We start from the raw sequence: 228,371 nt of genomic DNA on the forward strand, positions 1-228,371 counted from the left end.
AGGCCCGCCGCGTTTTCCCCTTTCCCCATTTTGTCTGTGTCTCACTCGGGTCTCACTCCTAATATTTCTCCCGACAAGATCCAAGCTACTGCTGCCCCCTCCCCCAACTCCTCTCTTGCTATAACGACACCTGCCTCCCCCTCCTAAATTATCCTTTCCCGCCCCTGAACAGGTCTTCTTTCCCGGTCCCAGACCGTGAAACCCACCTGCCCACCCCTTTTGCCAACCGTCGAGGTCTTCATCCGTTAGCGGCTCTGGGGAGCGCGTTCCTTTCGTGGGATCCAACGTGCCTACGCGAGGGCGCTCAGAAATGTTTATGCACCCAGAACTAGCAATGAAGGTTGCACGAAAATGCGCGTGAGAGAGATTGTGCACCTTAAACTGGACTACAAAATGAGAGATTGCTGGAGTTGTGTGTGTGTGTGTGTGAGAGAGAGAGAGAGAGAGAGAGAGAGAGAGAGACTCATACATCCTAATTGGGTTACAGCAAAGATTGCATGGCTGTGTTATAATATTCATGCATCGTTTTGTGCGCAAGATTGTATGCGCTCAAGTGGTTTACAAGTAAAGACTGCAGGAGTTTTAAGATTTATGCACTCTAATTATGCTAACATTGCATTCCTGTGTGCAAAATTCATCACTGTGCAACATTTATGCACCCTGACTGGTTTATAATAAAGACTGCATGACTGCACGAAGGGGGGGGGTATTCATGCACTGTGTGAGTGGCTAATATTTATGCACCCTGAGTGGGTTGGAATATAATATTGCACAGCTGTGGTGTGCAATATTCATGAACAGTGAAGATATGTGTGATATTTATGTACCTTAAATAAGTTATAGTAAATGCCAGAAGTAATTTCACTTTGTATAATCATTAAATTCAGTGTGCGTTATATTATTCCATCTGTGTCTCTGTTTGTAATATTTATGCATTCTAATTGGGTTGCAATTAAAAAATGGCCAACGTGTGTGCAGCTAGAGGCCCAGGTCTCAATTTTTGAACCTATTTTGGTGCTTTGGATTAATTCTTAGGAAGTGGAGAGGTGAAAGGATGTTTTGCAATGGTTATTTAGGCTAGCCAAAAGGAGCATTTAGATTCAGGGGCAGTCTACCTCTCAATGCCTTCCAGTAGAGTCATCAGTTTGGCTGACTCCTGTTGGAAACAGAAAACTAAACTAGATGGCAGCTTAGTCTAGCAGCAGGGAACTTCTTTTCCGGAAAGAAGCCAATCATACATATGATCCTGATATCAATTAAGATTACCCTGGGAGGGGATCCTTTCCTCTAAGTCAGGGGTTGTCAAACTGGAAGTTTTTAATATTTAATGCTGCATTGTTTTAACACTTGATTGGGAGCCGCCCAGAGTGGCAGGGGAGACTCAGCCAGATGGGTGGGCTACAAATAAAAAATTATTATTACTGTATTATTACTAGTGGACGCTTCAGGATTCTAGGTGGGTGGTAGGGGGTTCTATGGCACAAGCTGAATCCTCCTTCCATTGAGCACTGGTGGGCGCAGCAAGGAAATTTTACCATCAAGAAAGATGCATTAGTGGGTGGTAGGTATAAAAAGATTGACTATCCCTGCTGTGTGGGATGCAGGTGGTGCTGTGGTCTAAACCACAGAGCCTAGGGCCTGCCAATCAGAAGGTCGGCAGTTTGAATCCCCGTGACGGGGTGAGCTCCCATTGTTTGGTCCCAGCTCCTGCCCACCTACCGTAGCAGTTCGAAAGCACATCGAGTGCAAGTAGATAAATAGGTACCGCTCCGGCAGGAAAGTAAATGGCGTTTCCATGTGCTGCTCTGGTTCGCCAGAAGCGGCTTAGTCATGCAGGCCACATGACCCAGAAGCTGTCTGTGGACAAATCCCAGCTCCCTCAGCCTATAGAGCGAGATGAGCGCACAACCCCAGAGTCGTCTGTGACTGGTCCTAATGGTCAGGGGTACCTTTACTTTTTTACCCCTGCTTTAAGTTATTATTAATACCCCAACCCCAGAATCCTATATTCACATCATTTGCTGATTGCAGAGAAATTTTAGGCAACCCAAAAAGCACAGGGTTAAAAATAAGAGAATATTGCAGAAATAACTAAGTGGGGATAATAGTAGATCAAATTAAATAAATCAATGAGGCCTAAATAGGCATGATTACAGTCTCAATATGTGCAGGGAACAGCCAAGCCAGGAAACTGTGTGTCACCTTTCCCCCTTTTTAAGGGAAATTCCCTCATTCCGAATAGGATTCCTCGTGAGAAAAGGGAAAAGCTGACAACTATATCTGAAGCCTATATGGGTCATAAATAAGTCCCATTGAGTTCAGTGGGGCATATTGCCATGCACAGTACTGTAAATAGGCATAGCATTGCTGGCACTGTGCAGCACAATCCTATACTGTACTCAGAATTAAGATCCTTTGAATTAAATGGGGTTTATGTCCATGTAATTGACCAAAGGGTAGAAATCAGAAGCCCCATTGAATTTAATGGGATTTTCTCCTTACAAGTGTGCATTTCTCAAGAGTAACATCCTGTGTATTTTATGGGGTTTACGGCAGTGCATTTGGGCAAAGGACTGAAATCCCATGTGTTTCTCAGAAGCCCCGTTGAATTAAATGGGATTTACTCCCATTTAACAGGGCCACGACCCTATGTGGCTTCTCAGTAGTAACCCCCATTGAAAGAAACAGGATATACTGCCATGTTAAGTGGGCACAGGGTTGCAACCCTATGAATTAAATGGGATTTACTCCTATTTCGGTGGGCGTCAGGGTTGCAGCTCCATGTTTGCCTCCTCAGAAGTAAACCCTACTGAACCAAGTGAGATTTACTGCCTTTTTAAGATGGTGAGGGGTTGCAATCCTATGAATTAAGTGGCTATGTAAGTGGGCGCCAGAGTTGCAGCTTCATCGTTGCCTCCTCAGAAGTAAGCCCCACTGCATTAAATTAGATTTACTGCCTTTTTAAGATGGTGCAGGGTGGTAAACCACACTATGATCTTTAAGTGGGATTTACTCCCAATGCAAGCGGGCGCCAAGGTAGCAACTCCATGTTTTGTCTCCTCAGCAGTAACCCCCATCAAATGGGATTTCCCGCCCTGTTCAGCGGGCGCAGGGTTGCGACTGTATTATGCACGGCTCGCCAGGAGCAAGCCCCATTGACTTCAACGGGATATATAATAAGTAAGGGAGCGGGGTTGCAACCTTGTGCTTGTCTCCTCTCCCTTCTTTTTCTCCTGTGGGAGGAGAAAAATGCCGCTCAAAAAAAGGGGGCCGGGCTGAGAGGAATGGAGGACCGCCTCCTCCTCCTCCTCCATCATCATGGAGCAGAGGGACGTGGGCAGCTTCCCCTTACCGCCGAGTCTCCGGGAGAAGTTAGTGGCTGCCGGCTTCCAGACAGCCCAAGAAGTGATCGAGGTCGGGCCCTGTCAGCTCAGCAAAGGTACCGACGACGAGGCGGCGGCGGCGAAAACGCCCTCATTGAGGAGAAAGACGTTTTCCCGCGCAAATGCTTCCCGCCAATTTTTAAAATTCCCCCCTCAGCCGGCCTTGTCTCGGTTTAGGAGTCAGGCGCCCTCTCCTCACTAATGCTCCTCCAGGATTTACGTATAAGCTAAACAAGCTCGAAAAAAAAAATTTAAAGGTGAAAAAACTGGACGTACATTTCCAAAATATAAGATAAAAAAACCTGCATACAGCAACAGTGTTTTGTGTTGTGTAGGCTTCCTATGATCATAGCTGCCAAGTTCTCCCTTTTTTTAAGGGAAATTCCCTTATGCTGAATAGGCTTCCTCGCGAGAAAAGGGAAAACTTGGCAGCTATGTATGATGTACATATTTTGTTACGTGCAAATGGTTTTTGATACCTATTGGGTCCACAAATTACCATATAGCATATATTCAACACAAAAAACGATGGCAATTTGTTGTTGACAAAGGACAGCTGGACCTATAAAGGGCCCCATTACCTTCAGTAGCTTAGGGCCTCATGAAACCTAAATCCGGCCCTGTTCCTCCTTATAATAAAAAACGATAACATGATAATAAATCCCAGCCTGAGTCATAGTTGAGAGTAGGCCTATTGGAACCAGTTCTTTAATGTCCGCTTCAAATCGTAATGGAGAGTGGACCTATTGAAATCAATTGCCTGCCAACCCACCCACCTTAATGTCGCAACTGCAAGGAGTAGACCCATAGCCATGGACCCTGATATTTGATATCCGCCTTTGGTTATAATTAATAGGAGACCCGTTGACGTCAATGGTTGGATATTTTGAGTTAAAACTCGTTAAAATCAAAGGGCTTTGGGGTGATACTGTTGGATCTGCTCAGGAGTGTGGCTAGCAATCAATAGCTCCCATTGTTGTTTAGAGTGGAACCTCGGTTTACGAATTTTCAGTTTACGAACGCTGTGGACCCATCTAGAACGGATTAATTCACTTTCCATTACTTTCAATGGGAAAGTTTGCTTCAGTTTATGAACGCTTCAGGTTAAGTACGGACTTCTGGAACCAATTAAACCCATGCTTCGGGTTAAGTACGCTTCAGGTTGAGTACTCACGCAGACCCGTCTGGAACGGATTAATCCACTTTCCATTACTTTCAATGGGAAAGTTCGCTTCAGTTTATGAACAGATTTCCGGAACCAATTGTTTTCATAAACCGAGGTACCACTGTAGTAGTAAAGGCTTCTCAAGTATTAATTAAAAAGCTTTGTGTGATATCAGTGATCTATTTAATAGCACTCTCCACATGTTTGTTAACAGCTTGGTGTGGTGTTGTATCCTTATTTAATGCTTTCCAAATCTTAGTTTTGTAAAAAAAAAAAACACTTTTTGTGGTATCTATACATATTAATACAAACAATAACCACACAGAGCTTCAAAAGTGAAGACTTGGAATGCATTGTTAAATTTTGTAATACTGAAGTATTCTGTTTTTAAAAAAATAAAAAAAGCTTTGTTGTATCCATCATTATGTGGCTGGGGAAACCCAGCCAGATGGGCGGGGTATAAATAATAAATAATAATAATAATACCGGTAATTCCTTATATAATATGTATATATATATCCTTATATAATAATGCTCTCAGAAGTCTTAATTAAAAAAAATACACAAAGCTTTTTGTAGTGTCAGAAAGGGATCTGGTTCTGCCCTATTGAGGCTTTAAAAAGTGATCTTCCAACATGGAAAGATGGTAGGGACCTTGAAGGTTTTTTCTAAGCCTAATTCTTGGTTGAGCCACTAACAAAAACTTTGATCAGTTCATTAAGGCTGTACAGGAATCCTAAACTCCTAATTTACAATGGGAGTAATACATGACATTGAACTTGCTGGGACTTCTGAGCAGACCTGCAGGAGGATCATGTTGACATACAGGATCCCACTGAAAACAAACTGTTGGTTTGAAAGGAAGCAGCTGGTGGTCTTTTTGTATATAGACAGAAATACTATTCAGGAACTCTGCATTTTGTGCATTCGACCAAAGTTGTGTAGTTGTGGTTATAGTGTTGGACTAATACCTGGGAGTATTAGGGACGCGGGTGGCACTGTGGGTTAAACCACAGAGCCTAGGTCAGCAAACTTTTTCAGCAGGGGGCCAGTCCACTGTCCCTCAGACCTTGTGCGGGGCCGGACTATATTTTTTTTTGGGGGGGGGGGAAATGAACAAATTCCTATGCCCCGCAAATAACCCAGAGATGCATTTTAAATAAAAGGACACATTCTACTCATGTAAAAACATGCTGATTCCTGGACCACCCGTGGGCCGGATTTAGAAGGTGATTGGGCCGCATCCGGCCCCCGGGCCTTAGTTTGGGGATGCCTGGCCTAGGGCTTGCTGATCAGAAGGTCGGCGGTTCGAATCCCCACTACGGGGTGAGCTCCCATTGCTCGGTCCCAGCTCCTGCCAACCTAGCAGTTCAAAAACACGTCAAAGTGCAAGTAGATAAATAGGTACCGCTACAGCGGGAAGATAAATGGCGTTTCTGTGCGCTGCTCTGGTTTGCCAGAAGCGGCTTAGTCACGCTGGCCACATGACCTGGAAGCTGAATTCAATAAATAAATAAAATTGGGAGCTACCGCAGAAAAGCTCTCTGGGTGACCTTGGGGCAATCTCTCAGCCTAACCTACCTCACAGGGTTATTACGAAGGTAAAGCGGAAAGGAGAGAGCTGTGTATAACACCTTGAACTCCTTGAAGGAAAAGTGGAATATAAATGTAATACCAGTAATACTAACGTATTTCTAGTATAGGCACTTTATCCTGTGAGTAAATCCCATTTAACTCAGTGGGGCCTGCTTCTGAGGAGATGGGATAAGATTGCACTGCTAATTTGTCACTTTGTGTTCATAACCACTAGATGTCACTATTATATTGCACTTCAGAAATACGTAGATACAGTACTCTGATTTCCAGTCCTCTTTACTAGTTATTTTTGTAATGCATTGAATTTATTTGGATAATGTGCAAATGCCTAAAATTACAGACTGAAAAAAAGAAAATGTATATAATCAAAACACTTGCCAAAATGTATTACAAACGGGGATATTTGTATTTTGGTGAGTTACTCACCCCCCTTAGTAAGTAATTTGTAACTTGTGTTTTTGCAATTGAACATAAAAGATGCATTAGAATATATATTAGATGCAGTCAGTCAAATGCAGTTAAACATCACCATTAAAGAATCACAATAACTTTTTTTTAAAGTAATAAACCTTCAGCAAAACATTATGTTTTCAGTCAGTCAAACCTTACAACGTTAACGTCTGGGTATTTGCACATAGGAAAAGAAGGGAACCATTTTAATTCACTACTTTGATTTGCCCAGTAACTGTCAGTGGCAAAATTATGAACAGTATTATTTAGCAGAATGCATTAAAAATTGCCTTCTATTGTCTCAGACCAGGCATCCCCAAACTGCGGCCCTCCAGATGTTTTGGCCTACAACTCCCATGATCCCTAGCTAACAGGACCAGTGGTCGGGGAAGATGGGAATTGTAGTCCAAAACATCTGGAGGGCCGAAGTCTGGGGATGCCTGTCTCAGACCATTGGTCCGCATAACTCAGTATTGTCTACACTGACTGGCAGCAGTCCACCAAGGTTTCAGACAGGAGTCTTTTTCCAGCCCTAGTTGGAGATGCCAGAGCTTAAACCTGGGGGCTATCATCATGCTAGGTAGATGTTCTCGACTGAGCTACGACCCTTCCCTTACTGTTCTTTGCTTTTCAGAAAATTAAAGTCTACTGTATTTTGTTTCCCCCCCCCCCAGAAGTTGGGATTTCAAAACAGGAGGCATTAGAAATTCTGCAAGTGATCAAACAGGAACAACATGGCGTTGAAGCAAATACTGTGGGGTTGGATCAGGCACCCGCCAAGAAGTACACAGCCCTTGAACTTCTGGAAGAGGAGCAAGCTCACGGTTTCATTATAACCTTTTGCTCTGAACTGGATGGTATCCTGGGAGGGGGCATTCAGCTGACAAAAATCACAGAGATCTGCGGAGTGCCAGGAGTCGGCAAAACACAACTATGGTAAGAACTGCTGCCAAAACTCACATTTGAAAGCCTTTTCTGCACTTCTCACGATTCACTATAGTCTGGGGGGAGGAGTAGACTATGGTCATGGTAGCTCTTCATTTTAGCACTGATGTATCTTGCTCAGAAGAGTCCATAGCTCAGTGGAAGTGTATCTTCACCTTTTGGTCCCATTTGTTTCAGTGGAACCTGCTTCCAATTAGGTAAGCAAACACGTTCAGTACTTAGTGCTTTATTGTCTCACGGTGGGTGTTTCCTAAACCTGCAGATTTTCATAGGCTGACACAATGCCCAGTTGCCCATTCCATGTTGCACAAATCTCTTTGTAGTGTCATTTGCTTTCTGGGTTCTCCCACTCTCTCTGCCAGAAAGGGGGGGGGAGATTTCGCCAGCTGGAGGTGTGCTTTTTTGTTGTTGTTTAGTCGTTTAGTCGTATCCGACTCTTAGTAACCCTTATTTATTGAACTTTAACTATCTTTCTCCCTGTGGCCTTTCCTTTATGTCCTCTTTCTCAGCATGCAACTAGTGGTGGATGTGCAGATTCCAGAATGCTTCGGAGGGCTTGATGGAGAAGCTGTTTTCATAGACACCGAAGGGAGCTTCATGGTAGACCGAGTTGCAGATATGGCAGCTGCGTGTGTTGAGCATTGCCGGCTTATTGCTGAAACACATCCGGAAGAAGGTTTATTATCAAACTATATGCCCACCGGCGCTGTGGTTAAACCACTGAGCCTAGGGTTTGCTGACCAGAAGGTCGGCGGTTCGAATCCCTGTGACGGGGTGAGCTCCCGTTGCTTGGTCCCAGCTCCTGCCAACCTAGCAGTTCGAAAGCACATCAAAATGCAAGTAGATAAATAGGAACCGCTACAGCGGGAAGGTAAACGGTGTTTCCATGTTCTGCTCTGGTTTGCCAGAAGCGGCTTTGTCATGCTGGCCACATGACCTGGAAGCTATACGCCGGCTCCCTCAGCCAATAATGCGAGATGAGCGCGCAACCCCAGAGTCGGTCACGACTGGACCTAATGGTCAGGGGCCCCTTTACCTTATATGCCCACCTAAGTTTTTTTTGGGGGGGGGTTGTAACATCAGGTCTGGAGACCAAATGAAGCCCTCCAGGCATCTTTACCTGGCCCTTATGACTTGTAGGCCACAGCCTACAAGTCATGAGCTGTTACAAGTTGCCTTGCAACAGTTTTGTTAGGTTTTTTTTATTGGGAGGAGAACATTGCCTTGCCCTCTGCCTAGATATCTTCTACCGCTACACTGAGAATGTACTGTTCAGTTGACTTCCACAGCCAGGAATTAAGTCACTCCACATGCCTTGCTCTACATAGCTATCTCTAAGTGTAAGGGACAGGCTGGGGAACAAATGTCACGGTTTTACAAATGTGTTCAACATAGATTCTTATTTCCTTCAGACCATCAAACAGCACTGGAGACTTTCTCCCTTGAAAATATTCTTTCTCATATTTTCTACTTCCGTTGCCATGACTATGTGGAGCTGCTGGCACAGGTGTACCTCCTCCCAGACTTCCTTGCTGGGCATCCAAAGGTAGGGAGATCCTGCAAGTGAGAACGAAAAAAATATAGTGTGTGTGAGGGGGAGTTACTTCTTGTCTCTGATTCATTTGATCTGGGTTGCATTGCTAGTTTGACTGGATTGACGTCAGTTTGTGTATTATACTCTAGGTGTCCTTTTTGATTGTGCATTCATGATTATTGGCGCTCATGATTTGGGGTGGCCATACATGATTCTACTTTCAGTGTTACTTGTGCCTGGAAAAGTTTTGGGACAGGCATGCTCTTTGTTTCCTGCAACTTACTGCTGAAATTCTGTAACGTGTCATACTACAAATGTTCCAATTTGTCCTACTTCTGTTGCACTATAGTACAAGGATGCCCCTCCAGACAGCAATAATGCAGTAGCAATGGGAAAGCACCACACAACATCTAATAAAGTGTGGACCACCCTGCATAGAATCACCACTAATGCATTACTATTGCATCAATAACATGTTGCAGAAGATGCCTGCAGAAAAAACTAATCTGGATGGCCCCCCTTTTATTTCCTTGCCTACCACACCACGTTTACTTAAAGCTCACTCCTGACTGAGTTAGGCATGCTTAAACCCACTGATGTTAATAGGTTTAAACACAGATACGACACAAGGCAGGTGCAGTGTTGCCTAATCTTTTCATGCTTGCAGCCTTCTCCCATTCCATTGTGAGCTGCTTTCTCTTCCCCTCTTACCTGTGAATTCTTGTAATGTACACTAATCTTCCCTTCTCTCTTTGGAACAAACCATGTTTAGCCTCAACCTGTGTTTGCTTGAAGATTTTGTATTTGTTAGCTGCATCCATGAATCAGCATAGTTAAGAGGTGCGGGAATATAAATATTTTAAATAAAAATAATGAAAACATGTTGCCTAGAGCAGAGGTTTCTGGACCACTTGACACCAGCTATTTCTATGCCTGCTACTTTTCTCCATTGCACCAGAGGCTTGGCATAACCATGGCCTCTCTATCATCATCATTACTACTACAGTGGTGCCTCACAAGACGAATTTAATTCATCCCACAAGTCGCTTCGTATAGCGAAAAATTCGTTTTGTGAAGCGGCTCCCAAAGGAACGCATTGAAGTGTGGTTTCCCGTAGGGTGCCTCGCAAGACCAAAAAAAAAAAATCGTCTTGCGAGGCACCCTATGGGACAAAAAAAAATCGTCTTGCAAAGCGTGCCATAGGAAACTTTGTCTTGCGAGTCTCCATTGAAATCGCAAAACGCGTTCGTTTTGCAAGTTTTTCGTCTTGTGAGGCATTCGTCTAGCGAGGTACCACTGCACTGTAGCCGGTGTGTGCTCTAAGTTAGGTAAACTATGTATGTACATTGTGTGGTGGTGGTCTGTGTAGTTATTAAATATTTTCTTGGTTTAAAAGTCCACACATCATCTCTATTTTCAGATCATAAAGTCTTCTACAGATCAGTTATATTCAATGTGAGACTTTAATGTTGTATATAGTATAGGCTTGGGTGAGGGTGGGGGGAGAGAAGGGAGTGGTGGTCTGTGTAATTATGTGTGTGTTTGGGGTTTGTTGTTATTGCTATCCTCTCTGGAGAAGTGATAAGCTTGGAATATTCTCTTTATCATTGGGCAGAACAGCAGCAGCTATTAAAGGACACAGTCCCGTCCTTGTGTCTATTGATTCTACACATCAGTGGAAAATAGCTTGGAGGTTGATATGTGTTAAACCTGCAGCACGTGGTGCTGTGGGGAACCATGAAGCAAGTTTCTGCATTCTGTTGGAAGCATTGATTGATTGAATGTACCAAAAGTGTCAGAGAGTTAATAAATCAAGGAGCACCTACTGCCAGCCACTGTCAGCTAGTGTGAAGCAGTAGTCTTCAAACTTTGCAGATCCAGGTCCCACCTTAACTCAAACAAGCATTTGGAGACCTATTACTTAATCTACCATACAATTGCATGGTGGTAGTACTGCTGTTGTGACCCACCTTGGATCAGGCTGTGACCCAGTAGTGGGTCCCTGCCCACTAGTTGAAGGTCAGTGGTGTAAACAACATTGAGCTAGATAGATCAGTGGCCTGACATGGTACAAGGCACTCTGGCTTTAGGGCTTTTTGCTACCCCAGGGAGGGTTGAGAACGATTTCTATGTCATAATTTGATTATCCAATCTCCCTTTTATGTGGAGCAAGCACTGGGCTGTTCTAGGTATGCTTGTCTTGGAAGTTGAATATTCCCAGGCAGCTGAGCTGGTAAATGCACAGCAGGACTGGCTTACTTGTGGTGGGTGAAGAATTTTTGCAGCACAAGTAGCAACAGCAAAGGAATGCTAATAAATCATAATTAAGCATGGTGATCGCATTGAGCCCTGAGCAATTCTAGCTGACTTCCTTCAGAATTATGAATGAATCAGTTAGGCAAAAGCAAATATCTAGAGGGGAGGTAAGAGGCTCCACAGCATAGGATGTATTTTAATGTGTGTATTTGTTGTTGGAGTGCCTGTAGGTTTATTGCACAAATTGGGGGGTGGGAGGGGGGGAGATACATGTATATCATCGTGGAAAACTTGCCTTTTGTTCGAAAGAGAGGAGAATTTTAGCCTGTACAATTTACAATTGCATAGAGAAGTTTGAAACATAAAGTCATGTTCTGGTGAAGCCTTTAAAAGTTGTGGAACATAGGAAGCTGCCTTATACTGGCTAAGTTTATTTGCCCATCTAGCCTTGTATTACCTTTTTCTGCATACATGTCTTATGTTTAAAGCACACACAAACACCCAAGAATCCTGGGAACTGTGGTTTGTTAAGGGTGCTGGGAGTTGTAAGAACATAAGAAGAGCCTGCTGGATCAGGCCGACAGCACATCCAGTTCAGCATCTAATTCTGATAGGGGCCATCCAGATACCTGTGGGGAACCCTCAAGCATGACCTGAACACAAGAGCACCCCTCCCTCCTACATGCCTAAAGTGTGCACCTATAAATACTCATTTTTTCCCCTTGTTTATTAAGGGCCACTTCAATCTTTTATTTATCTTTTGTATTTATTTATTTTTTAATGTGCACTGGTGGCTCATATGCTTTCCTGACGCTGATTTCTGCGAATAGCAGCTTGCTGTGTTTTATATCCTCCTGTTAGGTACGATTGGTTGTGATTGATGGAGTTGCCTTCCCTTTCCGCCATGACATTGAGGATCTCTCACTGCGAACACGGCTTTTGAACGGCCTGGCCCAGCAGCTGATCAGTATTGCAAATGATCACACACTAGCTGTGAGTTGTTGTTGTTGTTTGTTTTATGAGGTGGGGGCAATCATAAATGTTGTTTTGCAACATACAGGTTACTAAGCACTGAACGAAATGTGGTTTAAACTGCTGCACAAGAGTTGGCTACAGAATAAAACTGAAGGGGCATGCTTCTTTTAAAATGGAGTGTTGAGATTCCTAGAACACTAAATTCTAAACTGGGTACCAGAATCCATGTTTGAAGGAAGCAAAAATAATTAGGGTAGTAATAATAAAATAAAAACAAAAAAATGCCTGCTGAAAAAATACGATAATTAAAATTCCATCAATCCTGGTTTAAACATATACGTATCTTAATATAGGCAGTCCAAGGAGGAATCTAAATAAAATGAATGATTATAAGTCACACGTTCAAGTGTACATAGGACAATGAGATCTCCCAACCACTGGTGGATAAGTGGTTGGTGTTCATCCTTCCAATCCTTATCATTTTTGACAACCTTAGTTAAAAAATAAAGGGGCGGGAATTCTTCCAACAATGACGGGTCTGTTTTAATACACTTTTGTGGTGTCTTACACATATCTGCTGTGCAGTTCTACAGAGTTTAATCACTGTTGGATGTGGGTTTTTTGTAGCATTCTTATTCATTCCTTTATTTCATTTTCATCTGGTTTGTTTTTGTTTGTTTCGTGTGTTGGTTTAAAAAATTGTTTTACTATGATCATGGCATTTTATTGGTGCTGTATTATGCCGGGTGTTCCATTTTGGATATAAACCCAGCAAATAAATTTTATTGCTTTTCTACTCTGCTTTCTGTGAGCGGCTCACATTACGCTGAACAATAAAACAGCAAGAACTTAAATACAATCTCCAACATCAATAAAATGCCCCAAGACAAGAATCAAAGACACAGATTCCGCTGATTAAAATTCCATCTACTTTATTTGAAAGCACTCTGAAATAATATTGCCATTGATCTGCTTTCTGAAAGTTAGCAAGACAGATAACGGGCAGACTGCCCTGGACAGCGACTCTTCACTGCTGAGTCATGGTGACTAGGAAAGCTCCAGTGATGTGAGATGGAAAGTTTTCCAGAATGGGAAGTTTTCCAGTGCTTTTATTTTTTCTGTTGAAATCTACCCATTTTAGAAGTTCATTAGTAACAATGATGTAACTTAGGCAAACTTGTCAGTTTCAAAGTTTTTAGTTCCATTAATGATAAATAAAAGTAAAATAACAAGCTAAATGAGATCGCTCTGTAGGGCAGGAGTGGAGGGACCTCAGGCTCTGGGGCTGAATGTGACCCTCCAAACCCCTCTGCTTGGCTCTTGAGGCTCTCGAGATCATGCTTTGCAACCTCCCTGAGTGTTCTTCCTTGGTTGGAATGGTGTGCTTGAACTCTGATAATGTGTCTTGCTTCTCTGGAAGATGGGTAGGGAATTGTTTGAGATTGTGAAGAAATTAACCTATGTACAAAGGTAAACATCTTCATGAACTGCTCTGCCCACTAATGCCTCTGGCCTCACACCTGCCACTGGCATGTTGCCCCCCCTCCCACCCAGATGTTTCCCCAGAAGAGAAAAACCATACCATAAAGCTTCCCTCCCACCTGCTCTAGAGCAGGGAAGAGAAACTTGGGGGTCAGCAACCTAAGGCCCATGGGCCACAAGCGACCCTTGAGTGTTGTTAAACCGGCCCATGGACCCCCGCCACCTTCTCTGTCGGCTCCTGGCTCCAGCGCGGAGCAGAGTGGGGACCACCTTCCGCGACGCTGGCCGGCTTCCCATTGGCTGCAGGAAGCTCCTGCAGCCAATGGGAAGCTGCGAACGCCTCCTCCACGCTGGAAGGAGTGCCGGAAATAGCATTTGCGCTTGCGTGCGCGCCCACTCCGGCCCACTGCGGCGTCTGCAACACCATGAATTGGCCCAAGCCAATTGGCCGACACGAGGATATTTTTCTGTGCAAACCGAATATTTTCTGATTCAAACTGCCCTCATTTGTGTGGAAATTCCCATTCCCCACCCCCTGAAATCCCATATCACTGGAAGGCTCTGGCTTGTGACAGCCTCCTGCTGTCCTTTCAGACACCGGTAACAGCCAATTTCAAAGCTCAGGAGAAAATGTGTGGGTGGATCTTCTTTCTCCCCTCACAGCAAACGCCCACATATTTCAAAAGCGGGTTAAAGGGTTTCCTGCCTTCCACTGATAATTATGTTTAAAGGAAATTAACCCCTGGCCTTCACGAAAAGACTTGCAGCTGGTCACTCAGAGGAAAGCCACTTTGCTTGCTTGCGGGGGAGGAGCTGTCTGTGGGAGGAAATCCTTAGCATCCTGCCTTGCAGATTTCCTTTGTTGTTGCACCCTTTGACCTCCACTTAAAGGTGTTGCAGACAGGGCCAGCTTTGTGCCAGCTGAGGGCAGGCATGAGCTGTGTAGCCTATTTATAGGTGGGCTTTTTTAAAACCCTGCCATGTAGAAAGGGATTGTTCAGGAACGAAGCTTACGCAAGTTCTGGAATGGTGCTCTGGAATGGTGCTCGTCTGCCTCTCCTCTCTTGTCTCTAGGTAACTCTTGCTCCTCCTCAAGCTGCAATTCTGTGAGCACGCTGGGATTTCTTTTTTATTGCTGCACTACTAAAAATAAACACCGCTACTCAGATAATGTCGGGAAGGAAGTATAACATAAAAAGAGCCCCGCTGGATCGGAGCAAAGGGATATATAGTGCAACATCCTGTTTTCATGGAGATGCCTCTGGGAAGCTCACAAGCAGGACCCGAGGGCAATAGCCCTTTCCAACTCTTGGGCTGTGTATATATTATCTGTTTAAAATGTGGCTAGGCTGCTCTCTTTCGCAAATTGGATCAAAACTGGTTGCCGGCGGAGGAATGCTCAAAACACAGCATTCCATAAGAAACAACAGGATAGATACAGATCGTGGCTGACAGTGTGCTCACTACTTCCCAAACCAGTGGTGAGACCACAGTGGACACAGCAAACAGTAGCTGCTTGGAAGCATGCTGCCTCTGATGTTGGAGACAGTCTATTGCCATCATGACTAGTAACTCGCTCCCACAGGTGATGGCTTTAAAAGATGCTTGGGCCCAATTCATGGAGGAGGCAGTAAATGCTTCTAAATACTAGTTGCTAGAAACCACAGGAGGGGAGACTGCTCTTGTGCTTGCTTCGTGCTTATGCTTGGGTCACACTTGAAGGTTTCCCAACTTGTTGGCCATTGTGAGAACAGGATGCTGGGCGAGATGAGCCATTGGCCCCATCCAGCAGGTTTTCTTCTGTTCTTTGCATCCACTGATGGTCTTATCCTACATGCATCTGTCCAAGTTCCTTTTTAAAAGGACATCTAAATTGGTGGTTACATCTTGTGATATCAACTTCTAGAGTTCAGCATTGTTAGGAGGCCCCTTATTCCTTGCACAGAACTACATTTCCTAGAGTCCCTCTGGGAAATGTAGCTGGGGGGGGGATAGGGATCTCCTAACAACTCTCATCACCCGTAACAAACTACAACTGCCAGAATTTTTGGGGGGAAGCCACGACTATTTAAAGTGGTATTGTAGTCTGGTGTGAATGTGACCTTAGTGCAAATTTCTCCTAATATGCACATCTTGTATGTGATTTCGCCTAATGTGCGAGTATTTGCAAAGTCATTTTGCTGAACATACTGAATTCTGGAAGTTATTTTCAATAATATGTGCATTTATATGTGCTTTGCTGTACACATTACCAGACTGGAGGACTTTGGTGAAATATAGAGAAGGTAAATTTTGAAGGATGGCTTTGTTTCAGTTCTCATATTGATTTGGAAAGTGCAACATTAGGTATAATAAAAGCAAGCTGAATCGTGTTTCTCCCCCATCCCTAGTTGGAGTTCAGCCACAAGTCCCTTTCCCCCCAGTGTGTGTTAACCATATTTGATGTGGTTTTTCTCCCTCTTCACCCCCAACTGCTCCCCCCCCAAGGTTGTGTTGACCAATCAAATGACGACAAGACTTGAACATGGCCATTCCTCTTTGGTACCTGCCTTGGGTAAGTGTTTTATACTGCAAGTTGAAGTAGGGTTGCCAGACTCAATAGTGGACAGGACTTCTGTGCCTTTAATTGCCCTGCTCTCTTTTGAGTCTGGAAACCTTAAAGAGAAACCAGCAGACCCTTTGCTTGGAAATTAAACCAAGGGTCTGCTGGTTTCTCTTTAAGGTTTCCAGACTCAAAAGAGAGCAGGGCAATTAAAGGCACAGAAGTCCTGTCCACTATTGAGTCTGGCAACCCTAAGTTGAAGGATGCTTTTTCTGCTTTATACAGACCAGGTTTTTCTTTCAAGCACCGTGAACAAAAGAACCATGACAGCCAATCTTGTTTCCCCGGTGATTCTCTCTGAAGATAACTTCACACAGAGAATGTCCTATACAAACCAGGAGCTCCATGGTTATAGCGCCTGATTCTCGGGGCCAAGTCCTGTGATTGCACCAGCTGGCACAAATATGTGCTGCTGTGATCCTGGAAACTGGTACCTTTAACTGCAGACTTCTCAGTTAGTATTGGGCATTCTCAGAGCAGAGGTATCCCTGGGGGATACTGAGGGAGTATCCTAGCAAGAAAAAAACTGACTGGCTTTGAGGCATCCTTCAGAAAACAAAGGAAGGTTGAAATTGAGGACACTTCAGCAAAGACCTCCCTGCCTGAGACCAGTGGATTATATACTTGTAAACTGCTCAGAAGCCATTTTAACCATGTAAGAGGTATATAAATTAATAGATGATAATAATGATAATTGGGCTCAATGGGGCACTGCCCCACCAGCCTCAATCTTGCCTTCAGCAACTTTCCACCTGTCTGTCCTCTTACTTCCAACCAGCCCTGGCTGTCAGTTTTCCCCTCCTCCTTAGTCTCCGTGTTGCTCATGAAACTCAGCAGGGAGGAGGAGGAAGATGGGGATGAAAGTAGAATTAGTTGACTTTGCCTCTTATTGGCTCTGTCTCCACCTGTTGGGCTCCCTGCTTTCCACCCTGCCGGTCTCAGTGGATATCAGCGGCTACTGCCTGTGACCTTGGAGATGCATTGCCAGCCAGGATACACAATACTGGGCTAAATGGGTAATGAGTTTGGCCTGGTATAAAGCAGCTTGCTCTGTTCTTATGCAGTTTCAGGAAAGCTTGCTGTGTTCATGTTGGTATGAAACCAGTTCATATCAACATGAACAACATAGCTCTCGAGCATCTCTGAATAAACTCACTGCGAACTGAAAGGCTTTTTGAAGGCCCTCAAGGAGCAGGCTTTTGTTTTGGTTTTTAATTGACACTGTTCTTAGAGATGATCGGTAACGTTTTTAATTAGGCTCCCCTCTGGCTTATTCTTTTCTTTTTTAATTAAATAATGTTCAGCATCAAGATGTGCTTGTAAGGATATGAACCTTGGCAATTCAAATTAGAGGTAGGCACAGGAAATTGGAATGTGTTCTTTCATTGTGTCTCGTCCTTTGTAATACATTCTATACAACTGTCTAGAATGTAGAAGTCACAAGTTTTGGAGAGCGAAGCAAATGTCACTCATTTGTGTATTTATAGTCACAAAGTATGAGACACTGTCTGTTTAAAAAGATAGTTGTTAACTGAGCACAGGTTTCTACCGAAAGCTAGAAAATAGAGAAATGAAAGGATTTTATTCCACAAGCCCATAAACAAAGATGCAAAATCAGAGATGGATAAATGCGCTTCTCTCCCTACAGCACTACATATTCCCAGGACATTTCAAAGAGTAGGCTTCTTTACTTGAGGTTGTGTTAAATTCCTTTCCTTAAAATCATGTCCTCGATTTCAGGTTTTAGGAGATAATTAATGGAATCTTTGGTATTCAGCCTCAAAAAACTCTTGTGTTGAGATTTGGGTACTATGTACATTCTTAAGTTTAATAAGTCAATTGCCTGCTGTTAGATTAGTTATATCAGCTAGAATTCTTTACTTGGTTGACAGTTCCATGAGAAAACATAGCTGCTTCTATGCTGCTACTATTTCCTGTCAGGATTCCGCCACATACTGGTAAATTCTTTTTTCCTGAAAATACCTGACTTCTTGCAATAAGGAAACCGATAGGGAAGCTTGCTTTGATGCAACGTCATCTAACCTCCCCACAAAGAAATTGTGGGGTAAATGATACGTGATTTCATTAGATCATCGAGGAAAACTTTGGAAATCAGATATTAACTTCACTGCATGCGTTGCTATCAAAGAAAATATTATGAAGCTGTTTTACAGGTGGTATTTAACCCCTGTGAAACTGGCTAAAATTTATAAACTAACATTGAATCTGTGTTGGAGATGTAAGGTATCAGAGGGATCCTTATATCATGTCTGGTGTGGATGTGATTATATATATATATATATATATATATATATATATATATATATATATATACACACACACACACACACACACACACATACATACACATACATACATACATACATACACATACAGTGGTACCTCTACTTACGAATTTAATGCGTTCCGAACGCACATTTGTAAGCTGAATCCCATAGGAATGCATTGGGAGAAAAAAATCCGTAAGTCGAAGCAACCCTATCTAAAAATTCGTAAGTAGAAAAATCCTATCTAAACCGCATCCAAGATGGCGGACGGAGCTCCATTCGTAAGTAGAAACATTCGTAAGTAGAGTTATTCGTAAATCGAGGTACCACTGTATATGAAATTGTGGAGTAAATGCTCATTAGGTAGCAAGCACCGTCTAATTTCCCTGCAAGCAAATCTGGATAAATGCTAAATAAAGCATCCTTCTCTCCCTCCCCCCCCAGTCCATTTTCCATCACCACCACATAATTATTGTGGGCCTTGGAAGTCCACATTCCAAAGTCTGTGATGCATGGGCATGGCTACTGCCAGGAAAACGTTTGGTATTAACTGTGGCAGCCGTCGCCAACTTCATCGGATGCCAGGTCTCCCTGGTGATCTTAACCAAGGCATCTTGCTCTGGTTAGAACTGGTCCAAATCCATTTTCCAAATGGGTATAAAATCCTGACTTAAAAGCCAGGTGCTCTGCAGCTTTATAGTGGAAACTGAATACCAGACTTAAAAATAATAATAGACAATTCTTCTTCTTGCAATTGAAAGCAAAGCATTCCTTCAGTGTCTGTGAATCACGTAATGATTCCCTTGATTACTGGGGTCGGGGAGGGGGCGTTGAGAGACATACAAAGGCAAGAGCATCCCTTAATGTGTGTGTTCAGCACTTCAACAGCTTGGCAGAGATTTAAGATAAATTGGAACAAAATAAAAAAGCATGTCCTTGGAGGATGTCGGGTCTGAAATGTGCATGCAGATAAAGACCTTGCTTTCAAACACTGACCTTTTGTCTTCAGTGTGCTTGCCTTCCCCCTGCTGTATACATGATTTTTGGCAGACAATCAGACTACAAAGCAAATTACAGCTAATAGATTTAAGGGTCGGCAGCTGGCGGTCCATGGGCTGACTCCAGATCCCTGAGGGGTGCTATCTGGTCCCTTAGTTGCCAATCCTCTCTTTCCCATCATGTTCTTGGAACAGCCTGAGAGAAGGAAAATGGTGACTTGGGCAAGCAAATGAAGGGTTTTCCTCTTAAACTGCTGTGTTCCTTACTGTGTCTGTCTCTCTTGCCCTTCTGGGAAATTAGAAAGGGAAGCAGGCTGAGACCAGGGAGGGAAGCAATCCTGGGCTTGATCTGCACCATGCAGAGGACCTAGGAATGTGTTGGGGGCATTTTATCAGGTTTTCGTAGACAGGCTTTCATGGCTTAAAAAGAGGTATAGGCAAATTCATGGAGGTTAAGGCTATCAGTTATTACTAACCTCAATGGCTATGTTCTACCTCCACTGTCGGAGGCAGTATGCTGAATACCAGTTGCTGGAAATTGCAGGAAGGGAGACTGCTGTTTTGCTTAAGTCCTGCTTGTGAGCTCTGCCATGGGGCAGGCTTTTCTGATGTTTCTTAAACTTGTCCTGGGTTGCGTCTCTAAAGTGGTATCTCCTGTGAGCTTCAGTTTTCCCTCTGTAAAATGGGAACAATATTATTATTCCCATCTCTGTGGCACTGTAGCTGTTAATGAACAGTTCTGATGTTTTTAGATGCAAAATGCTGGGTTAAAGAAAGGAAGATTATAATTTAAAATAACCCCGTTTTTGCTTCCTCCCATGTCTTATGCGCTTTCCCTTTCCTCCTTTCTGGTGGTGGTGGTGGCGGCAACAGCAAACCCTTTCGATAAGGACAAACTTTGTTTTTGTTCCCACCCCAAGTAGCAGGTCTTTTTGTCCATACTATCATACTTGCTTGCTAGGCTTGTGTCCCTTGCTCAGTGCGATTTCATCAATTTATGGGCCTTCAGAAAGCAAAATGTTCAGAAAACTGGAACACACAAAACAAAATAAAAGAAGTGTGGAATTCACTCTCATGAGACTGAGCAATGGCCACCAACTTGAGTGGCTTTTTAAAAAAAGACTAGAAAAAATCATGGAGGATAAAGCTATCACTGGCTACTACCATAGTTTTGAAGTTCTACCTCCTATCAGAGGTGGTATGCCTCTGAATACCAGTTGCTGGGAATTGCAAGGAGGGAGAGCTGCTCCTGCACCCAAGTCCTCCTTGCAGGTTTCCCATTGGTAGATCTGGTTGGCCAAGGTGAGAACAGGGTGATGGACTAGCAAGGCCTATGGCCTGATCCAGCAGGGCGTTTTAGATGTTTTTACGTTCTGCACTAGATTCTGAAATGATTTCCTCTGCAAAAGTTGTTCAAAATCCCCAAATCTTAGTTTTTCTTAGCATTTTTAAATAGAGCCTCTTAATTATTTAGGGGGAGGGGGGAATCTCCTAGGCATTGCAAGGATTAGGTTAGGCTGAGAAGCCTTTCACACACTGGGCTCCAAAATGGATGATCCTAAATGGTTTTTACTTGGCATACTTAATAATGAGGTCAAATATTGTTATCTCCCTCCAGTTTAATTTTAGTAGCGCTTTTTGCCATGGAGCGTAAAACCGTCCCCCGTCCCCCAGCAAAGAAATATGGTTTGAAATGGAAATGGCACTCATTTGTATAATTCATACTCTAATCTCGACTTCCAAACGTTAAATCTCACGCTGGCGTAGTGATGAAGGTTGCCAAGATGCCTCTGGGGTCTAGACATTTAATTTTGATAATTCTTCCCGCTGGAATGATATGCTTCTCTCTCTGTATGTGGTAATGAAGATGTTCCGCTAGATCCACCCGCCCCGGAGGCTGACAGATGCACCAACTTGGTGATTCTGGAGACAAATTGGGGGGGGGAAGTGCTCATAGTATTTTCCTTTAAATGACCTGCTTTAAAATCCAATCCATCTTCTGACTTATGGGCGCACTGTCTAGAATGGGTTGAGGGAGACGGGCTCAATAAATCTGTCTGGAAATCAAATGACATGGTCAGAAATGAGCTCAAATAATGAGATTGCTTTCTGTCAGAAGCCACATCAGTTTCTCAGGTTTTAAAGAGCCTGAAGTTCCTTTGGAGCTGATTTCTTGCATGTCATTATCTATTTTCTGGTGCTCTTTGCATAGTTTTCCTGCATGAGCTGTTCCTTTGTTTTTGCAGGATTGTTCTTGGTCTTGGTTTTTTCTTTTTGGAATAATGCTCAAAAATTAAGCTCGTTCAGAGGGATGTGCAAAAAGCACGTGGGAGCTTGGACATAATTTGTTGTTATGCACAATCTGCTTTCCCAAGCAGTAAGACATTCCTGGGGGGCAAGCACTTAACCCAGTTTGATGGCTCCCGTAGGCACGCTTGCACCACGCCAAGCTTCCCACTGCCTCATACCTCTCACTCTCCTTCCTGGTAAGAGGCGGCAACACACCTCCCAGGAAGCTAGCACTGTGACTCCACTCCATCTGGCAAGCTAGTCTCCATCCAGGCAGGCAAGAGATATTATTGCGTTCAATGAAACACTCCTGCCAGACAAATAGCATTTAAGGAAGGTGCAAAGCAGGACTATTAGGAGTGTGACCAGGCATAGGAGCCAACTCCAGGGTGTGTGTTAATGAGTTAATTGTGGGGGCTGGACACCCACAAAGCCAATGAGAAAAGCCGGCAGGCGGCAGCAGCGCTGCCTCCAAGAGAGAAGCAGTTATGTTCTGCCCTCACAGCCAGCCACCGAGGCACCCTTTTTCCGGGGGGGGGGGGCTCGGATGCGGAGGCAGAGTCTCTTTGCCTCTGAGTCTGAGCCCCTCCCTACAGAAAAGGGCGGCCCGCTGTCTGTGCGTTGTGGTAGTGGGCACTCACAGTCCTGAGGGTGGGATGGCACCCCTGTGACCAGGGGAGGTTTTCAATGGCCAGATAGAGAAAACTGATGCCCACATTTCTCTCCTAAAGCTGAGTCCCCCCCCCACACCTGTGCAGGAAGGCATCGCAAAATTTATTTATTTATTTATTTATCTGCCTCTCTCACACTCTAGGAGAAAGCTGGGGGCATGTAGCTACTGTCCGCTTAATCCTGCATTGGGACAACAAACACAGGTGAGAAACCAAAAACATGTGAACTGATCCAGTGGGTGTCTTGCTCTTCTGAAGTTAATCTGAGCCCAGCAATGAATTCCTAGGCTGCATGTGATTCAGCACATGTTGGGGTGAACTGACCATAAAAATGCATATATTGTTGAAAATAATATGCAAAAATGTATTCTTTTAGGGGAAATTTCTTTGCAAAAATGTGTGCAGCAGGAGAGAGAGGATATAAAAGTGTATATTAGAAGAGATTTGTGTTAAAATACAGAATAAGAACTTTTAAAGAATGTGAAAGGACGGTGAGAAATAAACTTGTGATTGGAAAAATGAGAAACTTGAGAGGAACCTCATATTCACCTGTCTCTAGTGCATAGCCCACCTGTCTCTACAGCCCAACTTGGCATGGGCGTACCCAGGATCAAAACTAGGGGGGGGGGGGCAAGGGGAGGGGCCAAGGCACGGAAGGGGAGGGGCCACAAAGTGGGCGGGAACGGCGAACTCGTGCTCCGCCGGGCTGTGCCCCTCCCTAGAAGCAGGGCTGGTGGGTGGAGGCGGAGCCCAGCCCAGCGGAGCGCGAGTTCGGCGTTCCCGCCCACCGCGCCACGCTCCCTGGTTCCCCGCCGCGCTTGGCCTTGCCTGAGGGCGCGCCGGGGAGCTGGAGGGAGGGTGCGGCGCGGCGCGGCGGGAATGGCGAACTCGCGCTCCGCTGGGCTGTGCTCCGCCTCTGCCCACCAGCCCTGCTTCTAGAGTAGGGCAGCTGCCCTAACTTGCCCCATGGTGGGTACGCCCTTGCAACTTGGTATGTTGTTGTTTAGTCGTTTAGTTGTGCCTGACTCTTCATGACCCCATGGACCAGAGCACGCCAGGCACTCCTGTCCTCCACTGCCTCCTGCAGTTTGGTCAGACTCACATTCGTAGCTTCGAGAACACAGTCCAACCATCTCGTCCTCTGTCGTCCCCTTCTCCTTGTGCCCTCAATCTTTCCCAACATCAGGTACTTTTCCAGGGAGCCTTGTCTTCTCATGAGGTGGCCAAAGTATTGGAGCCTCAGCTTCACTATCTGTCCTTCCAGTAAGCACTCAGAGCACTCAGCACTCAACTTGGTATAATCAGATGTAAAACCTCCCTATTTCATGAATAAAATTGTTTAGCAACCCTTCTAGTAATTCAACTTGTAAAGGCAGGGAGAGTGAGAGGCACTGTACTGTATTTAGCAATGCAGAGATCAGATGGAAGAGAAGATCTCTCTCTTAAAGGCTGTTAACTTAATGTAAGACTTGCCTCTATAAATGGTGCAATCGCTTCTCAAGCTCACACCCTATGTACATTCTTGCTGCATAGCTTGTCAGACATCGGGAGTATTAAGGCAGCCTTGTCCATTACGCGTGTTTAGCATAAACCTCATACCTTCCTCTCCTCTCTTCCCCCTCCAGTGCTGGAAATGGTGTCAGTACTTAATTATAAGCAGGGGGCCTCTGTTTCCGTGAGAACAGCCCCCACCCCCCCGTTGAGACAGAGGCACCCAGCAGAACTCCAACCAAGAGCCTCTTAAAAACATGGCTTAGGGTGTCTCAAGATTAAGGCTATTCTGTAAAGTACAACCCACCAATTTAAATGTTCTAAGGAATTCCCTCTGCAGCTAATGTGAAGTGGTAATCTTCCTCGGGCGGTAATTACTTGCTTTCTAATAGAATGGCACTGAGGGGAAGGAGAAGCAGCCGAAGCCCTAAAAATAATTAACAGCAACCTTGGCAGGTTATCTCAGAGCAAGGCAGAATATTTTCCCGGGGAGTGATGAGGACAAAGGCTTCACTTTCTCCCCACTCTGGGTTTCAGCAGGCAGTTCCTGACCCCTGCAGACTCTGGGCTGAAACAAATGAACGCCATTCTGCTTAATTCAAAATAGTTTATATCCCTCCTTTTCATTTTTAAAAGTGCCCAACATGGCTAACAGACTCTAGATCGCAACCAGCAAGTGCAGTGCCGATTAAGGACGCAGAAACACAAAGGAGGAAACAGCTTGCTACAGCCTTTCCCCCCTTCCCTTCTTCAAGCATCTCTTCCATGTGTTGTCAGCCTTGTGGGGCCCACCTGTCACAGGCTGCAAAATGCTTGCTGCTCATGTCATAGGTGTATTGTTTCCGGTGGTCTCCACCTGTCACAGTGGCCTGGGTGGGCTACTTCAGAGAAACGACTCCACACAGCTCTGCATTTTATTGTTTTATTGGTGCTGTGTATTTACAGTGCTAAAAGCAGTGCTATTTACAGAGATCAACACATCTTATCGGTCTTCTTCAGAACCTCCGAATGGAGGTTGGCGCGTTCTCCAGCATAAAAGCTTGGGGAGACCCAGCCTCTTCCCCCGACGTTTCTTGCGCAATTCCGGAGTCAGTGGGATTGGCCTTCCCCCCTTGCTCCCCCCTTCCTGTCCCACCTTGGGAAGTGGCTCTGCTACCTTGCCTGAGCCTCGGACACCACTTCCTGCTTCTCCACTTGAGTCGGAACTCTCCCTGCTTTCCCCAGCGCTCGGAGATGGGCTGGATCTCAAGATGGGAGGGACCTCCCGATATCCCCTGTCCCTCACACCACCGTTTTGAGACTACCCATTTATTCCAGTCGTTACCAGCAATGGTGTCCACGGACACATCTTAGGTTGCCTGCAAAAGGTTCCAATAAATGTCCACTAAAAATCCACAATGCATGAGAATGTTTGCTCTTCCTTCTCAGTTCCTGGTTGCACTGATTCAATTTCTCCTACATGGAACACGCACCCTTACACCTTCCCAGTTTTCATAGGATGCCAGAATTTTGACACCTTCCCTCCCATTTTCTGCTGAGGAGCGGTGCAAAGAGCTGCTCTCTGTGAGCAAGTACAGCAGTCACTGGTGTAGATGCCTTTCTGCCATTTATTGCATAGGGTGAAGGCCCACATCATTCTGTGCTCCAGTCTCTCTTCTTTTTTCCATATGGCAGCCATTTTTTGTTATGCCATGCCCCCACAGCAACCATTTTGTGACTGGTACCCACTGGCTCAAAAAGCTTGGGGATCCCTGATCTAAATAGTTGTCATTTTTCATATTTTGGAAAATGTTCTGTACAGAGAGCCTACTAAAATGAATGGGACCTCACAAACCACCAGTGGTTGATTGGCAGGAAGGCAGGATGTAAAAGGAAACAATAAAACAAAATAAAAAAATTCCTTCCAGTAGCACCTTAGAGACCAACTAAGTTTGTCATTGGTATGAGCTTTTGTGTGCATGCACACTTCTTCACACACTTGTTTCGACTATGGCAGACCAACATGGCTACCTACCTGTAACTAGAAACACTAAAACGTGTGGGACGTCATATTATTTTTGTACTGCTCCTGATCATTGCATCAGAATTTCTGCAGAAGAACTTGCTGGGTGAATTGTGCCCTTTGGCTGACTGGCAAGGAAGCTTACCAATGACGTTGCACTTGCCATACTAGTCTTGTTCAACGTGGTGTCTTCCCAAATGTTAGACAGCAATCTCTAGCAGTCAGCATAGCCCAGTGGCCAGGGCTTGATGCCCATGGCATCAGGAAGGGGCCCTGACTGGTGCAGGGAGGGGGCCCTACACTGGTCTGCCATGGTGTTCTGCGCACATGCTGTCAAATATTTGTAAATGTAACATGAGCTAAACAAGGGAGCAATGTCACTGAAATTACAATGACTTCCATCCTCTACAGATTGGCAACACTGTACAAGTCACCAAGTCAGAAGGAATCAACTGTGCCATTTTGTGTAACGGTAAGTACAGTGCGGATGGCGGGAGCAGGGCCAGGATTAGGAGCTGAAAAGTGAGGGCAGGGTATCTATACCTAAAATTGTGCTCTTGGAGCAGCTGCAAGTCTTCCAAGGTGAGCCAGTGGCAGAAATGTTTGTGGTGGCTCAATTCAAGTAGGGACGTCTTTTTTTTTTGAGACCCCACCCCACCCCCTTCAGAATTTGCCACAGTTTGTGTGTTTGTCTGTGGTCAGGAACAAGCCAGCCAAGCAAAGACGATTGGTATTAATTCATGTTGTTGCTTTTGAAGTTTGCAAATAATACACAATTAATTACCTTTTTAAACAAGGTTTTCAAGTTTCCTTTATGACAAAATGAATCTAAGTTACGTCAATTGTTATGCATGTTATGCAGTCTCTATTAAATAATGGACAGCAGAATGAAAAGTGTTGTATTTGGTGGAAACTGAACTGCAGTGAAAAAGAAGCTGCGCTGATTTTGATGCATATAGGTTGGAGAAGAGATTGCTGCCTTCCCGCATCCCTAGCTAGGCCTTAGAAATAATCCTTCAGCAAATATTGTGATAGCCACGCTTTCTTGTCGTAATGGGCAGCTTTTGCAGAAGACAGAGCCAAGCAAGCAGAACCAATTTTAAACTCTTCTCTTCAAATGTCAAGAGCATAGCTTACCACATTGTAACTGTTCTCTTGCCATGTGTGCTCCTGGTAACATGTTGCCATAGCAGTTCTTACGTTTTTGTTTTTTTAGGGGGAAAGCGCTGCCTTTTGAGTACTGAGGCTTTGGGGGGATAAAAATGCGACCTTTCAATTCTTGGAGTAAGACTGCTTTGCAGATGTGCCGTTACCAGCCTCTCTAAAGCTTTTTGTGGTTTGCTTGATTCACAGCACTCCAGCCATCAACAAAATACAGTACGGTGTGAGAAAGTTTGCTGGATGCTGGACTAGATGGGCCATTGGCCTGATTCAGCAGGCTCTTCTTACATTCGTATGAAAGAAAAATCTCAAAGCGGTTTACTTAAAAGCATGTACAGTATCTATGAAAAATACAGCTGAAATAATGTAGTTTTAAAAAGCAAATATGCCTGCCAACCTAGCAGTTCGAAAGCACGTCAAAATGCAAGTAGATAAATAGGAACCGCTACAGCGGGAAGGTAAGCAGCGTTTCCATGTGCTGCTCTGGTTTGCCAGAAGTGGCTTTGTCATGCTGGCCACATGACCTGGAAGCTATACGCCGACTCCCTCGGCCAATAATGCGAGATGAGCGCGCAACCCCAGAGTCGGTCACGACTGGACCTAATGGTCAGGGGTCCCTTTACCTTTTATGCACAGTAAAATGATTAAAAATGCAGATAAAAACATGAACATTTATTTCTTTTCCCCACCCACTTTTTTAACCGGGGGGTGGGTGGCTTGCTGCTCCGTTAGCCAGCTTGATCAGTGCAGCAGAGTGTATGATTCAGAGAGCGCATCTGTAGAAATCTGTGTTCTTAATTAACCACACAGTTCTGAGCAGAGCCATGAAATTTACAAACTCTTTGGTCTTTTACTGGAAGCTGCCTCCCATTTGTTTCTTGGCAAGACAGTTGGTCGCCTCTTTCGTTTCAGGGTAGTGTTGTTGTCCTCATGGTTATATAGAGCAAGGCACAGAGTAAAGGCAATGTGACAGCATTTTGTGGAACAATGGTTGTTGCTAAATATGATAGGTTTCAAGCTCCACTTCAGAGTTGTGCTGGACACCAAGAAATGGTAATTTTCCATTTTGCTTGTGAGAAGCTTAAAAGCATTATTATTTATTTATCCTGCCCTTCCTCCCAAGCAACCCTTCCCCACCCGCCATAGTAAATGCTGGTAAAATAAAAGATACCACCTTGATCTACAACCTCGCCTATTTAATGACACAGGCTGTGTACACACTACACATGATCCCCACCCCCTAGACTCCTGAGATCTGTAGTTTATTCCTCATAGAGCTATAATGTCCAGTGCCCTTAACAACTTACAGTTCCCAGGATTCTTTGGAGGAATTACCATATCTTTCCATCTATAAGGCCCACTCATGTATAATATGCCCCCTATTTTTGGGGACTCAGATTAAAGAAAATGGAAGGAGATGTATCCATGTATAAGACGCCCCCTAATTTTTGACATTATTTTTAAGGGGGAAAAACCTAGTCTTGTACACGGAAAAATACGGTAATGTGTTTTAAAATTGTGTACAAAGTTACAGTTTCTTCAGTTGTTATACACAAAGTCACAGTATTTAGCTTAGCTTACCTATCCGGCTCTAGAGTAATGGAGCATTATTATTTCATGCTGAACATTTTTTAAAACCTTCAAATTGCTAAGTTCTGCACCAAGGATTCCTGGATAAGATGCTTTAAATTGGCGGATGTTTTTTCCATTTTCTAAAAAACCGTGCAGTGAGAACAGGTCCCATCGGTAGATGGCCAGAGAATGCTTACATCTTCAAAACAGAAGGCTTGTCGCTGATCAAGTGTTTTTTGTTTTTTTAAATAAGTTGTCTCTTGCTCATTCACCCACCCTCCAGTCTGTAGAATTTGGGTGGTTTCTAAATTTGTACTGTGCGAGACTTTGCCAAATGCTGTAAGAACGGTTGTGAAAAGCTGTGGTCTGTCCATGTACTGATTCTGGCAAATGTATGCTATAAAGGCTGCTTAAAAGTTACTTACCAGTAAGAGGTCAAGCTTTATTAGAGAAATTACAGATCAAAGATCTCACGATGTCTAGGAAGTAGCTGGAGTTAATTTAATAGGTGACATTCATTTTGGCAAAGGCATAACCAGCTAAGGATGATGCAATCAACAGAAGTATAGTGTCCAGATAATGGGAATTAATAGTACCACTCTATTCTAATTTGATCAGACCCCACCTGGAGTTCTGTGTCCACTTCTGGGCACCACAGTTTAAGAAAGATATTGATAAGCTGGAATGTGCAGAGGAGGGTGACTAGGATGACAGAGAGTCCGAAAACCATTCTGTATGAGGAACAGTTGAGGGAGTTGGGTATGTTTAGTGTGGAGAAGAGAGGCGTTATGATAGCCACCTTCAGATATCTGAACAGCTGTCACATGGAAGATGGGGCAAGCTTGTTTTCTGCTGCTTCTCCAGAGGGTAGGAGCCAAACCAGTGGATTCAAATGACAAGAAAGGAGATTCCAACTAAATATTAGGAAGAACTTTCTGCCTGCAAGCGCTGTTCAACAGTAGAATGGGCTGCCTCGGAGGGTGGACTCTCCTTCATTGGAGATTTTTAAACAGAGTCTGGATGGCCAGCTCTCAGGGATTCTTTAGCAGTGATTCCTGCATTGCAGGGGATTTGACTAGAGCAGGCATCCCCAAACTTCGGCCCTCCAGATGTTTTGGACTACAATTCCCATCATACTTCCCATGATACTTTTATCCAGTGGCTGGAATTCCAAGTCCCTATAGAAAGTGCGTATAGATTAAGAATACGCTGAAAGCACAAAAAGTCAAAAAGAGTGTATATGCTACCGGTAGATGTTATGTTATTAGTTACAGTTTAGTGGTGGTAAAGGTAAAGGTACCCCTGACCGTTAGGTCCAGTCACGGATGACTATGGGGTTGCACACTCATCTTGCTCTATAGGCCAAGGGAGCCGCCATTTGTCTGCAGACAGCTTCTGGGTCATGTGGCCAGCATGACTAAGCCGCTTCTGGTGAAACCACAGCAGCGCACAGAAACGCCGTTTACCTTCCCACCGGAGCGGTACCTATTTATCTACTTGCACTTTGACATTTGCAGCGAAAGGGGTGTCATAGCAGTAGTGAAACATTAAACCTTTTGATTATGCACTTCATAGACTCAAACACTTAGTGACTCAAAACAGCAGGGGCATCTTGTCTAGATTTTGCCCTTCTGGCATGTCTCTTAAAAAGAATGACCCGATTTGCCACACACAGCAAGACAGTTTGTAATGCAGCATGCTGAAAGTTCCTAGAGATCAGCATGAAAAAAACACTTGCTGTTTTCATTACGGATCAAGTTGGTCTTGCTTGTAGGACCTCCTGGCATTTTGTAAGAGTCACACCAGATAGTAATTCCACCTGATGTTTCACACTCGGCCAGCTTGAAATGTCATCTTTTCTGAAACAACTTTTCTGCTTCCTTGAGCAATTAGTAGCCACCTGAAGTATTCTTCACCTTTCTCAGAAGAGGCCTGACAACAGAGTGTGTGTGTGTGTGTGTGTGTGTGTGTGTGTGTGTGTGTGTGTGTGTGTATATACACACCCATTAAGCGCTGTCATCTCTGCTTGCTCAAGATGCCACCAAGAGCTCACTCCAACACCTTTTATGTATATAGGAAGAAAGATGGCACATTCAGACCATACATTTGAAGTTCATGGCTTCCCCAAAGAATCCTGGGAAATGCAGTTCATGAAGGGTGCTAGGAGTTGTGACTTTGGGAGGGGTAAAGTACAGTTCTTTGGAGGAAGCTGTGACTGTGAAAGTGGTACAGATGTGCTCTGAATGTATTGGTTGGAATGGGGGGGGATTCAGCTAATGAGTCCCATCAGCAGAAGCGTTACGCAAAGGCTTCTGCTTATGCCATGTTGAATTCTTCCCATTGTCTTGCCTCTCCCTTATGACATTTTAGCAGATGGCAAAGACCTTTTCATTTTATTTTAGAAAGGCCCCTGGCCTTTAATTATTAGTGATTATAGTTGATTGTTACAGTTTTACTCTGGCGATATAATGTGCTAATTGCAGTTACTGTTTTGTCTCCTGCTGTGGCTTTTATAGGTTCCGTTTCTTCGCATCATTTTCTTCCATTTGGGCTTTGCAATTTCGTTTTTATTTTTAGTAGGGATGTCATTGGTTGGCTTAAGACTAATTTGGGGAAAGATGGGATATAAATGTTTTAAATAAATAAGGTAGACAGAGTGAAAAACCTAGAGGCAAGGATAAAGTATAAGAAGATGTAGTTATTTAAATTGGACTAGTTAAAACCTGGGCAGAAGTAACCAATGAGGTGGCCTCCAGACATTGTTGGACTGCAAATCCTATCAGCCCAAAACAGTCTGGTCAGTCGCCAGTGATGGTGGGATTTGTAGTTTACCAACATTCGGGAGGGGGGGGGTTACTGTGTTGGCTACCCCTGCAGTAGATCATTTAGGGCTTGGGAATGCTGTGAACATCATGAAAAAGTTACCATAAGTTTTGAAGGGAGATGGGAATTAAGGGAGGGAGGTGAGTGTCATTGTGGAAGTATTGGGGGTAGCAGTTCTAAACATAAGGAGAAACAAGGAAGAAAGGACCGTTCTTGGATGGGCGGGTGTCAATTCAGGGAACAGCATGGCTGAAGATGGTGGAACAGAAGGAGCAGCAGTCTGCAGACATTCTTGGAGTACACAGATTATTTAGATTCTTTCCAACCTAGGTTCAGTCCTGGCCACGGAATTGAGTTGGCCTTGGTCACCTTGCAGAGTGGGACAGTGGGAGTGCGACCTTGCTCCTGCTCCTTGATCTCTTGTCAGCACTTGATACCACTGACCATGGTATCTTCCTGGTCCAGCTCCAGGGAATGGGAATTGGGGGCACTGTGTTACAGTGGTTCCAATCCTACCTTCAAGACAAGAGTCCACAGAATATCATTGAGAGAGCACCTTTCGGCCCCCTGGCAGCTATGTTATTAGGTGACACAGGGGATGATCTTATCTCTGGTGCTATTTAATAATCTACATGATGAAGCCATTGGGAGCAGTCATGAGGAGTTTTGGGGCAAGGTGCCATTGGTATACCAATGACACTCGGTTCTGTTTCTCCATGACATCTGAATCGGGAAATGTCGTGAAGTCCCTGGGCCATTGCCTGGATGCAGAGGTGAAATGGATGAGGAAAAGGGCTGAGCCCCATTACCAAACTACTCCTGATCTATGGGAATGCTGCTGAATCCCTAAAATTTTAGTTATTTGCAGCTTTCCAACTGTCCTCTTCCTTTATTCTTTGCCTTCTCTACAGACTCATGGATTCAGAGATGTTCAGCTTCCATCTCCAAACCTTACGCTGGCAGAAAGTGAAGCAAACCCTCGTAAAAGACCACGGACAGAACAGATGGAAGAAAATTGATCTGGAGCAGCAGCAGCACTGTTTGAAAACGGTTTGCACTGAAGGAGAGCTTCAGAGTGTTCAAGAGACTATTTCATTTGGGGGTGGGGTAGGGAATTTGTTTAATGTTAATCCATACCATGGTGTGACTTTTATCTCACCTCCATGTCTCCCATCACTCACCCCTGGACCCCACTCTTTCTCTTCCTAAATAAAGCTTGAAAATGTATATATTTAAAACAACTAGTTACCAGTGTCCAGAGAGGTAGGTGTTCTGTAGCAAAGAGTCTCATGCCATAATATTAATGGTGAAGTATACTGTGGCCCACAAAAGCTTGTTCTCTGAAATGATTTTTCATCTATACAGGCATACCTTGTTTTATTGCTCCTCGCTTTATTGTGCCCCGCTGATATTGCTCCTTACAAGGATGTGGGTGCAGCTGCAAGGCAGCCCAGCTGCTTCCAGGGGAAGGAAGCCCCCCCCCCCACCCTTGCCACTACTTCTCTTCCAGCCACAGAAATGGACCTGACTAGAGATGGAGCTGTCCCCCCCCCTTCCACTCCTGTAGCCAGCAGGACCTGGCTTAATTTTGACCATAGTATAGTGTAAACCAGGGGTCCCCAAACTACGGCCCCCGGGCCGGATGCGGCCCAATCGGCCTCCCAATCCGGCCCGCGACGACCCCCGCCGCCCGCTGCCGCCGCCCGCTCTTACGGCGCGCGGCGCAGCGACGATCAGAAAAATCGGCAAAACATCGCCGAAAATCCTTTTTGCGCATGCGTATGGGCCTCTCCCGACCCAGAAGAGGTCATTTCCGATGCACTTCCGGGTCGGGGGAGGCCCATACGCATGCGCACAAGCGATTTTCGGCGATTTTTCCCCCGCGCGTGTGCGCATGCGCACGGGCGCGCACTCCCCCGCCCTCCGGCCCGCTGCGTGCGCACTCCCCTACCGTCCGGCCCGTCGCGCGGTCGGCACGGCGGGCACCGGCCCACTGCGCGGTAAGTCTGGGGACCCCTGGTGTAAACATAACCTTTATATGTACTGGGAAACAAAAAAAAAAGTGTGGCTTGCTTTATTGCGATATTTGCTTTATTGTGGTGGTCTGGAACTGAACCCGCAATACATCCAAGGTATGCCTGTAGTCTTTACAGTGCCACAAACTTGTTCTCTGGTTTTCTTAGAATGGAGGATAGGAAATTGGCTGATATAAGATATTTGCTGTGCAGCAGAAAGGCAAACTTCAGCCAGTTGTGCGGTTCAACTCTGTGGCAGCCAGGCCTTCAATGCCAAGAAGGACTTACTGAAACTATCATAAAGTCCAGAGGTAGGGAACCTCAAACCCAAGCTCCAAATGTGGCCTTCCAGACCTCTCTGCCCAGCCCTTGGGATCCTCCCCAGGCCACCGACTCTCCAGGTGGCACATCCCTTGCTGGCCTGCCTTCACACCTTTGTTTAGTGTTGTTGCCTGGCATCCTTGAACTCTGATAATGCTTCATGTTCACTCTGGACGGAGGATAGAGAGATGTGTGTAGAAACTGGCCGGCAAGGCTGAAAGTTACATCCATTGCTCTCTGCCCACTTTTGCCCCTGGATGGCTGCCCAGAAGGGAACGCGGCCCCTGGGCTGTAAACACTTTCCCATCGCCTGGCCTACTGATTCATTTACTCCCATAGGATTGAATGGCAGCCAGGGCTGGAAACTATCCCTGAGGTGACCACTTGGGGCCATTGAGCAACTTCCAGCTGCCCCCTTGGCTATTGACCACAGTTTGAGAATGGGCAAAGAGCAGAGCTTGTGGCTGTTTTCCTTGCTTCCCCGATGTCTATTTAAGTTTATTCCATAGAACTGAATAAGAATTGCTGGAAATTAAGATTGCTCCAGTATGTGCATTCTGCCCTGCACATGCTGTTTCTTTAAAATGGCCATGGCTCAGTAGCAGGGTACCTGGTTTGCATGAAAAAGCTGTCTGGTTCAATCCCTGGCATTTCCAGGGAGGTTTGGAAGAGATCTATCCCCCTGCTGGCTGAAACTCTGGAGAGACACTGCCAATCAGCATAGACAAAACATAGCTAGATGGATCAAAGGCCTGGTTTCTTATGAGGCTATTTCCTGTGTTCCTATACCTGGGAGAGCCCCCTGTAGAGCTGCTGCCAATCATTGCTAGACAGAAACTTCTGACTGACAGATAAGGCAATTTCCTGGGTTCCTTTGTCACATTCTGGTGTGACTTAAGAGGCATAGCTCAGAGGTTGACCCACAAACACACTGGTAGTGTGTTCAGATAGATGGGTGCACATTCACATATTAAAAGCAGTGTTACATGCAACATCTGGCTTGAGGAAGCAGGCATTTCTGCTCTGTGGTGCTGCAAATGCTCTTGTTAATGCATGATACATCTGGATAAAACCTGCAGCCCTGCATAGCAGATTTGAGCCCTTCCAGGCTGCCCCATTATAGCTGAATGGGGGCCTTGGACAACAAAAACCGCTTCCCATAATTCTGGGCTTTTTCCAGTAAAAAAAAAAGCTGTGGGGAAATGCATGCCGAAAATGTGGAGTGAGGCTTGCTTTGATGCAGCTTCATCTAACCTCCTTGCAAACAAATCAGAAGGAATGGTCACTGAATAGCCAACGTCATCTAAGCTCTTCTTTGCCGAATAGGAAGAAAGCTCAATAAGCAGATCATCCAGAAGTACCCACAAAAGGTGAAAAGGAAGAAGGAAATGGCGTCTTTATTCTGATAAAAAAAAAAAATCTTCAAACATAACTTTTTGCGGTCAAGCATTGCAGTTGGCATCAGTCGTGGCACTTTTAAAATATAATGTGTAGACTTAAAAGCAGACATGGTATTTCTAGGGCAGAACAGCGTTGGAGGTTTATCAGGGTAATGAAATATTCAGGGTTCCATTTTGGGAACGTGAGATGTTGTCAAATTTCGGAGCCAGTGAGTCAGGAAGAGCTTCCCTGCCAGTGCTGAAACTAAAGAGGAGCCGACAAGAGGGAGGGAGAGGAGACCAAGTTGTGACTCAGACATGAACCATTTTTGGTGCAGGAGACATGCGCAAGACAAAAGGATCCTACCGTGGGTGATGTCAACAAGCAAACGCTTTGTTTGGGAATAATAATAGCTGCTTACGTCTTGGCAGTGTCAGCGGAGAGGGGTGCTTGATATACTGGCTACACCTGCTTAGCCACATGGAAAACGGGATAGTAATTGAGGGATGTTGTGACGCCTTTCTTAAAAAGAGCCGCTGATTGCTACTGATTGAAGCATTGATTGGTGCTTACTCTGCTTGGATACGAGAAGGAAAATCTTTCCCTGTTCACTGAGTTATTTTGATACATGTCATGGTTATGTTTCTAAGCCTCTTATCTTCCATGGAGGATAATTTTATTTAAAGAGCTGTCTTGTATATGTTTTACGCTATCCTGAAAGAAAGAGAGAGATGTCACTCGCTGGTGGGCAGTGTTGAGGCTACCACCTAATAATTATACCTTTTTACATATATATATAAAATATTTGTGCCCACAGAATCCAGCAGCAATTCAAAGCAAAATAATTAGTATTGGGTGCTTTCTTAAAGCTTAAAACATGCAGAATGCATGTTAAAGTCTTATGCATTCAGCCCTGGAAAAGAGTTGGGTAGAAGACATTGGATTCAAATTCTTCCTGAAAAGAGAATCTGCAGTCAGATCTTGCCTTGAACTGGTGTGGCTATTATTCTGTCAACACCATCACCCTGCCCCCACTATAATACTCTCCCCTGGGAGGCCAACCTAGCACTGACATCATCTTCACATCAGTATAAGAGTTTTTAAACATTGCCTAAAAGTTGCCTAGAGCCTGCCCTGTGTTAGGGCAATTAACAAATAATGTAATCCACAATATGGTTTTCTGCTACCCGTTTCCCTTCCAGCTGCACACTCCTTTTCCTATGAGTGACATTGGCTTATTCTTCAGCAAGATCTTCTTGCCCTTTGCCCTTTCACCTGTGCCTCATCATGCATGACCTTTGCTTGGGGGCATCTGCAAGGTACTGTAGTGAACATTCCACTTCAAGCCAGAACAGAACCTGCCTCTTAACGGCAGGTTTACATGTACAGCCAGGTGCAATTGTGTTTCTTACACAGGCACACCCCTCTTCATTTGTGGCTGTTAAGAGTTAGATTTAGCTTTGCATGTTAACGGGGGAAAGCAGCACGATACCAAAACGAGAGAAGCCTGTAATTGTGCAAAATAAGACGTTTAGCTGTCCAATTTTGTCACGTTGACTCAAAAAGGAAATGTCAGCTTGTTTGGGGATTGATGCTCGAAATGCCAATTGTATCTAAATGCACGAATCCCGAAGATCCTGCTGATTATTAGTATTATTTAATTTGATACTACAGCAAAGCTCGTTGCTTAGGAGCTGGAGGAGGTAATAATCGCTACCCCACAAGCCTCAAGTCCCTACCACAGAGCTTAGCAGTAGCATTACCCTGTAGCTGTAACTTGTGTTAAGGTTTTCGGAAACTGCTTTATTCTCTGTTCTGGAAAGAGAAAACAAGGCACTTAACTCTATATTGTTACCAGCATTTTCTGTTTTGAAGAATACGTAAATAAAAACTCCCAACACACCAATCGGGACCCTTTGTAGCAATCAGCTCTGAAGCAAAATAAACCTACCATAATTGTGTGGTTTTTTTTAAAGCAAAAACCTCTGTTCTGTGCTGGTGGAATCAGATACGCTGCAAGTGATAACTTTTGTGTCCAAAATATGCCCTCCCTGGACACTAACCTTACTGGGTAAAAGATTTGTCTATCCCAACCTATTACTTACGATGCTGGATTTCTGCTTGCAGGGAGATTCCTCCCCCTTTCTGTCATCTGAAATAATACAGCCCATTCTACCACAGTGAGGATTCTCGTGACTCATTACCACCCAATTCTGCTGCCACAGTTTCTGGTTGCAGGAGCTACCGTATTTCTGGGCTTGCCCCCAAAGTGGTATCATCACTTTGAGGTTATCCCTTTGAAGGTGGAGTGAGGCTAGGGGTGCCGTTTTCTGTTCAGTGTTACTGGATTTGATTCCTCTCTATGGCTTACCCTGTTGCAAGCCACCTTGGAGATCATTTGATCGAAAGACAGGACCTATCAATCTTAGAAATGAATTAAATGATGTAATGGTTTTTATAATGCAGACTTTGAATTAGCAGTGGGCTCCAGTTTTTAAGTAGTTTTGACTTGCTGATATATGCTGGCTTTGGCTTTGGCTTTGGCTTTGGCTTGAAAGGCTTACTGTAAATCTACTTCTGGAACATTTACCGCAGTAAATGAAAGGAAATAATGAGTGTGACCTAGAATAGAAATACACTCTGGAGTGCTCACATACACTGTCGATAGAGGTTGTGTCCACCTGCGTTTGGAAGTGTAATTGCATAGAAGGACTAATTAACTAGTATTATTCTGCCCTGGTATATGGTAATTATATTTGCAATTTATTTTTTATGGGGCTATGAAGGTTTGTCTGAGGCCAACGTTTTTTCCTAAGGCAGCGGGACTCCGTGAGACAAAATAAATCATCTGCCATTATTCTGAGCTGTGTAAATGGGCAGAGGGCCAGCACTAAGTTTATACATCATGTAAGACATCAGTAAACCCAGCGCTGAGAGATGTGTGGTAGAGCCAGCAGCTGTGTGCTACACCTTCTTTACAGAAATGTCACACACACATGGATTCCCCAGTGGGGATGTGTGGCATGGGGAGAATTCCAAGGGCCAGATTTGGCTCCCAGGGCTGAGGTTCCCACCTCTCTTGTTGTTGTTGTTGTTGTTTGTTGTTGTTATTTATTATTTATTAAATTTGTATACCGCCCTTCATCCAAAGATCTCAGGGTGGTTCACGGCATAAAATACAGAATAAAGCCACAAAGTGTATAATAAATGACAGCTGGGAGGAGCGCAGAGAAGAAACTCCACGGTGCATCTGCAGCAGCACAACCAGACGCCTTTATCTGCCCCAACTGAAACAAAACATGTCTCTGCTGTATCGGTGTCTATAGCCACAGCAGACTCTTTAACCTCCCAGCAGCTTGACTTCACCCCCAAAGGTCCATTCCTCCATTGTCTCCCAAGACAGATGCCAACAACAAAATAAGAACGGAACAGAACAAAAATTTCCCCTCCCCACAAAAAAAAAACATTTAAAGGACCTCTGCCCTGTATGATTACAATATTTCAGGGTAATATATCTCACAGGTTATTTTGTTTATATCCTGCCTTTCCTCCAAGGAGCTCATTTATGGTTCTACCGCCTGCCTCCAGTTTATCCTCACAAAACTCCTGCAAAGTAGGTGAGGTTTGAGAGGCAGTGGACATCAGTCCACATAGTCACTCAGTGAGCTCCCACCTAATTGCTGAAGTGGGAATCAAAGGCTGCCACAAAGGTGGGAGAACAGGATCTGCTCTGAATCATGCCAGGCAGAGGCAGACCCCAGAGGGCAGCCTCTGCCATTTTCTCCCTAGGGGTGGGAGGAGAGCAGCAGTGCCCCCTATTCACCTAGGATGCTGTAGAGGTGGCATTGAGAGGGCTGCCCAGGAGGCAGCAGATCCAGCCTCCATTGTGGCAGCAGACAATGCATTCCTTGAAGGCCGGATCAGTTGCCCCCGGCAATCCAGTTGCTCAAGGCCTTACCTTGCCTCATGGGTGGGCCAGCCCTGTGTGTATTACTGGGATTTTAACAAGGCAATAACAGGTGACACAGAAACACACACAATTTGTTTGCCCCAGTATATGAGGAGAAAGTAATGTCCCTTGGAGAAGGAGCAGTCACTCATTTGTAAAGCACCTGCTTGGTTTATTGATTGATTGATTTCCAATATTTATATACTCCTAATGACAAAAGCCATCTGGGTGGTTCACAGGTAAAGATTAAAAACAAACTACAATAGGAAACTAAAATCTAACACATAATAAAACCAGCAACAGAGAACGACATCTGGCAAAACAAACACAAAAAGCAGCAATGAAATATTTATGACTGAAAACGCCTTCACCTGGAACCTAAAAAGGTCATTGTGTAGGCACTAGGTACACCTTTCTGGGGGTGCCAACACTGGAAAGGCCCACTCTAGTAGCTGACCTCATTTGTTTCATTTTGTTCCACACACTTCTGCATTCGTACATGACAGGCACAATATGTAGTGAACCCAGGCTCACTAAACCTTCCATCATTGTAACTTGAAGAGTCTTTAAGCTGCCACGTTCTTCATCTTGAGAGCTCACTGGAAAGAAAACACAATGCTGTATTGAGCAGCATACATTTAGTTTACCTCACTTAAAAAGACTATTGTATATATAGTTTGACGAGGGAGCGAAAAATTCATCGGTATGAGCTTTGTTTGTCTGGTGTTGGGTTCCTACTCTGGCTTTGCAAGACATGGTTCAAAAGGTTTCAGCATCTCTTGATGGAATGGAGTGCAACATATGTTTGGATATAAAAAAGCACACTGACACTCCTTTGAATATGCTTGTGCTGTCTGGATCTCAAAGCGTCAGTCTCTGAAAATAGAAAACCTTTGTCAAACAAGCCTCAAATCTTTTCTTTTTTAACTCTGGCAATCTTCCAGAAGGATCGGGTTTCAGTCCAATGTTGTTCATCCTCATGTTGAACAGTCCAATGTGGTTCAGTCCAATGTTGTTCAGACCCATTGAAATTAATAGGCATGTCTAACATTGACCCATTTGGTTGTATTCAATGCTAGCCCTACTCAGAGCAGACGTATTGAAATAAATGAACACTACCAAGTTGGGCCCTTTCATTTCAGTGGGTCTACTCTGGGTAAAATAGTTGGAAACGACCCTTAATTCCAATGGATGTGCTGTGGCTGATGTTGGGCAAGTAGTACATAAAATGAGTCTGCTGGATCAGGCAATAGCTCATTTAGTCCAGAGTTATGTTCTCACAGTGGCCAACCAGCAAGACCTTAGCTATATTTGGTGTAGTCCTTGTTTGCCTCAAATGGTACAAAGCTCCCATGAATCCAAGCATTTCAGCTTAAATGGATGGTAGATCAGATTGCAAATTTGTTTCCATTTCCATTCCGTAATGAATGTCTCGATACACCACTCAAGCATATTAAAGCACTTCAATATGCAGAGAATTTATGAGACACCTTTAGGATAATGCAGTCTTTGTAACCTGAGATGGATTCCTGGGTCTGTTGTAATACATGGCAAAACTATTGATTTTGACTCCAACCCAGAACTTCTGGATTTTAATGTCAATATAGGCTTTTGATGGTAATAATTCATACATGCAGAACCGGTCATCCTAAATATTTGCCAATGTTTCTTATTTTGTATTTGTTATGCTTAAATGCAATTAGAAATTTGTCAGTGCGGGATAAATTTGCAACAGGGTATTCTTATTAGCTGAAACGTGAAAATCCATTCCAGTTCAGACCGTTGTCCATGGTTCTGAACGATTTGATTTCAGCTTTACAGTTCTGTACTGGCTAAAAGTGCAGTACTGTATGCCACATTTGGAAACTGATCATGACATCATATCAGCAACCCGCAACTGAAATGGAAAATGCTGCTGACTTGGTTGTGTGTTACATCTCAAATGAAATTAGAAAATATTACTTGAAAAATAAGTTGGCAAAATACACCACATACATATTACCACACTGCAATTTATTGTTGTTGTTATTTATTATTACATTTGTATCCTACCTTTAACCAAAAGAACTCAAGGTGGTGTACACCATTTTCTCCCCCTCTCCATTTTCTCCTCACAACGGTCTTATAAGGTAGGCTAGGTTGAGAGAGTGACTTACAAAGAATGGTGATGAAAGTTAATTGTAATGGTTGTATGGCAAAGTCAGGTTTTGCTGACACACTTTTCATGTGCTGTTGAGGGAAGAAAGAGATGCATAATTTGCTTATAAAAGGTGCTTGCATGTTGGAAAGGGCATTTTAATGCTGAGAAAACAAAATAAGAGTTTTTAAAACAAGGTCATGGTGACCTTGAAAACAACTTTAAAATACAGCTTCATTTTAGTGAGCTTTATATACCCACTTTCTCCAGTTCTTCAAGATCAACATGGAAATCAGTCTTATACCAAGACCACTGGTCCATCCAGCTCAGTTATGTCTACACTGACCGGCAGCAGCTCTCCAGGGTTTTGAGCAGGAGCCTCATCCAGCTCTATCTGGAGATGCCAGGGATTGAATGTGGGACCTTCTGCATTCAAAGCAGCTGCTCTACCACTAAGCTACACTCCTTCAACCTTTAATCCCCTACATAGAATATTCCACAGAGCTCCTGTCCACAGAGAGTCAAGATCCACTCCATGAATAAGCTGGATATTTTGATTTCTGGGGAAAACATAAAATATACCACTATATAGCCTTCATTTTCTATACTGAAAGACCACTATATTATATCTTACTAAGAGTTATGCCAATGAGTACCACAATTTCAATGTCCTTTATTGCAGTATCTTCAGATAATGAATCTCCTGTCTATTCGAGTTGGAAAACATTAATTTACCAGAAATCCAACTGATTTTGTAAACCTGATTAAGAGTCCAAGCACAAATATTTTTCCCCACCTTAAGAAAGGTATAAAATGTGTCTTATTAATGCTCCATCTATAAAATACTATCAACCAAAACAGAGAAAGTATATACAATGATCCCCCACCCCACCCCCAGAAAGTTTGTCTTTTACTTTTTGGATCTGAAAATTATGTTAGCACTGTGAGCTCATTATTGAAAGAATTGTATAAAAATGGTAATGCAACGACATTTGATGCGTCTGAAATTAAAACAAAATCTGTACAGTTAGAAATAGTAGCTGCTGGTAGTGCGCCAAAAAATGCAGCATTCTTCCATATTTGGTGAACCTGTTACAGATTTTGAGCATTTTGGAAACTTATTGTCCTAGTCTCTTTCAGTAATGTTTATACAGGAGTATAATTTTTTTTAAAGTGTTAAACTGCAGCCTTCGCCAACCTGGTGTGGGCACTAGGTGATGTGAACTACAACTCCTATGCTGACCGGGGATGATGGGAGTTAGCAAAGGTTGCTAGTGGTTGCTATACTGGTTTATGCTTGTCACTGGAAATTGCAAGATACTATTTTATTAGTTAATTGAAGACATTCCATAAATCTTCCAAGTGCATTAATGAAATATGTATATACTGGTTTAAGAGCTCCTTGAATGGTGGTGAAACTCTTTGCAGAGGGTTGTATTTTAGAGGCAAAAAATGCAGTCTCCGTTGCTTCTAGAGTAAAATGTCATGAGTAGGCCTCGCTACTCACTTCCTTGCCACTCAGTATGTCTACTTTGCCCCCATTATAGACCCAGGTAACACCTAGTTATGCTCTATGATCCCAATTGCTCATTCCATGCTGCATCGCAATGTCAGACTGAATCAAATTCAGATTTCTCGGTTGTCTAACTCAACTACACCAGCCACAGTTACCATATGTTACACACAGCAGGTTAATCAAGAGGGATTTTGCACCTTCCCTCTCAGAAAAATAGATTTTGCCAAATACTAGATATACAACATTGGACTTTAAATGCAAGACACAACCCCCCCCCCAAATGACAAGGACTCTGTAGCCATGCAGTCCTGCTCCTGGGCATCACAATTTGATAAAGAGAAAGGGAGGGCACCATGGCTGGCATATGGGAGTACACTGGATGGTGTCCACAGCTAAATTTGTTTCATTTATATGTAATTTGCCATGAAATAGAGGGGGAGGAGAGCAAGGGAGGGAGACTGCAGCCTGTGGACGTGTTGTATTTCCGCATTTCATTTGGGTGATTCCAATTGTCTTGGATTTGGGGGGTGGGGAAAGCAATTATTGTTTTTGTGCATCTTGTGGGGGTTACTGGGTGTCCTGTGGAGCTTATCATGAACTGACTGAGATGTAAAACATTTTACAAGTCTCCATAAACGGTATAAATCGTATTACCTATTGTCCTTAACCAGGGTGATAATTCCTTCAAGCTCCAACGGCTGTTTCTCTGTGTGAGCTGCATATGTTTAGCTTCATGCCTCGCGTGCCATTAATCTATCAAGAAGCTGCTTTGACATTGGGAAGTCTGACAAGTCCATCCCTGTTTAATAGCTAAGTCTGGGACAGCTAACAAGAACTGTTTAAAAATCACAAGGTTAAGGGTAGAGGTCAGGATATCCTAGCTCCAGGATGGTAAACATGAGGTTCTTTTACTTTACCAAATTGTCCATACCCCCATAATTTTTGTATCTTCCTTCATGAGGACTAGCAGCTTAAAATAGAAGTACAATAAAACTTTAAAGAGAGCACTTTGGGATCAATACATCTATATATTTGAGGCCGTGCGTTGTAGAGTCTTATCGAATTTAGTCTCCAAGATTGTGAGCCAGTCCCTATTTGAACGTCACCTCAGCCATGAACTGAATAGATGTTTTTTTTGCAAGGTGTTAGCCCTACTTTTCTCAAGCCCCTTCCACAATATGAGGATGATAAAAAGGACTTTGACCTACATCACAGGGATGTTATACAGATTGCTAATATATGTCAAGTGCTTTAAACACATAAAATACTATATATAAATTGCATCTTTTAAGTATGATGATTATGATCGTTATTTATAGAAAGCTGGGGTGTGTGGTCGTTGTCTCTTAACATTGTGCTAGTGCTGAACACTATGGTCTGAAGCTCAACATCAAAAAAACTAAGATCATGGACACTGGTCCCATCACCTCCTGGCAAATAGAAGGGGAAGAAATGGAGGCAGTGAGAGATTTTACTTTCTTGGGTTCCATGATCACTGCAGATGGTGACAGCAGTCACGAAATTAAAAGATGCCTGCTTCTTGGGAGAAAAGCAATGACAAACCTAGGCAGCATCTTAAAAAGCAGAGACATCACCTTGCCAACATATAGTTAAAGCTATGGTTTTCCCAGTAGTGATGTATGGAAGTGAGAGCTGGACCATAAAGAAGGCTGATCGCCGAAGAATTGATGCTTTTGAATTATGGTGCTGGAGGAGACTCTTGAGAGTCCCATGGACTGCAAGAAGATCAAACCTATCCATTCTGAAGGAAATCAGCCCTGAGTGCTCACTGGAAGAACAGATCCTGAAGCTGAGGCTCCAATACTTTGGCCACCTCACGAAAAGAGAAGACTCCCTGGAAAAGACCCTGATGTTGGGGAAGATGGAGGGCACAAGGAGAAGGGGACGACAGAGGACGAGATGGTTGGACAGTGTTCTCGAAGCTACCAACATAAGTCTGACCAAACTGCGGGAGACAGTGTAAGACAGGAGTGCCTGGCGTGCTCTGGACCACGGGGTCACGAAGAGTCGGACACGACTAAACGACTAAACAACAACAAAGTGCTGAAAACAGTTGGAGGGTCCTGTGGCTGTCCGGATATTGTTGGGTTTTTATTAGCCTTAGCCAGTGTGGCTAATGCTCAGGGATCATAGAAGGTGGAATCCAGCAGCATCTGGAGGGTGGACATATCACAGCCACCAGCTAGGCAAAAACATTCATGTAGAGACTCCTGGAAATATCTACACTTCTGACTCATGCTCTCCCCTATAAGAAAAGGTTTCAGCATTTGCGACATTTGTGTTTAGAGAAAAGGCGAGCAAGAGGTGACATGACAGAAGTTTATAAAATCATGCATGGCATGGAGAAAGTGGATGGAGAAAAGATTTTTCCTTTTGAATAACAGAACTCATGGACATCCACCGAAGCTGAATGTTGGAAGATTTGGGACTGATAAAAGGAAATACTACTTCACACAGCACACACTTAAAACGATGGGATGTTCTCCCACGAGAGACAGCTATGGCCACCAACTTGGATGGCTTTAAAAGAGGATTGGGCAAATTCCTGAAGGATAAACCTATTTGTGGCTATGCTCTGCCTCCACAAATGGAGGCAGTCATGAATACCAGCTGCTGGAAGCTACAGGAAGGGAGGGTAATCTTGTCCTTGGGTCTGGCTCATGGTTTTCCCACTTGGGCATCAGGTGGGTGACGTAGGAACAGGATGCTGGACTAGATGGCCTGATTCTGATCTACTGTACTGTATTTTCAAAAACTCTTAATGTGGACTCTGGATTGTGTCTCTGGGGAGTTGTTCAGTGGCAGGAAAAGTAGAGATAAAATGCAGTTGGGTTTGGGGTTGTTTTTTTACTTCCCCTTTGCCTATTTATCATGAAATGGCAAGGCAAGGAAAAGGAACAAGCTAGCTTGTGGGAAGATGCAATATTTCATCTTAATGGCATTAGCGTAATTGTATTGGCGAAGCTCTCTAGACCATTATATAACTTGTTTGGAAACAACACCAGAATAGAGAAAAACAGGATGAAAACCAAGAACCTGAATATATGTTGCTAAAACAACTTAACAATTTGGTTGGGAGTGGAATATAATGTAAATAAAAGGCATAATATGACTTGTGGTTGCGGCTACAGAAGTGGCATTCATTGCCTTGGAATATGTTGCTTTTACAAGCAGATTAGTCAGCTACAACCCATTGTTATTTTTAATCAGGGATGTGGAATGGATGCTCCAAACTCTCCAGCTCCAGCTCTCATCCAGCCCAGCCAACATAGCTAACAGGCAAGAATACAAGGGATTTATAGTCCAGTATCAACTGGAAGATCACAGGTTAGCCACCTGTTTTAATCTTGAAATTTGTATTAGAGACACACTTGACTGGCTGACTTTCTCCAGGGTTTCAGGAGACATCTGCACACCTGCCTAGAGATGCTGGGGATTGAACCCGGGACATCCTGCATGCAAAGCAAATACACTTCCTTAGGAAAAAGCCGCCAAAGAAACATAAACACCTCAACAGGTTGAAGGTGGTAGTCAGAGGCACAACTGTCTGGTTTATCATTTATCATGGGAATACAGTAATTTATTTAATGAATTTTTTTGCTTACCCTGTTCAGTGATAAATACACCACACACACACACACACCCTTAAAAAGTGTTCTAGAAAAGCCTTTTAATAAACATTGTGAGTTTTTAAAGTTTAGGATAATAGATATACAAACAACATGTAAGCATTGCCATGTTTATCGAGATATTGCCATGTTTTAATCTTTCTTAATTATTTATTGTAATAAAATTTTAATAGTTTTCAATTACAGTCCAATAATAGCCTCATTATAACAATACCGATTTATAATACAATTATTAATACCAATCATTCAAATACTGTAATGAATTATATAATTTAGTTAAAGTGGGGCCCCCACATGCTAGATTTGATGGTTTGATGGTTTTATTTATTTCTGCGTTCCAAAATATTCTGTTTCAATTACATTCCGATCATGATAATAATCCCTTATACAACAACTGCAATATTAATACGGTAACTTCTATTCGCGTTGACACATTAAATGATTTATAAAACTGCAAGTGAGGAACTCAACTACTGTATACTGTATCCTTGTTCTTCTTGTGTGTAGCAATTATTCTGTCCTCTCACTCTTAATTATAAACATCTGTTAAGACATTTCAACCACACCACTTGTTTTAAACTTTTTTATACAGTAATTTCAGCATTCCTTGCAAACCGCTTGATTTTATGACAAATTAAACAGTATATAAATCTTACAAGGTTAAAATAAGAGAAAAATATTAAAGAGCAAAGCAGGTGCCTTTGCTGTACTCTTTTTGGCACTCGCTAGAAACATTTTTCTTCAGGCAAGCCTATCCAGACATGCAGAACTATGGCATGTGTTTTCATCTGCTCTTTTGCTTATCCTTGATTTTAACCATCATTATTTTTTTCTGAATGTTCTAAATAGCTGCTTTCAACGGATAATTGGCGGCTTTTCCTGACAAAGGCACGTAACTGATAATTTTATTTTCCCTTTTCTTCTTCGAGGTTTCATTACAATCAAGCGGCGTATAAATCTTGCGAAACACACACACACATTTTAAAAGCCAACCGTGGCTTGCCTTGCCTTCAGCCTGCTGGGATATATGGGATATATGGTGGGTTTCAGGCGTCGAAAAGAAAGTTGCTCGAGTCTCCCTCAGGGCACCCTTCGCGCGTGCGCGGCGCACACACACACACAGAGAGAGAGAGAGAGAGAGAGATACACGCGCAGGCATTTAAAAAAACCCTTCAAGGAAAGGAGGCGGACGGTTAATAACGGCGGCGGCGGCGCGCCTTGGCGAAGCCCGCCAATTTTATTTTTTTTATTCTCTCCTTCGCGCGCGCGCGCTTCTTTCTGCCTTGTGTGTCCATGAGCGCGCACGTGAGGTGGGAGGGGAAGCGGGAGGGCGGGAGCGCGCGAGCTCTAACGGACTGAGGGGAGCGCGAGAGACAGCGAAGGAGGGAGCCTGCGCGCGCGAGCGAGAGAGAAAGGCGAGAAGGGGCGGGCAGGCCGGCGTTGAGGGAAGCTGCCGCCGCCGCCGCCGCCGCCGCCGCCGCCGCTCTTTTTCTCCTGCTCCTCCTCCTCCTTCCTCCTCTTTCGCTTCTGTTCCTCCGCCGCTGCCGCCGGGCATGCGAGGCGATGGCCGCGGGCGGCGCGTGGAGCTTTGAGGAGCGGACCTACCGCCGCTTCCTGGAGCTTTTCCTGGGCGAGTTCCGCGGACCCTTCGGCGCCGAGCCGTCGCCCCCGTCCGGCGGCGGGGCAGAAGGCGACGCGGGGCGGGAAGCCCAGGAAGCCGTCGAAGTCGAGGAAGAAGAAGCCGTGAGGGGAGGCGAAGAAGAAGAAGGTGGTGGTGAAGAAGGAGGGGACGAGGAACCGCCGCCTGAGGAAGAGGGAGGAGGCGAAGAAGAAGCCGACGAGGCGCTGGACGAAGGCGACGATGCTGCTGCCGCTGGCGACGACGAAGACGAGGAGGGAACCGGCGGCGACGGAGACAGCCGCGTCGGGGAAGCGCAGCCCGAGGAGGAGCTGCCCCCGGCTGTGGCCCCGGCGGCGGCAGTGCCCGCTTCGCAGCCGCAGCCTCCCGCCCGGCCGGCCACCCCGCCGCCTCCGCCGCTGCCCTCGCTGCCCCGGCCGCTCTCGGAGCACATCACCGAGGAGGAGGTGGAGGGCGAGTGCCTGGACCTCTGCCTGCAGCAGCTCTACAAGTAGTGAGTAGGAAGGGAAAGGGGTGGGGGGGATGAGAGAGAGGTCAGCCCCCCCAGCAGAACAGTCATCCTGGGGGGAACGGTGGCTGCCCTGCATATCGCCCCCTGCAACCTCCGAAAAGCATAGCCGTGCTAGGAGAAAGGGATGTTTCCATACCTATTGACAAACCCCCGAAATGCATAACCTTCATAGGAGAAACTGCTGTTGCTGGACCTATAACCTCCTCAGCGCCCCCCCCCCAAAAGCATATCCTAGCAGAAATAGATGTAGAAATAGCAGAAATTCTAGCAGAAATAGATGTTTCTATACCTATTAACACTCCTTGACCCCTGAAAAGCATAACCATTCTAGGAGAAACTGTTGTTACTATACCTATAAACGCCACCCCCCACCCCGAAAGGGAAACAGAACCATCCTAAGGGAAATTGTTGCTGTAGATATTATACCCCCACCCCGCAAAAAGCATAACTATTCTTGGGGAAATTGTTGTTAGTCCATCTACTACCACTCCCAAAAAAGTAACCACCCTAGGATTAGTACCATAATCATTGGTGACAATTGCTATTAATATTAACAATTCCTAGGATAGTTTTGTGTGTGTGTTGTAATACGTATAGTAACAGTTTTACCTATGATGGTTATGTACAGTTTTCTCTCCCCCGCCCCCACCAAAAAAGAAATCAGACCTTGAGTTCCCAATAATGCAATTTGAAACAGATGGGTTAAAAAGATAATAGAAATCATATAGTGTTTATTTCCAGGCAACGTGTCTTGGCATAATAAACTGTAGCTAAATGGAATTATTAAAGCCCCTGAACTTATTATCATTATTATCACTACCATAATTGTTAGCATTATCAGTGTTGCCACTCACGTGTTGTTATTATAGTTTTAGGTTGGGACCCACTGCAAAATAATAATATTAATAATCCCTCACAAAACATAGCTATCCTAGGAAATAATATTACTATATTCATTACAAAAAACTAAAATGAAAATATAACCATCCTTGGAGAAATTGTTGTTCCTATTCTTATTGTGCATATAAACTCCATATGAACAGACCCAGATCCTGTGATTATGACCTGAGGCACACTTTCATCCGCTTCCTCCACGAGAGGTCCGACAGTGGAACAGTCTCCCTCTGGAGGTGGTGGAATCTCCTTCATTGGAGGTTTTAAAGCAGAGGTTGGATTCCTGCATTGCAGGGGGTTGGTCTAAATGGCCCTTGGGTCTCTTCCAACTCTGCAGTTCCATAATTCTATGAATATGAGAAAAGGCCTTTTCTGTAGTGGCTCCCTGTTTGTGGAATGCCTTCTTCAGGAAGTCTTGCCTGGCACCTTCCTTACATATCTTTGGGCACTAGGTGAAAATTGTTTCCTTTAACTACGCCTTTCGCTGATTAACATTCTATGTCCTTTTAAAAGTGTTTGTGAGAAAGGGGCTAATGGTTTTTTTTTGTTTTAATGAGAATGAATGAATAATACATTATTACAACCCTATAAAAGATATCCCGGGGGAAATATTACCATTATTGATGATAATTATCATAATTTATTCTAGGGTGGTTGTGTGCATTTTGTAAAAGTTCCCATGCTAAAACTAGCATAAATAAAATAATAAGTATTGATAGTTATGGTGGTGGTGATGTTTATCAAAGCTGTCACCCCACTACGTACTTTATTACAGTTGTTGTATGGAATGCATTGCAAGCAAAGACATGCATAATCATAAGAGAAAGTATTGCTATTGTCATGGTTACTGTTTGTCATCCACACCTTCTTATCATTATACTATATTATATACTGCTTATTATTGCCGAGTACAAAAAAAAGAACCACCACAGGGCAAATCAGTTGATGTATTTACTGAATGTTGATTTTGCAAGATAGAAATGTGAGCTTACATAATAAAATAACAATGGTATTATTATTCCCCGTACCTTATTTAGTATGATTTTCAGAGTATGTTTATGTTTTAAGAATAAAACACATAGCCGCCATAAAACAATGAAAGATCAAATGTTATCCAACACACAATAAAAGGTCAACCCTGGATTAAGTGACACAGGTCAGCCACAGACTAGGTGAGTGAATCATAAAAGGTTCCTACCCTCTAGTCCTAGAAATGTATCTTCTTGGAAGGCACATTCTGCTTTTCCCAGTTCAGCTGTGAAGTAGGTGGACTTATGAGGGAAACAGTACTTTTGAGCATGTATTCAAGATCCCCAGGGGCACTTCCTTGGAAGGTGCACCAAGCCCCATGCTCAGCTTGATGACAAGGAGGAGTGCTCTTGAGCACGTGCAGAGAGCCCCAGGATCTTCTCTTTGGAAGAGATGCTACCCTCTTACCACCTCGGCTCTGGATTGCAGATTAAACCCCTGACCAGAAGTATATTCAGGGCCGGCTCTAGGTAGACCCCCGGTGGTGCAGTGAACCAGGGCGCTGGGCCGGCAGGCTGGGCGCCGCGCGGCAAAGCCGCGTGCAAACCGTGCTAAACCCTGCAAGGGTGGGGGCGCTGGAGCGATCTCCGCCCCTCTGCACCAGGGCACGCGACCTGCTCGAGACGGCCCTGAGTATATTGGTTGTCCTCCTGCCTGCTCTCCAGAATGTTCTTTCTTATATCCATTGACCCCTTTTCCAGCTAATCCCAGGAATATGCAGATAAGGAAAAAGATGCCCCAGGAATGCTGAATCTTTCTTCCAACTCCAGGTTCTTGTTTGATAAAATGGAGAGTGTGTGTGCCCCCAAATATGTGCAGAATGTGTCATTTCCCTCAGCCTACTCTACTTTCTCCTCCTCCCACGTCCTTTTCTTCTGTCTCTGGGATTAGAGAACAAGACTTTTGTGTCAAAGAGGGTGACTTTGAGATCTGACAAACGCTCATTTTAGAAACTAGGGGCTGAATTCTGGGGGTCCTGCTGAGCTTAATTTGAGCTAGAAACCAATCGCAATATTTTGTTTTTGAGAGGTGCCAGGGCAGCATGGCATATGTCTAATGAAAAACAAGAAGAGGGTGAATCCATGTGTGCAGGGTGTAATTTCTCTCCCCTCCATTTTCCCCTCCTAGAACAGTCTTTCCCAACCTGGTGCCCCTGGTTGAAGAAGGCTGCTCTAGGGTTGGAGAACAAAACTTTTGTATTCCAGGCCATCATGAGTCCTTGCAACCATTTCTTTTAGAAATCAAGGGCTTAGAGTTCCTGCTGGGCTGAACCTTGAAATATGTTTTACTTCCCCTTCATCCATTTTCACCCCACTGGAATTTTGATTTTAAGGGGCAGCATTGTCTCTGCTTGGCTGTGGAACTTAGGAGTGTAGAGTGTTGTTCCCATCCTCTTAATATGCCTCTGAGATTAAAGGACAAGGGTTGTATGTCAGAGATAAAATTGCAGGCAGGTTTGGTCCCCAGCTTCTTTTTTCAGAAACTGGAATGTAGCTCAGAGACCCTATAGGTTTAATTTAAATTGGAGCTCAGGCCCATAATCATTTTGTCCCCATCCCCTCACTGGAAGATCACACCTCAGTTTGAGAATATGCAAATGACTGTCCAAAAAAAGAGTGCCACTGTGCATGTGCTGAGTGAACATATCTTTCTCTAACCCATCACATACAAGATCAGTCATCCTTCTTATTGCACATGGACATTTGCGGTTCAACCTTGCCTGGAATTATGTCATGTGCGTGTATGGGGGGTGGGGGTGGGGGTGGGGAGGCTGTCCTTACTCTGCCCTTACTCTTCCACCTGCCTTATTTCAGACTATTCTGTTGCCTATTTTTATTTTGTTAAATCACTAATAAATGGATTCTTAGAGAAACATAAACAAAAGTTAATTAATTGTGACTAAGAAAGGATATTCTGGCTAAGTTCAAAGATGCTTTGTTTTTTTACTACCGGTATGTCACCTATTCTTCGGCCATGCATTGGCAATGAAAAGAGGTTCCTGGGTTTGGCTTGTAGGTTTTGAGCTGATCGCAGGTGAGCTTTGAGTTGAAGTGGGACGGACAATTGTTGGGAAACTGAAGGAGGCTTGTTTAAAAATATAAAGGGGGGAGTTGGCATCAGTAACTGGGGAGGAAGGTTATATTTCAGGGAGCGAGGTAGGAGAGCGCATGGTGTGCATTGTAAATGAAAGGCTGGTGGCAGCAAACATTTAAGTGGAGGCTTCTAAGAGAATTGAGAGAATGATTGGGTCTCAAGCTGACTCTTAGCAGAAGGGCTACAGAAGGCTAGGCAAGGGAGTTAAGCAAAACGGGGCGACATTAAGGGCCAAACAGTTGTGTGATTGGATCTCTTAACTTCCTTCCTTTAACAGGTTAGGGTGCTCCAAATGCTGTGAGACAAATTGGTTTAACCCCTTCCAGCATGCCATTTCCAAATATAAATCTCCTTCAAACCTCTCTTAGATTTGTGTGAGGTATGAAGAAGCTAAATAGTGGGACCGATAGAATGTGAAGGAATGCTTTGCTGCAGGAAGGTTTATGATCAGGTGGCTAGACTGCTAGAAAGAGTTATGCAACAGAAGATGTAGGGGGCCTTATGTGGGTGGGTGGTTGATTTGATGAGTCATCCTGAGGGTGAGAAATTTGGGAATGAAGAACTTGGAGTGGGATTGTGTCCTACAGTGAGAGTGCCCTGGATATTTCCCTCACTTCTAACTCTCCTGCTGCCTCCATTCTTAAAGGATGGGTAGATAAGGGTAAAACATAAATTTTGGCTGTGTTGTGGAGGGAAGATGCCTCATGCCTCTTGTAGAATAGGAATGAGTATTTTAGCAGCTGATTGTTAATAGGTAACGGGATAGGGGATGTGGAGAAAGAAGCAATATATTTATCAGCTTGAAAGCACTGTGAGCAGAAGTCTTCAGGATAAGCTATTCCAAGCCTTAGGGGTATTTGCATTGCTGGTCACAGTAGCTAGGAATGCTTCATATACTGGGCTGTACAGGATTGTTCTCTGGGTATGCTTTGTGAAAGATTTAGAGCACAAAGCAGGAGGCAGATGGGATCTATTCCCAGCATGAAAAGCCTGTACTGTAGACTAAAACCTTAAGATCAGTTACCCATGCTTTGTGCTGTGCTTCTGCTTTAGCTCTGTAGGCTGGAAGTAAGAATGGTTGTTAGTGGCCTTTTCTTCCAAAGAAACCTTTTAAGACTGATAACTGTTGCAGGAGACAAATGAACCTGTGAAAATATGCACAGCACGCAGGGGAGCTTTGTTACTGAGCTGATAATTGTAATAAAAGGTGTTACTCTGTTGCCAAAGAAGGGAAAAGGAAATTTTACAATTACGCAGTCCATTTGTATTCACTTGTGACCTCTGAAATAATAGGCAGCAGAACTGGAACTTTAGAATAAAATGCTTGTTTTTTTGCACATATGCATATCTACCTCTCCCCAAACTGCTTTGTAGAAAAAGTATTGTTTTCCCCCAGTCAGTATGGTAGCAGTTTAGTGACATGAGATCACATTGTCAAAATTACTTTTTTTGTTTTAAAGGTTTCTTGTTACCTTGGTCCTTAAAATTTTCATTTTGTGCAACCACTGGCAAAACCTGGTGAATGAAATAACAAATGCAAACGTTGCACACTGTGTCTCTCCAATATATTCAAATTTATTTCAGATATTTCTTTAAGGGTTTTAAAATAAGGTGCATCTTAATTTTTGCAAAAGGAATACAGAACCTCTGCTCTGTTTTATAAAATGTAGGTAGTTTTATAAAAAGGTAGTTTTACTTCTAAACTATCAGTATGTCATAATTTTAGTCCTCTGGAGAGGTGCTGCTCATTTCCATTAATTTTCCAGTTCTTGCAAATCCTGTTTCTGAATTTCATTTATGCTATCCACGTTTTATATACAGTAGTTATAGTTCCAGATGTGCTTTTTGTGCTAATCAGGCCACATCTGGAGTACTCTGTCCAGTTCTGGCTATCACATGAGTGTGTTGAGGGAAATTGGGCTGGTGAGGTGGTCTGGAAACAAAGTCCTTTGAGAAACACTAGAGGGAAAACTCAGCAATCACCAGAGGATTGGAGAAGATCAGTCTACATCCCAATCCCAAAGAAGCGCAGTGCCAAAGAATGCTCCAACTACCACACAATTGCGCTCATTTCACACGCTAGGAAGGTTATGCTTAAAATTCTACAAGGCAGGCTTCTTACCCAAAACTCAACAATTTATAGGCACCTTTATGACCATTGAAGGATCCACTTAGCAAATTACCTCAAGTCATTAAAAGGTAAAGGTAAAGGGGCCCCTGACCATCAGGTCCAGTCGTGTCCGACTCTGGGGTTGCGGCGCTCATCTCACTCTATAGGCCGAGGGAGCCAGCGTTTGTCCGCAGACAGCTTCTGGGTCATGTGGCCAGCATGACAAAGCTGCTTCTGGCGAACCAGAGCAGCACACGGAAATGCCGTTTACCTTCCCGCCGGAGCGGTCCCTATTTATCTACTTGCACTTTGATGTGCTTTCGAACTGCTAGGTGGGCAGGAGCTGGGACCGAGGAACAGGAGCTCACCCCATTGCAGGGATTCGAACCGCCGACCTTCTGATCAGCAAGCCCTAGACTCTGTGGTTTAACCCACAGCGCCACCTGGGTCCCACCTCAAGTCATTAGATAATCCCAAACATCGCTGGGCATTCTCCAGGGCCCGTTTTAACGCCCTCCCCTCAGCTTTATTAGTTGGTAGATACAACAAGACTCCAATTGACCAAAGACTATGCCCCTGTGATGACAATGAGATCGAATCCATCGGGCATGTCCTTTTATATTGCCAATTATACCGTGATACGAGGAAAGAGCTGATCGAACCGCTCCTAGTGAAACAGCCCGGCCGATAAGAGGAAGCCTACACCAGACACCTTTTAGCTGACAAAGACATAGAGACTACCAGGATTGTAGCAAAATTTTGCTGTAGCGACAAGAATAAGACATGCCGTGATGACAGCAACAACCAGTGACAGATAACCTAGTTGATGTATCGTAGGATTATCACAGGAGCGTCGACAGGTGGCTGAGATTCATATATCAAACTTTTATAAAATTTTAAAATTTGTAACATTTTAACTGCAATTTTACTATGTAGATACCCATTTTATGAACTGAACTGTATAATTCTCTCGCTGGTCTTTGACTGTATTAAAGATTTATTATTACAAGGCAGGCTTAGGCAGTGTGTGGACCGAGAACTCCCGGAAGTGCAAGATGGTTTTCGAAGGGACAGAGGAACCAGAGACCAAATAGCAAACATGCACTGGATTATGGAGAAAGCTAGAGAGTTCCAGAAAAACATCTACTTCTGCTTCATTGACTATGCAAAAGCCTTTGACTTTGTCGACCACAGCAAACTATGGCAAGTTCTTAAAGAAATGGGAGTGCCTGATCACCTCATCTGTCTCCTGAGAAATCTCTATGTGGGACAAGAAGCTACAGTTAGAACTGGATATGGAACAACTGATTGGTTCAAAATTGGGAAAGGAGTACGACAAGGTTGTATATTGTCTCCCTGCTTATTTAACTTATATGCAGAATTCATCATGTGAAAGGCTGGACTAGATGAATCCCAAACCGGAATTAAGATTGCCGGAAGAAATATCAACAACCTCAGATTTGCAGATGACACAACCTTAATGGCAGAAAGCGAGGAGGAATTAAAGAACCTTTTAATGAGGGTGAAAGAGGAGAGCGCAAAATATGGTCTGAAGCTCAACATAAAAAAAAACCAAGATCATGGCCACTGGTCCCATCACCTCCTGGCATTTGACCCTTGGGCCTGAGGTTTGCTGCCCTTGACTTGCCAGAATATAGTATAGAAGAAAGTGCTACCAACATCAACAGTGTGTTTTTCATGGGCTGCCTAGACTTCCTTCTTTAAAAACAAACAAACAAATGAATGAATAATTGTCACTCTGCTCATCCCTGAAACATTCTGCACACTTTCTAGATTCTACTGTCAACAAAAGCAACAGAACCTTAAGGACACATTTTAGTTCAATAAATCTACATATCATTGTGCCCTCTCCCAGAGATCAAGGCATTGAGAAAACAGATGTGTGCTTTGAAGTAAGACCTCAATTGGATGATATGTCAAGATGTTCTGTCCTTAGATTATAATTTCCTTGTGGGCTGAATTTATCTCCCATAGTGCCCACTTGTTGTCTGACTTCCTGTCCATAGTCCTAAATAAACACCTGTGTGAGATGTGTCTTGAAAAAATAATAATAGTTCTGCATGTCAATTGCACCTTGCCTGTTTGAACAGTAGATCCGATTCTTTTCCAGTCTTTTCCAACTTTTTGACAAAAAAACAAACAAACTGCTAAATGTATGATAAGAGCAGTTGCTTTGCCTCTGCCTACTTAATGAAACAAATGTAAAAATCCTTAGTAACTGGTCAAAAGTATTGTTGCTGTGCTCTCTTCACATCATTACAAAGCAAAATGCATGAACACAGTTTTTAATAGGACACTTCATAGGGAAGCAAACAGTGTTATACAATGATAGATGTAGAAGAGAGCTGCCCTTCAGTATTTCAGTAATTACTATTGAAGCTGAACAGGTTAGCTAGATTGCATAGTCACCCTGCTTATATTTGTACTTAATGGAAAACATAGCTGCAGGCAACTAATGACTGAATTGGTCAATATTTTCAGGCTCTGACTATGTTCATCAGTTTTGAAAGCTGCATGCACTTAGCTTCAATAGCTTATAGATCCTAGCCAACTCTGATTACAGTAGTGAAATTCTGAATTAAAAGAAATGCAGGCTGTAATTCTGTACACACTTACCTGGGAGTAAATCCCTTTGAACAGTGTGGCTTTCTTCTGGGTAGATATGTATAGGATTTATTTATTATGGGTTCCCCCCCCTTGCATTTATATTCTGCCTGTTCTTCAATCATGGAGCCCAATATGGTATACATGTAATTCCCATTTGGTCACCCATAAAGGCACTGACCATTCCTAGGCTTTCAGAAACCTATTGGGGTTAAAGTATTACTTTGACTTGTTGAGTTGTTCCAGTGGCATCCTGTTTCACTTGGACTGTGTCTTCTGCTGATGGGAGGGTTGTTTTATACATTGTACTAGTGAATAAGTGAGACTAAACCCAGATATGTTATCTGGTGGAATGCTTCATTGTATTGAAAGGATAAGATAAATCATGTCAACTAATTATCTGCAAAAATTATAGTTGAAGATGTTCCAGGGGCTAATATGAAAAATCTGTTTTAAAATTCTGACAGACATTTATATACTGTAGATGGGTTGTTGATGCATAAGAGGTGGTCTCAATCTGCTACAATGTATGACCTCAGTTGGAGAAGATTAGGCAGAGAAGTATGTACAGGTTTAAATGCAGCTGCCCAGTAGGAGCATAATCTGTGGGTTGACTAAGCATTGAGTCGGAAGAGATTGAGAAGCAACATTATACAAGTGCAGCCTTCTGCTTTCCTTTTGACAAAATATTGAACCTCCTCAAATTGCTGCTTACAGATCACTAACTGGTTAAACGGGAAGCTAAAAGAATGGGTGGCTTTCATAATGGAGAGAGTTACTGGAGGAGGAGAGTTGTATAGCAGTGGATTACAAAGTTTGCTTGGCATATAACATCATTACCCCACTTCCTCACAGTATAAATTCTGAAATTAACTTGATACTTGCCATATAAGTGCTAATATTGCTGCTTGTTCCTATAGCTGAAGGGATGTAGAAAATGTAGTATTACTTGAAGGACTTGCAGTTGAAGCTGTTATGTAGCCCAGCTATGAATAACTTAAGATTCAGATTTCATATACTCTAATTAATAAACCCTGCTTTTCCCTGTTCCGCCCCCTTTTCCAGCCACTTCCAGGTTGCCATGATGTGCATGGTTGCACACATATCAAACACGTGTAAATCAGTCATTACCTGTACCTCCAGAAACGTTAGAGGAATGGATATTTGAAAATTGTTACTGGGGTTAAGGGCCCTCTCTTTGACTCAACCACTCCTTAGTGTTTTCATTTACCTTTGTCTCTTCCCCTCCCAAGAGCATGTTAGCTCCATGAGACCCTGATTTGCTCTGTTTTAGAGCTGTAACATTTTTTCTGGCATTTCTCTCTCTGCTTCCCTCCCCCACAAATGTTCTTAGCAGTTAACTATTATAGAAATTTATTTTTCTTCCCAGTTATTAGATGCACCTGGTATTTAACCCATAATCTGCATTTAACCTATTTCTAAGGGTGTGTAGTGGAGGGGCTTCCTAAGGTGGCACGAATTTCTTACTGAGGGCCTTCTGGTGGTTCCCTCACTGTGAGAAACAAAGTTACAGGGAACCAGGCAGAGGGCCTTCTCGCCTAGTGGCGCCCGCCCTGTGGAACGCCCTCCCATCAGATGTCAAAGAAATAAATAACTATCAGACTTTTAGAAGACATCTGAAGGCAGCCCTGTTTAGGGAAGCTTATAATATTTGATGAATCATTGTATTTTAATATTCTGCTGGAAGCCGCCCAGAGTGTGGCTAGGGAAACCCAGCCAGATGGGCGGGGTATAAATATGTTGTTGTTGTTGTTGTTGTTGTTGTTGTTGTTATTATTATTATTATTACTACTACTACTATTACTACTAACAAGCTACACATGTATACAGTGGGCCAGAGTTGCTGAATGGTCCTCTCTCTATGTATTGTGGCTTAGGTGCTGGAGACTTGTTTTTTTAACAAAAAGTTTCTGGCCTTTTTTCTTCCCACAGTCGTTTGCCATGGATCTGCAAAACATATTGTGACCCCATAATAGTTTTAGGACTCCTTTCAGTTGTGTGAAGTTATAAACTGAAGACTTTAGTCCCTTCAGAATCTTGTCAGACGATACCACTTCAGCCACTGTCTCTCTCCCCAGGCCACACACCTCACCAGCTCTACTTTGCACCTTCCTTGAGTGTTTTTGCCTTGGTGGAATATGTCCTTGAACTTTGATAATGCCTCTACTTGCCTGAATGAAGGATAGGAATGTGTGTGTGTCTAAAATGAGCTTATGGTGTGAAAGTAAATTTTACATTCATTGTTTGGCCTAGTTTGGCCTCTGGCTCCAACCACAACAGACACATGACCCTTGAAATTTCTATATCCCTATGATAAATAGATTTGATAAGCTAAATTATGGTGCTGGAGGAGACTCTTGAGAGTCCCATGGACTGCAAGAAGATCAAACCTATCCATTCTTAAGGAAATCAGCCCTGAGTGCTCCCTGGAAGGACAGATCGTGAAGCTGAGGCTCCAATACTTTGGCCACCTCATGAGAAGAGAAGAATCCTTGGAAAAGACCCTGATGTTGGGAAAGATTGAGGGCACTAGGAGAAGGGGACGACAGAGGACAAGATGGTTGGACAGTGTTCTCGAAGCTACGAACATGAGTTTGACCAAACTACGGGAGGCAGTGCAAGACAGGAGTGCCTGGCGTGCTATGGTCCATGGGGTCACGCAGAGTCGGACACGACTAAACGACTAAACAACAACAACAACAAGCTAAAACCAAACTAAGCATAAATTCTAGATCGCTTCTTTTTATATTAGTTTCAAAGTTTACAAGACTGATGTGAGTTGTTTGCTAGTTGACTGGCTAGAGTCTCAATTTAGGGAGACCAGCTAGGGTCAGTAGCTTTGCATGCTACCTAGAGATGTTGTTTCTGTAGGAAAATTGATGCACCTGAAGTTAATTTTCTAACCAATGTGTTTTTTCCAGTTTATAGGCAACATCCATTAATACTGTTTATTGGGGGAAGTTTTGTATGCCTGTAGCACTCCCCAGGTAACTAAATGAGTCTCTGAATGCTTTCTGTAGGAGGACCTTAAACAGATGGATAAACCAGAAGGCCAAAAAGAAAAGGTCTTTAAAAAAATATGAATAAATAAATCTGGGTTACTGAAGGAAATGATTTAGAACTGTTCATTCAGGTCCAATAGAAGACTTAGAGGCCCCAGTAAAAGAAAATGGCCCTGAGACTTGGAGGAAAGCAACAGCTTTGGCAGATTATCGTCTGGCGCAGCTTGTGAGCAGAATGTCCCAAATGCTTTGCCAGCAATAGAAGCAAACACAAAACCTTTCAGTGGTGTAAACAGGAGCACTGCTAGCTCAGAAATGAGCTATTGTCCAAGAGGTGGTGAATTAGCCACTGCTTGAATAATAAGACTTTTTTTCTCTAAGGAAAGAAAATGGGATGCTGTTTTAAAATTGGGATGCAGATCTGCATGGCCCTCTGTTGAAGGAAATAAAAGCAATTGAAAAGAAAGAAAGAAAGAAAGAAAGAAAGAAAGAAAGAAAGAAAGAAAGAAAGAAAGAAAGGAGATGGGACTGTAGTTGAAGAGGGGACATCTAAAGATGGTGGCATTCTGGACTTGTTTGAGAGCCAAGGGTGATGGTTTAGGGAGGAAAGGAGATTGGGATAGACGTAAAAGCATATGGGAGAAAGTAGCTGGAGACGGGCGGTAGATTAGAACAGGAGGCAAGTGGAAAAGGGAAGACCCTAGGGGTAGAGGCAATAGGAAGGGGAAGCAGGAGAGTCCCCCTGTGTTTGTGACATGTAGGGAAAGACAACTTCCTAAACTCATGCCTCAGCAACACATCATATATCTCCTGTGTATGATAGGGTAAAAAAAAAAGTTAACAGTAAAAAGTCGAAGCATCCATGTAACAAAGATGAATTGGGAGTGAAAGTTTTACTGTTGAAAGGGAAACAACTTAATGTTCAGAAAAGAGGAGCCAAAAAACAACAGCAAGAGATGACAAAAAGATACTGGCATGTAGAAAATGTCATTTTTACAGAAATGGAGGAAAGTAATGGAAAACCTAAAGGAGTGGGGATTGCTTTAGAATATCAATCCAAACTACTGTACTATTAAGATTAAAGGAAAGCCTCAATCTCAGAACTTGCAAACACATAAGGTTTTGTGTGACTCTCTTATCTTTAGTTACAGGTTGAGAAAAGCTGGAATTTGATAGACTTTGGTGTAGACAGTTGTGATGGTCTCAGGCATCCCCAAACTTCGGCCCTCCAGATGTTTTGGACTACAGTTCCCATCATCCCTGACCTCTGGTCCTGTTAGCTAGGGATCATGGGAGTTGTAGGCCAAAACATCTGGAGGGCCGCAGTTTGGGGATGCCTGGACCAGCTATTCACTTCCATCTGAATGGTTTTCATTGGAAGAATCAACCACAAGGCAGAAATGGGAGTGAAGATAAAACACAATGACACTTTTAGAAGAATAGTAATTACATAAGTAATTATATGGTGCTGGAGGAGACTCTTGAGAGTCCCATGGACTGCAAGAAGATCAAACCTATCCATTCTTAAGAAAATCAGTCCTGAGTGCTCCCTGGAAGGACAGATCGTGAAGCTGAGGCTCCAATACTTTGGCCACCTCATGAGAAGAGAAGAATCCTTGGAAAAGACCCTGATGTTGGGAAAGATTGAGGGCACTAGGAGAAGGGGATGACAGAGGACAAGATGGTTGGACAGTGTTCTCGAAGCTACGAACATGAGTTTGACCAAACTGCGGGAGGCAGTGCAAGACAGGAGTGCCTGGCGTGCTATGGTCCATGGGGTCACGAAGAGTCGGACACGACTAAACGACTAAACAACAACAAATTACATAAGTGGTAGAAAAGTAACATCTTTTATGAATGGAACATGTTCTTAGAATGTTGGAGAATGTTCCTGGAGAGACAAAGCATCCATTTCATATGTCCTCATTTTGCTCTTCAAACTAAGCACTTTGCAGTTTGGGTGTGGAAAAAGCTTTCCAGCTCTAGTAGTAACAGCATCTTTTCTGTAGCAAATTAGATTATCCAGACTGGGGCTATTTCCTTTAACTTGATACTGCAATACCAAAAGCACCAATTAACACTGTGAGGAGATGCTGGGAGTGAGAAATGAAACTGACAAGGATCTTTACTGCTTGAAATAGATTAGCACAGAAATGTTTTGGTTTGGCCAGACTGTTACAGCTAGAATGTTATTAACAAATCTTATTAGGTTATGCCAAAAGCTTGTAAAGCTAAGGTTAATGAAAACCAGCATTATATATTCTTTTAGTTTTCATCCTTTGAAGACACAGGCTCTGTTGTCTTCTGTAGTAGAACTTTGGGGCAAAAGTTCAATACTGTGGGTGTTCTAGAGTTTGGTACGTGTGCGTGCACACACACACACACACACACAGAGAGAGAGAGAGAATCCTGTTGATGATGGCTTTTGTAAGTACTGTATTATTGTTGACTATTATTTGCCTGTGTCTTCCACAGATATGACCTATTCAGTTTCTAGAGCTTCTGGGAATGTATTTTCAGTTTACCCAATACTATGTTATGGCATATACTTTGCAATGTAAGTGTTATGTTATTTGGGAAGTTCAGATTCACTGGAAGTTCTGCCGTTCGTAAAGCTTCATAGTATGAAGCAGATCTAAGATTGCGGAACTCTAGATGCTGTTCCCAGTTCAGAGATAACTATGCTTACATTTAAGAGGTGATGTTTGGGGTGTGTTTATGTCTTTAGTAAACTTGTGCTGCTTGTAGTCTTCCACCTGAGATTATTTTTTTCTGTAAAGCTAGGTCAAAATATAGCAAGCAGCTATTGGGGCTATGGTTAGTACAAAATGGGGTTCTTCCAGTGCATACTGCCTTGAGGGCAGGTTACAGGTGTGATAAATGTCTCCCCCTGTTGACTCGGTCTACTCCATGCATGCTTCTCTTTGCTACTGTTCTGACTAGCTGGTAACTTAGGAACATAGGAAGCTTTTTTATACCATGTTAGACCATTGCTTCATCTAGCTTAGTTTTGTCTACTCTTGACTGCCACAACTCTCAAGGTTCTCAGGAGTCTTTCCCAGCCCTACCTGGAAATGCTGAGGATTGAACCTTGGGTCTTAATATGGAAAACATGTTATCTACCACCGAGCTATGGGCTTTCCAGTTCTATGGTCTATGCTATTTCAGCATTTCTGCATCTAATTTAGGATGTGTAAGGATTTATATTCCCTAATTCTAACTTTCAGTGGTTATTTGAGGTCTTAGTCACAGAATAGTTCCTTGTGATAACTTTAACTGCAGATGTCTGGAATTCTATCTGACTTTCTGCATCCAAAGCATATGATATGCCATTGAAGCTATGCCCTCTTCCACAGTTTCTGTTGTCCTGTACAAACATTCCACCTGGGTGCCGCTGAGAGAAGCTGGGACAGCACAGTCCACTCCCTTGTCTTGCCTGAGGCAAATTCCCACAGGTTTCTCCTCTCCTGAAACTCTCTCCTCATTGGCCATTCTGTCTGGAACATTTTGGAACCATTTCTTTTTCTTTTTTCTTCTTTCCTTCCCATACTCCCCCACTCCTATTTTATGCCATGACTTCTACATTTTAAGGCTGATGGCAAGACCTTTGTAATTTTAAAGATGTGCACAGTACCTTGAAAATTTTAGCCACCTTATAAATGATAAATATATTACATTTCCTAAAGTAACTTGCATATTATGCTTCAAAATGAGTTTCATATGTTTTCTAAAATAGGGAATATTCTGCAGGAGGTTAGCTAAGAATTAAAAAGTAATACAAATATTTAAATGGATTCAGATACTTAAGCTATTTAATTATATTTTTCTGCAGGAGTGTTGTATTTCGGTTAGAAAGATGAAATGAATATCCCCACTGGGTAGTGACTGTCTGAGAGAACACCAAGTGCTATTTTTCCATGAGAAGGATGTACAGATTTGCATTAATTTGTGGAATTCTTGTTGTGTTCAAAATTGAGCATAGAGAAGAATAATTGTTCTTTGACAGAATGACGTTTGCCTTCTGAATTGTTGCCAGAGACAGATGGTGCTGTCTGATGACACACAGACAAAAGTTCCATAGTGGGAAGAATGAAATTGTCTCTCAAGGCAACCTGTCTTAAGCATCCTACCAAGGAGTAGGATGTTTAATAGCTGGCCTTGATAGTCAAATGTTGTTACTTATAAGCACTGAGATGGGGGTCTATTGCTTTTGCTCCATAGAAGCAAAATAAATGCATCCCTTTTGAACCTGCAGTTTTATGAAAATTACTTTATAAGAGAGGAGCCAACATGTGTATTACAACCTGTCCCCTCAGTCTATGGTCTAATGCTGTACCCCAGCACAAGAAGTAACCTGGCACCGTCTTGAAGGTTAAGAAAAAAATATTTTGTTGCTCTTCTAGCAGTATATTTGAAGCTTTCCCAACTAGTTGCCAAAACCAAATTTATGGGGCAGTAGGTAAAGGTAAAGGGGCCCCTGACCATTAGGTCCAGTCGTGGACGACTCTGGGGTTGCGGTGCTCATCTTGCTTTACTGGCCGATGGAGCCGGCATACAGCTTCTAGGTCATGTGGCCAGCATGACTAAGCCACTTCTGGTGAACCAGCGCAGCGCACGGAAACGCCGTTTACCTTCCCGCCAGTTCGTGCTTTCGAACTGCTAGGTTGACAGGAGCAGGGACTGAGCAATGGGAGCTCACCCTGTTGCGGGGATTCGAACCGCCAACCTTCTGATTGGCAAGCCCTAGGCTCTGTGGTTTAGACTACAGTGCCACCTGCATCCCTAGGGGGCAGTAGGTATATTGCCTTTTAAACTGTGTGTGTGTAGGGAGTTGTTGATTGTTTTGTTGTTATGTATTTTTGTGTATTTCTACTGTAAATCACACTGTGATAATTGAATGAAGGGCGGTATATGATTTAATAAATATTAATAATAATTTGAACAAAGTTGAGGCATCTTCTTGCATTTGAACCATGTTCAGTTTATGCAATATTAGTTCATCATTAATTTTACCAAATTTGGAACAATCAGAAAAGATTAGTATGATACCTGTGATATATTTTGCCAGTCACACGGAATTGAGTCCAAATAATCTTGATCCAAACCTTATTACCAACTATGCTTGACTGCTACAGATTATTCATATTATGTGTAGTTTTATAAAATTATCCGCCTCTGTTGGACAACTTTTTTAAAAAATTGAAAATATCCCAAATGCATTAGTCCAGGCATCCCCAAACTGCGGCCCTCCAGATGTTTTGGCCTACAACTCCCATGATCCCTAGCTAACAGGACCAGTGGTCAGGGAGATGGGATTTATAGTCCAAAACATCTGGAGGGCCGCAGTTTGGGGATGCCTGCATTAGTCTTTCCTAGTTTTTCCAGCCCCCTTGATCAATATAGTTGCCCTCTTCTGTAACTTTTCAAGTTCTTTAATAATCCTAAACCAGAACTTATTTTTTAAATTGTCAAAAATTGTATATTTTAGGAGAAACTTTAGGATGGAGCTGTTCTCTCATTAAGGGCAACTTCAGGTTTTTTTGTTTTTTGTGTGTGTCATTATGGCAGCTTGAAAAAGGGAGGTGGTTGTTGTCCATGTGTAAGTGAATTACTCTTCACATGTTGATGCAGCTGAGTAGAGTCTCGTGTGTGAAGCAGCCCTAGATTTCTAGCCTTATTGGTTGTAGAGCTAAAAGTTGGCTCTTCTGTCAACCACACTGAGTGTCATTGAGGTTGGCTTTTATTGTCGCTGGTGGACCGAGTTGGAATGTCCAACCAGCAAGGCTTCGCCTAATAGGGGTCCAATGATTGGGTGATTTGAACTTGGAGATTTGGTGGACATTCATGCCCTGTGATATGACCAGCTGGGCTGGATGTTAACATCCACCTGGCCCTGCACAATCTGGCTGCCTGGGAATGGTGGCAGGACTGTAACCACCACCCACCCAGAATCGGGATAAGCTCTGAATCAGCCCCTTTGCCAACTGTTGTTGGCATCTGCCTGCCACAGGGAAATGGCTCATCCTGATTTACAACACAGTTTGTTAGCAAGGGGGATAGCTCTTATCTAGACATAATTAAAAGTTGATTGATTCATTGCATTAGGTAATCGATGAAGACTTTTACTCCTACTTTATCATTTTTCCCATGACTGATGAGATGTAAAGATTATTATAGTTTGAGCATTATTTTTCCTTATTCAGACTTTTAATTACATGTTCTAACACCAGCTTTTATTTAATTGCATGTTTCAACTCAGGAAGTATACTTTCTTGCAGGCAGCCTTTTTTGATATATAAAAAAACATCTTTTATCAAAAGTGGAAGGTGAAATACAGTAGTCTAATGAGTGTGGTGTGGTAGTTATGTGGTTCCCAGCCTCAGAACAAACCAGGTTCTAAACCAGGGTTTGAAGTTAGTTTAGGATCCTGGCTTGTTCTGAAGCTGGTAGCCATAGTTTTCTGATATTTATGAAGCAAGAAACTGTGGGTAACTGAACAGTTAGTTATAGTCAGTTTATTTATATGCCATACTTTCCACAGTTTAACAATTAACAGTTCATTTAAACTATATATTTAAAAATGAGGATAAAACTTAACTAACAGGCTAACTAACTGCAAACAGACTATCAGAAAGGGAAGAGGGGCGTGTACATTACAATTTATTTGTATCCTATGTTAGTCATGCTCAGAGTAGATCCTTTGAAATTAATGGACATAGCTAACAGGTCCATTAACTTCAGTCTGAATAGAACTGAGTTGGGCACAACCTATTATTATTATTATTATTATTATTATTATTATTATTATTATTATTATTATTATACTGCTACTGCTACAACATTTTCATATACTACTTTTTGGCCCAAAGGCCCCCAAAGATAATAAAACAAAATACAATATGTAACAAAATACAATCACATGCCATAAATGAGCACAAGAGCAAAAATGACGTTGTTGGAAGGGCAGATAAAAGCCTTTGCAAGCTAGAGAATTAAAGTGTGCTCTCACCAGAAAAGGAAGAGCAAAGGGAGTACAAAAATCTTGTTCTGAACTAAACAGGACCTGGGTTCAAGTACTCACTCAGCCATGATGTTCCCTGGGTGACCTTGGGGGAGACACCTCTTAGCCTAACTTCCAGGATTGTTATAATGGGTGGAAGGGAGAGAACTGTTTGTGTGTTCCTCTGAGGTATCTGCAGGAAGAGTAGGCTAAAAATGTAATAAAATAAACAATCCTTTTGGCAGAAAGCCATTAGACTGATTTTTTTTTAAGTAACTAGAATTATTATGTTGGATCTTTATGTGTTTTAGTGGCAAGTTGCTAAATCTCTATCTATCCAGCCTTTAAACAAATGTTTCTGAAATATATCATATTGTCATGAAAGAACTGGTTGGGCTCACTTAGCTACTCATAACTGCTTGACTCCTACAACTGGTAAAGGTAAAAGGACCTCTGACCGTTAGGTCCAGTCGCGGACGACTCTGGGGTTGCGGCACTCATCTCGCTTTACTGGCCGAGGGAGCCAGCATTTGTCCGCAGACAGCTTCCAGGTAATGTGGCCAGCATGACTAAGCCGCTTCTGGCGAACCAGAGCAGTTTACCTTCCCACTTGCACTTTGACGTGCTTTCAAACTGCTAGGTTGGCAGGAGCAGGGACTGAGCAATGGGAGCTCACCCCGTTACAGGGATTCAAACCGCCGACCTTCTGATCGGCAAGCCCTAGGATTTAGACCACAGCGCCGCCCACTGGTAGATAGCCACAATTGCTGAGAACATTTGCAAGTGTCAGTTGTACTGTGTGGGTGGAAATTTGTATCCTATGGTGCCCCTTTCCCATTTCTATTGAACTGATTGAAAAGGAAGAAAAGGAAGAAAATGGTACTCTTCATGACTTTTGAAGAATGCTTAGCAACTTTCTGTACCTCCCAAGGAAGGCCTACTGAATGCACTCAGAACCTTGAATCTAGAGCAGGAAGTGAGGACTGATACACAAAGGGTAAGAATTGGCTGGTGGGTGAAGGAGTCTTTTCCCATCTATGTTCCTAAACAATAACCAAGGAACACAAGTTCCGACCCTAGGGGACATACGACCAATCCCTGCTAAACAAGTGTTTAGAGCTAGGATAAATGATTTAAAAGGTGGGGGGCATGGGTGTAGCCAGGATTTATGTTGGGGGGGCAGAACCAACGTGATTGGTCAGTTAAGTATTTCTATTGTTTTACTTGATGGGGGGCAGCTGCGCCCCTGCCCCCTCCTTGGCTTACACCCATGAATCTGTTGCATGTGTTGATTTCCAGGAGGAGAGATTTCTGGGGATTACATGTGGCACTACGTATGATCTTGGGTAGATTCTCACAACTGGGAGATACACTTACAGTGTGGTACCTGTGATCACACTGAGAGAGGCTGTAATTTGTTGCATTTAACCTCATCTGCTCGGAGATCCTGGAAATGGGGTGATTAATGCAGTATTATATTGGTTCAGGCTGAAGCGTCAAGGAATAGGATACTCCTTCCTATTTTCAGAGCAAGGAAACACATTGATAAAAGACAGGTTTGTGGACTCTGTTCTTGTTGCAGTTGCACTGCACAACAATTCATGTTACATACTGATTACCAAAGATTATGTATAATGTATACATTATACTTTATACATACGATAATCTGGTATGGTGGCCAAATTTAATTAAGCTATCGGTGCATGCTGCTGTGGTATGATTCTTCCAAGCTTGGGATTCTTGATAAAATGCTTGTTCTCCTGGTCTCTATGTTGTTGGGGTCTGCTATGCAATGCCTGGGGCTGAGAGGACAAGATATGTTGTTTTTGACATACTTCTGCTTTCCTATTATGGGATTGATATTTATATATGATCTGGCAGTTCTTAATCAGTGAGGTTATCTTCAATACTACATTGAGCAGGTATAAGAAGTACATTGACTCTTCGTGACCCCATGGACCATAGCACGCCAGGCACTCCTGTCTTCCACTGCCTCCCACAGTTTGGTCAAACTCATGTTCGTAGCTTCGAGAACACTGTCCAACCATCTCGTCCTCTGTCGTCCCCTTCTCCTAGTGCCCTCAATCTTTCCCAAATCAGGGTCTTTTTCAGGGAGTCTTCTCTTCTCATGAGGTGGCCAAAGTATATGAACTAAAATTACTAAAATGTCTATCTGGTTTTATTTTGCATGGATAAAATGCTTTAGCGCTTTTAATTTTTTAGGCTTTCATTCTTCCTCCTGCATTGTCATTCGCAGGAATGAATAACACTAATGTGTGTTTTTTGTTTTGATGTGTTCAGTGTTGATGTTTTTATTAATTGTGTTTATTGTAATTGGTTTTAGTATTTATAATATGTTAGTCGCTTTCAGACGTTTTTATGTGTAAAGGAACTACTTATTGTTAATAATAATAGAACTGTTCACCACTGATACCACTCTGCAAATACTTATTTGGATTCAAATTATTTGGAGTGATTGATCCAGCTGTGCAGAAAACTTCCCCAGGCTTGAACTGTAAGGAAAAAATAAATCAGTTATGAATGTGACAGAAGGCATACAAGTAACACGAGTTCATTCTTTTTCATGCTCTGTGCTGAGTAAGTTGCTGTCTCAGATGGCATAAGACAATAGTCCAGGAGTTTGGGACCTTTTTGGCCGATCTCCCCACCCACTCAGGTGGGCAGGACACCTCACCTGTCAATCAGTGTTAGAAACTCAAATATATGAGCTAGGTGCCAAAGGGCTCCTTAAACCAGGGTTACAGTCGCCAAAACAGAATGCCTAGTTGCCATTTTGGTCCAGGTGGCTCAAAAGTCATATTCTTCAGTACGACTTTTTGGTTCCTAACAATTCTATGAGCCTCATTTAGCTCAACAGGACGTATTCTAGGTTGTGTGTAGGATTGCGGCCTCACTGAAACAGTGGATGATTTGGAGTGAAATGTAATGCATGAATATATTCCAGTGGCTGTTCTGTTTACTCACTTTCCAAGTAGTCCCAGTTCCATTTAACTCTTGGGTCACTGTTGTTCCCAAATGGGAAGAAACTTTGTCAATGTCTTATTTGTAAATCTTTGTTTTGTTTATTTATTAGTTAAATTCATATTTTGCCCATTCTCTTAATAGATGAAGCACTGCTAATTTTCAATGGCAGAATCTGTTTAACACTCAGTTGTCCTATTTGTTCTTTATTCATAATATGCAACATTGTTGTGATTAGTTTGCTGCACAGTGGGATTTTGTTCTATTATGATGCCTATTGCTATATATGGATTGACCCAAAATGCAGTTTCATTTTGCCTTTATTACAGTGCCTAACAGGATCTGTACAATATTTCTGTTTGGTTTGGAAGACCTGTGGCACTAATATTTGTGAGAGATGACAGGTTAGGACAATGTTGTCATTATACAAACAAAGGAGATTGCTTTCTGATCAATGAAAGACTTCCTCTGCCATTGAATTTCAGCTTAGAAATTGCTTTAATGTGTCATTCTGGTTTTATGAACTGCTGTAACAGCTTCTAAAAACTAAAGGCTGTGTTTTTACTGGTGTTTAAGTTGGCCATGTGAACATATTGTTGTCCTTAATCTTAGGGCTTTTCTGTGTCTTTCAGAGTGGTGTGGGGAGTCACATTTCTTTATACCTCATGGGAAAAAGAACTATGACATGGGAGAGGTCAATGATTATTATTCTGCTCTCTACTGCTGTTTGGCTTTTCTGGTGCACCAGTAGCTTCAAGTAATGATACCTTGTCATTCCACTGCTCCCCATGTTAGATGTATGCACTAAGCCTTTTTATAGGGCAGCTGGAATCCTCTATGCCAGGGGTAGTCAACCTGGTCCCCACTGCCCACTAGTGGGAGTTTCAGGATTCCAGGTGGGCACATGTTACTGCAGCACTCGTGGGCGGTAAGGAAATTTTACCATCAAGAAAGATACATTAGGTTGACTACCCCTGTTCTATGCTTTCCCCCTTTTATAATATCTCTGGGCAAATTGTGCAATGGTATATATGAAACTTGCAGTGATTTTCTTGTCTGGAACCAGGGAAATAGACAAGAAAATGAAGTGCAAAGGAGATTAAAAGGGACATGACGGGTTGCCACAGGCAGCAGTCATATCTGATTCAAAGATTTCCATCCATAGACAGCTTTTAGTGCAGCAAGCTGGATGAAGGTGTGGAACATTTATCATAGTGTAAACTGTATCCATTTCAAATATTGTACCCACATTGATTCATAGGTCTTTAAAAATGCGAAGTAGGGTATACATCTTTAAATATCAAAACAATACTTTAAACAGCCACAGTTTCCTTAAGTTAAAATATCATGGTGGCTCCATTAAAATGAAAAGTGGAAAAGCTTGGAAAAGCTTCCAATCTTCTCCAAATATGCAGAAGAGGAGGGGAGAGTGGAGTGCACAAGCTCAGGGCTCATCACAGCTTATTCACATCATGGGAAGCTATGGATTTTTGCAGCATCTAAACTATTTGCAGCTCAAATCTTTGCATCTGAATTAGTTTTAATTGAATTATTTTAACTAATGAATCCACCCAAATTTCTCAACAAAAATGTTGCCTCTAAGACAGTAAGATTTTTTAAAAAACAACAACTTTTTGTTACTGTGCTTTTATATGCCATAGTTTTATTTCTGTAATACCCCTTTGGTTGAAGCAGGCAGCTGCTAAATAAGTATAAACGAAATCTACAAGCAGGACTACTTAGGTTCACTACATGTTTCAAAGCACTGGAACTGGAAGCAAAAAATGGACTACCGGCATTTTGATCCCCAGCATGGATTATCTACCTAAGTCTAGTGCTTATGTTCCCTGCTGAATCAACATGCATTTTGCGGGGGTTGGGGTGGAGCAGTGTTTGAAACTCCCATTGTTCTAGGCATGTTTTGCGACAGGGAATCATTAGTGCGAGCAGTTTCTGAGCTCTGGGTGCAGTACTGCACCTAAGATTTCAGATTAAAACTGTGGAGTGGAAGGAAAGGAGGACCTTTTCCTGCTTCCCCACTTCCAGCTACCCTCTGAAGACTGGAGAAGAGCCCCTCTTAAGAATATTAGGGGGTGGGCAGGGGAAGGACTAGCCCTTGTGAAAAATGAACATAATATTTTAGCTGCAGTTTATTTATTTTCAGCTTTGTATTCTTGTTATAAAAAAGCGTGCCTACACATTCCGTTGTTTCTCCCATAACCTAGGTTTAAGGTGGCGTCATTTAGCTCCTAGCCTTCATATCTCAATTTCTAACACTGGGGTGGAGAGAGTGTTAATGATTCCTCCTTGAAGTCTGCCTCACATTTTTAGGCCCATTGCTTCAGGTTGCTGGTGTTACAGCTATTAAAGGTGGCTTGCCCTCCCTCCTTTCATAAACGGTGTGCTGCTAAGTATGTTTCCAATAAAAATTGCTGCAGAAAAAATATAGGAGTTACCCAAAAGAATGAGTTGCATATAACCTTGTCATATCCAAAAATTGTACTGGAGTATGTAACGATCATTTCCATTTCTTCTTCAACTCTTTTTAAAAAGGAAGCACACCTGTGTCTTAGGCAAAAAGAAGCGTACTCCCTTGACCAAAGAAATGATACCTTTTCTCTTCACATACTAGACATAATTATTTCTTCTGCTTCTTCATGGGATAGTCAGGGGAGGATGCTTGTGTTTTCCCCAAGGGGTATGCTGAAAGAAGATGGCATTGTTTCCTTTTTCTTTTTTCTTGACAAAAAAGATTCTGAAGGCTGTAAGTAGAGAAAAGAGCTAAGGCAGCACTTTCTATCACTTCATACAGTTTTTGTTCCAAAAAAAATGTAAAATAGAATAGATTAAAATTTCCACCATTGTCTTGGGATTTTATAGGAATAAATATTTCATAAATGTTTTCATCATAAGCAGGGCTTTTTTTCAGCCAGAACTCACTGGAACCTCTCAGGTGGGCGCCATTGCCATTATAAGAGAACAGGGGAGGGGTTCATGGCACCTCTTTTCCTAGAAAAATATCACTGATCATAAGACATTATCAATCAATGTCTTCTTCGTAGAAGCACACCATCAATGACAAGAAGCATCTAATATCTTACTGACTACATTCATTCAATAGGAATTTTCATGATATACTGAAGCTGTGTGCTACAATTTGTGTGTTTCAGGGGCAGCTCATAAAACATTTCCATAGAACACAACTCTGCTATTTTTTTGGTAGTAATTCATATAAGGTTTTTTAAAGTGAAATATTATATTTACAGTATACTTCTGTACATAGTATAAAAAGAAAATAATTGACAGAAGTTATGAAAAAAAACTGTCAGTGTAATTGGTTTAATTTGTTTACTTATAGGTCTTAAATCTTTATAGGTCTTAAATCTAAAAGAAAAAAAAAGTCTTTAATCATTGGCATTTGGCCATCTGTAAGAATAGGGTACATACTTTAAATATCACAATGCTGTGGACAGTGCTGGTGGGCATAGCGGCATGTTAATAGACAGATAAAAATGTATTGTCCCTTTCGACCTCACTGCTATCTGCCATGCATTTTTTTTTTGTAAAAGATTATAACATTTTGGCTCTCCAAAGTGGTGTGTATGTTCACATTACCATTCTGTGACCCAGAGATAGCAGGTGATATTGCGCTGAGTAATGATGCCTGGATCATGACATAACATAGATCCTTGTTGAATATTAGCCAAGAGATTACTGTGGCTACTCTTGTATGCAATGCCTAAAGACAACAACCATGTTAATCTCTTGATAGGCACAAATCTGCATCTAAGCAGTGGCACAAGATATGTGGGACTGTTCTGTGATACTGCTGTTCCAGTACTTAAGTGTTTCCATGGTAATCCATAAAAAATCTCCACTTTCAGTTGCTGTTACTGCAATAACTGACCCAGAAGGTAGATACTTGGTTTTAATGGCTTGTATTTTGGCTGAAACATAGGGCCATATATTGTTGGGCAATACGCACCAACCGAGTGGCAACAGCGGCAGGGTCGACGAAATAACAAAGTCGTCTTCAGTATCTTTGCTTGCTTTTATTTACAATATTACAAAACACACTCCTCTACTCCATTCCTCACATTTCACAATCCATCACCACCACACCCATGAACCATTTGGGTAGCTTAAATACAGAATTCAAAATAGTCAATTACCCAATCACATTACAGTGAGCAAACTCTACCTTCAATTATTCAAATTAGCAAAAGCTCAAAGGTGTGCTTTCATTCAGAACAAGGTTGCAAACACACATCTCTGTGTAGCACCATTGACCACATCAGTCTTAAAGGAAAAACCTAACATATATATTTACCAACTCATAACAGAAACACACCTGTGATGTTCCACAACTGCTTTCAACACACACACACACACACACACACACACACACACACACACACACACACACTTTGACTGATTTAATGAAATTATGGACCTTCTTCTTGAATGGAATAGACATATTGAATACCCCACTGTCTCTCTTGAAAACATATTTCAGTGGCAGACAATTGCTGGCATTATGCCACAGCAAAGGTGAGACTCTGGTTTTGCCCTGTCCTGTGATGGCACCATTTGAACAGAGGTCGCCAACTGCCCACATTAAACTGATCTTGGAGAAAATGTTTAAATGTCCTAAATGTCAGGGTGCTGCTTAACTACATACCGGCAGTATGGAACTTGACAGACAGGACTTTACATGCTCTCTTGGTGGCCAAAAGACTGGTACTTCTATTTTGGGGAAAATAAACTGCACCTTCAATTGCCCAGTGTTCATGGGACTTGTCTACACCTGCAACGTACACGTAGCAACTGTTCGCAAATAATGACACACTCTCGGCTATCTGGACCCCTTATATACTAGTTTGCATAGTGTGACCCTTTGTGTATAGGCAGTGGACCTAACTGGAGATTGAGTCACCAGTTATTTCTGCTTCAGCCTTTATGTACACTCGTAATTTGTATTGCAATTATTCAAAGTATTAAAAAAAAAATCTTTCAGGTGGCAACTGCAGCTGACCTCTAGCATGCTATGAGAATTAAGGTGTACAGCAAAGTTGGGAATGGCAGAACAGGATTAGGCCTTACCTAGCAAGTTAGCTGAATGCCAGCATAGGGCCCTAAATCAGCACTTCTCAGATAAACATTGCTGATTGTTCCTAGAGAAATATCTTATATAAAAATATATTTAGCAAAGCATGATAACTTTTCCAAATAATTTCTCGCATTCTGCTGAAAGAAAATGAGACAAAGGCATCATCTTGTAGCTCATTTATTTATCATGTTTAAAGAACTAAGCAATGTCTATCCTGCTTGTGGCATTCTTGACTGTGGCCAAGGAAAACAACACCGTGTCAAAAATATATGTCTTGTTTGCATGAGATGACAAATCTTAAGTTAATGATTTCACTGTGAATGTTATGTTCTTACTGGCCACTCTGATAACTCTTTAGAGTCTTAAGTGTGGAATATAAATGGAGTAAATAAATTACAAATAAATGAATAAATAGCATCACTTTTTTACACCACAAATGAAGAGGCCTGGCTTTCTTTTTGGTTTCCTAGTTCGCTGTGACAGCCCCATAGCTGCCAAGTTTTCCCTTTTCTCGCGAGGAAGCCTATTCAGCATAAGGAAAAATCCCTTTAAAAAAGGGATAACTTGGCAGCTATGGACAGCCCAGCAAATAAGCACTAACTCATTTCTCTTCCACTTGTAGCCCCACCACTCTGTTGGTTTTTATGTATGCTAAAATAAAAGCAGAACATTTTAACAAAATTCATAACATTCTATTCTACACACATTCTAATTGGTATAATTGCTCTCTGGTAACTCAAAATCAGTACTGAGTGTACACTGCTCAAGAAAAATAATAATTACCATAGCTACAATATGTGCTACCTCCTGAAACATGGTTCATCCTCTTAGAGGCACAGAAACACAACACCCAAACTCTTTACACAGATTTGTGGGGGAAATAATCTCTCCTTTTTTCTTTCAAATAATTGTTAGAAGCAGGCTGGAGATGTAAAGTAAATGGCAATCAATGCTTGCTCCTACGTATTTCCTCTCTAGCTATTACTGTACAGTATAGTCTTTTTTCCTTCTTGCAGGTGGAAAGCATCCTGAGGAATGTTATTTTGATAGAAAAACAGCACTCCACTGGTTCTGATGAAATTTACAGCCTCTTGCAGCTGCTTTTTATTTAAGAAAAGAACTCAATGTTACAAACCTTTAGAAGACTGTTGTGTATAACTCATGTTTGTCACTTCCTTAGTTTAATAGTTGACCTCTTGCTTTAATGTGAAGGGTAACATTCATATCCAGATGTGCATAATCACTACAGGTGTGTGTGTATTTGTGTGCTGCAAAATCTCAGGTTAGGGAAGGGGATTATAACTGCAAACTATCAAGTAATTATAGTGATTATTAATTATAATCCACTATAATTACAAATACTACTTCAGACATCAGTGCTGAAATGCTAGAGAGAAGTTAAAGAAAACTGTACAAAAGGATCCTTTTTTACTTCCCACTGTGCTTCAAACTACTGTCTTTATTTCTGTAATACTCTCAGTATTTGGATCTGTTGCAAAAGGTTCTGACAATGAGGAGCATAGGAAACTGTCATATTCAAGGTCAGACTCCTTGTCCATTTAGTCCAGTTTTGTCTTTCCCCCCTAGAGTCAGGCAGAGGTATTTCCCATCACCTACTACCTGGTCTCTCTTTAATTGGAGATGCTGGTATTACATCCCACTTTATGATGAAATAACTCTGTTTTAGTCAATTTCTATCCTGCCCATCACTGACCCAATTCACGCTATATGTATGAAAGTACGGGCAGGTTACTTTAGGGAGAGGGGCTCTTTCAGGTAATTGGATCCTGAGTTGTTCAGAGCTTAGTAATTAAGCCTTAAAACCTTGAATAGGACTTGGCAGCATACAGACAACCAGTGCATGCTTTTCAGAACGAGCATTTTATTAGCTTAACTAGATAGATGGGACGCAGGTGGTGCTGTGGTCTAAACCACTGAGCCTAGGGCTTGCCGATTGGAAGGTTGGCTGTTCGAATCCCTGCGACGGGGTGAGCTCCTGTTGCTCGGTCCCAGCTCCTGCCAACCTAGCAGTTCGAAAGCACGTCAAAATGCAAGTAGATAAATTGGTACCACTCTGGTGGGAAGATAAACGGCGTTTCCGTGTGCTGCTCTGGTTTCGCCAGAAGCAGCTTAGTCATGCTGGCCACATGACCCAGAAAAACTGTCTGCGGACAAATGTTAGCTCCCTTGGCCAGTAAAGCGAGATGAGTGCCGCAGCCCCAGAGTTGCTCACGACTGGACTTAACTGTCAGGGGTCCTTTTCCTTTACCTTTTTAGATAGACCATTCAATACCAGCTACAGCATCTGAATAGTTCCCAAGAGCAGCAACTGCAGAGGGCATTACAGTAATCTAATCTGGAAGTTAGCTGAACATGGAACACTGCCCAGGCTGCGTCTGTCCAGGAATGGTCATACCTGACAGTAGGCTCACTAACCTGCAGGGCTGATCTAGAAGGATACCATGGTCAATGGTGTGCAAATGACTGAGAGAACGAGGTGGATTCACAAATTTGCATTTCCCATGTCTCTTCCCGATACAGGTCATCAGCTGGGGCAACCAACTGAAATTTAATACATGATATAGAAATAATATAGAAATTTAATTAACAACAACAAAATATGTTTCAGTGTCAAACTAGGCCTGAAGCCAGATTTGAACAGGTCTGGATAATTTTGTGATTTTTAAACTTGTTTTCTTCCTTTTACCTAGACATAACAAATTATTTTGACACAGTAAATGTACTTCACAAGTTTAAAAGCTACTTTTGAATGTTTGGGGCTTTTCCTTCTTCCAGTATAAACTATTTAACAATACTTTAAACTGTGGTTAAAGTATTACTGTATTGCAATAAACACTACAGTCTGTTGAAACAACATCTTTTATGTACTGTACATTAATAGAAAGATACTGGGATCTGAAGGATTTTTTTCCACATTAGATGCTTTTCAGTATGGTGTAGTGTTTCATTTTACATGAGCATTCATGCATACGCAATCTGAAAAAATACCCTAGGTGACTTCTCAAAATATTTGCAGCTTGCATTTTTGCTCCTATTTAACTCCAGCATTTTCGTAGGTGGAAGTTGCTTATTTTCAACGATTGGGTTGAGTAACTGCAATTAAAACATTTCAAAGGGAGGTATGGTGTTCTTTTCTGAAGCACACACATTAGTATTGGTAGAGGCAAAAGCATCCTTTCACTCGCTCTTTCAACTGCTTCTTTGTTCATTTTTTTCCTTTTTTGCTGCTTTTGCTATCTCCATAACAACCAGAAATAACACTGTAAGCCCTCCTTTAGTAAATTTTCCCCTTGTGAAGTAGGTTCATTGGACTTGCTTGTCTTTCCTCTTTGTTTTTATATTGAAAAGATTTCAAATTGGAACAGTTAATGTGAAGCCAAATGCCCTTCCTGCTGCCTATCAAATGGGTTGGTGTATTTGGCTGGGCTGCAGTACTGAGCAAGGCCTGGAGGGGACCAACTTCAAATGAGAGTCATCCTGCAGGCACAGGTTCCTAGGGGCAAGGTCTGCAGAACCTGGGAAAACTCCCAGAGGAGAACAGTGTTAATTCAGCTGTGTCGAGAGCCTTAACTTAATGGCTGGGATGAAGCAGGTGGATTGGCAAAATATGTAGGCTAAAAATCCAAGTGTTATCTGCCTCTGCTAAGATTAGGAATATGTTTAAATACTTCATAGGTGGTACTTGACCTCACAAAGATTTAATAGAATAAACAATCAGGTCTCATTTCAGTGTTGGAGACATTTTGGCTGCATTGGAACCATGTTTCACATGAGGTGGATATATGAAAGGTTTCTTTCTGGAAGAGCATTTTTGATCAAATCATCAGTAGTTCAAGAAACACAGTATCCCACAGCTTGCTTTATTAGCTTATCTTGCATGGAGAACAGAAGGATCTCAAACACAAGGAATTGATTACTTTTGTTTTTTGAGTTGCAGCAAGACAACTCATATCTCACAAATGGAAAATCTATGCCACTTACAAATGTATAACAGGAGACAAAAATACATTATTAGGTTGTTGTTGTTGCTATATTGATTATGTATTTTGTGGTTTTATATTCTGATTTTTTCTGTGAACCTTCCTGAGACATGCAGATATGGGGCAGAAAATAAATTCATATACTACTACAGACCATTGAATCAACGGAGAAACTTTAAAAAAAATAGCTATGTGACAGTTGGAATAACTTGTAGTTTTGTCTGCCATTAACAGTTGGCATCAGATTATGCAATTCTCCTTTTAAAAAAAATCAAAACTATGGGATTGATATTTATATATGATCTGAGAGTTTTTAATCAGCGAGTATCTTCAATACTACATTGAGCAGGTGTAAGAACTGCACATGAACTAAAATTACTAAAATGTCTATCTTTGTTTTTATTTTGCATGGATGAAATGCTTTAGCGCTTTCATTTTTTTTAGGCTTTTATTCTTGATTGATTCAGAATCACACCATCTTCCTCCTCCATTGTCATTCACTGGGATAAATAACACTAATATGTGTTTTTTGTTTTGATGTGTTCAGTGTTTGTTGATGTTTTTATTCTGCTTCATTTTTCAACCATTCAGTTACTGAATACAGGTGGTTATCTCATATTGTAACAGGTAAAAAAAGGCAGAGGAATGCAATTTTAAAAGAGAACTCAATAACTATAATGTCCATATAGTTAGCACCAATGCTTTTTTCAGGGAGTACTTAAGGGTACATAGTACCGGCATCTCTTTTGTTGTTGTTGTTAAAAAGTATGGCACTTACTGTAACAACTTCATGGTGAGTACGTGCACCTCTTTTCTAGAACAAAAGCACTGGATAGCAGCATGCAGTCTTTCTTGATTTGGGAATATATTGTTTGTTATCTATTCTTCACTATACTTGTTTCTTTTTATAGTGGCAGAATGGTGGTAAATTGTTTAACTTTAAAGGTAAAGGGACCCCTGGCCATTAGGTCCAGTTTTTTCCTCAAAACCAATCAAGGAATAACAACTGTACATTTTTTGGTATCTAGCAGCAAACACAGCTTGCTTTTGAAAACACATTGCATCAGGAAGAGTATTTTGAAAGCCATAATACGTTTATCATGTCCCCATTTTATACTTTTAGCCTAAGAATGAAAAATGTAAAAGGGCCGCAGCTCTGAATTTGAAACCATGCTTCCAAGGAGCAGCCAATGCTGCACTGGTCTTAACATAACTAAAATTAAAAGGAAATTGTACATCAACATTTCTAGGTATCCAGAATGAGTTCAGATTATGATTTATTAGATTATATGTGGCAATCACTTTTGAACATGGTTTAGGTGAGATCACCTGGGTCCTTCTGGAACATTTTCAAACTGATCTAGTATGTTTGGTTTATGTATGTTTTATAGAGTACATTTTTTAAAAAATCAAACAGCCAATAAATACTTTTTGAGACTTCCGGTCTGGCGCCATTGGAAGCCGGCGAGGGAATTCTTGGGCTTCCCTGCGCCTCAGAGGGGGGGAGAGTCGCCTGAGCGAAGCGGCCACCCGGAGAACCCCCAAATTGAGCTTTTCGGGAACGTGGGCACCCAGCTGAGCTCCTTAGAGTCCCGTTCGCCGCCCGACAACCCCCTTTATCGGGGGTGACGTGAGCAGGCTGAGCGGGACGGAGCCTTGGGTCGATTCGCTAACTCTGAGGCGCAAAACTCCGTGCTGGTGACAACGCACGCTAGATGCCCTCAAAGAATTCATGTGGACATGTAAGTAAAGAAATTCTATAAATTTGGAAAGAATCTGGACTTGGGAGGGGAATATAAAAGATAACGGTGGTCGTTCCCCCCCCCTCCACCGAGAAACCAATAAGCAATTGCCGAGCCAGCAGCCATTATCCTGGAACGGGACTCTGAACTTTGCTAAGAAATAAATTGAATCCCTCCCCTGTGGTAGCGGAGCCAAGGGGAGGCAAGTGATTTTCTGTGTGGACTTCTGCAAAAATCGGAATTGCTTAATAACGAGCTCTCCGGTAACCGGGTGACAGGAACCTGGAGGCCGCAGTTTGGGGTTGCCTGGTATATACCCATTAGTAATGGTCAGGAATTATGTTACTTGCATTCTAACAATATGTGGAGGACAGAAGGTTGGCTGTTACACACACACACACACACACACACACACACACACACGGTGGGAGACCTTTTTCTGTTGAGGACTACATCCCCTCAAGGGTAATCTATTGGGGACAAGGTACCAACAGTGGGCAGGGCACTGCTTTCTGTTTCTTCTGGTTCCTTACCTTTCTTTCTACCTTCTCCCTGTCCCTGCAATTATTTTCATTCTATTTACAAAAATGTACAATGCAGATCTTGTGGCCCTGGGAATCTGATAAAGTATTTGGATCCCAAGTTGTTCAGAACTTCATATGTCAACAGCAACACCTTGAATTGGACTTGGTAGCATAACAATCAGTGCAACTGTTATAAAACTAGTGTTCCATGATTATGGTAAGCTGCACTGCTTGGCACTTTCAACCTTGCCTCAAACAGATTATCTGTTTTACTAAAATTGTCTTACCAAAATTGTCTCAGTTTATTGGCCTTCATCCAGCCCATTACACCCTTGAGGCACTAAATACTTTAACACCTGTATAACCTCACCTAATTCTGATGACAAGAAACAACAGAGCTGGCTGTCATCCACATATTGATGATACCATTATCCACATCCCTGCCGACCATATAGATATTACTTAGCGAAGGGGCCAATATTGAAACTTGTGGTTCAGTATTGAACCTCTCTGACACATGTGCTGGAAGTCATGCAGAAGTCCCTCCGTTGGTTAGAGCATGGTGCTAATAATGCCAAGGTTGCATGTTTGGTCGCCGTATGGGGCAGTGCGTATTCCTGCATTGCAGGAGTTGGACTAGATGATCCTTAGGGTCACTTCTATTTCTATAATTCTATGATTCTATTCATAGAAACAGCCCTGCAGGTAGGAGCTGTTTGTCTTGATTTTATACTCTTGTCAACCACCTTAGAGATCTGTGGTCAGGCAGAAATGTGGTATATAAATATTTTAAACAAAATTTTGGTGCTGTAGATACATGAAGCAAGGGTGCAAGATACTCATCTTGCAGGTTGCAGTCCTACATTTTGGTACAGGACATAGATGTGATTTATCTTACTCCAACATAAGCCACTGACATTTCTGTTGTAATACTGAGAGAAGGAAAATAAATCACATTTTGTTGTCTTAAGAGTGAAATTCAGGCACATAAATCCAGCTGTTGCATTTAAAAATAGCTGGAGCTGTCCTTGGCAATAAAAGGCTTTTTGCATGTTGTTATAGCAACTGAAAAAACCCAGAACTTAAAGATAAAGAGTATTGTGTGCCTTTCATTTAAAGGGGCACAAGCTCTTTACATAGCTAGGTCTGGGTGTTGATTGCTGTGATCATGGGGAAAATCTGTATTAGATTTCTATCTTGTTTTGGTTTATTTTATTGATCACTTCTGCAGAGTATGGGTTTTTAAAGTTTAGTTTGCAGCTCTTAAAGCTACTACAGTTTGCTAAACAGATTGGTTTTATAGAGCTAGCCTGTGGGTTCATTTCCACAGTTCACCTACTTTCTGCCTGTGGTGCATTGTGTTTTTGACTAAAGTTGACCAGTTAGCAGGCTGGTAGATGGATGGCCTTGCCTTACAGAAGTTGGAATGGAAAGGCCTCTTGACCCATCCAGCTGTGTGATTCTATGCTGATTCACACATGTAAAAACAGCAAGGCAGTCATTACCATCTACTGACTGATCCTGACTATTTAGACCCAGGTGGCGCTGTGGTTAAACCACTGAGCCTAGGGCTTGCTGATCAGAAGGTCGGCGGTTCGAATCCCTGTGACGGGGTGAGCTCCCGTTGCTTGGTCCCAGCTCCTGCCAACCTAGCAGTTCGAAAGCACATGTGCTGCTCTGGTTTGCCAGAAGCGGCTTTGTCATGCTGGCCACATGACCTGGAAGCTATACGCCAGCTCCCTCGGCCAATAATGCGAGATGAGCGCGCAACCCCAGAGTCGGTCACGATTGGACCTAATGGTCAGGGGTCCCTTTACCTTTACCTTTCCCGAACTTGAGACTCTAGCTGTTTTTGGACTACAGTTGCTATCATCCTTGACCAAGGATGATGGGATTTGTAGTCTAAAAACAACTAGAGACCCAAGTTTGGGAACCCTGATCTAGAAGTAAGTAGTTCACACCCCCGGTAGCAATGCTACATGAGAACAGCTGTCCCTTCTATCACTAGATTGATTTCTTTTCAATGAATAATATGAGGAAAATAAATAAGATTCTAAAAATAGCACTACAATTTAAGTAGCCTAAAATGCCATCCTGATCCCTGCTTTTGGGTAATTATCCTTGTGTTGCCCAATGTGGAAGTGCATGCATTTAAAATTATGGAAGATTCATTTAAATATACTGTTTAATCAGAGACAAGTTAGCAAGAAAAACATGTTTTTAAAAAAGTAACTCAAAACATTTATAAATAGAACATTTATTTTCTGTGTCTCAGAATATAGAATCGTAGAGTTGGAAGAGACCACAAGGGCCATCCAGTCCAACCCCCTGCCAAGCAGGAAACACCATCAAAGCATTCCTGACAGATGGCTGTCAAGCCTCTGCTTAAAGCCCTCCAAAGAATAAGACTCCACCACACTCCTTGGCAGCAAATTCCACTGTCGAACAGCTCTTACTGTCAGGAAGTTCTTCCTAATGTTTAGGTGGAATCTTCTTTCTTGAAGTTTGAATCCATTGCTCCGTGTCCGCTTCTCTGGAGCAGCAGAAAACAACCTTTCTCCCTCCTCTATATGGCATCCTTTAATATAATTGAACATGGCTATCATATCACCCCTTAACCTTCTCTTCTCCAGGCTAAATATGCCCAGCTCCCTAAGCCGTTCCTCATAAGGCATCATTTCCAGGCCTTTGATCATTTTGATGGCCCTCCTCTGGACACGTTCCAGCTTGTCAGTATCCTTCTTGAACTGTGGTGCCCAGAACTGGACACAGTACTCCAGGTGAGGTCTGACCAGAGCAGAATAGAGTGGTACTATTACTTCCCTTGATCTCTAGATGCTATACTCCTATTGATGCAGCCCAGAATTGCATTGGCTTTTTTAAGCTGCTACATCACACTGTTGATATGATGTTAGAACATTTTATACATAGGGTATCTATAGGGTGAGTCTTTTAAAAGAGGCCCCGTGGAACATGTGTACTCTGTATCAATGAAGCCTCTTTTAAAGGACTCACCCTATAGATGAGGTGCAGACCTCCTGTAGATGGGGTGCAGACCTTCTGATAATTTCCCATTTTGCAATATTGTGGCTGCTAGCAATTCCACTACTGTCAAGTAGGAGCCTTGCTACTGAAATGAGTAGGTGAGATACAGAGTGAGTGAGTGAGTGAGTTAGTATAGAATAGTTGTCTTCAACTTTTTCAGATCTGGGGTACACCTGCATTCTGGGACCTACTTCTTTATTTTTTACTGTAGCTTTTAACAGTGATATTGCGACTGGGGCAAAGCACCTTATGTCAGGCTGCAACTTGGTAAGAGTCCCGACCAACTAGTTGAAGGCCAATGGCACAGGGCACCTGTGACCCTCCTGATGTGGCTCCAGCCACAGTGGTCCATGATCAAAGACTATGGGATTTGTAGGCAGGACCACAGGTTCCTCATCCCTCATATAGAATATATCTACAGAAATGAGGATCTGAAAAATAACACAGTTGCTTGCCATGCACTCTTCTGCCATCTTGTTGTCACACAGTGCCTGCTGTTCAAACATTTCTACTTGGTATGCATTGGCAGTAGAAACCTGAAATGACGAAATGTCTGGCCTCTAAAGCACCATGCAATTCTACTTGCATTGTGATTTGTACACTTTCACCAGGCTAAACATCTAGCACAGATGGAGTCGTTGCAGACATGTACAGCACAATAGCCAAAGGAAGAATATGAGGGAGCTCAGAACATTGGGAGCAGAGGCAGGGGGAGAAATACAAATGGAGGATGGTTTTTGTGCAACACATTTTGCATGTGTTTTACACATTTCCTGTTGCAAAAAATTACAATAGGGAGGTGAATCATTTTGTATGAAGGAGGTATATTACAAATGAGTGAGTGAATGTTTGGTGAAAAGTCTGAGTGAATATGTATATTGAAGGTGCCAGACACCAAAATATCTGTGGTGAGCTCTGCCTGTGGGAAGAGTAAAAGCCTGTAGGTAGCAAATTGCAGAGGATTTTTTGAAGTAAGTTTGAATTGCTTGAAAGCAATTTCACTAGAGAGCATAGTGGGAAATATATTTTCAGATCCATTTAGGGCTTGAATTAGAACACAAATGGATGAGGATAGCTATAGATTTATGCCACTATTCTACAGTATTGCATTGGTGTGCAGAATTTGCTCCTGAAACCTTTAACTCTCAATTGATTTCTTGAGAAATAGTGGTAGAGAATCATCTGTAAAAAGCATTGAAATAGTTCCCTTCTTTTTGAGAAAAGCCTTGAGCCACAAACTAGAAAATGCCCTCATTTTTTCATGGTAGACTTTTGGGACCAATTTCCCTGATGTAGGCAAACCTTTAAAGGATCTTACACAGGTGGTCTCTGAATTGAATAAAAAGCTTGCCTTCTCTGTGGTCTCTTCACTGCTAGTAGTAATTAGAAATGAAAAGGAAAGTTAATTATTGTGCCTTTCAACCAAAGCTTTTGTTTTATTTTCTCTTTACAGCAAATGTGGTGAATTGCAGAGTCTCTCTGCATAGAATCTATTTTAATTATACTAAAGGTTCGTAGTTTTTATTATACAGGCATCTAAACCATAAAGTAGAGTAGTCAAGTAATTTAAAAATATTTGTTTGATTATATGCACAGCATATCTGGCACTCTGATTTAAGACTATTGGAAGCAATATTGCTCTGGATGCTGCCATTCCCTGAAATGAGGTGGGTTTTTTTGTCGTGAAATAAGTCTTCTCTTCTTTTTGGTAATGGTGCCTGATCTTATGGAACTGTCTCTCATGAGGTCAGAATAGGGGTATAAGAAGGGCATTATTTAGGCAGATCTGGCAGAGTGCTATGCTGGGTAAATTTTGGGTCCATTAGACAAAGTTTGAGTATGATCAGACCAGGAAAAGTGGGAAGGAAATATTAAATTCCCCTTCCACACCTGTTACGATGCCCAGTATTATCAACCCTATTTGCATTTTTAAAAACTTATAGTTTGACTATTTTTGTGGTCATACAGGAAGCTATCTTATACAGAGTCAGACCATTGGTCTATCTAGCTCAGTATTCTTGACATTGACCAGCAATGGCTCTCTAGGGCTTCAGTGGCAGGTGGGGATAAACTTAGGACTATTTTGTTTGCAAAGCATGTATTCCACCACTGAGCTCTGGCTCTTTTTCCTGGGACCCATGAGGAAGGCCGGGCTTTATGGCAAGATAAGAGCCTAGAATCATATGCAGGAAAGGGGTGAAATTAACCTTGACAGAGCACTATGGACCACAGCCAAGTAGAAACGCAATATTTTTTATTTATTTAAAGTACCCTTTAGCCAAAAGGCTCCATAAGTAGGTTACAAAAATTAGTAATAAGACAATGAGTAGAGTAATGATAATTAGTAAACGCCCTCTGTCTACACAGATTCTGGCTGTCTAGCAGGGGAACATCTCTTTGGAACATCTCTTTGATCCTGAGAGATCTACACTGGCTCCCAGTACGTTTCTGAACACAATTCAAAGTGTTGGTGTTGACCTTTAAAGCCCTAAACGGCCTTGGTCCTGTATACCTAAAGGAGCGTCTCCACCCCCACTGTTCAGCCCGGACACTGAGATCCAGCGCCGAGGGCCTTCTGACGGTTCCCTCATTGCGAGGTTACAGGGAACCAGACAGAGGGCCTTCTTGGTAGCAGCACCCGCCCTGTGGAATGCCCTTCCATCAGGTGTCAAGGAAATAAGCAGCTATCCTAATTTTAAAAGACATCTGAAGGCAACCCTGTTTAGGGAAGCTTTTAATATTTAATGCTGTACAGTGGTGCCTCGCTAGACGAATTTAATTCGTTCCACGGGTCTTTTCTTATAATGAAAAATTCGTCTAGCGAATCCCATAGGAATGCATTGAATTTTTTTTTTAAAAAAATTGCCCATAGGAATTTCAATGCATTCCTATTGGAAACCGCGGTTTGCTAGACGAATTTTTCATAAAACGAATTCGTCTAGCGAGGCAACCTCTGCTTGAAAAATCCTTTCGTTAAGCGAAAATTTCGTTAAGCAGGGCATTCGTTAAGCGAGGCACAACTGTATTGTTTTAATATTCAATTGGGAGCCGCCCAGAGTAATAATAATAATAATAATAATAATAATAATAATAATAATAATAATTATTATTTGGAAAAACACCACCACCCTTCAAATTAGATCTGGGAGATCAGATGATAATGTCCAAGCCAGGAGGATGTTAAGAATTGAACACAAATTTAATGCAACCCAGTTGCAAGGAGTTGCACTGGCAATTCCTTTCTTGGTAGTGTCACATTGTGATCTAGTGGTGTGGCAAGTGTTGTGATTCATGTTTGATTATATTTTTGCTAAACTTTGAAGATAAGTAGATTTGATCGTGAGATAAGTGAAGTTCTTTGGAGTCTCTTCAGTAGGTTTACTCATTATTTATTTTATTCATTGTATATTCTGCCTTCAACCAAGTAGCAGAATATAAATGTAGCTATTAACTACATTCAACTTTATATGAGAAGAAGCCATGCTTTACATAGTTTACGTCTGAGTAGACATGGGTAAGAGTGAACCGAACTATATGGTGTTTTCACAGCTTCTCATTTTTATGACTTGTATAAGTCTTCCAGTGAAAAGTTAATGTTCTGCTGTAGCAATTGAAGTCTTCTAGATGAAAATTAATTATGGAAGCACATCACCACATAATCAGAAATCATTAAATACTCATTGTTAGCTGGGCATTGCCATGATGCAGTATATCAAGTAAGATTTAGCGGAGCATTTAAATAAATTGCTATTATAAATTGCTTTCATTTCATGGAGATTTATGAAATAGATTGGTGTTGGATGTCACTATGACTTATACTTAGTTGACTTTTCTCAGTTGAGCAGAGGAAAAATATACTTGGTCATCGATTTGAAATGAATTTTTAAAGAAAGTTGATGTTGACAACCATCTGTTTCAGGAGACAATGGAGTACATCTCCAGGGTGAAATCAAACTACTGTACTGGAGAATCACAGCACCTGCTGTGGCTGCAGAAACAGGTAACTCTTAACTGCTGCCTCCTTCATGTTTTTGCTGCATTAGCAGCACTGAATCGACCTTTCTGGGACACAAGCCTTGGCAGTGTGCATGGAGGTCCTAGATGTCAAACCCTCCTCAAGGCCTCACTGATGTGATCCAAAGGAAAGCAGAGCAATACATTTGGCACCAGCTTGACTGCAGGAGTTGCCGGAAGGAGAAGAAGAGTTTGGATTTGGATTTGATATCCTGCTTTATCACTACCCAAAGGAGTCTCAAAGCCGCTAACATTCTCCTTTCCCTTCCTCCCCCACAACAAACACTCTGTGAGGTGAGTGGGCCTGAGAGACTTCAGAGAAGTGTGACTAGCCCAAGGTCACCCAGCAGCTGCATGTGGGGAAGCAGAGACGCGAACCCGGTTCACCAGATTACGAGTCTACCGCTCTTAACCACTACACCACACTGGCTCTCTGGAGACATACAAGATGCTATCCAACCATCTTAGGGACTCCTCTCTGGATTTGTGTAGGATTTACTTCTTAGTCTTTTCTTTTCCTGAAAATGTCCTGCAAGGCAATGGATCCAGATTTTTCCTTGGAGTTTACTCCCGAAGTCTTTCCCACAAATGAGTATAGCTGCAAGGCGACAGAGGCTTAGGATCAGAGTTTTCCTTCTCCTAGATTCCTTTTTTCCAGATTAACCCATCCACTCCTCGTTTCTCTCTACAGCACATGCTGTAACTTCCTTCTTGATTGTTAGGCCCACTTGTCTGCTCAGTGTTCTGAAACCTGTCTTCGCATACAGGGGAAATCCTTAACTCACTGAGGGTTTGAGACCCATCGGCTACTCTCACCTGGTTTAGCCAGCCAGTTGAAGCCATTTCCTGGGGCGTGGCTACTGTTGCATGCTGATAGCCTCTAGGAGCCACAGTTGAGAGCTGAATGCAGGGTAGGGTCCAATTGTGAACATACTGCCCCTCCCCTAACATCCCATACAAAGTAAACCTTGAGAAATGCCTTAAAGTAGCCAGCAAAAATGACTTGTCTTGAAGAAAACACTGTTTGCAACATAAGGATTCTTTTATGTTGGAAATTTTATGATTTCAGCTAAAAGCATGGGGTGCCTGTGTTGATGGCGTATATGCTAATGGGAAGGACTATAATAGATTTTCCTAATCTCTGTAGGACTCTAATTGCTTGTGCCTCAGTGAGTCTTTTTTTTTACTAGAGGATTATAATAACAAAAAATATGTTCATTCCTTTATTGCCATAAAAGCAGGAAGTTTCTTTTCTTATTAAAAAGAAACTCCATTTATTTTACTATGGCAAATAAAATGCCTGTTAAACTATGCAGAACTAATAAAGTTGAGCTAATGAAGTATTGCCAGTATTTAATGATATTATTTTCCCTTAGTTCCTTTCCATTCTTTTTCTCTGTCACCACCATCCCAATTTTGTATTCAGTTCCCTGATCCTTAACCTGCATTAAACTGTCCCACAAAGAGACATATACTGTACATAAATCTATTATGGGTGGGTGGGTGGTTTCCCATATGTACTTTCTCTTACTAAACTTGTAGCCTGGCGAGGGTCTCTGGGGCTTATTGGGGCCTGCTAGACATTACTAGATTCTCATCTTTCTAAGACAGCTCTTTTGTGCTTGTTGGTAAAACTCCTACTGGAAAAAGTAATCTCTCCCAACAGGGTGCCCAGGAATGCATCTTGCAACATTCTTGATCACCAACATCACAGTCTTTGGGTAATAATGACTTTAGCTGTCCCATAGAATAAACAATATATATGTGCCCAATAGGGTGGAGAATAGGGCTTGGCGATATCTGGTTTTCAATATCACAATATATCGCCATCTAAACATTGTGATGCCTCAATATATCATGATACCTGAAAGAAGGCTGGAGCTTATAATAATCTGGGGAAATATTGGGGGGGAATCTAAATTTGATGCGTATAATTAAATGAAAATTTACTCAGTGATAGCATGTTTAACTAAACCATTAAAGATTTCTGGAGAATATATAACTACGGTATTCTGTTAAGGGCTTTATATACCCATAGTAACACATTGAACTTGGCCCTGTAACAAATTGGGAACTGGTCTAGATCAGTGTTAGAAAGTCAGGTAAGCAATCTAGGTGCCATATGGTGCCTGAAAATTAGGTTACAGGTGGTCATCCAACCTCTGCTTAAAAACCTCCAAAGAAGGAGAATGTACCACCTACCAAGGGAGTCTTTTCCGCTGTCAAACAGCTCTTACTGTCAGAAATTTCTTCCTGTTGTTTAGTCAGAATCTCCTTTCTTGTCACTTGAAGCCATTCATTTGGGTTCTGCCCACTCCAGAGCAGGAGAAAACATGCTGCCTCCATCTTCCACATGACACCGCTTCAGATATGTGAAGATAGCTACCCTATCTCCTCTCAGTCTTCTGTTTTCCAGGCTAAACATACCCAGCTCCCTCAACTGTTCCTCAAAAGGCTGGGTTTCCAGACCCTTGATCATCTTGGTTGTCCTCCTCTGCACATGTTCCAGCTTGTTAATATCCTTAATATTTATATCCTGCCAAGTCGGAATTCAAGGTGACTTACAACATTTAAAAATGTGTCATAGACCAAATAATAAAAACAAACTTGTTAAAAACAATACTTAAAATACATCAAATATATCTAAAACCAGAAATTAAAATTTGAACTGACAGCAGCCCAGTCATCAGCATCGTCTGCAGTTAGTTTCCAAATGCATAGAGCCTTTACTGCAAAAGTAAATTGTTGCTTCCTTGCCTGAACAGATGCAGGAGCCAAGCCACATTGATCTTATCACAAAGAAACTTTGTTTACTGATTGGAATCTCCGTCCCATAGCACTGCTAAGGAACAAAGATTCCAATAAGCAAACAAAGTTTCTTTTTCTGCCGACACTGATATCATGCTTAGCCTGATATCGTGCTGGGTCTCTATCCTGCCTAGCAAGAGGCAGTGTGTGTGCCTTGAAGCCATGTGGATCTTATTGGGGGGCGGGACTGTTTGCTGGTCGGAATCTCCTTCCCTCAGCAGGGAACCTGGGTCTCTACTCTGCCTAGCAGAGGCCCGGAGTGTGCCTTAAAAAAAAGCCAAGTGGATTTTTTCGTTTGCTGATCGGAATAATGGAAGCTTATTGTTATGCTGGGTCTCTCTCTAGCCAGAGGCACGGGGCTTGCGCCTTGCACATTGTGCAAGCAAAAAGCATCTTTTACTGCAAAGTAAAGCTCTTTACTCTGAAACACCTGCTGAGAGGGACCAGGGCCTTACGCCTTGCAGATCAGCAGGCAAGATCAACAGGCAAGAAACGGCCATGCCTGCCAGGTCTGCAAGGCCACCTGGGCAGTGCATTCTTGATATATTACAGCAGGCATCCCCAAACTTCGGCCCTCCAGATGTTTTGGACTACAATTCCCATCTTCCCTGACCACTGGTCCTGTTAGCTAGGGATCATGGGAGTTGTAGACCAAAACATCTGGAGGGCCGCAGTTTGGGGGTGCCTGTATTACAGGGTGAAAAAATATGAAACTTTTATCAAGGTCTGGAGTTCAGACTGGTGGTAGGAGACAAAATATCAGTATATCACCCACCCCTAGTGGAGATAGCTGATTGCTAAGGAGGATAGCACAGGATGTGTCCTTTTTGTCAGTGACCTACCCCTCACAAGATGAATTCTCAACACTGATACTGTTTCATATGGGACCTATAGATATACTATAGACACGTGTCTTTTTTGGCAGGTGTATGAGTAGCAGAGTGCCTTTATTACTACCTGTATCCTGCCTTTCTGTCTGTCAAGCATCCTGAAAACTGCAAGCAACTGTACAGGCAAAGCTTGTGTGGTCTGCAGTATTTTGTTATGGATTTGGGTTGTGGGAGATGCCTTGTTTAAAACTTACCGGTATGTAGGCAAGAAGGCAAATGTAGATGGATGTTCATTGTCTCAAAGAGGGACCATAACAGCAGCCCACTAAACAAAATGACATCAACAAACACAAGACAGAAAATAATATAACAAAATACTATACTTTTTTATCTCATCCCAATTCTGAGTTATGGAGGTTTGAAATTTCCAAAAATGACAATTTTGGCCTTGACAGACTCCACAAAAACCTTAAAAGCATAACCCAGAATTGAGATATTTCATAACTAAAAATACTGATGTCTTCAGAACGTCATGAGCTTTAATATGATACATCACATGATAGGCTTACTTTAAATATTAAAGTTACAAAATTTAAAAATTTAAATATTTTTTAAAAATCATTTTAAAAAATTCCCAAGAATTTGTAGATTATTTAACATTTCTAAGAGCTACCTGCAAAATTTCATCTTGGGTTGAGAAAAAAGTACATGTCTGCCTTATTGGGTTCCATTTAGGATAAATGGGTCTTCTTGGAGTAAAATATAACAGAATAAACAAGCCTTCAAACTATAATATCAGTTACTTCAGGCATTTCTTTAGAAAGTTATTCAAGTAAAAGGTTTCTGAAAAGCTAATCAGGTTTTTCTTTTAAAAATGTGTTCCAAAGCAGAGTGATAGCTTGCTGTTGCATGATAGAATTCTTGCTACTTCATTTCATGCACATTAAAACAAAATTAATATCAAACGGAATTTTAAATTTCATAACTTAACTTTAAAATTCAAAATAAGCCCACCATGTGACATGTTATATTAAATCTAAGGCAAGTGATTCTCCCACCTTCCTGATGTATACTGCTGTTCAGGTTGTAGATCTTAATTTCTGGCATGGCTCCTACAAGCCATTTTGTACCCAGTCACCGAGTCCCTGCATTGCTCATTCTGTGAACAACCCTGAGTTTGAGTCAATGGATGTCTGTTAAAACTCAGCCACTTTAAGATTTATGAAATTTCAGCAGTTTCATCCTTTAAAAAACCATGAAAAATGAGTAATAAATGATGCAGTTTTTGAAAACATTTAGAGGATTCGCCTTGCTTGAACAGAAGTCTGAAAGAAACATGTAATGTGCTTGTCGTAGTCTGCTAAATTAAGCTTACATATTTTCATGATACAATGAATTACCAGTGACTCATTACTACTTGGTTGCAAGATGCTGATGAAGAATAGGAAAGTTCTGATCTCCTCCTTGTTAAAGCAGTGCTTAATATAATAAAATTAATATCTAGACTGCCCTGTCATCACTGCCTTTTGGACAAGAGAATAATCAGCATAGCACACATTTTAGCAGGGGAGTAAGATGGCAGTGGAAGCTGAGCTGCCATTAATTAAGCAGGCATAATAGCCACCATCATTTCTAAAGCTTCCAAGATACTGTCACTGATACCTGTTCTTTCAACTGACCCCCTCTCCCCAGCATAATAAAACATTGGCATACCCTGAAATGTTTTGGCTTACACACATAAATATGAATATATATATATATATATATATATATATATATATATAGGCAGGGGTGAGTGGGTTGTGATTAAAGAGAAGCAAGTTTTATAATTCTCTTTGGCACTAATAAAATATAACACTGAAATGAGTCATTTTTAGAGAAATCTGGCATGGCCTGATTATGTAACTCAAAACTTGATAAGAAAGAACAGACTGAGCATCAGAAAACACAAAAACAGCTTTGCTTAAAAGGATGGCATCTTGTTGTCCTATTACTTGTTTTATCGCAGAACCCTTCTGATGTTAGCAACTTGTTTTAATTTCCCCCAACCTCCAAGGAATTTGCTGCTGCCGCCTCTGCATTTCCTCTTGTTTGACCTTGCTGCAGTTTATTAATTTAACTTGGATTGCTTATTCTGAAAGCTTGTGTTCAAATAACTATTGAATCTGCGTACTATCATTATAGATAATGCAGTGGTCCCAGTTATGCCATTCAGAAATAACTCCATTTGACATCAGCAGGGTTTCTTGCTCGGGGGGTGGGGGAGAACTCTAGTGTAAATGAGGACAGGAGTGGAAATTATGCAAGATGTTTAATTCTAAACACTTTCTGCTCCTCCGAGTGTCTCAAGTTGTCATCAGCATTTCTGTTTCCGATTTTAGATAGTGTTTTGTGCTTTCTGAGTTCTACCTTTCTGGGTTTCCCATCAGTTCTGCTTTCCACTCTCTACTACAGTGGTACCTCGGGTTAAGAACTTAATTTGTTCCAGAGGTCTGTTCTTAACCTGAAACTGTTCTTAACCTGAGGTACCACTTTAGCTAATGGGGCCTCCTGCAGCTGCCACGTGATTTCTGCTCTCATCCTGAAGCAAAGTTCTTAACCCGAGGTACTATTTCTAGATTAGCGGAATCTGTAACCTGAAGTGTCTGTAACCTGAGGTACCACTGTACAGTCTGTTTCTTTGTCTAGCTGGCTTTCAATATACTTGACGCAATGCCCATATGATTAGAACAACTGCTTTTCTATCCCATCTGGGGCTCTAAACTATTCTTAGTTTATAACAGCACCTGACATTTACTGATGGTGTCAGACAGAGGGAAAATGTAGAATCCTGAGTTAACAGTGTAATATGAATACTAGAGTTAAGTGGAAAAGATGGGAAGAGTACAATGAACAAAAATTAAATCTCATAGCCTAACCAATCTTCACATTGAGGTATGATAAAGAGGGAAAACATGGAGGAGCATAATATGTATAGGTAAACTATGAGATCAGACTTGCAGCAGTGCAGTCTTACTGAAATACTATTTTTTCTGTGACAGCAAAGATCCCGAAGCTTCCTGTTCCAACAGGCTTTTGGGAATTGACTACTTTTAATGAAAGGGCTGGTGCCATGCTGTTTTTATTGTAATTATGTGTATGTAATTTAAACAGATTTTATATATGTATATAGTTTTAATTCTATTAAGGTCAATTTGTTTTTTAATTATTGCTTTTTCTACATTTTAAGCAATTCTTGTTTTTATCTGCAAACTACCTTGAGTCCCATCAAGGAAAAAAGGCGTGTGTGTGTGTGTGTGTGTGTGTGTGTGTGTGTGTGTGTGTGTCACAAAACACTACTGCTACTACTATTGACAATAGAAAGCTTTTAATAGCAGGTCTTTTCCTCTTTGCCATAGACAGATCTGCAAAATCCAATGGCTGCTAGGATGGCCTCCCAATATTCAGTTGCCGCAATGTTATAATATTGGATCTTGTCTTGATTGACTGAAACGGAAATAACTTTTAATCAAAAGCGGAAAATATTAGACATACTACCTATGTTAATATGTAATACTAAGCAATGGTTTGTTTTAACTGTGGTTTGCTCTACAAATGAGTCATCTCACAGATGAGCAAACAAGTCATGGTTTGTTTTCAACTATTCTTACCTTGTGCCTTTGTAGCTTGATGAGTGTCTGGGTGGGATGGCCAAACAAACCACGGTTAAATAAGGTTGTTGGGTTCAGACATAACACCAAGTCATACTTTAAACCAGGGGTTGTCTATCTGGTCCCTACTGCCCACTAGTGGGCGATTTAGGATTCTAGGTGGGCGGTAGGGGATTCTATGGCGAAAGCTGAATCCTCCTTCCATCGAGCACTGGTGGGCGGTAAGGAAATTTTACCATCAATAAAGATGCATTAGTGGGCAGTAGGTTTAAAATGTTGACTATCCCTGGTTTAAACAAACCATGGGTCATAATCTAACAATAAACTATGACTTCACATTTGTTGGCAGAAAAATCACATGAGGAAAAATGATGTATGTATGTGAATGAAGAAAAGGTAGTTTGAAAATATATGAAAACAATTAACCAGAAAAATAGTGGTAGCTAGTAAATGGAACAGTTAAAGATCCATTGCTTTTAAAAAAAGTGGTTGAGAAAATTTAAAGAATGGCAGAAATGGTGAAATTGATGGAATATGTTTGCCTGAGAGATGAAAATCAGCACATAATCGTCTGAGTACTTTGTTCCTTTTGTGAAATTAAGATATATAATCTGGATATTAAAATTCTTAAACATTTATCAGTTGATTGTATCCAAATATTTACTTAGAGTATGCCCACTGCAATTAATGAACCCAAGTTATTTATGTCCATTATTTTCAATAGATCTACTTTGAGAGGGACTAAGTATTGGATACAATACAATGATTTTTTAAAAATAGTGTACACTTTATTTTGGCTATGTGAACGTAAGTATGAGTTTTGCCCAGAAAACCATTTTTATATGTGTTCTTGTGGTTGGTTGATTCAACATCAGTTTCTTTCATGAATCTATTGTCTGTAGGAATGACAGTTAAGTTCTGAAAATATATCATTTTTGTGCATGAGAGCTATGAAAGACCCATATCACTGTGTTTGCAGGATCTTCTTCAACTGGAGGATGTACATATCATAGCTCTATTGGATGGCAAATGTCACATCTGACTGCATCTATGATATCAAATTTTGGAAAAGTAGTAAAATGTATGCATAATGTTCATTTATTCTGAGTCAAAGTGAAGTGCTTGCATGCCACCACACTGAAATAGTGACTGAAGTCTCCTGTTTTACAAATTCTGACTAGGCAGTTTATAAACCCATTGCACCACATCCAGTCCTTGTATAGTGAATTCTTACTCCTCATTTTTTCCATCCCCAATAGTACTAATTCTAATAGAATGAGCATAGCTGCCAAGTTCTCCCTTTTTTTAAGGGAAATTCCATTATGCTGAATAGGCTTCCTCGCGAGAAAAGGGAAAACTTGGCAGCTATGAATGAGTGTTTCTCAGGATTGTGCCATCAAAAGAGATAGTTTTGAAATAATTTCATTTTTATTGAGTTAATGGATATTTTAAAGAGTAACCTATTTGTTCCTCAAATTAAATGAGGTACCGGTATCTTTTTTATGTGCCTTGTTTCTAAGTGTCCCTCATATGAAGCTCATATGTTTCCATTGCCAATTAATTTTGCTATTTCACTTTTTACCATTAACAAAGCCTGAAGATAATATTATGCCTTTTGCTAGCAGTCTACTGCTTGAATTTCCTCTCTTCCCTACTTGCTTTCATTAACATTTGATTGCTGAAATGAACAGCAAATAAGAACAACATTTTGTCTGAACAACATATGTGTCCTAAAACAGGACACATATAGAAAAATTCATTTCAGTAGCACCTTAGAGACCAACTAAGTTTGTCATTGGTATGAGCTACTGGAAGGAATTTTTTTATTTTGTTTCAACTACGCCAGACCAACATGGCTACCTACCTGTAACTAGGACACAAAACAGGTTGCTGAAGACAATTGAAGGTGTTAAGATATCTACAAAAGAGATACTGTACCTTGTAACTTCTGAGTTATCCATGGCAAGCTGGTGGTCATGGCTGATTTGCATATTCTAGTTTCATGTGTTGATGTGATTTGCATATCGTATCCATTAACATGGCAGATGCCAAAATACAATTTATTGGCATGTCACACATATTTTACGTCATTTCTGTTATTTCTGTTGTAATACACTTACTGGGTTTTACAGAGGTCAAAGTAATTACTGGTACTGCATTTTGCATCTAAAGCGTTCTTGGTTATAACATGTTAGGAGTTCTATCTAGATAGTATAATTATCGTTTTCCTTTTTTATAATTACTATTTTCATATTATATTCCTTCTGCTTATACATGTTACTTGTTTTAAGTTAGAGAAGAATGATTTTGGGATCCATTCTGACAGCTGAATATAATTATGACATCACTGCATTTGAAATAGCCTTGAGTGTAATCATCAATGGGGATGACTCAGCTTTTGTTATAGTCTCAACTCACAGAGCTTTAGACAGATTCTGGTGATCTGAAGATTGCCTTATGCTTTGAATATGTTTACTGCTTGATCCAACCTTAACTACCAGATATTACTAGGTTTTGCTTACCATTCATTAAAATAAATCTAGAAAAATGCATACATTACAGCAAAATTCTGCAAGCTGGATTATTTGTCATACTTTTGCTTGCAAACAGAGATTTGTGGTACAGCTTTGTGGGGGACTTGAAGAGGTGTAGAGGACACTATGGGCTAGAAGAGAGACTGACAGGCTGTAGGCTTAGTTAGGGAATGTCCAGTTAGCTGCTGATGCCGCTTCTTAATGTGATCCAATAGTTTATAATCTGTGAAATTCGCAAAAAATGGATACTATATCTGAAAATGCAAGCCATAAATTTAACTTTAGCACTTGCTGACTTCATCCAGAAGTGTACCATGAGCCCTAAGTATTTGCATTAAGTTTCACCAACTTAGTCCAACTAATGTAACTGATGAGATAAACAGTTTGCCTGCCAAAACTCGTGTCTGGATAAACAGTTTCAATTCAAGTATCACAAAGCCAATATCCAAACCTTGTTTTGGTGCTTTGGACTTTGGAGAATCGCAATGGACTCCTTGCCTGCCGTTCCTTGACTTGAGAGATACTTAGTTTGCTAAGACATTCAAATTGAATATCACATTAACCAAACCAGAAAATAAAACTATGGTTTAAAGTGGGTAACCATGGTTTGCCCAGTTCATATGGGCAAACTCTGGGTATCTTGAACCATGGAAAGAAGCAGCCCACATGGGCCCTCACAATTGCCAAACCATGCTGTCTGAATTGTCCTTTTGCTTTAAGACGTCACAATGTTTTTTTCCCATTTCAGCTCTCCTTGCAAGCTGCTCACAAATATTACAGACCACTAAATTTTATTACGTTCCAGAGTAGCCCCAACTATTAGTTGCATAACTTGGGTGCCACTAAGGGCAGTAGAGCAAAAGCCAAATTAAACAAAGAATCATACAACTTTAAGAGCTGGGATTGACCTTAGAGGACATTTAACCCAAGTCTTCACCACCGAGTTCCCTTTAGATGATTTGGGCTATAACTTTAATTGGCCTCAGACAACACAGCCAATGTTCAGGGATGATGGGAGTGAGCTGGAGGGCACCAGGCTGAGCAAGGGTGATCTCAGTCATCCAACCACTGCTCAGTGTGGAATCTGTAATGCAAGATGCAGCTACAGCATCTCCATGAAGGGGAGCCCAACAGCTGTCATAACAGGCTGTCCCATTGATGAACATGCCTTGCCTTCAGGATGTGGGAGATCCATGCTTAAAGTCACCTATGTGTTGTTTTACTTTCTTTTTTTAAAATTTATTAATGATTTTCAGGTTTATACATTTCAATGATTTTACAGTCATTTTAACTTGACTTCCTTCTCCCTCTTTCTGTGGTTCTTTAAATTTATTTTAAATATATTCTGTATATCCAAATTAACTTAATTTGTTCTTTTATTCATCTACTTTAAATATATACCCTTACAAAACTGCAAGTTATTAAAATAATCCTGCCAGTGTTCTTATCTGTTTATAATTTGTCTGTAAAATTTCAATAAACCATTTCTGTTCTTTTATAATTGATTTCTTATTTTTTCTTATTTTTTCGGTAAGTTTCACCATTTCTGCATATTCCATATGTTTTTGTATCAATTCTTCCTTTGCTGGGATTTCTGCTTCTTTCCATTTTGGGGCAGTTTTACTTTAAGCAATCCCTATGCAACAACTTTGAAAATCTTCTTGTTCTGTGGAGGGTGTTTAACCCTTTCATTTCCTTTCCTTTCCTTTCCTTTGGGCCCGTTTTTGTTCAATGTCTTTATAAACAACTTGGATGAAGGATTTGAGGGGATGTTCATCAAACTTGCAGATGACACCAAAATGGCAGGAGTAGCTAATGCTGCAGAAGACAGAATCGGGATTCAAGATGAGATGACCTTAACAGATTGGAAAACTGAGCTCAAACTAACGAAATGGATTTCAATAGGGACAGGTGTAAGTTTCTACACTTAGACAGGAAGAACCAGCTGCACAAATATAAAATGGAGGACATCTGGCTTGCCAGAAGTACATGTGAAAGGATCTAGGGGTCTTAACCGAACCGATCAGAAGCTTAACACTGTGATGCAGCAACAACAAAAAAGTAATGTTATTCTAGACTACATCAACAGAAGTATAGTGTACTGATCAGTGGAAGCAATAATACCGCTCTATTCTGTCTTGGTCAGAGCATATCTGGAGTACTGTCTCCAGTTCTGGGCACCACAATTTAAGGAGGATATTGACAAACTGGAACATGTGCAGAGGAGGGCAAGCAAGATTATCAAGGGTCTGGAAACCAAGCCTTGTGAGGAATGGTTGAGGGAGCTGGATATTTTTAACCTGGAAAAGGAGGCTGAAAGGAGGTATGATATCCATCTTCAAATATCTGAAGGGCTGTCACATGGAAGATAGAACAAGCTTGTTTTCTCCTGCTGCAGAGGGTAGGACCCAAACCAATGGATTCACCTTTTCAAGAAAGGAGACTCTGACTAAACGTCAAGAAGAACTTTCTGGCAGTAAGAGCTGTTCAACAATGGAATGGACTCCCTTTGAAAGTAGTGGGCTCTCCTTCATTGGAGGTTTTAAAGCAGAAGTTGGACAGACATCTGTCATGAATGCTTGAGCTTCAGGGGGTTGGACTAGAAGACCCTCAGGATCCTTTCCAACTATGATTCTATGAGCTTCTATGTAACATCAACTTTGGCCTCTTTGAAACCAATATCTGATCCACCAGGCAGAACCAGGAAGGACTCCTGTGCGAACTTCATTCAAATTAGCAAGTGCTGTGCAGGAGAACTTCCTGGTGGTCTGTGCCCCATGTTACTTAATGGGAAAAGGTGCTATTTGAATTTTCCATCTTGTGTAACAAGGGCCAGGCCTATGTGTGCAGGCTGCCCTGTTAGGAAGGATTGCAGCGGTTTTATAACATATTTCCAAGCTACAGTACTAGTTGATATTTCTGCAGCTTTAAGTGCAAAAAAAATCTACATTGTGTAACACTCCTCTGCCAGACTTGTTTGAAATCCTCTGCTCATTGAGAATCAATTCGTATAACCTCTGTGCGCAAAATATCTATATATAGAGGCAGTGCTGCAGGCAAGCTAAATGGTTCTGTGGGTCTGGAAGGCAGAGGCGGTGCACTCAGAAACAAAGCCTCATATTTCATCTTTGTTTTGTGCTTTGTCATTTGGTGGCTGACGTCTTCTTTAATAGCTGAGCCTGCTGTCTGGATACCATCGGAATGCAGATTATGACTAACTCAACTGACAGCAAGGGGTGCTGTGCATATAATTGCAGAGGCAATGTTTTTATTTGTGTAGTAGCTAGCCAGGACATTGTTGCTTAGCATTTCATTAACACTTTTGCATAGGAATCCTAGGCACCCCCAAACCCTAAAACCTTTCCACGAGATATTCTGGACTTTTAAAAACTGTTATTTGCATACAAAGATTTTCGGTGCAGCACGACGCAATTTCTGGCAGTGTGGAAGCGAGTCCCCGCACCGTGCTGCGCCGCTTTAGCACAACACGTGAGTGGGCAACTCAGTTTGGGGGCGGCTCATGGGCCGGTTAAATGACCTTCGTGGGCATTAGGTTGCTGAACCCTGGTCCAAATACTAGCCAAGCACAAACCTGCTTAGTTTCACAGATGGAAGTTTGTAAAGTCCCTTGAGACCACTGTTCTGTACCATTTAGCTGCTTATAACAATTTTCTCCTGGAAGTTATTCTAGGCTGTATCAACAGAAGTATAGTGTCCAGATCATGGGGAATAATAATACTGCTCTATTCTGCCTTGGTCAGACCACCCCTGGAATACTGTGTCCAGTCATGGGCACAACAGTTTAAAAGGATATTAACAAACTGGTATGTGTGAAGAGGTGGGCGACCAAGATAACCAAGGGTCTGAAAACCAAGCCATATGAGGAATGATTGAGGGAGTTGGGTATGTTTAACCTGGATAAGAAGAGAGACTGAGAGGAGATATGATAGTCATCTTCAAATATCTGAAGGGCTGTCACATGGAAGATGGAGCAAGCTTGTTTTCTTCTGCTCTGGAGGGTAGGGCACAAACCAATGGATTCATTTTACAAGAAAGGGGATTCTGACTAAGCATAAGTAACAACTTTCTGACAGCAAGAGGTGTTTGACAGTAGAACAAACTCCCTTGGGAGGTTGCAGACTTGTCTTCCTGGGAGGCTTTTAAGCAGAGGTTGGATGGCCATCTTATGGATGCTTGAGTTGAAGCCCCTTCATTTCAGGGGGTTTGACTAGATGACCCTCAGGATCACTTCCAACTCTACAATTCTATGGTTCTGAATGGGGGCTGTGCCTTAAATAAGGATTTCCCTGATACTTTCCCACTCTACAGTTTCACCCATTTGAGGGTTGATTAAAACAAAAGAGTGTGGAAAGAGATGAAGATGAATAGTAGAGAGGAACATTGAATTATTATGTTAGAATACTGGGGAAACAGGAACATATTTAAGGCATTTGCTGAGGTTGTTTCTTTTAACAAACAATTTTTGTTCTCTCATAAACTGTGTATGAGATTAAATCTGTGTCTTTTGGAGAAACATTTGAAGTTAGATTTGGAACTGTACTGCTTACATCACCAACAACAACATCACCAACACCAGAAACAAATCTAAAGGGGGTCTGAAATCCTCCCAAAGCCCTCTTCATGTGCTCTTTCAAACACCCCCCTTTCTTCTGTGCTATAAATAATTCAGATTCTTTAGTTTAACTACAACTTGCAACTGTTGTTTATTAAAATTGAGTGGAATAACTAACTGTGTGGCTCAGTAGAACAGAATACCGTATATTTGGGATTCAGATGTGAAAGTGAGCATCTGAAACATTTTGGTCATACTTTAGACGGTTTTTGAAAGTTTTCTGCCAAGCTTTAATGTCAATTTGGTAGTGATGGCATGACACTGGGAGGCTAGCTTATAGATCATCTGGAGTGAGTCCAAATCCAGTCCAGTCCCACTACAATGATCTGAAAATGCACTAGAGGTAATCTGGTGGAGCTCAATGTGTGGGGAAATTCTGGTTCAAGCTGCCAAATTAGCAGAAAGCAAGATAAATTGATTAGGACCTTCTTGTCATGGAAGGAAGTTTGCAGTAATGGCTTAATCCTGCCAGTTTGGGGTCATGCTTCAGAAGTCTGCCAGGATCTTGCAAAGACACAACCCTATTCAGTATAATGGTTTCTAAGGGGATATACAGTATCTTCCACAGGTTGAGCTCACTATTTGTTGGCAGGAAACACCACACATTGTATTCCTGGATAAGCTATAAGCCATAAAATGCAGGGCCTTACCTGTCTGAGAATGTTGTGGCTTGGGTCTTGCCTAGGTAGCTGCTCTGGAAAAAATTGGAGCTGATGGAGTAGTACCTGTTTACCAAGGTCACCACAGGACACATTAGATTGTGTAGATCCAGCATCAAAATTGAGGCACTTGAATAACCAAGTGTCTGTGATATTCTCAAGCACTGGATCAAACTCAATATTTATTTTTTGTTTGTTTGAAGAAGAAAATATCTTTGTAAGATGACAGTGTACAATGCGTAAAACACCTTTAGGTGCCATGTGTTGTTCATCATAACATCTCATACTTTCACAAATCGCAGGCACATTTTTTCTGGAAAGTATTAATTGCACCATTAAGCTAACACTCTCACCATCTCCTCTACAAAATTGGCCTTACAATTTGTACAAACACAATATACGGTATGTAAGGGAGAGAGAATTTAACACATTGTCTTTAAGAGGAATGTTTCCACTCAGTTACTTTGATTAGTCTACTTTACATAGTTAAAAAGATCAATAGCACAAGAGGGAGAGAAATTTCACCAGGTGAGTAGCCCCATCAAAATAAGTGAAATTAGGGGGGGGGGGTCGTAAATGGCTTTCAGTGCTAGAACCTTACCATGAATGAAATTAGAAAATAATGATAGTAAAGAAGAGTGACAACATGGTTATCCTAATACAAATATCTAAAAACAGGTAATCAAAGGGGTGAAGGACAGGACAAAAGTTCCAGATCTCATGAGATGGCAGTGCAAGTTGTGTTTGTAGGGGGTGTTTGTTTGTATACAATATAAATTTCCATCAGTGGTAGGAAAAGTAACAGATGGAGATGTGCCACTCAATGTTCAAAGATGGGATGTGTTTTTTCTCCAGAATAGCTACATTCCAAATATTCCTGTACCAAACTGTAAGATCCAAGACCTGTAATGTTTTCCATTTTTGTACAGTGGAAAAGTGGAGCTACTGGTGAATTCCCTTTCATGTTTTTTGACACTTTGACTCATGTAGTGTTGCATTCCATGGGATTGAATTTGTACCTTGTAAAGAAGCCATTCATTTTATTTAATGAATTCCTGGTGGAGAGATGATAAAATTGGTCTTTGGGCCAGAGTAGGTTAAAGTCCAGTGAATAAACATAGAAGCTACAGTTCTTCCTCAGAAATCATGGGTGCTCCTTAATCTTTGAATACAATAAAATGCACTCTTCTGCTTCAGCATGTTTTAGATTATTTATGTAAGTGTCACCACAGATGCTCGATTGAATGAACTAGATCTCTGCTGAAAAATTACCATCTGATAACCAGACAAAGGAGGAAGGGAAGGTAGCAAAGACAATAAGACAAATGAGATTGTGCTCAACTATAGTAATATATACAGTTTTTAAAAATAAATTCACAAGGCCTCCCAACTCTCATAGTCAAAAAGAGAATATTTTCTCCACAATGGGAACAATACAAAGGAGTAGTTTAACCTCCACTGAAGTGATTCTGTGAACAATACAGAATTGCAGTGGTGTAGTTCTGTTGTTTTACATCCTTTGCTAAGAAGTGCATGCTGTTAGGGGGTACCAGCTGTGGGAGGAGAGTGCCCCTTACAATAGGGCTAGTAGGCAGATGTCTAGTATGTATGTATGTATGTATGTATGTATGTATGTATGTATGTATGTATGTATTTACTTACCTACCATCCAACCAACCAACCATATTTATTACCTAGGGCAGGGTGCATATAAAATAGGAAATTAACAATAACTTCAACTAAAATTTGTTAAACATTACACAGACATAAAAAGCAGCAGGTGAACAAATAAAACAGACAATATCAGTTCAACATTAAGCATTGTGGTGGTCAAACTAATCCACTGCTAAATAAGGACCCGAGAGTCCTCTCCACACCCAAGCTCTTATTGTGCCCCCCACTTCAGTAGGAGGGTCATCAACATACAAAATTGGGAGGAAAACCCCTTCCAGGCTTCTTTTGAAAGGAATTCACAGGATGGGAGAAACTAGTGTGGGATGACTGTTGGCCAGTGTTCAAACTATTAGCCACTGTTGAACACAGATGAGATAATAAGCTACATTTCTCTTTGTTGGTTGCTTTCTTGTTGTTTGGGATAGTTCAGTGATGGCGAACCTATGACACGCGTGTCAGACGTGACATGCAGAGCCCTCACTGCTGGCACGCACCCCATCAGCCCATTCACGCTGTTGTTGCTGGTTCCCCCCACCCCATTTGTTCTCCCGTTCCTCCTCACAGCTTGTCCCCGCTGTTAAAACCCATCCTTTTTTTGTTTTTTGTTGCTGGTAGCCAGAGATTGGTTTTTTAAAACCCTTTCTGTGCTGTTTTTTCTGGCGCTTTGGCAGACAATGATTGGGTGTAACAGCGTTCATTTTTTAACCCGTTCTGTGCTGGGTTTTTTGGCGCTTTGGCAGACTATGTCGGTGCTGCGTGTTAGTTCCAGCGAAGGTATTATGGTTTTTTTCTCGAAGTGACACACCACCCGAGTTATGCTTGGTTTTTTGACGAATTTTGACACACCAAGCTCAAAAGGTTGCCCATCACTGGGATAGTTGCTTCTTTATCTGAGAACCCTCCACACTGACAGGAGAAAGAAAGCAGTGTTTCTAAATAAAGCCACCACACAATGTAAATAAAGCTTGGTGCTGGCTTTTATTCAAATATAAAATTGAATTAGTCTCTCTCTTTTATATAATAGAGTTGAGAATGAGGGGATGTTTCCTTTTGTTTACTAATGGAGCTATTAGAAAGATATTGAATCATGCTGGCTTTCAGATTGACTGAGAACCAAGCAGAGAGGAATCAATAAAACTCCTCTTAAAACTTCCTGGAGTGCTTTTTAATACCCCACCCTCATCGAGTGGAATCTGTAATGTGAAGATGAGGGATCTGAAATGGAAATAATATCTTAAATTGGAATAGTGCTGTTCTGATAGGCAAGCATTCAACAGTTTCCTGCACAGTCTCATTTGCTGTCATAGTGGCAAATACTTGCTAATGCTGCTTCTATTTGTGGCTTTGAACTGGCAGCCCAGCCTGTGATCTATAGTGTCCCGATCAAGGAAAGTAATAGTACCGCTTTTGTTAGACCACACCAGGAAAACTATGTCCAGTTTTGGATGCCAAAATTTAAGAAGGATATTGACAAGGTGGGATGTGTGCAGAAGAGGGCAACAAGATGATCAAGGGTTTGGAAACCAAGCCTTACGAGGAACAGTTGAGGGAGCTGGGTACATTTAGCCTGGAAAAGGAGACTGAGAGGAGATATGATGGTCACCTTCAAATATCTGAAGGGTTGTCATGTGGAAGATGGAGCAAGCTTGTTTTTTCCTGCTTCAGAGTGTAGGACTCAAACCAATGGCTTTAAGTTACAAGAATAGAGATTCTGACTAAACATCAGGAGGAACATTTTGACAGTAAGAGCTGTTCAACTGTTGAATGGACTCAGGAGGAGGTGGACTGTCCTTCCTGGGAGGTTTTTAAGCAGAGGTTGGATGGCCATCCGCCATGGATACTTTAGTTGAGATTCCTGCATTGCAGGAAGTTGGACTAGATGACCCTCAGAATCCCTTCCAACTCCACAATTCTATGATTATAAAAAACCCAGGTTTGGAACTGACTGCAAGCCACAAACCTCAACAATTTATTGCTATAAAACTTGGATGGTGGGGAGTAGGGCGTAAGTTGCTTGGAGTAAGCTGTCCCACAGGGAGGAGAGTTTAACATTAGATATTCTAAGTATGCAGAAGCTGCTGCTTCAGTTTTGAGTTGCACCATCTTGCTTCTAAACTTATAGGCACAGGACCACCCAAGTTTGAATTTGGAGGGATTGAAGATTAATTATCCACCCATCCTTTTCAGGCTGATGATGTGCTACAAATGACTTACAGGAACCCTGCACTAGCTGACTAGTTGTGGGAGATATGCAGTCAAATCTAACAATGCATATTCTTGCTAGTTAGCATGTGAAAAGGTTAATACCTTAGAGTTGTATTGCTGATAGGTGGACTCAGAGCATAGTAATTTAATTAGTAGAGAAGGCTCTATGTCATGCTTCCTCAAACTCAGCCCTCCAGATGTTTTGAGACTACAATTCCCATCATCCTTGACCACTGGTCCTGCTAGCTAGGGATCATGGGAGTTGTAGGCCAAAAACATATGGAGGGCCAAGTTTGAGGAAGCCTGCTCTATGTCATGGGTAGGCAAACTAAGGCCCAGGGGCCGGATCTGGCCCAATCGCCTTATAAATCTGGCCCACGGACGGTCCAGGAATCAGCATGCTTTTACATGAGTAGAATGTGTTCTTTTATTTAAAATGCATCTCTGGGTTATTTGTAGGGCATAGGAATTTGTTCATTTTATTCCCCCCCCCCAAAAAAATATAGTCCGGCCCCCTACAAGGTCTGAGGGACAGTGGACCGGTGCCCCCTGCTGAAAGTTTGCTGACCCCTGCTGTATGTGATGTCATTTTCCCTCCTCTGCTGGGAGAAGAAGCAAAAGAAGTATTTCCTGTTCCTTCTCCCCTCTCTCTCCTCAACCATGCTTTAAACACAAGTATTTTACCTGCATTTATTTTTAATGTTGCTGCTGCTAAGGATGAATGCATGACTGTGAGTAAAATATATGTTTTAAATTTACCTTTCCGTTTGTAGCCTGTTTCTTTTATAAACAGGGTAACTAAAGGACAGCTCAGCCTAACAGCTGATTCTTATGCTTTCAATTAAACTGCATAACTCTTTTTAGCCCCGTGCTTTTAAACGTAAATGGTAAGCTCATCCTTTTGTCTGTTAACCTACTCATGTGGGTCTGTAGGGGGATGAAATATAATTAATTATATATTCCCTTACCTACTAAATAAAACCCATCACTAGTAAACTTTTTTTGTGGGCCGCAAATATTTATGGGCTATTTGCCACACAACACGCCCCCCCCCAATGTTGCTTTGATATCACTATTCCACAACTCCCCCAGCAGTTCCTCTTTGTGTGACTTCTTCAGGGGTAACTTAATGGCCCATGCAGATGCAGTAATGCTGCACCTTTTTGTTTTACAAAGAACAAACGACTGAGACTACCGGTAGAACTTCCTGCAATCTGGAGTGTATACTCAGCTGCCATCCATTTCATTTAGTTTGAGCTCCCACAATTAAAAAGTACCAGGTGTTCGCTTCTTGGATTTAACGCTGTACCTCTCTAACAACATCTGGCGTGATTTCAACATTGCTAAGATTTCTTCCAAGGGTATTGTAGTGACAGATGTCTGGCAGCGCTTGTGGCAGGTATGGAACTGAAGGGTCTAGAAACTGAATTGAGCAAAGGGAGTTACAGAATGAGGGCATGGTACATGATTCATGTTACAGAATGATCTCGTTTCAGAAGGGTCAGAAAGTGGATAAGCACCAACAAAGTAACCCATACCAGACAGTCCATAATTATGTACATTATTCCTCAACAGATGCAGTGTGTTTCTGTCATATAACTTAGTACCTAATTATTGACCCCAGAAGGAGTTTGAGTGAGAGGTAAAGGTAAAGGGACCTTGGCCATTAGGTCCAGTCGTGACCGACTCTGGGGCTGCGGCGCTCATCTCGCATTATTGGCCGAGGGAGCCGGTGTACAGCTTCCAGGTCATGTGGCCAGCATGACAAAGTTGCTTCTGGCGAACCAGAGCAGCGCACAGAAACGCCGTTTACCTTCCCGCTTGGAGCTGTACCTATTTATCTACTTGCACTTTGAGGTGCTTTCGAACTGCTAGGTTGGCAGGAGCAGGGACCGAACAACGGGAGCTCACCCCTTCGCAGGGATGAGTGAGGGGTACCACCTCCTAAATCTATAGCAGTCACTAATAAGGCCAGCAGTTTTTGAAATGCCATGTTTGAATGATGTCTAGCTAGCCAAACTTATGATTACCTTTTGATGTGTTAATTTTTTAAGTTCGGAATAGAGTAGTTGTTTTGGAAGACGATCATCAGGCATCCGCACAACATGACCAGTCCGACTAAGTTGATGTTGAAGAATCATTGCTTCAACATTGGTGATCTTTGCTTCTTCCAGTACACTGATATTAGTTCACCGATGTGTAAAAAATTTCGGAGACACTGTTGATGGAATCTTTCGAGCAGTTGGATATGGCGTTTATAAGTGGGCCATGTTTCACAAGCATATAGTAAGGTTGGTAGTACAATAGCTTGGGAAAGAAGCATTTTGGTTTCCCTGGGAATGTCCCGGTCCTCGAACACTCTGCACTTCAATCAGGAGAAAGCCGCACTCGCAGAGCTCAGACGATGCTGGATTTCGGCATCCATGTTAGCCCTTGTGGAAAGGTAACTGCCTAGGTAGGAGAAGTGATCAACATTTTCCAACATTACACCACTGAGTTGGATTTGTGGCACAGCAGAGGGGTTATCTTGTACTTGTTGGTTTTTTGGATGTTGTACACTTTGGTTTTTGGGATGTTGAGGGATTGGCCAAGTTTTTCGTAAGCTTCTGCAAAGATATTTAGGATGGTTTGGAGGTCATCCTCTGAGCGTGCGCACACTACATTGTCATCAGCAAATGATATCTCTACTGGACCAGCTGATGTCCAAAATAGAAGTTGGATGTTGCTGGACCACTCCTCCTCCCATCATCCCTGGGTGTGGCCATGCTGGTTGGGATTGATAAGAGAGCTATAGTTCCACAACATCTGGAAGAGCACAGTTTCCCCATCCCTACATTGTGAAGTCAAGTTAAATGATGGGGGAAAGAATACTTTTGGTGTAGATCACTGGATTTTATATTAGATTTTGTACTTCTGGTGATAATTTCCCCTGAAAAAAATAGTGTTATGCTTAGAAGCTGGAACATGTTGGGATCCTTCTATGTTTGTCCAACCCAGTTTTGGCTGGGCATTGCTATATAGGGACCATAAAACTTTTAATTGTTTTACCTATAATTTTGTTTTATTCCTTTTGTAAACCACTTTGAGGTTTTTGGTTTGTTTGTTTTTTACACTAAAGCAGTGTGTACATTTTATGAAAAAATAATTTATGCTGCAAACCACCTGTAAATTCAATAAATAAATCAAGCAAGCATGTAGTTGTGAAGGAATTGGGGTGTGGGGTCTGGGTAGAAGTATGAGAGTCTCCATCTCATGTTTCTTTGTAAGTGAGAGAGAATATTTCACAGACTTATTGTAAGGCTTTTCTTCATTTTCATCAAATAGGCAGCCTGTGATTGCCAGGAATTTTATAACCTCATTTATGCCATCTCACAAAGTGGAAAAAGAAAAAGAAATGAAAATCTGATAGCAGCTTGTGAAGGACACACGCTGTTCCTATAAAAGAGCACTCTTATTCGCTACATTTAACTGTAGAGTCATTGAACTATCTTCCCAGATCACAGATTCTATGAATGTTCCATCAAACAAAGGGAAGAGTCTGGTGGCACAAAACAAACACATTTCTGTCCACAGTCTGATGCACACAATTGGCTGCTTCATTGCAGTTACTGAAAACAATATTATCTAAGAGAGGGTGATTGGCTGGGAATTGCACTGTCACAAAAAGCAGCTCCACCCATCCCTGGAGTGGATTATAATCTCTCTCTAAATGACGTTTTAAGAACAAAATGTGACAAATAAACATTTAAATGAAGGAAATTAAGTTATGCTTGAAAAAAATACTTTTTAAAAGGTAGAAAGCCACCTAATGTTTGTGGGGGAGCATGATGGACTTTTTCAGATGAGTGTTTGAATCTCTGATAAGTATGTCAGATGCATTGTAAAGCTGTGGGTAGGTCATGGAAGAAGAAACAGTAGCAGGTCATGTGAATGCAACCTCTGCTTTCTCTTCTTTGTAACATAGGGTTGTTGTTTTTTCATTTTCATATTTAAGCAGTTTAACACGGTTGCATTAAGATATATTTTTGTTTAGATTAGAGCATACAGTATATGCAACAATTACATAGAATTAAAAACAATAAATAAAGCAACAATAGAAATTCAGATAAGAATATATGAATATATGAACAAAGTTGTGTCAAAGTATACCAAATTTATTACATATCAGATATGAAATGATTTATAGTAATGCTTAGACTGGTGATCAAAAGTAAAAGGTAGTTTGTATCAAAAACAATTAGAATTTATAGGTATTTATGGGAAGGAGGAGAAGGAGAAATAAGTACTTCACACATACCAAACTGTGCTGTAAACTATGGGTACATTTCTACCATATGCCTTGTTAATTGTATAATCAATAAAGTCACACCAGACTGCATAAAAATTATCATGTTTCTTTTGGTCTCTTGCTGCTTTTAGGTTTTGTGTCAGTTTTTCCAATAATGGTGTTTGCCAGATTGCATTAGCCACCTGTTTTCTAATGGAAGTTCCAGTCCTAACCACTGAGGTTTACTGATGAACATGTGTGTTAAAAATCGCAGGACATTTTACACGCAACACTAGACATTGATTGATTGTTTGAATTTACACTGTTGCATATGTGCATACAGTTTTTTAGAAATCCTATTTTACTAAATTTCTAGATCATCCATCAGGGCTGTTTACAATATTCAGATAAAATAAACCAATTAATACAATGAAATGTATTAATGATACCAGTTAAAATGATAATGCCTTCAGAAGAGACCTTGCTTCAAGTGGCCTTACCTTGTAAAATTACACTATTTAGTTTTATGTGGCTGCGTTTTGTTTTTATTGTGTTGTATGTTTTAATTATTTGTAACCTAACCCCCACCACCACCACTGAAAGTCCATTGTTGGATTTAGAGGCATAAACATGCAAAGACTGTAAATATTATAAGCTAATAAGAAGTCATGTAACATTCAGTGGTTTTATATTAGATCTGTTTGCTGCAGCAATTGCTGAAAAGACAGATTAATATTGCATTTTAACTGGGCACTCTCTATTCCATTAACACTTTACAGACACTTTCTTTCCCTGAAACACGTTTTATTTGGCATCCTTTTGCTGTCTAAACACTGTCTAAACACTGTCAGTTCAAATGGAGTTACATAACATTTAAAAAGACAAATCTGCTTTCTTTTTCTTCTCTATGTGTGCAGTAGCTCTGTTTACACCGTGTGTCAGAAATACACTCTGATTTTGCCAGCACTGTGGGGCTTGAAAATAACAACCAGAGCTTTCACCTGCTGTGGAAAAACCACTAGCCAGCCATAGGTTAGATCAGATCAGTGTGCTAGCAAGCGGGGGGGGGGAGGTGGTGTGTGCAGATTGAGAGGAGAATCTTCAGTGACACCTCTGCCAAGAATAGCACACTTTTGGCATCCCTTATGTGCACCAGTAATCCGTTCAAAGCTCCACAGGCTGCTTATCAAGGATGGATGTTCCTCTCTCTGGCTGTCTCTGTGCCAAGCATCTTTGAATAACACAACCTCTAGCACGAAGGAAAGACCCAAAATCCTCACTGGTACCGTGCCTCTTTTAGAAAGGCACAGAATGCACACTTACCGGTAAATGCTAGAACTGTGGACAGAGTCATTTTTATTAGTTGATTTTTCTTCTCTAGCTTTATTAAATGTACTTGCATCTTAACAGAGTCACAATAAAGTTGCATTTTCTGAGGTATGGAAGGAAGTTCAGTAACCTACAACATAATAAGAGCTCCTGCTTGTTGGGAGGAATTTTTTATTGTGTTTTGTATATACGGAAGAGGAAATGTCATGGGTTGAGGTGCAACAGAAACTTTTAGGAGTTCTGAGTTTTTCTTACTATTTTTTAAAGTTTTATTAATGTGCTCAACAACAAAAAACTTCTCACCCTTACACACACATAAAATATGTGTGAGGAAAAAATACAAAAACAATATAATAAGCAACCACTTCATACCTCTTGGACTTGTTACAGCTATAATCTTTACATTAACCTTATTTACACACTTAATATCTATCTATCTCAATTAATACACACACACACACACACACACACACACACACACACTCTTAAAAATATATTATGTCCTATGGTAAAAACGTTATAAAATCAAAGTTGTCAAATCATTCAGTTGCAGAGATGAATCACAGGAAATAGCTTTATTCAAAGCATTATTTCGTTGTTGTTTTAATGATTTACATATTTTCAGGATGGTAGGGGATGCTGAGGATGGTAGATTTTGCGTATCTTTCTCAATAATAATAATAATAATAATAATAATAATAATTTATTTATTTATTTATTTATACCCCGCCCATCTGGATGGGCCTCCCCAGCCCCTCTGGGCGGCTTCCAACAGATTAAAATACAATAATCTATTAAACATTAAAAGCTTCCCTAAACAGGGCTGCCTTCAGATGTCTTCTAAAAGTCTGGTAGAGGTATAAAGTGTATTTTGCACTCTATTATTTATCTGTTTCTTAGAAGTGATTGGTTTTTAATCAGAGCAGTGTAGATAAGATAAGATAAGATAAGATAAGATAGACAGACAGACAGACAGAATCAGTCCTATATAGTAGATCTTGAAAAATAGTTGAGGTGGTACTGGGAATATTAGAAGCACTGAAATATGTAAAGTACATAAAAGGTAACAAAAGCAAATACTGAGTTTACTGGTAGCTGCAAGACCAGGTATGGGAAAGCCCAATCTGCTCCATGAAAGCATTAATTCTTACAGAAAGTTTGGTACTGTACTTAAACTGTCAAACCTTATAAACTTATCACAAATCACTAGTTTTTAATTCTTTTGATTATTTAATTTCTATATTACTTAATATATTCAAAATATCTCAAAGCAGTGTACAAAAAACTGAAGCAGCAACAGATAACTTAAAGTATTACAAAAAATACACAGGTACATCCACCCAATCCAAATAACTTTATTGTACTAGCCATTGACCATGACAAATCTGAATCAAAAATAAATATAAGCAAAAGGAGTGTCATGCTATTTAGATCTCTGCATCTCCCTTGCAGTTCACTGCTATATTGTCAAGGGTCTTCTTTCTGATATTTTTGGCCTCCAAAGCAAAAAGGGTGACTTTATGAGTCACTGAAACGTTTACATCACTAAGAAGCCATAGGACCTTCTCTGCCGGGGAGAGACATCTTTCCTGTATGGATGGTAAGGTGAGAAATCGCCTCCTGCAGTTTCCCACATATACAGAGTCTGTCTTCGTATGGTACCCTGTTATATCATCCATCTAGGACGGTGGAGGGCATAGCTTGAAAATACAGCTCAGTAAAAGCAAATCTTAAGTGAGGCTGGCTGGAGATTCAACAGGTAACTGGCTCTACAATGGACTGTTTTTAGAAGGGGGAACCAAGGAGAGCATTTAGAGGATTTGATTGCTTGCAGATAGATCACATAGTGATTCTGTCCAGTGGCAGCAATCCCTTAACTGGCGTTTGTCTGTGGATATAATCTCTTCTAGCTTATGGAAATAATAAGAGTTCAGATAATGTTGGGTGTTACGTTTCCACCATTGGCTGTTCCCCAATTCCACATAGCACAGGGCTGGCAAGAGATTGCGAGACATGGACGACAATCTTTTTAGGTAATTAAATCTGGTGCAATCAGCTCTTGCGGTTAACGTTGGCCATGCAGCTTCTGTGTGTAAGAGTGCAGCTGCCGTTCCCTTGGGTAGGGAAAACAGTCTCTTGAGAAATCGGTTTTGTTTTGTTTTCTAACCCTTTAATAGCACTCTCATCCTCGCCCCAGATTTCAACTCCATAAAGCATTTGAGGGATCACTTTACTGCAAAATATTTTTCTGCCCTTCGTGAAGTAAAATGGCATCAGAGCCCCCATCTCTCTCTCTCCCATATAAAATGTGAAATAAAAATGTTACATTAATACAAAATTACTAATACATATAAATCAATATTGTATAAATCAGTATCATAGCCAGTGTGGTGTAGTGGTTAAGAGCGGTACACGCGTAATCTGGGGAACCGGGTTCGCATCTCCGCTCCTCCGCATGCAGCTGCTGGGTGACCTTGGGCTAGTCACACTTCTCTGAAGTCTCTCAGCCCCACTCACCTCACAGAGTGTTTGTTGTGGGGGAGGAAGGGAAAGGAGATTGTTAGCGGCTTTGAGACTCCTTAGGATAGTGATAAAGCAGGATATCAAATCCAAACTCTTCTTCAATATCAGCTCATTTTCCTTAAGACACACCCTTGCTCTCAGCCTCCGGGTTCTCACCCAGGGTCCAAACAGACTCTCAGCTCACCTACAGAAGTCTCACAATGAGAAGAATTCCCAAAACAGCAGACATCACTCTAGTTTCTCACTCTAGACTTGCTTTTTATTGGCAGGCCCAAGGTGGATGGTACTAGCTCAGGCTGCCCACAGCTGTATCCCATTTAGCTGCACTCTTCACATTCATTTCTAGGTACAGCAGGTTTGTTGCGTTTCCCAAGCGGTCCAAATGATGGGGAAAGGGCCCCCCTCTACTGCACTAGCAACTCTTTCTTCATCCTCTGTCCTTCATCCTCCTCAAGCTGCTTTTGAGACCATAGGAGTTCACTCGTGTTTAAATGTAATGAATCAGCTCAATATCAAATAGATAATTGTTTTAACTTGTTGTATTAGGTGCCATAAATAAGTCGCACTCAGACTCCAGCACCTGCCCGGGCTCTTGATTAAAAGGAAGGCTACATGTCGCATTGGAATTTCATCAACATTTAACCATATTTTTCGGACCATACCATGCAATGGACCATACCATGCACCTAGTTTTTAGAGGAGGAAAACCGGGGGGAGGGGGATATTTTTCTGGTTTTCCTCCTCTAAAAGGCTGGGAGGCGGCAGCAACGGCAGCAGTACCATTTCGGCCACTTCTCTCAACCCTCAGCTGCTGGCTGCGGTGGCAGCACCAGCCCGATTTCCCCCCTTGTCACTGTCGGCGAAGGGGAAGGAGCGGGCAGCGGGAAAGCAGCGCTTTTCGGGCTGTCCGCTCCTCCCCCTCCCCCGTTGCCAACAGCAATGGCGAAGGGGGAGGAGCGGGCAGCACAAAATCGACTGCCTTCACTCCATAACACGCAGCGACCCTTTTCCCTTCTGTTTTAGGGGGGGGAGTGCGTGTTATGGTCCGAAAAATACGGTATATGGTATCAGATGAATGGCTGGTAAAACACATATATTTCCTCAAGTAGAATGGAAAACCAAAGTGGCATTATTTATTGTCTAGCACAGGTGTGCCATTTACCTATACTACTGTTGAGCAAAAAAAATAACTAAGGGGCAAATTATATGAAGGCTAAACTGGTACAGCAGCAACAATTTAAATTATCTCAAAGGCATAGCTACTGCCTTAAAAAAAAACCTCAATTGATTTAAAGTTAGTTTTCCAACCCAATAACACAGCAAAACATGTTAAACATGTACTTTGGAAACTGTACATCACTGAGGACTAATTTTACACCTGACATTTTGCTTAGTTTAAGAAATAAAGCATGGACAACATTGTATGGGGATTATGCTTGTGTCTATTTCTACATTGTGTTGAGGAGCATCACACAGACTGAAACAATGAAAATACCTTCCCTGATACTAGTTTGAAGTTAACTGGTACCGTATTAAGTCCAGAATAGTCCTGGAGGTACTGAATTGCATGGTTGTATTTCAGAGTAATAGAGTGACATCTCCTCCACTGTTTAGCAGTCAGATTCTTGTCTAGTCTTGGCTGGCAGCACACAGCAATCCAGTTAAGGTTCCTTAACAAAAGCCTCTGGAAAGAGATTCCAATGGTTACTAGTCAGAAGCAGAGGGACTGCCCCAGCTGATCACTTCCCCGCTTGCACTGCAGTCCTGGAAAGCCACGCTAAGAAGATTTGCAATGTACAGATGTCAAAGGCAATTAATTCTGTGGCCGTCTGTTGGTATTATTAGAACAGCATATCCTGATGCAGGAAGGGGAGCTTTCCTGGAGATTTCCCCCCCTTTATCTTGCCCATCAAAATTGTCAAATGACTGTTTTATGAGTTTGGTGGTTTGGTAACTTTTGTATTAAATTTAGAACAGTATAGAATAGGTGTTTTTTTATAGAGATCTCTTCCTCACTCTCTGACTGGCTCTCTGATGTTACATGGAGCCATTAGCACAGACAAATGTAATAAGGTGACACGAGCCTGTTTCAGACTGTTTCCCTCTAAAGTTAATTGATGGAAGCTGCCTGCCTTCCAGTTCAGTGGCGTTATTCCCAGGAGTACAGGAGTGCAGCTGTGGGTGTTGTGCCAAGTGCTTGCATTGCCAAAGAGTCGGAAGAATATACTTCCAAAACCATCTAATTTATCTAATAACATCCTGAGCAGCTTTTGTTGAGGCCAGCATTGTCAGGGTATTAGCTCGATATTTTGGCTAGATACAAGTGTGCAAACTTTACATGTGTGGACTAGGCAGACCCACATAGGTAGCTACTGGCAAAACCCAGTGACTTGCATCTCAATGGTTATTTTCTGGTAATGCTAATGGAAAAGTTACATTTAAAAAATCATGGGTGGATTTCAATTTCATTTTTGTGATAGGTGAAAAACTATAGCTCATTAATAGAGGAAATGTTTGAATGAAGCAAGTCACTAGTCTCTGCCACCTCTAGTTTTATAAAGGGGTCAGATTGTAAGAATCTCTACCAGAGTCCTTGGAGAGCAGCTGCCAGTCAGAGGAGAACAACAGTCTGGTCTCCTACAAGGCAGCTTCCTACCCTTGGCATGCCTTGCTCTATCCTGACCCTCAATTTACCTTTCCATAATGACCTGAACTGTGACTGTTCTGAAATAGCATATATTATCTGCCAAAACATTTTTTTTACGCCACATATTCCGAACTGGCAAGGGACAACTTTAGCTTTGTGACTCAGTAGGAATTGGTGCATTGCCTCCCCACTACTACCACCATTGCCAGTCTACAGGCAAATGAGGATAAAATGGCATTTGTGGCACCTGAAGGGTCTTTTGAGAAAAGAACAAGGAGTGGTAGGCTTCCTTAAATGACTAAGGAAGCCTACTGTTTTTTGTTCTTTTCTCAAAAGACCCTTCAGGTCATCACCTCCATGAACAGGGCTCTACACTTTTTATTACTGTATTTTTTAGTATTCCACTATATATGGTAAGGCAGGTCTGCTTCCATACATGCTTAAAATCAAACGTTTGCCAGAAAGGAGAGAACAGAGGGACAGGCAAGACAAGCAGGGATGAATGAGAGAAAGTGTAGCATGTTTAGATTTCGTTGCAGTTGAGGATACCTAGCTGTGGGTGTAATCAAGGGATAATACAAAAGTTGGGGTTTTGTAGACTGCTTCGAAGGAAGAGAGACTAATGGAGAAGACTTCACACAAGAGGGAATGGGATTGGGTCATTAAAACCTTGTTCCTATTTGTATTTTTAATAACCAGGTTTTGTTACTTTAGTACGAAAGCCACCCAGGATGTATGTGCGCGCACACACACACTGCTTAATTTATACATTCAGATTTCGTAATTTGGCTTGCCTTTACATCAGATTTGTGGATGGGTGGCTACATATATTTATTTGTTGACTCTTTTATTGATTTATTTGTAGCCCTTTCCTCAAGAGCCTCATGAGTCTATCACAGTTCTTAACACAGCATGCATGAGATGAAATAGCAACACACTCTGATAGTTTTCAGGGACACAGGAGTTCATTGTAAATATGTACACACAGATACACCTCAGCTAAATAAAGCAATTCATTTTATAAATCTGTGATTGCATTTTGAGCATGCTGGAAATGAGCTGGGAAGAGCATGTCAGAGTGCATTCATTTTTGCTGATGGATGTGGAGAGCCAGCATCTTGCTGTGTGCTAAATGGCATCCAAGGATTTGCCTAGTGCCAGGAGAAACCAACCCAAAGACTCTGTAATATCCCATGCTAGTCGTGCTTCATTAGTGTGCGTATTACTGAGCTTTGAAGTCACTGCGTGGGTAGTCGGCACAACTGCTGATGCTGAGAAAAGACTCATGTTGATGGCATTTAAGTTAAAGGGCTAGAGCTTGACTCTTGACAGGATATCATTTGGTGGATATTGTTGGTATTTTATTTTTAACCCTATGTTTAAGTCCCGTATTTTTCCATGTATAGGAAGAGGTTTTTTGCTAAAAAAAAAATTAAAAAGTAAAAAATTGGGGGTCATCTTGCACACGGAACATGGGCATCCAGGGGGATTTTAAAGCATATGTCCAGGATTTTGGCTTGGGAGGGCTGAGGCGGTCCCTCCTTTCTCCTCCCCCTCTGGGCTGCATGCTGGCGACTGGTTCGCCTCCTGAAGCCCCCGCTGGCTCGACCACCGGAGCAAGAGCAGCTGCCACTGCCCAGCTACCTCTCCTTGCCCTTCTTTCCTTTTTTTCCTCTTCCCCTCTCTAACTCAGCTGCCACTGAGGGAGACCATGCGGTGCCCCAGCTGCTGCCTTTGCTTCTGCACCACAGTGCACTGCATGCACCTCATGCTGGGAACTTTGAATGCGATTGCCCCAAAAAAGATAAACTTGCCACCGCAGATCATCCAGATTTTCACTTCTATTTTAGGGTTTTGTTTTCTTAATTTTGGGATAAAAAAAAAATAAGGGTAGTCTTATACATGGAAAAATACGGTAACTTACATAAACACGAAATGCTAAAAATTGAAATAGCCAGGAGATTTAGCATATGCACTTAAGTTATAAATCTCTTTATGTAATGACACTCCCGATTTACAGTTTCAAAAGGCTGCTTGTTGGCAAAAGCAATCATCTGGGAAGCACTGAGTAAAGTGGCTTTATAATGGGACTAAGAAGGGCTGTAGCTCAATGAGTGCACCTACATGGGCCAGGTCCCCAGATTCAATCCTCAGCATCTCCAAGTAGGGCTGGGAAAGACTTCCTGTCCGAATCCCTGGAGACCTGCTGCCAGTCAGTGTCATCAGTACTGAGGGAGATGGATCAACATATGGCAGCTTCAAATGTTCCTAATGGGTGTAAAGCCAAGGTTGTCAAGAGTGTAAGGTGTCAGGGTAGGGGTGGGTTACTGAGCTCTAAGACATTTGGACAGAGAAATTTTCTATCTTACCACAATCCCCATTTCAACTTCCATGTTGTTGCCACTAGAAAAAACTTGTGTTTAGGCTGCAAAGTGTTAGACACCATAATAAATAAGATATGTACTTTGTGCAGAGTTGTGCAGAGTTGTACTTGTAGCCACGTTGGGATCTTTCTAGTTGGTCCACGTCTACCTCTAAGCTGATTGGACCATATGGCAGATATTACTCCAAGGGAAAGATCACAGTAAATAGATAACATTTAATGCTTATGGTAGAATCAGTAATGGAGTATTCAAATTGCCCCACATTTATTATTACAGCCTTAATATTTATTATAACCCTGTTAATTCAGTATTGAAATTAGTAGTAATATCCAAATACTTGCAGATGGGATTGCTGAAAGAATAGTGGTTTGCCTAGTGGCCACCTAGTGCATTAAAAGCGGCTGTGTTTTGCACTGTGGACTTGCTGGTTCACAACTGAGAGTCTTGGACACTCTTCTCCACTAGATCTCATTTGTCCATGACAGTAACACCAAAAAGAAAAAAAGTGTGCTGGTGATCTACCTCTGCAGCAGGTTATGTGGCGATTTTTGGGAAGGGTAACCAAGATAACAAGCTGAACGATGCAGCCTTTCAAAAGAAAAAAGACAACCCCTTAAGGTCCAGCTTTTTCTTTCAAATTTCTACTAAGGAAAGATGAGGCAAAAGACTAGTGCTATTTGTTTTCAGTTTGGGGGCAAAATTTACCTTCTTATTTTAGTTAGCATTGTCCTGTGTGATTCTGTGTTGTGCAACTTACTAATTACCTTATTAGCAGAAAAATGATTTCCCCAATTCTTTTTTCTCTTCCAGTAATTGCCCTTCATTTTTGGCGGCTGCTTTAGCCCGTGCGACAGCCGATGAAGTCCTCCAGAGTGATCTATCGGCACATTACTTGCCCAAGCATGAGGATAGCCCTGATGGGATCATACGTAAGTGCCTTATATACAGTATCTTTTTGTAAAGCACTTTGAGGTTTTTGCAGTCTAGTGTATAAATTTTATGAAATAAATAAAATCCCAGAATATGATGAAATGTCAGTCCATCTGCTTAATTATCAACTCCAAGTCTATCCACTCCTTTTGGCTTTGATGCCATGGAGCATGATGCTCCATGTCCTTGTCCCCCCAGCAAAGAACAGAAACAGCATTGCAAGCAGAATCCTGACTTGCATCTTACCTTTGGACAGTTGTTTATGGGGTAGCATCCATTGTGACTATTTCAGGAGCCCTGTTCTAGGCCTCTTCTAAGGGATATTGTGTTTCTTCATTTTTCACACATTATTCTTCCTCTCACCTCCCTTTCAGAAAATTCATTGTTGTTGTGGCATTTGCAACACAATGTCTTGCTTTTTAAAGGCAGTCTTTTAAAAAGCAAAAGAAACTTTCCCTTTTTACTTGTTTGTATTTATGATGCAGCAAAACTTTCCATCCTACAGCCTTATGCTGTAATTCATTCTGGGTTGTGCTGACTAAGCTCCCTCTGCGGGCTCCCCACAACGCTTGTTACAATGAAAGATAGCATCTCATAGGAGAAGCTGACAGGGTGTTTGTTGTACAGCCTGGAAAATATATTGTCATCCTTCCTTCCTTCCTTTGCATTTGCTTAAAATATAAAAAATTAAATTCATGTGTTATTTACAGCAGAGGCTATAAATACTGCCTATACTTTGCCCTCATTTGTAGGTCTTTCTGCCTTTCCCTTTGCTGTGCAGGTGAATGAAGCAGATTTGTCATTGTTCTGGCTGAGCAGCCCTCATTAGTTCCAAATTGAGATCTGTTAAAACTTGCATAAATATTTGACAGTCTCCAAGGAAATGTTGACATTTTTCAAACTAATTCTACACAGAATATTTGAGAGAGCTGGAAATTCCTTGCAGCTGCCCTATTTAGAATGTCTTTAAACTTGTAATGTACAGAGCCCAACACGCTAATATATCAGTTAGCAGAATGAGAACATGGGTCAGCACCAGTGACTCTGTGGCAGAATCATATGCAGAGGGCAGTGGCTCAGATACAGGGCTGAGCAGGCTGGGATTTCATATCCCCATTGGCATACAGCTTCTTGGTGACTTAAGGCAAGCTGGGAGCCTCAAGGGGGGGGGAGCAGGCGGGGGCGTGGCTGGCACGTGTCCTGGGGGCAGGGCGCCCACGCGGGGGGAGGAACAGCCGCAATGGCACCTTGCCAGGATCGCACTGCCGGGGGCGGGGCACCCCCCGCCCACATCTTCCTCCACCAGTGCCTTCCTCTCCTTCTTTGATGGCTGAAAGTTATACAAGTCTCACCTGAATTAATGATGGCATAATCACAATGCTTGTTTCATATTTATTTTTATACTTTATATTATATTTATGTTGAGCTCAAGGAATATTCAGCTAGCATAATGAACTCATCAGCTTTCAGTTGCAAACAGCCGCATAAGCACCCCAGCAGCTTTGAATTTTGGTATGTCAAAAGAATACGCAAATCTACCATGGGAAATGGGTCACAAATTTCCTTTCCTTCCTTCACATGTCCTGTTTTGCAGCAGTTGTCAGTTAGCCAATTGCCATTGTTGGGTAAAGTGGCTGGGCCGGGTCTCCCACTGTAACTGATGCAATTAAGCAGCACTTCCAGCCCTGATGGTTCCCAGGCAGCAGGGGGAAGATGAAATGGTGCATGACATAGGCAGGATGACAGCTGACTCAGCCCTAGCTTGGCACTGCAACATTAACGATTGATGAGTAATTTTCAGCTGCACGGGGGTGGATAGCCTGTTGAGGGCTCTTTTTTAAAAAAAACCTGAAGCAGTAATTATTGATGATGCTAACACTGTGTGTGCTATCCACAGGGGGCTGCGTTTAAAGTTTCAGCACAGCAAATGGGCACCTTCCTTCAGAGGGGTTTTCTGAAATGTGCAAAGCTGCAGGAAAGACAGTGCCTTTCTCCAGGGTATTGGGTGGGGAAGCTCTGCAACCAGTGTGGTGTTTCACTTGTGGGACTGGCAGCTGCCTAGTCTAGAGGAGCTGGCAAATCACCATGTGCTTTGCTCTGATGACTTTTGATGTCGGAATATTCACTACCTGCTACCAGGAAACCACATTGGGGTTGGTGCTAGAAAGTGAGAATGGAAATGAGCAACTGGTTCCTCAGTGGTGACTACATTAGAGATGTATCAGGCTGGAGAGCTGCCAAGGAAGTGTGCCTGATTAACTATTTGCTTCAGGATTGGCAGACACCAGATAGCTGGTTCTGGTCAGTGTTTTGCAGCCGAGATGCAACCTATTGCTAATCCTAGAAGTTCAGAATTATGTAGCAGCTGGTTAAAATGAGATTGGAAAATAAATTTGGATAAATGAACTAAGTGGCTAGAAGCAGACTTGAATCATAGTCTATGGTTTGATAGCTCATGTTCTGACCCATCACACCAAATTGTTCATTACCCCAGCATTGTATTTGAGAGCTCACCTGGTCCATAGCTAACAGGAATTATATGCAGGCAAACAAGCATGATGGCAGTGGGATGGACTCTGTCCCTCCTCTGCAGCCACCATGGAAACATATAATCCCCTCCCCCTGCTCCCCAGACTACTACTACTTTTTTGGATTTATTTACAAAGCTAGATTAGAGGTTACTTCAGTCAAGTGACAAAGGCATGCACTTTTTCCTGGCTACTTTTGGTGGATAAATCATGCCTACTTAAGGTTCATTTTAAGACTGTGAAAGCACCACAGAAGGTAGACTATGCAAATACTACCGGGGACCTCACTATTGTGTGAAGGGATCTCTGCATATGATCTGCAGAGTGGGACTGGAAATTAGTATGTTTGCTATAAGCATGTGACATAGTGTTGATACACATTTGAAAATTTCTATAAAACATAGACGGAAAAGAGGTTATCCGTTTAGGGTTGAGGAACCTGGGGTCCTCCAGATGTTGCTGGACTACGTTTCCCTCCTGCTCTGACCCTGGAGCCATGCTGCTGGGAGTCCATCAATATCTGGGGGGGGCACAGGTTTCCCACTCCCACACTGGAAGTTCCTGGTCAGCACAATGATGCTTATTTCAGCAGAGACCACATATCCACTCTCCTCTCCTCTCCTCCTCTCCGGTCTCTTAGAGGTAGAAACAATGAAGCTGGCTCGTACAGTGTTCAGCAAACTCCATGAGGTTTGCAGCAGCTGGGTAAAGGACTTTCCCCTTCAACAGAAGCCCCACCGTTACTATGAAACATCCATTCATGCCATTAAGAACATGCGCCGCAAGATGGAAGACAAACATGTCTGCATTCCAGATTTCAACACCCTCTTCAACCTTGAGGTAAAGAGCTTTTTGAGGAAAGAATGGGTGGGAGGCAGCTAGGACACGTTATCAAACCTCAGGTGGGACAAGAGCCAACAGATCCCTGGTATGTTCTGAGACAGAAAGAAATTGGCACTTGCTGTACCCACAGATAAGCTTAGTGATGTCGATGTAGCTAATGACTGTCCAATAGTGGACAGAGAAACATCACCAAACCAGCAACCCTGTTGCAACCACTTAATCAGTTGTTAATAGTCAAGTCACCTAGCTCTTTATCGAGTGTGGCTTTTGTCCCCCAACCCCAGTTAAAATGCCAACAGCTGTAGCTGTTTGCCTGTGCTATTTAATGAATACAAGAAGAACCTGCTGGATCAGGCCAGTGGCCCATCTAGTCCAGCATCCTGTTCTCACAGTGGCCAGCCAGATGCCTGTGGGAAGCACAAGAGCCCTCTCCCCGTTTGTGGTTTCCAGCAACTGGTATTCAGAAACATTGCTTCCTCCAACTGTGGATGCAGAGCATGGCCATCATGGCTAGCAGCCGTTGATAGCCCTTTTCCTTATGAATTTGTCTAATCCTCTTTTAAAACTCCAGGTTGGTTGGTGGCCTTTCTCAGCCTCGTTCTCAGATGTTCTTCATATCAATGCCCTTTTCTTGGCAGGATCAAGAGGAGCAGGCCTATTTTGCAGTATTTGATGGCCACGGAGGAGTGGATGCTGCCATCTATGCTTCCATCCACCTCCATGTGAACCTGGTGCACCAAGAGATGTTCCAGCATGACCCTGCAGAGGCATTGTGCAAAGCCTTCCAAGTGACGGATGAACGCTTTGTGCAGAAGGCAGCCAGAGAGGTGAATGAGCAACATTAAGGGTGGAGGTTAATTCTGAAAAATCTGCTCAACAGTTATTTGAGACTATCTAAATGGCCTCCCCTGAGGAGTGGGGAAGTTTGGACAAAGCTTTCTTCCTGGGGCAGCTGTTTGTACCATTAGATCTGCAACAGGGAGCACTTCTGCAGCCAGCCACAGAATAAACAATTGTTACCTGGAGCAACTTGTGGTACAAGTTAATCTTCCAAAGGCTGTGTGTTTCAGTGGAAGGGTGGTTCAAGCTAGGGGCAAGAGTCCTCAGAGAATTACTTCCACTTTATTGGGGCTATTTCACTTTCTATGCCAGCATATGCAGAGGCACAACTCAGAACTGCACATTGGTGCATTAGAGCAACTTGGTAAAATCTTTGCTTGATACTCCATAGGCTTCAAATATACAACAACAACAACAACAACAACAACAACAACAACAACAACAACAACAATTTTATTATTTATATGCTGCCCATCTGACAGTAAATAGTTCATCAATCCAACCACCTGCTTAGTTCACAGTCTAGCAGTTGAGATGTGTGTTTGAAAATGCCTGAAGCAGCCAGGCAGCTTCTGCCAGTCTATAGCAAGGCTAAGGCTCTGTTTTCTCCCTAGAGCTTGCGGTGTGGGACCACAGGTGTTGTGACGTTCATCCGAGGAAACATGCTGTATGTGGCCTGGCTGGGAGACTCCCAGGTGATGCTTGTCAGGGGGGGCCAAGCAGTGGAGCTGATGAAACCTCATAAACCGGATCGTGAGGTGAGCCTTGCCTGGGATAATGGCAGAGTGGATGGTTCTCTAGCGTCTAGCCCCACAGGAAGGGAAACAGGTGTGGTGGTCACGGCACTATTTATATAAAAGCTTTCTAAGCAACTTTGGAACAAATACATCATCATAAGAACAGAAGTTAAACAGTATTATTTTTTTTTAAAAAAACCAAAAACCAATAATAGTCAAATGGTTCAGTTTTTGTGTGCCAGGAAAAGCAGAAGAAAAAGATGTGTCTTTTGAAGCAACTGATGGATGATGGCAATCCCTCTGTACTTCTGATTTGGGCCCTGTCAGACCCACTGTCCAGTTGCCTACTACCGGTAGCTACTGTAGTTAGCCATTAATTTAGGGCCAACATATTTTTACTTCAGAGGGAAATGGATGAAAATTGCCACAGCAAGTAAACTGTAGTATGTGAGAGCGAGAGACAGCATGCACTGAAATATTTAGTAGAATCCCCAGCATCAGCCTTTGACCAGCTTATGTGTTCCCTTCTGGTTTAGGATGAGAAGAAGCGCATTGAGGCCCTTGGAGGCTGCGTGGTCTGGTTTGGGGCTTGGCGAGTCAATGGGAGTCTGTCTGTCTCCAGAGCCATTGGTAGGAAACTGAAATCCTGTCTTCCTTTTCTTATTATCCCCTATGAGTTTTAGTGACTAAATATAGTTTCTAAATTGGTTGTGACTTCCCAACCAAGGGATACTGTAATCACAGTGAAAGATCCAATGAAAACATCTGCTCAGTGTGCTGTAGTAGCGAACAAAGCAAATTAAGCACTGGGAAAGGGATGTTACAGTGTTGCTATGAAAATCTGTCTTCAGATCTAGGTTGACTGAACACCTCATCTCAGAATATTGTAGAGCTGGAGGAAGTACAGAAAAAGGAACACCTGTAACAAAGAGGTTGGAGCTTTTCAGTTCAGAAAGCTGGGAAGAGAAAGATATGCCTTTATAAAACACTAAGCAGATGCATGGAGGAAAATATAATCAGCTGTTTGCTGTATTAGTTAAAGTGGAAGCTTTCAGGAGTAGTATACCTGATGAGGGGACAAGCAGCTCCAACTTCAGAATTCCCTTGCCAAATCAATGTGTCCATCTTGAAGTCTAGTAGTCATAATTGAGGTGTTTATTGGATTAACAGCACAAGATTATTGCACTTCCAATTAAACCAGAGTGTGACCAGATGGCTCTATAAGTAGAGGAGCAGATGCATTTTGCCAGTGCGTCTCTTGAGTGGGGCACTCTCTGACTGCACCAGAGAGCATGGTGCAGGGCTCATTTGTTGTGATAAGCAGGGGCATGTCCAATGCAGTAGTTACTTGTCTTTCCACTGTCCTGGAAAGGCAGTGCTACAGCAACATCCCAGAATGTGGGGAGCTGTTGCTTAGGAGAGCTGTGCTTTATGAGCAGAGTATGGGAGAAAGACAGCATGCTAAACTCAACACGAGACAAAATTGGCTTTTTATACTCAGGAATTCCCATTGAATTTGCAAGGTCCAATTTGATTTACAGCTTTCCTCTCATCCCCATAAAGCAGTGCAAATCCAAAAGTGGGCCTCTTACCAAACCTGAGGTCTAAACTCCCATGAGCCAGTAGCTTAGAAAAGATGGCATTCTGAATCATCAATCGATTCCTAGGCCTTTTAAATTTGCTCCACCTCTTCTCATGTTTTCTGGCTTTCATGCCAAATGAGAGCTAGAAGTGAGTCCCCACCCAAGAGGTTTCAAGCCCTTGTCTCCCAACCAGTGAGCATTCTGCCTTCACTATTCCAGCAGTTCTCTGCTGCCATAAGCCAAGAGGTAAAGAGAATTCACTGATCTATCCTAACTTCACAGCTGCCTAAATTTTCTCTGGATCTCTTTACCCACCTACTACAGGTGATGCAGAACACAAGCCATACATCTGTGGGGATGCGGACTCGGGCTCCACAGTTCTGGATGGATCGGAAGACTACCTCATTTTAGCCTGCGACGGCTTCTATGACACCGTGAACCCTGATGAAGCAGTGAAAGTGGTGGCTGACCACCTGAAGGAGAACAATGGGGATAGCAGCATGGTGGCCCACAAATTAGTGGCTTCAGCTCGAGATGCTGGCTCCAGCGACAACATCACTGTCATTGTGGTCTTTCTCAGGGACATGAGTACGGCCGTAAGCATCAGCGAGGAGTCGGAGTGGACAGAGAACTCTTTCCAAGGTGGGCAAGAAGACAACGGCGACAATAAAGAAAACCACGGGGATTGCAAGAGGCCATGGCCTCAGCACCAGGTCTCAGCACCTGCTGATCTAGGGTACGATGGGAGAGTGGATTCTTTCACAGACAGAACTACCTTGAGTGCAGGTTCCAGGATCAACGTGTTGGAAGACCCAGGCTATATTGACCTGAGGAAAATAGAAGCTAGCAAACTTCAGAGTACAAAACGCCTGTCCTCAGATCAATGGTTCAGCACTTGTGAACCAAAGAGGGCAACCTTGGGTCAGGGTGTATCAGCAGAGAATGAGACAGTAGCCGAACCTGTGCCTCCTGCAGGCGGGCAGAGCAGTCTCCAGGAGCAGCTAGCCTCTCTTCCTTCTGGCTCCACAAGCCCACACGAGTACAGCATCTCCAGCAGGCTTGAAGGTGAGCACTTCGAATCTTGGGGAGGAAGAGCTTCCATTTTCTCTCCCCTTCACTTCTGTGATGCAAAGCGGTGGCAGCGACTAGCCAAACTCAAACCCAAGCTCCACATGCTTCTCTTTGAGAACAGGCTGCTTTCCCCCACAGAAGAGTTAGCTCTGGCCTCACCTTGCAGTGAGAACAGCCGTAGAAATAAGTTGATAAGAAGCCGTCTCTGGCAGGGCTTCTCTAGTTGTTGCCGGGGTCATGGCAAGAGTATTCACCTGCTGCAAAGGCAGAGTCACTGTATATCAGACCCTGGGCTCCTCTGGAGGTGTACAAAGTAGCATGCTCCTTTGTATTCACCTCTCCTGCCCATAGCTGCCAAGTTTTCCCTTTTCTCACGAGGAAGCCTATTCAGCATAAGGGAAAATCCCTTTAAAAAGGGATAACTTGGCAGCTATGCTCCTGCCCCCCCCCCAATAGTTTAGGTTAGGCATTCACAGAATGAGGAGTAAATTTAAAAGAGTGAGCATTTCAGAACCATGTGATCGTGGAATGCACCACTCATGTAAATAGATCCTAGGAATGTGTGTTTCAGTCTAAAAATAAAATAAAATGGCTGGTGTGCCAGTCTCTCTCTCTCTCTCAGCAATGTCACATACACATTCTCTTACCCACATACACAAACACGTATCTATAGCTTCATTTTGCTCATGGCAACTAGATACTGACAGTGACAGTGGAATAAATAGGAGAGAGATTCTTTCAAAAGAGAGATTGCCAAAAAAAAGTGTTACCTGTTTGAGATGAGTTCTGTGGAGCAATATTTTTTGAAGGATCTTGTTTATAAAACCTGCCAGTTTTTGTAGGTGGGGTGGAGGGAAGGGGAGAGGAAGAGAGAAGTAGTCCAGGTTGTAGTTGGCGGGGTGGTTCTTTAAGGTTAACAGAGCCATTGTGGAAGCAGCAGGCCTTTGCAGGTACATTATTAAAAGCCATAGGGGGGTTGAATCTAGCACTTGAGCACTCCTAGCCCCTGTTGTATATCCAGTTAAGACTCATCTTATCTATGCCCCCATGTAACATATAAAAAAGAGGGAATACTAATTTTTGTAGTTTTTAAAGATCATTTTCTGTGGCTAAAGTTGAAACTATATTGAAATTTCAATAGCTTGGAGTCTTTTGGGGGTGCTTAGTGACATTTTAGTCTTCTAAACTAAAAAAGTAATAATGTTAAAACTGTTTTAATCTAATAATAGTAGTGGTGGTTAAACATTTCCACCACTGTGTCCTCCCCAATCCCTAATTTATCTCAGGTGTCAAACTGATATAAAGCTAGTTGATATTCAGATATGTTGTCCTGTGAACTGATGGAGCCAGCAACTTGCTTGTCTGACTTTTTGGTCATCAGTTCTCCCTTCCCCATTCAAAGGGGATAGTAATATGGCAATGTAGTGTTTGGCGCAGCTATTTATCTGGTCCTTGCAAGAGACCTTACCTTCAGAGTATGAAGGGACTGGGGGAAAGCCAGAGGAAGGCTTGCTATAGCAGTTGTAAAATGAGAGAGACTAGATGAACTCCAAATTGTCTGTTGCTCAGGAAGGGTTTGATGGTTGCCTGTCTCCATCCTTCATACTAAAGAGCAAAACCTCTCTCTCTCTCTCTCTCTCTCTCTCTCTCTCTCTCTCTCTCTATATATATATATATATATAGAGAGAGAGAGAGAGAGAGAGAGAGAGAGAGAGAGAGAATCAGTTTTAGCATTAAATAGCTGAAATGCAGAATAATCAGGGACAGTATGTTAGAAGAGGTCTCTTGGTTGCTAATATTCACTTGAATGATCTAAAATACTAAGGCATTAAATGTACAAAGATCTGAATATGTTACATTACATAATTCCATGGGGATTAAGTTTTAGCTCAACAGAATCACTTGCCCAATGCAGTTTGACATTAGTGTATAGGAACATAGAAAGCTGCCTTATACTGAGTCAGACCAGTGATCTGTCTAGCTCAGTATTGTCTACACTGACTGGCAGCAGCTCTCCATCATTTTCATGAAGATATTTACAGCCCTACCCAGAGATATTGAGGATTGAACCCAGCACCTTCAGTATGGAAAGCAGGTGCTCTGCCCCTGAGCTATGACCCCTCCCCAAACTGTTAATTTGCCTAAGGACTGGGGAGAATTAGGTAATTATTCTGAATGGCTTTTTATTGATTATTAGAAATCAAGTGCAGAAAGCGAAAAAGTCTTGGCTTTTACCCACCGGGGGTGGGGGGAATAACCAAAATTAAGGAGCGACAGCACTTTCCCATTCATCTGCAAGCCTTAGGTGCGTTGTGCTACAAATCAAGTGTTACCAATGAAAGGAGGAGCTACAGACGAGCAGGCCATTTCTGCTGCCATGCTTGAGGACATAGCAGGGGAGAAGGTAGACGGCAATGCCCTTCTACTCAATTAGTTGTGCTTCTATAGGAAAAGTGCAGTTCTTTGAAGATATGTCAAAATTCTAAAATGTTGCAAATGTGTTTTGACCTCTTCCCAACATGCAGTCATAATTGGAAAGTACTAGCCTCAGAGTGTGCTCTGTTTTTTATAAAAGAAGTGTAACTCCATATGTGTGAATTCATACATGGATTATCTGCTGCTCATCCTGTTCATCCTACAGGAGAGAATCTGCCATCCATTCCTAGTGTGGTCCAGTACAAAATATTGTTACAACTAGAAAGTGTTCATCTTTCATTACATAGTGGTAGAGTATGTAGGATCCATTTGTGAGGCAAGTCTTCAACCATGGTAGAATACATATTTAAAAGTAGTAGTTTTTGGTCCAATATAAGCTGCTCAATTCTACACACTAGGCAAAAAAAGCAGTGCTTGTGACATGCTGTGTGTTTTTCTCTTAATGCCACTGGTGATAGGACGTAGTTCTCTTCAGTTCAAACTCCTGTGCCCTTATTTGCTGCTTGCTGACGTAAGCAATAAGCTCCCCTTTTTAATTAATGATATTCTCAGTGTTCTGTATCTTGTACTTTGATCCTTTAGCTGGTGAGAATGTACAAAAAATATAGGTATCTAACTCTATTTATTAACTGTTAATGTTGGTTGTCTGTAAAGTGTTTTGTAAATCTGTGTATTTTAATAGTGGTGACATTTGCATAATGAGACCTTTCCAATAAAGAGCTGAAGCAGCCCTCAAGTTCTCATAATCTGCATCAGCTACATCAGTTGTGTAGGAACACTAGTAGTAGTGGTGGTAGTTGGTGAGGAGACTCCAGGCTGCCTCTCCCCTGAGGCTGTTCAAAACCTGCTGGTGAGCTTATTCACTGTGAGTTTCAAAGGGATTCATTTAATCCCTCTCCTAATGTCTCCTCTCTCCAGCTTTAACAGAGTTGTGAGGAATGCCTCCTATTGCAAGAAATGGAATAGCAGCAGAGCAGCAAGCCATTAATCCATTTCACTTGCACTAACAAGTTGTAGAAGTAAAATATTTATATTTTGAAGTGCCATCAATTGTCCTTGTCTGTTTGGAAGCCAGGGAGGCACACACCCGCCTACTCCATGTGACTCACCCCCCCCCCAAAAGAAGCAGACTCCTGTGGTTCCCCTACTAAGCACTCCCTTCTTTGTCCCCTCACTTCCTGCCTCAGAAAAGCAAGGGAGGACATATGAGGAAGAGAATATCCATCCTTTATTTTGGCAGAGCCTGTTCCTGCTTCTTGTGGCTTTTAGCAGCCAACACTCCTAAGTAGCAGCTGCCACTTGCTAATGCCTTTTAAATTTAGAACCTTCCATCTCATTGAGTATAACATTACCTTTTGCCTTCTGTTCATAGTGGTCCATTGTCATTTATGCAGAGGCACAGTGCTCTTTTCCCTAGAACATTCAATTAAAGCAACTATGCAGATTACATTCAAGCAGTCCTTTCCGTTACCTATAAATTTCGTTACAGCTCTGGAGAACCTGAACAGCCAGCTCCGCCAAAATGTAGCTCATTCTCATGGAAAAAAGAGAAGCAAGGAGATGCTACTGTAGCTTTGTGTATGCCTATGAGTTAGGGCTGTGCAGCATAAAAACCTTCAACTGGAGAAGGTTAAAGTCTTGCACCAATGGGTTGTGCAAGTAATGGCCCAGTTTGCCCATCAAAGTAAGCCACAGTTAATGGCTTACCAATAATGCACCTTTAGGTGCTGTTTTGTCTCAGCCCCACTTATGCTGAAAGGAGACCAATCATGATCCCCTAGCTTAGTCTTATGTTTGAACCGGGGATCATGTTGAGCATGATCAATCAAGTACGTCAAGAGCAAACCTTGGCTACAGATTGCTGGGATCAAAATAAATCATGACCCCTGATGAAGCAGGGATCAGGATTTGTTCCCTGCTAGCATAAGTTGAGAGGAGCAAAGTGGGCACAATCCACTCATGTATAGTAAGTCATGGTGGTTTATGAGCTTACCATACCATGTGAATGTGCCCACTGTCAAGAACTACATTCAAGTGACAAAGTCACTTTTAACATTACATTAAACACTAATCTATAACTTCCAGTATTAAACAGCACCGTATTATACAAGTATCAGAAGGTTTGGTTTATAAATATAAACAGATTTGTTTTACTTACCATTCTTGGCTGTTGCTTTTTTGCTTCTAGAAGTAGGGAGAGTCTAAACCAAGCTAGGTTGGGGAAAGCCAGCTGAGATTCACCCTTATTACTAAAAAGTTTACCATGGCACATTCCTAGGAATGCCAAGTGTATTACTAAGTTCCTGTTGAAATATACTTATGCTGTCATTAAAACTAATGAAATGGGTTGGTTTAATAGAAATGACTTTACTACTCTGTTGGGACCCGTTGACGACTTTGTTCCTATAACTCACAAGTTCAGTAGGAATCATGTATTAGCCATATTTTATTTATTAAAGCTGTTCACAAAAGGTAAGGACTATGTTCAACTTCTACCAATATCTTAATAAAACAGCAAACATTATGCTCTTGTGTACTTATTTCAAGGGAAATAACCACATTTTTCAAGAGGGGGGGAAACAAAGTTACTTTTTAAAAGGAGCTAAATTGGGGGGTGGGGAATCTTACGTCAGGCAACAACAGGACTTCAATTCTGCTGCTAAGCACAGTCTTGCTGTTCTAACTGAAAATATCACCAGAGGAACTTGCAAATGGCTTGACATTTTGGAGTATTGGAATTGACCTTACCCAGTGCAAGCTACACTTTCAAGAGAAAATGTTACATCTTTGTGTCTAACGTGGGCACTGTGAAGTGTGGGTTGGGAGATTTCAGCAATCAAGCTATGACCAATAAAGCAAGTGGAGAAGAGGTATATCAAGTGGCAGAGGGATGTGGCCAAGTTTATCCACTGGAGCAGACCCAACCTTAAATACCATCATCAGTGCTGCTGCATTGATAAGAAATCCTAAGGATATGCATCTCATTCTCTGCTTTAGGCACTCTCTCTTCACCAGCTTGTAACAATCAGGGCATTTTAACAGCTATTTATTGCATACAATCTGCCATCCCCATACAACACACAATATCCCTTTAAGTCCAAGGTCTGTGGTTTAAACTGCACAAGCACTGTCATTTCCATGTTCATTTTATTAATTAAAAGTGCAAACCATTTTCATCTGAACTATATGAATTTTTACAGCAGTTAAAACGACAATTTAAGAATAAATCCTTCCATTTAGTACAACATTCAGGAGGACGCAACAAACATTTATACAGTAACTCATGCTTTAAAGAAAACAGCCAATTCAGCTTAGCTTCACAAAACACCTTTAGCAGCTGAGATGCAATGCACAGTGGCAAAAGAGTTTGGCAACAAGTGTTTTCAACTGGCCAAAAATGGACTAATGGGAGGAGGGGGCAGGGGAGAGAGGAGAGACTCATGGATAGAGGCATTTCACTGTAAGTAGTTCAGGAATCAGAAGTGTAACAGCTTTAGTGTCATTTCAATTCACTTAAAAATAAAGGTGGCATGGGCATTCCCTTCCCCTTCTCCCTCTCCCATCCCAAACTCCTCAGCCATGAAGAGCAAGGCTGAGGCTCCAGCACCTTTTAGAGGCACGCAGGATGCAGATTGACACCAAGCAGGATCAGAAAAGCCAAGTACAGCTAGATTTTCAGTAGGAAAAGGACTGGAAGGAGCAAGGAAATGTGCACAAGGCATTACCAGAAACAATGCAGGTGAATTAAGCAGGACCCTGTGATGCTTCATCCAGCCACCTTCAACTGGCTAATGAATGCTTTGGGTAGCCCCTGCTACCTCATGCTCTACCTGGGCCAGAGAGAGAAAGAAATTTCTTATTAGAAGTAATCCAAGTCTATATTCCGGGGGGCGGGGGGAGCACAGAGAAGGGATACACCTGAAGTATCTTTCCAGCCTAGTTTAAAGAACCCAAGCCTAGAATTATGAACAAAAAAGGAGAAAGCAAAGCAAGTAGCTCTCAGAGCAGCCTAATGTCTCCTGCATCAACAATGCAAATAGGCAACCATGTACTGCAATGCTTCAGCAGGATCTCATCCTCCTGGAAAGTCAGTTTTTGACAGAAGCATAAAGAGTGAGGAAACCTATCAAGTCTTAAGATGTTACAATATCACCCAGGCAGAAAGTTACTTGTGCCAGAATGGCAGTTTTCTCTGGTAGCTGCCTCACTCCACAGATCCCAAATCCTCATAAAAGTTAATGTATCAAGGGTGACTGAAGTCATTTGCCACAATGAGACTTTCTAGTCACACAGAAACTAGTAGCCAAATAGCAGTTCCTTTGCCATTTACCTTGTGCTGCCGTCCTTTCCGGTGGCAAAAGGGAGGTCTTCGGGGCCTGTTTGGTCACCCTCAGGAAAAACTGAGCATAGCTCAAAGGCTGAACACACAAACAACAGGGATTTAAAACGCAACACACCAAAAGCAGTTTAAAATAACTTTTTTTAAAAGTAGTAGTATTTTATATAATGCAACCCATATAATGCAAGCAGGGGGCTGCTTCTCACACAGCTTTCCCCCAAAAATATGATGGAAAATACCTGTACTCTAACACTGCCACATTGAGCAATGTGCCCACTATACTGTGCCTGCATTGAGTTGCTCAATTTCCAAGATCCCTACGCAGTATGGGTAGGGCATGCTTGTCCTACTTGCAAGTACACTCAAGTGAAGGTTCTCCTAAACCAGGCACCCCCAAACTGCGGCCCTCCAGATGTTTTGGCGTACAACTCCCATGATCCCTAGCTAACAGGACCATGGGAATTGTAGTCCAAAACATCTGGAGGGCCGAAGTTTGGGGATGCCTGTCCTACACCATGCAAGAGGCAGCCTTCATGACCATGTGCCCATCCAGGCAGCATCACCAATGTGGTCCTTTCAGTGAAAGGAGAGAGAGTGGTGATGTATGAAGCCTATGCAGTTGCTAAGGCTGCAATAAGAAGGCCCACACAAATCAACAGAACTGTCATTGCCTCTTTGGGGGAGTCCTCTCGGCTTTGGAACTAGGAACGCTGAGGGGGTCAGAGTTTAAATATTGGCATCTTCAGGATCCAAGGGTGTAACTACGATGTGTGTGAGAGAGAGAGAGTGTGTGGCAGATACAATATTGGGAGCAGCACTAGATAAGAACCAGCAGTACAAAATCAGAAGCTCACAGAACTAGGAAAAGCGAAAGTATTTGCAACGTATAGGACAGTGCCCTTCCGATGTTTTGAACTATAACTTCCATTAGCCCCAACCAGCACTGGATGGGGCTGATGGGAGTTGTAGTCTGAAACATCTGGAAGGTCCCAGGTGGGGGACAAGTTGACCTAGATGCTGAGTTTTCCCCCAGCCCTGATCCCTGAGAGCCTCCTTACCTACCATCACTTGAAGGCTGGGACTGGAAAGCCTGGCTGAAGACATCTGGAACGGCACTGGCAGCTTCCCCATCCTCCTGCTCTTCATTCTCTGTGTCGCATTCAATGTCACTGTCACTGCTCATGCCTGGCAGGAGGTGAAGGATGTGCTTCTGGCAAAGCCCAGCTGCACACAGCAAGGAGGAGAAGAGACTGCTGAGGCTCTAAAAACTGCTCTCAAAAAAGCACCAACAGCTTCAGTCTCCTCCCTGAGAACTGCAATCTAGATCTAAAAAACATTCAAGCTTCCCAGTCTTGTTGAGCCTTGTAAAGAGAATAAAATCATTCTCTCAGAGGTTAACACCTCTTATGGAGTGATGTGGCGGGGGGGGGGGGGGAGAGACTTGCTGAACAGGAAGAACCAGCATCCCAGGAAATTATTGAAGAGCTGAAGCACCACAGTTATTCTTTGAGCCAATACAATTAACAAAAGAAGTTCCACATTTTAATGGGCACTAGCTGAAATCGTGCAACCCAGAATTGTGAGAACTGAATGAGCAGAATAAAAAAATTCCTTCAGTAGCACCTTAAAGACCAACTAAGTTTTTATTTTGGTATGAGCTTTCGTGTGCATGCACACTTCTTCAGATACAGTGAATGAGCAGAGTTAGGCAGTCAAGTCAAAAGATGAAGCTGCAGCAAACCCACTGCCTCAGGGAACTCTGAGCAGAGTTGCAGAGCAGATCCTCATCCTCAAGCAGAGCAGGATATTCAGATTCACCCTGGATAAGGCCCAAGTTCTTGTTTGGGTACTTCTCTTTAGCAATGGATACCTGTTTCAAGATCTGCATTCCCATGGGGGTAAACTGGGAGGCGGGGGTGCCCTTTGAGCCACAAGTTCTATGACCCTAGGAAGGCCAACCTATTTAAAACCTTAGAAAGGACTATGACAAATGTTACTGTCTCACTTCTAGTTATAGTTCAAACTTTTTTTGAAAATTAGTTTTTAAAGCTCTGAACCCTGTCCTAAGGCCCCAGGATGCTTTACAGCAGGGGTCGGCAAGGTTTACCTCACCTGGGCCAGTTCACTCCTGCGGAGATCGCTCCGTGGGCCGGATTGCATTTGCACAGATGCGATTTCTGGCGTCTGCGTCTGCGCATGTGCAGGCACGATTTCCGGCGCCATGGAAGTGAGTCCCCGCTCCGCCCATTTAGCGCAGCGAGCGGTGACTCACCGAGCGGGCAGCTCCGTTCAGGGGCGACTCGTGAGCCGTTTAAATGACCCCCGTGGGCCACTTGTGGCCCATGGGCCGCAGGTTGCCGACCTCTGGTTTACAGAGTTCAAACAAATAATACAATAAAAATACTTAATGCAGCTTTGTATTATATAAGGGGTTTCTATTATCCTGAGCTTACCACTTTCTACTAAGGTTTTGTTTGAATGTAGCAATTCTAGGATCTATTAGGATGCTCTACTCCTGGAGACTTATGGAATCTTGATGCCTGAATGCTCTGAAGGATTTTTCAGCATCAATACCTGAGTGCTACCTCTCTGGTATTTCCTCAGGAGTAGGACTTCCAAATATGACCAGATCATTTCCCCAGTAGAAATTTTGAAGCCTCCATGTCCTGACTCCACAGATCAATGGGAGCAGCACCCATCACTAGATGCCTGGTTCCATCTGAACAGAAGGCATCTTAGAAGAAGTCCAGTGCTCTCCATTTTGCTTCCTTCCTGGTTTCCAATTCTGAGTCATTTTTGCTACCAACTTTCAAACATGTCTGGCAACTATTGTCTCTAGTTTGTTGTAAGTTTTTCAATGAAAGCTAGAATTTTAACAAGAATTCCTCATGGCCTGGACTGGCTGACAGGTTATATATATTCCTTTTCTACTCTATGTTAAGCTTCCATGTCTGCTACAAACAAACCTCAGTGCACTAAAAAGTAAAACCCACTGACATCAATAAAACTTGTTCCAAAGTTCACATGTTGAGGACTGGACTGTTAGCCACATGTTGTTTTCACTGCAGAACAACGTAATCTCTTTTTTACTCTTACTTCAGTAAATCCACCTAATGATAGTCTTTGCTTCCACTATTTAAGCTGCTTTTTGCAGTTGGTAGCCAGCCAGCATGCCCTCTTGCCACCAGCAGCACATCAGTGAATCACTGTTTTTCTAAAAGCTCCAAAGTCAAAACGTTATCTATATTTAGCAGCTGAAGGCAGCGCCGTAACCTCCTTAAGCAGGTTCATACCACCCAGCTTCTCCAAGTGCTACCCTGCAAATCAGAACACTTTTCCAGATCACAGAGAGGCTGTAAAGCACATCTGGGGAGTTTCAATAGAAAGGCCAAGGTGCTGTGGGGCTTCTGCCAAGCAGCTCTATTTAGGAAGGCACTCCCTGTTTCACATACAAAGAGAACCTAAACGTCAGAGTGAGGTTTCCCCAGATCAGAGCATCACACTACAACGTCAGGCTCCCAATTAACTTTGTCCTTGAGTATTAACAGAGAACTGCCAACATCCTCCGTCTTCATGGCTACAAAAAGCCAAACCAAAAGGGTTCTGCTGCTTCCAATTCCCTTAACAAAAGGAAATAAGAAGGAACGGGGTTTTCCATAATGCAAGTTTTAAAAAAACCAATAAATTAGTGTGTCTGCCTTCTTCCTGCTGCCTCCTACGACAGCCAAACTGCAAAGCAGAGTGACTAAGAAGGAATTTCAGCCTGATGTCAGACACGCCTCCTGCAACACCTACGCAAGACTGCCCTGCGCAGATAACGGTGGTGGATGCTGGCACCTTAGTGCCGTCACACATTGAAATTCAAATGCCTGCAGGGGTAGAAGGCAGAGCTTTGCAAGAAAAGTCTGAGTGGCCGGGGGTGGGTGGGGAGATCTTCTAAATGAACAACCTACTCCCTGCCCCAGGGTGGCCTCTTGTTTCCATAGGGAAAAGTATTCCCCACTGCTGCTAAGCTTGCTTTAGACCACATTCTAAAGATGCATAAGAACCCCAACTAAGCCACAATCATTGCCAAGAGGACCTCACAGCAACCTCAGCCCACTTGCTCAAGAGATAAACAGCCCCTTTGCTCATTAGCACAACCTCCTTCTGTGAGGCAAGCCACTTATTCCAGTTTCACAGATGGAAGAGCCGAGGTGAGAGATGGAAAATGTTCTCCAGAGGCAACCGACTGACTGCATGGCTACAGCAGAGACTTGTTCTGCATTCTGTTGAGGTACACACCTGACCTTCAAAGCACTTGCTCTGGATACTCCTGTTGCTGAATGCTTAGACCCAGCTGGTGCCCTCCAGATGTCATTGGACTACAACTCCTACAGTTTACTCAGACAGGAAGAAGGTCCACCAAGGATCCAAGAACGGGGGCAGATTGAACCAGGAGACTCCTGGATATAGAAGGTATGCTAATACAGGCTCTCTCCATAGCTGCCAAGTTATCCCTTTTTTTAAGGGATTTTCCCTTATGCTGAATAGGCTTCCTCGCGAGAAAAGGGAAAACTTGGCAGCTATGTCTCTCTCACTGGCTAACAACACATTAGAGTCCTGCACGGAAGGTAAGTGACAAAGTCCCTCTGCACCTCAGACCACTAACTTAACCCCAACCCCAAGCAAGCTACCAAGTACAGCTTGGCTTTCCAGCTAGTGATTTTCAAGATTCCAAACGTATGGAAGAGTAAGAAGGAAGTTCATTAGAAGGCTCTTTGTACCGACAACCACAGCTGCTTCTTTAGATTCACAATACTTGGATGTGCAAGGTTACGGAGTCCTTAATGCATTTGAAGAGACATTCCTGCTTTTTTTTGGTTATTGCGCCCGTTTCCCCGCAAAACCGAAACAGCCTTGGGTTTACCTTCTTCTGCCCCTGCTGAGGCTCCCTCAGAGAGCACAACCTGCAGCTCTCCAGCCTCCGTGTTGTTTTCTAAGTCAGCAGGCTCTGTTGTTTCCACGCGGCATCTATTTGAATTGGGTCTAAGAGGAAGAGGCAGGGCAGGTTTTACAAAGCAGCCAAGGACATTCAGTGCTAAGCTAGTACTGCCAAGAAACTCAAGCTTTTGTTATTTAAAAAGGTACTTGGTTGCTGGGGTTAAACTGAAATCATGCAGACAACAACTACCAAGTCTAGGAGGTCAAGTCTCCATGCCCAAACTTTTACGTAAGAAAGGACAACAGAAGAACTCTGCCAGGTCAGGCAAATGGCCAATCCAACATCCTGTTTGCACAGAGGCGAGCTGGATGCCTGTGGAAAGGCTGCAAACAGGACCTGAGTGCAACACTTTCCCAGCTTGTGATTCCAGCAACTGGGATTCCAGCCTGGAGGCACATTTGGAAGTTGTAAGAAACCTTCATGGGCACCCCAAAATACCAATTTCACAGAATAAAAAGTGGCTATGTTCAGAACCCCCTTTCCAAACAGGTAACCCACCCAAATAAAGGTAAAGGTAAAGGGACCCCTGACCATTAGGTCCAGTCGTGACCGACTCTGGGGTTGCGCGCTCATCTCGCATTATTGGCCGAGGGAGCCGGCGTATAGCTTCCAGGTCATGTGGCCAGCATGACAAAGCCGCTTCTGGCAAACCAGAGCAGCACATGGAAACGCCGTTTACCTTCCCGCTGTAGCGGTTCCTATTTATCTACTTGCATTTTGACGTGCTTTCGAACTGCTAGGTTGGCAGAAGCTGGGACCAAGCAACGGGAGCTCACCCCGTCACAGGGATTCGAACCGCCGACCTTCTGATCAGCAAGCCCTAGGCTCAGTGGTTTAACCACAGCGCCACCTGGCCCAAATAAACCCCCCCAAAAGATTAAAAAGCAGCCACCTGTGCAATCTGAATAAACACTATTTAAAAAATTGGGAGGAGCAGGGGACCTTGCCAGGCACCAAAGGAGCACCTGAGGGTGCCATGGTACCTACGGACAGCAATTTGGGGCCCCAAAGCCTTACATGGCTATCAGTCTTTTACAAATGACCACCCACCATATTGCCCACCTGCAAATACTCCCCTGTCAAGCACAGTACTTCAGCCAACATTTGCAACAAATACAAGGTAAAGCGGGTGCATGCCAGAGAAAATATGGGCTACTTTTATTATATGGTGGTTTTCTGGGTGCAGATAAATTTATTATATATGTAGCATTAACTACTGAGCATCTCCCAAGAGTGAAATGCAGAGGATGGGAAAGAGAGGGACCCCAAGTTTGAGAAATTTGCTACAAAAGCCACAAGGTGAGACTAAAATGATGTTCCTCTCTTTGAAGCCACAAACAGGCTAACAGAGCAACATAAACTTACCCCACAGCAGTGATTTTCCTGGCCTTTTCCACAGGCATTATGCCATTTAAGCCACATGCACCCACATCAGAATCTGAGACTTCACACTGCCTGTCTTCGGGCTTAGACAATGGCTCTGAGGCACAGCCGTTCATCAAGGACCTGGGGGAGCCATGCCTACTGCTGGGCTTTGGGTTTCCCAGGCAACCTATGGAAAGGCAAGGCAAGTGTGTCACATGGCCACCCAAGCTATAACAATGGGATCCCAATGTTGCAGCACACAATCCATACTTTGGAATATACTGTATATTGTCAAGCCTGGTTAATTTGGGTGGTTTGGTTTATGAACAACTTTCTATTGCAAGGGTAGACATTGGGGTTTCCTCCATACATCACTGGACTTCAACACCCATCAGCCGCAGCCAGCATGGCCAATGATCAGGGATGATGGAGTTTGGAGGACACCATGTTGACTACCCCTGCTCTGTTGTAAGGTCTGTTGTTGTTGTTGTTTAGTCGTTTAGTCGTGTCCGACTCTTCGTGACCCCATGGACCATAGCACGCCAGGCACTCCTGTCTTGCACTGCCTCCCGCAGTTTGGTCAAACTCATGTTCGTAGCTTCGAGAACACTGTCCACCCATCTTGTCCTCTGACGTCCCCTTCTCCTAGTGCCCTCCATCTTTCCCAACATCAGGGTCTTTTCCAAGGATTCTTCTCTTCTCATGAGGTGGCCAAAGTATTGGAGCCTCAGCTTCACGATCTGTCCTTCCAGGGAGCACTCAGGGCTGATTTCCTTAAGAATGGATAGGTTTGATCTTCTAGCAGTCCATGGGACTCTCAAGAGTCTCCTCCAGCACCATAATTCAAAAGCATCAATTCTTCGGCGATCAGCCTTCTTTATGGTCCAGCTCTCACTTCCATACATCACTACTGGGAAAACCATAGCTTTAACTATACGGACCTTTGTCGGCAAGGTGATGTCTCTGCTTTTTAAGATGCTGTCTAGGTTTGTCATTGCTTTTCTCCCAAGAAGCAGGCGTCTTTTAATTTCGTGACTGCTGTCACCATCTGCAGTAATCAAGGAGCCCAAGAAAGTAAAATCTCTCACTGCCTCCATTTCTTCCCCTTCTATTTGCCAGGAGGTGATGGGACCAGTGGCCATGATCTTGGTTTTTTTGATGTTGAGCTTCAGACCATATTTTGCGCTCTCCTCTTTCACCCTCATTAAAAGGTTCTTTAATTCCTCCTCGCTTTCTGCCATCAAGGTTGTAAGGTCTATTAACAGCAATTTGGAATCTCAATATGCAGTAGTTACCAGGGAAATCTCTCTCTCTCTCTCTCTCTCTCTCACACACACACACACACACCACACACACACACAAAATCTGTTTATACCTTCAGAGGAAATCTGACAATCTCCCTTCAAGTGAAGATTTCCATCCCCACAATCCATTGCTCTTCGCAGAGACAAACTCCCTGCTGCTCCACTTCGACTAGCTTTGTTTGAATGCATTTTCTTATTTGTGGCTGCAAGATTTAGAAAAGGAAACCTACATTTAAAATAACCGGCATTAAAAAAACAAAAAAAAACAAAGACATGCCGACTGATGTTACCATTATCACATCTTTCAGTAATGACTCTGAAAATGGGGGTGACATCCCACTTGGCTCCCTGGGACATGGGACATTCCCTTTCTTAGGGTAAACGTCCCCACATGCCTTTTTCACTCAGCAAGTTTAATTACTCTCCATCACTGAAAACTGGTGCTACATCAGAAGTTATTTAGTATCTAAACCAGAGTACCTCAAAGAGCATCTGCCACCTAAACTGACTAAAAGCTTCGTAATTCTAGTTCCGGGGATGGGAGGTCACAGAGCATCTAGTGGGGGCACAGCTCAGTGGGAGAGCACATGCTTTGAATGCAGAAGGTTTAGTTTCTGGTGTCTAGCTAAAAGCACCTTCTGGAAGCACAGGTAGGAAAGACCCATCTCTGCTGGAGACCCTAGAGAACTACTGTAAGAGTAGATAATACTGAGCTGAGATGAGGGGTCTGACCTGGGGTAAGGAAGCAGCCTATGATCCTTAGGTACATTAAGAGGCTCCTACTTAATTGTTATTAAGAACTCTACCTAGTAGACCCGCTGAAATCCTGTTATCTTGCTGTGTAAGCGATGATTCTTCCTACATTAGTTAAATTATCTCTATCCTCAATACAAATGAGAAAGCAGAGAGTAAAAGAAGAAGTCCCTTTTGGCTCCTCTGTCTGTTCTCTTATTATGTAAATGAACCTGTTTGCATCAACTTTTATTGGTCTGTGACTGTAATAAATCAAATCAATCTATTCAAGGTTTTGCTTCATTTAAATTCTAATGAATTATTTCTATACCAGGCCTGCCTGCTGCAGTCTATCAAGCAGAACACAGCTTCCCGGCAGCTTAATAACCCTCCTGGTCTTTCAACCTACACAGGACTGCAACATCATGGAATGCACCTGGAGAAAGCCACAATAGGCAGCAGGCATGTGCCGGGCTTGGCAGATCAAGTTATGCAGGCCTGCTCTGCCCTGTGTGAAGCACCAGAAACACACCACATGAGGAACCTCATCTGAAAGTCTTGATGTTTCAACACTCCCCAGGCCTGGAATTCTTATAATCCCAGGTGGCCACTAACTTGAGTAAAAACAACCCTCAAGAGAACCAGCATCATGGTGGCTGCTTTGGAAAGAGCTGTTTAACATTCACAGTACAGGAACAGTTGGTTTGAAATTGGATCAGAAAACTGTACAGGTTTCCAAGCTCCTGGACATGCACATCCACAAATCAAAATGTCTGGCTGGAAAGGTTTATTTAAAACCATTCCAATGGAACCATGAGTGCGTGCTGTCAGTTTCTTTTGCCACCTTCAGAGTAGCTGCACTCATGTCTAGGCTACAGAAAGGCTGCATACTTCTGTTCTCAGGCAGACAGACCCCATTCTGCAAAAGAGGGACAATTAAGCCCCCTTCCCCACTTACAATTACGTATGTAGCAGCTAGAGAGGGATGATTTTGTCAGCAGCTCCCTCCCAAGTTCTTGTAGCTTGTTGTAGCTCTCCGTCCCACAAGTAGCTAAGGTTCCCTGGTCACCAGGAAACGAGTAAGCAGCTGGCCCATCAGAAGCGTTGCTGCTCCGGACCTCCGACAGCTGGTTCTTCACATCTGACATTTTACTGCGGACTTCGGCCATCTGGCTTTTCAACCTCTTCAGCATCTTCAAGTCTGGTGGAACACGCCACATGGCCTGGTGCCTCCGCTGATCCCTCTCTTTTAGAGAATAGGATGCTTGACAGAGAGCAAATGGCAAACAAGTTAGAAGCCCATCAAGACAATGTCTATAGACAGAGAGCAAATACCTGGGCCTTGCGCTGCGGAAGATGCCTTTTCTGCTCCCCAGCTGGTTTCACAATCACAGAGCCCAGGATTTCATTCTGTTGGCTGTTCTGTGTACACCACACATAATGGCAACTACAGAACCAGCACAAACCATGCAGTCTGCACAGCAGTAGTGAATGCAGTTGGAAGCCAATCAGATGTGGCCATGCAGGGACATCGGTGAAGGCAAACTGAAGCTGCACTGCCTTCACTCTGAAGCTCTGGGTTCTGCTCATCATGTGCATCTGGATATCCATCAGAATGCTCATTTAAGTCCTTAAATTTGCTGCAATTATCCCAGCTGCATTCCAACAAGACAGATATAATTTATCAGACCTCTTCCTCTGCCCACTCAAATAATCGCAACACATGTACCACGAAACATGGCAATGGAAATGGCAGAAAAGTTCGCTCCCCATCATCTCACTCCTAGCTGAAATTTAGAGCTCCCCTGTCAGTGGCCACCTTGTCATTATCCCCCTGCCTAAGAATCTGGGTAACTTCACAAGCCACTAAGCCATCTCTTTCTACTGATACATGAAGCCTGCTTAATTTTGTCAGACTGCAGCAGCCAAGTTCTGTTCCAGCCTCTCTCTCTCTCTTCCTATCTTTAGAGCTGACAGTATAAGAGGTGTTGCTATGGAAAGAAGAAAAAGTGTGTGTGTGTGTGTGTACCAGATGGATCATCATTTTATCCTCTGCTCTCTAAAGTCAACAAAATGGTTGTTTCAAAGTGACCTGAAACCAGGTATCAGTGGCTCCAGGCCAATTAACTCCCAACAAAATAAAAACATTAAAGTTTGACTTTCACTGGTTTGTAGCAACAAAAGGACATGTATGGTTAGGTCACCTTTCCTCTGGCACGTGCCCAGTTAAGGCTAAGATGCATCTCCAGTGTTTTAAAGACAGATATGGCAAACATGGTTGGTTTGCCCTGAGATCATGCCTGCCTCTCTAAGAGCTCAGATGGGCCATGGGTGAGGACTGCAGGCATCTTAAACAACACCAAGGAGAAGCATCTGCAACAGCAAGTATGCTACTAAAGGAAAACAAAACTGGAATGTATTATTAGAGAATTCTTAAACTGGACAACAACAGTAAGTTATGTGGACAACACTGGATAAAAACCCTAAGATATCTGGTTTAAGCCAAATGCCTACTTCCAACCTAATGCACACCCCCTTGGTTGTCTTCAGGGTTCGGGTTCAGCTTTCTCCAACCCAGTGCCCTCCAAATATTTTAAACTCCAACTCCCATAAACTTTGATAATTGGCCATGATGGCTGAAGCTGATGGAAGTTATGGTCTAAAACATCTTAGGAAATGAGGATGGGAAGAACTGAGGTTGGGGGAAACTGGTGCAGACTATAAATGCTTCCCAGAAAAAGAGCCTATGTGACAAGACACTAACCTAGTATTGCACAGCTTTAGCAGCCAATTCCAAGACACACAAAGGTTTCGACTTAAACACACAACTGGATGATTGAAGTACATTCTGTTGCTTCACATTAAAAACTATTCCAAGTATAGCAAAGCAAATTGAACAGGAAACCATTCAGAAAGCTCCATCCTGTAAATGCTGTTGATTGGATGGGGGGGCAGGTTCCAACCACTCACCTCTGTTCTGCAGCAGTGAAGCAGGAGGGCGCGGCTGTAGGCCCCACAGGTTTTCCATCCCATTCCTGTCCTTCAGGTCCAACAGGTGAATTAAAATCAAAGGGTCTATGTCAAGTAAGCTGCTACTGGCTGAAGAGCCTAGTGCGCTTCCTCCCCTCCTGGACATGCGGCTGCTTGCAGTGGGATAGCCGTGGCTCCCACCTGGAAGGAGAAGGAGAATGCTTAGTGTTTCTATAACGCTTTAAGAATGTCCAAAGCACTTCACATTCAGCAGTGGAGGCCTCTAAAGTCAGGGGTGGCTGCTGCCCATTGGGACTGGTGAGATGGAAGGCAGAGAGACTAACAGGAGGTGGAGTCAGAGCCAATGATAGTTCTAATTTTGTTCCCACCTTTCTCCCTGCTTAGTTGTACAAGGGCAACACCAACACTGAGGAGGAGGAAGGCAGGCAGGTGGAGGCTGGCTGAGGGCAGGTTGAGGTTGGTGGGGCAGTGGCCCGTCCGCTGCAGTTGCCAACCTCCACTCCCCCATATAGCGAATTCAGTACAGTATGTGTGTCTGACAGGATTGTAGCCAAACTACTCTTGGTGCAAAAGTCTGTGCAGGGAAACAATGCATCTAGTTGCCAGCTGTAAGTTAGTTGAATGGGGAAAATAAACACCCATATAAAAACCCACTAAGGGGCTCTGGCAAAGCAGATGATTAAGAACACGCAATTAGCAAAACTGGAGATTCCTCAGAATTGAGTGGGTTACAGACAGACACCAGTGAGGGAGGATTTTACAGACAGCAAACACTTTTAAAAAGAGAAGGCTAGGGAACACAATCAATCACTTAGTTCTGCAGACATTATGCCTCCACCTCTGTTCCTGTAAAGGGGGTGGTATTAATCAGCTAAATATGAATTAATTTCCTGGCTCAGAAGGAATTCTAACAGAGGTATAATTTAACTGTCATATGCCAGTGATTGCTATCTGAGCCACAATAGGATTTAGACAGTTATCAGGAGAACTGCAATACAACACCATCAACGCTTCCCTCCCAACAGGATAATTGACAGATCTTTGCTAGAACTGGTATCTTAAGTGCTTATTTAAAAAGAAACCTTCCAAGAGCTTTCAAAAATCCCAGTCACATTAGAAGAATCTGTGTCTGAATTAGTCAAATTTAGAGGCACTATTCCCTTGGATTCCTCTCCACTTGATACTTAAGAGGTTCACACATTTCATCCCTTCCTCACCCCAGTTAAGGAAGCTTATGCAGTAAGATCATACTGTTTAAGATAAAGTGTCAACACTCCCAAGGGTAAAGGAAAATGAGTAAAAGGCAAAAGAGGAAATCAATCGCTGGCTCTACTTAAGAGTACTTTTTTTCCTTTTCTTTTAAAAAAAGACTGGGAAGCGTCAGCACTCCATTGATGCGTTTTTTAAAAGCCCTTAAGGAAATTCAGCTGCAAACCTCCCATGACTGTGAGCCAATGGGAAGACTGCCCTACATTGCAATAATCTCCACATACGGTACATGATGCAGCAGTTCCAAAAATAGAAAATCCTGCAGTATACACAGCTCTGCGTTGCCTCTGACGTGGCAGTGAGAGAACAAGGAGAAGGATGGAAAGGAGGCTCCGTATACTAAGATGCAGTTTCATGAAAAAAGGGTCCCATCCATACCCGAGGCACCTGCTGCGGCAGAAGCTGCCTCCTCCACAATATCTCCTTCCTCCAACTCCATGTTGTGATTGTATTCCACATCATTTTCCCCAGACCTAAGAAAGAATTTAAACAAAAACAAAGAGCTCCTTTTAAGCCTTTGTTCTGAAAAATTACTTGTGCTTAAAAGAATTTCATAGATTTGAAACTGCACAGATTAGCAAATTCATTGTTATGGGATAAAACCACTCTTTCATACATGTACTTACATCACTCAAGTACTAACATCTGAGGCTGTCCATATATGCAGCAGAATGAAGCAGGAGAGTCCCAGGGTGATGGAATGGATTCTACCCCTTCAGCTGCTTCAATACTTCCTACAAATCAGTGTATCCAAAAGGTTCTAGCTTTGCTAGTTTTCTTCTTGCAGGAAGACTTGTTTTTTTCTAGCCTTTAACATTTCCATTTCCACAACAGAATTCCCCCATCCTCTCCCCCTGCACCCTCCCCAAATCTGTTCTAGATAGCTTGGGGAACCCCCCAGAACAGATTTTAGGGGGCACATAGGGAGATGAGAGATGGAGGGCAAGTTCGATTGCATGACCACAAGTGTGCTGAATATCCACTTAACTCCCACTTACACTCTGAAGTGGTACAGTTCATTCTGCTATCTCAATCAATCAATGGATCAATCATTTTATTTGTATGCTACCTTTCCAAAGTTAAAACCATGCTCAAGGCGGATTGCAACATATAAAAAATAGAAAACTACAAGCTTAACAAAAGTAGTAATAAGCAATAAACAAAACATCAAAAAATACACAACCAGACTGAACCATTTTCACATGAATCATTAGATCCGAAACATATATTAAAAATTTAATAACAACAACCCCAACAAAACTCGTAAACAATACCATAGTGCTAAAAATGCTCATTCTGCTCATTCATCACTATCTCAGCCCTTGAACTCTCATTCTATTAAAAGCATAGACCACTGGGGGGGGGACATCACATTTGAAATGTACAGGCATGTAGTCTTAGAAAGAAGCCAAATATTTGTAAGTGCAGACTGCTTCAATGTTACAGGTGCCACACAATACTTATTCTGCACCTCTGTGCTGCCTCTCCAGACATTTTTCTTTAGGCAAGCCTTTCCAGACATGTAGAACTGGACATGAATTTTAATCTCTTTTTAGCTTGTTGATTTTCATTATCTTCTGAATGTTTTTCAATACCTGTCCTTTTATTGATAATTATGTTGGGTTTTTTTGTAAACTGCTTACAGGTTTTATGGCAGCCATGCGCTGTCTGAATTTTGTTAATAAATAAAATAAACACAAATTTGATTACAGTGTTTCATTTGTCCTTATGCTTTGTTAGCTGCCTTGGGAGCAACAATAATGTAAGGGTAGGATTTCCCCTCCCACCCCGCCTCCAAATGGAAGGTGCTTCCATTTCGAAAGACAACAAAGATGGCAGAACAAGAACAGGGTCTCTTACATGGTCTCTTCATCAATATCATTTTCTTCTGTGTTGCTGGTCGCTGTGGAACTAGCTGAAGAGCTGCTGCCATCCAGGTGGTTTGCCTCATCCTCCCCAACAAGATCGACATCAAGGTCCCCATCTGAGAGTTCATGCTGCAGTCAAGAGTATGCAAAAATGGCTCTGAAATAATGCTTCTGTGTGCAGTGCGGAGCAGGGGCAGCCAACATGCTGCTCTCCAGTTGGTAGCCCATGAACTTCCATCAGCCCCGGCCAGCGTGGCCAACAGTCAGGGGATTATGGAGTCTACATCACTTGGAGAGGACCATGTCAGTTATCCTGGTGCAGAGAAAGCAGTGACACTAATGTTTAGCTGGTTAACTGGAAATAAGGAACTCTGGAAGCAGGTTTCCCACAGGCATCTGGCTGAACCCTGTGGGAACAGGATTCTTGTCTAGATGGCCCATCGGTCTGATCCAGCAGGCATATCCTTATGTAAGCTAGGAACACACAGGACTCTGCCCATACCCCTAGAATTCCAGGGGTAGCTGGCCCTATTCCAGAATCAGAGATCTGCTGATGCCTGGAGCATGGTAGAACAGGACTTTCCTCTCACAGCATGGAATGAACAAGAGTAATGTCTATTGGCTTGCTAACTGTAGCAAGTAAGAGGGACAGAGTACTCAAGAACATCCGCATCCTTGGAAGAAAGGCATGGTATTAGGTACAGAACTGAGCTCCCTGAGAATCTCTACTTTGATTAAAAACATTTTTTCTAGGTCTTATTGATTAAAAACAGATACTGTATGTCTGAAACTGCCTTCTGAAATCTCCAAAGCCAAGGTGGAGGTCAATGAATAAGGTTTCCACGACTATCAAGAAACTGAATACATTATACAAGATAGTAGAATTCAGCAACACTAAACACAGATTTGCATGCTCTGGGCACAGACATTGAAAGGGTGTGTATTTCAGCACTGATAAAAGGCTCCTTTACCAGATGTCCCTCAGTACCACCCAGCATGTAATCTATTTTGAAATTCAAACAACACAGCAACAGTTAGCAAAACAGGTTGGCTACTATTTTCAGATGTGTGCCTGTGATCTACCCTTTTCTGCTTACCAAGCACAACCCCTCTCCATTAGCACAGGCTGATCTATAGGAATTGGGATTTGCTCCCACAATAAATAGTGATGGTCAACAACTTGGATGGCTTTGAAAGAGAGTCCGACAAATTCATGGAGAAGAAGGCTATCAGTGGCCAATAACCACATGCGCCGTGTTCTCCCCTTCACCATCAGAGGCAGGATGCCTCTGAATGCCAGTTGCTGGGATTCACAAGTGAGGAGAGCCTTGTTGCTGCGCTCAGCTTCTTATTCTGGGCTTCTCAGAAGAAGCATCTAGTAGGCCACTGTGAAACCAGGATGCTGGACTACAGGGGCCATTGACATGATCTCATGTTTGGTCATTACAGCAAATTCACCACGGCAGGAGAGGAGGATTCTTACATTGAAGTCTTCATACTGTATTTTTTCTTCCTCGTCATCCTTTGCTTCTCTAGCAGATGCTGTGCTGGCCACAGCCTCAATATGCACTTCCGAGTTTGATCCTGACTTCTTAGGTCTTGCTTCTGGACCATCATCACTTTGTGGGCTGAGGTGAGTATCAGGGGGAGACATGCCACGGGATTTCTGGGTACGAGAAAGCTCGATTGCAAGCCTCTGTCATTTAAAAAATTAAAAGAAAATAAAGCATACACATATGGAAAACAGAAGGCATAGGTTTAATGTAGCCAACATTCTTTATACAGTCATACCTTGGAAGTCTAACGGAATCCATTCCGTAAGTACATTCGACTTCCAAAACGTTCAGAAACCAAAACACAGCTTCTAATTCCTGCAGCCAATCGGAAGCCACAGACGTTTGGCTTCCAAAAATTGTTTGAAAACCAGAACACTCACTTCAGGGTTTTGATTGTTCAGGAGCCGATTTGTTCGGGAGCCAAGGCATTTGAGATCCAAGGTACGACTGTAATACTAAACCAGTTGTTCACAAGCCGCATGGTGACTGACCGTGCAGCAAGAGCTGTGATGCCATGAGAAAATAATTAGATATTCCCTAGTGCCCAAGTTACATACCCAAAGAGATTACCCACCCCACTCCTGATTCACTGTTCTCTTTCCAATTAGCCTCTCCTGGAGACAGCTAGCTCTGACACATCTCTACAATGGATGTGATTGGATCAATCACTCCAGATGCACAGATTCAGCAGCTTTACCTGCCTGCGAAAGCACACCTAGATCAGTGACTCATGCAGAAATTCAGAGGTAGGTCCTTCTAAAGGCAAACAGCTCTTGCACATCTGGAGAGGTGCTGTAGCACAAAGGGTAGAGCAGGCATCCTCAACCTCGACTCTCCAGATTTTTTTTGGTCTACAACTCCCATGATCGCTAGCTAGCAGGACCAGTGGTCAGGGATGATGGGAACTGTAGTCTCAAAACATCTGGAGGGCCAAGGTTGAGGAAGCCTGGGGTAGAGCACATGCTTTGCATGCAAAAAGGTCCTTGGTTCAATCCCCAGTGGCATCTTCAGGTAGTAGTGGGAATGCCGCATCTGAAACTACTGCTGCCTCTCAGTGTAGACCGTACTGAGCTAGATGGACCAATGTTATGACTCGGCATAACATATAGACCCAAGTGTAAATTGAAGCATGCTTCCAATTTCAAAATACAGAAAATAAGAAAGGTTCCTCAACCCTCAGAAGTCTGGGAAACAAGCACAACACACTAACATTCATGATTTCATTGTTCAAATTAGCCCAATACACTTGCCCCCCCCCCAAATATCAGCCACCCACTTTAGTTAATGGCATTGTCCCTCAAATTTAGCATTCATGTGTCACAATGCTGCTTACCTCTTTAAGGTTATTTATCTGTTGGACATAGCTTGTCTGAGCAGCTTCCAGCTGAGAAATGTACCAGTGCTGATCCCGACATTTCTGGAAGAAGGTGGGTGACCGCACCTGGAACCTTGTGGGGGACAGAAGGAGGGGAAGACTTCACAATGCTTACAAAAGTCCCATACAAGAATAATGCATGTTCTATTAGCAGTTGGGTTCTCTACCAAGCTGTGACAGCAACCTTGTGTCACTATTGTTAAAGAAGAATCTGAAAAGAGGGACAGAGCCACCCAGCTTCATCCGCTAAAAATTTAGGCTGCCAATTTAAATCAGTGAATTAAATCAGCTAAAGCTTAAAGGTTACACTTTTTTTTTACTGATGCTTATTTTGCTTCTGAAGTGCTACTGTAACAGAGATAAAAATTATAGTGGACGCTCGGGTTGCGAACGTGATCCATGCAGGAGGCACGTTCACAACCCACAGAGTTCGCAACCTCCAGCGCCGTGTCTGCGCACACGGGGGTCGTGATTTGACACTTCTGCGCATGCACCAAAACCCGGAAGTAACCCATTCCGGTACTTCAGGGTTCGGTGCGGTACGCAACCCGAAAACGCACAACCCGAAGCATCTGTAACCCGAGGTATGACTGTATTAGAGATTATCCTTCCCTGTAACAGTGACAGGTAGCTTGCATCTATTAAGCTGCAAAGTCCTCATACATTAAAAGGCACCAACTTGGAGGTCGAGCCAATATTCACATTTATTGGGCAATGATCACTCAATTAAAATTCTTGAGAACTTTTTAAGAGACAGGCCTACTAAACAAGTTAAATTGAACTCCCCTCACCATTACGACACTACATAATAGAATGAGGCAAGGGCTGCTCCCCCACCATATAGGATGTAGTTCCAAAAGGTTCATTTTTCTACTGTCCATCCTCAAAAAGCTATCTGTGGTCATCTTGCACCTTTACAGCACTTGCACAGTAGGCCTCTCCCATACCTTAAGATGACAGTATCATTCTGCCTGTTTAAGTAGCCCTCATTAGCAAGCAAGTCCAGTCGAAAGAACCTGTTGTAACCCCAGCACTCGCCAACTTCAAAATCAGATGCAAACTCTCGAATGATATTTTTAGCAGGATCATTAGTGGATTGGTGGACCATTTCGACACGGTATTCATACCTACAAAACAAAAATGCCACAGGCAAACAGAAGATAAATCACCCAATGCTAGACCTGACCTTATGTGGAACCATACATTAACATCAATAAATTTTATAGTGCCACCCATGTATATGGCATTTTGCAAGGAATGAGAGGACAGAGCCTGGCCCTCAGGGGTTTACATTCTGTGTATTGACACAGGAGGAAGTGGAAGGGAAATGAAGCAGTGGCAAAAAGGGGAAGAATACGTAGTTACTTCAGTTATAATTGCTGAGCTTCGTTACAGTAATTGTTGGTTCAATTATATCCTGTTACATTTCACTAATTAATAAATTTCCATCAAATAGCAAGCATGTCATCTTTCTATCAGCTTTTAGTTTTATTTTAAAAAAAAACCACAGACACAAACTTGCATTTCAATGCATGGCTGCCCTCACAGGGTAGCCTACAAGTCACATGAAAATACAACTAAATAAAAAACCACAACAGCAGCACTACTAATCAGCCAAATGCAGACTTGAATACCGTAAGTGTGTCTTCAGCCTTTTTTCAAACACTAGCAACAGTGAGGCCATAGATATCATCCTGGGATATTTAAAAAATGCTGATGTGATGGGTGCATGGATAAGAGTATACACTGAGGTAACAACCAATGCCAGACAGCCATGGTGGCCCACTGTAGCCATCGCCAACCTGAAACTGATGGGTTGTTGAGAGTCCAACATCTTATCTGGAGGGCACACCTGACAGAAGGGGGTAAGAACAACCGGTGCAACCATGGCTACAACTGTCTTCAAACAAAGAAAACCAAAGCACCAAAACAACAGCAACAATAACTTTCTCATAAAAGACAGTATAGTGAAGTAGAAGCTCCTACTAGTGGGTAATTCGGTATTAAAATACAGTTTTCGAACAGAAAGCGTTCCGGAAGTCCGTTCAACCTCCAAACGTTCGGAAACCAAGGCACGGTTTCCGATTGGCTACAGGAGCATCCTGCAGCCAATCAGAAGCCGCGCTGGACGTTCAGCTTCTGAGACAAAGTTTGCAAACTGGAATACCTACTTCCGGGTTTGCGGCTTTCAAGTTCCAAGTTGTTCGTGAACTAAGCTGTTTGAAAACCAAGGTATGACTGTACTATCAAAATGATTTAAAATATGAAGAGACAAAAAAACCCATAACCAACCTTCCTATCTTATTTCAAAAAAGCACATTTATTAGCTATAGCTTACCTCCCAAAACTCAAGCAATCTAATTGAAAACCAACCCCTGAAAAACTAGGATTGGGGACCAGGGTTTCTATTCAGATCAGGGCTGAGGAAACTTTGGCCCTCCAGATGCTATTGGACTCCAATTCCCATGAGCCTGAATAGCCAATTGTTAGATATGATGGGAATTGTAGTTCAGCAACATGTTGGGAGGGCCACAGGTTTCTTAGTTCAGGTTCAGATTGACAGGAGTGACAGGCTTAGTTCCTTGTCAAGGACACAATCTGGCTGTGGATGTTTTGAACCCTTTGAATCAGAGCTGTGCTTAAAAAGCTGCTTAGGGACTGAATTCTTGATGACCTAGTATCTATGGTAATTTTTTGGCAGGTAACCTCTATCTCACCTGAAAGACAGGCTGGTCAGCCACTTGGCTGCATTTGAAATCAGTTTCCCACTCTAATTAATAGAGCTCTTAATAGAGCTCTTCAGACCAAGTTCAGCACAACACCTCTGTCAAATATTCCCTTCTTGCCAAATATGACCATGAAAGTACGTTACTTAAGCCACTTTCCCCACAAGCAGAGGGCATTTAAGCCAAAAGTCACACACACTCAGAATGTCCAATAAAGTATTTAGCAGTCCTTGTTAGAGCTAGCTGTCCCAGTGTGGAGCCTGGAAGCAGGACATAAGGACAACGTAAGGCAGATGGGGAGCAGCATTCTCCCCACCCGTGATTCCAAGCAACTGGTATTCAGACGCATTCTGCCTCTAACAGTGGAGGGAAAATAGCTATCATGGCGAGTAGTAGCCATTGATGGTCTTATCCTTTACAGGAAATGCCCTAGTGAATTTTCAGAAAATGAAGGTGGCTGAAGAAGATTCTGAGATGTACAACTCTTTTTTTTCCCCTCTCCATCTCCCCAATGGCTAGCTAGATCAGAGATATGCAAATATGCTGAATTTGCATGACTGATATAGGCAATAGAATCCTGCTCTGGGATGCCCAGGCACATAATTTTGGTCACAGAATCCACAGAGTTTTGGAAAAATCTAACATGGCTCATTCAGATGGGTGGGGTTTAAATAATAAATTATTATTATTATTCAAGGGCAGTCTAGAAAAGTGCTGATATTCTGCAACTCTTAACATAACTGGCTTATATCTGCCCGTCCATAAACAATATAACCTTTAAATCCCAGCTTGATCACCAAGATCAGGCATCCCCAAACTGCGGCCCTCCAGATGTTTTGGCCTACAACTCCCATGATCCCTAGCTAACAGGACCAGTGGTCAGGGATGATGGGAATTGTAGTCCAAAACATCTGGAGGGCCGAAATTTGGGGATGCCTGACCAAGATCATCTATAGGATTTGCTGGTAGTCCTGAGTTGGGTGAGGGTTATTTGACATCAGCACAAAACTGAGCCTTCAGTGTTATTAGCCCTTTCTTCAATAATGGAGACTTCCAATAGAGACTTGGCAGGACTTCTATACTAACCTTCAAAAGTTTTCTGAAATATTTTCTTTGCCCCCAGGCTTATGCAGAAAATAAGACAAATGTTTTCCACTGAATAGTCAGCTGGTGATCCGTTTTATTTTGTGTGGTTTTACTGTATTAGAATTATTGTCAACTGATTTGATTTTTTTAAATGAAATTGTGGTATACAAATATTTGTATAAATAAAGTAAATAAACAAGCTCTGATCCAAGGGAAAGTTTCCTCAACATAAATGTGCCAGGCAATTTTCAACAATTCTGCTTTGCCTTATCATATGCAAAGACTTACTCCAGAGGATTGGGGACCATTCAGAACAGGGTAGGAAGTGTTGTGGGAGGGGGGGCTCAGGGGGAACTGGAAAAAACACCACATCATTTCCATTCATAGAAACCTCTTCTGAACCAAAACCCTTTCCACACACAAAAAGGACTCTTTGGATCGAGCAGAGTTTTTGGTGAAGACCCCTAAAAGATTGGACTAAGTAATACTGCCTAGGTTCTTTACTACAGAATGACATGGTTTGATCATACATTTCATGTTTGGTCAGACACATCGTTTAACTAGTCTCCCTGCTTCCTCCCTCCAACATTACCACAGACACAAAGTGAAACCCTATTCCAAACACAGGGGGAAATAGTGATTGTTCTTACTTGGATGTTTCTGGCAATCCAGCTGACAGCTCGAGAAACACAGATAAATAATAGCCTCGCACCACTCCGTTTCCATCCTTTAAAAATGTTAAAATCAAAGTTAGTTTGTTACAACATGCTTACTACCTGCCAAATGAGATTTCAAAGTTCATAATTCAGCTTCCTGCAATTATTGAAAATACAGCTGAAGTGGGCTTTTACCTGATGCACAGTTCTGGAGAGTCTAAACTGAGAAAGAATGCTTCCCCCCACCGCCACCACCAATGCTTAAATACTATCAAGAAATTGGTGATCTGTTTGAGGGGGTTTTACATCACAGAAACCACTTGTGCACTGAAGCCCCAAATGTATTATGGCACATTGGCCTCAAAAGCCAAGCACTAGCACCACAGCACCTGAGCCACTAGCCCCTCCTATGGGTGCAGCTTGGTGCATGTTCAAATAAACAGAACTTGGATGTTTCTCCTTCTTATGGTAATAGTTTATCATTGTTTCTCCTTATGGTAACCTCTTCTCCCATTTGTTAATAATTGTGTGTGTGTGTGTGTGTGTGTGTGTGTGTGTGTGCGTAGAACAATTTTTCATATAAACCAGTAAGAACAAGAGACAACCAAGGAAAAGGTGTGGGAGAAAAAAGAAGAGGGGATGAGTAAACCCTGTTAGCATGCTTCCCTATCTTACAATATGCTGTTTGTATACCACTTCCCACACAGCCTGGTTGGTCTTAAGGAGGTATTTCTGGAATAGATTTGAAGAGGGGACTTCAATCTCCATGTCAGGGCTGCCTTGTCATGTTAGATCAGGACTTTATGGCCACCATGACAAGCATGGGGCTATCTTACTATTTCGTCGGCCCAAACATAGAGTTGGTTATATGTTCAACCTGGCTCCCGTGACAGGGTGGAGTCAGCATGATCCAGGAGAGAAAATGAATATGTGTCTTCCCCAGCACTTTCCAACGGAGACTTTGCCATCACTGGAAGAGATCCACCTTGTTCTCCCTTCAGTACTGGTGGTGAGGAAGATATTTATGCACGGCATGGCATCCTCACTCAGGGTCAGCACTATGAAACACCCTCACAGGTGCAATCAGCTATGTTCACACACAATTGGATAAATCTTCAGGTTTTTGAGGTATAATTGGTGTTGGGGAGGTATTATATTCTCCTATATTTATTGATAAGCAGCCATTTGATGTTTTCCATGTTTTTATGATTGATCTATTGCTTTATGTCATTAGCTGTCCTGTGCTCTCTTTTTGGAGGAAGACAGAAAAATGTCAAATAAATAAAAGATAGTATAAAGTCACACAGTGCTGCTTCATGCAAATAGATTGGCGTAAGTAAGGAACCCAAATGACTAGATATTTTCCTTCCTGTTGCCTCTGCCAAAAGGCTGCCCTTTCATATGCTGCCAACAGACATAAGCCTTCAGTCTGTTACACAACCAGTGGGCAGAGATTTTTCTTCCAGCCTTGGAGTACTAACTTATTTGCCACCATGAATAAGCGCCCCCAACAGCCAAACATGCTGCCCCTCCTCAGTTAGGCCCCATACAATCGGAACGTGGTTCAACAAAATGTTTATACCCACAATCTGGAAAAATTTCTTCAGTGTTGTGGTAATGCAATATTATAATGCGAAAAAATCTTGCATTTTTAAAAGCTGAATATTTCCTCTAGGCCTCACTGCTTGGAAATAATATCACCAGCATCTAAAGGTCCAAAATCTAGAAAACTAAAATTGACATTGTGTGCATGGCCTCCCTCTTACGGTTTCTGTTCTTTGTCACTTTGTTCTATCCACTAGGCAGCCACAACTGCAAGGTTTTTTCTTTCCTCCATTTTACCATTTTATTTGAAAACAGAAGCTGTATAAAAGCTATTGGCAAAGTTCCTAACCTGCATAATACATCCTGAGCACAGATTTTTGGCTTTTCTACAGAGGCAACTTCAAGGGTTGTATCAAAGATTCAAATCTTAGCAAAATTCTAAGCTTTCAGAATAATCAGTTAACATGTGAGGTGCCATGCAATAAATAAGTAATTGTTTACATTGCCTGTCAATGTAATGTCTTTTCTTTTTTGCCTTATTCCTGTGGCCATTACATGCTTGCTTTACAGATTCACCCTGTTATAAATATGTTTTTATCCATGTGGTGAATAGGGCAAACATGAAACTGGGTAAATGTTGCTGCTAGAGAAAAAACATAACAACGTTAAAAAGTATCCCAGAGGTGATTGGCCTAAAAAAAATAAGGGGCTTGTGATCCATCTGTAGTACTGAACGGAAACTGCTTGCAATATCCAAGCTGCTTTTTAGAAAATGGTCCTACCGTACTATGAGGTATTTTAGTGATCGCTTTTCTTCTGGTGCATCCCTGGTATATCAAATCATGAGGGCTCTTTTTTCAAGACTCCCCCCATTATGTTTAAATATTCTTTTAAATATTAGTTCCAGGTAATTAACCCAGAGAGTGACATCATTGGTTTCTGGAAGTTGTACCTCAGGACTACTCATAAGAATAGAACACTGCAGGGCAAGTAATGGATCACAATGCACCAGGAGTGAGGTTATGACCAAGATTTCAGTAGCTGTTTGTTAACAGTATCAGCCACACTCACTGGATAAACCTTGAGCCTCCAGCAAAGCCCAGAAACTTGAAGAGGTGGACTGTAAACTGGATCTGCCCGCTGGCGTAAAGTGCTGTTGAGATATGAGAAATGAATATTCAGTGCAAAGGTTAAAGTAAGTCTTTCAACACAAATGGGAGGGTCGTCATCTCTAGAGCATGCATTCCTTAATGTGCATTTTCAAACCTAAGGAAATATAAAATAATTATTCACTAGGATCCACTCTCTCAATACACACCATTAGAATTTTCTTTAGCAGCCATTACATTATGCAAAACCATTTCCATGTTCTGTTCTATGCCTCACTCCTCTTTATTCTTTTCCAAGGCTTTTATTATAAACTCCCTCATAGTTCTCTCTTTCACACCTCAAAAGCAAATTTGATGCTTCCTTATATTTGTGCACACCCTCCTATCTTGAAGAAGACAGTAGGATAGAGTAGCCAATGTGTGCCCTCCAGTTGATGTTGCACTATAACTCATATCAAACACAATCACCGGCCATGGCGGCTGGAACTGATGGGAATGGGACTCCAACAACTTCTGGGGGAGATCATGTTGGTACCCATATAGTGGCACAAAAGCCTGACCCCACTCATTCTAAATGGATTGTGGCTATTTGATGTTCGTGAAATGTACCCTGCACATGCTCAGAAGCACCCTCTAGCGAGGAAGGTGATAAATACAGTCACTGCAAACATAAGATATGGGAAACTCTGACTTCAGAGTTTGACACTTGTTTCTGAAAAACAGATTTTGGATCCCCAGTTACCACAGAGAACAAATTAAGCATCGTGTTCAGTTCTTTTTTTCCAGCTGGGAAATTGAGCTGGTTACATAAACCAATCTGGCGGATAATTCATGCTCTTCTGAAGGGGAACAATCTGTTGAACAGATAGATTCTGTTCAATATTTCAATATGTCACTGCAACAGGAACAACAACAGGAGGAGGAGTTAGCAAGGGATAAAAGATCCTCCTCCCTTAGTCAGAGGTTTGCACACAGAACACTTATCGTACAACTTAATGCAGGCATCCCCAAACTGCGGCCCTCCAGATGTTTTGGCCTACAACTCCCAAGATCCCTAGCTAACAGGAGCAGTGGTCAGGGATGATGGGAATTGTAGTCCAAAACATCTGGAGGGCCGAAGTTTGGGGATGCCTGACTTAATGTGTTCTGGAATTGAAACCCTGCCAGTAGCAACAGGCTTAGCCCAACCTCTGATTAAACTCTAGGATCACACCCAAGCTAGCTAGAATCCCACTTCTTGGTAAGTCATGTCCCTACCTGAAGTTCTCCAAGACAAAGGTAGTTGAATCATATGCAGGAACCAACTCACTACAGGAAGGAAAATAACAGGTAAGACTTGAAAGTGCAAGGTAAGAAAAATATTTACTTACCGTACCAAGAACATGACTGGCATACAAATGACTTTCCAAATGCCCCTAAAAAACTGCAGGAAGTTTCCAAAGTTCACTCACAACATTACTAAAAAGGATGGTAACAACTTGTTAGGCCATCAGTTTTGTTGCAATAGTGATTGTACCCTTAGCTTTATTATGCAGTCATGTTGAACAAACTTAGCCTATACTCTGGCGGCCTGAGACACACCAAAGTCAAATAAACATTGTTGGTCCTACTTCAGGTGTTTGCTTTTAGCAACACTGAGTGCAGTGGAGCCTGCAACCCACTCCTAAACTATCGGTGGATAAAAGTTCCATAGGGGAAGCAGGCTATAGGTCTGGCCTTCAATCTGTCATCCCAGCGTCATGCATTACTGACCATATTTATCATCCGCTTTACACAAAACGTGAGGCTGCCTCACGCACAGAAATCTGTCACTGGGCCAAACTAAAAGCATGATTAACACATGGTATCATGGCTAGAGTGTCAGACTAGGATCTGGGAGACCAGAGATCAAATCCCCACTCAGCCAAAAAGCTCACTGGGTGACCCTGGGGTGGCTCTCAGACTAAGCTACCTCACAGAGTTGTTGTGGAGATTAAATGACAAGGGGGAGAACCATGTACACACCACCTTGACTTCCTTGGAGAAAAAGGCGAGATACAAATGCAAGAAATAAATCCCCAAAGAGTTGTGGGGAGCCAGATCCCTCTTACCCAATGGACAATCTTCACCTAGGACATAATGTCTGCATAGAATCTATGTATGCAGATCAGAACCCTACAACAATACCTTTCCCTGCAATTGTCAGGGGTAATAATAATGAGGATTTCACCAATGCCTATTGACTGTAGAATATGACATCCTGTGTGTACATGTACACCTTGGGAAGCTTGCATGGATAAGGAATAAATGCCTTTTACAACAACAAATCTGCAAACTTAAAACTAGTAATCTGGAGTACCTTGTGAAGTCTGGAGGGACAGGTGTAGTGACAAAGGAGGCCATGGGTTTCCGATGCACCTGCTGAAACATCATCAATATCTCCGAGCTTTTTGATATCAGTTCACTTTTACTGCATGAGCGTAGCTGCAAAAAGAGGAAATGGAGAACAAATGCATGCCTATGTCAATAAATTCACCAAGTGAGGTAGCATTTTAATTGGTTTAATATATTAAAAGTGCCTGTGCTAAAGTTAAGCTGCAGCAGCAATGCCAAGACAGAGGACTAAGGATATCTAGCATAGCAATGTTTAAACAATAAACTAACTTCTAGGAAAGCCAACCAAATCAAGTAAAATAAAATAATTCTAATTTGCCAAATGAGGAAGACGAATACTTCTGCTGCATCCAAGCTTTAAAACAGAATGGATGTATATAGCCATCTGTTATTACAAACACACACACAAAATGTGTTCCTAAGAGCAATTCTCTAAATGCTAATCATTGCTGGAATCTGTCTCTCAAAAGACAATGGAGTGTGCCTCCAGGGATGAAGTCAAACTGCTGTGTTAGCAGCACCAAAGTGACCTCCCCAGGGTGCAAGCCTGGGCAGTGTTCATGGAGGTCCTGGGCTACCCACTGATGTGGTCAAAAGGAAAGCAGAGCAATACATTTAGCACCAGCTTGGCTGAAGGTGTTGCTGAAAGGAGGCACTATCCAACCATCAGATTCCACTCTGGATTTGTGCAGGGTTTACTCCTGAGCTTTTTCTTTTCTTGAAGATATACCACAAGGCAACAGAGGCTTAGGATCAGAGTTTTCCTTCTCCTAGTTGGGCTACCTTGCCAGGTTGACAAGCCCCAACTGCCCCTCACTTCCTTCTACAGCATGTGCAGAAACTGCCTTCTTGATCATTGGACCCAATCTTGGTCTTGTCCATTCAATTCACCAGAGCTTGCCTTGCATGTAGGGGAAATCACTAACTCACCGAGGGTTTGAGAACTATCGGCTACCCTCGCCTGGTTTAGCCAGCAAGTCAAAGCCTGGGGGGAGGGGCTGCTAACACATGCTGATAGCTTCTAGGATCCACAGGTGAGAACTGAGTGCAGTGGGGACCAAAGGTGGACATACTACCCCAGAAGGACCACAATGTGTCCCCCACTGCAGAAACTACCCCTCCCCTAACAACCCACTAATAATACAGAATATATATTTATCCAAAACTGGGGTACTGTTTGCAGAATTTACATATGACACATATAAATTCAATTCCAAATAAGAAACGCATACTATTTGCTAGTGAGAATTGACAGATAAAAATAAATCAAACTTCATCACCTGGTGCTCTACTTCTTGTAACAGGGATTCCAGGAGTTCAGTTTCTTGGGTGAGGGATGTCTTCTGACCTATTTAATTTAAGCCAGACAAGAAAGCCATAGTCAAATAATGATAGTGTGAGGGACAGGGGATATCGCGAAGTCCCTCCCCTCCTGAGTTCAAGCCCATCCCCGAGCACAGGGGAAAGCAGAGAGAGTTCCGATGCCAGTGGGGAAGCAGGAAGTCGGGTCCGAGGCTCAGGCAAGGTAGAGGAGCCAGGGTCCCAGGTGGGACAGGAAGGGGCGAATAAGGGGGGGAGACCCATCCCCCCAACTCCGGAATTACGCAGAAAGAGGAGGGGAAAGAGGATGGGTCTGCCAAAGCTTTTGTGTTGGAGAAAGACGCGCCAAAAGCCATTCGGAGGTTCTGAAACCGACTGACCACATCACTCCATGTAAAAAGCAATGACTTCAGCACTGTAAATACGCAGCACCAATAAAAGAATAAAATGCAGAGCTGCGTAGCGTCGTTACTCTGAAGTAGCCCACTCCGGCCACTGTGACAGCAACCTCCGAATCCTTTTTTGGGCTACTTTGGAGTTGCCGGGATGAGCGTGTCAGAGGCGGAGAGATGGCGGCAGATCGCGGAGCAAGCCCAGCAAGAACTGCAGCAGCTGTCGCTGCAGGCGCAGGGGGAATTGAAGGCAGCTAAAGAAGAGACTAAGAAGGTCCAGGACGACCGGCTACAACTTGCGGAACAGGTGAGAGCGCTACAGGAAAGAGAGCAGGAATTAAGGGCGGTGGCGGTAGACCTCCAAAACAAGCTGGATGCAGAGAAAAACAAGGCGGGAGGGGCACCCCAAGTCCAAGTGCTGCCAGGAAGGAGAGCCGGGACCCTAGTAAGCAAGTTCAATGGAGACCCGAGGGAATATCAGGGCTTTGAGACTGAGATTGTGTATGCTCTTGAGCTGCACCACGATGAGTTCCCTGATGATGAGCACAGGGTAGCGTTTATTGTGGAGCACCTTACCGGGGCAGCCAGGGAGTGGCTAAGACCGTTAATCGCAACAAAGAATCCTTGCATGAAGAATGTCAAACTATTTCTAGAAGGTTTGAAAACGATGTATTCGTCCGATAGTCATATGGACCAGACTAAGGAGGAACTTCATAATTTACGCCAAGGAAATATGACAGTTCGCGCGTATTGGGCGAAATTCACCATGCTGGTGCACAGATTGGGGTGGGAACTAGAGTCACCCCCAATGCAAGCGGCGTTCTACTTGGGGTTGCATGAGGAGGTGAAGGATGAGCTCTCGAGAGGTCCAAAGCCCAGTAATATGGATCAGCTGAGCAAAGCGGCTCTGGCGGTGGGGGTGAGACAGGAATCCCGGTGGAGCGACAAGCAAGCAACGCGCGCAAAGCGGGCTTGGTTCCCACGGTCGCAGGAGAAGCCACTCCCCCAACAACCCTTTCAAGCCACGCCTGGGGCCAGCCAGGACCAGGAACCCATGCAGATTGATAGCGCGCGCGCGGGGGCTTTTCAAACCCCAGCGGCGCCAAGACGCAAGGAGGGAAGGGGTGGGAATTGCTTTCTCTGCAACTCCCCCCAGCATCTCGTCAGAGACTGCCCACATCGCAGGGAGTGGCAAGGAAAGGCGGGAACGGTTGTGCCCTCCCCCACTGACGCAGCACCACAGCAGGGAAACGGGAAAGCCTGGCTGCAGGAGACAAGGGGCAGCAGCCAGGCACAGTCAGCAGACAACAGCCCCAGCCCACCCACCCGCACAGAGAGGAGCAGAGCCAGCCCACCCCTCCCAGAGCAGGAGTGGTTCTAGAAGTGACGTTAACGCTCCCAAATGGCTATCCCCTGACAGTCCTCGCCCTAATTGACAGTGGGGCGTCAGCGAACTTCTTCTCGAGAAACTTTGCAGAAGAGCACCAGATCCAGCTTCTGCAGCTGGATTTTCCTCTGCACGTGGCAACCATTGACGGCAGAGAGCTGCTGGGAGGGGCCATCACTCATCAAACCCCCCCCATGAGAATGACGGTGGGAAGGCACTCAGAGACACTGGCATTCAACGTCACCACCATCTCAGACCCCCCCATCGTCTTGGGCATGAGCTGGCTGGCGCGCCACGACCCCTCCATCAGTTGGCACCAGAGATGCATCACTTTTGGATCGGACTTTTGCCTGGAACATTGCATGCAGCACCAACCAGGGGAGGGGCCTCCGATAGCCACGGTGGCCACCATGCACGTCAAAGGGGGTGAGGCGATACCCAAGCCGTACTGGGACCTGCAGGAGGTCTTCAGCGAAGCGGAGTCCGACCACCTACCCCCGCACAGGCCTTTTGACTGCCAGATCAACCTGGTGCCAGGGGCAACTATACCCCCAGCCAAGCTGTACGCCATGTCAGACCAGGAACTGGAGGATCTGCGCGCTTTCATCGACAAGAACCTCAAGCGGGGGTTCATCAGAGAAAGCAAGGCAGCAGGGGGCAGCCCGGTCTTCTGGGTGGACAAGAAAGACACGCAACAACGCCGTCTTGTGGTGGATTTTAGACGGCTGAATTCAGTGACAGAGCCAGTGGCTTTCCCCATGCCCAGAGTGGATGATCTCCTGACAGCGGCACGCAGGGGCAAGATTTTCACCAAGCTAGACCTGAGGGGGGCGTACAACTTGATCAGGATCCGGGAAGGCGATGAATGGAAAACCACGATGTTCACGCCTCTGGGCTCTTTTGAATATCTGGTGATGCCCTTCGGGTTGCAAGGGGGCTCAGCATGCTTCCAGGCCTTCATGCACCACGTCCTGGGGTCCCTCCTCTTCAGGAAATGCTTGGTCTTCCTGGATGACATCCTTATCTATTCCAATGACCCAGTGCAGCATGTGAAAGATGTCAGGGAGGTGTTGCAGCGCCTGAAGGAGAACCACCTGTATGTGAAGCTGGAGAAGTGCAAGTTTCACACCAAGGAGGTGGACTTCCTGGGCTACAAGCTGTCAGACAAGGGGCTGGCGATGGACAAGGACAAGGTGCAGGCCATCCTGGACTGGCACAGCCCCAGGACGCGCAAAGATGCCCAACGCCTACTAGGCTTCGCCAACTTCTACAGGAAGTTCATCAAGAACTTCTCTCGCGTTACGGCTCCCATCACTGACTGCCTGAGAGGCAAGCAGAAGTTCAGGTGGACGCCAGAGGCGCAAGCAGCGTTCGAAAGCCTCAAGAGGGTGTTCGCCTCAGACCAGAACCTGTTCCACGTGGTTCAGGACGCGCCTCTACGCGTGGAGACAGATGCTTCTGATAAAGCTGTGGGCGCTATTTTGTTGCAACTGGACGCCAACAGAGAGTGGAGACCCTGTGCCTTCTTCTCCAGGAAGTTGACCCAGCCAGAGCGAAACTACACGGTGTTTGATCGGGAACTTCTTGCGATCCACGCTGCGTTCCAGCACTGGAGACACGTCCTGGTGGGCGCCAAGCACCCCATCCAGGTGTGCACAGATCACAAGAACCTGGAGTTCTGGAGAACTGCCAGGGTGCTCAACCAGCGGCAGATACGGTGGGCAGAGTTCTTCTCGAACTTCAACTTCTCCATACACTACATCCCGGGAGAGCAGAATGTCAGGGCGGATGCCCTCTCCCGCAAGCCAGAGTACATGGAGGAGGAGGCGCCACCGGCACCCAGGCACATTTTCCCCCCGTCAGCATGGTCCTGCGGAGCAGCAGTGGTGAGCGAGGCAGAACTCACAGCACTGACGGCAGCGGATGAATTTGCCAACCGCATCTTCAGAGAACTGAGAGGGGGGGGGGAGCAGGCAAAAGACTTTGCAGAACGCAGGGGGATGCTTTTCTACAAGGGTGCACTGTACCTGCCCACCACCCAGCTTAGACGTACGGTCCTCAAGCAGATGCACGACAACCCAACGGCGGGTCATTTTGGGAGGGACAAAACCGCTCACCTAGTCATGAGACACTTCTGGTGGCCAGGGGTGCGGGAAGATGTTCGAGACTATGTACGGGGCTGTGACACCTGCCAGCGGGCAAAGGTGGTCAGAGCAGCGCCAGCAGGATTGCTGGAGCCCTTAGCCACACCACACAGGCCGTGGGAAGTGGTGTCCATGGACTTCATCACAGATCTGCCTTCTTCCAGGGGCAAGACCGCAGTGTTGGTGGTGGTGGACCTCATGTCCAAAATGTGCCACTTTATACCGTGTGCCAGGGCGGTCTCTGCAGAAGAGACAGCCAAACTGTTTGTTGACCACGTATTCCGACTGCATGGATTACCTTTAGGGGTTATTTCGGATCGTGGCCGCCAATTTGTTTCCAGGTTCTGGCGGCGGCTCATGAACCTCCTGCAGGTGGAGGTCAGCTTGTCGACGGCTCGACACCCGCAGACCAATGGACAGGCGGAGAGGGTCAACGCCATTCTGCAGCAGTACCTGAGATGCTACGTCAGCCAGCGGCAAACGGACTGGGTGGATCGCCTGCCACTGGCAGAATTTGCCTACAACAATGCGGTGCACGTCTCCACAGGGGTGTCGCCCTTTAAGGCCAATTACGGGCGCGACCTCAGATCTTTCCCAGAGAGGGAGGGGGAGGAGGAGGAGGAGGGCCCACAGGCTGAGGATTGGGCAGAGGAACTGGAGACGGTGCACCAGCAGCTCAGAGAACACTTGGAGAGAGCCAAGGAAGCGTACAAGAAGGGGGCAGATCGCCACAGGAGACCGGGGGAGGTCATTAGGGTGGGGGACAAAGTTTGGTTGTCCTCGGAGGGCCTTCCCATCAGAGGGAGGTGCAAAAAGCTGGCGCCCAGAAGGTTGGGCCCCTTCACGGTCACGCAACAGGTCAACCCGGTGGCATACAGGCTGGCACTGCCAGAGGACATGAGGGTGCACCCAGTGTTTCATAGATCGCTGCTGTTGCCGTACAGGGAAAGCAGCAGGCTCCGAGGCAGCGAACAAACCCCTGAGGGAAGGGGGGAGAGGGAAGGCAGGGAGCAACTCAATGAGGCCACGGCCATCCTGGACTCAAGGAGGGGGGTGGGGGGCCTGGAGTACCTCATGGCATGGGAGGATGCTCCACCGTCCCAGAATGAATGGGTCCCAGCCACTCAGATACAGGAGGAATTCCTGGTAGAAGAATTTCACGCCCTCTTTCCCCATAGACCCAAGCCCTGGCACATGGAAAGGGAGGGGGAGGGGGAGGAAGCACGGGAGAGCAGTTCACCATGGCGCTGGGAAGCGGAGTTTGAGGAACCAGAGGATGAGGTATGGGTGTCACCGAGATCCACCCAGTCAGAGGAAGGAGCAGATTGGCAGAACATTTTTACCCCTACCAGCTCTGACGCCACAGACTTTTTGGGATTCCCGTCCTCCCAGGCGGAAGGGGGGGGCTCGCAGGACTGGGGGGAGGTGTTCACACCAACGGGCTCGGAAAGCACTGAGTTCTTAGGCTTCCAGTCGTCACCGACACCTGGGGGGGACCTGGGGAGGGGTGAAGGAGAGCTTGGGAGGGGGATGGATGTGAGGGACAGGGGATATCGCGAAGTCCCTCCCCTCCTGAGTTCAAGCCCATCCCCGAGCACAGGGGAAAGCAGAGAGAGTTCCGATGCCAGTGGGGAAGCAGGAAGTCGGGTCCGAGGCTCAGGCAAGGTAGAGGAGCCTGGGTCCCAGGTGGGACAGGAAGGGGCGAATAAGGGGGGGAGACCCATCCCCCCAACTCCGGAATTACGCAGAAAGAGGAGGGGAAAGAGGATGGGTCTGCCAAAGCTTTTGTGTTGGAGAAAGACGCGCCAAAAGCCATTCGGAGGTTCTGAAACCGACTGACCACATCACTCCATGTAAAAAGCAATGACTTCAGCACTGTAAATACGCAGCACCAATAAAAGAATAAAATGCAGAGCTGCGTAGCGTCGTTACTCTGAAGTAGCCCACTCCGGCCACTGTGACAGATAGGCTTTTAAGTAAACTGTCCTGGGGCTTTAATGCCAATCCAAACGGCATTTAAGGGATAATAGAAAATTTGGAGGGCCAGTTCCTAAAACATACATATATACATTACATTCATGCATTTATTTATTTAACCACTCTAGTGCTTAATTACAGCTGTCTCCAAGGGGTGTATAGAAGGCTCAATACAGTAAAACTAAAATGAATTAACCTATAAAATCAGTAACACTATAAAACAAATAACAAAACAGGTAACAAATCATTCATGTAAGGTAACAAAGAATACAATTAAGATGCTTCATATGCAGTAATATGATTCCACTTCACTGTATTTTTGTTAACATTTTTCCCCATTTTAGTTAAGAGCATGAATTTGAGGTCTAATACAAAGTTAAATCATGGACTTACAGCATAACTTGTGAGCTACACCTCCTGCCTGAAACACGTATTTATTTTTATTGTTTATTACAAATACGTATAGCTGGCTCTTTATCAGCCAACTCCAGGCCAGAGTAAAATATAAAATAATTAAGTTCCTAAAACAACCAGCAAAGCTAAGCACAGCAGTGAAGGTAAAAGTCACTCCTTACAAGATCTAAAAAGTCTGAGTAAACAGGTACCCCGGTATGTCTTCACTTGGTGGCAAAATACCAACTATGTCAAACCTGACATGCCTGAAAAAGAGCACCCACCAGCCACATCACTGTACTGTTTAATTATTCTAATATAACTTATTTTGTGCATCAATATATTTGCTTTCTCGGTCTAATTATTACCAACCTTTTGGGATAGAGCAAGCTATAGTTCTATGGCAGGGATACCCATACTACGGCCTGCGGGCCGGATACAGCCCAAAGGACACATTTATCGGGCCCATTGCGACCCCCGCTGCCGCTGCCCACGCTTACAGGCATGGCTGCCCACTTCGGGGTTGCAGGAACACAGGAAATAGTGTACGCACATGCGCAAGCATCATTTTCGGCGCACTTATGGGTCGGAGGAGGCCCGTGCGCATACGCACAAGCTATTTCCGGTGCACCTGCAACCTGGAAGTGTGCCAGAAATAGCGTGTGCACATGCGTATGGGTGCACGCTCCTCTGCCCTCCGTGCTCGCCCGCGCTCCTGCACGCCCTCCCCCAACCCCCGAAGCCCAGTAAGTTTGGAGACCCCTGTTCTATGGATCACTCTTATCTCAAGTGGCCAACAGTTTTGCCAAAATCAAGATGCCTACCCCAAAATCTAACAAAACAAAAGGCAAGCCTACCCATTAGTGTTATAAGTTTGTTCTTCAGCTGAGTGTCTAGCCTAGCAATCATCATCTCTACTGCATTCCTGATTTCCCGAACACGCTCGTCTTTCGCACTGCGTACTGCTTCTACATTCCTTTCCTGGAAGACACACAAGACATTAGTTTACTACCAGCTGGAAAATTCACAAACCAGTTAAAAGTAAGTCACTTTGCAGCTGTAAATGTTTTTTTGATTGATTTACTTGTAAGATGTTGATTCAATCAGCACCATCATGATCATTTGAACACAGCATAAACTAGCTACCGTATAATGAAACAAAATAAAAAAATTCCTTCCAGTAGCACCTTAGAGACCAACTAATTTTGTCATTGGTATGAGCTTTCGTGTGCATGCACACTTTTTCAGACACCTGAACATGAAATGCACACGAGCGCTCATACCAATGACAAACTTAGTTGGGCTCTAAGGTGCTACTGGAAGGAATTTTTTTTATTTTGTTTCGACTACATCAGACCAACACAGTTACCTACCTGTAACTAGCTATAATGAAAACATGATCTATTATACAAAGCTATTGTCTAGACACATCCATCATAACAACCCCCAAAAGTAAGTAGCATGCATACTTCTTTTTTATTGTGCAAGTGCATTTTGTTTTGTTTGTGTTCTAAAGAGCGCCCTCTGGTGATTTCAAGAAAACTGGTGCCTGAGCTTGCTCCCCACCTGCCCCAACACTTTTTTCCTTGTTGTGTTGTGTTTAGATGGCAAGATTTGAGGGCAAGGACTATCTTTTCTTTATTTATCAATAGTAAGTCATTCTGGAAGGCTTTTCAGCTAATGAGCAGCAATGGCCAGAATGCTTTAATGAATGAATTAACAAGCAGAGTATGAAGCAGAATACAATACCCAATGTGTCAAGTTTCTAAGTCTACAGATTGCAACCCAACACAAAGGATGCATGAAGCAAAATTGCCCATTATAGGCATGATATTTTTCCAGTGTATATTTCCTTTGTAGAAGGTGCACAATATAAATTTAATAAATAGATAAAATCCTAAGAACACAATTGTAACGATATGTTGATCCAAAATGGGTATGAGGATTGCCCTTACCACTTCTTGCACCAAACTGATCAACTCCATAAGTCTTCGGCGAAGCTTTGCCACCTCTTCATTTACTTTTGTGACATGCTGTTCATAAATTTCGGCTAACGGTTTGAACGTATGTCCTCCATGCTGTTAAAAAGACACAGAGGCTTCAGCTTCATTGCACCAGGACAGGACAGGTTACTTCCCCATCTCCTTCTTAAGAGACTGTCCCATAGAATATTATCTGAACAAGGCTCTTGCCTTTAATGTGTTAACAAGCCTTGGATCTGGCTTCTGTTCCAGTCACACACTTCCTGCAGAAATCTATTCTGAGTCCAAAGTGAGTGCCTGAAGTGAGGTTCTGTATTCACTGTGCATCTCTTCAGCTAATTAATTTGAAACTGGCTTGACACTCTGAACATGTATATACCATTTCAGGAAAAGGCTAAATTAGCTCCCAGGCGCACCTCTTATGGGAAGACTAATTCAAGGTTTAGGGGACCTAAAGGACTTACTTTGTCAAGGCAGAGTTTCCTCCATTAAAGGTAGTTTTATTTCTTTTTTAAAAGACCTAGACATTTAAAGAATGTTATTCCAACAAAGCAGTTCAAATCAGAGGTTTCATTGAGTAGTGGGTGGTAGTTAGGCTACTATTTGGTAGTTATACCAAAGTTGAGAGAAAACTATCACATGAATGTAATCCTCCCTTTCAAGTGCCAACACCTACCATGAGCCAAATGAATAAACATGAAATTCTAAAGCAAATAGCACTGTTGGAACCTTAAAGTATGAGATCTGCATGTAGAGTGAGGCATCTTGACACTGATGGTGGAATGAACCAGAAAGGTAAACAAAAGCAGCAAATCTATTTCTGAGTTGCCTTAAACAAAAAAGCCTCTAGATGATTTATTTTAATGTTATACACGTCCAATATAGCAAATATAATCAATAAAACCCTAGCTAAAAACCAGCACTATCCAAATTCCCCCCACCCAACAGCATAAATACATCAATCTGCAAAAACAGCACAACCCCCTCAATCACAGCCTTAACTAACACTATTACAGTCAATAAATGTTAAAAGCTGAAAATGAAAAAAATATTTTTATAAGTTCCAGGGTAAGAGGAACATCTTCATCAGCCACCCAAAAGATGGTAAAATCAGCACCAAGCAAGCTACCCTAGGCAGACCACTCCAATAGGGGAGCCTCTGCTGAACAGGCTCTTCCTCTCATCAGCACCCCTTGAATCTCAGCCAGAGGGGCTACTCCAGAGGACCTCCATAGAAGAACTTAGGTCCTGGGTGGGCACATATAGGAAAAGGTGCTGTTGAATACAACAGAAGTATAAAAATGATTTCCCAATGTGTTTTGAGCAAGGATGTTCTTCATCTTGGAATGTAAAAGAGTTATGCCTCCACAGTACTTCAGCTTATATACAGTAGCAGCTGGCTGAGCTAATCAGATTTTCATAGTTAAAGTAGATTTCTTTTTCAAAACACACTTTTTAATTTTTTAAAAAAAACCTTAAACAAAGTTCTCTGCCAGAAGTTCTCAGGGGGGTTGGGCTGGGTGTTCACCAGTATGTGGATGATACCCAGCTCTACCTCTCTTTCAAATCAGAACCACTGAAGGCAGTGAAGGTCCTGTGTGAGTACCTGGAGGCGGTTGGAGGATGGATGGCGGCTAACAGATTGAGGTTGAATCCTGACAAGACAGAAGTACTTTTCGTGGGGGACAGGAGGTGGGCAGGTGTGGAGGATTCCCTGGTTCTGAATGGGGTAACTGTGCCCCTGAAGGACCAGGTGTGCAGCCTGGGAGTCATTTTGGACTCACAGCTGTCCATAGAGGCGCAGGTCAATTCTGTGTCCAGGGCAGCTATCAGCTCCATCTGGTATGCAGGCTGAGACCCTACCTGCCTGCAGACTGTCTAGCCAGAGTGGTGCATGCTCTAGTTATCTCCCGCTTGGACTACTGCAATGCGCTCTACGTGGGGCTACCCTTGAAGGTGACTCGGAAACTACAACTAATCCAGAATGCAGCAGCTAGACTGGTGACTGGGAGCGGCCGCCGAGACCACATAACACCGGTCTTGAAAGATCTACATTGGCTCCCAGTAAGTTTCCAAGCACAATTCAAAGTGTTGGTGTTGACCTTTAAAGGCCTAAATGGCCTCGGTCCAGTATACCTGAAGGAGCGTCTCCACCTCCATCATTCTGCCCAGACACTGAGGTCCAGCACCGAGGGCCTTCTGGCGGTTCCCTCGTTGCGAGAAGCCAAGTTGCAGGGAACTAGGCAGAGGGCCTTCTCGGTGGTGGCGCCTGCCCTGTGGAACGCCCTCCCAACAGATGTCAAAGAGGAAAACAACTACCAGACTTTTAGAAGACATCTGAAGGCAGCCCTGTTCAGGGAGGCTTTTAATGTTTAATAGATTATTGTGTTTTATTTTTCTGTTGGAAGCCACCCTGAGTGGCTGGGGTATTATTATTATTATTATTATTATTATTATTATTATTATTCAGTTATTCAGGATTTTGTGATGGATCAATAACCTGCATTACTTAACTGCTTCAGAGATAAGGGATCTGAGTAATGGAAAGTTATTTACAGGTGAAACTCGACAAATTAGAATATCATTTAAAAGTTCATTTATTTCAGTAATTCAACTTAAAAGGTGAAACCAATATAGGAGATAGACTCGTGACATGCAAAGCAAGATATGTCAAGCCTTTATTTGTTGTAATTGTGATGATTATGGCGTACAGCTGAAGAAAACCCCAAATTCACAATCTCAGAAAATTAGAATAGTGTTTACCATAGCTACTCAATCCATAACACCTTCAAAGGATTCCTGAGCCTTTAAATGGTCTTTCAGTCTACTTCAGTAGGAATCACAATCATGGGAAGGGTTGCACAGAAAGCCATCACTGAGACCCTCATAAGGAGAGAAAACCTCAAAAGGCAATTGCAAAAGAAGTTGGATGTTCCCAAAGTGCTGTATCAAAGCACATTAATGGAAAGTTATGTGGAAGGGGAAAGTGTGGAAGAAAAAGGTGCACAAGCAGCAGGGATAACCGCAGCCTGCAGAGGATTGTCAGGAAAAGACCATTCAAACGTGTTGGGGACTTTCACAAGGAGTGGACTGAGGCTGGAGTTAGTGCATCAAGAGCTACCACACACATGGATCCTGGAGATGGGGTTTAAATGTCGTATTCCTCTTGTCAAGCTGCTCCTGAACAAGAAACAACGTCAGAAGCGTCTTAACTGGGCAAAAGAAAAAAAAAGAACTGGTCTGTTGCTCAATGGTCCCAAGGCCTCTTTTCTGATGAGAGCAACTTTTGCATCTCATTTGGAAACCAAGAACCCAGAGTCTGGAGGAAGAATGGAGAGGCACACAATGCCAAATGCTTGAAGTCCGGTGTGAAGTTCCCACAGTCTGTGTTGATTTGGGGAGCCATGACATCTGCTGGTGTTGGTCCACTGTGTTTTATTAAGTCCAGGGTCAATGCAGCCTTCATGCTTCCTTCCGCAGACAAGCTTTATGAGGATGCTGACTTCATTTTCCAGTAGGACCTGGCACCTGCCCACACTGCCCAAAGTACCAAAACCTGGTTCAATGCCTATGGGATTACTGTGCTTGACTGGCCAGCGAACTCGCCTGACCTGAACCCCATAGAGAATCTATGGGGCATTGCCAAGAGAAAGATGAGAGACATGAGACCAAGCAATGCAGAAGAGCTGAAGGCCACTATTGAAGCATCCTGGTCTTCCATAACATCTCAGCAATGCCACAGGCTGATAGCACCCATGCCACGCCACATTGAGGCAGTAATTGCTGCAAAAGGGGCCCCAAACAAGTACTGAGTACATACCGTATGCATGCTTCTACTTTTCAGAGGTCCAATATTGTTCTATTTGCAATCCTTGTTTTATTTATTTAATTTAATATTCTAATTTTCTGATATTGTGAATTTGGGGTTTTCTTCAGCTGTACACCATAATCATCACCTTTTACCTTTTAAGCTGAATTACTGAAATAAATGAACTTTTCGATGATATTCTAATTTTTCGAGTGTCACCTGTATATCCTAAAATGAATCAGTTAATGTTTCAATTAAGTAGTTTTATATTTGGTGAAGGATGGCTTTGTTCTTTTTAAGAAGGCACAAGCAATGTTCTTCTGTAATGATAGAAACAAGCTATGAAAAATTAAAAAATGAAACCTTCAGGATCATAACCATATATACAGTATTATTTTAAATAAAGCAAAATTATACCATCCTTTCTGTGCTTTTGGCCCTGAGTAGGAAGCTCCTTGCTCCAGCTTACACAGAGAAAACTATTCTGCCACTTACCATTCCACCCCAAAGAGCACACTGGTGGCAAATGCATTTCTTACATGTCCAACAAAAGACACTGAGCTTTTCATGATGATTCTCACACCTATGGAGAGGGAGGAAGTAAAGAAAAGAGTTTGCAAAACACACACAAACATGTCTTTTGCAAAACTGCTTCTCAATCGTTCTTCAAAATTTAGTGCCACTAATGAGAAATTCATTTTCACTTGCCATTATCAGGCTCTGGAATCAGACTAGTTTAGTCACATTTCTGATTTGCTAAATTAGAAACAGAATTACTTTAAGGTTAGGTAAAGGTAAAGGGGCCCCTGACCATTAGGTCCAGTCGTGACCGACTCTGGGGTTGCGGCGCTCATCTCGCATTATTGGCCGAGGAAGCTGGCGTATAGCTTCCAGGTCATGTGGCCAGCATGACAAAGCCACTTCTGGCAAACCAGAACAGCACACGGAAACACCGTTTACCTTCCCGCTGTAGCGGTACCTATTTATCTACTTGCACTTTGTCGTGCTTTCGAACTGCTAGGTTGGCAGGAGCTGAACTGAGTAACGGGAGCTCACCCCGTTGCAGGGATTCAAACCGCTGACTTTCTGATTGGCAAGCCCACAGTGCCACCCACGTCCCTTTAAGGTTAGTGTGTGGTTAATTCTTCACTGAATTTGGGCATGTTCACAACCAAATGCTAGTAATCTCTCATCTCTTCTGCACACCACTTTTGATAAGTTATCCCAATAATATTACTGTCTTAAAATAATACAGTGTGTCCAGTGTCTATCAGGAATTACTTGTGCTCCCTGCACCCACCCACATCATGGTCATATAGGGCGAAATATAGAGGCAAAACAGACCTCTTAACATTATCCCCATAGCCTCTTTCTTGATATTTTTCACTCATCCACTGTCCTCTAAATTTGAACTTGTTTCTTTTGTGCTTGTCCTACCGGCACTCCCCCATTCCTATAGTAAAATATTTTACAACAGAATGGAGCAAATAAATTACTAAAATTCTTTGGGGGGGATACATCCTGAGAAAGGCAAGCTGAACACCTTGAGAGTTTTCCTATGTTCTTCATGCCATTCAAGAGCCCCAAGATACAATTTCTCAATGAAATGAAAAAGTTGGTTACATCAGAGTCAGTGTAGACCTTGGACTTGGTTACACTTGAGAAAAAGAGCAAGGTGCTAAAAAAAACAAAACTAAAAAATAAGGGGAGAAGCAGGGTTCTGATGACCACAAATTTGGCTGCCAAGGCCAGCCAAAGCTATGGACCCTTTATTTAGACTGTTGTTAAATAGTTGCACTGTAAGAAAAGATCTAAACTCTCTGGCATCTTACTTAACACAATTGTCAATCCAGCCCTTGACACGATGGCAACAAATGTTACATAGCCAGAATACTTTATTTCCCAATTCTGAGCAGAATTAAACCAGTCTTTAAGCAAGGCACATCAAAACTCGCAGTCTAATCCCACTTACTTGTCCTTTTCATTTTCTTCATGCTTGTTCAAATTGCACAGCTGAAGTGTGTCAAGCTGCTGGGTGACCTCCTCAGCCCAACGACAGTTGACAAGTTCTCGCAGCTGGAGTGGGGCCCTGCAAGTAATTAGTTTTCCCAAGTAAGATTGCAAGGAATTTAGTTTAGCAATTAGGAACCAATTCCTACACTCTACGAAAGCAAGAACACAGGGAAAGCCTGGCTGCTGAATCAAACCAAAACCCCATCTAATACAGCATTCTGTTCTTAGAGAGGCCAAACAGATGCCTATGGGAAGCCCCCAGGGCCAGCCTGAGTGCAACAGCCCTCACCCCTATTTATTTCAGAGGTATACTAACTCCATCACTGGGGAAGAGCACAGCCATTCTAGCTAATAGCCACTGATAGCCTTATCCTCCATGAATATTCAAGCAAACATTATTATTAGGAGGCTGGCATGTATGCAGTTAAAGGTAAATCACTAAATTAGATATGTATTAATTTTCATCATTTCCCCCAGCCATTAGGACATTTAATGGATTGACTGAACACAGCTGGGAGTTTGAAGGGGAGGGACCATTAGTGAGGCCCTGACTGAGGGAGGAAACTGGAATTTGCCTTCTGACCTCACACAGTTTCATATGAAATAAATTCATGAGGAACTGCAAAATGTTTTAATGCTCCTTCGGGAAGCCTTGCAAATAATTTAATCCTCCTTGAAAATCCTGGAACCTAAAAACAAAAAAATTATTCATGAGCATTCAGGCTCTACACCAGCCATCCTCAACTTGGTTACCTCCAGATGTTGTAGACTACAACTGCCATCAGTCCCCGCCAGAATGGCCAGGTGCATCTAGACAATGAAGGATGCTCTACATAGGCTAAAAAGGTGCTCGGCCACAGAACCAAAAGAGAGATGCAACAGCAAGATGGTAGAATCTCTCACACAATTTTTGAAAACTCCTTTCTTTTCCACATTTGTAGGACAAGTTTTTACCATACCCTGATTTGGTAACGCCACTATGGGTCAAATAACATTGCTTCATAGGTCAAAACGGGCCTACAGGCTACCTGCCATCCACCTTCACCTTAAGTAAACAGTGCAGCAAAAATAAGTGCCCCCAACTAAAACAAAATAGAGCTTTAGAGGTAAGCTTACCGGCAATGAGGGCACTGAGCTCTTTGTTCTGTCAGCCAGCGCTGTCAAAACAATGATAGATATATCATAAGAGACTGGAGAATTTCAGAAGTGTTAGAAGATAATATGCCACAGATCTCTCCAGATTTGGACTTATTTATCAGAAGTAACTCTCCAGAGGGGCTTTTCAGGGGTGCAGGAGGTTGCAGGGGGAAGGGAGGGATTACAAACTTTCCCTTCATCAATATTGTTAAGTTAACTTATGTGAGGGTCTAAGCCACTGGGACATTTAGAAAGCATACATAATATTAATCAAACTATAAATGCCATAATACATAATGCACATACTAACTAGACTACCCATCTGGAAATCTTCAAACTTCATGTTTCGGAAACTCTAGGGTTCCCAAAAAGATCATTGGGGGTTTCTCAATTAACAATTGTATGTCCTTTTCCCACAACACACAGCTCCATGGAATGTTAGGTATAGTTAAGGGTGTACTCTGAGTTCATACAGGGCAACAATAAGATCCAATAGCCTGACCAGTGCTGCACATTACCTGAGTGTAACATTCCCGAAAATATGCTACACTACCTTCTGCAGTGCAAAGATGCTCCATGCCTAACAAAAATTACCTCCAAATAACTGGCCAGAAATGCCTCACAACAGTTAGTACCCCTCACCACCCCTTTGGTGGTCTGGTAACATAGTAAAAATGGAAAGCTAGCAATTTTAGTTGATTTATCTGAAAAGACTGAGAGCTAGTAACTTGCTGCTGTCTTTGAAAGTATATGTTATTTATGTACTGTTCAGATTCATCAAGTGGTTTAGAACAATTCTACCTACCCTTCAGTTGCTACAGCAGTGATGCAAGAAAATGCAGTGCTTGCGGTAAGGAGGAAAAAATCTCCGGCAAAAAATGTATAAATTAGCCAAAAAAATTCTTTCAATTGCAGCAGCATCTCACATGTTCACATACAAAAGCTGAAAGGGGAAAGGGTCAAACAACATGGGAGATGTAAAGTTGCTGGGGTGGGGGTGTTGAACTAGATTACCACTATGGTCCAAAATGGGTAGATCACCACTGTGGTCTGACGACCTAACATTTTCTCTGCATGGAGTTTCAAAGTCTTTTCCCCTCCCTGAATCAGTTATTAGTTATAGTAGGTAAAAGATAGCTGCCAGTCTTTTCCCCCACTGCCACTACTAGCAGGTTTTTAAAACATGGAAATGGCACAGAGAGAAAAGGTTAAAACAACACCTCTCACCCAGAGCCACCACCAAACCCAGCCACTCCATGCTGCTTTGAAGTATTTTTTTAATAAGCCAGTCAAAAATCTCCCACATAATATATAGTTTGACCCAGAGCTCACAGCTTACCCGAATGCAACTGAAGCAACACAGCTTGGAGCAGTGTGGACATAGGCGCGCATCACGCAACTTTTCCATACAAATGAAACATCGGAACACTTCAGCAATGCTCTGCAAAGAAAAAAAATTAAGAACTCCAGTCATGGACAAGACAAATGTCTAAGTATCAATCATGTATGTTAGCCATTACACCCACTCAGTTCTTACAAACTCAAGGAACTGTGAAACTCTTAATACACAAATAATAATAATACCATAATAATAATTTATTATTTATACCCCACCCAAACTAAGGCCCGCGGGCCGGATGTGGCCCATGAGGCTCTTTTATGCGGCCCCCGCTGCCCACTCTTAATGGTACAGCGCAGCGCGGCTGCCCACTTCCGGGTGGCTGGAGCGTCGGAAACAGCTTGTGCGCATGCACAAGCATCATTTCCGGCGCACTTCCGGGTAGGAGGAGGCCCGAGCGCATGTGCACAAGCTATTTCTGGCGCTCCTCCAACCCGGAAGCAATTAGGCCATCTCAGTTTTGTACTTCTGTGCCACTATACAGTACCGGTACAATAATCAAAGGGCAAAAGATGAACAGCTAATTTATTACTCATTCAAATGAAAGATGAACCCAAGAAAGAGGCCTACTACATCCTCAAGGAACATAAAGGTAAAGGAACCCCTGACCATTAGGTCCAGTCGTGACCAACTCTGGGATTGTGGCGCTCATCTCGCATTATTGGCCGAGGGAGCCGGCGTACAGCTTCCAGGTCATGTGGCCAGCATGACAAAGCCGCTTCTGGCAAACCAGAGCAGCACACGGAAACGTCATTTACCTTCCCGCTGTAGCGGTACCTATTTATCTACTTGCACTTTGACGTGTTTTCAAGCTGCTAGGTTGGTAGGAGCTGAGACCGAGCAACGGGAGCTCACCCCGTCACAGGGATTCGAACCACCGACCTTCTGATCAGCAAGCCCTAGGCTATGTGGTTTAACCCACAGCGCCAACCGCATCCCTCACAAGGAGCATAGCACCTAGTCAAAAGGCAACCAATGCAGCACCCCAAGACAGTATTTATTAACTTCATTTTATTAAACATATTTGCATGCTGCTTTTCAGGGAAATTCAGATTGGCTTATAAAACAAACAAATGCAACAAAGAAGTGGTGTTCCAACAACAAAAATAAGCCAACAATATGATATATCAACAGAGAAGGCTAGGAATCACCAAGTAGAACTTGGTCAGGGGGCAACTTTGATGTAAGGACTTCCAGGACATTCCCCTACCCACTCAGAGGAAAAGTAAAAAGAATGGTGATTGTGCCCAGTTAGGAAGTGGCTTTGGGATCCAACCAAAAGGGACCCCCCCCTCCCAAAGAAGAGCAGCAACACCCTCAAGAAACATACATGTGATGGAAGTTGCCAAAGAAAGACTCAAGTGTCCTAACATTATGCCACCCCTACACACCAACTTCGTAACAACCACCAACCCCCAGCACTGCCACCTTGTGAAAGCCGTAGTCTTTGGAAGGGTGCTTAGAATTATCTGAAATAAATAAATTCACTTGCCTGTGAGGAAATGGGGTGGGGACTCAGAAATCTTGATTCCAAAGTAGCCCCACCAACACACTTTAGGAAGGCAAGGCGAAGAAGAGGAGACCAAGGAAAGGACCCAGGAGTCCTAGCCCCCATATTAACCTCTGAACTACTGTCGCCACCTGCTCCCACTAACCCCCTATAATGAAGAACCCAGGAGGCCTAGCTCCAAACTACGATACTAACTAACTAACTAACACATACATACACTTTGGAAGGCATAGGAAAGGAGACCAAAGAAATGACTCTGGAGTCCTGACCCCCACAGAACCTAGTATCACCACCCCTCCAATGACCAAGAGTAGGAAGGAGATCCCAGGAATCCTGGTTCCAATTACTTACACACACACACACACACACACACACACACATGTATACACCTAGCAAGACGACATGGGGAAGGAGACCAAGGAAGGGACTCAGGCCTTGTGTCTCAGGCCCTGCCCTCTGAACTAATAATTATTATTATTATTATTATTTATAGCCCACCCATCTGGCTGGGTTTCTGCAGCCACTCCAGGCGGCTTCCTCCACTACTATTCCCTCTACAAACCCGTGATAGCAAAGAACCCACCAGTCCTGGCTGCAAAATAACACTCAGTCACAGATATACATATACACACATGCACCCCTTAGGAAGGCATAGGAGAGGAGACCCAAGGAAGGGACCCAGGAGTCCTGCCCCCACCCCCACATTAACCTCTGTGCCTAGTATTGCCACGCCTTCCACTAATATGTGGTAAGAGAAGAACCCAGGAGCCCTGGCTGCAAAATAACACACACACTCCAGGAAGGGACCCAGGAGTCCTGCCCCCCCCCCGACCTCCCAGCCTAGCATTCATCCCTCCCAACCCGAGCGGAGGACCCAGGAGTCCTGGCTCCAATAAGCCCACCGACCCACTTTCTGAGGGAGATGCGAGAGGGTGGGACCACCACGTCGGAGAGGGCGAGGTTGTTTTTTTTAAGGCCCCTCCATCCCCTCCACCAGCAGGTGGATCCCCCGCCCGTTTATTTTATTTTTTTACCTCAACACTTTGCTCGTCCATGACTCAAGCAGCGTCTCCCCCTCAAGCGAGCGGAGGGTTGGGAGGGAAAGGAAGCGAGAGGGACCTCCGGCGCCGTCACCTGAGGGAAAAGAAAAATATTTTATTCTATTATATATATGTGTGTGTATGTATGAATAAAACACATTGCAATATGGAGGGAGGGGGTCGCCGGTTTTTTTGGGCACCTCACGCCGCAACCGCCCGGTGACCAGCCGTTTTCCTCTCAGGCGAAACAGGAGGGGCGAAGCAAGTGGCGGTGGTGGGAGAATAAATAACAGGAATAACAAGAAAAATAACACAGGAGTCGTTAACGGCGGAGCCGCCTCCTCCTCCTCCCGCCTCCCGGCTGAAGGGGGAGAACGGACGAGGCTCCTTCTGCCTCACTGCGCATGCGCCGCCATGCTCCCTTCAGAAAGGCCGCATTACAACCGGCGGAGCAGAGCGAGCGAGGCAGCCTGCAACCGCGCATGCGCCTCTCTCTTCCCCGCCCTCCAAAGGGAAATTGCTTGAGCTCTCCGGTGCTTTTCTTTCTCCCTTGGAAAAAGACAAGAGGGAGGGAGGGAGTGGCCCGCGGCACATGCGCAGTACGGGCTCCTTGGCTCTGGAGGCTGCCGCATTGAGTGGAGGGGGATGAGCGCGGGTTTGTTTGGATGGCGGAAAAATAAGGCGCAGCCTTATAATCCCTCCAGGGTGAACCGGGGAGAGAATTTTGGCTGAAACGCTGGAGAGCTGCTGCCCGTCAGTGTAGACAGTACTGAGCTAGATGGATCAGTGTGATCTGACTTCCTGTGTTTCCAAATAAACTCGGCAGAGGTAGGTTAGGTAGCCATGCATAGCTAAAGCTTACACTGCCACTTTTATTATTTTTTTGGAGGGGGGAAAATAACTCCAAAAATGTCTCCATTTTCACCGACCAAAACGAAAGCTTGTGAGCAATATTTTGAGTATGCCAGAACTCTTTTATTTTTATCAGGGTTCCATGGGTGTGGCCAAGGGGGGCAGAGGAGGGCAGCTGTACCCCCCTAGTAAATCAATGACGGAGGTTCTGCCCCCTCCACAACATAAATCCTGGCTACACCCATGCAAGCTAGATTTTTATTTATAAAAAATATTTATAGACCGCCGTATCATAATATATCAGGGCAGTGTACAATATTAAAACTTAAACCAGTTTTTAAACATAATATAAAAATATTATCATTAAGGGGTCTGGCTAACCAAAAATAAAAATTAAAGGCCCACCTACTATTATAGATGCCTGAAGGTCAAAAGCTTACGGCCAGTCAGGCCTCTTACCACTGGGGACTGAAAAAAAATGTCAATTAAGCCAGGAATGAGGTATCTGTGGCTCTCCAGATCTTGGACCTGAACTCCCATCAGCCCCAGAGGTCAGGAATGATGGGAATTGTAGTCCATAACATGGAGGACACCAAATTGGGGAAGGTTTTGTTGGATCCAAGCAAAGCTCATGCTAAGAGTTTAGCTACTTGGCCAGCTAGTGCTACAGTAATTAATAGAGCAGCTCACGGTATGTTCTGCAAGCCTTTTATACGGTATGTATACCCTGTTTGTAGTAGTGGTTAGAGCAGGATTTCCCAAACTTGGGTCTCCAGCTGCTTTTGGACTACAGCTCCCATCATCCCTACCTAGCAGGGCCAGTGGTCAGGGTTGATGGGAATTGTAGTCCAAAAACAGCTGGAGACCCAAGTCTGGGAAACCCTGGGTTATATTACTGGACTAGGACAGGCATCCCCAAACTTCGGCCCTCCAGATGTTTTGGACTACAGTTCCCATCATCCCTGACCACTGGTCCTCTTAGCTAGGGATCATGGGAGTTGTAGGCCAAAACATCTGGAGGGGCACAGTTTGGGTGTGCCTGGACTAGGACCTAGGAGGCCAGGGGTCAAATCCCCACTTAGCCATTAAGCTCAGAGTGTGTAACCTTGGGTCAGTCACCACCTCCTCTTGGCCTAACATACCTCACAGTGATGTTGTAGGGATTAAATGAGGCAGGGAAAACCATATATTCAACCTTGAGCTCCTTAGGAGGAAAGGTGGGGTGTAAATACAATTAAAAATAATATACACACAAGTCTTAGTTTCTGGTATTTACATAGCTGTCAAATTTTCCCTTTTTTAAAGGGAAATTCCTTTATGCTGAACAGGCTTCCTCATGAGAAAAGGGAAAACTTGACAGCTATGGATATTTATGCTACTTAAAAAAAAAATGCCACTCACTATAACCCTAACAGCTACTCATTTTAATTTGTTTTCCCCCTTGCATTCATTACAGCAAAACTCTGATCGTCAAGTCAGTACTGTATTCGTGATCAATGTTGCTCCATAAGAATGCTGACACAGTTTACATAACCCTGTACATGTAGTTTAGCAGCTCCACTGCCACCCGCTTCCGCTGGGCACCACTCAATGAAGGAGTTAGCACACTGCAGCTTGCAGTTTATGCCACAAAGAAACTGCTTATACAGTGAGGGGGAAACAGGCCAGCTGAACAAGCAGATTCCGCTTATTATCCTATTATTTCCTCGGAGAAAACCTATTTCCCCAATACATTAGGAATCCTAATACTTACTCAGCTGTACATTACTTTTAAACTAAGTGGGACTTCACTTCTGTGGCAGGATGAATAGGACTAAACTGCACATAATTTATGGGGAAGGGGCCCCAGCTCAGTAGCATATCCGCTTTGCATGCAGAATGTCCCAGGTTTGGTTGGGGATGCCCCCTGCCTGAAACCCTGGGAGCTGCTACCAGTCAGTGTAGACCAGGGTTTCCCAAATTTGGGTCTGCAACTGTTAGCTAGCAGGACCAGTGGTCAGAGATGATGGGAGTTGTAGCCCCAAAACAGCTGGAGACCCAAGTTTTGGGAAACAATAGACAGTAATGGTCTGCCTCAGTATAAAAGCAGCTTTCTATGTTCACTCCTAACCATATTTACCTGGAGGTTTAGTGTCAGCCTTCCTCTGGACAAGTATAAAGAGCTGTTAGCCAGCATATAGGATTGAGGTTTATTCTTAATCAGGTTATGATCTACCAGGGATGGGGATTCCAGATGTTGAACTCCAACTCATAGAATCATAGAATTGTAGAGTTGGAAGAGACCACAAGGGCCATCCAGTCCAACCCCCTGCCGAGCAGGAAACACCATCAAAGCATTCTTGACATATGCCTGTCAAGCCTCTGCTTAAAGACCTCCAAAGAAGGAGACTCCACCACACTCCTTGGTAGCAAATTCCACTGCCGAACAGCTCTTACTGTCAGGAAGTTCTTCCTAATGTTTAGGTGGAATCTTCTTTCTTGTAGTTTGAATCCATTGCTCCGTGTCGGCTTCTCTGGAGCAGCAGAAAACCTTTATCCCTCCTCTATATGACATCCTTTTATATATTTGAACATGGCTATCATATCACCCCTTAACCTTCTCTTCTCCAGGCTAAACATACCCAGCTCCCTAAGCCATTCCTCATAAGGCATCGTTTCCAGGCCTTTGACCATTTTCGTTGCCCTCTTCTGGACACGTTCCAGCTTGTCAATATCCTTCTTGAACTGTGGTGCCCAGAACTGGACACAGTACTCCAGGTGAGGTCTGACCAGAGCAGACCTCCCATCGTCTCCAGTCAGCATGGCCAGTGGTCAGGGATGATGTGAGGTTGGTTTAGGATTTTGAATTGGGAAGGCGTGAGCAGCTGAGGAACAGGTATGGCAAAGAGGCAGTAATTGACTTGTCCTGGTCAGTGAAACTTGCAGAGTGAGCTTGGGCATGCTTCAGCCAAATGTATCTCAGGGGTAGTGCAATAACCTCATTAGTATCAATTAGACATAATTATTAATTAGTTGCTTGTTACACAAAGGCCTCCATGCATGCCATCCTTGACCTCTTGGAACTGATGCCAGGGTACAAGAGCCTAGCGGCTGGATCAAACTAAAGGCCTATCTAGTCAAGCATCCTGTTCACAGTGCTTGCCCACAAGCAGGACTCTTGAAGCTAAACCCACTAACAACTCCCCATGTCTCACATCCAGCATCTCCCGAAAAATCTTTGTAGCCTTCTGTGAATCACTTGCACTAGAAGGCCACCACACAGGAAGAAATCAGTTTGATCTGTTCAACCTGCATTAGCTTACGTCATGAAAAAACAAATGATTCTAATTAAGGTGATGCACACAGATGTCACATGGGATGCCTTATAGAGGGGCGGGGGTCTTTCTTTTTAACATAATGTTGGCTACCTCCACCCACTCATTAAGAACTAGCAACCTTGTTCCCAGCGTTGGTCTAGAATTCTGAGAAACCCAAAACTCAGTGCAGTTTTGAAAGGTTCAATCCATTTTGAACCAAAATGGTGTGCAATCATATCCAAATATAGACAAAAACCTGCTCCTTGGTCTCTGGAAGCATCGTGCAAGATTTGGTTATGATATCTTAAGAGGTGTGGAAAAAATAGCAAACAGAAAAATAACTCAAAAATATAGTAGCTTGCTAAATATACCTATATCTATATCTAGAGGGGTATTAATCCCCCCCAAAAAAATCAATTATTCAGCTCAGGCTGTAACCCTAAACTCTTTACTATATCAACTCAATCTTACTGAGTACAGCGACACATATTTCAGATATATAGGATTACACTGTACACAGTTGAACCCCAAGTAGTGCCAATTAAATGTTGCCATGGACAAAAAATGAAGCCCAGAAGAAGAAACAACTGGATTAGTAACCAGTCAGCATAACTCAATCATATTACTGTACTAAATAAGACTATTCCCGTAAGAGCTGTCAGCCTCCCTTTATAAAACACGACACCTTGACAGACAGTATTCCAATAAGTAGTCTTAGGATGACATGGTACCTTCCAAGAAATTCAAATCCAAGTGGAACTTTGGTTCGTAGGCACCTAGGCGACATTTTGGCTTATTGCATCCTTATCAAGGCAAGACCATATCCATGTGAACAATGCTTTTGTCTTGGGATGTTTGAAGCTTGGTTGTCCAGAGCTACAAGAGGCTCCCAGCAACAAGAGTTTGACCAAGTTCACAGCAAGAAAGTGAGCTGCCTCTTGGCTCTTTAAGTGAAAGGAACTTGCCAAAGGTCGCTCACCATTTCTGGCTGAGACACAACTGGTTGATCACTGGGTCCACTTGGGGAAATCTGGTGCCATTTCTTAATGCCAGCCTACTCACTTGCCCTTCATGCCCCACCTGTGCTGCCACTGCTAGGCTTAACAAATTTTATGAATTGAATTGCTTTGCCATTTGTTGCTCTACAGAGGAAGTCGTTCAAAGGCATATTTAAGCCAGACTTTCCCCAAACTGTAGGCCTGTCAAAATCATTCAAATTTTCAGGATCTGGAACAAGCCATTTAATTTTTTCCCCCTTACATTATAAACATGCCTACAGGTTTACCCTCTAGGGCACAACCTTCAAAGTTAAGCTTATTTCAACAAGCAAGATTGAAGCTTTTACATTGAAATTGACAATATTGAAAAGTACTTACTTTGACTGGCTAGAGGAGGCATCCCCAAACTTTGGCCCTCCAGATGTTTTGGACTACAATTCCCATCATCCCTGACACTGGTCCTATTAGCTAGGGATGCCTCCTCTAGCCAGTACTTTTCAATATTGTCAATTTCAATCTGGAGGGCCGCAGGTTGGGGATGCCTGGGCTAGAGTCAATGCCTGGGAGGAAAAAGAGGTAACCTAACAATCTAAAATGTGTGTGTGTGTGTGTGTGTGTGTGTGTGTGTGTGTGTGTTTGGAGTCACATCTAATATACAAGTATAATATTCTCTGCTCCCACAATAACTGCAGAAAGCTACTCAAGAATTTTACACACACACACACACACACAGAGAAGTTATCTCCTGAGCTGTCACCCCAAGTTTACTAACTGAAGCTTCACACAGCCATTAAGATTTGGCTTATTCTAGCCATAAAACAGATTAGCCAAAGGCACAATAGTTCTGGAGTTAACTGAAGGTGAAAGACACACTAGGGAAAAAAGGTGAATAAACCACAAGATTTAAAAAGGATGCCGACTCTTTGTGTTGTCATACATATATCTTTATTGTTTCTAAGTATTCAAACAACAACAACAACAATAAAACTTTAAGCACAATTTATCAATTTGGCTACTGTTTCTTTTTTTCTTTTTTTTGCCTTTGTATTTTTTAAAAAATATTTTTATTGGTTTTCTAAACATTACATAGAAAAACAACAAAAGACAGAAAGATACAAAAATGAACAATTAAAAGCTTAGAAAAGAAAAAATAAGATACATCAAAACTCACATTTGGGGAGCCATGTTCTTATACCTTAACAATATAATACTGGCTACTGTTGGCTACTGTTTCAAAGGTACAGCTATGGCTTTGAATATACCAAAAGATCCACATTAAGGAGAAAGGTGGCAGTACAATGTATCAAAAACAGCTTCCATTCATTGCATAGTGTAAGCAGCAGACTGAATTAACGCAGAGCAAGACTACGGATGCCTGCCAGATGTTGTAGGACTCCAACTCCCAGCAGCCAGCATGGCCAATGGTGAGGGATGATGGGAGTTATAGTCCAATAGCATCCAGAGAACCACAAGCTCTGGTTGAAAGCACCTTTGGAACGTTACAATATCAACCCCATCACAACACCAACAACATCACCAACACAAAATGTTCAAGTCATGGTTCATCTGACAACAATTTAGGAAGTATGTACAAGAAAGTTGGGTGCCGATATTAAAAAGAAAACACAAGCAATCCAGACAAGTATAGCCTCAGTGTTCAACTTCCAACTCTGATAAGTGCCCTCACATACAAGCTATTTTTGGAATTTTTGCCTGGGATCAGTGGGCTTCATGCTCTTTGGGACAATTCTGTAGAAAAGAAGAACAGTATTTTTAAAGAGACAAATTATATTCTGTCCTCAAAGCGGAAGGAAAAAAGAACTACTTTTCATTTGTAAGACATTTGCTCTAAACTACAGAAGTCAAGAATCACAGGCTGCCATATTTCTTATGAATTGGCTTAACTTTTGCAGAGGTATCACATATCACTGCCTATCTGAATTCACACACCCATGCCCACTAGACAACAGCAAGATCAAATTGGTGCTCACACACAGGAGAACTGCCACTACAGATAATAAAGATGCAGGTGGAACTTTCAATGCCTCAGTACTTCAGGAATGGTTGTGGAAGTCTTACTCCACCCAAGCGAGAGCCCAAAATATGTTTTGTATTTAGTTTTCAAAGCATAACTGTGCAAATATTAAAAGGGAGCAGAAAGTGTGAGCCCATTCTTTAGCGCTTCTCAAATTTGAGCAAGTGGTCAAGTAACGATTTCTACAGGCAAAAAGGTGGGAGAGGAGGTATTGCCTTGTTTCTATTATTACTTGTTAAATTGTGGAGTAGGAGAGGAACATAAGCCACATTTCCACCACCGTGGGATTTTTTTATTTTTTATTTGCTGCCGGGTGAATCAGGGTCGCCTGGGCAGTGCAGCAGCAGAAGACGCAGCAGCAGCAGCAAAAAACAAATACGTGCCTTTTGCTGCTGCGCTTCTGGGTAAATCAGCTGTTTGGCAGGGTAGAGTGGACGCCAAAAGTGGCACCTGGACACCGCCATCACGTCGCAAGAGACCAGTTGCAAGTTGTAAAATGCAACTGGCACCCGCTAATTTCGAACCCTGTCTGGAGCTATTCAGTAAAAACACAGACAAGATCCCCAGGGTTCAGAATTACCTGTTTTTCTGGGGTATCTGTTACTTGAGGAGTCTGGTACATTAAGTGCTGCATTGCAAGTTCTTCTTCTTCAGATGGAGGTGAGACCTAGGGAGAAGAGAGAGGAGCATCTTAAGCAAGGCTGTTTACATTCCGCAATAAAATAAAGATTGTCCTCAAGAACCTCATCAAATCTTGTCTCTAACCCAGACCCTTTGTAATGTTTTGGAATTTCTTATGTTAAAGGTCAGCAGAGGGTTCCAACTTCCAATCAAATATGAAGGAAACAAAAATATATGTGCCATGGCAGGCCTTATGCTAATAGCTTCTTTGTCAACTTCAGCTGTTCCTCATTTGTGAAATTTGTTGGTTGCCTTTGACCAGGTCTTTGGGAAGTTATGCTGGATGGTTTTTTTAAAAAATCCAGCTTGTAGAGATTTAAAATCTGTAGATTTTAGTAATTGCATATGTAGGATATTCCAAGGCTGGGGCAACCCAGCCAGATGGGCAGGGTATAAATAATAAAACTACTACTACTACTAGGCAGGGTAAGCCAACCTGTTGCCCTCCAGAAGTCATGGGGACTCCCAAATACCATCCACAGCACAGCCATGGGCCAGGGAGAATGGTGTGTTGTAGTCCGATGCATCAGCTACCCCTGTCCCAGGATATGTCTCACGGAGAGTGGTAGAATATGGGCTCTGCCCCCTAGCCAACACTGTGCAACAGGTTCCACAGCCCCCAACCCTCTGACTCCAGCCAGTGCATCCCAGGGATGTAGCATAGTAGATCCTGCAACTCTGAAATCTTCCAGCTCTTGTTCTAAGATATGCTGTGGGACTGATCCTGGTGCTCACATAGCTTGTGATGGGAAATGCCAAGGCCCAACTGAGTCAAACTGGAACTCAGAATATGCTCAGATGAACCCTGCTGGATCAGGCCAGTGGTCCATTTAGTCCAGCATTCTGTTCTCACAGCGGCCAACCAGTTGCCCCAGTGGGAAGTTCAAAAGCAGGAGCTGAGTACCAGCAGGTGTACATTTCAGACCAATTACCTGCAGATGCACACTTCAAGCAACTTGTCTTATTTCCTGAAGTTCCTGTATGCTGATGGAGGTGCTCCCTATATCTATACGCGTGCGCACACACCTCCCTCAAGCCAGGCAAGTCAAGAGCACTACCTCCATTCCAGTGTGGTGCTGTATTTCCTGAACCAGCTTCACTGTTTTGGCCAGAGTAGCACGGATTGACCGCATGGACTCCCGCCGCTCGGTAGAAATCCTTTCTAGCTGCTCACACAACATTTTGTAGCGAGACTTCACCTGTGACAGCTGCTGTATGACAACCAGAGGATTCTCCTGTTGCCAAAGCAAGAAGATGCACACAGTTGGAGGAGAAGCAGAAAAGGGGGGCGGAAGAGAGAGAGAGAGGGAGAAAGGACCCTCAAAACACAACACAAATGGGAGGCCTACCCAATCATATTCAGCTAACTGGAGGATTAAAAGTCACAGCCACACTATACACTTAAAGAATCATGGGAACCATATTTTCTACCCACAGAGCTACCATTCATGGCAGCTTTAAACTAAATTCTCTAGGATTCTTTGCGGAAAGCCATGTGCTGGAAGCATATGGTGTGGGTGTGACCAGAGAACTTGCACAGTGCAGCACTGACATGGTGATGTTTTTCAGGCAATTCTCCTTGGCAAGTATGCGAGTCAGTATATCATGGGTTGCTAAAATTAATTAGAGTGCCAGATTCAGGCATCTGTGATTTCCACACCACCACCCTTAAATTTCAGCAAATTAAAGCATGTACATCCCAATGAGCATCGCTGTGTAATGTTTAAGCCATGTTTAATTCCACTGTCCACCACCACAAATTCAAATGCTTGTGGTGGTTCAGGACAAAAAATTAACATGGGATACTTTTTTAAAAAAGCTTTGTTGACTGAATACAAATAAAATAAGCTGAATTATATTACTCTCTGGGACAGTTGCAACCAACATGGTGCCCCCAGGGATGTTGTGGGACCGCATCACCCTTCATTCCTGGCTATTAGCCATGCTGGCTGTGAGTTGATGGGAATTTCAGTCCAATAACATCTGAAGAGCACCAAGTCAATTAAATGTGCTCGAGGACACCAGAAAATTTTCTGATGCAAATTTCCCTACCGGTATGCAGATCAGGCTAATTTGCATATAGAAAATGAATTCAACACTTTTCAGAAAACTCACACCACTACTTTGAGCACAATCCTAGATAGGGCTACTCAGAAGCAACCTCATGTGGTTCAGTGGGGCTTATTCCCAGGTAACTGAACATAGGAGTGCAGCCTTAAGTTGTTGTTGTTGTTGTTGTTGTTGTTGTTGTTGTTGTTGTTCATTTCATTTCTATAGCTTTATGGGGGGGGGGGGACTCAAAGTGGTTTACAACCTACATTAAAAAATTCAGTACCTCTTTAGACAGTCCGTCAGCATGCCCTTTCACCATTTCAAACTCCAGCATTGCCTGAATGTAATTAAGGTCGGATTCGGCCTTCTGGAACTAAAACATCCAAATGGTCAATCACAATTCTGTTATACAAATTGGAAGCCAAACACCCCTACCATTGCAGTACACACATAAGCGCAGGGGATGCGGAGAGAAGATAGAGAAAGGTGCATTAGGGCTGGGCGATGTCAGCTTTTCAACATCACAATGTATCACCAGCCAGATACTGCGATCTGCGAATACATCCCGATGTTGAAACCTGGCCAAGGGACTCCCTCTGCTCCCAGCACTCAGCAGCAGTGGTATCAGGCAGCCTCGGCACCGCTCGCCACTCCACAAGGCGTGGGGTGCAATCCATGCCTTGTGGAGCAGGGCTGCCTGATGTTGCCAAGCACTGGGTCCGGCAACAGCATCAGGCAGCTTCTGCAGCCAGCAGAGCCTCGTGCATTTGTCTGCCTTTTCCTTCACCCCAGCAGGCAGGCAGGCAGGCAGGCAGGCTGCCTCTTCCTCCCAACGCCACTCCCACCCCTGCACCAAGGCAGTGGTGGATGAAGCATTTGCACACAAAATTTCACCAGTGGAACAAGCACACTGCCAATAGCACTACACTGGATACAACACATAGGCTCTGATAGTTCCTGTTTTGTGTTTTCCTGTTTTGTACATTCCCCCTCACCCTGAATTGAAACTGGGGGTTAAGTCCACTCTTTTCTCTGAAAAAGGTTTAGTTGAATTGTGTTCAAGAACTGGCCCACCACCCAGGAAAGAGACCCTGCCCTTGGGTTTCTTCACAAGTCACATTCTGGACTTCCTACATTGCAAAGAGTCACCTTCAAAGGCAGGTAGTTCTCCTTCATCCAACCACTTCCAAATGGCATCTATGACACTTTCCCCTTGATCCAGCACAGGGCCACCTTCCCTGGCACAAAAAATACAAGGCTAGGTGCTGTAAGCCAGCTTGAGCTTGGCTTAACTGTGAAAGGCAGCAATCAAATGATGGGATGGAATAATGGACCGACTCAACAGAAGATCATTTTCAATGTTCTTAGCTGCCCTGAAGGTATGCAAAGAGGCAAGTTTTTATTATCACATTTCTACCCCACCTTTCCTCCAAGGAGCTCAAGGTGGCATATATGGTTCTCTTCCTTCCCATTCCCCACCCAGTAGTGGAGTAGGTTAAGAGACTGTAACTGCCCCAAGGTCACCCAGTGTTTCATGACTGAGCAAGAATATAAATGCTGATGTCCCAGGCCACCAAACCGACTCTCTCTTTTTTGAGAAGGAATTTGAGAGAACGAAGTGTGATCATTTCATTCCTTGGGCCAAAAGGAGTTCTCATAACACATATATATGCATGGTATAATATACAGTGTTACCTTGGTTCTCGAATTTAATCCATTTCTGACTCCCAAAACGGTTCAAAAACCAAGGCATGGCTTCTGATTGGCTGCAGGAGCTTCCTGCACTCAAGCAGAAGCCATGTCGGACATTTGGCTTCCAAAAGACGTTCGCAAACTGAAACCCTTCCAGGTTTGCGGCGTTTGGGAGCCAAGCCGTTCAACTACCAAGGTACCACTGTACTAGCATGAGCTCTGTACACAAAGGGAGATCTGCTTATGGGCTGCCAAATCTGGGTTATGTAGTCTCTCTCCCACATAATTACCCTGCAAAATTCATCCTCTTGATAGTTCCTCTTGCCAGGAATTCGATAAACAAGGCTGATGAACAGATAATCAAGCTTACAATGTTACCATTCCCCTCTGTTCATGATAACTGAGCCACCAGGGAACTGAGAAAGACAGTGGGATAACAGGGGCATTACTTAATTAACGATAATCAGTTCCTTAAAGGAGCTATTAAAGGCTTATGGGAATCGCAGCTGCACACCCTGTTCACAGAAACATCCCAAGGAATATCTTCAGAGGAAAAACATCGCTTTGGGAAGGGACTTTATTATTTGCCAGATTTAGCCATCCAGACCCTGGAAATGTTATCTTGCCATACAGATTGGCCTCCATATTAAAAGTTGGGGCTAGCTAGTAATTAAAGGCTTCCTACTTAGAGGCCAACAGGTGCTTACGTATTTTAACATGATAAAAGAAAAGAAAAAATTAAACCAAAAGAATGAACTTCCCTGCAGGAGAGAAGGCTGGAGGAGGGATGTCTAAATAAGACAAAGACCTGCGTTTCCTGACTTTGGGCACAAGAGGGCAGCACGCCACGCATTCACCCTCAAAGGAGACTATGCAGTTACAGTACTGTATAGGGCAGGCATCCCCAAACTGTGGCCCTCCAGATGTTTTGGCCTACAACTCCCATGATCCCTAGCTAACATGACCAGTGGTCAGGGAAGATGGGAATTGTAGTCCAAAACATCTGGAGGGCCACAGTTTGGGGATGCCTGGTATAGGGCATCAGATCCCTTGGAAAAGCCATCTCCACTGGGGTTCCCCTCCAATGCCCTCAGCTGTCACCTGGAAGCAGCCCACTCCAGCAGGCTGCCTTAATGGAGGAGATGGGAAGCAGAAGTCCCATTCCCAGGCAGCACATGCAACAGTTTGTAAAAGAACACAAAAAGAGACAGGCTGTTGGATCGGGCCTGTGGCCCATCCAGCATTCTGTTCTCACGGTGGACAACCAGAGGCCCTAAGTGGGAAACAGCACTCTCTCCACTTGCGATTCCCAGCAACTGGTCCTCAGAGGCATATTGCCACTGACAGTGAACATAGCCATCCTGGCTAGTAGCCAGTGATAGCTTTATCTTCCATAAACTTATCTAATCCTCTTTTAAAGCCCTCCAAGTCAGTGGCCATCACAACTTCTTATAGAAGTGAATTCCATGTGTAAAGAAGTACTTGGCTTTCTATTTACCTGACACCTATCCAATTAGGGATTGCAGGTAAGGAACTCACAATGTTAAAGCTTGGATATGCCCGATGCCCAAAAGGTTGCATCTGAAAATTGTAAGCATGCCCTGCTACGTACACCCAGATTTCCAGATTTCAATTCCATTTAAAGGAATTACATGGTCATGCTGGGAGCTGCTCTATCAGAAAACTAGCTGTCCATTCCAAATTTCCAGCAAGCTGCACATAATAAGAGAAAAGAAGCCTCTTTCCAGCAGCAAAATAAATAAAACCAGTGCCATTTCTCAGTGATCTCAAGCTTGCTGTATCATGCAGCAGGCAGGCTGACCTCACAAAGTGATACAGTACCTAGTTACTAGGGCTGTCAACAAATTTTAAAAAAATCTTTAAATAAAACGTGCATCTTGCCAGCAGCTCCAGTACCTTTGAGATGCTGAAGGACGTGCAATAAAACTGGCAATTTAATAAGCAAAAGCTGCGGTTTCAACTATCAAAAGGTGCCATTCCTAATTAAAAGGAAATTAAAGGCCATCCAATATTCTTCTACATCTCCTATTACGGCAACATGCCAGAATCAATATAGACTTTTAAAAAACCCTCAAAGATAGTTGTGCCCTTAACCCACAGCTCCATCAATTAGCCAAAGAGTCAGTTTTAAGGAGGTAATAGGAACACAGGAAGCTTCTTTATACAGTCAGACTGCTGATCTATCTAGCTCAGTATTGTCTACACTGACTGGCAGCACCTCTCAAAGTCTCCAGTCAGGATTCTCTCCCAGCCCTACCTAGGGGTGCCAGGGATTGAAGCTGGGACCTTCTACATGCAGAGCAGATGCTCTACCAGTGAACTGTGTCTCCTTCCCTATCAAGTGACTGGCAAAACACACTGGACTAAAACAAATCCCACCAACCCAACCTAACCAAAGTGAGAATAAACATAATTTATGGTTACTGGACAACATCCCATTTTTATGGTGGTTGAACATTCCTCCATTCCCTTCTCAAAGCTGCCCTCCAGCAAATCCACTCGCTAGCCAGAGCCTTTGTTCACTAAGTCTCCGGCTAAAGTTTGCAGGCCTGCTGCATAGTCATAAAACCAAACACAAAATCTTTCCAGCCCCCTCTGCACGATTCACTTACGTAGGCTTTGGAGAAACAGTGAGAAGCCACAAGGCCACTGCTGAGGGTTCTGCCCACAAGTGCTTTGACAATACTATTGCACTGCTCATCGAGAAGTACAGTAGTGCAATGAAGTCAGAGCCCTTGTCAGCAGCAAGGTGCTTTGGAGAGATGTTCTGCACAAGATGCGTTGCAAGAAGCCCCTTCAGAACAACGAATAGGCTACTGAACTTTGAATTTATAAATGAACTTCACAATAAGAAAAAGGTAAACAGTTTCTCCTTCTTTTAAAAAGGGCTCCAAACTAAATCATGACTCTCAACACACACCTACCTCTTTCCAGCAGGCTGTTTGCAACTCATTCACAGCCGATGTTAATTTGATCTCACCTCATTTTGAGCAGTCCAGATCAAGGGAGAAAGAATTTGGCTCTTTTGTGACTGGGTGCTGATGCACCATTGAAGAATTGCAGTGGAAAGCTAGTAACTGCATGAGGCTGTTATTTATGCACGTTATAGCTGGGTGCACATATCAATACATCAATTTTAAAATTCCAGCTATAAAAAGGAGTCTCCCCGTCCCTGTTTCAGACAGACACACAGACATACAAAAGATTCCATACTTCAAGTTGTCACTTTAGCTGACTGAGCATCGCTGGCCAATGCCCTTTTAACATTGCACTGCTTTTTGTGCACGTTCACTAGTAGTACAACATAAAAAGGGCAGTGGACAGACACCTCTCGCCATCCACAAGGAAGCAGAATCGAACAGGCTCAGAAGGGCATTCTTTGGTTCCAAAAGAAAGAATAGATCCTGAAAATGTAAATGGCTTGCAAAAAAAAAGCTTTCAAAACATTTCAGCAACAAGAACTGACTCTATGAAATGCAACATCACCTTTGGTTTAAAAAAGAAAAAAAAAGCAAACAAGATCTTTGGGTGTGTGTGTCTGTTTTCTCCTTGGGAACAAAAGTTACTTTCAGTATTTTCATTTAAATATGTGTGTGCGCGCGCACGCATATCCACACAAATCCATCTTCAGAGGAGGATGGTGTTTTTATCAGCTTCCACCTCCAAGAAATATGCCAACTATCAAAGAAAGGAGCATGGAGTGTTCTCATCCAGCCAGCTGACCTCCTTCAACCCTTGAGTCAGGATCATGGGTCTGAAGTCTCACTGTCCCCTCCCTCAAATCCGCCAGAAATGGAGAGAGGATTCTTTGAACCCCTATCTGGAAGAGGACAGTGATAAGGTCTCATACTCCAGATCTGGGAGTGCCATCTGAGAAATTTTGAAATACGAGTCTGAATTATTACCATGTATTACGCCTGTATTCCATAAGACTCTTGGCAGGGAAGACAAGATGCACAATTGGAGGCCTTTCTCTCAACAGCGTGCAAGCTAAGCTGGAGTGTACTACATTTCTTGCAGCTTCCTCCTAAAGGATGGATTTCTGACCATTGTCAGGCCCCTTGCTTGGAGGACTGACTCAAAGCAAGCTGTAGACACTTGTCAGATCAGCTGCCATTCCTGGGATGAAGAAAATTGCAACAGCTACAGGTCATATGTTACTTGAGCCCGGACATTATATATTAATAATACATAAAATAGAAACCAAAGTTCAAGCTCACCTAGATGGTGCTATATCATACAAATTCTGCTTAAATAAATAACTACTGTTTTGCATATGTTTATTATTGGCAACCGCTACACCCCACAGCTAGTAGATCTATGTAAATGGGTGGCAGTTTATAAAGAAATCAAGTCATATACAGTATTGGTAATATAAAAGCGAAACCCAGGTGGACATAGATAATGTTATGTGAATTATTGGTTCAAATGGACATAAAAATTATTTTGGCAATTAGTGTTGTTGTTTAGTACTGTAGTGGCACCAGGCTGAACTCTATTTTCCCTCCCATATAAGGGGGACACGGACCCAGTCGGAGAGCTTCGACACTCTCTAAGAAAAAAGACCTTTGATGAAAGATGGGTGGGGTAATGGACCAATCGGACGGGCCACGCCCCCTCGACGCTCTGGCCACGCCCCGTAAATAGCAGGCTTTTCGGAGAATGGGTTAGGCCGGAGGGCCACGCCCACACAGACGAGCCACGCCCCCAACAGCGAGCCTCCAAAGAGAAATGAACCAAAACCAGCACGCCCCTTTTTGCCCTCCCCTTAGAAAATAATGGATTCACCCAACGGAATCTTCTCCCAAGCCTCTCCGCGGTGTGTGGTTGGGTCCAAAACGGTGGGGGGGATGGGAATATCCCCTCACATTTCCCCTTCCTCAACTGTTCCTTCCCCCTCCCGTTTTCCCCCCTTTCTTTCTTCCATTCGTTGGTCCCACATTTTCAACGGTCGGCCCCTTCCCTCAAGAAAACTGCAGCCAGATTCGTCGCGACGGCAGCCCCGGGACTCACCATGGTCTCGAGCGTAGTAACCGCCGTCTCCATGTTGAATAGTTGACATTCCTCAGGCGGTGGCATTCCACCCCTCTCCCCTCCCTTCGTTATGAGTAGAAGGGACGGCGTCTCTGATTGGGCAGCTGTCACCACGTCCTCTGTTTCATTGGCTCCTCTCAAACATAACCTCGCGCCTATTGGAGAAAAAACCGTATAGCCCCGCGGCATGAGACAGCGGTTCCTATTGGATAGACTCGAGACTGTGGCGTCTCTGATTGGTTTGTTAAGAGAAAACTGTAGGGGGCGATAACTGGGCTGGACCGAGAGACAACATTGGTCAAAAGGCTAAACATCCGGTTCTTCATTGGTCCACTTTATATCTAAGGCGGGTTGACATTTTGGCCACCCTTTTCTCGTCCATCCCCCTCTCCCTTTCTCCTATTGGTCCCTTTTTCCCCAGACCTTTAATCTAATTGGCTATTGTTTCTTGATTGGCTGGACCTGCAACCAATCGTGAGGCGCAGGTTACCCATGGGTTTTGTCTCAATAGAACATTGGCTGCAACACGGGGAACGGTGATTGGCTGTGGAGGAGGCTGCTATCAGTTTGAAATTTTGGGCGTGGCAAGGAAATGTTGGCATGTGGCACTCTGAGTCAAGAAGGGCGGAGTTTTAGTTTTTTGACATAGGGGTTTTGCTTAAGATGTAAAGAATTGGGGGATGGAATGAGAGTGCTTGTAAGTATTCTGCTTTGCGGTAACCACCTGCTTCTATCTGGCTTTATTGGGTGGGGACAGGTGTGATTCCCGTCTGCTGAGGATGGGTGCAGAGCATTGCCATTTTTTCTTCTGTGCAATCGGTACTTTTGTGCCCCCTACGAGAGTTTCTTAGATTTCCATATGCGCAGCCTCAACAAGAGTGGGGAGGACCCCATATTTAAGTTGTGCGTCTGCTTGTTTTCTGTGCTTAATGTTGCCTTTCTGCAAAAGTCTTAAGACAGTTTACAGTTTTAAGATGCTCAGTCAAATGAAATACAACGTAAAGTTGGCCCTGTGTATGTGGAGAGGATAGATCCTCCATATGTTTTGGGGATAGATCCTCCAGATGTTTTGGGACTACAACTCCCATCAGTGGTCAGGGATGATGGGAGTTGTAGTCCCAAAACATCTGGAGGGCCGAGTTTGGGGATGCCTGGGATAGATCAACTGGAGCAGGCTGTGATTTTGGCCAGCTTGCCTGCTTCACATCCTTCATCCTTTCCACAGGGTGTGCAAAATGAACGCAGAGGTCAGTGCACCTCCAGTGACCTTTTTCCAAAGGAAATCAAAATCTGTTTCAGTGTGCTGAATCCCTGAAAACTCAACACTTGGACAATGGCAATATTTACATCTGTGCTGGATGGGTGTTGGTTTGAATGGGTGCTTCTTGGGCATGATGTTCCAGCTGGCAACACCTACATTTTTTAAATCTACTCTTGTTCTTTTTAAAAAACTGTCTGTTTATTATTATTTTTTAAGGGTATGGCAGGATTCCTGTTACTCATTTGTCCCCTTCAAACAAAGCTTCAGGTCAAGGACATCTAACAGGGATATGATTTAGCCTGAAGTTTAAGTTAGAGAAAATGGGCACGAACTGTCAACGGCGTCGAAAACTGAGAGCCAGAGCAAAACGTTTGGCGAACAGGAAGGAAGTTATCATTCAGCCTCAGTGTTCAAGTTCTCTCCCTCCAAAGTAAGCACCTCTGATTTTTTAATTTTTCTGTTCAGTGTTCTTTCCATGACTAGTCATCACAATTGCCTTGTTTTCAAACCATTGAAAGGGACCAAGACCATTTATGTAGCAAGAAAGTAATAAACTGCATATAATATTCTTGCGAAAGTTGCGTGCCTCCCCCTCTCTCTGCCAAGTGGTGGCAAAAGCCCATGGGGGTTCCAGGAACTCACCCAGGATCGGTGGAGCCTGTAGTAGCTTTCAGAAATACGGTTTATTCACCTATTTACACCTTCAGTCTGCATGGAGTGAGTCCAGATCTTACAGCATAGCCATTTCAAGAGGGGCTTGTAACCCACAGCAATGCAGCCCTGGAGTCCAAGGCATCTCTCCCAGTCAGCCCTGCAGCCAGCCTGCCCAAGATGGATCCCATTCCATCTTCCATTTTCTTCTCCTTAGCAACCCTTGCTCAAGACTTTTTCCCGCTGCCACCTCACCCCCCAGTTACCCTGGCAACCTACCAAACCCAGTCTCTGTTCACACCTCAGGGCAAGGGGGGAGGACAGTTATCTCGCTTCGTCAATGGCCCTATATTGTTTCTCGGCCTGGTCATTTTGCATAGGCTTGTGCAGGAATTCATCTGCAGCTTTTATTTCTCCCTTCATATGCCAAACAGTGAAAATCCTACCATTTATTAATTTCTAGGGTTTGGGGGGGGGTGTCATTGTAATGCTCATGCACTGCTTGTTCTAGTATGGAAGCCTATGGGTATGGAGTACTGTGTCCAGTTCTGGGCACCACAGTTCAAGAAGGATACTGACAAGCTGGAACGTGTCCAGAAGAGGGCAACCAAAATGGTCAAAGGCCTGGAAACGATGCCTTATGAGGAATGGCTTAGGGAGCTGGGTATGTTTAGCCTGGAGAAGAGAAGGTTAAGGGGTGATATGATAGCCATGTTCAAATATATAAAAGGATGTCATATAGAGGAGGGAGAAAGGTTGTTTTCTGCTGCTCCAGAGAAGCAGACACGGAGCAATGGATTCAAACTACAAGAAAGAAGTTTCCACCTAAACATTAGGAAGAACTTCCTGACAGTAAGAGCTGTTCGGCAGTGGAATTTGCTGCCAAGGAGTGTGGTGGAGTCTCCTTCTTTGGAGGTCTTTAAGCAGAGGCTTGACAGGCATATGTCAAGAATGCTTTGATGGTGTTTCCTGCTCGGCAGGGGGTTGGACTGGATGGCCCTTGGGGTCTCTTCCAACTCTACGATTCTATGAGGAGGTTTGCTGTGCCAAAGACGATAGGAACCATCCATGAAGGCCAGCTTTTTAAGATTTTGATTTGGTGTTTGTCTTTCGTAGGCTTCCGGTTTCACCCTGCAGCTGGAGCAAGCCTCTTTGCGCATGGCCCTTGACATTTCTGAGCATTGCAGTAGTGAAGGCTTTACAGACCGCAGGGTTGTATTTGTACGGGTGGTGGCAGAGAAGTGTTGGACGGGTAAGTTTTTGTTCATTTAAACATTTTATTTTGGATACTGGAAACTGTAGCGACGCCAACTTTCTTTGTTTGAACTGGTAGGCACGTGTGGAATTAGGAGAGTGCAGGATGAGTGACCGTAACAAAATGTCTGCTGTGGAAGTGTGGCATAATAAGATAGAATGGCTGCCACATCTAAAAGAACAGACAAAGTGACAAAGGCAAGAAGTGGTACAAGGATGCCCCACCTGTCAATGTGAGGGACGTTACCTCCATCAGCCACCATTGCACTGGCTTGCAGAGAGACATTCTTTGAACCTCTACTCAGTGCAGAATGGAAGAGAGCGAGAGTGTCTAGTCTTGGCGTCCAATTTAATGTGGGTGTTTTGGGAGGAGGGTGTTCAGCATAGGAGGGGCTGAGCCACCCCATGCGCTCTGCTGGATCCCAGGCTTCACATGAGTAAAAGTACTGGGTTCAATCTCTGACACCACCGGCTCAAGGGATCTTGAATAGCAGCGCTAGAAAGGATGACTCCACATTGCCATTCAGAATCTACAGTAACAAACTTAGACACGGGAACTGCAACTAAGTGGGAGAGCATCGGTTTGCAAACCAACAACTCCCACTTTTGATCCTCTACACATCCAGGAAGGACTTGGGTAAGACTCCTGTTGGCAACCCTGGAGGGCCAATCAGTACAGAGAGTGCTGACCTAGATGGACCAATGAATTGCCAAGATGAACCAATAAGGCGGCTTCCTGTTCTCCTTAAATAAGCCAATGGTGTGTTGAAATAACCAGAAGTAGCCGAAGGAATATGCAATGTGCAGTCCTTGTTCTGATCGCTGACTGCATGATGACATTTTATGTTTATTGCAGTTTATATCCAGCCTTTCAAATTACTTGTAAGTGCTTTGTAAGGATTTGTAACATCTCACTTAAAAAAAACAACACACCATGGATTATGAAAATAAGGTTATAAATGACTGCTGGCCATGATGCCTGTGTATAGTGGAGGCAGTATTTCTCCGAATACCAACTGCTGGAGATCAGGTGTGGGGCTGTTGGACCAGACAAACATCTTGGTCTATCAAGAAGGTGTCTTCTCTTTGGAAATGGCTTTTCATTTCAAGCAACCACTAGGATGTTGGCAGTCAGAAGCCCAAAGAGACCCCGGACCACTTCCTGCTTTTGAGGCCCACCCCCTGCCAAAATGAAAAAAACAACGACCCACCATTGGAACAGATATATTTTTATTTTTATTTATGAACATTTTAAACTCTGTATAGGTTAAGAAAAACGATGTCTCATCAATTCATGTCTCTTAACTGCTTAAATTTGCAGCACTAAGCTGAGAGTTGCATTTGGGTTGGGTGCAAATTGCCTCCCAAAATTAAATGTGAAAAAACAAAATCTGAGCCCGCTTTTGTACGTGGGACCCAAGGAAAGTGGCCCTCCGGTGTCCTCTCCCCCCACTGCATTGGCCTGGGGTGTCGGCTGTTTTTTTCCTGCCAAGTGTGCAAATATCGGGCTTATGCCTAGCTCTGTAGAATATCAGTTTCTCTTGCTTCTTTTCTGCTCCCAGATCTTTCAAGTCATCAAAAAAATTGTATCTCCATCAAACACGTGTCTGCAGGACCTGGCTGCGTTCCGGGAACGGTTAGAAAAGCTGGAAACTGAATTTGCCAGCCTACAGTTGCTGGTCCAGGTAAGCTGTGTTTTTTACAAGGTTTGTAGCAATCCAATCTGCCACCCCCGGCCAGCTTCTGTTGTATTGTAATGAGTTGATTTGCTTCCTGACATTCCTACTCTGGGAACAGGATCCTTGAAGCCCAAACCATTGTTAAGACTTTTACCTGTGTGGAGGGGTGGCAACTTCGTCTTAAATGTTATTTCTTTGCCGTAGGCAAATAGCTGTGGATGAGTCCAATTTGTTGTGGTTTGTAAAATGTAGATAATAATTACTTTAGCATTAATCTATGTACTGCTTAATTCCATAATAGGCTTCCAAGTAGCTTGCAGGTATAAAAATTTCAGATATTTATATATACTGCTTAATATTCAGACGTGTTATACAAGTATTAAAATACAGTATAAGTATCCGAAATTCTATTGTGTAATAGAAACCGCTTTAAGATTATCTGGTGTTTATTTACAATCATACGGCATATACGTTTTATGAAATAAATACAGTGGTGCCTCAACTTACGAATTTAATCCGTCCCAAAGGCACCTTTGTAGGTCGAAAAGCGCCATTGGAAACACGATTTCCCATAGGAATGCATTGGAAACGGAAAGATTTGTAAGTCGATACAACCCCATCTAAAAATTCTTAAGTTGAAAAAACCCTATCTTAAAACCGCCGTGGTTTCCGTTCAGATGTCGAGGAATTCGTAAGCGTGTGGCCATTTGCCCCATTCATAAGTCGAAAAATTCGGTTGTCGAGTCGTTCGTAAGTCGAGGTACCACTGTAAGAGGAAACATATGTTGTCACTGGGAGTTTGGGGTGTATGTGTTGGGTGTGTGCATGCTAATGTGGTTTAGTAAACTTCCAAAATGAAAAATTGGAGTATAAGAGATCTGCTAGATCAGACAATCCTCCATCAAGGCCCACATCCCATAATTGAGTTGACAACCTGGTTGCTCTGGTTCCTTACTGTCGGATTAACATTTCCAGCTGATGAGACTTCAGATTTCTCCTCTATGTGCTGAATTGAATCCCCCTCACTGATTTCTCCCTCTTTCAACAGAATGGAACTGTTGTGCCTATCTTGGAAAAGGCACCTTGCCAGATGCAGCTGGAGAATCCAGAGCCAGCTTTTCCTGCACATGCGCAGCTGAGCCTTCCAGCATCTTTGCCTCCACAGCCCCTGGCTCCCCCACCCCCTCCCCCACCCCCTCCACCCCTGCCTCTGCCTGCACCTCTCCGTCTCATAAGAGCTGGTGGCACAAAGACGCCGGTAATGTGTATGGCAGTGAGAGTGCCTCTTAACTCCTCTAATTGGGGTCAGCTTTTTCTCTTGTCTGTTTCAGTTTCTAGCCTGCTAGTAGCACATGGGTTGGTGGGAGCAATCCTTATTCCAGGGGTGGGAAACCCATTTTCAGCCTGGGGGCCGCATTCCTCCCCGGGCAACCTTCCAGGGGCCGCTTGCCAGTGGTGGGAGGAGCTACAGGTGAGCAAAGGTAAACACTTCCAAGTTTATGCAGACAATTAAGAAAACATGTTAATCGTAATACAGTAGTTAGCTGATCTCTGATTTTCGGGGTTTTTTTAATTGTACGTACTGTTGCTGTAGACAACTTGAATTATTTTTTTATGGATATTGCCATACAAATATCTAACTATGTGAGTATTTTATTTTTATGTAGCATTTCACTGCTCACCCCCCTGAGCCCCTTTAGACAGAAGAGTGGGGTAGAAATTTAATTCCTGTAGGATTTCAGGAGGATATTGAGTTCGAGACTTTGTCAGTGTTTTTGAGACAGCTGTGGGTTCTGAACCTCTTTTTTCTGTCCGCTTCCTTCTTGGACCCAGGCAGCCTCGTTAAAAAAAGACGTACCCATGCAGATAACCCTCCAGGACCTCCTAAATGTGAAACTGAAGAAGGCCCAAAGTGGCATGGGGATAGACAAGGTAAATTCGGCAAGGCATATTAAACGTGCTTCACATTTTGTGTTAAATGCTGAGCTGTTTGGGACGTGCTGTCTGAGGAGCCACCCTTCCAGCCACTGTATCAGAAAGTAAGTGTGTGGTATGGTGTGGTGAAGGACTCCTAGGCTACGATAACCTGGACAGGTGTGGTGTTGTGATGGTGCCAGTAACAATCGAACAAAAATATCTGCAGAAAACGGTCCACTTTCAAACACTGATTAATAGCATAATGAATGGGACCCGAGTCAAATTGGGCCAAGCGGAAGGGAATACAATATTGCCCAAATCGAAACAAATCAGTGTCCAGGTTGATTCATACGGGGAGAAGTGGCCCTTGATATATTGGACTGAGCTGCATAAGGCTTTATAGGTCAAAACCAGCCATTTGATTAGTAACGCAGGTAATTCTTTGAGCTCAAATGGAAGGTTTATTGTATGGTTGTTTATTGTCTTATAAATCTGAGAGTTAGCTATGCATTTGTGTAGCTTCTTTTTCCAAATTCATTTTTTATTGATTTTCATTGATTTTCTGTTACAAAGTAAGCTTCAAAAGCATTTGCAGAACATCTTTAATCAAAAACTGAAAAAATTCAAAGATCCAGTTTATCTTGGGAGAGTGTAATAAAAACAATATGATAGTGGGTTAGAGCAGACAAACAGATTCGATTTGGATTTTCAGCAATACAGTAAGTTAATTATGTTTGTGCACCTTTGAGTCATTTCCATGAGTTACGAAAGCTATCTTTGTAGTTATATAAAACCATTTTGATTATTTATATGATTTGTAAAAAGAGACACATCTTTAACATGATATCTTCTTTGACTGTATCTGTAAGGGGAGGAGAATATAGGGATCCTCCTTCCCTCATCAGGAGCAGCTCCTCCCCTAGCAGCAATGCTAGCGAGGATGGGGAGGAGTCCAGTGAGGAAGGGGGAAGAGAGGTCCAGGGCTCAGGCAACACGGGGGAGCCCCTGCGACACATGAGGGGGGAAAGGGGGGAGAAGGAAAACATGGAACGTAGACCCTTTTTCCCCCCGGTTCCGGAATTACGCAGGAGAAGGAGGGGAAGGAGATTTGCCGTCCTGAGACTCTTATGTTGGAAGAAATCTAGGGGCGGTCCATTGCCGGATTCTGCATCGGACTGAGCAGACATGTTCTACACACCAGTTTCACTGTAAATAGACTGCACTAAATAAAACTGTCTAAAGACAAGAATGCGGAGCGTCGTTACTCTAAAGTAGTCGCAACAACCCCCTGACGGTATCAAAAAATGCAGCAGCTTGTAGGTTTTTCGACGATACTTAAAACAAAAATAAAGCTTTGAAAATACAAAACAGCACTTTGAATTGAGCCCGGAAACTAATTGGTAGCCAATGTAATTGGGCTCTGCGGGACTAGTTCGGCCCAGGCAAGATAAACCTTGCCAACGCCTGATTTAGAGGATAAAAACAGAAGAATAATGGAGAAGGGAAAGGGCCCAAGAAAAACTTTGTGCCCCCCTGATGAAATTCCTCACAAAGGCCCTGCGTTGAAGCTTCTTTCAAAAGGTATGGTGCAGTAACAAATCTTTCTTTTTTTCAGAGGAGATCGCCGTTTGAAAGGCGCAAGGCATTAATTACGCTCTCCGACTTGCAAAGCATCAATCTGAAATCCAAAGCCCCAGGACCACAAGCTCGGGTTACCAGTCACTTGATGTAAGGCACCTCTGACCTTTCTGCAGATTTTATGCACAGCGTTAACGTTGGCCCACTTAGGAAATCTGTATTTTAATTTTCGTGTTTGCTCTTCTTTCCCCCTCCAGCACTCCTAGCAGAAGCAGTTTAGATTTCCGGAAACACTTGAGAAAAGTCGCTATTGAGAGGTAACCATCTATATAGGGAAGTGGGGGGGTCATTCCCCCCTATTTCCTTCCTTTTAGCTCACCATATGATCCTGCTCAGACCCCAAGGTCGTCATTTGAGGGAGTTCTGGGGTGAGGACAATGAGAGAGCAGGGCCTTCTCTGTGGTAGCCCCCAGTTTGTGGCATGCTCTCCCAAGGAGACCCCACCTGTTGCCAACCTCATCAGCACCAGGCAAAGGCATTATTTCTTTCCTCAGGCATTTGGGCAGAACCAATAAATGGAGGCTTTCCCTCTGTGTCTTAAATACATTGTCATATTTTTATGAAAGCGTTTTATTATTCCTATGAGTTGCTTTGGGATATGTTGCTCTGAGAAGGGAAACATAAATCCAGTTAACCAAACCTACTGGGGGAAAAAATGGCTTCCAGCATAGACCGTGTACCTTTTTTTCCCCCTTCCTCCATCCCAGGAGCCCAGGTGGAACCCCATTAAGCAACAAAGAGAACACGGAGACTGGGACAGGACTGACACCAATCATGACCCAGGCTCTGCGGCGCAAGTTTCAGGTAAGGCTCTCTAGGGATCTCTGTTGGGCTGGTAAAGCAAGTGTTGAAAGGGGGCTTCGAACACACAGTCCCATCTTCCCAAGTCAGGGGTGGAGAAACCTTCCACAGGCCATGTGCCGGGGCTGGGTGGGGCTAGGGGCAAAATTGGGAGGCGCAATGGATGTGGAGCTTGTACCTTTGTACACTAGTCTACATTCCAACTGCAAAAAAAGGAAGCTTTTTACACGTATGTTTATGCGTGTGTCTGTATGCTTGTGTGTATGCACCCGTACACACAGGCAACTGCCCATTTGCGCAGGGGTTACGTTCCAAGGCACCGCATGTTTAAGTGAAACTGTGTATATTTGAAACGGCATTGAAAAAGCCTGCAAACACCGCTTCCCCACCGCCACCCTTCCCCGTTCCGCTCCTTTTTGTGACGTTTTCGGGTCACTTCTGGGTTCGGCATAATGCGCGTTCACGTAGTGAAAGCGTGTAAATGTGGGGTTGCCTGTGCACACTTGCGCACACCCCTTCCCACCCTCCCCCAGCCCAAGCAAGAGGTGTTGCTACAATTAGCATGCATGCTGCATCCGTACAAAAGAACTAGAGGGAGGGTATGAGGTGAGGGGTACAGCCTGAGGAAAGGAAGTGGCTTAGGAAGCGTGGGCAGAATGGCGCAAAAGCTGAAGTTACAGCCAGAAGGAAAAGTTGAAACCTCTCTATTTCTTTTCTTAACAGTTGGCTCACCCAAAGAGTCCCTCTCCACCCCTGTTGCCTAAAGGAAGCAGCTTTGAGGAGCAAAGTTAGCAGTGCAGCTCCTGGCTAACTACACTTCCCTGTGCTGGTTTTCTGGCCTCTGCTGATGGACACTACTAATGTGGAAAGAATTTATTTATTTTTAAGTAAAATGCACTGGGAGCAGGGAGGGGAGAAGAAAGGATAAGCTTTGTCGTCCTTTAGAGCAGAGCTCACCATCCCCAGGTGAAACACACAAAGGAGAGACAGTATAAGTCTTTTTTTCCCCAGCCAGCCTGCTCTTATTTTTATTCCTTTACGGCAGAGATAGGGAAGTTGTGGCCCTCTGGATTTGTTGAACTACAACTCCCAGCAGCCCCTAGCAGCATCCAGAGAGCATTCATCCTCGCTTAATTCCATACTGGCAAATATGAGGTCATCCCTATAAAACATCTTTAGGACATAAAATACCTGCATGAGGATTTGGACATTCCTAACCTTGTTTTATTTGTAACTTACTTGAAACATTGATTTTTTTAAAGTATTTACTATTTTTTAAAGTATTTACTATTTTTTAAAGTATTTACTATTTTAAAAATAGATTTGTGTATGTGTGTGTGTGTATGTATGTGTGTGTATATATATACACACACATACATACACACACACACACACACACACACACACACACACACATATATATATATATATATATATATATATATATATCGTACACATCGCCCAAGTTCTTAAAACTCGAAAGATTGGCAGTCAGTCTTCATCTAAAGTGTATGTGTACACATGAATTTGTGTATGTTTTCTCCATAATGAAGAATACCTTTTTACATTCTCTTAGTGGGGGAAATATATGCTTTTCTCAATAAGGGAAAATGCCCCTTTCTCTGAAGGGGAAAGGTGAATTGCAGAGGAAGTCCAACATGCCTTTGTACCAGAAGAGGCTGTATGCTCATCAAACCTCAAATGAGATTTTTGCTTCTGGTTTGAGATCCTGATGCATGTTGAGTCGTTCCGGACACCCTGTTGGTCTGCTGAGAGACAACGAGGTTCTGCCATGATGGAAGAGGTTGGAATCATCGGCTGGTCATTCAAACACTCCTTAAACAATGTGAGTAGCACCCAGTGCTATTTACAGAGTGTACCATTATGTACAGATTGCATCTGTAAGATGGGGACTTGGTTCTGGTTGAAGAGGACAGCTATTGTTTTCGAAGTGCTGATGATGCTGTGAAAGCTGCTTGTCTGCGGGGTACAGACTTCTCATCGGTTCTGCTCTCTTCGGTCAGACTGGGTTTTGAAGCACTCCAGAACTTGTTTAACTGGAGATTCACCAAACAGAGGAAAGCTAGCGAAAAAGCCACAGAAGCTAATCTAAAAAGCTGTGTCGGCAATCTGAAGAATTTATTGTTTGCCTCGAGTCTGCTTGCAAGTGCATCAAAAGCCAAAGTAAATTTGCAGGACCTGGAAAAGTTTTCCAGGGCCATTGACATGCTGCTTTTGCATCAACCCCCTGAGCAGCTCAAAAGGGTGCCAGCATCAAATTGCCTTGGCAGTGCAATGGAAGGAAATGCCTTAACTAGATATCAGTCCTTTCAATTCAGAAGTTGTGGTAACCAACTCTTGGGCACATAACTGTTGTTAGGATTATTTACAAGTTTCCACTGTGTTTGTGCATCCGTTTCTTACCCATTACTCGTTTTATTGCTGTTGGTTACGTGTGTCAATTCAGTTGCTTTGCTGCCTACCTCCTCCTGCACATTTCAAAAACAAATAGCTTCTCTAGCTACCTGTGGCACATTTTGGAGCAACTTGAAACTAAATGTTGTAAAGCAGCGCGGACTGAAATCAGTTCAATAAAAAAAAAAGAATATGGCACTCTGCTGGCTTTCTTGTTCTGCTCCTCATTCATGTTCTCTTTGGAAAAGAGTGTTTTATAATTGTTCAAGGTGATGGGTCTCATCAGAAATGTAGTCCAATTACGTGGTTGATGTATGCTTAAAGAAATGGCTGTAGCTCGATGGTAGAGCAGTCTGCTTTGCAATGCAGAAGGTCCCATGTTCAATCCCCAGCATCTCCAGATAGAGATTGGGGGGGGGGGGGAATTTTGGTCTCAGACCTGGAGAGCTGCTGCCAGTCAGTGAAGAGAATGCTGAGTTGGCGGACTAATGTGTGGTCAGAGTCAGCAGAAGGCAACTTCCTCTGTGCTATACCCAAATAGTGGATACTGGGCTGCTGCCTCCATCAGAGGTAAGCAAACTTTTAGACTTGTGCAATCTGCTAACCAGAGCCCAGGGCCGGCTCTAAGGCAAGACTGGGTGGCGCAACTTGCTGGGGTGCCGTGCTGCTGCGCCCGCCAGACAGCCACACTGGGAAACGGGGTGGGGTGGGGCGCCAGAGGCATCTTCGCACCACGGCGCCAGATATGCTCAAGACGGCCCTGCCAGAGCCACATGTAAATTGGTGGCTTGGCTCAGGTGAGCGTTGGTTATCTACTGTTATCCATTGGCATAACATGCATGCCTTGTGCCAGTCATCCCCAAACTCGCCCCTCCAGATGTTTTGGGACTACAACTCCCATCATCCCTGACCACTGGTCCTGTTCGCTAGGGATGATGGGAGTTGTAGTCCCAAAAAACATCTGGAGGGCCTGCTCTTTGCAGATCTGCACTTGAGTTATGGCAGCTCACTGATTTAAACACAAAACATTAAAGGTGGCCAGTATAGCGACACAAAAGACACGGTGAAAAGCAAGCAATGCATATTCATATTCTTACAGGAGAGAATAATTGAGTTAGATAGGCATTTGTCATAAGGCAAGCTCTGCTGGAGAACTACTTTACTTGCTATTGATAAATTGTTGGGAGTTGGAACCTAGCTGCTGCACTGCAGCGTTCTACATTTTTGCTCAGTCTGGGCAGGATACGTAGCCTCTGTCCCCTATCCACCGTCTTCGGACCTTTCTGTCTTGCTTCTAAGAAGGTGAACTGTAGCGCTCTAGATGTTAGGCTACAACTGCCATCATCACTGACCATTGACCATGCTGGCTGGGGCTAATTGGAGTTGAGTCCGGCAACTGCCGGAGGGCTACAGGTTCCCCAGCCCTGCTCTAAAATGACTTTAATGACAACCGCCTAGCACACACCTGCATCTGTCAACAGGTGCGTGGGGAGAAATGAGTGGGGAATTCATGGAATTTAGATCGAAGACTAACATGCCGCTTGCATATGAAAAGCTGCACGCACGTGTGCAATGCTTAAGAGCCCAATCCTGCTCACGTTGACTTAGAAGGGCGTGCGCTTACGAAAACACCCTGCCCGTAGCAGGTCATGTGCTCCATTCGGAGGATCTCAGAAAGAGGAAGGGCAATTCCAGGACGCAGCGGCTTCATAGTGATGACTGAGCATGTGCCCCCACTTGTTTCAAACATAGACTTTAAACAGACTCTCACAACGTTTCCACCTTCTGGCTTGACTTTGCAGACCTTTCTTCTTCTTGTCTCCTGCCTGCTGGATTGGCAGCAGGATTTGGGAGGGTCCTTGGGGACGGAATCCTGGGTCCGCGTCCTCACCCCGCGAAAACCAAGACGTGCAAGCGAATATTGCTGTTATTTATTTTAACGAAAAACGCAGGCTACACATATTTCAATAAATAGCCAATTCTGCTCTCGCAGTCGCCAGCCGGACGTCTATGGCAGCGATGGCTTCGCCTCCGAAAAGGTAGCTGGGCTGCAGCTCCGATCAACCCCGCATTGCAAGGGGGTTGGACTAGATGACCCTTTGGGTCCCTTCCATCTCTAGAAATCCACAAACTCCTGTCAACACGTTCAGTGGTGTGGAATGATGCAGTCCCGCGGGTTCTCCTTCGTTTAATGGGAAGCCCGCGGGGCTAGATACCTAGTAAGCCTGCCCAGGCTGCAACCTAAACAAAACGAAGGTATCTGAAGAAGTGTGCATGCACACGAAAGCTCATACCAAAATAAAAACTTAGTTGGTCTTTAAGGTGCTACTGAAGGAATTTTTTTTATTTTAAAACGAAGAGAGGTAGGGTGTGGAAGCAACCGGGATATCTCGTCTTCCGACGCTGGAAGTGTCACTCTTCACTTTTTCCCATCTCTATGTTCGCAGAAGGCCCTTTCTTTCCAGCCGCCGCAGCTTATTGGCTGCTGCTTCGACCCATGTCGCGTTTCTTTTCCTCCCCGCGCCTGCGCAGTTGCTTCCTTCGTGCTTCCCAGGCTTGGGACGGCGGCTGCTGCTCTTGGGGGGCGGAAAAACAGCCCTGCAAGGAGGCTCGCAGTTCCGTTCCAAAAGGCGAGGATGGTGGGCGCGACGGCGGTGCAAGGCCCCGTGGGCTTGCATGAGTTGCTGCTGGCTGGGGCGGAGCGGGGAAGCAGCAGTAGCAGCAGCGCTGGCATTGCTACCGCCACCCCCGCCGCCAGCACTACAGCCGCTGCTCCTGCCGCCGCCGCCGCCGCCGCTCCTACCACTACCACTACCACCACCACCAGCAGCGGCGCCCCCGGGGTAGTTACCCCGGGGGAGGAAGAGGAGGTCTGCGTGGTGGGGATCTTCGGGAAGACCGCCTTGCAGCTCAGCTCCGAGAAGGCGGCCTTGGTGAACACGGTGTGCGACAGGCAAGTCTTCCCCCTCTTCCAGCGCGGCGGCGAGGCCAGATCCTCCGCTGGAGGAACTGATAGTGGAGGAGGGGGAGGGGGTGGCGGCGGCGGTGCAGACCCAGGAACCGTTTCCCCCTCGGCTTCTTCCTCCGCTTCCTCCTCCTCCTCCGCCTCTTCCGCTGCCTCCTCTTCCCAGGGCGACTACAACCTCCTGGAAGCCTATTACAGCCAGGATTGCAAGGTGCTCTACCTGGTACTCACGTCCATCTGCGACAGCCACCAGCTTCTGCAAGCCTGCAAGGACCTGGATGCCATGGGCGATGCCCGAGGGCCTGGCAGCTTGGGGGCTCACCTCCTGGCCCCAGGCGGCTCCCAGCTTCCCCACGCCGAGGCCCACGAGTTTTGGAAGCACCAGGAGAAGCTCCACTGCCTCAGCCTCCTCTACCTCTTCTCCGTCTGCCACATCCTGCTCATGGTCCACCCCACCTGCTCCTTTGACATCACCTACGACCGGGTCTTCCGAGCCTTGGACGGCTTGCGGCAGAAGGTGCTGCCCTCTCTGAAGGCTGCTATCAAGGACTGCCCCGTTGGCAAGGACTGGAAGCTCAACTGCAGGCCTTGCCCACCCCGCCTCCTCTTCCTCTTCCAGCTCAATGGAGCCCTGAAGGTGGAGCCAGCGCCAGGCAGGGGGCAGGAGTTCTGCGGGCACCTGGAGAAGCCCCCCGCAAAGAAGCACTCTCCCAAGCGGCGACTCCAGCATGCCTTGGAGGACCAGATTTACCGCATCTTCCGCAAGAGCCGGGTCTTGACCAACCAGAGCATCAACTGCCTCTTCACTGTCCCGGCCAACCAGGCTTTTGTCTACATTGTGGCCGGTGGGGCGCAAGAGGGTGACGACCCCATTGCTGTCTTGCTGGACCAGCTGCGGAGCAACTGCACCACCCGGGAGGCGGACGCCTCGCTGACGCCTGCCTTGGCTGGGCCTCGGAGGTACCAGGCGATGAGGCACAGCAGACAGCAGCTGTCTTTCCACGTGGAGAGCAGCAGCAGCAGTTCCAGCTCCTCAGGGCAGCTAGTGGACTGCACCCTGAAGGAGTTCCTCTTCCAGCACGTGGAGCTGGTCCTGGGCAAGAAGGGCTTTGACGACAGTGTGGGGAGGAACCCACAGCCTTCCCACTTTGAGCTGCCCACCTACCAGAAGTGGGTGGCCACAGCCCTGAAGCTGTACGAAGTGGCCATTGAAGGCAAGGACAGCGACCCATCTTCCGCCATCGGGGAGCTGACCTCCAAAATCATGGGTAGCATCAAGGTTTTGGAAGGCTACCTGGACATTGACACCAAGTTCTCAGAGAACCGCTGCCAGAAGGCCCTCCCCATGGCCCACAGTGCCTACCAGTCCAACCTACCCCACAACTACACCATGACTGTCCACAAGAACCAGCTGGCCCAGGCCTTGCGGGTCTACAGCCAGCACGCCCGGGGACCAGCCTTTCACAAGTATGCCCTGCAGCTGCACGAAGACTGCTACAAGTTCTGGAGCAACGGGCACCAGCTGTGCGAGGAGAGGAGCTTGACCGACCAGCACTGCGTGCATAAATTTCATTTGCTCCCAAAATCGGGTAAGTTCAGGTCATTCGGGGTTTAGAAGCTCACGGTCTGGACTGCCTTCCTTCCTCCGCTCCCAATTTTAGATTTGTTTGTGTATGCATCTCACTTAATATACGCTCACACAAGTTTGGAAATGGGAACAATATTGTGAAGGACAATGAGGTCTAGAGACCTAAAAGATTTGCTCAATCATTTCCTGCTACATGTTCAACTTCCAGAGTGGTAGATCCCTAATTGAAAGGTGAAACTTTCAGCATGTCACATCTTTCTATATACACATATATGGATGGATGGATACACACACATACATACATTTTAGACTTAGGGGTCTTTAATCTGTCCTATCTGCATTAAAAGCAAGTACAAAATATTTAGTATAATGACAAGCACCCTTTTGAATAAAATCCGTGGCAACAAATGTTTTCCTAGATTAAAAGGGCTTGCATCACTTCCAAAATGCATTGTTTTGTTGGACTGCTGCCACTTGTTTTCACTAGACTGAAAAAAGGGGGGGTTATGATTCTCAAGTTTCTGGATTCTGTGTTGTTCAAAGCTTTTAAAGAAGCAAAGAAGTCAAAGGAACCAACTGATGGAAGTTTTCCTTCTGTGGCTCTCTTTTTTAGGCGAGAAACCTGAACCAGACAGGAACCCACCTGTGTTGTACCATAACAGCCGAGCTCGCTCCACTGGCACTTGCAACTGTGGGAGGAAACAAGCACCCCGGGATGACCCATTTGACATCAAAGCAGCAAATTACGATTTCTATCAGGTAATTATTTGTCACCTTCCCCTTGTGACACAGTTCGTAGATAGATGGGTAAACAAACAGTTGAAGACTTGTCATTGTGTGGGCCTTTTCATCCCTCTTTAGGGCCACACTCCTTCTGGGGTAATCTGTCAGGGGCTGCCTTCCGCAGTTGGAATCTGGGCCGCAAGTGGGCAGCCCCTGCCTTTTCCTGCTCCTTCTGCCCACCCGCCCCTGTGCTTTTCCTGCTTCCCTCTTCCTCTACCCCCAGCAAGTTGCAAGGAAAGGGTCAGATTGCTCTTGCCCAAAGCTCTAAGCCGATTGCTTACAGAGGGCTTTTGTTCTTAGCCCAGGGGCAGTAGATTTCCCAACCCTTTTTGAACTAAAGAGTGGGGCCAGGTGCATCTTCCCTTTGCTGCCCAGGAGGGATGGGGGCACAACCTCCCAGCAGCCTTTGGATACTCAGCTTCCAGGCATTGGGCTTTTACATAGCATGTTCCTGGAGGCATCTCTATATCGCAAGGGTGGCAAACCCCAGGCCCCAGGTGTGGGTCTCTGTGCCCCTCTGTTTGGCCCTCAAGACTCTCCCCAAGTCACCCCGTCCCTTAGGCCACATTCCCATTAGTTGCTTTTGCCTGGCTTGAATGCATTGTTGGGCTGGGACAATTGTTATCATAATTGGGGCAGTTCTCAGAATAAAATACAAGATAAAACACCAGTAAATAATAAACCAAGAAGAAGAGGAGTTTGGATTTGATATCCCGCTTTATCACTACCCGAAGGAGTCTCAAAGCGGCTAACATTCTCCTTTCCCTTCCTCCCTTCCTCCCCTCCTCCACCACAACAAACACTCTGTGAGGTAAGTGAGGCTGAGAGACTTCAGAGAAGTGTGACTAGCCCAAGGTCACCCAGCAGCTGCTTGTGGAGGAGGGGAGATGCAAACCCGGTTCCCCAGATCATGAATCTACCGCTCTTAACCACTACACCAAGCCTGGTTGAAGGGGAACAATGGCCCTTGCTCACCTAGAAGGATGGAGGGGTGTGTGTCTGTGTGCAGATATCGCTGCCTTATACATGGCTGGGCTATGGCCTGTGGTACAAAGATAGGAATCTCATCCATTGCTCCACCTGCTTTTGCATCTGCCCCCATCCACCACTGTCATGCAGCCCTGCAGAAGGTTACCTACAAGGAAACATGACGCTCAAGCTGGAAAATGTTCCCCACCCAGCTCTAGGTTGCAAACCTTCTCATTTCTACCCCTTTCTTTTGCTTTCCTAGCTGCTGGAAGAGAAATGCTGCGGGAAACTGGACCACATCAACTTCCCCATCTTTCAGCCAAGCACTCCAGATCCAGCACCGGCGAAGAATGAGACGTCGCCCAGCCCTCCAGAGGGCGAAGCCGAAAAGCTGAAGGAGAAGGAGCCGCAGACTCAGGGGGAGAGCACCAGCCTGAGCTTAGCGCTCAGTCTGGGCCAGTCCACGGACAGCCTGGGGACCTACCCAGCTGACCCTCAGGGCGGAGGGAACAACACGGAGTCTCACGGGCAGGCAGCTGACTCCAAAGGAGAGAAGAGGCCCAGCTTGGTTGACCGCCAAGCCTCGACGGTTGAGTATCTGCCAGGGATGCTCCACTCCAATTGCCCCAAGGGCCTCCTGCCCAAGTTTTCCAGCTGGTCGCTGGTAAAACTCGGCCCTGCCAAGGCTTACAACTTCCACACCGGCTTAGACCAGCAGGGTTTCATCCTGGGAACAAATTACCTAATGCCTTGGGACATTGTCATCCGGACACGGACGGAAGAGGAGGGGGAGCTGGACACGAATTCCTGGCCGGCTCCTAATAAAGCTGTCCCCGGGAAAAGGAGCGCAGTCGTCATGGGCAGAGGGAGGCGGCGGGACGACGTGGCCCGGGCCTTTGTGGGGTTCGAGTACGAGGATGCCCGCGGCCGGAGGTTCATGTGTTCAGGCCCTGAGAAGGTCATGAAGGTGATGGGAGGGGGGCCAAAGGAATCGGCTCTCAAGGCGCTCAACTCCGACATGCCCCTGTACATCCTGTCGTCCAACCCGGGGCGAGGGCTGAAGCCACACTACGCTCAGCTGATGAGACTCTTCGTTGTGGTGCCTGACGCTCCGCTGCAGATAGTACTGACGCCACAGGTGAGAAGGTTATAGAAAGGCTGGACTGTATTGTGCTCAGGTCCTGCTTGTGGGTTTCTCCACAGGCATCTGTGAGAACAGGATGCTGGACCAGATGGGCCATTGGCTTGATTCAGCAGGCTGTTCTTAGCACAAATGGCAGGGTCTGGTTTTGCCCGGACACTGAGGTCCAGCGCCGAGGGCCTTCTGGCGGTTCCCTCACTGCGAGAAGCAAAGCTACAGGGAACCAGGCAGAGGGCCTTCTCGGTAGTGGCCCTGTGGAACGCCCTCCCATCAGATGTCAAAGAGATAAACAACTACCTGATGTTTAGCCCTGTTTAGGGAAGTTTTTAATGTGTGACATTTTAATGTATTTTAATCTTTGTTGGAAGCTGCCCAGAGTGGCTGGGGAACCCAGCTGGATGGGCGGGGCACAAATAATAATAATAATAAATTATTATTATTATGAGAGCCAGTGTGGTGTAGTGGTTTAGAGCGGTAGACTTGTAATCTGGGGAACCGGGTTCGCGTCTCCGCTCCTCCACATGCAGTTGCTGGGTGACCTTGGGCTAGTCACACTTCTCTGAAGTCTCTCAGCCTCACTCACCTGACAGAGTGTCTGTTTTGGGGGAGGAAGGGAAAGGATGTTAGCCGCTTTGAGACTCCTTTGGGTAGTGATAAAGCGGGATATCAAATCCAAACTCCTCCTCTTCTTCTTCTTTTATTATTATTATTATTATTAGGTCAGGGGAAGGCTGCACAATATAATGAGTCTTCACAAGATAACTGCAGCAACCGACGTTAGAGAGAAATGTATCAGTCTTTCAACCTGTGTTTTAGTGAATGTTCTTAAACAGAACTTGAGTAGTGGGAATCCATAGCAGCAGCAGCAGCAGCAGCAGCAGCAGAATGCTAGGCCTATACTAAATGTATTTCTTAGATTTACATCCTACCTTTCTCAGGCTTGTGGTCATAGTTCCCCTGCAGTTTTAAATCTTTGCAGAAAGTCGGTTCAGCTAATGGGGGGGTGACTAGCCCAGGGAGTAAGGCAGTTCTTTTGAGGCTGAGGACAGATCAAATAGCTTTGTGAATTTTGCCTGTTTGGAGGCACTGATAGGCTTGCCATTTCAGTATCACACATCATGACCTGAAGTGGACCTAAGTCCCCCAGCTCTTGCTCTCTCTGGCCTTTGGGGTTCTCTCTCCAGGCCCCACACCCTTTGCAGTGCTTTTGCCTGACTGGAATGTGTCCTGGGAGAGTGGCAGTACCAATTGTTTGCCTGGATATGTAGAAGCCCCTGACTTTTGCATGGCTAGAGTGTAGCCTGAGATTCACATCCATAGATCACTCACTTTTGCCTGTGACCCCACCCACGACTCACATGTGGCCCCTCATAAGGTTCCCCATGAATGAATGTGGCCCTTGGGGTGGAAATGCTTCCCCGCCCTTGGTTTATGCCATGTTACCTTTATTTGTATTCAGGGTGCCATGAGACCACTACACTTGATCTTAGCCACAAGGCTGAAAAGTGGATGGCTTTAAAAGAGGACTGGGCAAATTCATGAAGGATAAGGCTATCATGGCTATGCTCTGCCTCTCCAGTTGGAGCAAGTAGTATACTTCTGAATACCAGTTGTGTGAAACCGCAGAAGGGGAGAGTTGCTCCTGTGCTTGAATCCTGGTTTCCCACAGGTATCTGGGTAGCCATGAGCCACTGGCCTGATCCAGTAGGCTTTTCTTACGAGAGACTTGTCATTTTGCTACAGCTACCTGTCTGGACATTTTGTTTATGTTTGTTTGTTTGTTTCTCTTTCATTCCTAGGTTCAGCCGGGGCCACCTCCTTGCCCTGTGTTTTACCCGGAGAAACAAGAGATAAAACTTCCTTCTGATGGACTGTGGGTTCTTCGGTTTCCTTACGCCTACGTGACGGAACGCGGGCCGTCCTTCCCTCCAAAGGAAAACCAGCAGCTGATGAGTTACAAGGTGCTTCGAGGAATATTAAAAGCTGTGATACAATAGGACTTACTTGACCACACAAGTTGAATTGGCTTTGGAATTTAGTATTTTCTTTCCCTCCCCTCCCCGCTTACCCCAATCTAGATGACGGATTTTGATTACCAACAGCTGGAATTCACACAGCAATCACTGCTTTGATTTTATTAAGCCATTGCACTTAAAAAGTCCCAGTGTTGAAACCGTATGTATGTGCCAAGTCCTATCAGAGACACTGGACTGGTGGGATATATTAATGCAGAAGCCAAATTAAGTTCTAGTTTGTAAAGGTCTGTGGATCAAGATGAAGAAAGTAAAAATAAAACATAAGACACTTACCTGCTCTTAAGTCATTACTGTTTTATATCGCATTCAAGTGACTGCAACAACATATTGAAGTATATCCTCACCCTGCTGGCTGGGGCTGATGGGAGGTCAAGTTCCGGCAAAATCAGGTGGACACCACATTTGGCTACCCCTGGCTTAGGAGCACTGCGTTTGCTCTTAGGAGGAGGGGGATACAAAGAGAGATGATATGAAAAATCAGTGCTGCATTAAAGGATGTTCTGGATGCTATTTATTATTATTACTATTTATTGTTTATATCCCACTCTTTTACCAATAAATACTCAGATCCGCTTTAAAAAAAGTGGGACACAATGATGCAATAAAGAACAAATAAACCACTTTAAAAAGGATTTGAAGCAACCAACCATAAAAGGCGGCAGTTAAAAGGCAGCAGAGCTGGATTGCAAATGGCTATTTGCATAATTTCTGTTTCTTTCCGGAAAATGTCAGGGCCAGGCAAGTCACCACAGGGAGGGCATTTCAAAGCATCGGCACCACTACTGAAAAGGCCCTGTCTCTTGTGTTCAGTCACTTTGATCCCTCATAATGATAATGGTACAGTGAGTGGGGCCTCCAAAATATCTTAAAATATGGGCAGCTTTCTTTAAGAATCCTTGTGGGTAATCATTGGATCTAGCACAAGTCTAGAATTATATGCTCCAGTCATCAGGTGCCCCTAGTAATTCTGGTCACCTCCCTTTGGACCAGACATCCCCAAACTGCAGCCCTCCAGATGTTTTGGCCTACAACTCCCATGATCCCTAGCTAACAGGACCAGTGGTCAGGGAAGATGGGAATTGTAGTCCAAAACATCCGGAGGGCCGAAGTTTGGGGATGCCTGCTTTGGACCAACTGAAGTTTCCAAACACTGTTTAAAGGCAGCCCCACAAAGAGAGCATTGCAGTAGTCCAAAATGGAAGTGATTACATAAGGCTCTAATCCTCTATCCAGTTTCCTGGGAATAAACACCACTGGATTCAATGAAACTTACTTCTGAGTAGACAGCCAAAGGATTGTATTGAAGTGTGGATGTCATGTCCATCTTCTATCAAAGCTGCTATAAGGCAATCTTGGCTGAAGCTGGTAAAACATACATCTGGCAACTAATTGTCTCCTGCTTGACAAAAGGGGAAGGGGTGAGAAGGAAAAACACAGACCATTAGGAAACAGATATTTTATGTAGACCGATCTTTTTTACATATAAAAAAGCAGAACTTAACTAAAAAGTTCTTAAACATCAGTGATTCTTTTAAAGTGTTGCAACAACAAAGGGCACTGTTTTTTGTTTTGTTTTTTGTTTGCTGCTCTGTGGTTTGGCCTTCCAGCTAATTCCAGATGTGGAATAAAAGGTAAAGGTAAAGGGACCCCTGACCATTAGGTCCAGTCGTGACCGACTCTGGGGTTGCGGCGCTCATCTCGCATTATTGGCCGAGGGAGCCGGCGTACAGCTTCCAGGTCATGTGGCCAGCATGACAAAGCCGCTTCTGGCGAACCAGAGCAGCACACGGAAACGCCGTTTACCTTCCCGCTGTAGCGGTTCCTATTTATCTACTTGCACTTTGAGGTGCTTTCGAACTGCTACCGTGTTTCTCATAATATAATACACGTCTTATATTTATTTTTACTCAAGAAAATAAGCCTATGGCTTATTTTCGGGGGTGTCTTATTTTTTAAAAAATTACCTCCTCTTCCTGCTGCGGCTCGGCGCCCGGAACTGGCTGCTGCGCACTTTGTTGGCGCTTCAGCAGGGCACGCTGCTGGGTCCTGCCGGGTTGGGGCTCCAAGCTGTGCACACTGCAGCTCTTGCTGCGTCCCGCCGCCGGCTTGGAGCTTGGCAAAGCGCGCGCTGCTGCCTTTGCCGGCTCCCGCTCTGTTGGGGCTTGGCAAAGTGCGCGCTTTGCCGAGCCCCGACTGAGCGGGAACCAGCAAAGGCAGCAGCCCGCCGCCGGCTTGGAGCTCGAGCCGGCAAAGGGTGGGCTCCCCGCCGTGTAGTGCTGCTCCCATCCGGAGGAGGCTGCCATGGGTGCCGAGGCCCCGCCTCCTCTTCCTCCTCCTTCCCCGTGTCCTTGTCTCGGCTCTGGCTGAGCTGGAAGAGACGGCGGGAGAGCAGCACAGCGCGAGCTCAGTGCGCGCCAGGGAAGGAGGAGCCAGGCCGGGCGGAGCTGGCGCGCTGCAGTACACGAGGAGCCGGAACACGCACAGCTTCCTCCTCCTTCCCAGCTCCCACCGGCGGATCCTCTGCCCCGCCACAGCCGCCCGGCCTGCCTGTCTGCCCGCCCTCCGGCTTCCCCACCATAGCTGCCAAGTTATCCCTTTTGTTAAAGGGATTTTCCCTTATGCTGAATAGGCTTCCTCGCGAGAAAAGGGAAGACTTGGCAGCTATGTTCCCCACACCAGAGGCTCCTCCTTGCCCTCCGGCTCCGGCTGCGCTCCCTCTCGCGCTCACAGCTGCCTCCTTGTCTGGGTCCCTGTTTGCAGCTGCCGCCGCCACTGCCCTCTTCCTCCTCCTGTCTCTCGCCTGGGCATGTCGTCCCGTTTTCCCTCTCGGAAGGTTCTTGCTGTCGGCTGCTGCCTGCTCCTTCCTCGCTTCCCGGAGTCGCCCTCTCAGACCTTTGCCGGGTCCCGCTGGGTCGGGACTTGGCGTGGCATGCCCTGCCATACCAGCATGTCTTATTTTCGGAGTACGCCTTATATTTCGCCAGGTCTTAAAAATCCTGCCATGCCTTATTTTGTAGGGATGTCTTAAAATATGAGAAACACGGTAGGTTGGCAGGAGCTGGGACCGAGCAACGGGAGCTCACCCCGTCGCAGGGATTCGAACCGCCAACCTTCTGATCAGCAAGCCCTAGGCTCTGTGGTTTAACCCACAGCGCCACCTGCATGTTACATGTTATTCAAACATGATTGGGAAATACTCTGGCCTGGTCAGGTGTATTATGCTTTTTATTTAATCTATGCACATTCCTGGCCTTGAACCTTTGCCTTTAAAAGAGGAGCAAGGCCTGCCAATGACCTTTTGGACTATGCAAGTCCTTGTTCAAATTGAGCTATCCTTTTCTCCTTCTCTGCACTGTGGCTCCACCTGCTGCTCCTGCAGAAAACAGCCAAAGGCTTTGGTGCGCTCTTGCAAATAATCCCACAATGTTTGTTCAGTTTTATGGCCCACCTGCAGATATGAGCCTGTGTTTAGTCATTTAGGACCTTGAAAAGAAAACAGTAATCTAACCTGCCCACCTAGCGACCAGGATGGGATTTACACAGGTAACCAAGTGAGGGATTGTCAGCAATTGGAAACCCTGAGCCTTCAGGCCTAATTTGGCTTCCCTGCTCTCCCTGTTTGGCCCACAAGGCTGTTCTGGTCAAGCCATACCCACTTGTCTATAACCTGCCATGATATGGCATTGGGTACAGGGCAGGTTAAGTCACAGCTGCAAAGGAACATTCATTTTGGGGGGGCTGTGCCTTGAATTCAGCACCTTACCCTGCTGTGCTGTTTTGGTAAGGGACTGAATATGCTCTGGGACCCGATTGCTGGTGTGTGTATCCAATTCCTGCTGAAAGCAACACAACAGGGAAGGTGCAAAATTCAAGCAGCACAGCTGCAGCTATAAAGGAACAACTTATATGGACCCTCAATTTGAAGCTGTGGCTTGACTTTTGCCAGACTTGATACCTCACCGCTTCTCAATATGGCCTGTTCAAGGTTGGCGACTTGGGAATCCGACCCTCTCTGAAAGCGGTTCTCTACTCCTGGCCTAAGGTAAGGACCATAGCTCATCTGGAGAACATCTGCTTTGGGTTTGTGAGTCACAGGATTTATGACCAGGTGGGTACTTGCAAACTAAATGTGACCCACATTTAGCCAAAACCATCATGCTCAAGTTGATGCTAGTTGGGTGGTGGCTTGATAAATGGCTCAATGCTTTAGTTTTTAGAGTCCCTGTGACACTAAATGTAGACAGACCCAGGTTCAATCCCCACATTTCCAGGTACGGCTGGGAAAGACTCCCTGTCTGAATCCCTGGAGAGCTTCTGCCAGTCAGTGTAGTACAACAGTGCGCTATGGACAAGCATAAGGCAACTTGCCATGTTCTCCAGTTTTGCTCAAGTGCAATGCACGCTTCTCTTTCACCTTGCATTTAGCCGTAATGCAAATGGTTGCGTTGGGGAGAGGGATGGGAGGGGTCCTTGTGAAAATGTGCACAGATCTCAGCATCCTGGAGCCTATCAACACCGCAGTAGAGAATGGGAGAAGAGAATGGGTATGTGATATGTATTCTGTCCTCCTAAATGTCTGTACAGCAGGGGTGGGGAACTCATTTCAGCCCACAGGCACATTCCCTTACAGCAGTGGTTTTCAACCAGTGTGCCATGGCACCCTGGGGTGCCTTGAAGGATGGTCAAGGGTGCCACGAGCAGCACTGGCCTCTGATCTTTCCTTCCCTCCCTCCTCTGATGTCCTTCTTGTGCCTCTGCCTTCCAAAGGTTTGCACAGTTGTTTGTTGCAGCGGCCCTGGCTACAAGGTGCCCAGGCAAATGGTGCCTCTGGGGCTGGTCAGGGGGTGCTGGTTGCCAGGAGCTGAGGTGGCCTTGGAGTAAGCAAGCAAGTGGGCGAGGGAGCCCTGCCAGCCAGTCCATCAGCCCTTGCTGTTGGGAATGGGCGGACAAGTGGGAGGCTGGGCAGGCAGGCAGGCAGGCACTGGCCTTTCTTGTGCTTGCTGTGTGCAAGACCTGCCTAGGAGCTGAGTGCCCAGTGCTGAAGGGGAACATTTCCGTCATGCAGGCCAGGCAGCACTCACTGCTGCCTCCTAAGGTAAGGTGCTGGCCTCACATCCACCTTTAGTCAGTCTCCACTAAGGCTGGGGGCATCCTCTTCCCATGCCCCTGTGGGGCAGTGTGAGGAGCCAGCCAGCGGCTGCCCAGAGGACTCCCAAGGAGAGGAGGTTGAGAGATCACTCCACAAGGGAGGGTGTTCGAAAAAGGTTGAGAGGCTGCCAGCTGTGCAGGAAAGGGGTGACATAACTGGGCTCCTGAGCTCCACAGGGGTGCCACAGAAAGAATGTAGTTGGTCCAGGGAATGTAGTTGGTCCAAGGATCCGTGGACTCAAAAAGGTTGAAAATATTTGTCTTGTGGGGAAACTATTGGGGGGGGGCACGTCAGTGGTGAGCCAGAGACATAAGTGGGCATGTGACTTTTGCCTTTGTAATGCATGCTACATTATAGCCTTGAAAATGTCAAGAGGTTTCTACACAAACATTTCACCAAGCAGGCAAGCAAGAAACATTATCACAGTTCAAGGACGCATTCCAGCTAGGCAAAGGCACTCAAAGAAAGACGTGGCCTGTGGAGGGCCGCAATTAGCCCGCAGGCATAAGGTTTCCCACCCGTGCTGTGCATTCAGTATTTGAGATTTGGCTGAACATGCAAGGGCAGTTTATGAAGGGATTTGTAATCCTATGGAATAATGCCTGTCATTCACAGCTGAGGCTTGCTTGTGGAAGCCCTTGCATTTCAGGGAACCACACTGTTGCAATTGCTTGAGCTAGCCCACTAGGGGGCTCTGCCAGCACAATTAAATTTGGGAATGAAGTTATTTCAGCTTCCCTAAAGAATATTTAATCCCTAAAGAATAATTCCCTAAAGAATAAAGTGATGTATGAAAGTGAGAGCTGGACCATAAAGAAGGCTGATTGCCGAAGGATGGATGCTTTTGAATTATGGTGCTGGAGGAGACTCTTGAGAGTCTCATGGACTGCAAGAAGATCAAACCTATCCATTCTTAAGCCCTGAGTGCTCACTGGAAGGACAGATCCTGAAGCTGAGGCTCCAATACTTTGGCCACCTCAAGAGAAGAGAAGACTCCCTGGAAAAGACCCTGATGCTGGGAAAGACTGAGGGCACAAGGAGAAGGGGACGACAGAGGACAAGATGGTTGGACAGTGTTCTCGAAGCTATGAACATGAGTCTGACCAAACTGCGGGAGGCAGTGGGAGACAGGAGTGCCTGGCGTGCTCTGGTCCATGGGGTCACGAAGTCGGACACGACTAAACGACTAAACAACAAACAACAACAAAGAATAATAATTAGCTGAAAGTTATGGAACGTCACTATTTCATTTTGAAGAGAAATCTGTTGGAAGTGCTACAGGTGTCCTTGGCCTCTTTGGGAAAACCAGATCATATTGATTGTATCTGAAGAAGTGTGCATGCACACGAAAGCTCATACCAATGACAAACTTAGTTGGTCTCTAAGGTGCTGCTGGAAGGAATTTTTTTATTTTGTTTCTTTAAGTTATTGATAAGCTGGTGTCAGTTTGCATGGTGGTTTGGAACATAGTTCAGGAGGAAATATCTCCGTCCCAAGGAGGTTACAAACTAGAATCTGCCCACAAGTGAAACAGAGGAAAGGAAACAATTTATGGTTGTTTCTGTTATACAGGATAAT

The 228,371-nt window shown here is 43.8% G+C and overlaps 6 protein-coding genes across 19 annotated transcripts; 4 read left to right on the forward strand and 2 right to left on the reverse strand.

Annotated features, from left to right (window-relative positions):
• Positions 1-3,318: 3,318 nt before the first annotated feature.
• RAD51C (RAD51 paralog C) lies at positions 3,319-32,910 on the forward strand. The gene is made up of 9 exons (XM_035139527.2): positions 3,319-3,439; positions 7,269-7,530; positions 8,049-8,215; positions 8,952-9,085; positions 12,191-12,322; positions 16,274-16,340; positions 22,778-22,838; positions 26,539-26,599; positions 32,595-32,910. Exons 1-9 carry the CDS (start codon positions 3,319-3,321, stop codon positions 32,700-32,702), a joined length of 1,113 nt encoding a protein of 370 aa, XP_034995418.1. The 3' UTR covers positions 32,703-32,910.
• A 15,087-nt stretch (positions 32,911-47,997) lies between these two features.
• On the forward strand, positions 47,998-134,629 carry PPM1E (protein phosphatase, Mg2+/Mn2+ dependent 1E). Its single transcript, XM_035139826.2, has 7 exons — positions 47,998-48,783; positions 121,948-122,066; positions 125,236-125,435; positions 126,077-126,265; positions 126,893-127,036; positions 127,552-127,645; positions 128,923-134,629. Exons 1-7 carry the CDS (start codon positions 48,215-48,217, stop codon positions 129,984-129,986), a joined length of 2,379 nt encoding a protein of 792 aa, XP_034995717.2. The 5' UTR covers positions 47,998-48,214; the 3' UTR covers positions 129,987-134,629.
• Positions 134,630-134,670: 41 nt separating this feature from the next.
• Positions 134,671-189,422, reverse strand: TRIM37 (tripartite motif containing 37). Of its 9 annotated transcripts, none has more exons than XR_004694011.2 (26): positions 184,086-184,283; positions 183,880-183,979; positions 181,276-181,377; positions 179,916-179,956; positions 178,759-178,875; positions 177,282-177,369; positions 172,952-173,074; positions 171,854-171,977; positions 164,664-164,731; positions 163,349-163,473; positions 162,268-162,318; positions 160,973-161,054; positions 158,351-158,427; positions 154,836-155,015; positions 153,847-153,961; positions 152,441-152,653; positions 150,950-151,086; positions 149,468-149,562; positions 147,800-148,000; positions 145,788-146,093; positions 144,169-144,300; positions 142,794-142,980; positions 141,354-141,472; positions 137,503-137,668; positions 136,436-136,523; positions 134,671-135,935 (listed from the first exon to the last, which is right to left on the reverse strand). XR_004694011.2 is itself a non-coding variant. In XM_060283095.1 (26 exons), exons 2-26 carry the CDS (start codon positions 183,898-183,900, stop codon positions 135,932-135,934), a joined length of 2,958 nt encoding a protein of 985 aa, XP_060139078.1. In that variant the 5' UTR covers positions 183,901-183,979; positions 188,765-189,422; the 3' UTR covers positions 134,671-135,931. The 9 variants fall into 9 exon arrangements, 6 of the variants coding, with proteins under 6 accessions (XP_060139078.1, XP_034995709.1, XP_060139080.1 ...); XM_060283095.1 differs by lacking the exon at positions 184,086-184,283 and adding an exon at positions 188,765-189,422 and having other exon boundaries at positions 137,507-137,668; XM_035139818.2 differs by having other exon boundaries at positions 137,507-137,668.
• Positions 189,423-189,780: 358 nt separating this feature from the next.
• SKA2 (spindle and kinetochore associated complex subunit 2) lies at positions 189,781-200,602 on the reverse strand. Of its 6 annotated transcripts, none has more exons than XM_035139879.2 (6): positions 200,526-200,590; positions 194,949-195,172; positions 194,083-194,172; positions 192,806-192,982; positions 191,647-191,733; positions 189,781-190,780 (listed from the first exon to the last, which is right to left on the reverse strand). In XM_035139879.2, exons 2-6 carry the CDS (start codon positions 194,994-194,996, stop codon positions 190,751-190,753), a joined length of 432 nt encoding a protein of 143 aa, XP_034995770.1. In that variant the 5' UTR covers positions 194,997-195,172; positions 200,526-200,590; the 3' UTR covers positions 189,781-190,750. The 6 variants fall into 6 exon arrangements, with proteins under 6 accessions (XP_034995770.1, XP_034995768.1, XP_034995769.1 ...); XM_035139877.2 differs by having other exon boundaries at positions 194,949-199,631; XM_035139878.2 differs by lacking the exon at positions 200,526-200,590 and adding an exon at positions 195,782-200,519.
• A 557-nt stretch (positions 200,603-201,159) lies between these two features.
• PRR11 (proline rich 11) lies at positions 201,160-210,964 on the forward strand. Its single transcript, XM_035139965.2, has 10 exons — positions 201,160-201,243; positions 202,024-202,237; positions 203,575-203,710; positions 205,275-205,397; positions 206,440-206,649; positions 207,225-207,323; positions 208,924-209,036; positions 209,144-209,203; positions 209,654-209,750; positions 210,471-210,964. The coding sequence occupies exons 2-10, from the start codon at positions 202,128-202,130 to the stop codon at positions 210,537-210,539; spliced, it is 1,017 nt and encodes a 338-aa protein (XP_034995856.1). The 5' UTR covers positions 201,160-201,243; positions 202,024-202,127; the 3' UTR covers positions 210,540-210,964.
• A 3,739-nt stretch (positions 210,965-214,703) lies between these two features.
• On the forward strand, positions 214,704-222,517 carry SMG8 (SMG8 nonsense mediated mRNA decay factor). The gene is made up of 4 exons (XM_035140089.2): positions 214,704-216,716; positions 217,329-217,474; positions 218,730-219,605; positions 221,408-222,517. Exons 1-4 carry the CDS (start codon positions 214,799-214,801, stop codon positions 221,603-221,605), a joined length of 3,138 nt encoding a protein of 1,045 aa, XP_034995980.1. The 5' UTR covers positions 214,704-214,798; the 3' UTR covers positions 221,606-222,517.
• Positions 222,518-228,371: the final 5,854 nt, after the last annotated feature.

Source organism: Zootoca vivipara, chromosome 15 (genome assembly GCF_963506605.1).
Source record: "Zootoca vivipara chromosome 15, rZooViv1.1, whole genome shotgun sequence".
NCBI lineage: Eukaryota > Metazoa > Chordata > Lepidosauria > Squamata > Lacertidae > Zootoca > Zootoca vivipara.

Bases quoted from the DNA above. Each gene is read 5' to 3' on its own strand.
- RAD51C (XM_035139527.2), top strand. From the start codon at position 3,319: ATGGAGCAGAGGGACGTGGGCAGCTTCCCCTTACCGCCGAGTCTCCGG. The intron at 16,341-22,777 runs GTAAGTGTTTTA...CTCACACTCTAG, and splicing joins CTCTTTGGTACCTGCCTTGG to GAGAAAGCTGGGGGCATGTA. The intron at 26,600-32,594 runs GTAAGTACAGTG...CCTTCTCTACAG, and splicing joins CTGTGCCATTTTGTGTAACG to ACTCATGGATTCAGAGATGT.
- PPM1E (XM_035139826.2), top strand. From the start codon at position 48,215: ATGGCCGCGGGCGGCGCGTGGAGCTTTGAGGAGCGGACCTACCGCCGC. The intron at 122,067-125,235 runs GTAAGTGCCTTA...CCGGTCTCTTAG, and splicing joins TAGCCCTGATGGGATCATAC to AGGTAGAAACAATGAAGCTG. The intron at 127,646-128,922 runs GTAGGAAACTGA...CACCTACTACAG, and splicing joins GTCTGTCTCCAGAGCCATTG to GTGATGCAGAACACAAGCCA.
- TRIM37 (XM_060283095.1), bottom strand. From the start codon at position 183,900: ATGGACGAGCAAAGTGTTGAG. The intron at 163,474-164,663 runs GTGATGAAGTTT...CTCTTTTTGCAG, and splicing joins TACAAGAAGTAGAGCACCAG to CTACGCTCATGCAGTAAAAG. The intron at 158,428-160,972 runs GTGAGTGTGGCT...ACATTTTTAAAG, and splicing joins GGAGGCTCAAGGTTTATCCA to GATGGAAACGGAGTGGTGCG.
- SKA2 (XM_035139874.2), bottom strand. From the start codon at position 200,591: ATGCCACCGCCTGAGGAATGTCAACTATTCAACATGGAGACGGCGGTT. The intron at 194,173-200,525 runs GTGAGTCCCGGG...TGGATGTTTTAG, and splicing joins TTACTACGCTCGAGACCATG to TTCCAGAAGGCCGAATCCGA. The intron at 191,734-192,805 runs GTAGTGCTCTTG...TCTTCTCCCTAG, and splicing joins AGCACCACACTGGAATGGAG to GTCTCACCTCCATCTGAAGA.
- PRR11 (XM_035139965.2), top strand. From the start codon at position 202,128: ATGGGCACGAACTGTCAACGGCGTCGAAAACTGAGAGCCAGAGCAAAA. The intron at 205,398-206,439 runs GTAAGCTGTGTT...CTCTTTCAACAG, and splicing joins GCCTACAGTTGCTGGTCCAG to AATGGAACTGTTGTGCCTAT. The intron at 206,650-207,224 runs GTAATGTGTATG...TCTTGGACCCAG, and splicing joins CTGGTGGCACAAAGACGCCG to GCAGCCTCGTTAAAAAAAGA.
- SMG8 (XM_035140089.2), top strand. From the start codon at position 214,799: ATGGTGGGCGCGACGGCGGTGCAAGGCCCCGTGGGCTTGCATGAGTTG. The intron at 216,717-217,328 runs GTAAGTTCAGGT...TCTCTTTTTTAG, and splicing joins TCATTTGCTCCCAAAATCGG to GCGAGAAACCTGAACCAGAC. The intron at 219,606-221,407 runs GTGAGAAGGTTA...TTTCATTCCTAG, and splicing joins AGATAGTACTGACGCCACAG to GTTCAGCCGGGGCCACCTCC.